Raw genomic sequence first — 288,358 nt, 5'->3', positions numbered from 1 at the left:
AATTTGTTCATTTTTTAAAAATAAATGTGCTAAATGTTAAATATGTATGAAATGTAACTTATGATAATAGAAAGAACATCTTTGAAAGTTTCTTTCAATTGCTTAACGAATTTCTTCTTCTTGATTATGGAATATGTCAAGAAGACAGGGAATATGATAACGTTTAATTGATTAATTTGAGATGAAGGTGATCTTCTTTGACTATCATTTTTTTGACATTTTTAACATAAGAAGAATTAGTTAACTTACGACATCCCGATATATGAATATTCAATGATAAAAATGGAGACTTCTTTTAGATTTTCCTTGCAAAAGTTCGTCAAATTTTGTAACGAAATTATGTATTAAATCTTACATATATTTCATTATTAAAGCTTGTAATCCACAAATTTACTTTCATCTGTACGAAGTGTAGAATACTGCAATCGTTAAAGAAATTCGTAGTTGAGATTTTAACAAATCTCCTCTCTTCAGATCTCCTTGATTTCTAAAAACAAATTTTTAATATTAGACGAATGAATTTTGGTATATGGCATTTCTACTAAATTTGTAGATTTCTGTCAAATTTTGAGCGAAATCCGTATATAAAAAAATCAATCTGTCAGGCAGCCTAGTTATAAGTTAACATAGTAATACAAAGCGAAGAGAGCCATACGGATAACATTTGATACACAGATTTAATATCTAAGATTTTAGATATTTATCAATTTTGGAACCAAATCCGTCAAGGGGTTGACAGTCTGTCGGTATGTACTTTTACAAGGATGTAAACACAGCAACTTAAAAATGTAGTGACTTAAACATATGAATTTCGTTAGATGATTTTGTGATAACATTTTTTTGTTTCCATCGATTGGAAAAAAAGCGTCTAGAACACAAATTCAATTTTCGTGTATTATTAACTGCATGATAGGAATTAATCGCCAAGTATCGTACAAGAGATTCAGTAAAAATATTAAATTCGCGCCAAAAATCAATCTTTCGTAACTATTGTACGCCAATGAATATGTAAGGTATTCGCGAAAAAATCAATAGTTTTAGCTGTCGGAGGGAATAACACCTTTATTAAAGAATATGTGAAAATGTTTTGAGGAGACCACTAATACTGAAGTACTAACCGCATCCCAATGATTAATTTTCAAAAAAAAATCGCCAATGTTTTCTTGCCAAGAGACTTTTATAAATATAATTCCTCAATTAATCATACACAATTGTAGTTTTCTTTATGACATTACAAAGCACTCGACTCTCATGTGACAGATTGCGAAAATAAATATCTTAGCATTCATGGTGTTGTCCAAAATATACAATCATATGCAGGTGAACTAAGGGCATACTACTTTTATGCGACAAAGTTTCGGGAAAACCATACCTCTGGTCTTTCTCTTATCGTATAATAAACAAGAACAAGAGATTTTAAAATTGCAAATAAAAAGGTATCCTTGTTGCAATGCATTCAAACCTTAAAAACTTTAGGAGAAAATCTTAGAGGAAATGGATTGCCGACATTATTTTTCATGCCAAGTAAGAGATCTGCATAAATTAATCTACATCTACTCTAGTGCGACTGAAACAATGTTTAGTAAAGTTTAGAGATCCTTAGACACTAAACATCGAGACAATGCTTAACAATGCCCTGGTTTTATATTTGCACAATTTGTCGCTGTCTGCTCTTAACGAATCATTTTTATTCTGTAGAATAATTAACTGAAAGCTGTTCCTTATCAATAAAAATATATGAGCATCCTGAGTGAGTTTAGTGTATCAAGCCATCTTGTGCATTGTTTATTATATAACATACATCATTATTCAAAGAGAATAGAAAGATTAAAAATAATTATCCCTAATGAACAACAATAGATAGAGATACATATAACGCATCTTTTTTAGAATAATAATAATAATAATTATTATTTTGCATTCGGCTAATCTTGATATAAGAGGGAAAATGTTGTTTGTTTATGAAAAAATAGTGGTGCCTTAGCAAACGTCGTTTCGTATGCTGCAGTATGAAAAAGTGAATTCATTGTAATTGTTGCATTGCAGCGTGCGTTTCCTTCAACAGTGAACCGCCTAGTCATAAACCAAATTTATAGTTGGTACAAGAAATTCTTAGTAGATATGTAGATAGTTGGAGATAATTGCATATGTAAAGGGGAAAAAACAAGGGTCGTCGTATTCGCATGTCAAATGAGAATGTTGAACATATCCGAATTGATTTGAAATTTAACAATAGGAAATTTTAATTTAGAGAATTTACAATTTCGAAACCAATAGTATAATGTGTGCTTAAATTCTATATCTGATACTTCGATATTCAATTCTTAACACGCATGAAAGAATCAGTTACTTCACGTGTATCACGAAATGAGTTTCCCATTCTACATTTGTCGCATAACAAGGGAAATTCATGTTGGGAACATATAAAGTATTTTGTGAATGGACTCAGAAAGTTGTAAGAAGATATCAGGAGGAACAAAAAAAATTACAATAGAATTGTAACCCACGCTGTGAAAATCGCGGGAAACGCATGCAGTTACTGAGTCCAGAAGACGTTGCCAATTCACATAAGGGGCGTGGCGATGCGTGGAGATAATGTAAGAGATGGACAGTACCAATGCCAATGTACCGTGGATATCTCAACAGAGATTTTATGTCAATGCGTGACCTGGAATTCTTGGTGATTAACTCTATGGACCGTACCCTGTCCAAACGCCTGAAAGGAGAAACGCACCTTGATTTTCTGCATTACCTCCTCTCGGAAATGTTGCAAAGTGTGCAGGCCACAATGTAGTAAAGCATGCTGTCCATGCATGATGGTGCCAGTGTCTATTTTTATTGCAAGATACGTAATCACCTCTATATTACATACCAAAGAAGGTGGACAGAAAGCAAAGAACCCATTCTTGGCATATATGCTCATTGACTAGCAACACGTGACTTTTTCTTAAAGAGTCACATTAAACGTTTCAGTTTTTTGTTGTTCCAATTTGTCGTTGAAATCTTCGTCGTGCGTTTTTCGTGATTTTCATCTCCCTCAATGCGATGTACGACACTAGGTTCCATTGCAATTTTTGTTCTTCGCATATCTGTTAATAACCTTTGAGTTTTCGGTTCAGCAACAGAAAACAGAAAGTTCCCCTATATATCAGAGTTTCATATCTATCTCCATCTATTGCTGTTTTCGTTAGAAAAAATATTTTAAGTCTGATCCTTTTTGATAAACCCTGTATAAACTTTCTTTATTAAAGAATTAATTCAAACTTACTTAAAGTTCTAATTTTAAAGAACTCGTAGTGTTGCCTGTTATATTTCATTCTTGTATGTGATAAATCTTTTTATTCTGTCTTTTGCATTTATTTTTGTTTCTTCGTATTTAATTTTCATATTTCTAATAATATTTCGTCTGTCATCAGGTATTTCAAACTTCTCTTCCAGGATTTATCTTTCAAAGCTATCGTCAAAGTAACACAACGCATTTCTGTCGTGGAAGAGATAGAAAAATTCCTCGTCCTCGTAAATGATCTGCTGGCAGAAGATATCTCTATAACTGAAAAATTCTATAAAGCTATAGACGAACCTTGGATGTCATTCACTCACCTGTTAAGTTGCAGTGATGATTTTATGCAAAATATGGGAAGTCGAATCATAACGAAACTCATGGTTGGACACAAGAAAAAGAGACCGCCTCCAGACAAGATTGAGTTCTTTTTAGAATGGTTGAGAGAAGAGCTAAGAGAAGAGAATGAATATTTATTATCAGTAGCGAGATGTTTGCAAAGAATACTGCAAGTAGATGAATATAGGCTTGCCTTTATGAATTTAAGTGGTGTCTATCAGATCCTTAAACTTTTGGCTAGAGGAATAAATCCACAAGCTCAGTATCAGTTCTGCTTTTGCCTTTGGGTGACGACTTTTAATTCTCATCTAGCTGACAAATTGAATCAGTGGGTATATCCTTTTTTTTTCTTGTATATTTCTGTATATAAGAGTTTACAAAATGAAAATTTTTTGTTTTATAAATATTGTCACGAATTTGTAATGTTACTTTCCAACAATTAGTTCCATGCCAAGTTTTAATAACAACTCTGATGAGCTCTAAATGGATGCTGAGTCAATGACTCCGGTTTTGATAACAACTCCGGTTCGACAAACTTGGCGAGCATTTGGCGATTTTGAGGGGAAAAAATAGAAAGATTCCAAAATCACTGGAATTTTGGTGATATATCTATTAGGAGCAAAGATATAATAATTTTCTAGAATATTCGTTCCCTTGCCACAAAAGTCATAAAAAACTCAAAAGACAAAATGGAGTATCAGATTGTTCGAGAGGCGTGAGCAGTCGCACGAAGTTTCTCTCCTGCGAGTTCCCTCTGAGGGCTCTGTGCTGTTAGGTTTGCTTATTAATGAATTCTTGCTTGTATGCGGGAATTATGTAACAATTAGCTATTTTGTTTTCTTGTCTGTGTATTCTTGTTTTCGTAGGAAATAAATCGTCGTTATGCTTTATTGGGCTTGCTGGAGTATTTCACTGTATGTCTACTCCACCGCATTCTTGACTTTCAGAAAATTTTCTATAACAGTGTGTTTCAAATCTAGAAATATTATCTAATTACAATCTAATAATATGACTAAAATTCCTTTCAGAATTAAATATTGGAGACTTTTATAAATTTAGGCAACAGATTTCAGGTGAATATTGCCATAAATAGAAGATTATATTTTGATGTTGATACTTTTATAAGAGTGATTAGTTGATAGCAAAAATATAAAAGTCTATTTATTATTACCAGCCTTTGGTGATTAATTGGTTTTCTAAAATTAATGGTATCTAAAATGTCAAGACTTTTATTAAAAAGGCTTGTTTTATATTGAAATTTAATCGAAATGGAAAAGCCATATTTTCATGTCTTCAACAACAACAATAGAAAAAATATTATTGATCAAATTGCTGTAGCCACAATGAAAGCGATTTAAATTTCACTTCAACTATGAAATATTTTATTGTAAAATATGATTAAAATATTTTTTTGAATTTAATTAAAAGTAGACTAAAATGTATGATATGTAAATTGGTATCATAGAAAAGATGTACATTTTTTTTAATTTATGAGATGATTTCTAAAAATCATTTTTGTGTTGTAATATTTTCAAAAGTAATGGCAAAAAAAAGGTAAATTAAGAAAAGTCCTTTGGTTGGTTTGGTAGCTTTAAGTTCTGTAGAGGGCCAACGACCATACACACATATACACTTTTCTTTATTATTAGTAGAAATTAAATAGCGATAGTAAAAAAAGTCTATGATGCGAAAGCTTTCATGAGTCTATGATGCGAATGAGCAACCATGTTAAATAATATCGAAAATCACAAAGGGAGAAGAAAAGAAGAAAATTTTGAAGCTGTTATAGAGACGTCAACACATTGGCACTAAGTAAACAAAATATTAGATATCCCTAATTGCTAATACAGCCCTATCTGTGAGTAGCCAAGAACTGCTTTACAAGACAAGAATAATATAAATAGATATCACTTGTATTAATTTGAAACTTGATAAAGTAAATAATGTGCGTGAGTTGGAAGGAATCTACAGAAGTTAAATTCAAAGAAAATATATCTTTTAACTTAGAAGTCGACCTTCTTTAACTTCAGTATTCTTACTATTGCAGTTACAGAAGAGGCAGTCTGCATATTTATATAATCTGCAAATTTTCCTTTTGCAACCCCTGAATTTTTCTCCTATAAGTAATTTTAATTAATAAAAAAATCTCCAGATATAAAATTTTAGACTATTGGTTTAGCTGTTTTCAGTATATGTAGCATAGACATACATAGACTCTATGCCCAAAAGAATTTAATTTGGGACCATTTCGTTATTTGAGGGCGTCTCTAACACTTTGACCATTCATTGAAATATAATCTATATACCACACTTTAAACTGATTTTACTTTATATAAAGCATACGTACTTTGGAATTGAGGCATTTCATTCAAAAATTAAATTCAGAAACATAACTGCATTGGTGGGAAAATCATTTTTACCATCAGTCAAAAATATAAATTTGTTTTTATGCAGATCTGCTCTGATTCCAATTTTAATGGATCTCTTGGAGCGATGTCCCACTGAAATTACGAAGTTACCAAGGGTGGTGATAGCTACATTCCGGAATTTGCTAGAAAAACCGAATGATGTAAGGGTCCGACGCAGCAATGCCCTCATGATGATACAATGTAAACTGCTCCAAAGCATGGATTTCTTCGAAACTAGGACAGATCTCTCCAACGATCCTGAATATCTAGAGGATTTTCAAGTACGGTCGAGTTTTTGCGATTTTTTTAACGATCACATTTAAAATGAGAAAAGTACATTTCATTTATATATAAAACTATATATCATTTTTTGAATGAAGAATATCTTTACTTATATCGATGTTATTTTAATTATTATTTCTCGTATACGTAATATAGAGACAGAACAGTAATCGTCAAAGAATTCGAATTCGAGATTTTAATTAATCTCCGTGTTTTAGACCTCCCTAAGTTCGAAAAACACATTTTTGGAAATGTCTGTCTGTGACAAAGATAACTCAAAAACTCTTTGATGTAGATGTTGAAATTTGGTATACGGTTGTTGCACCAAATTTGGAAAATTCTGTCAAATTTTCAGTAAAATCTGTTCAGAGGAAGTCCGCTTGTCATGCTGTATATGTTAATGCAATATATGTTAACACAATAATTACAGAATGAAGAGAACTAGATAGATAAATTCGATGCACAGATTTAATATCTGTAATGTAGACACCTGCCAAATTTTGAGACAAATCCATCCAGACAACCGCCCGTTGGTCTGTGTTTTAGAAACATTTAAATGCCATAATTCAAAAGAGCAATGACTTAAATATATGAAATTTGGTATGCGATTTCGTAGCTACAAGTGCAGTTTTGAGTCAAATGTTTATTTCAATCGGTTGAGAAAAACCTGTTTAAAGTACAAAGTCGATTTTCGGATGCTATTAACTGTTTACCTAGGATTAATCGCCAAAACCCTCGCCAAGGATGACACGATAGATTCAGTAAAAAATGCTAAATTCACGCCAAAAGTTAATATTGTACATTGTTAATAAAAGTTAATATTAATTATTGTACATCAATGCCAGTTAAGATGTTTTTTGCATGGCAAGTTTATTAGAGAGAATGTGAAAAAGGAGAGATCACTCCCGCTGTTTATTATTTAGGCTGGGCTGATACTTAGCTTGATAAATCTATTTAGTACAGTCTGTACTCATAAATAAATCATCGAATAAGTACTCATATTCGATTGTACCTGATAATTTTATGCCTGATATAGCTAGTAACCGATTCTTTTCCTATAAGAATGAAATCGGATACTCGTTGGATATCAATTCTCACACTGGCGCCGAGATTAAGATTGAGCTGATATTCAGTTTCACAGCATCAGGATCAGATTGATACTAACACTCACTCGTACAAGGCACTTTTATTTGATAATTTTATATTTGATACATCCGACAACTAATCATTTTGCAGTCAATAGGTATTAAAACATTATATGCGTGAAGATATTAGCTTTAGAGACTGTTGCCGGAACCAATTCCTGACATGCTTAGTCTATATTAGTTTTGTGTATCTGCAACTTGTGCAACCTGATCAGATATCGGGTTATATAAAGATATCAGGATAATGATCAAGTTATCAGATCAGACAACCTGATTTATCAGGTATATCAAGTTTGATCTACCTTGATATACCTGATAAAATATCAGTTGAATAAGTATCATTAAACTCTAGATAATATTAGAAATTCTCTAAAATGTTTACAGAACTGCCTTCCTGAATTATTCACTCTGCATTTAAAGATGTATTCACGCAAAGCTCTAGGGCTATTCTTTGATTTTTTTTTTCCATCTGACAACCCATTACAAAAATAACCAAATTTGATAAATCTAATTCAATACGAAAATTTTCCCATAAGTTTTTCGTATACTAACACAATGTCACGTAGCTTTGTAGTACAGTGGAAAGTATTGACAATATATTTTGTGTCAATTTGGTTGAAATGACAATACGGGAAGATAATAATATAACTGAATTTTATTTATCTGACTCTGAAATTTTGAGCTATAAATCATAAAAAGGGATATTTGAATCAAAATGTAATAGATATTTAATATTAGATTAGCTTTGATGGTAAATCTATGTCATATTACATTGCCGTCTTGTTTCTGGATTACCATCTTTACTTGCGTACACTTTGCATAGAAAATTATGCTAAATCATTGATATAAATCTGCAATTTCGTTATAAAATAAAGAATAACCAAATATATATAATATTGTTTGTTCCTTTTTTTGGAGTTATCGTATATCCAAACATAACTGTGGAACGATGCTATTCGATCTTCCTGTTGGCAATTCCTTTTTTGATAGTCGTTCTTTTGTGAATCTCTTTTTGTCCATATCTAGCTCTAATTAAGGGAAGGAAATCGCAAAATTTACTTTCAATTCCACTTTATATTCTTTAGAACGACCAAAAATGTTTTACATGCTTTCAATAAAACATAACAAGTTTTATTGCTTATTGATAATTTGAGTGTATTCAACCTAATATTTCTATAATGTATTATTTGCAAATGCAATGTAGAACTGTTAGATTACTATTAGTTTTAAGTTAAATATTTTGTTTGATTTCATGAAAAATGAAACCAAAAATAATTTTCATTCTTCCAGCTCGTAAAGGATATACTGAATGCATGTGTGACAGAGCTTACCAGCTTCGACGAATACAACTTGGAGCTCAAGTCCGCTAGACTCAAATGGAGTGTTGTACATACTTCAAAACGGTTCTGGGTGGAAAATGCTGAACGCTTCAACGATAATAAATATGAACTGCTTAAGATCCTAATAAACATTCTACAGAACTGCAAAGACACTACTGCCATTTGCATCGCAGCTCACGACATTGGGGAATATGTGAAGCATTATCCTAGAGGGAAGATAGTGATAGAACAGTTGGGTGGAAAGGATGCACTGGTGGATCTCTTATCACATAAACATCCTGCTGTCAAATTCCACGCCCTCAAGAGTCTTCAAGTGGTAATGCTGGAAAACCCCGAAGTATATGCCAGCTCTGAAGATCCCAGTAAAAAGATCAAAAAGAAAACAGAAAAAATTGGCTTTGGATTGTGAAAGGAACGATGAACCAAAAACGTTTTATTTGATACAATTTGTCAGAATGGGCAGAGAGAAAACGTTCATTCAGAAAAAAAAATAACTAATTAGATTCTCAAGGAGATGCAAGCTAGATGTTTTTTATTTAATATAAATGTTTATATGTTTTCAGTTCTTATTGAATATGTTCTCTGAGATTTATTAATTTTGAATAGTAATGCCTTCAATTAATATACAAAAAAGACTGAAAAAATCTAAATATGAACTAAAAAAATCTAAATAAAACAATAAAACATATTCCTGTATCAAACAACGTATGGAAATTTCACTAGTGTGAATGATATAATTACAAAATAGAATTTTAAATATTTATATTTGCCATTATTTTCTTCTTTTATTGTATTGATGAGATATTTGCTCATCACTGATTCTTGTCAGTAACAGACGATCGGTTTCCATTTAACATACATGCATGTATTTATTGTTGTATAATTTTCGTAAGATGATTTGGATTCCAATTATAGAAGAAAAAAAAAAGAAATGAAATATTCCAGGCCAATAAGTTAAATTAAAACCAAAGAACCACTAGACTATTATACTTTCATCTGAAATTAATAAAATAAACAGCCTAATAAAATAGATCAAAATTTGTGTTGAATATCATAAACCAAATTCCCTGCACAATCAATCAAAAACTGCATACTTAATGCAGATTCCCAAAGAAGTAGCAGGAATTAATAAAAAATACTTAATATATTATAAACTGATTTCGTAATCATAATGACATACATAATTCATTTCCCAAAATATTACAATTAATCACATTTCTTACCATTTTAATAATATATTTTTTATGAAAATCAATTAATAAAATACTACTCGATGAAGTCTAAAAAGTTTTACTGTTAACATTGAAAGCTTTCATGTTCATGAATTGTAACTAATAAATGTTTGCATTTTATATCCATTGAAAGACAAGATAAAAATTTCCTTCGTTGTTTTAGAAACTTTGATTTCCGTTGCAGAGAGCTGTATGCCTTATATAACGACAGACGAAAAATCTATAAAGGGCATTTAAAGTGTAAAGTTTCTTAAAAGAAACAAAAAAAAAAACAGAACATTAATAAGTTTATATCCTTTGTATGACACATGTCCGTTTATTGCTACGTATCAGTATGAAAAATCAGTTTGCTCTTAATATGCCAAAACTATAAATTAAACCAGATTTCCATCAAGATTTCCAGATGTAGATTTCCCTAAAATTTTGAGTAAAATCTGTTTAGAGGAAGTCCGGCTGTTCTGATATAACTTAACAGGAAAACTACAAAACGAAGAGAGCTAGATAGATCAGATTCGGTACACAGAATTAACATTTATAGAGTAGACACCTGTCAAATTTTGAACCAAATCCAACAGCGGTTTGATTGTCTGTCGGTCTGTACTTTCAGAACCGTGTAAAGGCGATAATTCAAAAATGCAGTGACTTAAATATATCAAATTTGGTATGGGAGTTTTTGACTACAAGTGCAGTTTTGTATCAAATCTTTGTTTCAATCAATTGAGAAAAACGTGCCTAAAGCACAAATTCGATTTTTGAATTAATCGCCAAAGATAACAAACTAGATTCAGTACAAGTAATATAAAAAAAAAATTAAGTCAATTTCTACTTAGGCCAACAATTTTTTTTTTATTTCGGTTACTTTTTATTAAATAATTACAATTAATATATATATATATATATATATATGACAAAATTACAATATTAAGTGGCAATTTTTTTTTGCTTGGTGACCATTTGACGACTCTATTTAAAGCATTAAGAATTAATTTAATTTAATTAATTAATAAATATTTGAAATTATATAATGAATGAAGAATTACGTTAAGTATTAGATAAAAACATTTTTTAATGGAATTCCTACTAATTTTCTTATAAATAAATTTTCTTCCTAATATATAAATAATATTTATATATATATCTTATATTATTTATGAGCAGGTGTCGCGTCAGTAATCTCAGAGCTTGGCGGCCATTTGGCGACATGGCGACGGATTTGGTGACCAATTAGAAATTACTCGACAAATTTAATTAACTAATATTTGAAAAAAAAACTTTATTAACATCAAGTATCATCCACTACGAGTTTAAAAAATGTATTTGAACTTGAGTGTATAAATAAAAAATATTTTATTAACGATTGAAAATTTGAACAAGATATATATATCTTGTTCAAATTTTCAATCGTCGATTTTCAATTACACTCTCCCTATATTTTATATATATATATATATATATATATATATATATATATATATAGGAAGAGAGTGAACTAATAGTAGGAAGTGAAAAAAAGGGATTCAGGATACTATTAACAGCATGCCAGGGATTAATCGCCAAAAAATTGCCAGAACACGATAGATTCAATAAAAATGCTAAATTTATGCCAAAAATTAATATTTCATAACTATTGTACGCCAATGACATCAAAGGCGTTCTCTGGCACGACACATTTATTAAAGAGTAAGCGAGACAGTTTTAGGACCCTCTGGTTTTAATCTATTTAGGAAGACTCCTGACTGCACATCCTCTACTTTTGCACACAATATTATTTAAAGACATTCGGTGTTAATAAAGTCTGTAATATTCAAGAAAATATGATCAAATAGATTACCAATATTGGCCAATTATACTTAAAATTATCTAATACTTTTTTAACTGCTAAGTTTTAATGTAAAAGAAGTTTAGATCTGCTAATTGTTAATATAATTCTTAGGATTTGAAAATTATTTACTAAGCAATATGAGGTAATAACATCTTTTTAAAAGACCTATCTACTACTCCCGTCGGCTTAGCAGCTCTAGACAGTTGCCTTATGGGAAATCCACCTTTGAAATCATTGCCGTTTAGAGTTATAGCTCTCACTAATGATTTAGTAATAATAGAGCTTCACAGAATCCAAATATGCATTCGCAACAGTTGACATCTTTTGAAGACAGAACTGTTAAATCTCAAATATTGCTTATTGTTTAGAAAATGGCACGGACATCTATATAACATGCATGGCAAAATTGCTCAGTAATTTATGCATTTGCGAATTTTTATTACCTCATAAATCAGTTCTCTGTGATGGATTCCTTAGAAACCGAACTCGGCATATAAGCTGAAGATATAATTCGGTATGAAGTGAACACTAACTGCAAAAAGGAAACAGAAGACATGCTTTTCTTTCAAGCATTCCACTTTTTGTTCAGTCACTATTTCTTAAGGCATAACATGACCTTGATCATTTATCTCATTTCTTGAAATGTTATTTTTTTACTAACCGGCAGCTTATGTACTTCTTTGTGCGATTTCTAAAGGAAGTCAGTAATGATAATAAAAACCCTGCTATTATAGCATCGCTCAGTTGTCAGATAAATCCTAAACACACCCGAGAAGAGTACTTACTTCAGCGGGTGGGGTCTCTTTTATGCAATATTACATTAACACTTAGATTAATAACTGTGAAAAATGGCATTCCGAGTAGTTTCTGTTTTTTCGTTGTTTTTTCAGAGAACAGAAACATAATGCCAATAAATTATAGATTTAAAGTTCAAAAAAGGTTATATAAAAAAGAAGTTTAACAAGTTTGTTATAGGAAAGGATATGTAATTTTATATGCATTTTGTAATATTAACAAAAGATATATAAAGTTTGAGGGAAGTAACAGATTTTTTTTATAAATTTTTCTGAGTTTTTACGATAGAAAATAAATAATCATTTTTCTGAATAAAGGCAAATCTTTCCAAATTTTATGAGATGTTTATAAAAAAAATTGCTTTATTTTATTTATTACATTACATATAATTATTTATTTATATATTTCAATTTATTTATATATAAAATAAATTGTACAAGCAAAAGAGTCAGTCAACCAAACTCAAGACCTGGTCCGATTTCGTCAATTTTTATTTCACATGAAATCTTATGACCACTAGAAATATCGTCAATGGCAAATGGGCCCTCACCACTCTCCATTTCCCAAGCAAATCTCAAAAATACTACTTCACTGTACTTTTCCTAAAATTATATTATATATATATATATATATATATATATATATATATATATATATATATATACAGTCGCCCAGTCCTAACCATTGTATCAATTTCATCAATTTTTATTTTATGATATAGCTCTATAATTTATTAATCACCGTTATCCTTCCTTGCCGCCCCAGTTCCGTGAGAAATCTCACAAATATTAATTCAGTAATATTTTGTATGGGATAAATCACGGCAGGGTTACTCAACACCTATCACTGTACCGATTTCTCTAATTTTTCATTTCATATGAAAGGTTATGATATCTATATGGACCATCACAATAGCGCAAAAGCCCATCTCCTCCATTTTTGAGAGATTTAGCTAAATTAAATTTTGTCAGAAGTACAACCGAAGCCTCTACAACCGGAGTGGTTTCGCCAGTTAATTTCATCCATTGACAAGCATAGCCAACCAATCACAATGCTCTATATTTCATTGTATAAGCATATTTTAAAATAGTTTCTTTTGTTGCGACAAGATGTAGTTCATCAAAATTGGTTGATATAGTTTAATTAATATGCTATTATAACAACTGTTTGCCAGAGGCGGTTAAATATGTCCCAAAATAAACTATCAGAAAAATGCGTTTATATGAAATTACTGTTTGTATATTTAAAAAATGCTGTTTGCTGTTTTTTATTTGCACATTAACTGGAAAGGTAAAAAAGGAAAATTCATTCAGTAGAATGTTTTTTGAGTAGATTTTCCTATTACAACGATTTATAATTTTGAAAAATTGAAAGTAAATCATTATATTAATACAACCGAAAAAAGGAAATTCCTCAAGTTAAAAAAAATACAAGAGCAGTTAAATTAAGCACAAAATCAATACATTACTATTTTTCTTCTATCAACTAAATTTTATAAGTAGTTTTCTTTATTTTGATTAAATATGTTTATTACGAAGATAAACTTAATTAACTGTCAAAGTTAAAAATTTGAATCGACCCTATGAAATATTAAGAAAATAACTACACTTTAAACAAATAATAAAATAAATAAATAACAATTTTGTTTTCTGTCAGAAAACGTTGCCAATTACAAATATTTATTTACTATAATGATACTAAAATTATGATTAAAATAAAAAAATTATTGGAATTGAAAAATATAATTTTATTTTAACAAATTCTTTAACCGAGTCGATTTTTTTTGTCATTTTGCATAAAAATATCAAAATTCATTCTTTACCTAATCGATAGCTCAAAAAATTGTTTATTTGAAGGATCAATAATCCGAAAACGATTTTTAGAAGACAGATTTTATCCGTTTTAACATAAAATAAATTTGCTATAAAAAATTACATTGGCAACAATGTCTGAGGCATAATCGTTTCTAATGCATACGCATAACAACAAGAACTATATCTGACTCTAAATAATATAGTTGTTCCGAAACAAGAGAATTTTCTGTCACATGTAAGTAACACATTTTATTTTCTTATACATTTGGTATTTCACAAAAATATCTAAAAATCTAGTAAATTTTTTTCTTGTTGAACAATATAAGTAAAAAAATATATTAACTTTTTCACAGAGAATATGAAAAATCAAAATCTGAATACATACTTTATTGATGAATGTTGTAGGAGAAAATTGATAATGATTCCTATATATATGTACAAAAAACAATGAAATATTGTCTATATGTATAAAAAAATAGTGTTCTGATGTTGTTAATCCATCTTTAATCTTTGATTCTGAGTGAAAATCCGCAGATTTACTCTCAGAATTTTAATTCAGTAAAAGAAGTGGTAAATTTCTTAAAACTAAATTAATAACTCACGAATACTATTAATTATCATTCATGGGTACGTAGAATTCCTGCTTTTCAATTTTTTTCCTTTAAAAAACGTTTTTTGATGACATCTCCTAGATAAGCATTTCAGAGACAGTTTTTTTAAAAACATGTTTTGATTTTCTTGTAAATAACCGTTATAAAAAATACTTAATTTTCAATTCTCAAAAATTTGAAGAAACGACAATTTTTTTTTTCCACTTTTCGAACAAATATAGTTTATAATTCGTTTTGGACAACTACAAAAATCGTAATAAATCATAATAATAATCAACTGCAGCTTTAATAAAGAATAAAATTAATTAAATAAAAGAATCGTCTGCAACTGTTTGAACTTACATGAAAGAAATGATTCTGTAAAATTCTTTGCAATAATGTATTTAAAAATAATGTAGAGGAATAAATATACCATTTGAAAGGCGTTTTAATTTGCCTGATAGAAATCTTAATAAATAGTGAGATCTTTATCAATCTTTTTTCATTCTTTTAATTTTTAATTTTAATTATTTTAATTAATTTTTATTCTTTTAATTAATTACCTTTTATAATCATTTTTTCCCCAAAATAAAAGCTATTCTGGCGAGGTGGAATACAAATTTAGAAAAAGAAAATTAAGAATGAAAAATTAAAATGAAATCTGCCATCGCAAATTTCAAGTTATCATGTGAGAACATTATTATTTTTTAAATCATTATTTGTCTAAATTAATTTTAGTCAGTAACCAGTAGTCAGTACACCGGTTTGAAACAATCACGAGACTTCTCTATCGGTCTATATCCCTCTCCCCCCCCCTCTCTCTCTCTCTCTCTATCTTAATATATATAAATTACATGTCACGTTGTTTGTCCGCGATGGATTCCTAAACTACTTAACCGATTTTAATCAAATTTGCACACCGTGTGCACTTTTATCTAACTTAAAAGATAGGATAACCCTTTTTCTGAATTTTTAATTAGAATTTTAATTATTAATTAAAAACTAACTTTCCCGCCAAAAAAATCTTTTCATTTTCCCCACCGCCAAATGAGTACGGCTTCAGTTTTTTTTCCCAACAGTCATGAGGCTAGGCTTAAGATTTTTCGGCTGATTATTTGAAACGATTCTATTTATTTTCTTAATGTTTGATGCATTTAAAATTAAACATTGTTAATGAATCGATCTTTCAGATTCATTCTTAAGTACTTTTGAATTAAAATAAAACAGAATAGAGGAAATTAAAAATTTCTAATCTGCAAAGCGTTACCCCAACTGGCGTAGAAAAACTCTCGCATTTGCGTTACCGTAACTGGCGTTGAAAATTCATGCATGCGCATTGGGTTCTGATTGTTGACATGACAACCATTATCAACGGATGATTTAAATTATTTTTAGGTTAGTTGGCTGTTTTTGTAATTAAATTGTATTTATGTTAGATATATATTTTTTGTATACGCTTATAGTTTTAAGTACATCGTTTTTTTTAGTTTTTTTTTTTTAACCTTTTTTCAACCGATTATTTTAAACGATTCGTTTTATTTTCTTAGTGTTTGATGCATTTAAAATTAAACGTTGTTAATTAATCGTTCTGGTCATAATGAATCTGAGAACATTTTGTTGACAAATTCTTGAAATATTACATAAATTAGGAAAGATATTCTTTAGTGCCCATAAAGTTTAAACGCTCAGTGACTGTTTTCAGTAATCATATTACAAAAAAAATACTTTGTTTCAGTAAAAAATATTATTATATTAATTGCAGATTAATCCTTTCCACTTTAATTTATAATATAAATTCTACGGGAACTAACAGAAAATTAGAGAGAGATATATTACGTTATGACTGAAGGCGTTTATAATATTATGAGAGAATTATATGACTATCAAAATTTGAAGTTTTAAAATATTTTGATGAAGAAGCTATTAAAGTAGGAATTGCATAAAATATTTAATTATTAAAATTTTAGCGAACATTAAGACTGGTGAACCGGCTGGTCGCCAAAGGCGGCTAGTATATTATATATATATGTAAAGTTTTGGAGCTCGACCGATTTTGAGATGAAATAACAGCTACGATCTCAAAGTTCTACGTCAACCTTTTAAAAACGCACCTGCTGTCAAAGAAGCATACATAATAATAATGCAATACGGGTAAAAACAGGTCAACCTTTTTAAAATGCATCTAATTTTAAAGAAGCATACATAATAATAATGCAATACGGGTAAAAGCAGGTAAAAAAAATATATATGAGATTAAAAGTTGTTGATGAATATTGCCATTTATGCTTTATTCATTGCCTACGCGATTTCGGGCTTCAATTATTCATTGTCTTCAATTATTCAAAATTCCCTATTGAAAACAACATCATGTTCTCATATGTCCACATTTAAAAAGAAAATATTAACGAATGTCAGAATGTTCTGGTTCTGTAAAATTAATTGCAATTAGAAAATCTGAGATACATACAACATTTAAATACTTAACACTATATAATATGTATCTTGTATAAATTAAAACAAAGCAAAAAATATGCTAATTTATCAGCATGTTTCTTTAACGAATACTTCTTAACACGTCAACAGAAAAAACTATGCGACAAATGTGTGCCAAAAAAAAAAGAAACATTTTGAAATTATATGGGATATAAAACAATAGAGTACTTAATTAAAAATGTCATTTGATTGCATACGAAAAATGATCGGCTACATTTCAATATCCAGCAGAGCAATGAACCGAATGGCTATATAGAAAATGAAATATGGAGATTAGAAAGGATAGTAGTTAAAATAATGATTATTTCTTAATGTTGCAGTAGCTTTACCCTAAAATGAAATAGGGTTATTTACAATCTGTTACAGTTACTCACCCAAAAATTTCAAATTATTTGTTTCTCAATTACCTGGTATATCTTTATACACATAGATGTCACTGAAAAAAACGAGTGAAAATATTTGAAATTATTTGCAATACAATTAAATGTAGTAAAATGATATAAAAACATCCTAAAACAACTGCATTACCTTTCCATTGAAGACTAGTCGTTTCAGCTGTTGAAGTTGGGAGATGTTTAATGGTTTTATTTTGTGATACGGTCAAAATCCTAGGTGGACGAAGATAAGTAACTATTGACGACATATTTAAGGGTTATTAGCTTTACCATACGAAATGAAAAATTGGTACAGTGATTGTGTTTGGGAAATTTTGTTATGTTCTTTCCCCTTAAAGAATGTGCCATGGTTTTGAAATTTCTCCCGAAGATAGAAGTGATTGCTGACAGTTGATCACTGAAAACGTGTTCAAGAGTTCATGCCACTTTTATGTGAAATAAAAATTTGACGAATTTGAATCAACGGATGTCGCTATTTGATTGGTTTCTTGGTTTTCCTAACTTTTTCAGATACATAGATTAGAAATTTACTCCTATTTCTATTCTTCTAGAATAATCCCTAAAAAGTAGGATTTTGTTGAAAAGAATATGCACAAAATTTCATCTCTCTAGCTCACTGAGTTTTTAAAATTATCTTACCCACAAGCATTCGGAAATACAGAGGCATTCAGATATAATTTTTATAAAATGGCATAAAATGAAAAACGCGAATAAAAAACTCTTACGGGATTTAGGGATCTATGAAAAGTTCACATTCATACAAATTTGTGGATTAATTTGTTTCACGATTACAGTACTTTCCTAATGGAATCTGAGTTATCATATAAGAGTTATAGGGTCATATTCATGTTCACAGCAATTATGTAAAAACACAATTATTACCCAAAATCACAATTATGTAAGTAAACTGAGCACCTTGAAGCAAATTATTTCCCCTTCTCCTCGAATATCTTTCATAACTTCTTTTGATGGATTCATTTGCAAGCTGAATCCATTAAAAGAATTTATCTCTCATTTTTTCAATAATATTTAACAATATAGCAAAAATTCTTTATAGGAAAAAAAAAGACTCAAACCATATTCCATTCCTTTGTTTACGTTTGGCAGAAGAAATCATGCGATCCATTAACTGCTGTAAATGTTTTCGTATTGGTTGCTAAATAACGTGCTGTTTAGTATTCATATAATTACATTTGAGCTATCCCCGACTTGCCTTAGCGTACGAAGTACCTGAACGACCATCATAACAAAATACGAACGGTGGAGCTAAGGTTGAATCTTAATAGCCATCACCGCTAACGGAACTATCTCTCCCGTTATTGAAATGGAAGTAATTCGACTTCATAATCTTAATATACCCACCCAGGAAGCTAGAACTATCTACCATACCGAAAACCTCTTATCTTCATATCTGAAGGTATTCTCATTTGGTATTAAGAGTTGCAAAAAAGAAATATTTACATAGTTAAATGCAATAACTTGAACGCAAATTAATGTATTTAATGCTTTCACTAGATTGAAAAATAAACGCAACAAATAAAAATTCATACATTTTTCGGTGTTTCGGGATTATCCAGTTGACCATTTTTGCCAAACTCGATATTATCGATTTCAGTACAAATCGTGCCAAAATTGCTTTTTATTATAATGGCTCCAATCCTTTGGCGCATTTTCGAGAGTTGACAGGTCTACGGGATAATCACAAAGTACTTATTTTTCTTAAACGTAGAAGGTAATTTAAAAGTAAAATTGTAAAATATAATGCTGGTTTTCAGTATTGCCATAGAGTAGCAAAAAATATTTAATATGTAGAGAATCATCAATATATTGAAGTCAAAAAATTTTTATGATTGTGGCATTTTCTTAATATATTATTTTATTCGTATACGAGAAAAAAAAGCGGCATGATTTGTTTTTAAAATTTTGAAACTGATCCCTGAAGCGTAGTAAAGTTGAGTTGGATGATTTTTTTGGGATTTCTAATCTTGCTTTTCAGATTCTTTATCTCTGCTTTTCTTCTTATGTTTTAAATAGATTATTCCCTTAAAATTGTTTATTACTGAAATTATTGGGTCCTTCATGGGGTTCATTAGATGCAATGCATTAATACGTAAAAAAAAAATGAATCATAGTCTATGACTGAAAAAAAAGCAAATAAAAATGAATAAAAGGCTGATTCTTTGCTATACATTTTCAATCCTGACTTTCCTAATAGATTTAGAATTTTTTTCTTCTTTTTTTGCTTTGATGGAATTATTTTGTTTTAGCTATACGAAGTTTACATGAAATTTTAATGAGATTACACCAAAAAATACCCCCCAAAAAACAATAGACAGTAACTGAGAAACACCATAAACAAAGAAACTGTTTTGACAATACATTAGAGAGAGAAGAATCTACTTCAACGTATTCTTTTCAAAATTAAAGATCGGAATATAAATATGTGTACAGTTAGTTTGATTTAGAAGGACAAACTACAATTTTTATACCATCAGAAATACACGAAATGGCTACTGTAAAATTGTATTGAAATATGAAACGGCAATTCCTATAATAAAGGCGAAAATTAAAAAAAATCAGATCGGATTACTTTTTTAACGAATATTCTAGGTGTAATAAGTTTTATTTTGTAAATAGTATGCATTTCATTAGCTTTATTAATTATTTATAGTAAATATATCTAACAGAAAATCGTTACACTTTCAGGCGATTCCTTGGATAAAGATCTATTGGAACTTTTGCGATGGGAATTTTCCACACGCTGCTCGCTGACACACAGCCATGGTTTTCAATATTTCTTCGTCAATCTTGTTACAGCTTTCCCCAATCTCTACATGAGTGTGACAACCGAATTTTAGCCAATTTAAGTTTTTTCAAAGGAAACTACACCGCTATCACCATAAGTTTATTTGTGTTCAGCTTAATTGCAGATCCTAACCTTCTCTTCTGCTTCATTATGTTTATGACAGGTATATACTACTGCGTGTATTTCAAAAGATCCATACAAATTTTCGATATGAAAATTAGAAAAAGGTACTGCATCCTATCCTTAATAATTGTGTTATTCTATTTTTCTTACGCAACTGGGGCAAGTGCTGTTTTTATTTACACCACAGAGAGCAGTCTTCTTACCATCTTAATTCATGCCGTCCTCTATGACCAAGAATGCCTGTTGGATATTAAGGAAGATGCCAAAAAAGAAATAGAAGTTTGTGGTGAAAACCTCTCCGAAAAAGAATTAAACCTAGTTTAGAATTGTTTCCTTTTTTGTGTTCGCTTTGATGTTTTATGCACAATGTCAAATGCTGAAACATATTAAAGCATTTATTGGCATGAAAATGTTAAATATTAAAATTCTCCTGAAATCATTTTTTTTTCTTTAGAAAAATTAGATTGTATTATATTTTGATGAAAATAACAGATTTGATCAAATATTTTAAATCAATAGCTCCAGCAACAATAGACTGCTAACTATTTTACAAAAGAATAAATATGACACATTTTCTTAATATACAGGGTAATTCACAACCAGTACGATAAACTTGAAAGGAGGTGTAGAGTGCACAAATACAATTCGCTATTATACAACACTATAGGTTCCAAAATGCTTTCAAAATGAATTGCAACTAAAGAATGAAAAAAAGAACCAGAAATGGTAATACGTTAGTATAACAGAAATCATTTTAATGATAAGTTTTACACTGGCAAAAATTTCGACCAGAAGCAGTTACATAGGCTTCACAGTGGTTTCACTTTATATCGTTCAGAAAAGTTCCTGGCACATCTCGTATCACCCCCGCAGCTACAAATAGGCAGGAAACGAAATATTCAATTGAATCAAAAATGATCTCGTACATCAATGTCTCCATTTGATCACAATAGAGGAAGTCCAAGCATGATACATCGATCAGTTCGACGTTTGAATATTCGTCTATTCTATTGCTATGGAAATTGGCCCACAAATGTTGACATTCATGCTGAAACATGATCTTCTGTTCTGTTTGCTACATCACGAAGACATTCAGATTCTGCATGCTATGTGAACATACACTATGCTATAATTTGTACACTTGTCACCTTTATATTTAATTGTGAATCACCATGTGTACAGTAATGGCTAACGCAAAGCCTATTCTAAGAGTTTGCAAATTTTATACCCTTTCTGACACTATTCTAAGAGTTTGCAATCTAAGTGCTGACACCATTCACTTAGACAATTATACAACAGCAAAAAAAAAAAAATAATAAAACAATGATGCAGCCATTTAAAACAATGTTGCATGCTATTTATTCCTATTGTAGTTGAATCGAAATTACTTTCTATCAACAATATTATTTACTCAATGTAAATTTATAACGATATATTTACTAAAAATAGTGGCTTAATTTTATTGATTAATATTATATAAGATTCAATAAGATTTTACTTGTGTTCATATTCGTGTGTGATCATCGAGAATCTCCATAATCATGATTTTATTATGTTAAAAGAATAATTTAAAAAGCAGATTGGTTAAGATATTTAACTTGAAATATGTTCCAATAGTAATGTAAACAAGTAATAGTCCAATTGTAATGTAAAAAAGTAATAGTCCAATAGTAATGTAAACAAGTAATAGTCCAATTGTAATGTAAAAAAGTAATAGTCCAATAGTAATGTAAACAACTACTTTATTTTGCAATTTATTGCATTCATCCAAACAATATCTAGTAATTACTAAAGTAAGATAGTATATTTTTGATTTAAATTTACTTTTATGAAATAAATTTATTTACTGTAACAAAGGATTATCTGCATGATCACGTATTTTGTTTCCAGATTTTGTTTCATACTGTAGAATCGAATATCATAAGTTTTAAAGGAATAATCTATGTTCAAATGATAAAGAAGTATAAAGCGCCGATTAAATTTGGAATTCCTTATGAATTTTTCAGTTAAGAAAATGACGACATAATTTCGTTAAAAACAATTTGCATTTTGATGTTAAATTACAAATGCATATTCATGAATTTTTTTAAACGAATGAATTCCATGCATTAGAAATAGAATCCATTTATTCAGAAATGAACACTAATGCATAGAACCACTGTAAAAATGAAATTTTTTTGATACTGATAATACATAAAAGCACATGAATAACTTGTAAAATCAAGCAAAATATGGAAGTAATATGCTTTTTTTTAGCAATCCAGTATAAGTATGAATTGCAGCTATTCATTTTCGTAAACTGAGTTTTCTTTTCTACTATTAGTGTATAAACAGCGTAACTGATTTCAGATGCCGACAATCGAAGCGCAAATAAACAGAACGAGAATTATTTGAAGGATTTGGAGTCTCCCATGCGGAAGTTGTAAATTGCGGTAGCTTTAGAGATAATCTTTAGTACTAAAAGGTAATTATACACACGAGTTCTTCTTCCACTGTTTGTCTAGGAGAAAATGTTATTTCATTGTGTTTGACAAAACCATTGTTGGAAATTCCGCAGTAATGTTTTTAATTGGTTCGGTCACAATGTTGATTTCTGATTTAGAAACATTGCCAGAAAAAGAGTGGTAATTCCGGTACAGTTGAACAGTTCCGGTTCATCTCAAATGGCTCATTTACAAGCTCTAAAGCTTCCAATGAGGAAAAAAGTTATTGAAAAGTAAAATATACAAAATATAAAAAGAACATTTTTATCTTGATACAAGTCAATTTATTTAATTTTGTCGTTTTTATTCGTGTCGATGCATATATCACTATTTTGTGTAGTAAAAAAAGTGACACAACAAAGAGCCAATATTAAGATACGCATTTTGAAATATCGCTATTTCTTCCATATCTAAAAAGAAAATCTAATTCTGCATTTTGTTTCAAAATTATTGTAATTTAAGAAACTATTTTCCATTGGATCGCACACATATTAGAATTTCCGCTGCAAAAGAAATCTATTTATCGACAGTTTTCAGAAATGAACACAAAATTTTTGAAATAGTAAGTGTTTCGTATTCTTTGAATGTATTTTTTAAAATGGATAGCTTTATATTGATTACACCGTCTTGAAATTCAAAGGAGGGGGAGGGGGGGGGTACAAAAATAAATAAAAGCTTTTTGAAATTATTTTGAATTAATACCCAACAAAAATTCTTTTATTTGAAAAATTTCCTTCTTATCTCGGATTACATTTCTTTAAACGCGTGGCAGCAATTTTTTTTAACTTCATATTTCCGAAAAAAATAATAAGTGTAAAAGAAAATATAATCATACTTGCGGATGGTATTTCATATGTTAATATTTGTTCTTAAAGAATTTCTAAAGTTTCTCCCATAAAACAGATTAATGCTTTACTCGATAATCTAAAGAATGTTATGAATTGAGTTTTTGATATAATACTTTTTTTTATTTAGATATTCTCTTAGAATGCAAAATAAATATTACAAATTCAAAAATTGATCTCCAGAGCCAAAAAGCTTTCGTAAATATAATTTCAAAAATTATTTGGAAATATCGATATCAATAGATTTTAAAAGTTATTTTTATGCATGCCAATGGTAGGAAAAATTTAAAAGTTTCAAAGCCTAAATAGGTCGTCTAGCGAAAGCATTATTGCAATGGTGTCCTAAAATGATTTTTAAGTGCTCGGGCCTCTTTCACGTTGTAAAATATTTTAAAATATCTTTAAATTCTGTAGAAATTATAATAATAAATATTTCAACTAAAGATTTTACACTTTTTGTAGCCAGTGATTAATTTATTGACATTTTTTTTAAATGATGACACAACATTATTTTATCTTTATTTGTCCTATTATGCAATAGTTTTAATTAGGTGTAGTCAGCGAACTTCGAGTCTTGAAATTGAATATGGGTACTTAAGTACTATCTCAGCCATGCCATCTTTCAGCATTAAACTCATCACATTAACAAACCCGATTTCGCACATGTCTAAGGCGCTGAATTAGGAATGCTAATATTGGTGACATTGAATTTTATTTAATGATGTCAATATGGTTGCAATAGTTCATAAGTACCCGAATAAGCCCGCAGTTGCAAGCTTATCCGAAGTTGCCTTATTGTAGTACCCGAATAAGCTTTGCATAATATTTTCATCTCTTAATAATGCTGAATTTCTGAAACACTCTAAGATTTTTGCATTTCATAATTTTGATATGAAAGGCTTGAATTCTCTTTCTCCCAGATATAGGTATTTGAATCCATTCATTCCCGTGTTTACATTAAATGTGGCATCCGATAATGTTATATCTAAACTAAATTAAACATAACAGTGGAAAAAAACCCAAACAACTGAAGCATATGGAGAAAATAATATGAAAGCTGATAATTATACAGTTAATAGATACCATACATGTAGCCTTCACAAAAAAGTGCGAGAAACCGATAACTAATTGATAAGTTAACTAATCCCATCTCAATTATTTTACCACCATAAAAACGATTAACTTTCATATTTATTTGAGCAGCTTCTCATCTTTATTCTGAAAATGCTTTTCCCACGGAAGAGCTTTGGGCAATTAAAATCAATGTAATTTTACAAAAATTCTGGTAAATGAAAGTCAAACTTAAATTTCCGGGTAAGTTATCATGCCTTCATCCTTCTCTGAAGTTTCAGTCTAAAAACTTCGTTTTTGGATTATTAATTTTGAGAAATGTTCATTCTTTGATGAAAAATTTCAATAATGTTCTAAATGGAGCTACTTCATGCTCAGTTGATGCATATAAGAAAAGAAGCACCAATTTATGTTATTAAAAAATTGACATGAAGTATCTTAAGAGAACTTTCATGACATTCGTCATTTGATTGTGACCTTATCTGAAATAGATCCCGTGCTATATCAAAATCAAGGTACTCTACAAGAAAAGGGTTTCGAAAACCTTATTTGATCTTTCCTGTTCGGTTTTTTTTTGTAAATCAAATATCTTTTATTCGTGACAGAAATCACACTACAAAAAATGTTACCCGATGGATTCTATGTCTAATTTTATAAAAAATAAGAGGTAAAGAGAATAAATACACAGCTGAATTGTGTCTCATTTCCTGTCATTAACATCCCAATGTTTATTCCGGCTACCTTAAAACTTAGCCATGAAATCGGTCATGTAAACAAGGGATCGAACAGAATTTTTTTTCCTGAAGAAGCTTCTCGTTAGAATTGGGAGAAACAGAGTGTGAAGGACGTCAAGGGACTTAAGATTTTTCTTTCTCATTTCTGCAGGCATTTTTTTATTTCCTTCTCAAATACTTGTTATGAAGTCTAATCAGCCATATACAATAGGATCAGTGATTATTTTTGGACATTAAATTTGGAAAAAAAAGAAAAGAATCTTATTTTCTTCATTTAATGTTATTTTATATTCCGTCTTAAATTATCCAGACTTTGACTCAAACTAAATGCACATAATTTCCTTTTGACCAACTACTTATTAAAAATATCAAATCCGATCAATTAATCATCAATATTAAATTAGCAGCAGTACTGAAACGTCCACTTTGTATCTAAAAGCAACTTTCCATCGAATTTTATCTTGCTTCGTCAAATAATTTGCAACGTGTATGGAAATTTCAATAGTTATTTTAATTTCATACTTGTGAAAAGTAGAATTTTAAGTTTGTGAAATTGTAAGCCTTTAAAAATTACAATATTTACTTTTCAACCTATTTTTATAACTTCACAATTTGGGTCCGGCAGATAAAAAAGCAGAATAAACGAACTTTACATGCTGAAATTTTGATATGCAACACAGAGAAAGCCTGTTTTCCAAACTAATTAATGATATATCTAATAAATCATATATCAAGAATTGGTAAAATCCCGATGTTGTTAGTTATATCAGGTTATGTTTTATTGCAAAGGGGGAAATGAACAGCATATTTGAACTTGGAAATATAATATTCTTTTAATGTATTCTTAATATTTACGTACTTATACCATTTGAGAATTTCTTTGCACCGAATTCGATTATTCTAATTTGAAGTATAATTATTTAGAAGGCTTTTCCATTAACGCAAAAAATATATAATAATTTTGATTTATCTTATTGCTTTTTTGTCAGCTACAGGATAATGCTAAGGGAGAAATCTCATTATAAAAATGGAGCCAATCATTTCGTTTATGATTATAATGTTTCTGAAAATTTAATCTATCTATAAAATATATTCCATGTTACATGAATTGTTATATTCCTTATCGACAGAAACGTAAAACAGAAATTCCTCAGCTACTCAAGACATTGTCTTTGACCCATCATTGTTTAAGCTTGTCGAAATATGTTCGCTATTTCTGTGGAGATTTTAATTATAAAATTTTATATTTAGTGTATGCTTACTTTTTTGCTTTCTCATAGAGAGAGGAAATATGGTAATCGTAAAAATTTCAAATTCGAGATTGTGATGAATTTTCAAATCTCCCTGAGTTCCAAAAACGCATTTTTGGAAAATGTTCGTTTGTCTGTCGGTCTCTCTGTCTATGACAAAGAAAACTCAAAAAGACTTTGAACTAGATAGCTTAAATTTGGTATGCGGTCTTTACATCAAATTTGCAGATTTCTATCAAATTTTGAGTAAAATATGTTCTGAGAAATTTCGTTTGTCCGGCTGTCCGAATATAATTTAACCCTCTAACTACGAAATGAAGAGAGCTATATCTATAAGATCTAGTACACAGATTTAACATCTATAGTGTGTACACCTATAGATGTGTATTTTTAGCTAAATACAACAACAGATTGATTACTTTCTCTACTTTCAGAAAAATTTAAATGCGATAATTCAAAACGCAATGATTTAAATATGTCAAATTAAATAAATGATTTTTTTGTCTACAAGTGCAGTTTTGTGTCAGATCGTCCTTCTAATCAGTTGAGAAAAATATGTGCAAAATACAAATTCGATTTTCGTAAACTTTTAATGGCATGACATTAATTAATCGTCAAAAAACTCGCCCAAGGATGACACGATAAATTCAGTAAAAATGCTAAGTTCACGCCAAAAGTTAATATTTCGTAACCATTGTACGCCAATATCATGCAAGGCGTTCTCTGGCATGGCAAGTTTATTAGAGAATATGCGAGAAAGTTTTGGGGAAACCACTCCCGTTGTTTGTTTGTTTTTATTACTATTATTTAATCTCGTATTTTATCATAAAAATTTCACTAAAACAACTCCTGATATTAACATAGAGATGTTACTTCACGCACTGATTTATTAAGATAGATGCTCACTTCTTTACAAAATACATCCCAATCTGCAATCACAGTTCTACATTAATCTAATATATTTCTATCAATTCATTATTCTGAAGAAAACGTAGTATCCAATAGTTTAATTTATAAGAAATTTTTTATCTCCGCTTAAAGTAAAGAAAAATGTATGGCTGTATGTCTTGACTTTCTACAAACAGACCATTTTACCAAGGTACAAGTGTACTCTGGAGAGTGGAAATGATTACTTGATATCGAATTTTTCAAATTTTAATTAAATAAAAATAAAGCGAAATTTTGGTGTTTTATCTTAACAACATCCAAGAATATAATTGCACTAAAACAATTTTTATTCAGTTGAAATTTTTTAAAAAAAGTATATTTCTGATTATGCTAATTTATTAGTCGCGCAAATTTTTTCAAAATTTGACAATTTTAAATTTTTTTGCATAATTTTTAACAGTATTTCATTATTGTTATGAAATTTAGACAATTTCATGGTTTCATCAAATATTTAAATGTGTGGTTTTCTTTCATTATTGAAAACTGAAAAAAAAAACTGTTTCTTATCTGCTCAGTTTACTTGAGAAATAAGAAATAAAAATTGAAGCTTTGTGAAAGGCAGCATATAGTTAGAAAACAGATAAATAGGACAGATGCGCTTTTAATGGCACTATAATATCATGTCAATAAGAAGGTTCATTTAACTCAAGAAATAGAAGAGGTGTAAAGTGGTTAAAATAGCACGAGTTTAACGCCTATCACAATTTGAAGATAATATTTTGTTGAGGAAATCATCAATCTATTAAAAAAAGATTTAATCGAAATTAAACGAACTGAATACTTCTGGCGAACCAACTAGTTGCCAATAGTAGCAGCAAGTGAGGAAATGAGACTATAGTACAGCTAAAATTAAAAAATATTTAAACAAGATAGTTACGTTTTTAATAACACAATAATGTCATGGAACTTAATTCCATACCGAATAATTTCATTTTGCCTGCTTTAAAGAAAGTTTGTATTTTATCATTTAAATTACACATATCTAGAGGCCATGAATTTTAGCATGAAATAAAAACTGTGGAAATTAATGTAATGGTTGTGATTGGGGCCACATTAAAGATTTTTCCCTTATACAGAATGCACAATGAAATATTTTTGAGGTTCTAATAAAAATGGAGGATGTTGGAAGAGTGAAGCGATCTTTTTTACAAGCATAAATATTGGCTAGATTGGACCAATGATTTGGGTTAAGGGGTTATTTTTAGAAATTATTTTAAATATCAATATTTATACGAATCTGTATATTATTATCTTATTTAAGAGGGGTCCTGTCACTAAGCACATAACAAATGCACGATAACATTAAAAGGGAAAAAAATATTTCAAAAATAACAACAAAATTTTCTAAACCATAGCGGGGAGGAATAGAGTTTTTTCTGGTTTTTTTTTTTTTTTTTTTTTTTTTTGTTTGTTTTTTTAGAAATGTGAATAGTTTGTTAAAAAGTGTTTTAGAGTAACTTTGTTTTGTAATTATTCCTTATCATAAAAAAGTTGAAAGAAATCGATTTGCAATACAACTTATTTCGGCGAAGTGGGAAATTGATTAAAAAATTTACATATAAAATAATGTTCCACAATAAATAAACATTCCCAAAAATGCTTTTCACGATTTAGCATAAATTTTTAAAAAGACAATGTTTTAAACAGAAAAACTATGGCAGTATTGCAGTTAAAACAGAATAACATTCCTGAAACGAAAAAGAAATAGTTTTATGAGCATTTAATGCATCGAATACTCCTATCAGTTGTTTCTTAATCTCGATTTCATTTAATCTGAAGACAGTTCTAATATTTTCTTGAAGAATCCAGAAACAATCAAGTAATAAAATGATGCTGAAACTACTAAATCTTTTAGTACTAAATTAGACAATAAATCGCCAAATGGCATAAATTTATCGCGAAATACCTACAGCAGGCGAAAGCTAAAAATTTTCCATGATAAGTTTGTTTGGAAAACTAAGCATAGCTAATAACAGAAGGAAATTTATTGGTAGCAATCAAAATAATTATTTAAAAAGTAAAAATTAAAATTTACTGAACGCTATTTATTTTCTACATATATACATAACATAAATCATATCTTAAACAATGAACATTTGTTCTTTATGAATACACAATACTTTGAATTCATAAGATTTAAAAAAAACAACGGGGCGTTAATATAACATAACTAAAACTAAACATAGGATTTTTTTAAAAAATTTCGACTAGTTTTATATTATGCGTTATATAGTATATTATTCGTTATTATAATATTAAATATTATGCTTTTACATCGAAGCTGCTATGTCACCTTGATATCGTGAGAGGAGAAGTTTGACTGGATTCATGTACAAAAGAGGGCGTTGGTTTTTCTGTCAGTCAAGCATAATATTTAATTCGACATCAAAGACAGAAATCTACCGGTACAATAGATTTTACTTCTTTTGCAAAAAAAGACATGATTTGTATTCCTAATTTTAAATTATATAAAGCAAAGTATGCAAAATAGCGAATCGTATGTTTAGAATTGGCTTTAAAGAAACTTTTTTTGTTTAATAAAAAAAAATTATAATATTTTCTAAAACGAGATTCTATATGAGCGAGTTTTCTCTTTTAGAAACCTCGAAGAAATGAAATCTTCTAACATGATTGATGCTATCCTATGAAATTTTTAAATTAAATTGGTAGCCTTTGGCGACCAGCTTATTCGGCCAGATTATTGGCTTTTTAAACGATTAGTATGGAATAGTTAAGTCATTGTAATTTCCCATTCGCTGATGTTTAAGCCTATTTAGGCGTTTGATAAACTTTTTGTTGACGCCTAGTTCTAGATTTGTTTTAACTCGTATTTCCTCTGACTAGATGGTATACCAGTCCTCTTCAGAGAATTTCTAGCAATATTTAGCAGCCCCATAATTGAATTTCGAAGCATTGAATTAATCGCAATTGTAAAAAAGTTCAGTGGAATAGTCTGAAAAGTTCATATTGCGATTTGTTTGTATTTGAATGTTCCGATTCAGCAATAAGCAATAGAAGCGATTTCTGTGCCACTTACAATTGCGTTATATATAAGAGATGAGATGAGAGATGTTCATGGGACTTCTCTGTACAACATGATGTAAGAATTTTTTTTTTAATTCTAAAGTTCAAAATAAAATGGTAAAAAGGGTTAGAAGAATCTATGTAAATAAGAAATTATGAAGTACTTTCCAGCAAAAAGGCATCGATATAACTGCAGTTTTTATAAAATCATGTTCTTTTTTTTTCGAAACTATACACAAAATCCACAATTCTTTTTCGTGAATAACTTGTGACCATTTGAAAAATGCAGTCATAATATAAACATCTGGATCGATTAAAAAACCGCGTTTACAGTAATAATGGATACACAATAATTAAAATAGAAAAATTAAATTGGATTAAAGAGGTATTTATTTTTTACGCTGTTTATTACTTCGAATCCTTTATATCCTCAATTTATATTCGAAATTTTTTGTAGCCGTCAAAATAATCTTATATTAAAAGTATTATTATCTTATGATATTCTTAAAGATAGTATTTTTAATGGAAATGGTTTAAAATATCAGTATTCTGAAATTCTAAAAAAAATAATAAAAACTGATTTTAAAGCATACGTTTAACTGCTTGCACAAAAGAAGGAATTTTCAAAATGATTTCCTACTTTTTAGCTTTTGATCTGAAATTCATTATTTTGAATATTAACTAATCTTAAAACAAATTTTTCGAATCAATTCTGAAATTTTTTCAAAATTAGATGTTATTACCAACTAAACAATCACAGAACAAAATTAAATAAATAATTTACAATTAATTCTTTAAAAAAATTTAAATAATATGTCAAAATACATATGTGTGAAATTTCATATTTTATCATATTACAAACTGAGTAAAAATTCGGTTACAAAATTCCAATTTACATATTTGAAATAAATCAACTACAAACACATCCGAAAATATTTTACTTCATGACATTTTATTAACAATTCTTAAGAACTGACTTCGCTAAAAATAAGATTTATTTTCTTTCCCACACTTATAAAATTCTTCAAACAATATTCATGAGCTAAAATTAATTTATAGTAGAACAAAGACAGAAACACGTTTTTAATCTTTATCCTTAACAACACATAACAATTGTGAATTCATTGTAAAACAAGATCATTACTTAACACTCAGTATACATATTATATATATATAACCAAAATAACGACAAGCAATAATCTCAAACTTGACACAGATTTAAAAGAAGTAACAACGGAACAACCTGATCATTTTCATTCTTTTGGTCCAAAAAAAAGATGTCACTGGCGACCTCTAAAACCGACCTATGCCCTTGAATCGCTGCCCCAAAGAGACACTTTTCGGTCGAACTGACAATCAAATAAAAATATCCAAAACGAAAATTCGGATGTATTATTATTATTCTTTTCAAGCCACCTGACCTGGAACTGTTTCTCAGGAAGATCGAATCATGTCGAACAACTGCAAACATCTACAAGTTCACGAGGCAATTACCATCTTCTGGCAGCGCCAGACATATGAGAAAAGTGTTGAAACAAAATTAAAGAATGGAAAGGAAGAAGAGGTGGGGTGGAAGTACCGGCCAACTGTAACCGTGAATGAAGACGTCACCCAATAAGCACTTCTTTTATGAAATTGTTAAGAGCATCCTTTAAAGTTTAAAAGCGTTTTTCGTCTGAGAGAGTACTTCTCTCGTTTCTCGTGCTAGATCAAGGTCAACTCAACCTGGATGAACTCCACTGGGAATAAAATATAATTTCCTGTTTATAGCCAAAGATGTGAAATTTGTATGGTTCATAAAAATTTCGTTTTGTGAAATATCAGATTAATGGTGTTTTTCTTTTTGTTTTTTATAAATGTGTGTTACAAAACTGGTTTTTTAAAGATATATTTATAGATCAATATATATATATAGATAGATAAACTGCGTCGAATAATTATTGTGATAAAGAAAATGTTTTAGAATGTGCTTTTTCTCTACAAATTTAAACTCCGGAATGCTCGTTTTCATTTACTTTAAAACTCATTTTTAATTAAAAATTATCTGAAATTATTAGGTGCTTGCATGTATTTTAAGCAGTGACATCTATTGGTAAACATGTGAAGTATCTATATAAATGACAATGGTTTTAGGTTTTACCAATTTACTATTACTTTATTGATATCATTTTGAAAGTTTTTCATTTAGTATTATTGAGTAATTCGGTGTATAAAGAACCCAATCATAGAAGGCTCCAAATTCCATTTTCGACATTCATTGCTTTTTTTTTGTTTGATTTGAAGAAATCAACTGCCGAAGCCCTTCGGATAATTTTAGAAACTTATGATGATACTGCACCGCCATATCCCAATTGTTGGTTTTGGTTTCAACGATTTAAGAGTGGTGATTTCGATGTCAATAGCAAAGAAGCCTGGAGGCCCAAAAAAATTCGAAGACAATCAGTTGCATGACTTATTGCCCGTATTATTGTAATATCTTATCACAATTTATCTTATTTGATTAATTTATTGTCTTATTTGATTGATGTATATTGTATCAATTTTTCTCAATAAATGAATTTTTAAAGTGAAAAAATGATCAAAATACATACAAGCACATTATAAAAAGTAAAATTTGTGGTAAATTTTCACTATTGTCGAAAAAATTACAATTTTAATAAATTTTTGTTTTACCATTACAAAATAAAAAAATATTCCAAACAAATTTAGAACTTTGGATGTTTATTTTGTGTTTAAATATTTTTAAGCGATATGATTTACTATGTAGTTTTTTTAAAAAAAATACGTAGTCAAATAGAACTACTTTTGCAAAAAAAAAAAAATAAAAATTTGCTTTACATTTCTCTAGGAATTAGAGCTTTTCGTGATACTTTCCTTTAGCTTTCATTTTTCAAACTATTAACCCACTTATTCCATTTTTGAAAGTCAAGAACCAAGGAAAAGTTTGAAAGTTGATAATATTCAACTCATCTTTAATTTTTCAACTGATCTTAATGTTACCTTTATTTATAATATACGCAACATCATACAATTAAAAATATCTTAATACTCTGAACTTCTAGACTAGTTTCAATTGAAAACTTCCATATCGTGTCTTTATCAAATATGTAAATTAATATAAACACAAACAAACCATTAATAATAATTGTTCATGTGGCGATACACAAACCAAAAATTTTATGCAAACATTTATTATTTTAAATAAGCAATTCATACTTTTTTTAAAGTAAGAATTGTGTAATTTTGTAGTAAGAATTGTAGAATTTTGTATTAAGAATAGAATTTTGTTGCAAGAATTATAGAGTTTTGTATTAAGAATAGAATTTTGTTGCAAGAATTATAGAGTTTTGTATTAAGAATAGAATTTTGTTGTAAGAATTATAGAGTTTTGTATTAAGAATAGAATTTTGCAGTACGAATTGTATAATTTTGTATTAAGAATAGAGTTTTGTAATAAGAATTGAAGAATTTTAAAAGAATCGTATTAAGAATAGAATTTTGTAGAAAGAATAGAAGAATTTTATAAGAATTGTATTAATAAATGAATTAATTTTTCAGAATCGAAACAAAGAAAAGTAAATTATTAGCCGTTTCATTTGTCAATAACCATTTGAAGACCTAATCTATACCATTCTTTCCTAATACAATAAACGAGATTTTTTCCACGTGAAATATATCCCTGCAGTTTGGAAGGGTTTTTTCCCTTCTAATTCTTCTGGATAAAATTATTTAGAAGCAGGTGATACATGACAAGTCGGTTGTAGATTACCGCCAAATATGACCTCCCTTACATGTATCTTCTGATTCGAACATCACGCAAACCACGAAAATCGTGATAATCGTCACCGGTGGTGTTGCACCTGCTTTCCCCCCACATCGGACAAGAAGCAACAAATAAACGATTACAATTATTGTGAAGCAATTCGCAAGAAGTTCCAATATTTATATCTTTCTAAAAAAATCTTATATCTTCAGGTACGAAAAAAATTGTTTATAAAATCAACGGGATGCCTTTTTCTCCTATTCTTGAAATGTAAGGACAATTTTTTAAGAACAATATTTATCGAAATATAAACATTATTACGATACTTGTTCAAATTAAAACATAAAATCTTAATTGTTTATAATTATATACTATGCATCATAAAAAATCGCATTATCATCCTTGTAAAATTTTTGTTAATTAACTGATAAATTTTGTTAAAATTAATTATAACTTAACAAATATGTTTTTTCCTTCTAATTACTGAGCTCGATTATTTCTAATTAACTGAAATTCTTAAAATGTTCGTTGAATTCAACTTTAGAATTTCATACTATTATTATTGTTTAATGAAATATGAATTAATCCGGAAATTTTAATCTAAAGCAATAATAAAATCCTTTTAACTTTCACTGAAATCTACATTTTATTGAATACTGTCCCTTTTAGCGACTAGCTGGTTCACTGAAAATATTAGTTATATTTAATTCCATTTAAATTCTTTATATATGATTTCATGTCCGTGATTTATTCACATTATCAAACATTAAAGCTTTTTTATTTTAATTGCTCTACATAAGCTTTGTTCATTGAATATATGAACCTTTCTATGACATCATAATCTATAAAAATACCTCTGAATAATCTATGTTCTAACTTTGATACTGTAACCAATTTTTTGTTCATCATGTGAACTATACAAGCAATTCATTGAATCATTCTTCTATAAATTTCAACAACTGAAAAAATATAATGTTATTTAATGTTAGATAAAACATTAAAAACGATTTGAGTTTCAGAGTAACAATAATGTAATGTATTGTTGAAAATTGAGTAAAAAGTTATTTTTAAAAATAGCCAATTTATTCAGAAAAAATTTGCATGATTATTAAGTTAATATCTTTAAAAAGGCAATTTTTTAAATTGTTAAGAATTTAATTTTGTGCAATAATATTTCGGAAGTTATAGCAAAAAACACCAAGATTTTGCATAGTTGTTAATTATTGAAAATTCTAATTAAAATTCCAAAAACGAGTGCCAATCTATATACACATTCATTTTTAGTAGTAGTAAAAATATAACGTACATAACTGCAATTTTTGAGTATATTTAATTTTGATTGATCTAAATTCATATCTGCAATATTTCTATTAATGAAAATTTTACTACATAATTATTTTTTTAATTTTCCATGATTTTCAATAGTTTCAAATATAGGATTAGTTAGCCTTTGTGTATAATAGAAATAATAGAAAATAATTTATAACAGAAATAAATTCAACTAATTTTATTTGCAAAAATATTAAAAGTTGCAACTACTAAGTCTATCTTTCTTCATATTTAAGAAAACAATGCAATAAATAAAAAATAAACAGTCGTTTTGAAGCAAATATTAAATTGGGCAGACAATCATTTTTTTTTTAAATTTTAAATGAACACTGAAACTCAGGTCATCGAAACCTGAATGAAATTAAAATTACGAATTGAAACACCAGAAAAGTTTTGAAATGGAACCTGAAGGTCTGAAATTAAATATTATATTTTCAATTACGAAAAAAGAAAGTTTGTCATAAAGGAAAGAAATAATTTAAGCAGATAATCTTAGCCCTTAGACTGCAATGGGATCCATTAATCTTTTATAATTAGTTTAAATAGTTATCAATAAAAGTGGTTTCTTTAGGGATTATTTGACAATCACATTGAAACCTTCAGCTTAAAAAAATCATTCAGTAAAAAATAATAATAATAATAATAATCGAATAAATGTCTTTATAAGAATGTTTTCTTCATCCGCTTAGAAAATGAAAAGAAAAACATTTTTAAAAAATCCTTAATCAAAAGGTTAAACCTAGAATGATATCAGAATCCTCAAATAAATCTGTTGCTCACTTTTCTTTTTAACTTTTAGAGATACACAAAATGGTAAGGAGCTATAAACTTGATGTAGCAATCAGCAATTTTTATAACATGCATATCAATTGAAACTGGATCTATGAAGTGTTGCTTTTATAATGTATATCTGACGACAATTTTTTTGGATTCCTTTTTTAAATGTGTCATCTAGAATGCTCAGCTGTAATCAGTAAAATCGGAGTAAATCAAGTAAGCAACTAAAGCATTGCTTCCAACTTCCACCATAAAACTGATCTATCATTCCTTTAAAATAAAAAATAAAAAAATAAATAAATAGATTTAAAAAAAAAAAGACTGTTGTCGATTTTTTTCTGATATTTATTTTGATCGCCGCATTGAGAATGCATTTGCATTGTACTCACGTACCCCGTATAAGGTTCTAGCGGAACAACTCAACTGAGGTGAATATACCAAAAGAATTCCGGAAAAAAAAAATTTGTATTCATTGCGTGGTTTGATTCGAACTTTATTGAACAGAGAAAATACAACGATACTTAATAGCAATATGATCCTTATATTTTAAACAAATGTTCAATAGTAAGCTTGTTTAGCTAAAATATCCGTTGTCTCCAACAAAATTGCAATAAATGTGAATGGAAAAATAAATTAAAAATAAATAACGATAATAACAAACAAAAAGGAATTATTAAATTGAAATAAATAACAGAAACAAAAAGATAATCGATACTTATATAAAGCTCAATGTGTGTGTGTTGGCGCTCTACAGGTCAGACCGTTTGACCTACAGCTACCAAATTTGGTACATGTATACCTTGGAGGTCAGAAATGAGCACCTGGGGTATCTTTTTTTAAATTTTTAATTAGAATTTTAATTATTAATTAAAAACTAACTTTCCCGCCAAAAAATCTTTTCATTTTCCCCACCGCCAAATGGATAAGGCTTCAGTTTTTTTCCCACGCTAATGAAGCTAGGATTAACATTTTTCGGCCGATTATTTCAAACGATTTTCTTTATTTTCTTAATGTTTGATGCATTTAAAATTAAAAATTGTAATTTAATCGATCTTTCAGATTCATTCTGAAGTATTTTTGATTTAAAATAAAACAGAATAAAGGAAATTTAAAATTTCTATTCTGCATAGCGTTACCCCAACTGGCGTAAAAAAATTCACACATATGTGTTACATAACTGGCGTTGAAAATTCACGCATGCGCATTGCGTTCTGATTGTTGACAACTATTTTCAACGGATGCGGACTTGCTTTAAATTATTTTTAGGTTAGTTGCATGCTTTTGTAATTAAATTGTATTTATGTTAGTTATATATTTTTTGTATTTGCTTATAGTTTTAAGTACATCCTTTTTTAAGTAGTTTTTTTTAACCTATTTTCGACCGATTATTTTAAACGATTATATTTATTTTCTTAGTGTTTAATGCATTTAAAACTAAACATTGTTAATTAATCGATCTGTTCATGATTAATCTGAGAAAATTTTGTTGAAAAGCTTGAAATATTATATAAATTAAGAAATATATTCTTTAGTGCCCTTGAGGTTTAAATACTCAGCGACTCTATTTTCAGAACTCATATTTAAAAAAATGCTTCGTTTCAGTAAAATAAATGTTCTTATATCAATTGCACTTTAGGCATTTCCACTTTAATTTAAAGCATAAATTCTACGGGAGCAAACAAAAAATTAGAGAGATACATATTACGTTAAGACTGAAGGCATTTATAAGATTATGAATAAATTATATGACTATAAATTTGAAGCTTTAAAATATTTTGATGAAGAAGCTATTAAAATAGGAGTTACATAAAACATTTAATTATTAAAATTTTAACGAGCATTAAGATTGGCGAACCAGCTGGTCGCCAAAGGCGGCTAGTATTTAATATATCAATTAGATCATCAGATAGACTGTCAATTATTTGACTGACTATGTAATAGTAAAAAAAAATGTTAAATAGATATTTAAAAGAATACAGGAATTCTAAAAATGTTTATAGTTAAATAACAATTACACGAATAATTCATATAATGCATGAAAGTTTCATAACCGACTATAATGAATAGATTAATTATTATAAAAAATAATGCTTTAATTTGAGTTATTAATTAATCAAATGCCGATTTTTATTTAATGTGAATTTAATCAATTTAATTTAGTTTGTTTAGTTAAGTTGAATTACAGCGTCATTTAGAAGCAATATTGGCTATTTAGGGTGCATTCTCGTAATTCTGACCTCCACTTTCAGATGACGAAAACGACACCTGAGCTGGCTTTAAGCTTTCGTAGTGCAGCAATAGGGCGACATTTTGCCCTGACAAATATAAAGAGCATCAAATCTACTTGCACGGCAATTTTTATTTATTTATTGGATTGACTTTGAATTATGTTCCAAAATTGAAACCGTCTATCTTCAAAGCCATGACCACCGATGTCGGTGGAAATAACCAGAGCGAAGGAGAAAATTTGATTCTTCTTCGCTTTCACACACAAGCATTCTCGCATTTAGCTTTCAAAACTATATATGAACGAGGTTATTGGTATAACTGTATAGTTGTGCTATAATTTTGTATTCCATTATAACTGGGACCGCGGTGGCCTGGTGGTAAGTTTTCGGCTTCGGGACTGGAGGGCTTCAGGTTTGAGACTCGATTCCACCGAAGAACAGTCGTGTAATCGGGTCTGGTGCAGGCTAAATCCGTTAGGGTCACACGTTCTCCAGCTGGTGTGGTGTGGAAGGGGTGCCAGCTCAGGTGTCTTCCTCGTCATCTGACCGCGGTTCAAAACTAAGAGGTCCTTCCCAAAATAGCCCTAGTGTTGCTTTAAAACGGAACATTAATATAACTAAACTAATCCATTATAACTGTGTAAATTTTAAATAAAATATCTTTTTCTTTTATATAGTTCATATACAAAGAACGGTTTGAAACAAGCCCCTATGACTTCCCGCCATTGCTTTTGCGACCCCATGTTCTATTTTAAAAATGACTTATCCTTAAACTTTGTAAGCGGTCTTTTGGGATTCCCTGCGTTATTCTTAGAAATTCATTAATATAGATATATTTATTTCAAATAAAATAGTTTAAAAAATATTTAATCGGCATATTATCAGCAGACAGGTTTGATGAGTAATTCCGATAAATGGCAAAAAACAACAAGGATAAAACAAATTTCCATCACTAAAACGAGTGAAATACAAATTTTTAAAAATAAAATGAAAGAATAATTTGATATATTGAAATCCCCATGTGAATAGGTCTAAAAAAAAAAAAAAAAATATTTGTTTAACAAAATTATTTGATTGTGACCAACTGAAGACTTCGATCAACTTCTTTAACGTATTGCTATAATACTATACTCGGTATCTTTAAAAATGCTTTTTAAAATTTGTTTCAAACTATTTATTATTATACGAATTATTTTTAAACGATTTGTAATTTTTTTCAAATTAAATTCTGTTCCAATTAATTGTCCATTAAGCTTTCAAAACAACATTTCATATTAGCGTTTACTCGTTTTTGCAGTTTTCTTTTTAAACGCTTCTATCAACATTTTTATTTGACAGGAAATGATACTTTTTTTTACTTCTAACTGTAACGATTTAAAGAGACTTTGAGTTCTAAAGATTCTACGAAATGGCTAAAACTTATTTTTCTTAATACTAAGTTTACATTTGTCCTTATTGTAAACACACACACAATTTATTTAAGTACAGAACGTGCAAATCTTTTGTGTAATAATTTAAATTGTCGTTTTTTTTCATTTTTTATTAATTTTTGACTATTTACTTAGCACCGCGACACAACGTTTATAAATTCCTTCCAGAAATTAAAAAAAATAATAATAAAACAAGAATCAAGCAATTATGTTGTCTTATCTTTTTCTTTTCAAAGAAAATTTACAACACGAAAAAAAAGGTGAAAGACATTCGTAAATTAAAAAAAAAAAAGTTGGTTTGAAAAAATTTTAAATTATGAAGGATTGAAAGTAACACCCTACTCCAAAAACACATTCCTAATTTACTTTCAATTAAGTATTAAAATGTTTTTACTGAACCTTCAAGGGAAGACATGTGACATATTCAACTTTGTGCTCACAAAATTACTGCACATATAATGGAAGAAATCGCCTTTCATTTTAAACGAGTCCTTCTTAGCAAAAGCCGGTTCACCAGGATACCGATTATATATATTATTCAGTTAAATTGCTTAGATATAACCTCATGTCATGATTCCTTCAAATTATTAGACATTAAAACAGTATTATTTTAATTGTCTTACATATAATTCGTTCATTCTGTACATGAACCTTTCTAATGGAGATTAGTCCCATGACATCATAGCATTATTAAAAACGTAAATGTCCTTTTTATTCTTCGAAATTCGACGGAACTAAAAACATTTTTATTCGTCTTATAAACTACATAGGAAACTTTTATTATATTTTTAATAATGGTAGAAAATAACGCGATTAAATATTTGATGAAATAGAGAAAACGTTTGAATTTCAAGATAAGAATATATCGATTATTAGAAACTAAAACAAAGTTTTTTTAAAAAAATTGAAAAAAATTTACATGAATATTAAATTCGTATCATTGAAACGACAATTTTTTAAATTTTAAAATGACGTAAATGTACTTTTTGTCCTATAAGTATTTTGGATTTCATGGTGGAACTTAAATCGCTTAATTTTTTAATTAATTAATATTTTAAAAGTTGCACCGATGTGCACAATTTTAGCTTTAAAAATATTTATGTGGCAAGTTTGGCAATTCTTGATCAGACGGTTCGTCACACACATTGATCTTTTTATTAATAGAGAACGTTGACAAGAATTTATCCATTACACTATAATATTGATAACCATAGAAAAAAATGATGAAAAACTATCTAATTAAAAATTGTTTTTAGAAATGTGTTTCTGTTTAATATAAGAACCACAATGGTGGATGTCCAAAAATGCTTTTCCTAAACACATATGTATATTTTTCTTTTAACAAAAATACTAAAAGCACTATATTTTTTGTTACACAAAATTGATCAAACTTTCTTTTGAAACTCCGAAAGTAAAATGCCTACAGTTTATTCCATTGTTACAACCAGTTTATCCCAGTTACAGTTACAGTTTATCTCATTGTTTTTAGTGATATAAGACCTGCTGTAAATAACTGTGCTAGTAGCTGGAATAGTGAGATAATGAGATTAACAATAAACTTCACGCTATTAAATTTACATTATCATAGTTGACTTTTTCTATAAATAGACGCTGCGATGTCATTCTAACGAGGTTGCGAATTGTTCACGCGTATACAAAAACTTATTATTTGCAAAGAATTCTCCCATCTGTCATCGATGCTGGACACATGTTCTCTTGAACATCAGTATACGTATCATACGGTAGAACAGTTCTTGTAGCTATGCAGCTAATTTATAAAGCTTTCATTTTACAGTTGAACTCTTTTCAATTAACATTTTTAATTTACAATTTTTATTTGAAGAAAAGTTTTAATTAAATCTCTTGATGTAACTCAACGGTGCTGGAATGTTTATTGCTATTTAAAGTAGTTTCTTAAATCTAGTTTAATAACATATTCTCTGAGTCTAATATAACTCTGCATTTCCTCCTACACTTTAGCTACGATTTTATTACTTTCTACAACAGCGCTGTAGTTATTAATAAACCATTAACTACGGCTCATTTGTTTATTTTGAGGATTTTAAACCAGAGAAATTGGATCAAATCAGATCAATTTCTCTTTTTGATTGCGTTTCCATAATCTTTGACATTCAAAATTTTATTATTTTCACAGATGTGGAATATTTTCTATAAGGCCAAAACGTTTCATTTATCAATTTAGTATTTCACCTCACCACTATATTTCGGTTAAGAGTAAAACTCATATTTTCAGATAACATTGTAAAATGTTCTTTATAAGGAACTTGCAGATTTCTTCACAGCATGAATTCATATTTGCGAAAAAAAATTCAAGAAGAATTTCTGAAAGATATAAGAATTTTGAGAACAAAATAAATATTTTGTGGCATCCTGTATATTACCCTTAAACACTCAAGCATTGATAACGATGAGGTAAAGCACCTGTCTTCAGATTGAAAAGTCCATGATTTGAATCCTCAGAACGGAAATTTCAACTTATTATTCGCTTTTAATTGAACGTTCTAGAATATTCTTTATTCTTCCAAATTGGTGTTCTAGAGCATTCCATTATACCATTTAAACTATGTATATTTATTCTTGTTAAATTCTCAAGGTTAGGTGGTAACAGTCTCAATAAATTGTGTCAGAAAGTTAGATTGCGTCTTTAATTTATCTACCCATTTCAACAACATGGCGAATACTTTCAGGAAAATGTGCACTAATTTTGTCAAATAATGATATGCATATTTGTTTTATTGTACATATATTCAGTTTATTTTCAACTATTTTTATGCGAATGGAACGGCAGCAATATTAACTTTAATGACGATAATAACAATTTTTACTAAAAATAAAGCATTACTTCCTTTTATATATTATTTTATGATTCCATTCTATTTAATTTTGTTCATTGGGCAAACAAACTTACGCAGGAAAGAAAAAGAGAAAAATCCATTCTTACTCATTTCTATTTCGATTACGCAATATTATGACGATTCTATTCTCTTCAGAATTCTCGCATAATTTTTCGGTTATTTTCGGAACCACTAACTGTGTCCACACTCACATTGTCCTAAGCCATGTTGTTTTCTTCCCATTCCTTAAAAGAGACGTTGACTTCTTGATTTATTGCCTCGTGTATAACACTACGACGACATTTTGCCCGCCATTCTTCGCACCTTCTGGTTTTCGTTGAATTCTTCGGGTTACGGAATGCATGTTCTTGATAAAGGATGATTGAAATGAAGCCCATAATTTTCAGTTGAATTGAATACGCGAAAGAAAGAATGTTTTCGAATTCGCCAATTCTGTTCTAGGTGTACTTTTGTACGAATTTCTTTTTAAGGCCACGAATATATAATTAGGTAAATATATAACAGATAAAATCGATTCTGCCATGGATGCCCGTCCTGTGATGGGATTAAACATATATTTATCTAAATTAAAACATTTAGATACTAAAATTATTTAAAGTTTTGTTTTTAGCGCTCTGAATATACTGTTACTAATGGCGACATAAGTATTTGCTGGTACTTAAGACGCTTTGTGGATACTTCTGTATCACTACCCACTATGCAATCTGGCCAGCAGAAATTTAATATTTCTTTCCCAACTCGGAAGAGCAACTTCTACTTGTTCTCTTTTCTTGTTTTGTTCTTTTTTGTGTAAAATAAAATCTACCCTTATTCTTATTAAAATGCCGTAGTGTTTATTTGAAGTTCTGAACATTTAAGAGGAGGAATCAATCCATGCCCCCAAAGCCTTATCAATTCATTTTACAAAGTTACCAAACTCTCAAAAAGCAACAACACTGAATTACATCACAAAGTTGTCGGGAAGGGGACTATTTTAATGAACTACCTGAATGCACAATTCAGATTTTTGATTTTCAAAGGACATCCAGCCATCATAATTGAATCAAACTTAGCTACCAGAGCTGATAATGCTATACATAACTTACATTCTAAATCGAATAACATTGAAATCACAATGCATAGCAATGATGTAAAAGCTGAGAAGTAAACGATTAGTCTCTCGAACATTATTTTATACGAAACAATTGTTCAAATGATTCCACTGTGCCAAGTACAGATAAATACACCAGTTTGCGCCCACGAGTGCGTTGCCTTTCAAAGACCTTTCTCCAGGTGTCCACATTTAGGAACTCTCAAGGAGACAAGAGAAAAGCAAAATCCATTAGAGTTGAAAGTATAAGATTGTCTTAAATAAACTTTGTTCCCACGACTCGTGTTACGGCAGATATAGCCATATTTAACAAAGTAAAGATCAGTTGTAGCCCCCTGGAACTTGAGTTGATCGAGACTTTTCACAAAATATCGCTAAACGCTCAGAATTCAAATGCCCTCTAGGTAGATAAATGGTAGCACTTGTCATGAAAACGGCGTAATAGCTCAAATTCCGATCGACGACAGATTTCCATGTCAGTGCAAATAACAGGTTATGGGGAAAAGGCTCCAGTTTATCGAAAGGTTTACATTAACATGGTTAAATGCGAGATAAAAACCTAAGTCATTATCTATCTATAATAACTAGTAATATCTATATTGGTTGTATTTATACATATAATTTCACTTAAATTGTTATAAATTTTCATGTCTATAATTACGTCGAATGGTCAGATTAAAAGCCAGGCTATTTTAATTGTCCTTCGTATACTCTGTTCCCAAATTCCTGCACCTTTCTAAAGGGCAACAGTTTTATGACATCAACGATTTATTAAAAACTTAAATATCCATCTCCCTCGGAAATTTCGCGATACTGTAATTTCATTTTTATAATTCGTCTTGTAAACTGTATAGATAAGTTACAGAATAATTCTTTGACTTTCAATAATGGAAGAAGATCACGCAACTCAATATTTGATGAAACAGTAGAAACGGTTTGAATTTCAGAGCAACAATGTAATGTTGTTGAAAATTAAACTCTTAAAAATTGCAAACATTTATAAAAAATGTGTACGATTATTAGTTTAGTATCATTAAAAGTGCCATATTTGGAATTTTAAGATAATATAGAAATCCTTTTTCAGCCGTAATATTTTTGCTAGTTATGCTGAAAACGCCGAAATTAGCTTAATTTTTAAATTTAGCTCAATTAATTAAAAGGTTAATTTAAAAAATCACTCCGAGGTTCGCATTTCCGTTCGCCAAAGCATATATGTGCCAAATTTGACACATTTATGCTTGCAAACGGTCTGACCTGTAAAGCATCAATACACACCCACCGGCTCAAACACATTCATCTTTATTATAAGTAAAGATAAAGATATATAATTTATGCTAATATAATTTGATTAATTTTTAAACTGATTTTAACTCAAACATAAATAAAATTTTCTAGAAACATACGTATTATCAAGTAAATAATTATAGCTATAGAGAAGAACTAACGTTAAACACTCCCAGAATAAATGCATTTCTACGATGAATTAAAATCATTTCTATGCGAATTTTTTCTGACAAGTTTAAAAAAAGCCTTCAAGAATTTAAGCTTTAAAAACTATTGGGAAAAAATAAATAAATGAGCAGCATTTAACAAAAACTTCTAAAAAGAGAGCTTATCTTATTTTCAATGCCAAATGTCATTACTTTTATCCCACGAATACATCCTATAGGGCTCTAATTCCAAATCAAATCATTACTATAGTATAACAGTTTATTAGAAGAGAAAAAAAAAGACCATGATACGTTAATATTTATTGTGTTATTTATTTAGAAAATTTCATTGAAATAAAATCATTATAGTTTAGGAAAAGAATATTTATATAAAATTAGTTTTATGTACATTAAATGATATCAGGGCATTGAGATATGCGAACAAAATAGTCCCTCTTAGAAATTTTTCCTAACCCACAGTATTTCTTAGGCATATACATTCATTTTCCCTTATTCTATTAATGTCACAGTTTAAGTATCATATTAAAAAAAGGGGGGGGGGTATATTTAGAAAGGAATTTGACTTACGCTATTTAAAAGGTAAAAGTTTGTTCGGATCTTCATGATGAATTGTAATCTACATCTACAGAATATTACTTAATTATATTTTTTTAAAAAAGTAAAATCTCTAATATTTGAACTAATCTGCATGCATAAACCATTCTGAATATCAATTTTGTTTATACTTCTTTGTCATTCAACTCATGCTAAGAGGTGTTCCAAAATTAACTCGAGATTTGAATTTACCACCATTCGTACAGTAAAGTGTTGGCAATGATATTAAAAAAAACCATTTGACAGCTCATAGTTTAGGGTTAGTAAAAGTAAAGCGTAAGACGATAGAACAATGTTTCATGGTGTGACAGATAGTGTGTGTTAGACGACAGATATGTTTTCATTGTTGAACAATAATTAAAAATTAAGGAAAGTCTGGCGGCCACAGTTCGTAAATTTGAGAATTGCCCCCCTCGATTGTGTGTGATTTAACACCATTGGATTTCTTTTTATGGGGTTATTTGAAGTCAAAGATCTATGCCAACAAGTCCACAAGGACGGGTGCATTGATGGAGGAAATTCGACGCTGCATCAACGAATTTCACATTTATGCAAAAAGGACTTGAATTGAAAGGACTTGAAAGGAAAAAAAATGACAAAAGAGTGCGTATGACCCAGCAAAGCGGAGGAAGCCATTTGCCCTATGTGTGATTCCATACATAACCTATGGTGTGTACTTTACAATTCAATAAATATATAACAATTTAAAGAAAAAAAACTGAGTTTTTTTTATTTATTTAATTCAAATGTTGCATTAACACATTGTTCTATCGTGTAACGCTCCATTTTTACTAACTCTAAACTATCAGCTAACAAATGGATTTTTAGCAGGGTTGCCAACACTTTAGTACACGAATGGAAGCAAATTCACACCTTGAGTTAATTTTGGGACACCTTTTATAAAACGAGCGAAAGATAGGTTAATTTGCAAGATATATTTATAAAAAGCAAGAAAACATCAACGAATTCCGGTCTATCAAAATGTTTTTACTGTACAGCATGTTATCATTTCATACTACGTAAGTTTGGCGAAGCTTATTTCTCTACAGATAAAAACAATTTTGATAATTTAATACAACCTGCAGTGGTTTCCAACGAAATGTTAAAAAATATTTTTGTTATGTTTTGGTTAAGAAAAGGAAAATGTTATTATACATATAAGATACAGAATGCAGCGTATAAAAAAAATTCAGCGGCTTTTTTGTTTCTGTTGTAAAAAAAAAAAGGAATGTCGTAATTGTTAAACTTAATCAATGAAGCCTACCATTGCTGAAAAGCTAAACTCTTAGTTTGAATTTTCATATTTAACTCACGATTCTCACATCTTTCCCAAAGTCATTTAAAAATAAAAAAAATATTGTAAATATATTTAATATTCATGTATATTAACATATACTAATATACATGAATAACACCCTTTAAAATGCAGAATTCGATTTTTGAATATGTACTAAAGTGCTAAAAGGTATATTGATGTTATTAAATCAAGTACAATGAGATCCTGGAATTTATTTGCTCTAGTATTCAAAAGTAGAAACAAAGAGTAATTATATCATTCCTAAATGTAATGCTTTCATGACATATCTTTCTCCTTTTTTTATATTTATTTAATTAAAATTAGTTGATAATACTACATGTGTTAATAATGACACAATTATCAAAGATGAAAAATTCGATACCACAATACATTGTTTTATTTTTGCTATGATTTAACTATGTATAGCGTTGACATACAATGATTTGCTCTCTAAAAATGATCCGCCATAATTTGATATTGCCATCGAATGATCGAAAATGAAAATTTCTTTGTATCGAATGATCTTTCAACATTTATTTTTCCATTTATTTATAGCATTTTCTCGGGGGGGAAACTGAATGAATAAGAAATAAGATATACAAGAAAAAAAAGCTAGCTCGCTATATTTACAAAGGTTATAACAATATATTGGAAATTGATCGGAATTTTTTTATTCAAGTTTTAATCTTCAACAATAGCCATGATCATATTTAAATGAATATCTGTGCCAAAAATTAATTTACATTTCATGCAAGAATGAAAAACGGGTCGTTGAGTAGGAACAACGAAAATGGAAATGCTCGCTGAGATTAAGCAAACAAAGGATACATTTGATGAATTCAATCTGATTCTTCGAAAAACTAGGAGATTTTTTTTATTCCTAGATAATTTTACGAATATTAATGCTAATGAAAGAGTATTTTTGAAATTTTTGAATAAAATGTTGTCTTTTCAGTAGTTTTTAAGTTATCAAAAGAAACAGATCTTATTTCTTGCTTATCATATTTGAGAAAAACATCTATGGAATGGGAAAATGCTTGAATATATTAATAAATTATAAAAATTCCGAATACCTTAGCAATTTCTTAGAAAGAGGATAAAACAATTTTATAATAAACAATTTAAAATATTTATCAAAATAGATTTATCATTGATAGTATGGAGGGAAAAAGAAGGTGTTTTCTTTTGATCTTATTTTATATTGTTATTAAATAAATAATTGCAAAAAATAAACAATGAAAGCGTTGTACAAAATTGTTAAAAAAAACCAGTAAAACATTAAAGATTTTAACATTTAGTTCATATGGCATTATTCATAATGCAAAGGGAATATTAATATAGAAAATATTAAATGATTGCTATCAAATGAACAATTGCAGAAAATAAACAATGAAAGCGTTAAATATCAAAATTATAAAAAAATAACGGAAACATCGATAGATTTTAACATTTAATTATCTGTTATCTGTTCATAATGAAAAGCGAATATTAATATAGAAAATATTTTAATCAGCATTTCCATAAGAATTAGAACATAAGCATAATCGAAATTATTTTATCTTCAGAAAAAGGAATTCGTTTGTTAAAAAATGCAATTTAAATATTTTAAATTAAAAATGGAATTTTAGAATTTTATAATGTACTACAAAAGCTAAAAATTAAAAATAAATAAATATAGTTGTTCACAAAATTTTTTGGCAACATTTTTAATTTTTTTTTATGTTAAGAGATTTTATGTTATTATATTTTAGAACACTGTTTTTCTTCATTTTAAATATAATAAATTTTTAAAAGATTTTTGGTAAATTTGAATTTTGAAGATTTGTGTTAGTATAAAACATTCTAAAATTGGTAAATAACAATGTTTGAACACTAACATAAAATTCATAAAAATCATGTTTTTACAAAATTATTCTTGTCTTCCCTGTAAAAGTGCTATTAATTAAACAATCTAGCTTTCTAATTTCGCGATATAGAGTGGCTCAAACAATTGAGAGTACACCTTACTTTTACTTGATAAATCTGACTTCCATTATAAATAACACATTAACTGAGAAGTGAAAACATGCTTTTATTTTTAGCATAACAAATGGTTTAATTTAAAGTAAAAATAAAGAACAATAGCTGAAAACTTCTAAATTGAAAAGTTTCAGAAGTAATTTAAATAAACATATGCAGATATTTACCTCAAAAAATTGGGAATACAGAGGATATTCGCAGATTTTTTTTTTTTTTTTTTGGCGATTCTGAAGGAATGTACAGAAAAAAATACATTCATATTTTGTGTTTTAAATGATCAGTTTATTAACTCTTGTTCTTAACTATAATTCGACTTCGTAATTTCCATGATATGCTATTCTATCATGGCTTTTAGAGCGTTTCTGAATTACTGAATAATAGGAAAATTACTCCTCAAAAAAGAAACCAGTAATGATGTAAGAAAATTCCTGTTAAGATAAAGGTTGAAAAAAAAGGAAAATCTTATCATGAAATAGCTGAAATTGTTGGAAGAAGCTCCACTTGTGTCAAGAAAATCATTGTAAAATTTTAAAATGATGGATTGCTTGAAAATAAATGTGGAAGAGGAAGGAAAGGAATTTTGGGTGATGTCACAGAAAGGAAAATTTTAAAAGAAATCAAGATTAAAGTAAATGCAGTCAAACTTACTGAAGGAACTTTTCAAATCGTAGACAAAAATGTAGGTGCCGAAACTGTGCGAAATGTAATTAGACAAGCAGGATATAAAAGTCGAGTTGTTAGGAAAAAAATGTTTTTCAGTTTGCAAAATCAGAAAAAGCATTTGAAGTTTGCAAAAACTCATCAAATGAAGACCAATAACTTTTGGAAGAAAGTTATATTTAGTGATAAAAGAAAATTCAACATTTTTGGCCGTATGGTAAAACCCCAATATCGCTTTGGATCCAAAACATTTACGTCCTACAGTTAAACATGGTGGTGACTCCATCATGGTTCGGGGTTGTATGGGCTTCATCCGGGATCGGAAATTTAGTTTTTATAGATGGCATTATAAACCAAATGGTTTACTTGGATGAACTTTGCAACAATCTAAAGGAAAGTTCTAAAAATTGGGTTTAGATGAACATTTTATTTTCTATCAGGACAACGACCCCAAACAGATGGCACATAATGTCAAAATGCTTGTCTTTTTCATTGTAAACAGCAATTATATACGCCACCACTGTCCCCAGACATTAATGTCATTGAAAATCTGAGGGCTACACTTGAAACAGCGGTCCAAAAACACAAAATTACAAACAAAACGCATTTAAAACAAGTGTTGCAAGAAGAATGGGGTAAAATATCTTTAAGCCATCGTTCGACCACCAATGCGTTGGTCGAACGGTACCACAGCATTCTAAAAGCGGAAGGACATGCAAATAAATATTGACACTTTCTTTGTATGCGAGATATTACAAAAATTTCATTGGTGTATTCTCAATGTTTTGAAGTAAAAATCTGTATATGTTTATTTAAAAACTATCCAAAACTTTTCAATTTTGAAGTTTTTTGTTGGTTGTTCTTTATTTTTACTTTAAATTATACCATTTGCTATGTGTAAAAATAAAAACATGTTTGCACATCTCGGTAATGTATTATTTATATTGAATTCAGATTTATCGAATAAAAGTAAGGTATACTCACAATTGTTTGAGCCCTTGTATATTTCTTTTTTTAGACTTAAAACATAATTAGGCATTTAGTATAAAATAGTAAAGTAAAAAGACTATATATAATCGTTTCCTGAAACATATATTTTGATGAAAATTAAGTAAAACGGGGTATAGCAAATCAAAACCAAATTAAAGTAAGCAAATGAGATAATAATAAAATAAGGAAATTAAAGTAATGAATTAAAATCAAAAAACAAATTAAATTAATAAAGGCAATAATATTTATTAATTTTACTGCGAACATTTTGAAATATGCAAATAGAACAAAATTCAGATTTCATGTAGTAAGGACAATAATTGTTGTTGAATGTGTTAATTTTTTCCAATGCTTTTCTATTTTTTTTTTTTCATGCTACTCTTATTTTTCATATAATGCATCTACATAAGAATACATCGTTTCAGAAAATAGTAATTTTCTACACTACATAAGAGAGTTACTTTACAAACAAATAAAAAAGCTACTCATCTATTTTTTTATTTGATATTATGTACCATATTTTATTAGTTACTCATTATCAAAGTTCCGAACCTTCATTTTCAAAAACAATTCTTGAAATGAATAAGAATGGAAATGATTGGTCCATTTTTTAAATGTAAGGTTTAAAACAAAAGATGACAAATGATTAGGAGACACCGTGCAGTATCGTAAAAAATATCAACAATCACATTTTTATTTTCTAGTGCTATTTATATGCCTTCATTCATGCATAGCAAGTATATCACAGAATTTACAATCAAAACTTTAAATAGCGTAAAGAGAAACTTTCATTGCCTTTCTCCTTCTTATTTTGTTTGAAAAAAAAACTATTATGTTTTCGAAAATGATTAAGAACAAGAGGAAAAGAATTTCGGTTTAAAAAATAGATCAAGATCAGCCATTTTTGCGAGTAACGCTAAAATAGGTTTATGGCCTTCTAATTAGATCCAGTTATAAAACACTCAATAACAACAACGAAAAAATAATATAAAGCTAGTTGGCGGCGATGCTATCCTTCGAAACATTTTTATTTTTATTTTCCATCTGCCAAACGATTTAGTATCATTCTTTGACGGATATTCGCTTCTTTGTGGAACGAACAAATCGTTTGTTCGGTTTCCAGCTCAATGTTCCGATTGGTTGAAGGCGCGTGACGTCAGAGGCGAAGAGAAAAACTTTTCTCTCTCTAGTCATCCTTTCATCTCATTCGAAAGATATGTGCTTCTTGCACCAGTTCTTGGTAAGAAGTGGTGTGTAATTTTTTGATCCGTGAAAAATGATACTCTGGATACTTGTAGCGAATTTTGTGACAAAAGGTAAGCCTACATTCTAATATAAAAATTCATATTTTTATTTAAAGTGTTTTATAAATTGTTTATTTATTTGAATTTTATAGATATTTATTTAAGAATTGATAATCGATAGAGAAATAAATTTATAAATAATTGCATTATTACACTGAATCAAAACATTTTTATCTTTAAGTTATACTTTTAGTTGATTTCTAATATTTTATTAATTCCTGACTATAAGTTTCATTTATGGTCAGTAATCAGTAAACTATTAAAACAAATATAACAAATACAATACAAACATAACAAACATCAGTTTGTTATTTATCTGAGATAATAAATTACTTATAACTAAAATTTTATTTCATAAATTCCTGATGGATCTGTAAAACCTTTAAGCATAGATTTAAATATTTAAGGCTTTGTTGAGCGCTATATAACCAATATGATAGACATCTTGGATCAGTCATGACTGTCGGATTGCTTCTTATCAGCACAGAGATATCTCGAATTGAGTCAAATTTGTATTAAATGTTTCGAATATATATTAAATTTCTCATCATGAATTTCACTTGTGAGTCACTTTATTTAATCAGATTAAAAAACTGACTAAATAAATTTTAATATCAAAAAAGTTAGTAATTGAAGAAATAGCTTTCTCGGCTTTTTTATACTAGATTATAGATTGTTATTACTTTATCAAAACAGGATAAAGTTGACCGATTGGGAAATAGTAGAAGATGAACAGTATATTATATGCTTATTTTGATCTATCTTTAGATTTAATTGGCCTTTACCTGCAGCTTATCATCTGTGGAATCATGTCTTGAACCTACATAGTGTTGCGAAACCGAAAGTTTTATATCAGGCTATCGTTTATCTGCAACAATTCAATGAATTTATACCATGCTTAAGAATACAATTATTTGAAAGATTCAAAAATTTATCTATATATTCAAAAAAATAATGTAATACCATGTACAATTTATTTCTTCTGAAATTCAAGCTACCGTTTTTTTTTTAAATTCTCTTATATACAAAGAGAAATTATTATATATGTAAAACAATTCTACCTCAAAATTTTCAATGAATCGCCTGTATGTGATCAGCAGATGAAAGTTGTAGATTCTTATCATCTATTTGATGAAATCCATGTGCAGAAATACTGTCTGTCAGTCTTTCCTTGTGCATGCGAATGCGATAACTCAAAATCGAAAATAATTAGATTGCTTCAATTCATCATATAACTTTATCATCAGAATTACATTATCTGTAACAAATTTAGATTTCATATGACAACGAGTTGATCATTAGTCAATCTGTATATTCGAGATTTTGAACACAATACATTAAAAAACAAATATAATGGCTTATATAAATAAGATTTAATGTCTGGTCTTTATGACGTTACTGTTTATCTGTTTGAAATTTTGAATCCATTCTGTTGAAAGGCATCTCAAATGCTAACTTGGTTTATTTTTTACAATCAATGAAGTCCTAAAAGTGCCTTATTGTGTTTATATACAAGAAAGTCTTTCGGAGAATCTTGCAAACAGTTTTTTACAAAATAAAATAGAAATCATACAATTTAAGTGACAGAGCTCAGATTTTAGTAAAGACATAAATACCATCCAGCAAAAACAGCATAAATATTGATTTCATTATAAATATAAGAAAAGTATTAGCCACTATTCTACCAGATAATTCTAAACATTTTTTTATTATAAGATTTCGAATTATCAGAAATTATATATCGTGTTTACTTCGCGGTTATTTCATTCTTCAGCTAAAGCATTCATTTTGCTTCAGAATGCCGTATGTGCCATCATCAGCTGCGCCGGTCAATAATTGTAAAACCGCAGAGCGCAGCAACATAGAAAGGTGTTAATACTATGATGATTTGTATCGCCGTGCATTCAGGACATTTTAAACCCACCACTCCACAATCAAGTAAAAGATTTGCCCTTAAAAAAAACTAATCATAGGAAAAATATTTATAAGCTAATCATTGAAAAATATTAATAACGTTGGAGAAAGATTATATTGTTTTGGCCGCCATAAAATTATTATAATGCACTTATAATTATAAGCTATTTTAATTACAAATTGAAAGATTGTTAATTTTACTTTCAAACACATTTTTATTTGATCAGGTCGAATAAAACTCTTTTTTCGCTCTTACATTTTTTTATCTTATTCATTTTCAAAATTTTTATGTTTTTCTTTTTTTCAAATGTATAATTTTTCAAATTTATGAAACGTGTATTTACGTTCTTAGTGTTCTTTATATATCATTTCAGTTATTCATCCCATGAATAAAAAACGATGGTTTATGTAACATCTTTTTTTATTTTTTCCCCTAAAATCTCATGAGTGCATATTTTTCAAAAGCCATTTTCTTACAATTTTTTGTGAATTTTTATGTGTTTTTGTTGGTAATTGGGAGATCAGAGTTTATCACTTGTTGTGAGAATGTTATCAATGAATTCAATAGATTCTAAAATATCCATATTCTAGTGAAGTACGGAATTTGATAAGATCGATTGATTATTATTTTATTATGAGAAAAATCATGATTAATTTCCTGAAATGCAGTGTAGCATATTCAAGTAGCATATTTATGCAACAAATAATATATTTATGCAAAAACTCAAACTGTTCCAAAAAACTTGAATGAGTAAAAGATTTTCTAAGAAATACTTTTAGACCTCACTTTTAATTAATTCGTATTTTTCTGAAGCATGAATTTATTATTTTGATCATTCTTCAATTAATTTTTGATATTCTTATTCATAAAATGTGTGGCGTTAATAATTCATATTTAAATGAAAATATTTTTTATTTGCTATAAAGTATTTTTTTTTCCTTTTTAAAAATCTAGATTTGAAAACTAGCAAAAGCATCGCATAGATAATTTCAAAAAAATTGCCTATTATTCATTTTGTAAAATTTTATTTGAAATCTGCCTTCTGTTTCTTATTTAAGAAAAAATTAGAATTAAGTATACATTTTTATTACGAAATTTTTGTTACGAACATTTTTGACACGAATTAATAAGATGCTGGAAAATTAAATTAATTCTCATGAATGATATAAATTTAGTTTCGTATCTCAATAAATAAAAAAAATCAGGTTATTTTAGTCATAAGAATATGAATATATTTTGAAATCTTTTATTCATTTATTTCATGTTTGCAAAAATGAAATTTTAAAATCAATTTTCTAATCATTTTCTGATATGCTTATATGTAACGCCAAGGATTTATTCTATTATAATAAATATTCATATCATATAATATCATCGCAACGCATGAAATTACATTATTTAAATGATTGAATTGAGTGATGCATGATGTTATGTTATAGATTCAATAACTAAACTATGAAAACTGTTGTAGTAATATGACCTTTAAATTATCTTTAAAATTCATTAAAATTAGGAGAAAAAAATACGCAAATAGAATTCGCAGCACTGAAAAGCTAATATTTTGAATTTTCAAAATAATATGAAAATGGGTTTGCTCAGTCTTGTGCTCCAAAATTATTGAGAAAATTTTTTAATTTCGATTAATTTTAAATTTTAAATTTGATTAAAATTTTGAAGAACACTATCTTTGTGAACAAATACTGCTTAAGAAATTTTTACATATAAAATTTGGCAAATAATAATTACATGCCTCTAAGTTCAACGATCTGCTCCATGAAACGTTTTGAACAATTTTTGCTTCTTGCAAGTATTATCATGCAATGTATTGGTGGTATCCTTTTGGATATCAAATAAAAATCCGTTTGCTAACTGACATAATTTTTCTACACTTTAAAGAAACTAACTTGATGATTAATATGAATTTAAATAATGATGCCTAAATTGCACATATAACATATTAAGATATCAAATCTCTTTACAATTCGTAACATGCATGTATTTATTGTCATTCTAGTTGTATGTAAAAAAGGAAACAATGGCTATGAGCTTATAGGTTGCTATAGTATAGTCTGCTTCCTTTCTTCATAGCTTTTTAAAAAGTTTTTTGTTCGTTCTAAAATACATAATCTTACGAAAGAAATTATACATTTGCGAAAGCAGGAAAATACGCTAAATAACACAAAATACTTCGGTGAAGGTTTCTCTTAAGGCTTTTTTGCGAACATTTTGAGATTATCCTGCAATACGCGTGGAGAATTAGGTGGAACAACCGCGTCCAAAATTGCCGTCGCTCTTGCACTTAAGCAACGGATGTTTTTCTTCTTTCCGTCGTTCGTTGAAAGCCCTTTCCACTTTTCCCATTAAGACTCATCAGACATTTTATTATTCAAGAATAAAACTTAGCTTCTGTACAGGGAAAATATTGTAACTACGTTAGAGACTTTTTCAAAGGACTTAAGGGGAATAGAGACCAATCGATATTAATCTTCCTTTAAAGCTAGCTAATAATTCTCATCAGCTTTGGGATTTCTCATATGTATTCCCAAAAACATCGAAGAATCAAGAATTTAAGCTGTGTCTTAAGATTTTTTTTCACATGAATAATAAGCTTGTAAAAATCTGGGATTCCTTGTATTTAGGACTTATTAAAATTTCTTTTCCAATATAATAATAATCTTTGACAATAAGTAATTTAATTCTGTTTAAATAAAGATACTTTTGATTACTCCTTTTCATAAAAAGAAGTGATCAGCTTTAAGATCCATTATAATAAATATGTATTATAAATTCTAATTTCCAATTTCTTTTATCAATACCAGTTATACATACCCAATATACGATTCACCTATTAAATAATATGTATGACTGTTTGCAATAATAACATTAAAGGTATGATTTCATATTTAAACATACAGTAAAATATAAATAAATATTTATTAAAATTTTCAACACCCCCTCCCCACTCCGTTTTCTTGACAGAATTATAATTTAGAATTAAATTATAGTAAAACACACACACACACACACACAACTCATCAAATGAAATTAAAAAAAAACTTACCATTCCCATTTGAATGTTAAAATCTCAGGTTTCCAGATTTTTTTTTAGATGACCCTCGTAACATCGAACAGAAAGCGGATATTTAGAAAATCACTCCACTCGGTATTCCATTCTTCAAATTTCAGCACCAACATGCGAAGATTAGGGTGTTTTCAGTGCGTATTTGCATGCATGTGAAAGGCACTCTTGGACCACTAAACTGAGATTCTGCAACAGACATCAGACGTTCTAAAAATGCGCCGTAAACACTAAATTCTGATGATAAAAAAAGAGTATAATTTATAACAGTAAATAATTTATAACAATAAAGGAGCATGCATTTATAACAATTAAGGTTTAGTTTAGTTATATTAACGTTCCGTTGTAAAGCAACACTAGGGCTATTTTGGGACGGGCCTCGTAATTTTGTACCGCGGTCAGATGACGAGGACGACACCTGAGCTGGCATCCCCCTCTCCACACCAACGGGAGGACGTTTGGCATGATGGATTTAACGTGCAACAGACCCCCTTACACGACGGTTCTTCGGTGGAATCGGGTCTCGAACCTGGAACCCTACGGCTCACAAGCCGAGACCTTACCACCTAAGGGGCGTACATTTATAATAATCTATAAATTATGTATTTTTAATGTATTTTCATGGAAAATGCATATTCGATTTTTATTTTCTCTTACACCAAACTAAAAGTAGTGTAATCGTTAACAACGAAGATACAAGATTTTAGGCGATTTCATTGATTCAGACCTTTCTGAGTACGAAAAAAAAAAGAAAAAGATTTTGTCTGTTATTTTGTTGGCTGTCTTATAAATCGCTCCATGATTCCATCTACTTTTTAATCCTTTATTTTCTGTTACAGTCACGAGATATAAAAAAAAAAGTCATCTAATTTAATAGAGCTCACAGTCTTAGGCTTGAGTTATGGCAGCTTACTATTAATTACAGAAAATGCTTGCAAGTATGTCCAAGTATGTTTGTGTGTGAACATGATAAAGAAAAATGCAGCGAATTAGATTGATAAAAATGTAAGATATGTATCAATACCAGAGTTTAAGACATATATCAAGTTTTCCGCCAAATAAATAAAAAAAAAATTAAAAAAAAATGCTATTCCTAAACAACAACTTTGTTTTATTTACCACACAACGAAACTAACAACACAGAATCAGAATACAAAAAACTTTATACAGAAATTTTGAACATTAAAATCGTTACATTAATTGAGATGTAAATCTAATGATTTCTTTTATTTACTCAAATTTTACTATTTATTGAAAAAAGACATTAAATACATTTTTAGTTACTATATTTAATTGCTTGTATATTGCTCTTCTGTCCAATGAAAATATTAAATACATTGTTAATATTCAATTTGCCATGGATAGAATTAAAAATTAAATTTTAAAAAATTCAGAAAATCAACAGAAAAAAAATAGCGTGACAGTCAAACTTATGTCCTTGATGTAGAAGTTATTTCCTGCGGATAATTTTTTCAGTAGGTAGCTTCTGCATAATGCCACCTCCTAAAACAATTATTAAATAAACAAAAGAATAGGTTTTTTTGTACAATTAAACACATTTTTTTACAGATGTTTTTGTGCTATTAAAAAAATACAAAAATATCTATCATCTGAGGATCTTCATATATCAATATTCATGTCCAGAATATTTGATTACATAACACTTTGACAAAATTATGTTTGCCGATAAGTAATTAATTATATCCCTATGAAAAATTACATGAGAAAATAGAAGCAAGTACATTCTTAATTTATTTTAGTTAAGGTCATAATTCAGTTTGTCGAAATTTTAGGCAATCTAGATGATTAAATTGCGTGTAACTAAAATAAATATTTACTCATGTTATTGCTTTAAAAATCAAAATGCGAAGCTAAATTATAAATTTAGGTTAATAATTATTACTATTCAAAGATAAAAATTCGACACATTTTGTGTTCTCTATTTAAAATTATATTAAGTATTTACTTGACTTGAAATCCTTTTATTCTAAATATTCCTGCTGTTTTGATCAATAATGCAGGCCATAAAATTTTTTTGAGAAATAATCAATAATTTTTTTAGGTAATAAATATATATTTTATTACAATTGTCTTGATTTTTGACAACGATTACATAGGACTACTGTGGATTAATATTGATATTCATTTAATCACTTGTTTCGTTTCATTTCGGAAACTTTCAAATGATTATATGTTTTTGCTGATTTGATATGATTATTGAATGATTTGAGCATAAAAGTTGAAATAAGAATCCCTTCGGGGGAGGAGGAACACAGAGATAATAAATTTTCGTAAAAGCAAACAGATTTTTTACTTCTCTGGAAGATACAATAATGGTGGCGCGTTGCGTTGTTAAGGTATCCGATGACGGATCGTACCTTTTTTTGAGGTTTTCTAGAGCAGCTCATAATGTGAACTATAATGCATCGGATAAAGAGCAAGAATTGACCTTGCCGCCTATTCGTGGCAGTCGGGGAATTCAGATTCCCCAGGCTCTAGTGCTGAGATATATTTTTTGTGATTCATTGAAATAAAATTTTGCTAAAAAGAAAAACAGAACAGATCCCGTTAATTAAATTAATTGTTATTCATTACTTTGAAGTCGAGTTATGTAATAATGTCATTTTATGGCATTTTTGGTCTTTTATATTTAACCGAAGTACAGCAAATCTTCAATGGTAAAGTGGATGTATGGGTAAAAGATTTTAAAAATCTTTAATATAAATGCATAATTATAAGTTAGTACATTAATTTCCAAATGTTATGCATTTCTTTAAAAAAAATGGAGGAAATTGGATGGGCTCAAATTATATGCAGAATTGCCTCAGGTAATTGCTCCTAATTTTGTTAAGCGATTAAAACCTCATAATCTTATATTTTGTCAAGCATAAATAAGATATAAACAATTGTGCAAATGGCTTAACGAATATAAGGAAAAAAAATTGTTAGATTCTCTTAAATTTATTTTGACCGATAATAAAATAAAACGATATTGAATGATATTAAAATAAAAGCATTATTTAAGAATGTCTCATTAGTTTGTATGCTAAAATAAATGTTTTACTGAAATTAATAACCAATACTTAAAAGAACTGTAAATATAACCAATCAAGGAGCTTTAAGTAAGAAATCTTTATCCCTCAATCATGAACATTAGAATTGCACATTGTTATATGTTAAAATTAAATGAACAGCAAAGTAATTTTTGATTTGATTGCAAATGTTAACAATTTTTAATTAATATTTACCATTGATTTTATATGTAACCAAATATTATATACTACAAAAAATATGATGGCTAATTTTAATCTTATTTTTTTAATTGTTGGATAACAGAAAATTCTACAGTTCCTCATCTTGATATTGGTAAATTATCAAAATTTGACCCAAGATTTTTTTTACGAAATTCTCGAATTTGAAAATTCTTATTGTATCTAATCAACGCGGAAGTTTTTAGTACTAAAATTTGCAGAAAATTTCTTTTTGCATCATACATTTCTTTCATTTTTCTTCATAGGTTACAATTTACAGTTTTTCTTAATTAAAAATTTTTGTAGTTCTTCTAACAATAACGTAGAAAATGTGTTTATGTCTTTGCGTTCTATAGGCAATGCACTGTGCGTTTGACACTGAACTACCAAATTTGATACAAATATACTTTGGATTTGGAGACGATTCTATTTGAAATTTAAATTAGGATTTTAATAGTTATTAAGCAAAATATTGGCATTTTGCTACAGTAGCTTCCGAAAATATTATTGGACAAAAATTATTTTGTACACCATTTTAGGATTCAAAAAAAGTATCTTTTTACTGATGCCATTTTCTTTGTCATATAGTTTTTTTTTTTCTAAATTTTTACTATTTTTAAAATTTTGTCATAATTTTCATAAGTATATTTCATTGTAACTATGCAATTCAAACCGTTTTCATTATTTCATTAAATATTTAATAGTGTGCATATTTTATAGTTGAAAGTTAAAAAAAAAAGGATTAAGTTCATGATATTCGAAGCATTTATGAAGAATAAGAAAATAAAATTATAATATCGCAAAAAATGAAATTTAAATTAGGATTTTAATTAATTAAAAAGTAAGCAAAATTATGGCATTTTTTTCATTTTTAAACTTTGGAATTTTCTGGACGAAAATATAACTGAACAAAAATTATTTTTGCACCACTTTAAAATTTTTAAAAAAATTATCTTTTTACTGATAGCATTTTATTTGTCGTACAGTTGTTTTTTTTTCTGATTTTTGACTATTTTTAAAATATTTGTTTAATTTTCTTTAGTATATTTCATTGCTGTCATGAAATTCAAACCATTTTAATTATTACATTAAATATTTAATAATGTCCACTTTTTTTTCTATTGTTGAAAGTTAAAGAAAGATTCTGTTCATGATACTGGGAATAAGGAATAAAAAATGAAATTATAGTATCGCGAAAGGCGATATGTAATTGAAAGATAGTTATTATATTTCGGATAGTTACGTTTTTTAATGACATTATGATGTCATGAAACTTTACTCCATTTTGATTGGATAATAAAATAGAATGAGATCATTAAAAGAACATGGCTGTATATCTGTCACAATTTGATGTTTAAAAATGCTTAATTGCGCATCATGAAAATGAAAGTTAAACATTAGAGATTTAATAGATTTTAAACAGTATCGTATTCCCGGTAAATCAAAGAAGCGTCTATTAATGGCTAGTTTTTCATAAAAACAAAAAGGAAGATGAAATTAAAAAATGAAGATTGCTCGCTGATTGATGTGTTAAAATGAAGATTTTCAAACAATGCGGAATATTAACACCATGTTACTAATTAGAAGTAAATCGGAAGTGAGCGCGAGCAGGAAACATGCAAAGCTTGACCTTATGGGACTTAAAATGCTAGCATGAAGAGTTCAGTATTCTGCTCCATCGCACACGCTCAAGGTTAATAGCTTATTAATAAGTTAAAAGCTCGACAACCACTGAAAAGCGCATTTCCTTTCTTTTCCTACCGCCTCTTTGGACTTTCTATGTCTTCTGCAACCATTTACTTAATCTCCGTGCGAAAAGCTGGGGCAGATACGAAGGGAGACAGAAATAGTGAAGGTCAAATCTGTGAAAAGCTTGGAAATATAAAGCAGACACAATACATTATGGTACTCGAGGAAAAAAAGGATTCTGCTCAAGTTATTTGAAAGATTTCTGGCTTAGATAAGAAGTGATAAATTTTTTCCCTTTTTCGTGAAATGCTCTTAATATGTAAATGCATGCAACCTTATTTATGTCTGTGATATATCGATGACTGGCTGCTTTAAAGTGCAGATATATAAAAAAACTCATCTTTATTCAGTTTCGATAGAATGTAAGTGCACGCATGAAAGCACTCACTACGGAAAAAAAAAAGAGTAATGTCTACAGTTTACAGTTGTTAAATCTTATCTCTGTCTTCATCACTTTCGAACAGCTTTAAGGAATTAAACTTTTTATAAACAATAAAATGTTTCTAAAATGACATTGGTTTTTGGTACCATAACTCTCCTTGCCACTATTGAAAATAAATAGAATTAGAATAAATATTAAAAAATAAATAAATTTGATTCCTTTTATACATTTTATGCATAGTTTTCCTGGATTTTTAAGCAGTTAACTGTTTTGACCTCTTTGGGAAAATGCATATCTAAATTAATAAATATTATATAAATATAATAATTATTATTGAATAAACTCGTCATAACGCTAAATGTTGTACTTTGCCATGACGTGTATACTTGTCAAAAACGTTAACTGCTTAAACGATGCATTATTTTTCAAGTTCTATATTTCATAAAACGAATTTATAATGAATATTTGAGATTAAATTCCTTCAAAGGGATTAAATGGAAAAATATCGATTGATCCAATTAAAAAATTCATTGTAATCAGAAAATTTAAAACTATTTGATGAAAATTTAAAATATCCCAATGAAAGGTACTAAAGAAAAAAATGACGATTCTTCGTACGAATATCAGATTTAGTTAGTAAAAGTTAAGGAATATGTGGAAAAGAATGCCGTAAATAAAATTTCAAAAAGAGAGAATAAAACGAACGCTCAGTTTACTGGTATAGATATCTCAGTATTCGATTCATTCATTCTTCGTCATTATATATATATTAATCACAAATTATAAGAGAAACTGGAGTGTAAGAGATGCTAACAATTGTCATAAACACTCGAAAATCAACTTAAGAAGCAAATAAAATTTTAAAAAAATTAACAAAAAAAAAATATTTCGCCCCTACTGGTCGTTTTGCCCTCCCTTTCTCTTTTAATTTTTTTTAATTTTCATTACTAATTATTTCCATTTTGATTTCCATTTTTCTTCTATGATCTGAAATGCTTACTAAGGGAAACTGACTTCCGATAACCATTTTTTTCTTCCTAGTACTAGGTGAAAAATATTTAATTTCTAATTACACCAAAAGCCTTTATTTATCATTAGTAAATTTTTTTACACAAGGACTTTATATCCATCAAATTAATACATATTTAGCCATAATTAATATGTTCAAATTCTTTCCTTCTCAAGACTACCAAGAAATATCTATAATCGTTAAAAGTGGTGTAAATCATCAAGGTAATAAATTTTGACGAGATTTTCCTATATAAACTCTGTATTATGAATAAAAAAATCAAACGAGGTAATTACAGTGATATTCCAGATTTCGTTTTTCCAATTTACTTGGCCATCTAAATAGTGACTCCATATTTCTACTAGGTTTCACAGTATTTTTCAAACGATGTTTATACTTCATGAGAAAAATAAATTTCATTCACTCTGAATCCGCTTTGTTTGAATGAAGTTAAAATTTACTAATAGAAATACTCTCTACAAATACTCTATTTAACGCATGAACGGTTTCACATTCAGCATATGAATCTAATAAAATAAAAATACAAATTATAGTTTTAGTACTATTTGTATGTATTTTTTTTAAATTTTGCTTAAAGCCTTTTTGGAAAAATAAAGTGAGTGTAGCTATATAATGAGGATTCACCTCCGAAAGTCTTTTCAAATGTAACTATTTTTGAGAACCATTACACACAAAAAAAATTATAATGCTACATGTTTCCGAAATTAGCTGTTAATATTATTAGTATTCTATTGTGCAAAGGCTTAGATTTAGTTCGCTTTTATTTTTCTCCCATCAAAAATTACAACGTGGCTCTGACGAGTTGACTTTCTGCACCAAATAGAAGAATGCATTTTCTGCGATGGTAGAAAGAATTAAATAGAAAGCAAGTCTCTGAAAAATGATAGAGTTATGATAAAACGATTAAGTTGAACTAATTGTATTTTTTTTCTGCTTCCTATTATTGATATATCTTCATTCACTTATTATGATCGAGAATGCAGCGAAATCTGACAGCTGTTAAATAACATCTGCCTCCTAACCTATCAAAATAGACTCATCTGAGATCGCGCATTTTTTACGTCACACTCGTCATCTCATCAGAAACAGACTGGTTTCCAAAAATGAACGTAAAAACTCTAAAATAGATATTTGTTCCTATTGTATAACTTATAATTAATAGAATTGCATCTCTAATCTGGTTAAAGAAATGTTGTGAGAAATATTAGATAAATCAATATTTAAAATTCTTTCGTAGGCTATAAATAAAATATTACTTTGACAAAAGAAATAATTGCGTAATTACGCGTTATTTCAATTGTTAAATGTGAAATCCAGTTACTCTTAATTTCTTCATTTTTTAATAAGTTTACTCTTGTTAACAATTTACTGTCTCAGCTATCTTAAAATAATTTGTTAACAATAACAGTTAATAGTAGTCAAATAAAAAAATTAATGGATTTCATTTCGTTCTAATGTAAAAGTTAAGAATTGTTTCTCCTTTCAGTTATATTTTTCTTATTAAGAGGAATATATTCTTTGCGCTTTTTTTTAACGAATAATAAATCAAATATATCAGAATTATTATAACAAAAGAAAGCATATTAATTTTTGGGTTACTTCCTCAATATATATGAATAAAGAAAGAAACAGATACAAAAGAAAATAAATCACGATATAATTTTTTTATATTTTTACTTGATTGATATGGATATATTTTAATTGATAAAATGAAAGCGATGCATGGAAAACTGAGAACAAAAGAAAAAAATCCTAATTATGTCATGTAAAAATCTTTAACATATATTTCATCTTTAATATTATTTACAAACAATAAAATTACGCGTAGCATAATTTATTTAAAGGTGTCACCTATGGAATAAACTTATGGACATATGTCTATAACAATGCCCCTATTTGAGAATATGATACTCGTTTATTTCCTTATTTACACTTCCTGCTTGTATTTTACTCAAATATATAGATCCCAAATAAAAAATAAGGGTAAGTATAAATTTATTCTGTCATTGTAGACTAAAATAACTATTAATGACATCTAATTTAATTTCATTGAAAAAGGAAAAAGACACTTCTAATTACTTTCCTTGGTTAAAAGTGTACAAAGGTCTTATTTTTAGCCACATTTGATTTAAAAAAAAAGAGACGTAACAATGGCTCTAGAAAAGGTCGTTAGGGTTGGATCCCTATTTTCCTCATATTATTGACGCATGGTATGATGACTTAAAGGACAGTGACACATGTCAGATGTTACTGTCGCTTTGACTTTTGTAAGGGCTAAATTTGATTTGTACCACCAGAGGTGGCAAATATGTTCTGCTTTATTGAGACAGTTCTTAACATGGTATTGTCTTTCAGAATATTGAATACATGCGCTGTTGAATGCTATTGTTTTTATTCTCCACTTACACAATTATTACTTGTATTTCCCGAACCAATTACGGAACTTCCACCTTATTATAAGGATCAATATAGTGGTTTATGTGGTACAATTCATGTAGGGCAATATCTTAACTGTTTATTTTGAGGGTGGTTCTGAATTTTTTCGAATACTTCACTGACTGTTTTCTTTCCAGTCTTTGAGAATTGTGCAAATCGGCCGTATGATTTAGCAAGAGATATCAGTTTGGGATCTTGAATTCTAACTGAATCACTAAAAATTTACTGTGTATGTGAATTTGGTACATTAAAAATTTGGTTGTGGATCAGATCTATTTACTATCTTCCTGTAACTAATATAATCGAGTGCAGTTCAGGTTCCATTTTCTTAATCTCATATAATCATAAAATTACGTTAATTCAATCAATGATCAATTAAACTAAAGCTACGCTTTTTGCTAAATACAACATAGTTTGATTGAAATATTATAATATGGCAGTTTGGATTTGCAATAAAAATTAATGTGTGTGTATGTGTCGATCTGTTGGCACTCCATCTGTTGGTCATTTGACTTAGAGCTACCAAACTTGGCATATATATACTTTGGTGGGTGGGAATATGCACCTCGGAGTGATGCTTTTAAAATTTTCATTAGAATTTTAATTAATTAAAAAATAAGCAAAATTTTGAAGTTTTCCTTGATAACTTCCGAAAATATTACAAAAATAATATTTACATCAACTCGAAAAAAAAAAAAAAGATTGTTTCCAATAGTACCAATTTTTTGCCGAGTACTTTTTTCGATTTTTAATCAATTTTTAAAAATTATCTCAAGTATATATTCCAACAAAAATATTAAACAAATATTGAACGTTTCACGAATAATAATATAAAAATGTAAGAATTCTGGAAGAACACCGAAGTTATTCATAAAAATCACTATTAAAATTGTAGATATTTTTCGGTTCTGTTTTATAAACCGATATCGATATTAATAAGAATATATTAATATGAAAAACTGCTGTTTTTCCCTATGATTAATTGATATATAAAGATACAGACCAAAAATTAGGGAAATAAATAGCACAATGTAAGATCTCTAAAATAGTATGGTTTATTTATCTATTAAAATTTTAAGTTTAAAAATATTTTGCTGAAGAAGCCATTAATACCAAATTGTATTAAATAGTTAATTCAAAATTTTAGCAGCCATTAATACCAGTAAACAAGCTGGTCGACAAAGGTGACCAGTAATTAATAATTTACACTGATATATTTTTTCAACGCTTGCATTATTTTATTAAGCACTTGAAAGAGAACAATTTTTGAAAACATTGGCTTTTCTTAATGAATAATTATGCTTAAATTTTCAAAAATAAAAATGTATCTTTAAACCACGCCAAACACTCACTTACCATTTGAAATAAACCATCAAAATTTTGGAAAAGTAAAAAGAAATGAATAATTATAATATATTTAACAGAATGTGTTATTTTAATGGATTTCTCAAATAGTTTCATTGTCTGAACAAGTTTAGAAAAGAATATCAGAAAACAAGAGCCCCAATTCATTATTTCCATCCATCGATTGGAATCCCTTCTTATTCTCTAATTTTTTCCCAGATATCATGGAATCAATCTAATTCATGCTTCAGTGGTCTGATAAATGATGAGAGTTTCCAATTTTTCTTTTAAATTATTTGTTTGAACGCTATGAATTCAATTATTTCTTCTATTTGTACAAAAAGGTGTACAATCTGTAGCTTTCCATAATAAGTTAGCTCTTTTGTATTCTTTTGGAAACGGAAGGAAACTGAATTAAATCCAGATTCAGAGCGTTCAAAGTATTTGCATGAGGAAAACAACTATTTCAGTTCCCGTATCCTTTCATTTCGAAAATGAGCGTTAATTGTAATAACTCACGGGACTCCTTCCTCGTCATTATTGCATTCTATCATCAAGTTTATTTACCCATTCTTGTTGTGCATTGGAATGTTCGTGTAAAACATATCAAAACAATGTACTATACAAATTATATTTCAGAATCCAATGCTTATTTTGCAAAATCTATACTTATAATAAAGCTCAATGTGTGTGTGTGTGTGTGTGTGTGTGTGTGTGTGTGTGTTGGCGCTCTACAGGCCAGGTCATTTGACATACAGCTATCAAATTTGGTACATGTATACCTTAGAGGTCGGGAATGTGCACCTGGGGTCCCTTTTTTTGAAATTTTAATTAGAATTTTAATTATTAATTAAAAACTAACTTTCCCGCCAAAAAAATCTTTCATTTTCCCCACCGCCAACTTTTCCGCCAAAAAAATCTTCCATTTTCGCTATCGCCAAATGAGTAAGGCTTCCGGGTTTTTTTTCTCCCAACAGTAATGAGGCTAGGGTTAGTATTTTTCGGCGGATTATTTCAAACGATTCTGTTTATTTTCTTAATGTTGATGCATTTAAAATTAAACATTGTTAATTAATCGATCCTTCAGATTCATTCTGAAGAACTTTTGAATAAAAATAAAACAGAATAAAGGAAATTAAAAATTTCTAATCCGCATAGCGTTACCCCAACTGGCGTAGAAAAAAAATCACGTATTTGCGTTACGTAACTGGCGTTGAAAATTCACGCATGCGCTTTGTGTTCTGAATTTCGCATTGTGTTGACGAATTATTATCAACCGATGCGGACTGGATTTAAATTTTTTTTAGGTTCGTTGCATGTTTTTGTAATTAAAATGTATTTATGTTAGTTATATATTTTTTGTATATGCTTATAGTTTTAAGTGCATCGTTTTTTAAGTAGTTTTTTTAAAACCTGTTTTAAACCGTCTATTTTAAACGATTCGTTTCATTTTCTTAGTGTTTGATGCATTTAAAAGTAAACATTGTTAATGAATCGATCTGCTCATGATGAATCTGAGAAAATTTTGTTGACAAATTCTTGAGATAATACGTAAATTGAAAAGGATATTCTTTAGTGCCCATAAAGTTTAAACGCTGAGTGACTCTATTTTCATTAATCAGATTATAAAAAAATTCTTTGTTTCAGTAAAAAATATTATTATATTAATTGCAGATTAATTCTTTCCACTTTAATTTAAAACATAAATTCTACGGGTGTTAACAGAAAATTAGAGAGATACATATTACGTTATGACTGAAGGCCTTTATAATATTATGAGTGAATTATATGACTATCAAAATTTGAAGTTTTAAAATATTTTGATGAAGAAGCTATTAAAGTAGGAATTGCATAAAATATTTAAATATAAAAATTTTAACGAGCATTAAGATTGGCGAACCGGTTGGTCGACAAATTCTTGAGATATTACATAAATTAAGAAAGATATTTTTTAGTTCCCATAAGGTTTAAATGCTCAGTGACTCTGTTTTCGTTAATCATGTTATTAAAAAAATTAACATTTATTGACGAACACGAACACACTGATATTCACCGTTACTCTGATTAGATATTATAAAATCTGAATAGATAAACATAAACGTGTAAACAGCTGTGCGCCGGTTTCTATGGCAACACAGCTAGAAAGGGAAAAGAAGTTTCCGAAGAAAATTCACGCATGCGCATTGTTCTGATTGTTGTCATGACAACCACTTTCAACAGACGATTTAAATTATTTTTAGGTGAGTTACATGCTTTTGTAAGTAAATTGTATTTATGTTAGTTATATATTTTTTGTATATGCTTATAGTTTTAAGTACATCGTTTTTAAGTAGTTTTTTTTTAAACCTGTTTTCAATGATTTAAATTATTTTTAGGTTAGTTGCATGCTTTTGTAATTAAATTGTATTTATGTTAGTTATATATTTTTTTGTATATGCTTATAGTTTTAATTACATCGTTTTTTAAGTAGTTTTTTTAAACCTGTTTTAGACCGATTATTTTAAACGATTCATTTTATTTTCTTAGTGTTTGATGCATTTAAAAGTAAACATTGTTCATTAATCGATCTGTTCATGATGAATATTAATCGATCTGTTCATGATGAATCTGCGAAAATTTAGTTGACAAATTCTTGAGATATTATATAAATTAAGAAAGATATTCTTTAGTGCCCATAAAGTTTAAACGCTCAGTGACTCTATTATCAGTAATCATATTATTAAAAAAAATGCTTTGTTTCAGTAAAAAATATTATATTAATTGCAGATGAATCATTTACACTTTAATTTAAAGCATAAATTCTACGAGGGGTAACAGAACTACGAGGGGTATCACGTTATGACTGAAGGCCTTTATAATATTATGAGTGAATTATATGACTATCAAAATTTGAAGTTTTAAAATATTTTGCTGAAGAATCTATTAAAGTTGGAATTGCATAAAATATTTAATTATTAAAATTTTAACGAACATTAAGATTGGCGAACCGGCTGGTCGCCAAAGGCGGCTAGTTATTATTATAAGTACAAGAATATTTTCGTAAGTAGTATTAAAAAGAAATATTAAACTATCGTTTGAGTAAACAAATAAATAAATAAAACGATTTCATGGCATATTAGATATAGAATAAACAATTTCGTGCAAAATAAATTTTCGTAAGTAGTATTAAAAAGAAATATTAAATTATCGTTTGAGTAAACAAATAAATAAATAAAACGATTTCATGGCATATTAGAGATAGAATAAACAATTTCGTACAAAATAAATTTTCGTAAATAGTATTAAAAGTAAATAATAAACTATCGTTTGAGAAAAAAAAATAAAAACAATCGATTTCATGAAACATTAAATATAAAATAAAGAATTTTTTTTCGTGAAAATATTAATTCACATTAAACAAAAACATACACAAAAAAAATGTGTTGTGAAAAAAATAATCCCCCCAAAAAATAATATTGTAAACGTGTTATGGACTTCGTAATCATCTTCACATATAAAATTTAGCAAATGATCAATAAAGAAATAAATGCTCAAGTTACTCTTCTTCACTTAATAGACTTGTATTAATTCATGTAACAGATTTTTTTCACTTATCTTGAAGAGATTTGTTTATCAGAAATAATATTCCCTCTGGACTTCTAGTATTAAATAAATAAATAAATGGATTTTTCGATGTTGTTCATTTAGAGGCTAGATGCCATGTACAGTTAGTTTTGTCGTGTGACTGTGACATCAACTAAATTTATTTCAGCTGATCCATTGCATGAAAATAATGAAATCATTAATTAAGCCTGATATGGATAAATTATCCTCTTCAGTACTTTAGAACATATTTTTTTTAAGTTATCTGCAATAAAAAGAAGTCTTGTCAACCAAAGTATAGGGTGGTCGCAAAATCTTCCCTTGGTTACAAAAAAAAAAAAATTATTGTAAAAAAACTCTTATAATTTAGCATACGGTTATTTCGATATATCGTTAGAATGTTTATAATTTTTTTATAAAACCAATTATGCCAGCAAATTTCAATACGGGGGTCCGTGGTAGCTGGAAGAACGTCAAGGCAGCATTCCAATTCTCGTCAAATATTGTCCAACATTTCGACTTAACTTTGAGGGTATAAATGTTTTAATTTACCGTTGCAAAGATTTTGCTCCTTACATAATAGCAAAAGGAAAAATCTCTTGTAACAATATGGATAATCATCGCCATTTTGAAAAAAATAGACTGGAAAAATCACTATTTCTGCATTAATTTAGTCATATATTGATCTAAAAAATAAGAGCATGATTTTCATAATCACTTTTTTTTCTGTAATCAGCGAAAAACTTTGAGATTGTTTTATGTATATAAATGTGCTAAATATTTTGATTTCTGTTTTTATGTGTTACAAATTACACAGGAAAACACACATCGAAAACATACTTTCATTTTTAATTAATTCGTAAGTGATATTTCCATCTAAGCCAAATATTTTTATAATTTTGTTTTTAGTGATTATTTTCAGTAATTTCGTAACACTTTCAATGAGAATAAAAGAAATTGTTCAATACTTCTTTTCGTGTAGATTTCATTGCGGTTGGTAATCCGCTAATAATTCTATCGTTTTCAACTAACAACAAACAATTTTAGTTTATAAAGATGCAAAATCTTAAAATTAGAAGCAATTTTAACATGATAATATTTATAGGCTAACTTAATCAGTAAATCGCGTCATGCATGATTAAAAAACCGTACAAAACTTTTAGGCAGATTGTTGGCATCTACCAAAGTTGACGGGTAATTATTTTTTGGGTAGTAGATGCTCAATCAGAAAGTGTTTTTCCGAATTTTATTTACATCTTTAAATAAAAATTGATTGAGATTTTAATTCTTCTCTGTAACTCCGAAGTATGTTGCACTCAAAAATTATTTGTATATCACTTTAAAAAATTCACTAAATTTTACTTTTGAAATTTTTTTCACTTTTAATTTTTTTAATATTATTATATTTTATAACAATATTTTAAATTATTTTAGTAACACATTTTCAGTGCAATGATATTTAATATATATATATTTTGTATGCAAGTTATATTCTCAATAGTTATAAGTCTAAAAATAATACAATCAACATATCAGCCAAAAGTATTATCATGCTAATCGAATCTCAAATTATCCAATCTCTGTTGTTCATTTTTTATTAATAAAGTGTTGTCGATCAAGATAGAGATTTTCCATATGAAAATCTGTTAAGAAGTGTTAGGATGGATAAGAAAAGTTGTAATCTGACACACAATTCTAATATTCTAACTAAATCTTCACTATTTAAATCCTAAAATAAGCATATTTCATAAATGTATTTAAATTTCATTTTATTCTAAACGAAATACAACGCAACTATATTTTATTACGATCATTTCTTATTGAATATTTATAAGAAAATCATTTACGACAAGTGAATTAAAATTTATCAAAATTTTGTAAAAACAGCAAAGTAATTTCGAAGTCATCGCAACTTCAAAATGATTCATATTCATTTTTTTCTTTGTCATATTCATTTTTTACTTAAAAATGAAAAAAATGCACGGAGTTTGTCAAATTTTATGAAAAATGCTGATTTGAATTCCATAGTTATATATTTAAATGCCTAATTCTTTAGCCTATATTCAAATAAACAATAACCTTTGTTTTGAAACCAAATCTAAGAGTGAAGATAATAAAAACAATTCTTCAAAACTGGGTCATAGAGAAAATGAATAAATTAATAAATTCAATTATTGGTCGAAATAAAATAAACAATACAGTGATAAATTTATCTCATTTATTTACAATTATACCGATTGTAACATGGTTTTCAAAATTGATAAAGTCTCTAAATAGTATAAATTAGGTTATTGTTTTGAAATATTTAAAATAAAATTATTGATACTCTGAATATAAAAAGGAACGGGGGAGAAGTATAGTAGTTCTTGGATTTGAAACATCGCAGGGATTAAGCATTTATTTCGTTGAAAACTTCATATTAAATTTTAAGTGTTTGCTTACTAAGATAGGACGTTTGTATCTATGTAGAAAACAGAACAATAAAAAACAGGTCAACCTTTTAAGAACGCATCTGCTTTAAAAGAAGCATACATAATAATGATGCAACACTGGTAAAAGCAGGTAAAAAATATATGCGATTAAAAATGATGATGAAAATTGCCATTGATACTTTTTTGATTGCCTATGCGATTTCGAGCTTCAATATTCATTGCCTACGCGTTTTCGAGATTCAATATTCATTGCCTACGTGATTTCGAGCTTCAAAACCCCCTAACCAATACAACATCATGTTCTCACATCATAAAACCACCTTATTCTAGGAATGTTGGAAAATTAATAGTTTTAAATCTCCTTCTTAGATGTTGTCTTTAGTGTGTCATAAAGTTAAAGACAAATTGGCGAAAAAAAAAAAAGATAATTTCATCATATAGATGATATATTTTTTAATGAATTTTGAGAGCCCGTGGCAACCCATAGATGCTGATTTCAAGCTAACCAGTTGCCTAGGGCCGCTAAGCTAAGCGCAAACAACTCAATTATAAAATGTTATTTTCCTAGTTGCCAAATAAATAAATAAATACAATTTCTATTAATGATAACATATTAATGCAATATTAACATCTTTTACTGTAATTGGTTAGATTACTGTATGTTTCTTTATAATATAGTTGTTATATATATAGTTGTTAAATAATTTATAAAACTGAAAATCTGCGTCAATAATATTGAGTCAAAATATGAGTGCTGGGAAATCTGGTCAGATTATAGATATATAAAAAAAGAAATACGTATTCACAAAATTAATAACATTAAAAATATAAACATAAAATAAAGCAGTAATATCTTAAAATTGTGCCGAAATTTCAAACTGAATTAAGCACTTAATTAAAAGATGACCCTCACGATGTGCATTGCTAGGAGCCAAAAAATATGTAAATCTGTCACTGATGTCTAATGATAAGATCTGTTCACGCGATCGTAGAATTACAAGCTCAGGATCGAACTCTAAAGAAAATCCAGGTGTATGTAGGACTAGGACAAATTGAATCTTTCATTGTTAGTCAAGAGTCTTCGTATTAATGTAATGGGAAAGTTGGGTTTACCTTTTTCATATATCGTCCTTGTTATTTGGTAATGATTCAAGACTACTAGAACAAAACAAAACAATTCCGTCTCAAAACAACTCTTGTTTCAATTTAAAAATAGTATGCTAAACTTATAAAATTTTATTAAATAACTATGATGTTTTTTGTTTTAAATAATACCTTTTAGATGGCAGATCATATATAGGCTATAAATTTTAAAATTTTTGCGACATTTATAGCTATTATACAAACTATTTATATTCTTTGCTTAGCTATTTCAAACAGTCAAAATTTTTATTGGAAAAGAGATATGAAACTCTTTAATCAGATCGTTGAATAATTATATTTAATGCCATTTAATATAAGAAGTATAATCAATATTGAAAAGTGATGTAATCAAAATGGATGCCCATAACGCTCGGATTATAAAATAAATGGAAACAAATTGATTAGAAATCTTAATTTTGTGATTAAAAAAGCAAATGTATTTAGTATAGGATGAACTGTTAGTTATTATTTAAAATTCGCAGTTTATGAAAAATTATACGAAATCTTGATATGTTTTACGGTATTACACACAAGGCACTGAAAATGATAAAAATATTTTTTTATTTAAATGTCCCACTTCAGATTCATTTCTTCAAAAATATATTCGAAGTATGAGATTGTTAACAAAAATATGATCATATATTTCAGGACATCATCTTAAAAATAATTAAAAATTATTTTATTTACTTATGTGGGAAATTCTCAAAGTTTTATTTCTATATCATAATTTTTAGGGTCTACTTGAGATATTATATTATTTAAATAGGAAATTTTTATGTTTTAAAGAGTTATTACAGAATCCATTTGTTTGAAAATTTAATTATTTCTTTTCATTTCATTGAATTATATCGAAAACCAAATTTATCAGCAATTGAACTCTCCAGCCTCCCAAGAAAACTTCATAAAAGATAAGCAATGATCGCCTCACTTAAAATTTATGTTTGTGGAAAAACAAAAATTAGAACAACTTCGAAATCTGTGAAAAAAAAATTAATATAGAAGGTATGTTGCTTTTAGAAAGTAAAGGTCATTGCCTTTTTAAGCGATTTCATCGGTTGATTCCAGTTATAACCACATCTAACCGGTGCTAATAAACCTAAAATTAGGGCGGCAACTAAGCGCACTTTCTAAGGAGTGGTTTCAGGTCATTAAGACATTACACGGATGTATCGGATTGCGACAGTTTCGGACATCAGGCTATTAAATTTGTGCCCTAAGGTTCTTCAATCTAATATTAATTAGAAATGTAAATGTAGTTGGGTAAGATAAATAAAGTTATATCGATTGACAACTAAATCAGAATTCATTCATTTAAACAAAAAATGTAATTACATTCTAAAATATTCGAATAGTATATATTTCCAAAATTTATTTTAAATCGTAAATAATTCGTTTAACATTTGTCCTAAAAAATATTTGCATAAAAATATTTGCATTAAATTTGCATAAAAAACTACACATATATGGGACTGCTTTGCTATAGTGGACAGGAAATCGTAAAATAACGTTCGAATCTTAGTTGTATTAGTACTTTTATATACAATCTTAGAAGACATATTGTTGTAAAATTTAGCATTAGAATTAACAAGTTTTAGAAAATTTCAATGTTTACAGAAGATAATAATCAAGGTAAATTCTTATTCATCATTATTATTATTTGTTATTACCAATATAGTTTGGAAACAAAATTATTCGTTTTATTTTGTTTTAAAATATTAATTTCATAAATCTATTTGTGGCATTTTAGTAAATTTTATCATTACCGATTCCAAATTACAGTGACGATTTATGGGGCCAATTCATTTCATGTGAGTTTAGTGCAAACTGCCATTTTAAAATATTTCAATAATTGATTTAAAAAATAATAATATAATGAATTATTCTCTATTATCAGCCAGCTTTATTAAGACTGATCTAAAATCAACTTTGATAACCAGCAGTTAAAAATTACATATTCTTTTCCTTTTATATTTCTCAAAGTAGTTGATTTGGACAAAATCCATTAATTGAAACAATTGTTATATGGTCAAAAAGATGATCATTAAAACGAAGTCCGTTTATTATAAATACATGAAATACGAACGATAAGTGCAAGCAAAGATTGAAAACGTATTATTTTTATTGCATCGCTCGATTTCAGCTGTTTAATTCAACGCGAATAAGATTGAATGATGCCACTTGTTCTGAGACAATGACATTTTTTATGATATATTGGAATTATAATACATTAAAAAGCCATTCTATTTGTGTTTATATTGTTGAATATACTGCTTGGAGTCGAAAATTGTTCCATTCTCTTTTCATGCTTGACAATTCAAAATAATTCGAAAGGCTGTTGGCCTAAATTTTAAAAAAGAATGGTGTTTTCATTATATTGTTTACCATTGCCATTTTCTTCATCTTGTTTGCGAAATGTTTACGGCACTTAAAAATAAATTATTTAGAATTTTGCTGATATTTTTTACTTGCTAAAATGAAATACATTAAATTTCTTTGTAAAATATTTTAAAAGAGGGGCAAAGTTTGAAGAGCAGTAATTAAAAGTCCTTTATCTCAAGCAATTGAGTCATTTATTTTTATTCTGTGGAATACGTAATAATTCATTTGTAAATATTTTTACTCATTTTATTCATCAGTTAAGGGATAGCGTATTCCTTTATATACAACGAAAAAGCATGTAAAATTTAATATATAAAATTATTATTAGATTAAACTATTTTAAACATTTATTATTGTCAGCGAATGAAGACAGATACTTTAGTACTCTGAAAATTAGTTAGCTTCTATTTATTTTGCTATTTGACGTCTTATAAAAACAATTAAATGAATAATGTGAAATTTTTTCAGCTTTATGATTTTGCCATAAGAAAAAAAAATACAATCTGAAAATACTTAGATTTGGAGTTTTAGAATTCTAAAATGAATGAGATGGATTTATCTTCTGATAATTAGAAATGTAAGTCTCATAATATTTTAAAAAACAAATTTACATGCACATAAAAAAGCAAACTAAACTTCAACAATGAATGACTAGAAATAGATTCAGAGTAGCAAAATAAATAAATTAAATTTCTTTTTGTTCTTTTATTTTATGTAATTAAGGTTTCTTAAAACGAAAACATTTTAAGGTCTGTTTATTTCTTACTGCTTTAATAAAAATATTTGGATAAAAGTACTATCTTAGTCAATAATCGGTGTTCCGTCTTAGAGCCGTCTTTTTCCGTTTCCAGCTGTGGTTGCCATGGCAATCAGCGCACGCGCAGCTTTTTTAGAACTTTGATTCATTTTTTTTCTTTTTCTTTTCTTTTTTTAAGGCTTAGCTATTCAGATTTGCAATGTCTAATTAAGGATGTAACGGTAAATGTGTTCGTATTCGTCAATAAATGTCATTCTATGTTTAATAATGTTTCATTATTGAGAATTAGAAAATTGATTTTAGATGTTAGATCATAGATAATTAAAACCATTGAACCACATAATAGATTTAGAATAGCCGATTGCTCTTAGAATTAGTTGTTGAAAGATTTGGCGCCATAGACATCAATTGGTTTTGGCGGAAGGATAAGAATATCTACTATGCTTTCAAATGTGCGATATTAGTGAAGGCATATATTTACACATTTTAATATAAAAATAAATGTTAAATGATTTTGACTGCTATTTTAGATTGGCAAATCATATTAACTTATAAATAATAATTTTGATCAAAACCAAAAACTACAAGAATTGACTCTACATCAAAATGCAAGAGAAGTTCACTTATAACAACTACTGAAGATAATAAATGCAGATTAATTGAGAGTTTGTAAACTTCTTTCTTTTTTGGAAAAGGGCATTATATAAATTCTAAACTTTAATAAGCTCATTTTGAAAAAGTAAGAAATAATTTGTAAGTTATTTCTGTTGCGTAAAATACTATTAGAGAAATATAATAATTGAGTGTTGTTAAACCTGTTTTACATTTTTATTCCCGTAAAACGTTTAACTAACACTTAAAAATACGTTAACTAGTGCAGAAAATTATTTAAAAATATTTATTTAAATAGTATAGTCTGAATACCGTAAGTGTACCGGCACGCATGTAACGCATTGTGTTGTTTTGTTCTACGCTTTAATTGCTGCGCTATGTTCCTCATTGAATCACTAACCTTGGCATAGTTTCTTTTTTCTCTCCTACGCTTTTTTAGAAAATTTGATCAATAACTTCAAAGTTTTGAGACATCCAGTTTGAACACCCTTTTAGATAGTATCACCTGTTCGCTGATCGACGAGGCGTGAAATCGATTAGATTCTCATTATAAGAGAAACCTCCACACTTCTATGAGATATTTGTATTATGAAGTCTCTATGAAAAGAAACGTAATTTTTTCTTTTACTTCCAGTCTATTGATAAATATTACAGAATGTCTTATGATATGTCCTGTTTGACCTTGAGTGGAAAATAAACTTGGGCTTACAGGTATAATGAAAAATAAGTCAAGGTAATACAATTCAAAATTTACTCTTGATAATAATTATTTAATGTTATTGTTTCGTATAGAATAAACTATTTGTTCCGATTGAGAAGTCGAACATTTTTTAAAAATTATTTTATCAGCTGACTCGTTAAATGCTTCCACCATTAAAACTCATAAGCTTGTCTCGTAAAATATTTAAATCAATTATTTAATGATTAATAAAATAATAGTATTTTTAAATGTTAATGCATATTGCAAAGTTTGCAATTGTTTTATACGATCTTAAATAAAAGCACTAAAAGATATGATTGAACAGTGAATCATATTCAATGGCCAAGACAAATTTTATTTATCGAACTGTTTTTGTTTTCAAAATATATTTTGAAATGAAAGAAAAAAAAAATTACAGAGGAATGTAATTTTTTAAATTTAAAATTTGATTATAACTTAAATATATTTAGAAATGAAAGGAAAAGAAACCTTTGCAGAAAAATGTAATGCATAAAATTTTAAATAACTTATACCATATTTTGAAATTGCTTTAAATATTATCTTTTGGTAATATTATTATGGAAAATATTTTCTTATATTTTTAAGAATTTTTAACTCAATGTGAAAAATAATTCAGTACAAAGAATTTTTAGGAACAAAGTCGCACTATGCAAAATACATGACAAATGAGCGAATTTAAAAGTTAAAGCGTGCTATCAAATTTAGATTGTGCCAACAAATTGCGTGCACATATATGAAAATAATTTATTAAATGATTAAACAATTATCTTCACCTGTAATTAAATGATAAACTGCAAAAAGTAGTACAATTTGTACTCTTCGTACGATTATTACGAATTCTATCATATTGCTACGAAATTGAAGGAAATACGATATATAACTAAATATACTAAAAGAAATGAAAATAAATGATAGGAGTGCCTTGTATATTCAGGGAATAATAACTTTTAGCAAGAAATGAAATAAGGTTCTAAAATGGTGACTAGAGCTTATAACCAAAGGCGGATTTCTAAATAAGTAACTTCTAGAGTATCTGGATTGAGAGAGCGAAGCAATCGATTTTTTCAATCGACGCAGGTCGATTAAAAAAATACACACTTTATTTTCCTAGTTACCAAATAAGTTAAGTTTATAAAAAAAAAAATACAAATTTTGTGATTGAGAAAATATTAGGATAACAATTTATCAAGTATAATTGGTAATATTCCAGTATATTTCATTTTTTTTTCACTTGGGTATTTGAATATTTCTAAAACCGAGCTTAGTATTGTATAGAAACCTGAATGCCAGGCAGTTTAGAGTCATAATGGCTAAATAAAAACAAATACATATTTATACAATTAATAAAATAAAAATATATTAGTTTAAAATAAATAATTTGAATATTTTGACTGAATTGGTATAAAAAATAATTTGAATAATGTGACTGAAGTGTGAAACTAGCATAGCATCTTTTTAAGAGAGGGGTCACGTAATGTGTACTGCTTAAGGCTGCCAAATACCTAAATACGCCACTGCATATAATGTAACAGACTTGGAGAATAATTTTATCTCCAATTTTTTATTCACATTAAATTGCAAAGAATACAATCTGCGTCAATAGAGATCTGTATATGGACTTATACTTCGCCTATAATGCCAAGATATTTTCGACAACTGACCACCCAAAGAATAGCCGAAGTAAGTAAAGTCCACATTTTATTAAATATACAATGAATACTGTGTGCTTGTGCATTAACGAAGGTTGACATTCTGCGTAAACTTATAAAAACATCGGCGTTTCTACGCATGTTCAAAGTAGTTGTTACTTCAAATTACAGAAGAACATGTTGAACAGAGAATGTGCTGCCTCTTTACCTCCAGATACACATGCTGATTATTTGGCATACGCTATAATGATCGAGGTATGCATTTTAAGGTCTGAGACAACCAGGCAAATCTTTTTCTAATCTAAGCTTCACATTATTAGTTTAGGGAGTAGGATATCGGTATGCAATCAAAAATAAGAAGAAGCGATTCTTGTTGTATACGAGAGGTATTGAAACCTCATAATGATTACTTCATTCTTGATTTTAAATAATCCTTAACTCACATGATAAGTAGGTAATAAGTCTTTATTATGTATCCTCACAATCTCGTGATAAGCACCATGAGCCTATCTTTAATTAAATAACGGTCTTAAGATAAGTTAAATGGTCTCTCTCATGGCCATTTAATGTAGCAACAAATGATACTAACGTAGCAGCAAATAGCATATACAAATAGCAAAGTGATGCTTTATATTATTATATCTTAAGCTGAATCTGTAATTCGCATATACAAGTTCAGCTTGTGTAATATATTGATATACATACAACGTACATTCTGTTTTTGTATAATCTTGTATTTGTGGTTTCAGAGCAAGAAAATAATTGAGACTTTCATGCAACTAAAAATGCTGAGGAAAATCCGTTGGCGAAAATAATCTATTTAAAAACATACATTATATTTTCGTTAATTGATCATCGATTTATCATAGAGCTTTGAAGGAAAATGGTAGAATAAGAATTATTAATATCTTCATAGCCAAAAATAATTGTATATTTACTTACTGCGTTTATTCATTTATAAAAAATATAATGCATCTGTTTTACTTAGTCTGTAATTTCGAGCATAGTTTTTAATATCGCTTATTCTTTCAAGGCCACATAATATTATCGTTTGTTTCATAAAAAGTTCAAAAAGATTTTTACAAAAATCAGAGGACAGAAATTACTAACGCAATGCTTTAAAAATTATGCAGATTATGCAACGGTAAGAATCTTCTTTCCAAAACCATTCATAGATGTACAAGCCTTGCACATCAGACGATCAGTTGTTCCAGTTGTTATCATTTTTTTCTGTAAGGCTAGCTCTGCGACTGATCAATTTTTTAACTACTAAGTCCATCCTAAAATAGACCTCCCATAGTTCACTGGTATGACAAATTTATTAGAGAGTATGCGAGAAAATTTTGGAGAGACCACTACCACTGTTTTAAATTTCATCTGAAATAAATTTTTAACGATTTCCATATTTTCCATTTCTGACACATAGCCATTGGAAAAAGAATTTTTTGCCCATAAACATGTATTCATATTACAGCATTTAACTCATTAAATTGTATTATATCAAAAAAAAAGTAATATTCAAAATATCCTTCATTATATAAGCTGGTTCCTGGTGTCAGTTCCTGGAACATAAAATCCGTGATACCTTTTAATACCTCATATTGAATAATAATTTGTTTCATCACGTATTCGAATCCAGTTCCTTTTCAAGAAAAGTAAGTCTGTGGGAAATAGAGTACGCAGATGGCAGTCTGTCACAGATCGCTTGCCGTCAAAAAACCGCTCTTTCTTCGCGAAAATTAAGAAGACGGAAGGCAATTCGCGTTTCGCTTAGAGCGCTGTTTCCATTGTATTTTTGCCATTTGCCTGCTCATTCGCGAGTAGGAACACTGGGGCATGAACGGAAGTCACCCGGAACCAGGCGCTATACAACACCTATGTTCCCAGACTGATGAGTAGATAACAGGGGGGAAAAAAGGAATGTCCGTAACAGATTTTGCATATCTACTTTATTTTCACATCATTATGCAATTCGTCTTTTGTCGTGCTGAAAGTTAAGGTGATATTGCCATTTACAGATAGTCAACTATGAATTTATTAAATATCAATATTTCTTTTAAATACGATCGATCCATAAATATTTTTGGGGCAGCGAAATATCGCTTCTCAATTTATATACTGAAATTAAATCATTCAAAGACATTATAGTTTAATTTAGAAATTATATATAATGCACAAATACCTCAAATATTCTATGGATTCTAAATTGAATCAGAAAGACAAAAGGCAAATCAGCAACATGCCGTGGTTTATCAGGAACAAAGAAATACAAAAAGATCAGAATTTCGCAACTTTGCAAGACTTCCAAAGGAAACTCTCAACACGATTCTTTGAAAAAATAGTCAAAAACGATAACATCGCATTTAAAGGAATTGAAGTATACGACCCATTCCTTCCAAAGAATGCTAAGCGACTTCGACATCTCCTACATGCCTAGGTCAGAGCCAGAGATTTTCCACCGACTAATTCTGGACCGAATTTGCCGAAATTCATTCATGTATTTTTCCCCCTCTTTTTATATTAATTTTCTTTTCTTTCGATTTATTAATTAATTAATTTATCTAATAAGTAAATTATATTAGATACAAATAAAGTTATTTGCATCTAATAAGTAAATCCCTCATAAATCTTGCACAACCACTTTCTAAGTAATCTCATTGCCATGCCATTACTTTATTCAACTGTTATGTCCGAAAATTAAGAACCTTGTGTTCAAGCACTCTTCAAATCGGCAAATTGGCTGCACATTCCCGAAAGAGAAGGTGTCATTAGATAATATATATATATATTTGTTTTATTTTAAAGATTCGAACTGCTAGTCTGAAACATAGCAACATGATAATGTTCTAGTTTTGATTCGCTTTCTTTATTTTCGTGCACGAAGTTATAAAAGGAGAAAATATTGTTCCGTCAAAAAATTCGAACTCGAGATTTTGACGAATCTTCATGCTTCAGACCACCCTTCATGTATATATTTTCAAAGAAAATGAAATTAAAAAAAAACACATTAATCTGAACTAAATCATTGACATGTTAGAAAATATACTGAAATATAGAACTAAAAAGGCTATTTTATTAAAAGAAGGGCTTTATAATGTGCACTGCCTGGAGCAGCAAAATAATTAAATCCTCTACTGTTCTCGTGTTTCCTAATGGATTCAAAACGACAGCACGAAAGAAAAGTGTTGGTCTAATGAAACAGTAAATAAAAACTAAATCGTTAGGAATTTCTAGGTAAATCTAGGCAGATACCGTAAGTGGAAAATCATGAATGGACAAACATTAAAGCATTGTATTCGAGTTACTTTAGAATGTAAACCAAAACACTACAAACACAATAATGTATTGCCACGCGAAAACCCTGACTTCATCCAAAAGTGCTAAAAATTAAGTGTGCCAAAAATATCCTAAACTTACAAAAGCAAAAAAAGATTAACAATCGAAACTTCTGAAAAATTTCGGCTACGCTAAAACGCATGCAAGCGTCTCTGATGAAAGATCTTTAACAGCTGTACAAGTTAAAAATAAAAGTTTTTTTTTTTTTTTTTACTAGAAAGTATTCTTTGAATTCTTGACAGAAATAGTTCTTTAGTGAAACAAAATATTGTATAGTATTTTTTCTTTTTGTTCTTTTTAAGAAAAAAATCTAGAAAATAAAAAAATAAAACTGTTAATCCATTATTTAATTTTGCTTTTGCTTCAAATGGTTCTATGTATTATTGGAATGAATATATTCTTCTAGTAAATATAATATAAATAATGGCGAAATTTTATTTTTGAATATTTACTGATTGAAATTGTAGGATTATATGATTATATATATATATATTGATGTTAATCAGATATATAGATAGTAATCTCCTATAAAGTAAATTCCAAAAATGAACTTAACGAGCTGATATGAAATATTTGCTACATGACATCACACTCGCCTAAAAGGTCTAAAAAGTGAAATTGCCCATATAATCTAATTGTTGGTAGTCTGACAATGAGATTTGTCATCTCGCCTTTTTTCCTCCAGCCGTATTCGCAATGGATCTCAGAATGATATTGGCCACAGACATTCGACCTGCACCATACAAACAAGAGTTTGTCTTAAATAAATCAACATACTGTTTTGAAGTTTGATCTACCGAGGAAGTTTGATTGATTTTACATGCGCCTGGTCCATTTACATGAATATTACATAAAATCGCGTTTTGGACCATTGTACACAAACTGACGACACTGCAGTTAGAATCGGAACATAAAAGAGATAAAAAGTGTCTTAATACTGGGAATAATGATCTGCAAATCAATAATAGGTATGGTTTCGTATAAAATTCTCATTTTTGCTGCGAAATTTATATTGAATATTAAAATTATTACATGAAATGTTTGATTTAATTCCGGATCAAAAGGCGATTGCAATCTTTTTGATAAATAAAGTCTGCTTCAAATATTTACTTAAACGATATCAGTTGCGTCAACTGAGAAACTTTTAAGAGGTTTTAATTATCATTGCCATGTACCAGACCGAATACATTCCTATCGCACTTTATAATATGAATGAATAGGATATTGGTTCTAATCCTGATAAAGATGAACATCGCTTATTTTTAAATCATTAGAAATGGGCATATCCTTTCAATTGAAAAAAGTTTAATAATATAAAAAAATAGATATTTTTGTTGTCTGAATCAATAAATGTATTGCTGAAAAAATTACGATTTATAAATTTTTATAGTTTCCACTAGTCATAATAAAAAAGTTTGGTCACATTAATATTTTAAACAAAAAACATTCTGCTCTTTTGCGACAAAAAAAAAAAAAAAGGGGGGAGAGAGAGAATTATGAAACTTTGAATTTAGTAATGTTATGTCAATCTCTTCTTTGAGACGTCAGTTAATTGGAAGATCCTCGATATGGCCATTGAGATAGTTAAAAGTTTTCAAAGACCATAAAAACTTCAATTTCATAATTTTTTCAGAAATGTTTGTCTGAAACAACACAAGATTTAATATTTTCCTTCATTTAAAACATTTTTTCTAAGTGGAAATATATAGTTATTTCAAATAATTTTGTAATTAGTTGTTGAAGCACGATTAGAATGTTCACCCTGTATATTTATTACAAAAACGGAATAACTGAAATTCATATCTGGTACAGTATCTTAAAATACAACTTAAATCCTTCCTTTTTGACAAAAATGAACATTTTCAGTTTTCAAATATTTAATACTCTTTAATTTTCATATCTTAATGTACTTTACAGATTGAGTCTTATCAAGCAGATCGGTAAATTTATTAACCCTCTTCACCCCCACCCCCAAAAATGATTCAGACAAGTAAAAACATTTCCCAAATAAAACCGTGGTTAAAAACGAATAGGAAATCCTCTGGTTAGGGTTGAATTAAAAATTTTAAAAAACGCAATTTTATTTTGGAAATTTTGTCAGACCTTATTCATTAATTTAAAAAACTTTAAATGTTATATATTTTTTTTTATACTCTCTGAATTTTTTTCAGAATTCCGGTTAAGTAAATTAAACCGAAATTGCCAATTATAAAACTCTTCAAATCTGAGAAATCGAGAATTCTTCATACAGCAGTCGAAATTTTAAATGCAGAAATGAAGCTTTAGTCTTAAGTCTGAATATACAACATATACATTGAAAACAGTGTGGTCATTACCACTTCAAAGAAGTCCAAAACACAAATTTCGCTGCAAACATAATAAGACCACGAGTTTCATGTTTAGAAGAAAAAAATAATCTCTCGACTTCCGCCATCATGAATGGAAAAAGAAAGGAAATCCTATTGTAATTATCTTGTGTAATTAGCTTCGTATTTAGAATAACCCTGGAGTGTCAATTTTGATTCGGGCTGGTTTTTCCCCCTTCCATTTTGCGGTTCGAAAGAAAAAAAAAAAAAAACTAAGACATTCAGTGCTGTGATTTGAAAAAGAATTCAAAGAGAAATATGCATTCTTACAAAAATAATCTTATCACTTTTTTTGTCTATCATTTTCAATCGCATCTTACAGGCATCAGGCAGTGTTTAAAATAACATACATAATACATATTTTTTGCACTTTCATCTTCATCTAATGGACAGGTGCATAAGTAAAATTAACATAGCAAATGATTCTTGAATAGTCTTGTCATTTAAGCCAGATGTGCAAATAATAATTCGCGAAATTGAATTAATCACATCAAATATAATACTTTAGTATCCTTAATTATGCCCTAAAGGTGGTTATTTTTGTCACTCCATTGCTTTATTTTGATTAGATTCGTAATTAATTCCCATGCTATAAAAAACTAAAAGTTGCTTCGATTTTTAAGCAAACGATAAAATAAATGTTTCGTCTGATACTGAAAATATATAATTTTACGTTTCTAAAAATATTTTATTTAATATATTTATATCTCTTTTTTCTATTTAATATGTTTATCTCTTTTTTTACTTAATATATTTATCTCTCTTTTTTTATTTAATATATTCATACTTTCATTAAAAAATAAAATAACTGTATAGTTTTCTGCATTTTTTTAGCTTAAATAAGAAATGAATCTATTTAAAGAAACAAAAATAAAATATTGAAGTGAATACTTAGATTGATATTCTGTCAATATATATACAACTTATTTGTGGATAAACCAGAGCAGTTCATTGTTTGATTGACTGAAGGCGCATTCCAAAGGCTTAGCGAATAAATTTTATATTCACCGTTTGAAATAGCAAATGAAATGAACAATTTTACTGGATATTTAATAAAAGAAACACTAAAATATGTGTACAAATTAAAATAAATACTAGGAAATAAACACAATAATGAAGTCAATTAATAAATAGGATTAGATTAAGACTGCTTAACTAATAAAATCTGAAGGAAGAGACAAATCAGCATAGTTTTTTTTTCAGTATTCTATGTACTATATAGAATATACACATATTAAAATTAATTATAAAAATTATTCAGCTGAATTAATCAAACAGTTGAAATTCATAGTTCCAAACAGTTTGTCAATTAAACCATTTAATTCAAGAAAATTAGTCTTACAAATTAAAAACAAAACTATTGCTATGGATAATCAAAACAGTTTGTCTAACCGAAGGAAGGTACAGGACTTTGTTTTAACAATTTTTTTTGTCTTTTTTTAGTGCTAAGTTGCGGTTATCCAGGCTCTCCAGCCCATTCCAGTGTAACTTTCAACACAGAAACAGTACAGACTGGGACTGTCGCCACCTATAGGTGTGAACCAGGTTTCGACTTGCTAGGACCTATCAGAAGGCTCTGCGTCGAAAATGGAACATGGATTCCTATAGGAATCCCCGTATGTGGTAAGTGCTCCTTATTTTGTTATATTTCACACTTCTATTTAATTAATTCATTTAAAAAGTTGTTAGAACTTTTGAGAGATATTATAATTGTTGTCAGGATGTCAATAATTGGATATTTATTACTGAAAATAATGTATGCATCTAATAAATGTAAAAAAAAAAACAATGCTCGTAAAAATACAAAATCTTAAGTGATATTTTTCCGGACAGTAGTTTAAATAACCATAAACTTGGCTATTCCGAACCGCCACTAAGCCATACAGATTAAATTTGACTGACTGGACCGCCGCAACAGCATTGGCGGGAATTAAAGTTGAGTCGTGAGGACTATCACCGGCCACGGTACAACCCGACCTGTGGGAAGCACATCCCGTCTTTGGCAGACAGCCGACCCCCATGATTTCTGTACCCACTTGAGTGGCGAAAGCAAACACTATACCGAAAGCTTCCCATCCTTATTTCTGAGGTGCCTCCTGGTGGGAACAGTAGTTTATATATATTTTATCATAGAACTAATTTCTCTTTCTCTGACGTACAAGCACTAATGTAATTGTCATTCTAATGTTTTAGGTAATTGTTTCTAATACTATTACTTTAATATTTCTACCACCCCTTTAGCTTCTGTAATGTATATTAATAAAAAATTAATTACATGTACATGACGACTGTTGAATAAAAATGCTTGGCGCGGACAAAAATCATTTTAATGAAACTTGACAGTACGCGACTTTTTTGCATCATTAACTAAAAAAAAACAAATAATATAAATCATAATTCTATCTTTTAAAAAAAATTATAATCTGGTTGCCATAGTTACTCTAACAAGTATCAGTAGTATCACTGTAATACTTTTCCAAATTCGAAAGATCTCTGGAAATAATCTGTTTCCTCACAACTACTATTTTTGTACTATTATGCAGAGGCAAGTAAATTCTTATAGTAAGAATTCTATTTAAAAATGCATTATTTCACTCGTTTCCATACGATTTGAAATGCTTGCTACTGAAATTTCAAATTCTTATCAGTTTTTCTTCAGAATACTTTCAAAAGAGATGCTTCTTTTCAACTGGTATGGGGACATTTTTAATAATTCGTTGACTTTCAGATTAAATTGGAAGTTAATTTTTTTTTCTCTTAAAGACTTCTTAAAAATATTACATTCTACACCAGCTCTGAAGAATAACAGTATTTCGTGATGAACATTTTCTTTGTGAATAGAAAATTTCTGTTGTAAGCTCATCGCTGACTTCCAAGGTCTTAACTGAGAGAAGGGGGGAGGGATATAAATTTTGATTGAATTCTGTTTTTGTTGACGGCGGGAGTCGATGAAATTAAATACGTGATTCGTCAACATAGATGCCATTATCCATTACCATTCATCCATCGATAAAAAAAAAATTATATCTATTTTTAGCAACAAGTAATAAACATGAAATATAAAAAAAGTAATAATAAATAAAATAATAATCTCGACTCAAAATCTCGAATTATTTATTGTGGAATGAATTATTAGGAAGCAGATTTATTATTAAAATGAAGTTAATTCTTATAAGACATATATGATTAATATTAATGAAAAGATTTCATGTTGATAACAAAAAATAACACTTCAAATTTTTATCGTTTATTTTTAATCGGACACAGGTAATCTACAAGATTTTACTATTGAAATATTAAAAGTGAAATAAACATTTATCCTTATTTAAGACACAATTAAAAAGACTTTTATAAAAGAAATAGAATTTTAAATTATACACATTATATTGAAATTTTAGTGAAATCTGAAATGGTTTTATAAATAACTTAGTGTTATTTGGTTTTATTTTCTTAATTAAAACTAAATTAAACTGTTGAAACACAAATAAAGTACTCTAGTCCACAAACATAAAAAGTGTTAATATTCCAAATTTGCATTGCGTTTGTCTATATCAATTTATTTGCAGTAACTTTAAATCAACAGCCAAAAAAAAAAAATTATCTTGCTTTACGACGCTTTAATCACAAATTTTATCCAAATTCCCTGTTAATAAGTATATTTACTGCAAAGGCAACATAATTGCATTTTGTTTCCAGTTGCAATAAAGATTTTTTTTTAAAAAAAAGAACATTAGATCTTTCGTACGTTTGAAGGTCTTTTCATGAAAAACACTTTCTGTGCAGACTTTTTTTTAAACGAAAACTTCTATTTACAGTTCTCACTTTTATTTTTTAACAATGGAGACTTTGTCATGCAAATTACTATGTTACAGCCAAGTTTCTAAAATGAATGTCTTTGAACTTCAAAGAACAATCATTTTGAGTTTTCTTTCCTTGCCTTTTTGCTCTATTTGTGAAACTGTTTCAATCTAAATATAAAAGGTGTCCCAAAAAAGTGGAACAAGTGCTTATTTTCCTAACAATTGCACTTTAGTACACACTTCCAATTACAAAATTTCATTAAATAAGGTAGTAGTTGTATGAAAACACTGATTTCTGTGGGTACTGACAAAAAACTTTTTACAGCCCACCTTAGGTGTAAAGTGTCAAATAATAAAATGTTTCTCTTATATTCATCTATGCCAACACAAATTTTCATGCTCCTATGTACCAAATTTGCAATTTTTTTTTCTTTTAAATTTAGAAAGGCTTATCATAAATTTAGATGGAAATATTTATTTTTGGTATGCAAAGTTATTTAATCCAGAAAAACTATCATATTTAAATATTTGTCAATTGCTTCATCATTCAATCATCTTGACTTGAAAGAAATATTCTAATTAAATTTAGCTTACTGTTGTTCAGTTTTACTTGTCAATAATAGTAACTTCGATTTAATAAATAAGTTAAGAGAAACTTGAGAAATTGAACATTTAAGGTATCTCAAAGAAATAGAGTAATTCCGAACAAAAAAATAAAATTCTTTGCTTTCAATTGCGAATCTAAAAGTGACTCATTTCAGTAAAGAGAATCGTTTTGAAGTGCTGGTGATTTATTCTGTATGCAATCGCAATGCAGCTGCATTTATATGCAAATATTGTTTGAATAATGCAACTTTGCATAAGTGTTGAAAATATTCATTTTGGGCACGTTTTCTAAACACTTCAATTAATTAATTTCTAAACACTAATTTTTAAAACTTCAATAAATTTGAAAATTTTTATCAAAATTATCTAAGAATTAATAAATAGGTTAATATTTTCAATTTTGATCCTTTTGATAATTATTATGATATGTGTATTATCCTTGAAATTTGCAGCGAAAGACTCGTTTAAATAGTAGATGGAAACTTGAAAAAAATGTTCTAAGTCAAAGAATTTTACTTTATTTTCTTCTGGAAATTTTGTAAACAGAAACTTGAAACTTTGTCTGTGCGCAGATAAATGTAAGAGAAACAATTTACCAATTGTCAGTTTTATACTATGGGGGGCATATAAAAATGTAATCTTTTCAATGTTAACCTCTACAAAGCCAAAGAGTTCTCATGCAAATGCCCACCTTTTAAAAGAACTTTGTGACAGGAAATATACATCTAAGTGCAATATTTAAGGAAGTAAACGCTTGGTTCCATGTTTTTGAAACACTCTATATAATAGAAAATACGTAGATAATTTAAAACAACAATCTATAGAAATTAAGGCATGCTTTCCTCGTAGTACAGCGCTTATTCTTAAAATCATCCAGAAAAACAATTTAAGTATATATTATATATATATATATATATATATATATATATATATATACACCAACAACAAAAGGATTAAGGATTAATTTCAATATACACAATATCTGCTTGTATTTTTAGTTACAATACATACAACACCAGATTTTTGACCATATGTTTGCTAATTATACGTATATAGATTAAATTTGTGTTTTTTGTTTAATTTTTACAGCACATATGAATGTAAATATTGCTGAAATATATGAATACGTCTTATATATTTAAATTCTGATTAATAGTATGAAAGGAATTTGGTCGTTGGTAATGATCTATAATATAAATTAATTTTTTTTAAAATTCATTTAATCATTTTGGTTATTTTTGCTGCTCTGGATAAATAATTTACATCATAGGTTCCCAAAGTGGTCCAGGTGGACCCCCAGGGGTCCATAGGAGACCACACGGGGGTCCACGTAGACGTGAAAAGAAAACAGGGGTTCACAAATTGTAAGATGGGTTCCACGAAAAATTTTCTGGTTTTCATAATAAAGAACAATTGGCTTGGATTTACCTATCAACGTAGGCAAGTAGCATCATTCACTAGGTAGGTACTCAAAAATATTCGAGACTCAGTTCAAACACAGAATTGAATAGAACAATAGATAATAGTACAAGTGTACACCGCATGTCGAGACTTGCAAAGTGCCGCCTGTGCGCCCGCTCGTCCGGGATGCTTGTTTAGACCTGCAAAGGGATGAAATGCGACTTGCGCTGTGCTTGCATTGACTTGCGATGACTTCAAAAATAGATTTGGAGATATTCTGACGATGGAAATACCACCATGGATCATAACCCCATTTGAGGGTTATAAAGGTTCGCCCCGTAAAAGGCGAATGTGGTACTACAAGAGGAGCTACTTGAGCTCAGCACCAACAAGGAACTGAAGGTGAAATTTAAAAAAGGCTATCAAACATTTTGGCTGTAGACAGAAATCCACGAAAAATATCCTGGACTGTGGGAAATTGCGAGAAAATTTTTGATAGCGCTTCCCTCGTCATATCTAGTGGAAAGAAGTTTTAGTGCCGTTACCAACCTGTTAACAAAATAAGGAGCAGGTTGAACATCACAGAACGGGAAGATTTGAGATTACTTCTTACAAAACTGAAGCCAAATATTGATAATTTGCTGTCAATTCATCAAGTACATCCGTCTCATTCAAAGTATGACTATTTTTTATTGTTGATTTATATTTCAGAGTTCATTGTTGATTTTTTGTTAATTGTTGATTGTTTGTAATAATAAATGTTTATAATTTTGTATAACCACAAGTATTATTTTAATAAATAGGACACAAGAAAATGTGCTACTTTTTTTTCTTCTTAACACCCCCAATTTAGGGTGATATTTTTTAGGAGTTTTGGGAATACAGTAGAAATGTAGCAGCAGGGGGTCTACCGAAAATAGTAAAACTTTGAAAGTGGTCCACGAGAAAAAAAAGTTTGGGAACCTCCGATTTACATATATTTGTTCTTTGTTCTTCTGTCTCTGCTTTATTACGATTATAGAAGTCGATCAGATCCTTTAATTGCCATTTCAAATTTTGATATTTTAATTCTTTTTAGCTGGAACCTTCACTGTTTCTTTAAATACTTTATCTTTGTAGCTGCTGATATCTTAAGAAGAATTCTAAATTAAGAAGCAATAACTTAAAAAAGTTACATGAGAATGCTTTTTTTTTGGGGGGGGGGGAATAATTTTAAGAACAATTTCTAAAAGAACTTATTTTGTTTAAGCAGAAAAACTATTTCATTTTATACTTCTTTTACTTATTAGTTTATTTCTGCTTAAACAAAATATTTCATTTTATACTTTTTTTACTTATTCTGTAGTTTAATTATAATAGAAAAAAAGGAAATATGGGTAAAAGTTTATAAAATTGTATGATTCAATAGATTTTTTCCTTCTGATTCGATTATTTTAGTGCTTGATCTTCTTTAAGGATGTTGTAGCAACATACTTACTTTTAAAAAATGCAAGTAATCAGTTAACAGTGTTTTTCTATACTTGATTAAAAACCGGACATAATAGCTCAAAAGACAACCAAGGTTAATTTCTTATGTCCTACCATGAAATAACCCAATAACCTTATTGAAACTTTTGTTAGTATCCAATAATAATTGATCCGGCTTTAAAGAAAGTTTGACAATGATTTCTTTCAGCTATCAGCGAATTATGTTATTAATCGGATTAGTAGAGCTCCTTCAGTGGCCTTCATTTACATATTATGACCACGTAGAGGCAGGGATTGTTCCGTAATTCAGAATTTTTATTGGGCGACCTTCCGAGACTTTTCTTTGTCGAACTTATTCATTGCAAACCCTAACCCATTTTCCGAGTTTTCTGCAAGGAGGCCGTTCATTGTGAAGATCATCATTGTTATTATAATAATTTCCGTTTGGCTACGAAAAGAGAAATAATACACTCCAGGTGAAATCTCGAATTGCCCTAGCCAAAAAGTCGGACCGTATTTCTTTTCACGAAGAACTCTGCCACCTGCAGTAGAGCATGACATTAAAAAGAACATGAAAAAGGACAACAAAACTGTCTTCCGAAACCATGTCAGTAGGAGAAGTGGCAGTGCTCTCTCTCTCTCCCTCCCTCCCTCCCTCCCTGGCGGAAGGGTCAAAGGCCTGTCACTTTTGGTCACGTGACGACATTGCACCGTTTAGTCTTACCTCCTGGACAACATTTTTCACAGCAGGAACTTAGTACTTTGAAGTCCCACACAAAGACATTAAAAGTCATTTTCTTGTGTTGGGGAAACAAATTAATTAATTGTCCTTTTGTGTTTAAGATACTATGCTTCGGCGGTTTCCATTAAAAACATAGAGGAAGTTTAGGGATACAAAAGAATACCTTGTTCTACATTGGTCTTAACTTTTTTTTTTTTTTTTTCCTTTAGTAGTTTTGTTCATCATACACTTGGTTAAACAGACATTTATTTGTTGAAAAGTTCAGTTGTTCAAAGAAGTGAAAGTTAATTGTAATATGACATTTTTAAAAAATATAGTAATTATTTATAAATTTCGGCCAAAAATTAACTGTATGTCATTTACTTATAATGTAAAAAAAGGAAAGAGGAAACTTTTATGGATAGTAAAGATTCTATAAACAATTTATGAATTATTTTTATATAGAACAAACGGAAGTTTGTATTTTCAACACATTTCCTTTTAAGTTAAATGTGAATATTTGTTCTGCTATTTAAACACGAAAATTTAAATTATTCTTTAACTCATTTTTTTATCAAATGAAATACAAAATTTCTTCCTGGTAATAATAATCTTATTATCAGTGTGTGTTTTCTTTCAATGTTTAAAAATTTTATTTTAAAGCAAAAATTAACTTTATGAATTAGCGAATAATTGCCAATAAAAGACCAATTTAAGTCTGTGTCATATATAAAGAATTTTTTTTATCCTACTTCAAAGCCATACTTGAGCTGGAGAGACTCTAATTGCTATTTATTCAGATTGTCTGTGCCAGCAACTTTTAATATTACAGGTTATATTTAAAGCATTAAGAATAAGGAAATTAATTTTAAAAATATGGTCTCTAACCATTTCTAGCCTTAAAGACAGTCTTTGATCATTTCAATGATTTTTTTTTCATTGTAAATAGAAGATTAGCCATGATTGTCATAAGCCATTGTTCATTTATTAAAAGGTTACTTCACTTTTTTATTTCGGTCATTTCTCATTGCAAAATGAAGATAACTTTTTGGTATTTTTTCGTCATTTTTGTCATAAGCACTTACTCATTTGGTAAAAGATCATTTTATTTTTTTTATTGGCTACAATTTGATTTTCATGTAAAAAAAAAATGTGGAAATGAAAATGGAGCATTTATTAATAAAAAATAATAAAACATACAAATTTTTGTAAAATTTTTTAAAATTCATTTTTTAATCATTTTTTTACAAATATAAAATTTATAAAGAAGGAAGCAAAAACTTTCGCGACACTATTACTGTTCAATAAAACAATAAAATTGAGATTTACAATAGAAGAACCGCAATTACATATGCTTCTATACTGAGTATTTTCTTTAAAAATTCAGGAAAGTTCAAAATAAAAATAAAATTTTCGATTTTAAATAGACTTGACCAGTGATGGAATTAAAATAAGTGGCGCCTAATGTATTATGAGATTTTATAGCCCCTTGTCGTCAGCAATTGTATGTATCGGCCATAGCATATTTTTAATTTTCTCCCCTTTATCACAATTATTTTTAGTTCTGATAAGTAATTACATAAACACACTAACATTTGCCTTCATAACGATTTCTAAGACTGCAACCCAGTATACCCTTATACCTTCTCTCATCCATCTTATGTCACTGGGTTTGGCGGGTTGGTAGTTTGTCTTTATGGAGCAAAAATTATTGTTGCTATGCTGCACCAAAAAAAAAAATGATTTTCAAGTTAATCCTTTTTATTATTATAATTTTCAGGGCTTTTGATTTTATGTAAAAAAAAATGATAATGCGAAGTTAATTTCAAAATGATGTACTGCAACTGTTTAGAACATATAGTGAGATGTATTTCAGAAGTTTACGAATTTAGAGAAATGATCGCATAAACTAGTCGATATTTTGTTGATGATGTTGTTGTTGTTGTGAAGATACAGATATAAGTTTGAAAGAGATCCTCTCCCAAATAGTCTTTCAGAATGACACTATTGCAATACACTCCCGAGTATCCGGTTCGCGATTATCCGGCTTCCGTACTGTCCGACGTAGTTTTCTTTATCGTAATTAATTGAGGAAGGCAAGACATTGCATTGGGAACGTTGCCAATGCTTTAGGAGCGGACGTCTGCTACGATCCTCCTAAGTGTTGTGTGCAAAATATAAGTTGTGAAGGGGAAAAAAGCAGTGCTCCGCTCGTTGTTCATTGTTTCGTCAGTGTGTAACGGACTTTAGTTTTTGCCGCTGTTCCTGATTATAACTGTACATTACGTACCGGATTCGTAAATTATTCTTGAGGTATGTTTAATGTTTTTGTTCCAAGTATATCACAGTGAAGTGTACAGAATTCATGTTAATACTTGAACAGTTTATATCCTTTAACTTACTTTTTCTCTAATAAATTCTTGCAGTGCAGTAAATAAACATATATAAACTACCAGTATAGAGCCTTCTATTTTAACTCGACACGTTACCGGCAACTGCTTCTATGTTTCACCGGGCCGCGGCCACGTTCACATTCTATGTGGTTTGAGATGAACGGAGGGCTCAGTACTCAATAAGTAGTGAGAAAATACGTCTTGTAACAGTGAGTTTTGATTTTTTAAAAAAACTGTCTTCTAGTATTGGTGGGCAAAGAAATGAGTACATAGAACTCCTGCTTATCCGGCGTATTCTTTCTCCGACCTGTCCTTCCGCTACTTAGGCCGGATACTCGGTAGTGTATTGTGTTAACAAAAACCTGTTTAACCTTTCGTCTTAAAATTTTGACATTCTTTCATGTGTATTTAACTCGTATCTTAAGGATAAGAATGCAGTTTCGGGACAGATTAAATAGTAGAGCGCAAGACGTAATATAACCTCCAGGGACAGTTTCAAAAATCTAAGATACCTGTGGTAAAGAGAAAATGCTATCTATCACACAAGAAAGATGCTTACAATTATTGATGCATTCATTTCTGTCCAAAGAGACACTGTTGAATAATTTTCAAAACGAAATATCTTCTGAAACCGCTTTTCCATCCTTCAGTGAATATAAGCAAAGCAATTTTTCCGGATGTTTATACGATAACCTACACGAACTGATATAAAATTCGACTCATCTTTGATGCTGGATAATCTGTCATCCACCAATTCCAAATATCTCAGTAATATTTATAATTCAGTGATCCTTGCAAAAGAAGATTAACATTCCTCGTAGAAATAAATAATAATGGGCAGTCAATGCAAAAACCCAGATAAAGAAGTTCCGATCTGATACATCTCGATCTCTAATATCCTTTGAACTAACTCTAAAATCCACTGAGACAGCATCTCCTCAAGTAGTTTGAAACGATAAAAAAGCAATAGCTTCCCCATCCGTTAGTGGAAGGTCATATTATACGCTTCGTCGATGTTATCGCAGAGTAGCCCCAGGGCATTGGGATTTCCGAAGGATTGCTTTTTTTCTTAAAACTTTTTTTTTTTTCAGTCTGGCATGTTGTTAATTCAAGAGCTTCTTGGCGAGGCATTGGCGACCCGGTCAGTAGAGCAACAGTGATCGAGTGAAATGAAGGAGATGAACTCTTGTTCAATTTCTATTTTGAGATTCAATTATATTCTACATTTTTGTATTTTTACTTGCATTTTGGTATTCAAGGCATTGTGAATGTTTTTTCTTTTACTTAAAAGTGCTCTTAATTGTTTGCATATATATTTAATTTTTCCCCCTTACATAAGATTTTTTTTCAATTTTTTTTCCCTCTTATGCAAAGTACACAAGATAAAGTGTTGTAATGTCAAAAAAACTCGTAATTTTGAGGAATCTCCGCGTTTCAGATATCTTTAAATCCGAAAAACGCATTTTTGGAATTATATCTGTCTGTATATCTGTGAATATGATAGCTCAAAAAACGATTTGAGTTATATGGATAAAATTTGGTATGTGGTCCACTCCAAATTTTTTTTAATAAAAATTTTGAACGAAACCCAATTAGAGAAAATCTGTTTGTCCGATTGTTTGAGTACATGGTACCTGCAAAACGAAAAGAGCTGGATGGAAAAAATTTGGTACATAGATTTAACATCTAAAGCATAGATATGCATAGCAAATTTAAAAGCAAATTTGCCAAGAAGTTGCTCATTTGATCGTCTGTTGATCAATATTTTCACAAGCATATAAATGAGAGAATTTAGAAACGGAATGGCTTAAATGTATGAAATTTAGTATATGATTTTGTGATTACAACTGTAGTTCTTTGTTAAATTTTGGTTTGTCCAAATTTTGGTTTTCTGGTATTTCTGATACGTTCAGTTTTCTGGAATTTCTGGTACATTCAGTTTTCTGGTATTTCTGGTACATTCAGTTTTCTGATATTTGTGTGCCAATAATATCTTAACGACTAATCGCCAAATACTGCATTCTAAAAGGCTCTTTCGTAATTATTGTTTTCCTATGAAATATGATTAACAATAGATCAGTACAATTATTAGACGGTATACGAGAAAGTAACATTGAGCTAACAATAAAATGGAGTACTGTAATGTCTTCAAGCCTACGTCTCAACCAAGCCAACATAGGAAAGCGAAGATATGCCATCATTTTTATATGGTAACATGTTCTTGGTTTTATTTGAGAATCGTTGACAACAAATATAGAGAGGCTTTTTTTAATCTAGCGACGCATTGAAGTGCAAGAATCGGGTTAAAGAAATGATATTGATTATTTGGTGATAGATGATCATTAACAGAGTTAAATTTTACAAGAAAAAATTATATGACTATTTAAAAATAAATATGTGAATATCCGGAATAAAAAGAAGTTAATCGCCATTGATAATAAAAAAAAGTTAACTTACACCATATATGTTTCGAAAATAGTGTGTTTCATGATTCACGAGGAAAATTTCAAGGAATGATACGGTACATTACAACAAATATTTTTAACTAGATGAGACATAAATATAATAAATAGACACGAGCAGAAAATTTTAAGGCAAATTGCGCTTCTTTACAACATTGGAAGATTGCACTCCTTTACAACAATTTTTATTTAAAAAAAATTTATTTGAAATCACTATTATTAATTATAATATATGGTAATTATAATATGACGGAGTGGATCAATAATGTTCATTTTTAGACAAATTGTGTTGATTATCTCGTCATTCGAATATTCGCTGATGCTATACATTTGCGATAAATTAAGTGGTATTTTTGAAGATATTCTTTATAGTTCTATCGACACTCCCTAGAAATGTAATCTCAAAAGAACTACCCCCAACCAGTTCGAAAGCATACGGAGTTATCCAAGTGACCGTCGCCGCCATAGCATAGAGGATAGGATTAAGACTGAGTCCTAATAGTCATTACCAGCCACGAAAAATCCCCTCCCATAAGAGATATATCCAGTTATCGGAGAGGAAGTAGCTCGACCCGACACCATTACTGTACCCACCACCAAGCGAGAATCAATCACCCTTGTAGGAAGTTTCTCAATTAGCACAGTGCCCAAGAATGTGTAACTACTGGTAGCTAGATAACATGATTTAATATACATGAATAACAACATTATTTTTATATATGTATTCTTTCATATTTGTTTCTTGTATTTGTGCCGCAATTCATCACTTCGGGCTATACATTTCTGTATAAAAACATTTTTATTGTGGGATACTCTTTTTCCTTTTAAAGTTCACTTTATGAATTTTTGGATTTTTACTTTAATACGGTCCTACACACCGGTATTAAAAAAAATGTAGTAAAGGAATCTACTTTTAAATTTTGGCCCATTAATTCTTAAACATCCTACGCAGCAGAGAAAATTCAAGAAAATGATGTTTTCTAAGCAGTGTCGCCAGGGGACAAGAGCGGACTTTAATCCTTCTTAGTTACGCCTCTGATTCCGATCATAATTGAACGGATTGATAGGGTTAGCGGTTTGGAGTAGATTGCTATCAAGACCTTCAACTAAGAGAGGGAAAAACAATTATAACTTGAAAAATACTTCGCTGCGCTTGCTCGTCACGTTTGGTTACTTTACAACATAAAAACTAATACTGACATTTTTCAGATATGAACAATGCGAGTTAAAATGTCCTTAGTTCGCTGTTTTCAAATATAAAATTGCACTGTGGTCATTTACATTTCGAAAAGAGGCCTTGAATGAAAACAAAAATTACAAATATCAGTTAGAAATTTCTTTCTTTGTCTCATAATAAATAGTTGTTATCTAAACTTTTTTTCTTTATAAATCTGAAATTTAAAAAAAAAAAAAAAAAAACTTTTTGCAATCCAAAGAAAGAAAATTTTTGCGTGTTATGGGTAAAATTGGTCATCGAACTGTAATTTATATGACACTGCGTTTTACATTACACTTATTTTTATTATAAGGATTTAATTATAATATAGTGGTCCGTCTATAATCCGGTACTTCACTAATCCGACCCCTTCAATAATCTGACTTTTTCAGAAAGGTTAATAAGTCGCTGCTCTTGAATGTCGTTCGCCTTAACACAACGTAAACAATAAGTTTCTATTCAGATTTTGAATTATTTTTTGAAATATTTTTTTATAAATTGCATAATATTTTGTACAATTTGGTAATATATGGCGTAATAAATTTAAATTTTTCCAGTTAAACACGTTTCTTAAATGAATTTCTATTTCAAGTAGTGTAAAAAAAGTCAAGAATTGGGACGTTGCCATACAATTCAAGATTTTTTTTTTTTTTTGGCAATTTTAGAGCATTTTTTTCTAAATTTTTATTTTAGTGTTTTTTGCTATTCCTATAACTGGCATTTTATTTATTTACTTATTTTGCAATTCCCTAGTTAACTTTAATGCAAGATGGGGATTCCATTTCAAACTTCATTGATTGTTCAGAAAAAAAAAATTTACTGTTAACGGTTGAAGAATCATTTGTAAATATTTATTGTTTGCAGCAAAATTTAAACAATATTTAAAAAACAATTTTTAACTAATATTCTTTCATTTGGACAGTAACAAGACTATCGTCAAAATGAGTATTTCTTACAGAAAACTGCAACTTAAAATATTATCCAATTAATTATAATTGAAACAATCTAAAAGCACTATTACAGATTTTTAAAAACATTAGCAGCAAAAAAAGTAAATGCATTGTAGTTTATTTTGAAAAATAAAATGTTCTAACCAGTTTCATGCTCTAAATAAGCTTTCAAACTACAACCAAAATAAAATTCTATTAAACTTAAGTAGAAACTATATCATTCGTCTTTTTGCTTAACACATTACTAATGAGCTCATTTAAAATCAAATATAAGTATTCCGATTTTGGCATAACTACAGTTATGATAAAATGAGTGCAAATTGTTTATTTAGTCTTTCAAAATAGAAAAAATATTGAAAACACATTTCATTCAGTTATCCAATATAACAACAAAAGGAATAATAACTTTGAATGCATGATTAGCTAAGAGGGGCTTGAAAAAATAACAAGATACATTGAGGCCAAGTTAAAATTGTCGCCACGGTATAAATAACCTGGTTTTCGTTTGTATATTTTTTTTTCGCATGATTACACTATTTCATCGATTTAACTTCTCCTGTAAAACATTATGATTTATATCATTATTATGAAATATAACATTTGAAAGTCTCCATTGTAAATAATATTTACATGGTCATTTTTATGATTTAATCGGCGTTAAGATCTTATATTGTGTAATACTTTTTAAAATGTTTAGAACCGTGACTACCATTTCTGCTGAATAGTTTTGATTGCCCTATTCTTAAATAAAAACGTTTATGTATATACACCTCATTTTAAATACAGAAATGAATCGTTAATTAATGATGAAAGAAAATTTATTTAATACACTTATTTTGTGACGTAAAAAAAGTTTTTGCTTATTATTGCTTTAATAATATTGAAAAATGTATCCGAATCGATTATAATCAAATTATTTGCTACTTCCGAAATTTTGTTGCATAGCCAAAAGAAAAAAAAAACTAATTTTATCAATTCTTATTTATTTGAATTTTTTAAAGATTTGTAACATTTAAGAAAATAGAACTTTATCTAAAAAAAAAGTTAATAGTTTATTCAAGGAAACAAATCATCGTCGAAGAAACTGCTTAAAAATACAATAAAAGAACAACATTTATTACAATTTTATAGATGAAAATGTAATGAAATTCTTGTTCATTGTTCTAATTGCCTTTCTTTTCACTGAATGAGGATTTTACTAATTATTTACTAACAAACCTGATGTTTCTACTAGTGCACTTCTGAAATTCTGTATATCTAGTTACTTTATCTTTGGTAACAAGAACCTAATTAAGGAATCAAATCACATTTAAATGAATTAATCACGGAACTTGAATTAATCACTAAAACAAGATAATTATATTCGATGCATATTAAAAATTAGGGAAGCGAAGCCTGCTGAATTAACTTTAAAAAATTATATCAAGGTAATTTTTTTAACTCGAAATACAATCAAGCAGAATTTCTACACTTCTAATTTATTAGTCGTTTCAAATAATTTGTAATTAATGTTTTCGTTTATAAAACGAAAAGAGCGCATAGTTTGGATTATGTATCATTATTTTCCATACACTTGGGCATAACTTTTGAAGAGTAAGTGAGCTGCGATTATGATAGTATGACTTAGGAATTCTTTACAATTGATAAATTAAAAGAATACAAATTATATGCCGGTAATTCAAAGAACGATGAACAAGAATATGAAAAAGTTATGCCATTTTGCTTTTAAGATGCAGTGAACTCCATTGAAGCAGAAATCACACGATAATTTCCGATTAAACAACTAACCTGCATATTAAACCAAAGGGAGTGGTCTCCACAAAACACCAAAAAATAAAGTTGTTAAAAAAACCTGGCATGGCATTGACGTACAATAGTTACGAAATATCAACTTTTGGTGTGAATTTGGCAGTTAACCAATGGGATGCCTTAGTAATATCAGAAAATCGATTTTTTTTTTGTTTGTTTGTTTGTTTTAGATAAGTTTTTTCTGGTTGAAACTAAAATTTAACGCAGAGTTGCAATTGTAGTCACAAAACCACTCACCGAATTTCATATATCTCATTTATTGTTTTTAATTTATCGCTTTTACATACTTGTGAAAGTATAAACCGGCAAACAATTAACCAATTTGTTTGGATTTGATTCCAAATTTGGCAGGTGCCTACACTATAGATGTTAAATCTGTATACTGAATTTTATCTATCTAGCTCTCTTCGTTTTGTAGTTATCGTGTTAATTTGTATTCGAACAGATGGACAGACTTCCTCCGGGTGGATTTTGCTCAAAATTTGATAGAAATATACAAATTCGGTGGCAGGACCGTACCCCAAATTTCATCCATTTATTTCTAAAAATTTTTTAATTAACTTTATCATAGATGGCATACAGACATTTTCCAAAAATGTGTTTCTCGAACTCGTGGAAATTTAAAACGTGGAAATTCATCAAAATTTCGAGTTTGAATTTTTTGGCAATTACAATATTTTCTTTATACTTACTACGTATACGAGAAAGTAAAAAGTGCTACTAAATTTACCCTCATATTAAAAGAGAGGACTCAGAATGTGCTACTGCCTTGGACAGCAAAATACCTACTTCTGCCCCTGGTGATGAAAGTATGTTTTTTTTTTTTTTCCTTTATAATAAATCTTTAATTTTTAAATTATTGTTTTCGACTCTGCATACAAATATACTAGTACTGCTTTATTATTTTAAAACTTGACCTTTTTTAACTTTATTACTTTTAAATGAATTTGAATTAGTAATATTAAAGTGTATTAAAATTTCGCTTATACGTCCTTTCAATTAGATATCATTTTAATCAGTCCTTAAATACGCATTAAATGATGTTTTACTCTGTTATAGCACTCAGCGCGATCCCATTCCAGAAAAGAAAAGGAACCTTGAATAAATAAACGAGCTCCTGATATAAACAGGATATTACTCATCACTTTCAGATGCGCTCAATTAGTACGAGTTGTTCGCATCTGACAGATAAGCGTTTCGAATATGTTAATAAAACTATAATGGCGCATTCTTAGGACAAATAAACTTTCAATTTTGATATTTTAAATTCTACTGAATTTTAAGAAAGCTCGAATGTTCGCTATCTCAAACAAGACAAAAGCGAAAAATAAAATAATAACCGTTTCATTCGAAATGGTTAAAACTATGTTCCATTTAGTGAGGTCGCGTACATCGTCCGATTTGGAATCGGCATTATTTAACAGCGCTTGTCACTCTCTGTTCTTTAATATCAATTATCAGAACATTAGTAATCAAACTAGTAATCAATACATTTTAAATCCATATAAAAATGTCATTAAAATGAAAAATATTTATAATTTTAATATAAATTTAAAAGAAAATGCAATAATTCCTGTTACCAGAACCAACATTAAAAAGTTTTTTAATCGATAACAATGTGCAGTTACGAAAAATTTGAAAATGCTCATTTACTGATTATTTAATTCTCTACTTTAACCTATTTACAAAATTCTCATTTACTGCACAACAACAACAAAAAAAAAATCATAACGAAACAGTTAACCCTTTGCACTCGAGAGGTGACTCAAGGTCACCATTCAAGATAGTGCATCATTTTGACGTTTTATTTATTTAATTTTGATTGTTAAAAGATCTGAGTAGTAAGAAGATGCAGATTAATCAAACAGGAGAGTCCAACTTAAAACAATTACATTTATTTTTCGGAGCAATAAACAAATATTTGTATTAGGTGAATAATTATGCATCGTATTACTTTTCCGAGTATAAAGGGTTAAATTCATTTATACTTTGGACCATACAAGAATTAAGAAATTGTTTGCTGAAAAAAAAAACGATTTCTAATGGAAAAGGAATTGTTAGTAAAAGCTTTAGTTTCGATTGCATCAGGATAATATCTAATGCATGGAAAACACTTATGATACTCACTATTATTTCTTTAACATGATTCTACTGTTATTCGCATATAGAAGCTTCCGAGGCAGATTTTTAGAGTGGTTTTAGACAAACCAACCAATTGAGAGAAAAAACTGTGCGGAAAACCTTTTGAAAAATTGTATTTGCAATCTACCACGTAATAAATTATTCATAGTCATTCTTATTATTTTTTTTTTACATTAATTAGTTTTGGTTGTATCCATGGCACAAACTATATTTTACCACCGGTGATACATAAGAATTTGTAAATGCATACATACACTGAAGGCATTTCAGTTGCAGATAAGACAATTTTGAATTACTTCGATCGTCTCATTTGTTCCTTCCTTCTTTCGGCAAGTTTTTTTAACATTAATATTTTTTCCTGTTGATCTAGCATAAGTTTAAGGGACTAAGGAAAAGTGCTAATTATATACAGAGAATTGCTCAATACTTTCTTATTCAAATTAACTATTAACGCTTTTGCTTTTATTTTTCATCTATTTAGGTAATATATTCCGTTTTGAGGATATTTTCTATCATTAATTCAACTCAGAATCCGTAGAATACTTAAACTGTTTATGGAGTATATATAATTTTTGCATCGAATTATGACTTCGCAGAATGACCTAATTTAAGCCTATGTCTGAAAAGCGACAAATCGATGTCCGTCTGAAGCACGGGCAAAGCGATTGAGGGGTTAAGTGTTCATATAGCCTGTAGCACTGTGGGACATAGTTTCATAAGGAATATACTCCTTTCGAATAAAGTTTGTTGCACATTCATTCCCTACGGATTTTACTATTGCTAGATTTAATTTACTTATTGTAGTGATTGGATTTTGAAGCGTTAGGAAATAAAAATTCATAGATGGCGCTAGATAACTAGCGCGAGAGTAATTAAAAGAGTGAGGTCATTCGAATGTTGGCTCTTGGAGGAGAAGGAGTTACTGAGCAGAGTAACTCGAACGAATCTGCAATAAATTTGTTGTTAAGTTTTCTATTTGCCTATTTATTCAAAGCACTCACGAACCAGCTACGGCACTTATATTAATCTATTTTCAAGCTACAGAAGGAATTTTGGAAAAGATCTCGCAATTTTGATCCGTGGCCAGATTAGGTTGACAGCTGATTTAATATCCCTCCCCCTCTTTACTTCCCATCAGCAGGAGATTATTTTACTCACAGTAGCTTTTTTTTTCCTGTGCCAAGTCACAGTATGATTCTGTCAAACTGAGCGAACATTAGAAAAGATGAGCCGAGCACATAGTGCATAAATTATTTCGTTTCTAGATATTTTCTGCTAATTTAACAAGAAAAAATACAGTAAAATAATGCAAAATTTTAGCTTTGTGACAGAGTACTAATAAGTTTAAGATTCAGGTGTCCTTTATAATTTCATCCTTATACATTTTACAGGATTATCGAGAAAGAATATTTGGATAACAAAATCATATTACATAAAAAGTGCGAAATAGCTGATACAGTAATTTCTTCATCTGGTTCCCCAACTCATAGATTGGACGAAATAATCCAATCTTACTCCTCTGGATTTCTATTTCTATGGAGACTATGCTCAATGAAGAAATTGCTGAAATCGGCCATCTCAATCATCGAATCATTGTCACAACGGAAACTATAACTCCAGATATGTTCCAAAGAAATCCGATTTAACGTTTTCATGTTTGTCAAGCGTCATGTCGATGCGCTAATCGAAACGTACTAAAATGAATATAACATTGTACTTTTCTTGAAATATTTTAGCGCAAATTTTACATGCATATGTGTTTATTATTTGCGTAAAAGTTTCTGTAATCCAGAAGGTGTTTTTTTTTTCTTTCTGTTACTCTGTTTGTTTTTTCCCTTGTTATTTAATCTAAATTCTGTACTTAATTCCATTCCATGTAATAAATTTTCCACGTATGTTATATTCTATGCATGTTTTAAGTCTTTCCTACCGATTTGGATAATATTTATACGCTTTTGAATAAATAAATAAATTATGAGCCTGTATTGCTCATGAGCAAAATCTATCTCAGCACTTCCTTTCTTTTTAAAATGTCCCTCCGATTTGTAAATAATGAAATATCACCGTCAAAAGTTATTGTTTTCTTAAATGGATTTATTCAGAGTAATGGATGGGATGATTCGTTACCTTTTACACGCTTTAATGACTCGTTTAATTGTATTAGTTAATCTTGCATCGTAATCAGTGAACTCAATGATGCATAAATGAACCGCTCTAATCCCATTGTATCAGTTCAATTCAAAACTATCTTTTACTGCATCCTACTTTTCCTTATATTGGCGATTTTTGTCAACAACTTTTTTTATGTTGCCTCTACCAAGTTGTTACATACATTTTTAACAATACAATTCCCGCATTATAGATGTGCATAACATGAATCATAAAGTATTAATTAGTTTTATTCTCTTGACAGCCGACTTAAGGGACTGATTCACTTTTTTACTTTCAAATGGAAATATACTCGGCAGTGTTTGATTGTTTTTTTAGCTAGATTCCTATAGAAAGAAGACTACATATTGCAATGGTTCTCATGACAAGATTGCGGGAAAATTTCTTCCGTGTTTTACCAATCATAATCCCTGTGAACAAGATGAATAAAGTAATTTTATTTCGATTTTAACTGACTTGTAATAGGTTGTAAGAAATATAAAATCTCGGACGACTTCATAAATGGCAAATCTATATCTAACCGAAAGAGGGTGGAAATAGTGGGGGTTTGAAATTTTTATTTCGCTATAACTTAATATTGAAGATAGAAAAATAAATCCAGTTAGCCAAATTAACGCCTTATTAAGATGAAAAGCTTTTATATTTAAAGTTTTTCGATACCTGCAATATCTTAGAAGTTAAGAGCTGGAAAGTGATTTTTCAAGCCCTATTTTTTATTGTTTCTAACATTAACAATTTATGTTGTCAGATAGCAACTTAGTTGTAGAGGAATCTACCTTTGCCTTCTAGCTTGCCGAGAGGAATTTTTTTTTTAACGTTCAAATGGAATATACAAGTCAATATTTGATTCTTTTCTTAAATCTATTTATACAGAGCTAGAGGAGACTGATGGTTAAGACCAGTCGCTGCTTTTTGCAAACATTCATGACTATCGTATCTGTAAATTAGTATTGAAACTTACTTAGTAATCTGTCTAGGCAATGATGCATGAATGTTACATGTTAATCCCGTTACATAGGTTCAGTGTTAAGCTTTCTCCCATCAGCAGTGAATGACCTTGTTTCCTCTCTCACAATGTTTTCTTTTTCAATTCGCAATAATGCTTCCGGATTGGCATGGCGCTTGGTAATGTCCGACTCGTTAGTTGCTAGTTTCATTATCAACAACAAAAAAAGCTCTTCGAACAAAACAATGGCTGTTTATTCCAAAACCCGAAAAATCAAAACAAAGTAGTTAAGCTAAAAGAGGAAATTAAACTTTGATTTTTTTTAAATTAAAAATCTTCTGGGGCGCTTCTACATGCCAAACATTTGAAGAAAAAAATTGTTCCGATTTTAACTATCTGATTAGATAATAGAATATGCTATTTCAAATCAAAATTCGATAGTGAAAGTATCGGTAATATCGGTAATGAAGGTATCGGTTTATCATAAAGTAGCATAATTTCCGTTCTTTTTAACACTATATCATTTTTGTTCATCTTAAGGGATGGGATAGTTATAATTTATTCAAAATAATTTCTTTAAACATATATATTTTTAAAAATTTTATAAGTACATTTTTCTTCAAAATTTTTTTTGAATTAATATTTTTATTCTCTTGTATAAGAAATATAAGAAAAGAAAGTAATTGTAATCGTCAAAAAATTCGATCTTGAGATTTTGATGGATTTCAGCACTTGAGACGTCTTTGATTTCGAAAAGCACATTTTTGGAATTATTTCTATCTGTTGACACGTAATTTAATAAAAGACATTTGAACTAGATAGATGAAATATGGTGCGCTTCCTTAACACAATCTTTTAAAAGGACGAAATCCATTCAGAAGAAGTTTGTCTGTTCGAGTATTCGAAAACTCAATAATTACAAAATGTAAAGAGCCAGTTGAATAAAATTTTGCATATAGTTTTAGCATCTAAAGTGTAGGTCTGTATTAAATTTTGAATTAGGTTGATTATCAACTATCGGTCTGTGCTTTAGCACGAGTATAAACACAATACATAAAAAAAAAAACCCGCAATGTTTTAAATATAATTTGTATGCGATTTTTCTTCTAAAATTTTAGTTCTGTGTCAGATTTTTCTTTCCCTCAGCTGAAAGAAGACGTCGAAAATCCATTTTAGTTTTTCTTCACAATATTTTTAAGCAAAAATTGCTCATGGGTGGGATCTGTCATTCTTTGCAAGAGTCGGATGGAAGGAAGGGGGGGGGGAAATCAACTCCGCTTACCTAAGATCCACAATTTACATTTGGAGAGAGAGATAAAATCTTTTTTTAGGGGAATGCTATAAAGTTTCGGAACTGGTTGGATATTGCCAGTATCTATTTTTAATTAAAAAATAAGACTAATTTTTATATTTTAAATGTTAATTCACACGTCCAGCATTCGAATGTTGTATGAAATAAAGAAAATCGTGATTGTTTCTAATTTTTTTTTTTTTTTTTTACTTTTTCGTAGACGTAGCATAGAGAATGTTTAATAATCCTCAGAATATTCGAATTCAAGACTTTGAGGAATCTCCACGTTTTAGATCTTCCCGAGTTCAAAAAACACATTTTTGGAAAATGCCTGGCTGTCTGTAACAAAGAACTAAAAAATGCATTGAGCTAGATAGTTGAAATTTGGTGTACGGTTTTTACACTAAATTTGCAGATGTCTTTCCAATTTTGAGTAGAATCTGTCCAGAGGACGTACGACTGCTCGAATATAAGTTAACACGATTATTAAAAAGCAGAGAGAGCTAGACAGATAAAATTCGGTACGCTGATTTGACATCTATAATGCAGACACGTGTCAAATTTTGAGCCAAATCCAACAACGTCTTTACTGTCTGTATACTTTCAAAAACTTGAAAACGCGATGCAAATGCTTAAAAAAAGCAACGACTTAAATATATCAAATTTATGGGATTTCGTGACTACAAGTGCAGTTTTGTGTCAAATTTTTGTTTCAATCGGTTGAGAAAAGCATGTTCTAAAACCCAAATTCGATTTTCGGATACTATTAACCGCATGTCAGAGATTAATCGCCAAGGATAACACGATAGATTGAGTAAAAATGCTAAATTCACACCAAAGGTGAATATTTCGAAACTATTACGCCAATTCCAAGCAAGGCGTTTTCTTTCATAACAACTTTTACAAGGTATGCGAGAAAAGTTTGGGGAGACACCACTCATGCTGGTTTTCGTATACAAACATGGCAGATACTCTCGTAACATTTAGTTTATGCAAATCAAACTCATGGCCTGTATCGAATGCCATTGTTATCTAAACAATATAGGAACATGCAATAAGTTTTATATAAAAAAAATCTTACTGCCTAAGCTTAGTTTTGATTTCTAGTATAGAAAATAAGACAAAATGAAAGAAGAATTTTTTGCAATAGTCAAAATATTCTACCTTGATTTAACGAAAATGGTACATGTTCACATTTTAATCTCCTTCAATCCGAAAATGAAACTCTTTTTTTGAATCTGCCTGCAAACGTAATTATTCAAAACAAAATTTTAAGCCTTGTCTTTACAAAATTGTTCAGATGAACGTTCGTGTGCTAATTAACAGGATAATTTTTAATGGCCCATTCAAATTTTTAACATAATCAGACAAATAGAAGAGGTATTGCTTACTAAATATAGAAACTACGCACTAAATGGGCACTCTTAGGAAGCGCGCGAAAATATCTGAACCTAACAAAGGGCGATCATTCTCACTTATTTTGTGACACGTTTGGTATGAAGCCGTGAAATTATTTTCGGCCTTATTTATTTTTCTTTCTTTCATGAAGCCAGAAATGCAGCTTTTGAATCTGAAGGAGCGTAACTTAAGAGCGCATCCTGCATGTACTATTGCGGTGGCTTGAACTGGATTAGCCTCGTTTCTGCCATAAATAACTCATAAAATGAAGTGGAACGTAGTTTTCCCCTTCTTCAGTGAGAAACAAAATGCTATCCATGTTTTATGGATGAGAATATTTTAAGCCTCTTTCGCTTGTTGCAACAAAATTTAAAATAAATCGAACGACAGTTATTACTATGCAGGTGCAAGTCTGCATTAAAACTTTTAAATAATTACAGAAAATATTAATCTAAAAATTGTTTGTTTTGAAAGAAAACCGTGAGAATTAATTGAAGAATGGAGTGTTTTTTGTCAGAAGTACATATGCTTTAAATAATTTTGAGAAACAATACGAATCTACCAAGTAAGCACTGCTCTGAATAAACACGATGCGGCACGGTTTTCTAGAATAATAATTCGTGTTTGAAATTACCACGAGAGCCTTTGTGGTTCACACAGCCTTCAGTTTTAGATTCGTGATGGGATTAACACGAAAGGAATTACCCTCGCCCTGCCAAAGTATCTAGAGATAAGACTGCATGAATCGGACGGCGTGAATAATAATGAACTCGACACGCAGTAACTCATAATCGTCAAAAGATCCATTAACCAGGCAAAATCACCATTTCCATACGCCCCCGTGAAGCAAGAATATTCTTAATTATCCGGCAGCTTAATCCCTATATGTGAGGTGCACCTCCTGGAGAATAACTTAATAAAGTAGCATTATAATATTAAAAATGCTACATACACCATATAATTGGGAGAATATTTGAATATCCATTACGATTGTTTGTGATTTAATGGCGCAAGAACCGTATTTTTGGTTATACTGCGCATCCATTACGATATGCTTTCTCAATAAATTTTGGGGTTCATAGTCCGTCTTGAATGGATAAATATCACATAAAGTCACAAACATAGGGTTTGATGACATGAAGTTTAACCTTATATGATAGGGGTAGTTGTATTTATCAGGAGACTGTATTGCCCCATGAAAAGAACTCCATCAGTAATCTCACATTTTCTTATGACCAATTAAAAAGTAATTTAAGTAATTATTAAAGAGTAATTTAAGTAATTTTTTTAAAAATTAGCCGCCTTTGGAGACCAGATGGTTTATTAGTAATACCTTTAGTGTTTATTACCAATTGAATCGCTTATGCATAGCTTAATGTCCATGATTCGTCCCACAAAGAAATTTTTAAGCACTTAATTGTGGTAGGCATTAAAGTCTTTATTTTAATAGTTCTGTTGGTCGTTTATATGGATCATCATAATGGAATTAAATATCCTGACACCAGAAGGCTATTAAAAAAGTAACTGCCCAGTTAATCTCTCTTCTAACTTTTGTGGTATTTAACTTCAACGTCTTATCTCTTACATTAATCACATAAACGAAAACGAAAAAACGAAATGCTTCTTGTCTAATTTTCAACAACGAAAGAAAATCGCGCTATTAAAAATTTGAAGAAATACTGAAAATAGTTTTAATTTCAGTTTAAAAATGAAATTTTTAATTAGGAATTATGTAAAAAAAACACTAATTTCCAAAAATTGTCAAAATTTAGGAAATATTTGCTCCACAATTATATTATTGAAAAGACTTTTTTTTAAATTTAAAAATGTATAAAAATCAGATTTTTATAATTATATTTTCGAGAGCTGGCGTGGAAAAGGACGATAATTCGCTTAATTTTTAATTCATTACAATTATAAATAAAAAATTTTAAAAATTGCCACGAAATGCACATGAAAATTTTCCTAAGTACATTTATACCAAATTTGGTAACTCCCGGTCTAGCCTCTTCAGCCCCAATGCGTATACACATTCATCTTTATTATTATTAAATATTGTTTGATAATCATTCGTTTTTATCAATTTGCTAAGATAGTGATTTTAACTTTTGACATTTGCGGTTGTTTATTCCTTGAGTCCAAAATTGGTCACCACAGTTATTGTAACAGCATATTTCTATACAACATGATACATCACGTTTCGAAAGTAATAAACCTACCCACCGCAAAAGAACCTTGTTTTGTTACAGTTCAGAGCAAAAACCGCAACATCCATGCCTCAGCGATAAGCCTAATTGCCACTCTTTAAAATGTCCGAACACACCGCACATACAAAGTAATGTATGCATCTTGCCATTTTTCATTTTATTCAAACGCTTTCGACTGACCCTGACGCTGCAGCGCGTCTAATGAAGTGATTTGTTTTTAACTCCCACTCGTGGGTTATTAGGAATGTGTGTACCTCAAGTTGGCGGAGTCGTGATTATACGAGACTTTTAATAGAGGTTGAGGGAGTTCCGGTTCACGGCAGGGATTGGTGGATTTCTTCGTATTGCGTTTCCGAATCAAAGGTGTAATTAAAAGAGAGCAGTGTGTTTTCGTGACAACAAAATAGCCAGTGTGAGGTACTTGAATGTAATTTTGTAAGGGTAGAATGTGGAGAATCCTGTTTTTGAATAAAAGATATAATTGTGAGGAGTTTTATTGGTTTATTTTTATGTCTAATTTTTTATTTTGATATTTTGTTTGCTGAGGGTTGCTGAATATTTTTTTTTTCTGACGTAAGAGACGGTTATCTTTGGATTGAGTATAATGAACTAAATGTATAACTTAAAGCTCTTGTAATCATTTCCTACTTCATTAGAAAGTTTTCTGGTATCCCCAAATATTTGTCTGAATCTGTTCTTTCTTTATTACTGTTAAAAGTTATTTTTTTAATTACAGTAGGTTCATTTTTATCGTAAATTGCTAATTAAAACATCATGTTATAATGTTTGGTTTTTTTTAAATTTTATTGCTGTACTAAAAATATTAAGTGGAATTTGTTAACAAATAATTTCAAATGAATAAAAACTTGACATTCATTTTTTTAAAATTATTCTGTCGATCTTTGGATTGTTTTTTGTTTCGTTGGCGATGAAACAAGAACTAAGACATTTAATAACAGTTTTTTAACCCTAAAAATGGTTATGTTTCTTAAATGTTGCTAGTAAATGCCAGAAATATCTCGGCGTTTATTAAAAAGACTACACAGAGTTTCAGAAACTATATGTGAATATAGACCAGCAATCAAATTAATATTATTGCTGATTATTAATGCTTAGATCTTATCTGTTTTTCCAAAATAGAGTACCGACGACAATATAAATAGGATGGAATGGGACAACGCAAATTATTAACAATGGCTGTTTGCTCATATAATTCTATTCATTTGTAGAACAATTTATATTTACTCTATGTTGTATAGCGGCTTATAAGCATTGCATCTAATTTAAAAATTCAAAATCACATCCTCTCCTTCCAGAGAAAAAAATACATAGTTCCCAAAACAATTCAAGATCTTTTCATTCTGGAAGTTAAACACAATAACCATATACTCATTTGTAATTCGACCATATTTGCTGAGTAATATGAAATACACGAAATATGCTTAATTAAAAGAGTGAATATTTATAGATTGTACGCAGTAAAAGTCAAAATCACTCGACAGATATGCATCAAAGTTCGTTCACAATGGAACATTAGAAAGTTCATGAAAATATCGGAATTTTTATTAATTAAAAACTAGTTATTACCTATTTATGTTTATAATGAGAGAGATTACTTTATCTTTAGTGTAATCCTTAATAAAATACTACAGATATTTAAATCATTTTAATTAACAACTGTTTTGCACGGCTGAAATTCCCTTTTGAATTAAAGTTGCAGGTCATAAGAGAATTTTTTGTATCATAATATTTTATGTAAAAATATTTTTAGATTTAAAAACAAATAAATATTTTTGAAAAATGCGTTTATTTTTACATTTTATTGAAAGCTGCTATTGAATATATTTTTCGTTTCTGATCCAGTAGCCATCAATAGTTAATATGGTATACGATTATATTTTAAGCACTTTATATTTCAAATTTTGCTCACTAATAAAGAAGGTTTTAACAGACATTTCTTGAAACTTAATGAAAGTACATTACACTCCCCAGTATCCGGTTCGCGATTATCCGGCTTCCGTACTATCCGGCATAGTTTTCTTTTATCGCAATTAAATGAGAAAGGCAAGGCATTCTATTAAGTCATATATTAAGGACTTTTTCAAAACCTTAAAACTGTGAGTTTTGACTCTTATTTTATGGTTACCTTTTCATATAGTGTAATCATTTATCAGAGAAAAATAAAATCAGTTTGGGGTCAATTTTCTTAAAAATTAGCCCTACGGTTCGTGTCAATGTTTTGCTTACGTTTTCCGCATTTAAGTTGGGCATTACAGAATTTATGTTAAAATGCTAACAGTTTAGATCCTTTAATTTACTTTTTCTCTAATAAATTCTTGAAACGTGCAGTGCAGTATATAAACATATATAAACTACCAGTACAGAGCCTTCTATTTTAACTCGACGCGTTACCGGCAACTGATACTATGATTCACCAGGCTGTGGCTGCGTTCACATTGAGATAAATGGATGTCTTAGTACTCTATAAGAAGTGAGAAAATATATATTATAACAATGTTTTTATACAAAACTGTCTCCTGGTATTGGTGGGCAAAGAAATAAATTCAAAGAACTCCGACCTATCCGGCTTTTTTTATTATCGGTCAGTCCTTTTGCCACATTAAGCTGGATACTCGGGAGTGTACAGTAGTTAATTTTTTTTTTATTAGGAAAATAATTGAAAATGCCTTGACCAGTCTAGAAGCTACAAGCATATTAGGCACATTTTAATAAAATGAAAATTGAAGGAAGTTTTGATTTTGTTTGAATAAAAATATTCCAGGTATCAAGTGACGTTAATTCATTTCTGCATTACCTGATTCATTTTCAATGTGATAATGAAAGCGGATATTCATATAAATTATGCTTATTGCAATTCACGCCTGTGACAGATGTAGAAAACTGAAAAGGACAAACACGCGATTTTAATCGAATGCTATTTATATTTAAAATCAAAGCCTTGAATAGCTTTCTCTCATGCATCAGAAGCTGCGAATTAAACATCAAAACTACGAATTCTATGACATCTAAATAGAACGCTTGTCATCGCATTCATTAGTTTTAAATCATTCCGCGAGCACACGAAGGCTATTTTTATTATGTTTATTTCGCTCCAACGATTTCATTACTTTTAACAGTTATAAACAAACCCTCTTTAGATTCTAACTTTCGACAGTTCTAAAGTGGGCTGGTTTTCACGAATTCAGCACCCTCAGGCATTATCTATGTTTGAGAAAGCAGACAGGAATTTCACTGATTGCGCACGCACGAATATGTTAAAATAATACTTTTTCTTTTATCTCTCTCTGCTACTGAAAAAATATTCGGAACATGACTGACAGCGATATTTGACATCAATATGAAGGTCATTTTCCCCCTTTTCTTTTTTTAGTTATAAGAAATTTACACAAATGATGGACTGACAGTGAAATGGTGCTTTCTTTTTGCATGAAGTGAACTATAAAAAACAAAACCCCACCTGGACTTTTATGTTAATCCATGATTTCATCCTAAAAAGCACGAGTTGATTCAAGTAAACTCTGTGGTTCTTTTAAAATTTACTTCTCTCTAAGGGGAGAAATCTCATCCACTGATAATGTCATTTATCAGTAAACTGTTCACTTTATTAGACCAACTTTTCTCTGGAAATATTGATCGTGATGGATTTCAGTAAAATCTCTGAACCATAATTTGATATGCACGATTCTTTCAACAAAGTTTTTTTAAACATTAAATTATGACATAAATTAAAGCTGAGCTATTTTAATAATCTCATATTTGTTCTTTTTATTGTACACATGAATTGTCTTAATAGAATCTAGTCTTATGCCATCATAGTGCTATTGTGTAAAATATGAAGGCTATTTATTTAAAATTATTTGTTGTTTTCCATGAAATTGTAATTTCACTTTTTTTATTCCTCATACAAGCTGCATAGATAATTAACGAATCAACCGCCTTTGGCGACCAGCTTATCTTCCCATATTGACGTTTTAGGCTGTCAAATCTTCATTTTCAATGCATTTATTTTTAAATTTTACCTTGTTTGATAAAACCTAAAAATTTTATTTTAAGTTAATAAAAAGCAAATGCAGAAGTATATATATATATATATATATATATATATATATATATATATATATATATATACTATGAAATAAAAACGGAAGTGAAAACTCTACTTTGAAATTCTTTTCCAATTAAAAATTGTTAAATCTTAATTTTATCATAAACAAAAGCTCCCGATTGAATTGTTTTGATAGACGACTTGAAATTTCATAGCAGTAAAAAAAATTTAATTGCGTTTTACGTTTAAAAAATTAAATAACACATGAAATTGATGAAACAGGAATGAAATTGATACAATTAAAAAATATATCTTTCGTTTTAAAATAATATAATGCAGAAGTCATTTTTGTGAGATTAGTTTTGAAAGATATATGGTCATCCATTTCCATAGGTAAGAAAAAGCGAATTTCCCATCTAACAATGATTAAACCCATTTTCGCGCTCGATTGAAGTTAGATTCCTGTTTCTTGATTTCTTTTACGTCTTTTTTTTTCTCCGAGTGAATAGAGTTTTTTGTCTGTCTTATCCAAAGCATTTCTAGTAATACTTTTCTGCTTCATTAATTAGCGAAGTCTTAAATTATTCTGTAAAGATGTTTACGGAACAATCTCAAAATGTTAATGGTTTACATCTGACTATTGGTTTTCGATAACATGTAAAAAGAGCAATTTTTGTGCCATATACATTAGCGTTATATATACATATATTTCTTCTTTAGATTTCAACAATGGAAGAAATGCACTGATTAAGTATATTATGAAACAATGAAAACGGTAGGAAATTCATTAGAATAATGGAATTAGTTGTTATAAATTATGCAAAAAAAATATTTTAAAAAATTGTTAAAATGCAAAAGGAAAAAAAAAATTGCAAGGCTCATTTATATTATCAAAGACAATTTTTTAGATGTTGTAGCAATCAGTTCTGTGCAATAATATTTTTTTAGATTTATTGCAGGAAAAGACCGAAGTCTTGTTTAGTTTTTTTAATGCTCTCTGAAAATTGTACTTAAAATTTCAAAACGAAAAATATCTGTGGCATACATATTCCTAGTCTCCTAAATATATTTATATCAAATTTGGTAGTTCTAAATTAAACAGTCTTTCCTGTAAAGCAGCAACACACATCCTACTTCCTTTATTACAATATTAGTAGAAATAAAATCTTTTGACATTTAATGGTATGTTCTTTGAGCTTATCTCTCCAAGAACCAGCGGTAGGATTTTCATTTTACGTGTCAGAATAATGTTCAAAACAAATTTTTCAAAATCTTGTTCGAAAGAAAGCGTTATTTAAGTCATATTGATATGGTTTATATAATGAGATCAGTTCATGTTCATATAATAAATATTAAATTCACCTCATCTATCGAACTTTTTAATCCAATATATACATTGCATGAAGGAAAAGGACTCAATTTCACAATGCAGCATGAAACGAGTTGTATATAGACAGTGAAATAATTAACATGGTTTTATTACTCATGTGATAGTGAAATTCGAGTTGACTTTGATATAATCATTAGTCTTAAAACATTCATAGCAAGTAAAATATATAAAATATGTCGAAAAATAGAAAGCTGAATTCATAAAATGGCCATTACTGTATAGATATTGATTTGCGATCAGAAGTCATGCTTGTATGCATTGGTCAAATGACCAAGTTAACGTTGCATTTTTAAATAACACAAGAAGTGATAATTATGATAACGACATCTCAACCCTTCTCTCTAAATTTTCATACCACTCCAACTGGATATTGTTTGACCCCGACGGTGTCAGTATCCACTTTCTCCTATTTTAAAAACAAATTTTATGTTATTGTCAGCGATTAATGTATTTCAAACATTGCTATTGTAAGCCATAAATGAAAACAAAAATTTCGATCATATTACCAGTATACGGATTTTACTGAAACAACCCATTTTCATCATCAATACCCAACATTTGGGAAGAAATTAATATCTCAAATATGATTAGATGCATTATTTTTATTTTTCTCCCTTATAGTGATGAATGTGGCAGCGGGTAAAGCAGCCATGCAATCATCCATCTTTTCCAAAGGTGTGCCTCAAAAGGCAGTGGATGGAACCACGAGTCGCACGTATGGGGCCGACACCTGCACCCTTACCGAAGTCGAAGACGCACCTTGGTGGTACGTCAACCTTTTAGAACCATTTTTGGTTCAACTGGTGAGAGTAGACTTTGGAAGATCTTGCTGTGGTAAGGGAATCTTTTTTTAATCAGTTTGTGCATGCAAACTTAAGAAATTACACGGAATATAGTGGATTTAAATTCTATCTTTTGGACTGTCAAAGGAAATAAAAAAATCTACTAAATTTTACTTTTATTTATGAAATAAAATATTTAGCAAACCTGCAAATTAATAATTACCCAGATTGTATTTGTAAAATCCTGCTTTTCTCGGAAAATTTTATTTAAAAACCTGCCACTTTTTCTATATATTCGAAAATTATCTGCACAAAAATTTAAAGCAGTGAAAGTTTACAAATATTCTTTAATATTTACTGAAGATTTTGATTCTTGTTTGTAGATTATATTGAAATGCAAAATCGTTGGTAGCTAATTATTTAATTCGGTAAAATATTGAGAATATTGTCATTTTAATTATCTGGTATAATATAAAATTTAAGGAATATTGCATTTTTAGTTTATTTAATTGATAATTTTTTCATTATTCTTTTATAGAATTCTAATGCTTAAAATTATCTTTTTTTTTTATTATTATTCTTTCAAATTACTTACATTTATCATTTTCATTACATTTCGCCTTGACTGAGTTTTCTTTCTCATTATTTAGTTTTCCAGTCTTTCACTTAGCCAAATTAAGTTGCATATCATTTAGTATTTAATTAACCCTTCCACTCCACCCTTCCTTTTGTCAGACCAACGGACCCAAAGGTTAATAGACACAATTGTATTCTATTCTGTTAATTTTGCAGCTTCTTTATACCTACTCTTATTTTAACCTCAAAACTTCATGCTTTTTTTTTCATTGTTCATCCCCAACAAAAAAAACCCCTTATAAGTGAGAGGAAAAATGCAAAAAAACTAATCGGAAATACTTTGAAGCTTAATTTTTTTAATTAAAAGTTATCAATTAATTAATTACAGCCTCTTTAATTAAAAAAGACTTATCCACATCAAATCAAAAAGTTTATTTTTTTATTGATTAATAATTAAATTATTCAAAATTAATTTTAAAAGCAGTAAAATTTAAGTAATATGCACGAGTCTCCAATACTAACCATGCACAGGTATGCTCCACTGTTCATAACTTTTAATTTAAATGAAAAGTTCCTCCAAATTTCAAATGGATCCTTTATAGCAATACAAATTAGCAATTATCATTAGAATTACTTAGTATTTACTTATCAAAATGCTCTTATAATTAAAAAAGATCAAATCTGAAGTTTTAACATATTTTTGTTGATTTTAGTGTTGAGTATTTCCAAAAGTAGGTAAAAACGTGTTAGTCGCAGCAGTTCTCTGAGCGCCATCAGTATTCCAGAAATGATAAATCTAGAGCCCAGATATACTATGCACAACCAGCAACAAAAGAATTATATAGGAAACTTGAAAAAATTAGTTTCATTCATTCGTGTATTACTGTTCTATTATGTCAAATGTTGATATTTAACAATCAACATTTAATTTTATTTTAAATTTATCTTTTATTCATTGCCATGTGCAAGTTCTTAATACTGTGAATTGAACTTCTTTCCTTCGCAGCTAACGGCGTTCCGGCCACGGTGATCGTCAGAGTGGGAAATAGCAGACCTGACCTCAGCAATAATCCCGTCTGCAACCGATTTACCGGAAAAATAGGTAAAAATATATATAATTATGAGAAATAAATGGCAACTGTATAATTATTCCTCTTAAAGTAATCGTGAGAATAGAGCCGTTGATTTTATTAATAAGTAAGAACTTCATATTTTGATAATACAGTTACTTTAAAAAAAAAAAAGAAAAAAAGAAAGGAAACACAAGGCGTTACATTTACTTATTTGGATTGAAGCACGATTTCTAAAATAAAATCTTCACATTTTTAATTATTCTGAATCGCATTTTTTTTTCACATTTTGTGTTTTTGTTGATATAACTAATATGCTGAAAAAGTATTCACCAAGCTTTGATATATTGAATAATTTACTAGAAAAACTATTTTAAAATCAAAATTAAATCTTTTGTATTTACATTATTTTTTCATGCATAGTTTGTATTGCTCAATGAATCGCTTTTGAAAAAAAACATAGCTACAGAGAGATCTGACATCAACTCTGGAGTACTAGATTTTCTCGAAGATGCGGCAATGGGCAAAATAGAAGAAATTTCGATGTTTTGCTGATTCAATGAGAACTTTCTTTAGTGGCTGAGAGCAATTATTCAGTAAAAATTAAATGTCTAAAAATGAACAAATAATAAGAATTTCCAAATTTTATCTTTTATGACTTCTCTCCGTTAAGAAGCAAAATTCGTGACTCGATTTTTGTCAGAAAATTTTTATCGTGATTTCAAAGTTAAAAAAAGGAAAAATAAATTTTAGTTAATTTTAATTTTTAGTTAATAAATTTTAACTAAAAAGAAAACGATTTTAAAAACAGTTATATATTCTCAGTTAAATCGATTATTTCGATTATATTTTCTCACAATTGTACAGGGTTCTGAAGAAAAAAACCTTTGAGAGTTTTTGCTCCCTGTAATCCTTTTAGAGAATTTCACTTGGAAACTGTCATTTTAAAAGTTTTGATCTATAGTGATTAATTTTATATTAACTAAATATGACTGTGAAACAAAAGCATTGGATATCGATTTTTTTTCCGTGTTATAATCATACGGTACATATAAATAATTGTATTTCCCTTTAATTAGGCATTCAATCCATTTTGTATTATTTATTACTTTTATTAAAAATTTAATGTCATTTAAAAAATGTCTATTTTGCAATAACGTTGTAAATGCGATCCAAACAAGTCATTCCATTCACTTAATCGTAAATAAGCACGATTGCAGAAAAATTATCAAGCATGTTTACCAAAATAATTAACATCAAGGTATTAAAAAAACCATTTAATTGTATTATTTTAATTTAACTAGCCGCCTTTGGCGACCAGCCAGTTCGCCAATCTTAATGTTCGTTAAAATTTTAATAATTAAATATTTTATGCAATTTCTACTTTAATAGCTTCTTCATCAAAATATTTTAAAACTTCAAATTTTGATTATCATATAATTCATTCATAATATTATAAAGGCCTTCAGTCATAACGTAATATGTATCTCTCTCATTTCTTGTTAGCACCCGTAGAATTTATGCTTTAAATTAAAGTGGAAAGAATTTATCTTCAATAATATAATAATATTTTTTACTGAAACAAAGCATTTTTTTATAATCTGATTACTGAAAATAGAGTCACTCAGCGTTTAAACTTTATGGGCACTAAAGAATATCTTTGCTAATTTATGTAATATCTCAAGAGTTGGTCAACAAAATTTTCTTAGATTCATTATGAGCAGATCGATTCATTAACAATGTTTAAATTTAAATGCATCAAACACTAAGAAAATAAAACGAATCGTGTAAAATAAACGGTTGAAAACAGGTTTTAAAAAAACTACTTAAGAAACGATGTACTTAAAACTATAAGCATATACAAAAAATATATAACTAACATAAATACAATTTACTTACAAAAGCATGCAACTAACCCAAAAATAATTTAAATCATCCAACGTTGTCATGGCAACAATCAGAACAGAATGCGCATGCGTGAATTTTCTTCGCCGGTTACGTAACGCAAATACGTGATTTTTTCTACGCCAGTTGGGGTAACGCTATGCGGATTAGAAATTTTTAATTTCCTTTATTCTGTTTTATTTTAATTCAAAAGTACTTCAGAATGAATCTGAAAGATTGATTCATTAACAATGTTTAATTTTAAATGCATCAAACATTAAGAAAATAAACAGAACCGATTGAAATAATCCGCCGAAAAATTTTAACCCTAGCCTCATTACTGTTGGGAGAAAAAAAAAACTGAAGCGTTTCTCGTTTGGCGCTGGAGATAATGGAAGATTTTTTTGGCGGAAAAGTTGGCGGTGGGGAAAATGGATGATTTTTTTGGCGGGAAAGTTAGTTTTTAATTAATAATTAAAATTCTAATTAAAAATTCGAAAAAGAAACCCCAGGTGCACATTCCCAACCTCCAAGGTATACATGTACCAAATTTGGTAGCTGTATGTCAAACGGTCTGGCCTGTAGAGCGCCAACACACACACACACACACACATTGAGCTTTATTATAAGTACTAGCCGCCTTTGGCGACCAGCCGGTTCGCCAATCTTAATGTTCGTTAAAATTTTAATAATTAAATATTTTATGCAATTCCAACTTTAATAGATTCTTCAGCAAAATATTTTAAAACTTCAAATTTTGATAGTCATATAATTCACTCATAATATTATAAAGGCCTTCAGTCATAACGTGATATGTATCTCTCTAATTTTCTGTTACCCCTAGTAGAATTTATGCTTTAAATTAAAGTGTAAATGATTCATCTGCAATTAATATAATAATATTTTTTACTGAAACAAAGCATTTTTTTTAATAATATGATTATTGATAATAGAGTCACTGAGCGTTTAAACTTTATGGGCACTAAAGAATATCTTTCTTAATTTATGTAATATCTCAAGAATTTGTCAACAAAATTTTCGCAGATTCATCATGAACAGATCGATTAATGAACAATGTTTACTTTTAAATGCATCAAACACTAAGAAAATAAAATGAATCGTTTAAAATAATCGGTCTAAAACAGGTTTAAAAAAACTACTTAAAAAACGATGTAATTAAAACTATAAGCATATACAAAAAAATATATAACTAACATAAATACAATTTAATTACAAAAGCATGCAACTAACCTAAAAATAATTTAAATCATTGAAAACAGGTTTAAAAAAAACTACTTAAAAACGATGTACTTAAAACTATAAGCATATACAAAAAATATATAACTAACATAAATACAATTTACTTACAAAAGCATGTAACTCACCTAAAAATAATTTAAATCGTCTGTTGAAAGTGGTTGTCATGACAACAATCAGAACAATGCGCATGCGTGAATTTTCTTCGGAAACTTCTTTTCCCTTTCCAGCTGTGTTGCCATAGAAACCGGCGCACAGCTGTTTACACGTTTATGTTTATCTATTCAGATTTTATAATATCTAATCAGAGTAACGGTGAATATCAGTGTGTTCGTGTTCGTCAATAAATGTTAATTTTTTTAATAACATGATTAACGAAAACAGAGTCACTGAGCATTTAAACCTTATGGGAACTAAAATATATCTTTCTTAATTTATGTAATATCTCAAGAATTTGTCGACCAACCGGTTCGCCAATCTTAATGCTCGTTAAAATTTTTATATTTAAATATTTTATGCAATTCCTACTTTAATAGCTTCATCAAAATATTTTAAAACTTCAAATTTTGATAGTCATATAATTCACTAATAATATTATAAAGGCCTTCAGTCATAACGTAATATGTATCTCTCTAATTTTCTGTTAACACCCGTAGAATTTATGTTTTAAATTAAAGTGGAAAGAATTAATCTGCAATTAATATAATAATATTTTTTACTGAAACAAAGAATTTTTTTATAATCTGATTAATGAAAATAGATTCACTCAGCGTTTAAACTTTACGGGCACTAAAGAATATCCTTTTCAATTTACGTATTATCTCAGGAATTTGTCAACAAAATTTTCTTAGATTCATCATGAGCAGATCGATTCATTAACAATGTTTACTTTTAAATGCATCAAACACTAAGAAAATGAAACGAATCGTTTAAAATAGACGGTTTTAAACAGGTTTTAAAAAAACTACTTAAAAAACGATGCACTTAAAACTATAAGCATATACAAAAAATATATAACTAACATAAATACATTTTAATTACAAAAACATGCAACGAACCTAAAAAAAATTTAAATCCAGTCCGCATCGGTTGATAATAATTCGTCAACACAATGCGAAATTCAGAACACAAAGCGCATGCGTGAATTTTCAACGCCAGTTACGTAACGCAAATACGTGATTTTTTTTCTACGCCAGTTGGGGTAACGCTATGCGGATTAGAAATTTTTAATTTCCTTTATTCTGTTTTATTTTTATTCAAAAGTTCTTCAGAATGAATCTGCAGGATCGATTAATTAACAATGTTTAATTTTAAATGCATCAAACATTAAGAAAATAAACAGAATCGTTTGAAATAATCCGCCGAAAAATACTAACCCTAGCCTCATTACTGTTGGGAGAAAAAAACCCCGGAAGCCTTACTCATTTGGCGATGGCGAAAATGGAAGATTTTTTTGGCGGAAAAGTTGGCGGTGGGGAAAATGAAAGATTTTTTTGGCGGGAAAGTTAGTTTTTAATTAATAATTAAAATTCTAATTAAAATTTCAAAAAAAGGGACCCCAGGTGCACATTCCCGATCTCTAAGGTATACATGTACCAAATTTGATAGCTGTATGTCAAATGACCTGGCCTGTAGAGCGCCAACACACACACACACACACACACACACACATTGAGCTTTATTATAAGTATAGATGAAAGTTATTCTATAAAATATCTTGATTGCCATTGCATCTGCTTTCTGTTGTGAATGAAACACTCCCTGATCTCTGTTCATTTTGCAGAGGAAGGTCGTCCATTGTTCTTTCCCTGCACTTCCACTGTGACCGGAGCCTTCGTCAGCGTCCACGTCGAGACGCCGGCACCCTTCACTCTCTCCATCTGCGAAACATTCGTTTACACGGATCAAGGTGAGTTCGCATCTCCATGCAATTACAAAACCCCTCTTAAATGAGATGATTAATAATGGCTCCAGAGCATGGATAGACTATTAGCATAAATAACTAACGGGGATGCTTTCTCTTCCCATTTCAACTCTCCCGTATGTGTTTTGTTTTTAATTTTGTCATGTAATGAAGATAATAGAATATGCATTTTGGAGTGGCCACTTCTTTTACAACAGATCTAAGATTTGATATAGAACTGTAATTTTGGTATCATATCTATCAAATTCGTCTGGTTTGCGTCTTTGACACAAAGATAGACAGTTAACTTGATGGGTTTAATTCAAAAGTTATTCAAATCTGTAAATATTGTGATAAAACTATACACTAAGTTCATTCATTTGCTCGTTCATTTCTTCGGCTATCGTAGTCTCATGTACACGGAAAAACAGAAGACTTCCCGATAATGGATTTTGTCTGAAACTTGATACAGATATACATTGGTATAAACATACCAGAAACTATATATCATTCATCTGACTCGTTTGAATCATTGTGTCCACAAAGACAGGTTTTATTTTAACCCTTTAAAGGGCCATTTTTTCTAGTCATATTATGTTAAAATATTTGTAGGCTTGAAATTAGAATAACAAAAGGGATTCATTTAGCTTATTAGATAAATTTAATTTGATTAATTAATTTGGTTAATAAATAATTAAGTAACAAATCAAGAGATATCATTTTGTCCGAGATAAAGAACTGAAGCATTAAGTTTCTGACTTACTAAAAAAATTGTCAAAACTGATGCCAACCTACATAATTTCATACAAAGATTAATAAATTTGGTGGGAAGCATACTTCCCACGGCCTTAGAAAGGGTTAAAGCGAACAAGAATATCTCCGCTAAACTTTCTCGATTACTCTCTAATAAATGTACGTGTGTATTTATTAACCTTATCCTACAGGCAAACAATATTTAGAAAGTCTAATTGAGGGATATCTTTGTTGATTAATCGCTGCGACGCGGTTAACATTAAAATACTAAAACTGAATGAGTATTTTGGACGTCTTTTTTTTTTCAGATGATTAAAATCAAAATTCGACACAGAACTACAATTGTAGTCACGAAATCACAAACCAAATGTCATATATTTAAGTCATTGTATTTTTGAATTATCGCGTTTACATGATTGTGAAAGAATAGACCAACAAAAATGTTAGCATTTAAATAGATCGGCTCTTTATTTGGTTTGAAATTTCATAAACGACTACATTTTAGATGTTAAATCTAAGTACCAAATTTTATCCACTAAGTCTCTTTGTTCTGTAGATATTATGTTAGCTTGTGCTCAAACAATCGGGTAGACAGATTTTTTCCTCATTGAATTGCGTTCAAAAATTTGATAGAAATGAAAAAATTTGGAGCAAAGACCATATATCAAATTCGGATCATTATCAAATAAGTACAGACAGATATAATTCCAGAAATATGTTTTTGGACTTCAGGGAGATCTAAAACGTGGAAATTTTTCAAAACCACGAATTCAGATTTTTTTGACGTTAACAATATTTTTCTTTGCATATTTTATATATCAGAAAGTAAAAATGGATTTTTTTCAGACTGTTATAGATTTGAAACATGGAGATTTCATCAAAACCTTGAGGTCGAATGTTTTAAAAAGTACTATATTTCCCTTCTGTGTATTTCATATTTGAGAAAGTATATATAGAAAACGAAAGTTATGTCCAAGACGATTGACATGAAACCGATCTAATTTAGCTCATTTATTTTCAAATTTATTTCAATTATTCGATCTAGTAAACACTTCTCAGTTTTTCCAACATTTTAAAATTATTCAGAGGATTTCAAGAATTATAGATATTATTGAAATTAAATATAAGCAATATGCTTAATAAACCAGTTGGTGCCAAATGCGACTTGTTTAAAAAAAATTCGCTTTGATGATTATTTAGATAAGATGTAATAAATTTTTTTTTCTCTTGGGAGGTGATAAAAAAGAAATTCCGTTTCCTATTAAAATCATTTCTCTTTTCTTTTCAACACTTTGAAGCGAGGGTAAAAGAAAATATAAATTATTTTATATTAATAGAGCGCATTTATATTTGAAATTTAAAAACGTATAAATTTCATGTTTCTTCGTTTTTTTAATTTAAAAAAAATTACTGTAGGATTGTAAGAAAATCGAAAATTATATTTCAAATAAAATAAACTTATACAAATTTTTATTATTATTTACTTCTCGAAGCAATAAAATGAACATTCAGTGATTTATGCATCTAATTATTTTTTCACGAATTAAAAATAAAACATTAAATTTATTAAAGTTTCAGAGGTTATTACCAGCATTTGGGAAGTTTTCAAAAATTTGACAACTATGCAATACGATAAACGCATAATTATTATAAATAAACAGAATTATTTATTCTGCTTATATCATAAATGATAGTATTTCACTTCATACTTTTGTTCGATTCTCTGACTGGAAAATAAACATCATTATCAGTGAGTAACGAATCATTCACTAAATGAAAAAATCGACACTAAAACGAAAAACATTAAAGAAAAAAAAAAACGTACTGATTGCTGCTGAAAACAGTAACAATGTAATCGACTCCAGAAGTTGGTGAAGTTACAAGAAATTGATAAAATTAGGACCTGAGTTTTTGTAATAATTTTCTTTGCATCTCGCAACCTATTAAAGGCAAAGTAATATTTAGCCCCAAGTGTGAATGCTCATTATATACTAATGAAAAATTATCCCTATTTATTATGCCGATTCTGGAATGACCATAGAAAAAAAAACATGTGCAAGTGAATTCTTTTAACTATAACTAATATTACAGAAACAAACACTGAACACTATAAAAACTTTTGATTGACGTGCCACGAACTTGAATTGCCACAACATCAATGCTTTTTTGAAGGTATCCACTATGCTCGACCGCTTTTGTGCATACATGCTTTGGACAAGAACCACCAGCCTACTTATATTTAAAAATATTCTTTTTGAAAAATAAAAATGACAAAAAGCAATGAATATAAAACACAGAATTTGTAAAAAATAGGAATACGAAATTAGAAAATTATTTGGATCATTTCGTGAAATATCTATAAAATGTTTTTAAATTCTTGACGTGTTCATTTCTTACACCTCCTAATTAAGTAAATGACACATTCTATTTGATAAATTACTTTCATTTCGATCCTTACAAGATATCAAATATTCTAGAGTTGGTACGCAAAGATGGGACAGAAGTTATTAAATAAATTAGAAGTTATTAAATTATCTGGAATTCTTGCACTCTAGGAAAATATGCCTCACAAACCATCTATTGAAAAAATTTCTATCTCCTTTACCCTGGACACTTTGTTGATCATAACAGTACTATGACTTAAAGAGTGTATCAAATAATTTGATCAGTTTAGAAATTGAATTTTATCGAAATCTTAATTCTCAGGAGATGAAGTGTATACACAAAAAAATGTATTTAAAAAATTCGACTTCGAAATCTTAGAACAATTCCATGTTTCAAGCTTCCCGGACTCCGAAAAGTGTCATTTTTGAAATTGCGACTTTATGAGAATACGATTAGTTTAAAGTGCCAAAATCCAGAAGAAGGAAATTTGATCTGTGATTTTTACACCTGCATGGATTTTTATTAAAGAAATCCGTTCATATTTCAGCCCGTCCACTGACGAGCATCTTAAAAATTAAATAAAACTACAAACATGATGGTTGAATTTCAGCCTAAAATTATATTATTAGAACTGCAAATGTGTATGATTAACTAAATTCATCAAGAGATTAAATGTCTTTCTGTCCATTCAGTTGGAGTTTCCAAAGAAAATCCAAAAATGGATAAATCCAAAATGGATAAAATCTAAAAATGAATAAATCCAAAATGGATAAAATCTAAAAATGAATAAATCCAAAATGGATAAAATCTAAAAATGAATAAAAGTATGCATTTGACATCAAAATTGTGAATATGTATAAAATATTTGACCGAATTGCATAAAGGAAATAACTTCAAATCTATATTCTATTATCTTCTTTTTGGGGATACTACAAGGGGGTATATACAAGAAAGAAAATATATAGAAAGTATAGGGGAGAACATCTTTTTGGTTATGATTTTTTTTTATTCATTAATTTTTCTACCCGTTATATCGTGTCAACTTGAAAAATATTAATTCAGTCAGTGATTTTTAAAATAATCGAGATTGTTTTGACTTCTTAAAATAGTATTAAATTGGAACATATTCAAAGATACAATATCTATATTTCAACTGCATTTTAATTGCAGTCGTCCCCGTGGAGCAATGCCCCGATTTCGACCAAGAAGCAGCTACAGTGGCCACTTACAATGGGAAGTGCTACCTCTTCTACAGCAACAACCCGCGGACCCTGGACAGTGCCATCAAATTCTGTGCTCTACAAGGTGGCAGTCTCATCCACGATACCAGCCCCGCTCTGCAAGGGTTCCTCAGCTGGGAACTGTACAAAAGGCACAGGAAGAATCCAGGTTCCGACTACTGGAACGGTGTCATCAGAAAGCACGATTCGAGAGACTGGAAATGGATCGATGGTAAGGAATGAATTATATGATTTATTTTCCACTCTAGATACTTATATCCTGTATGTTGCTGTATCCTTCCTATATCCTCATTGTTAGATAACTCTACTGTAAAAATTTAGTGTTTTGAAAATTAAATATTTTGTACATGATTTTTCATTATCTTACGAATTGATGCGAAACATAATAAGAAGGTAATTTGTATCTTTATGAATTTTTCCTTTACAATTCTGCAAGCTACTCATGAAGGCATGTCCAAAGTTTCGTGAATTCAATTGCGTTAATTTAAAATGTCATTTGGAAGTAGTACAATGATTTTGATAGAGAGATTGTAATTTTTGGAACCGTGGCCTGATGACAAGGCCGATACTTGAGCTAATATCCCCCTGCCCCGAATTCCACAAATCAGCAAGTAAACATTTGACTCGTATTCACAGATAGTGTTTACGATACCAGTAATTATAACGGATCTTTGGTGGATTCATATCTCGAACTTTCAATCCACCGATTCAGAATTTTAAGATCAAACCACCGTCTGTTTTGTAGCACGGATGAGTTGTGTTAGAATATATGATTTTTATTAATCCCTAAGTAGTTATTAAGGACACAGCAAGGATAATTGACAATGGATTGTGGTGTCTTTTTTTATGCTCTCCTCAGCATATTTACTATTAAAAACTGATATGACCAAATAGTTATTTTGTACCTGTATTAAGGGGCACCATGATGACATGTGTTCTTAACCGCTGACCACTGAGAACTTTTGAAGTTTCCTTAATCTATTCCAAAACTGCATATAATTTACCATCAGAGAATGATTCTTTATAAGCATGTTATTAATATTTCGCTTAATGTCACCAGAGTCCAAATTTATATTTTCACGCAGTGAAAATATCTTTGAATAATTCTCAATAATTAAAGCTCAAAAACATCGTTTTACTAGATTATTGTATTCCTTGTATCTAGGGTTAAATTGAAAAATTGCATAAAATTGCTTAAAAGTAATTTTAAAGAATTACCTAAAAGTAACTGTTTTAAAGAAAAAACAGCTGCTTTTATTAAATAAAGGCACTGCTGAAAAAATTCCAGAAGAATCATCGTGCATCATATCTATCGAATGAGAAACTATCAACAAAAATTTAAACAATTTTTTATGAAATTAATTTAAAAATATTTTCCAAGTCAAAATTTTTAAAAGGAAGCTACATTGTATTTAGAGCGCGCTAATTATGCTACATATAAAAACAAATAAACTAATCCAAATTAGAAATAAATATTAAATTTAAAAGCAAAAATGGATTAAATGGAGTAAAAAGGAAGAAAATGAAGAATTCGGCCTGAAGACATTGTCAAGGGTCACCTTCAGGCAGGGATTTTTTTTTCTATGAGGAATCTGACTTTCGCCCAAGTATTGACCTCTCGTGACCCGAAAAGAGGTTTTTGAAGACAATAATTAATTTTAATAAAGCAATGGCAACAAATTATGCAACAATAATAATAAGCAAAATATTATTTCAAAATTCATATCTAAACACAGCAAAATTGAATCTAACCAAACCAATACAAGACCATTATCAAACTATAAAATCAATAAGCACCAATAATAGGAGGCAAAGAACATACCTGTTAAATATAAAAGTAATCCGAAAGATTTTATACGATAAATTAAACTTATCACTGCAGATAGTTTATATCAAACTAAATTCAACTTTCCCGCGCTTAAAGCTGAAAACGCCCACAAAGCTTGCTCAAGGTGCTTTGTCATCAAATGAAATAAATTGAACAATCTCAGCGCCATCTATTGGGTTGAAAAAAAAAAAGGGGGAAATTAGGAAGCATATCTTTAGTTGTGAAAATATTAGAATATAGGTCAGAAAATAGATAAACCTTCTCTTATTGAAACTTTTATATTGCCATAATCTTTGATAAAAAATTATTAAAAGTCAAGTTTTGCTGTGGTCTTGTTTAAATTTCAATTTTGAAATAATATTTTACTTATTTATTGTCATAGTAATTTATTGTCATTGTTTTATTCATATTAATTATTGTCTTCAAAAACCTCAATTTCTTAGGATTAGGGGTCAATATTTAGACGAAAGTCAGACCCCTAACAGAAAAGAAAAAAAAATCCATGGTTTGATTCATAGAGCTGAGATATAATCACTATTTCAACTCTATGGTTTGAATCCGTTCCTGAGGAAGAATTCCCTTGACAAAGTCTACAGGCAGGATTCTTCACTTCCTTCCTTTTTTGCTTTTGAACTTAATATTTATTTATTTCTAATTTGGATCTATCGAATGAGCAAATCATTTCAAAAGCTACCCAGTGATTTAGTGCAAGACATTCGTATTTTTTAAACTCCTTACTTATCTTCAAAATATTTGAAATAAGTAATCTTGTAACTTATCTGCCTCTTTCTTTAATAATCCTGTTTAAATAAAACTTATTCTCTTGCATATGTCTATAAAATGATTACGATTGATATCTTTAGGTAAGGACGTAACCATTTCATTTTGGAGTCAACCCCCTAAAGAAGGCAACTGTTCCAAATTTGATGGCAAAAATGGATGGCTGTGGTCGGATACCGAGTGCATTAATGAAATGAATTACATCTGTGAACACAGTAAGTGATAAGTGGTAAAATAATATCTGTTAAGAGTGATATGTAAAAGAATCATATTAACAACAAAAAAGTTTAAAAGAGATTCAAATCTCTAGTTCGGAACATCTGTGCATGGTTGTGTCTTACTTTATTTGCCAATATATATTTGTAAAATCTGCTCTTCATTATAAAACATCAGTAATAAGCATACATAAAATATGCATTGAATATCGTCGCAATTTGCATGAGAACAAATCAAGTACTTAAAGCAATATTATGCTATACTTATTATTATAAGATATCTAATTTATGCCGGCGTCCTGGCATAGGGGTAGCGCGTCTTCCCCGTGATCTTGGCGTCCTGGGTTCGAACATGGTTGTTCTTCATCTGTTCTATCTGTGAAATGTGTGAATGTGCCCCCCTGTAAAAACAGGTTGTGGAAGCGAATGTGATGCGTGAGTAACTGAGACGTACTCTTGGCCCTAGTAGGCGCTACTAAAAACAAGAGACGCTCCCTTGGCTTAAAATCCATGGCAAGTGCCATTATAAACAGCAACAAGATACCTAATATATAAAAATGAGTTTTTGTTTGTTCGTATTTTATACGTTGCCGTACCGTTCATCCGATTGCGACAAAACTTTGCCAACTGATTGCTTGCACTTGCGCTAAGGTTATAGGCATAGTGCAATTATTACAACTAAAGTAATATATATATATATATATATATATATATATAATCCATATTTCACCTTTATATATCATTCAATTTTATTGAATATATTCCTTGTCGACAAGAAAATTAATATAATTCGTCCTAATTAAACAAGATAGCTATTTTAAATTTGAAATTATATTTCCGGAATTATTTCTTCTCAGGCAGCAACATGTCAGCTATCAGTTACCAGCTAGCTATTAATTTTTTTTTTTTTTAATTTTTGTCAAAAATTTATATTAGTTTGCTTAAAAATTTATTTTTTTTATTTCCAAGCGATATAAAAATGGTTTTACTGTATTAATATGTTCCAAATTGAAATTAAATTAAAATTTATTATTTTTTAATTAAAATCTGGAAGACTTTTTCTTAGAGAGTAACTTCTTTCCAAGCAGTGATTTCTCGTCGAATTATTTGTTCTAGGTCGAGCGGTCTGCCTTATACAGCAAATTGAAAGCTTTTTTTCCATCACGCAATTTAGAAATAATTAGTGAGCCTATAAATGTTGTCAGTTAAATTAAACATTCCTTCAAATAATATTTGAAATAACTGTACCGAATCTCAAAGAACATTTAATTAAAACGTGTCAAGTTAAAAATTAAATTGACTATATAAACTTTCTAACTTATTATTTATGTTTGACTATTTTCATTTCATTATTCTCCGTTAAGTTTACAATTTTACTTTTATTATCTACCAATAAAAGCCAATTTCTGTAATTACACCATCAGAAAATTAAACCTTTATTTGACACGATTGCTCAGAAGTAAGGTTTTTTTTTTTTTCTCCTTTAATTCTTATGTGAGATTTACTACTCCAAATGCTTTACATGAGCATTATAAATATGCATTCGTACACAGATGCCTGATAATAATTAAAATAAATAAATCAAAATATATTTCTAAAAATTAATTTATTAAATTTCTTAAGAACACGTAAATATATTATATATATCCTACTTACTTAATATGTGCACCAAAAACTTTTTACTACTATGTTTCATCGTTTGCCAATTAAAGGTTTAATATAAGTTTACATTAATTGAACTTGTTTCTCAAATAGAAGAAATAAAATAATTTTTTCTTACAGGACCGGTAACATGCAGCAAGCCAGAAAGACCTGTAAATTCAACTCTACTTATAAGAGCAAGTACAGTAGGCTCTACAATAGAGTATCAGTGCAATCCTGGTCATCTACTTCTTGGGCCTCCCTCGAGGACTTGCCAGCCAACAGGATTCTACAGTGATTTTGCTCCAAAATGTTCATGTAAGTTGAAAAGTGAATTCGGATTTTCCCATGTCAAGTTGAAAAGTGAATTCGGATTTTCCCATGTCAATTCTCTTTCTTTTCAAAGTATAAAGATTCTTGGTTCATTCGAAGCATATAGAACCACAATAAAAATTCGGTTGATGGAAAAACAATTATTAACTTTTACAAATTCGGATTATAGACATTGCGTTGACATTGTTACGAATTCGAGCTGTATATGACATTTAGTGATTATAATGGATTCGAATTATAGACAATGTTTTACACTTGTTAGGAATTCGAATTTGGTTGTATTTACTTTCAATTATATCTGTTATGCATAGCTTGATGTTCACAATTCCCCCCAAGAAAATTTTCTAAGCGTTAAATTGTTGCAGACATTAAAGCAATGTTATTATAATAGTCTCACAAATGTTCTATTGATTGTGTATATTAACCTTTCTAATGGAAACCAGGCCCATGACATTATAATGCTGTTTGGTGTATCAACCTTGTAATTTTCCTGGTACCATAAATCCAATTTGCTATTTCTTTTTACATATCCAGATATTAAACAGAATTCTTTAGATTCCAACAATGGGAAAAAATCACGCACTTAACATTCCGTTAATCGTGCTTTATTTGACTGATACGCGTTTATTTTATTTTTTTTTTTCAATAACTAGATGATGCTATGTCTGCGAAGAAATTCTTTTTTGCTGTCTTCAGGTTTTAGTTTGTTTTGAAAATTATTTGTGTTTTTGTTTGTGTCTATTTTAAATTGTGTTTACATATTTATAATATTCTGCTACTAAGCTATACTATTTACTAATATTAACAATATACATACTGGTGTATCTGATGGATATAGCGCGACACATTTGTTTGAAAAAAAGTACAAAAACACGCGACTAACTGAGTATTAAATATTTAATGAAACAACAGAAACCATTTGAATTTAAGTTCAACAATGAAATTCTGTTGCTAAAAATTGCTCAAAAATATATTTTGAAAAAAATTGCCAACATTCAGAAAAAATATGTAGAGTAATTGAATGGGTACAATTTGTTGAATATTAAGACTCTATCGAAATCTTTTTGTACTGTAACAATTTCGGTAATTATGGAAAAAAATCCAAAATCAGACTTTCTTTAATTAATTACAATTTCGAAAGAAAAAAAATCGAAGTAGACATTTCCACATTTCAAAGTATATCTTTGCCAAGTTTAGTAGCTCTAAGTGTAACAGACTCTTTTGCAGAATGTAAACACGAACACGCACACATTATTCTTATTATTACTTGAAATACAATGTTTTAATAAAATCTTTAGCTAGAGTAATTTGAATGGAATCGAAATGAATGAATAAACATTTGACATTTTTGCAGACCTGGAATGCGGCTTTCCAGCCAACATACCCAATGGCGGCTACTCCTTAGTAAACGGTACCAAGCATTTCCAGAGCATTGTCCAGTACTTCTGCATGGATTCATACATCTTGGTGGGACAGGCAGAATTGATGTGCGACGCGGACAGAAAATGGGATGGGCCACCACCTCGATGCGATCGTAAGTACACAGTTCCACTTACAACGTCTCAAATAAAGCAAATGCCTGATTTAAAGCTAAAAATTCCATTCATTATTAGATAAGACTTAAGGTTAATGTTCGGTTTCTCGCCAAACGCGACTAAATCCTACCAATCTGCTAAAACCTCACCAAAAAATCGCCATCTTATATGGCTAGAGGATATGTTAACAAACGACATTTAGGGTTGCCATAAAAAACTGCCAAGATTAAATCTGGATCCCACCCACCTCCAAAATAATATATCATCTTTATTGTAAAATGGTGGGGATGGAAAATGAAACGCCGATTCTTATATGAAACGCCAGTGCGAGAATTGGTCAAAGCATAAACATGATTGGAAAATTTTAGATTTTCTTCTTTTCTTAAGTGATATTAATCACTGAACTACAATTATAATTATTAATTTGAATTACCAATTGTGAATATGAATTGTTTACAGCACGATTTTGTCCTGCTTGGCGAGAAATTTGGCATTAATCCCAAATTTTAATAACAAAAGTTCAACATTCATCGAATGCGAAATCGTGTTTTAAGGTTAAGACTTATAGAGTACGAGTGAAAGTAATTGGTAAAGTAATCAACTAACAAGTTGAAATAATTGATAAAGGAAATATTTTTATAATAATAGTTTGAATATTAATGGTTAGCTACTTTAGTTATACTAATGATTAATTTAGTTACATTAATGGTAAATTTAGTTTAGTTATCCTATTTGAAAGTAACACAAAGATTATTTTGAGACGGACTTCATAATTTTATCCTCTGGACAATAACGCGAGAAAATACCAAAAAAAGTATCTAGATGCTAAAAATTTACTCTTCACATGTGTCTTTCAATGATTTGAACGATCAAATTCTTTTTCAACAAGCAACCAATTTTTGTCTTATACTTTTATGTATTCCATGAATACTTTTTTTCTTTTTTGAAGAGGCATTTTAATCTCTTTATTGTGTAATCTTCGCTGCAATTTAATGATGTAACACCTTCTGTTTTGAGAAGATCCTATTGTATTTATTAAACAAATTTCACGTAAAATTCCAAATGTTTATGGTTTCCGCAGAATTAATGTTGAATCGAATCATAACGATTGTAAATGGCTTAATATTAGCTTACGATACGAAAATATGATTATTCGACATATGATTGACATTCGGGTTAGTTTTGTTTACTTGTATAAATGTCCCGTTTTGAAGCACGAGCACAATTTTGAGACAGATTTCATAAATTTTGAACTGTGATCAAATGGCGAAGATAACATCTGAACGATATATTTTCCTCCAAAATTCCATGCTACACTATTGGAAATACCTTTTGGCTCCAGTGTAATTAATCCCTTAATAGTTGTCTATGCGTCATACAGGCATCGAATTATCTCTTCTAACATTAAATCATTCCAAAATGTTATATACAAAAATTACGCATAATCCATAAAAATCTCATGTATTTTTCTAATCATTGGATCATATATCTCCAAAAAGAAAGCCTAATTTAATTAGATATTAGAAAAAAAAAGTTAAGAGATGCGTCAGGTTCACGTACTGGGACACATCATTAGAAGATTCAGGATTCGGGTCATTGACACTAATTCTCGGCTTCGAGACTATCACTATTCCAATCATAAAGCACTGATGATAGTCTCGAAGCCGAGTTTATCATCAGTCCATTACGATTATATTAAAAGAAGTTAAAATTTATTGAAACAATCCATTTAATGCCCTACTTGTTAATTGTTTCTTGTCCATTGTATAAATAGCAGAAGCAGTATACAGAGCTTTTCAACCGTCACAATTACAGTGACTGAATAGGACATAAAAATGAAACTATGTGCCAAAAAATACTTAAGTATTATTCATTCTAAATGGCCTTCCAATTCAATTGAAAATCCAGTATCATCGTCCGAAATCCTTCAAAGTCGGTATAAATGTCACTTATAATCCCGTCTTCAGACCAGCTTTCCTATTGGCTACTCAAAACGCTCATGTACTCTCACCATCCTTAGGTTGCACCTCTCTATTGACCAACAGACCATTTACCATCTAATTTTGAACAGTTTATGACATCTATCCAAAGCAAGGCTTTCTACAATACTTGTTAGAACCGAAAGTAGTTTCCAATTGAGGCGGATCTCTGTTAAACCATCAAGTTCAAAATAGAAGATGCATTAGTTGAACAATGTCATACCCTCTAACATTGGTTACTCAATCCTCAGTAGCACTTCTTACAAATATTACATTTAACGTAGTATCAACAAACTATTGAAGAATGGATGTTTCCAAAAAGTTTTGATTAGTTAAAATAAATATTTTCAAACATTATTCAAGATTATTTAACAGATCTTTATTATTGGCTATATATGTAGGTGAAATATTTTTTTTTAAATGACATAACACGAGAATGTTGATTAAGCAAATCACTTCTTAGACATTTGTAATTTTTCTATTATTAAATAGCAAGCAATTTTGCTTTTTTTAAATGTCATAATTTTTCCGTTTAACATCATAATAAACTCCCACATATATTTTTGTAATGAAGAGGGACTACAGTGCTCTTGTATTCATGCTGGAATTAGATTCCATTTTTTTTTTTTTTTTTTTTCTAACCGTGCTAAAAATTTTTTCACTATTTCTCACTTCGGGAAGAAGGCTTTTTTTTTTCGGTGTTTTTTTGTAGTTTTCGATATCTTAATATATATAAATTACGTGTCACGTTGTTTGTCCGCGATGGACTCCTAAACTACTTAACTGATTTTAATCAAATTTGCACACCGTGTGTAGTTTGATCTAACTTAAAAGATAGGATAGCCCTTTTTTTGAATTTTTAATTAGAATTTTAATTATTAATTAAAAACTAACTTTCCCGCCAAAAAAAATCTTTTCATTTTCCCCACCGCCAAATGAGTACGGCGTCAGTTTTTTTCCCCAACAGTCATGAGGCTAGGCTTAAGATTTTTCGGCTGATTATTTGAAACGATTCTATTTATTTTCTTAATGTTAATTGCATTTAAAATTAAACATTGTTAATGAATCGATCTTTCAGATCCATTCTTAAGTACTTTTGAATTAAAATAAAACCGAATAAAGGAAATTAAAAATTTCTAATCTGCATAGCGTTACCCCAACTGGCGTAGAGAAACTCACGCATTTGCGTTCCGTAACTGGCGTTGAAAATTCACGCATGCGCATTGTATTATGATTGTTTACATTTCAACGGAAGCGGACTCGATTTAAATTATTTTTAGGTTCGTTGCATGTTTTTGTAATTAAAGTGTATTTAAGTTAGTTATATATTTTTTGTATACGCTTATAGTTTTAAGTACATCGTTTTTTAAGTAGTTTTTTTAACCTATTTTCAACCGATTATTTTAAACGATTCGTTTTATTTTCTTAATGTTTGATGCATTTAAAATTAAACATTGTTAATGAATCGTTCTGGTCATGATGAATCTGAGAATATTTTGTTGACAAATTCTTGAAATATTACATAAATTAGGAAAGATATTCTTTAGTGCCCATAAAGTTTAAACGCTCAGTGACTCTTTTCAGTAATCATATTACAAAAAAATACTTTGTTTCAGTAAAAAATATTATTATATTAATTGCAGATTAATCCTTTCCACTTTTATTTATAGAATAAATTCTACGGGAACTAACAGAAAATGAGAAAGATACATATCACGTTATGACTGAAGGCCTTTATAATATTATGAGTGAATTATATGACTATCAAAATTTGAAGTTTTAAAATATTTTGATGAAGAAGCTATTAAAGTAGGAATTGCATAAAATATTTAATTATTAAAATTTTAACGAACATTAAGATGGGCGAACCGGCTGGTCGCCAAAGGCGGCTAGTATATATATATATATATATATATATATATATATATATATATACGTTTTTTTTTTTGTAGTTTTCCGTAATTTTTCACCTCACATCCATAATTTTGTAGTTTTCACCAAATTTCCGTAGGAGGTTATACAACAGACATGACATTCTTATCGTTCACTGGCAAAGTAATTATGCGAACCCATATACAAGGGAAATTTTCAATTAAGTGTACCAGCCTGTTATGGTAACTGACAGGCTTTAATAAAATCAACAATAAGCATATGTAAGTTTTCTTTTACTTGCTATTTCAGCTTTGTTGTGCCACAATCCACCTATTATTGCGCATGGCAACGTGACAGTGACTGTCAACACCACAGTTCCCGGAACGACGGCGGAATACGAATGCGAAAATAACTTCAAGATGATCGGAGAAGCAGTCATTTCTTGCGATTCCACGGGATTTTGGACCTCCAAACCTCCCACTTGTGAGCGTAAGTGATCTTTCAATTTCTATATTCTCATTACAAAATATGAAAGGATAAAAGTGAGAGGATAAGGATAGTTTTATAAACTGAATTATACGAAATCAGAATTAATTAAAAATGAAGAGAGCGTTTAAATTTATTCAAAATTAGACAGCTTTGCCTTTTATTCGGCAACCCCTCGGAGGATTGTTACAAAAATTCCGCTGACTACAGTGAAATGCATCCAAGTATAATTACTGTTTTTTTCTCTTAATTATAGTATAGCTTAATTAATTTGCTTCTGGTGCTTTAACTTAAATCAGAACAGAAGAAAATGTATTAAACTTGAAAGGTCTTCGTTTCAAGGTCATTTGCAATTTGATGAATCACCAAATTTTGCAAATGTTGTCAAACTCGTTAACAAAATAACGCAAGAAAAAAAAAATGTTTACTAACCAACCATAGTTTTTGCTTCACATTAATTAAAAATATAAAAATTTATTTATTTGCAGTTGACAAAGAAAAACTTTACAATGCCAGAATAGAAGGTAAGCATAAGAGAAACAGAGCATCCATTGCTGCAAGACTAAATATGGGTAAGTATATTTTTGTAATCTGTTTCTTAATATCAAAAGAAAACTCCGCTCTTTTTTTTTTTTTTTTTCTTCTTTTTTTGAAATAACAATTTCATCTAATCTAGGTGGCATCATTGCTCTTGGTATTTTTGGAGGATTCGTCTTTTTAGCAGTCATCATTTCTATAGTGGTCATCATTGTCCGAAGGTATTGTTGAATCGACTTTTAAGTTTTCGGTTCTATCTGAGTAGTTAGTATAGATGTAAAAAATATTATTTATTCACTTTTTTTTTTTTTCCAAATTACTGCCCCAATGTAGGATTTATTGAGAAAAGATACAAAGATATATCCCGTGCTCAGATTAAAATTAAGTCAGTCACCTTTCCCAAAAGATATTGAGTTTTTATTTTGATAAAGTTAAAGATATTTTGATATTCCATTCATTAATGTTTAGAAGTTGGCAAATTGTCGTATGTACTTCTGATACTGTGTTTGACCATTAAAAAAATTTAAGTTGAAACTCGCTTTTTAAAAAGTTTATATAAAAACAATAACATATTGCTATATGATCACAGAACTAGTACTACAATCACTGGCAATTTAAATAAAGTACACACCAGATTATCCGCGGAATTGGGTGGCGCGGCCGCCGCGGATAACAAAAATCGCGGATAATCCGAAAAAAGCTGAAAACGGGTATAGCAAAAGAGAAAACAGTCATTCCAACTTTGAAAAATCGTTTTATGTGCAATAAAACGTAAAATAAACAACAGGAAATCTTTAACTAACGCTTAATATTTTAGTATATCACTCAAAACTTACCTAAAATGCATTTTGTTAATGAAAACAGAAAAGTGCTTTGTACTTACGAGAGGCGTCAAGGATACACAGAAAAATTAATACATAACTGTAAAACTACACCTTTTTGAAGAAATCAGTCATTTGTGTTTGCTTCTTGCTTTGGAAGCCTTTTCTCTTTGCTTGAAGCAAAAAAAAAAAAAAAAAAGAACTTAGTGCGGCAGGCGCGGATAATCGGGAGTCTACTGTATTACAAAAACCTCATTGACAGTAAATGAAGTATTATATGTCATTATAAGTTTTAAGTTTGTAACGGAGAAAAATTTTCAAAACATTAACATTCCACCAAATGAAGTTCTTAGAATATCATTAATAATTTTTTTTAAAAATATTTCAACACTATTTAATAAGGCATAATGATATCCAAAAGTAACTTTCCCTATTCTATTAATTTGAATTTTCTTTGATTGCAAAAATACATTTTTCTCCGTTGAAAAGTTTTATATATATGTTTAGATTCAGTATGGAAATATTTTTATATAAATAAATACAAGGTGCTAATTCTCACCATGGCCTAATAGCTAATTTTTAAATATCTAGATACACAATTCAATTGGAAATAATGATTAAATGAAGGGGGAAGATATATATTTTATGTAATTTAAGTCAATAAATATATTTCTCAAAAAGTTATGAAATCTAACTTTTTGTATAGTTCCCCGGAATTATAAATCATATGTAATAAAATATTCTGGACATAATAACATTTTTTTCAAAAAATCATTCTTCTGCGACTGAAATTGATCGATCAGTGAAACGTTGAAAATCACTGTTTTAGATGAATTTTACAGAATAAGTTAGTGTTTGAAAAAGTGATATAAAGGGATTATTTGCAAATTGAAATGAAGCGCAGTTATGTTACTTTTCCAATTGTTCTTTACAATAAATGACCTCTATTGAGGTTCGGTTGATTTTAGCCATAAAACAATTGAAATATTTTACTAAATATATGAATATATAACAAAGGATTCGTATAAAAAATTAGAGAATTTTCTGAAATACTTTAATGACTCAAACAACATAAAACAAATTTATTCCAGTCATTTAAAACATTTTACCAATTTTAATTATATGTATAATTCAAGCGATTTAGAAATTATCTATTGGACAAAGGTAGGAGTGAATACAAATTATAACTGACATATTTAACTTGTATATATATAGAGAGAATTATAATTGTTTGGGTTACAATAAAAATCTAACCATCTAACATGCATTTCAGTGCTTTGCTGTGAGAACAATTAATCATTTTTGTCATAACCTTCACTGAAATTACATTGTGTTTCGTCGTATTTGTGAGCAAAAATTTAAATATATAAATATATTCAATAATTTAGATTTATTTCTATAACATACACAATATTCAATTTATTATTTCTATAGATTATATTATTCTAAGGGTTAGTTTTCATTTTTGATCAATTTGTTATTAAAAGCTGCTTTTACATAGTAGCTATTTCAATTGTACAAGGAGGGCGTAGAAATTAATAATTTAAAAATAGCCAAATGGTCTTTCCCCCCCCCTTCTGATTTTCTTCGAGAAATTTCCTTTTATTCTTGAGAGAAAAATGATCAACCAAACCTTAAAAATGTTTTTTCAATGTTCTTTTCAAACCTTCATGGTGTTCAGATCTACTTCCTTTTCAGTTTTAGTTCATTCTAAATGCCTTGTGCAATCAGCCGGTTGCCCTAAAATAACTGCCGTGCTTGATTTTAATAAATTTCTTATGCACAACTTGATATTCAGTATTTCTACAACAAAATATTTTAAAACTTCAAACTGGGTTAGAAATTTTAATAGCGTTATTTTAGTAACCTTACACCTGATATGTTCTTTGTTTGCATGAACCTTCTTAATGATGCCTAGTTTGGGTATTAAAATTGTAACTGCCTTCATTATTTAATCTGTTGTCACACATTATAATATAAGGTGCTGTAACTTGCCATAAAATAAAATTATAGTTATGACACTTTCATTTTTTGATAGGGAAAGACTCGGAGCTAAAATTCACATAGCTTTCAATTCGCAAAGTAATTCGTCTGTCGAAAAAGCGCACTTACAGTATAACGAGGCGATCTCGAGATAAAATCTGATGGAAATGGTGAAAGGTAACTGAAATCGAGATTCACATATTTTGGGGAAATGGTGAAATTTTATTGTGGTTTATTAATTTTCATCAACTGCGTCTATTGAATATTTAAAGTCGAAACGAAATGTAAAAATCACTCTTATATGATCGCAAATTATAATCTTAAAATATTCATAAATGGCTTAGGCTCTCATAAAATACATCGGTCCTTAGCTGATAAAAGTTTCTAAAGATTTAAGCAGCTTGTTAATGAAGTTAGAAATCTTAAAAACAGCCATAGTATAATTTATGTGAAACTAAAAGTTAGAAATTAATTCCATTTCCTGATTCTAAAAAAGGAAGAAAAGGTAATACAGGGTGTTTATAAAGTCCCGGACTCATTTTGATGTTTAATAACTCATAAAATAATGAAGATATAAACAAACTTATGGTATTTATTGATGGAATAACTCATATATTTTCCTTTTCAGGTTTGAATATTTTTTACTTTTGTAAATATCGTCTGCGCGTGTGGTTAATTTCAGATAATTTCATTTTCCAGTCTAAATATCTGCACTTTTCTAAATACCGTCTGCTTATTAATTGCAGTTTTCTCTCTTTTTTTTTTTTGGCAACTATTGCAATGTTATGTTTACTTTTGATGTGTTTGTTCTATATAGTACTTTTGTATGTGATGTTTTATTCGAGCGGATATTAATGAGAATGCATACACCACAAGAGAAAGCACAGATTTTATGGTGGTTCATAGAAACGAAATCGATAGTGCAAGCACAGAGAAATTTCAGAAGAATTTACCAAAAAGATCCTCCATCCAAAAACAGCATCTTGCGGTGGAAAAAGAATTTTCTAGAAATTGGAAGTATCGCAGATAAGAAACGTTCCGGACGTCCTTGCACAAGTGATTTTGATGTTGAGCGTGTCAGAGAGACATTGCCGTTGAACTTTTATTGAACTGAGAGAAACGCCGTTGGAATTTTTCCTTTGGGGGTTTGTAAAAGACAACGTTTTCAGGAAGAGAGTGTCTAACATTGATGACCTAAAAGCCAGAATTACAACCGCAATAGTCTCTGTGGATGCCGACATGCTTGCCGCTACCTGGCGTGAAATGGACTATCGACTTGATATTCTCCGTGCGACGAAGGGGGCACACGTGGAAGTTCATTGGACAAGGGTCATGAAACTTTTTGAGTCTATTTAACCATTTATGTTATTAATTTTAATCTATCTTTATTATTTTATGAGTTATTAAACATCAAAATGGGTCCGGGACTTTATAAACACCCTGTATATTAAACCTTTTGACGATTTAATTAATTCGTTTAGGTATCGTTTTAATTAATTTTATAAATAAAATAAAACTTGTTCTACTGCATCACAGCGCCTCTTTTCAGACCTGTTATCATTCAATTAAATATTTTGTGTAGGAATCCGTTATAGAGTTTTAAAAAAATGAAAAAACGATTACATCTGTCAATATATTATATAGACAACACAATAATCTTGGTAACAATGCATGATAACGAATTATATTTACACTTTTCCACAAATCGCATAACTCCTTGCACCAATTAAGAGAATTTCCTGAGCGTTTTATGGTCGCCACGCACGCATCTGCATAATATGTTACAGTAAAATCCATATCCTACTGTACTGTAAAAATGTAAAACAATACATTAGACAGCGTTATATCAAAATATTCTAACATTTATTATAAAATGGGCCATAACCTAAACAATAATTTCTTCACATGCCACTGAACAAAAATAAAAGAATGATTTAAATAGCAACATTCTCAGCAAGTGACATTAAATTGTGCTGTTTAATTTATTTTATACAGGAATTCCAATACCCAAGATTCTCTGGACTCATTGAGCACTTACGAAAGCCAGGGCAGCAGAGAGAAGCTATATCAAAGACAATTATGGCCAGGACACCCAGGCAGCCTGCATCCAGGCGTTTTGCCACCACCCTCAGAAGACCCCGACCACAGAAAAGACAGACGTGAACCTTCCACCAGCGCTCAGTACCACCACAGACACCACCCACATAGCAGTAGCCACAGAGACAGTGATATCAGTTTGGAAACGACGGCGTCCACGCCCAGATGGTGTAAAAAGCATGAAAAACGATCAGGGTATTAATAATGATAGTATGAACCATATTAAAATGGAATGAATTTAGTTAAAGGACGAAGCAATGGGTTGACTGTGGGGTCACATAATTTCACTTCCACGCGATAAATCTCATACCTGTGATATAAGAACGTGTTTTTGTATTACCATGCGCAATAAATGCTTGCTTTTACAATAACATATTTTATAAAAATGCTGCAAAGTCGATTTAAAAAAAAATTGTAATTCAGATCTTTTATAATTTTTTAAAAATGTCCCAATCAATAATAAAAAGAAAAATAAAGTAGGAGGAGTAATTCTTCCAAAACTTTTCATTTGACTCATTGCTATTTGCAGGGAGTCAAAAATTGAATATAGAAAGCAGCGAAAGATCTATATATCCAGAATCAATCTATATATTCTTGCATCTTTCTTCTATGAATTCGGACTACCACCATTTGTTAAATCAGTGTTGTTTCAAATATTTAATTGACCCTCAAAGGGTTCGCAAATGAATTTTAAATTCTCCAGGGAAAAAAAAAAAAAAAATGACAGATCCTCTTCTGTTAACGCTAACTAAGCCCTTATTTAAAATAACTGAAATTTTATGAATAAGTTGATTTAACAAAATCTTTTATTTATAAATTTATCTTTATTTATTTATGTATTCTTACATTTGAAAAAAAAATCGGCCATAAATGGGGTCGTAATATCATATTACAATCGAAATACAGGCGCTAGTTTCACGTCCAATTTTACATGCGAGTCGAAAAGTGAGGATTATTGCAGGTCGACTCGGGATAGAATACTGTATCATCTTAACTAATATGCGATCTTCTAGGCCTACCCGTAATTAATATGCATTTATTTCAATTTTTTTAATGTAACGCGGGGGGGGGGGGACTGTTCTAGATACGAAGTACATTTTAAATCGCTTTTCACAACAGAAATACATTTAATAAATAATTCTTGTAACAGCAAGCATTTAGCATAAGGCATGCATGTCATCACTCGTTTGATCATCTCCAATTTTCCATTTAATTCCATTAAAAATAACATACTATGAAGACAATGTCAGTATTCTCTTTGATCAGTATAAAATTTTTAAACTTGATACCTGTAAATAATTTAGAATTTTGTTGGCAGGCTGTATTTTTTCTTGATTCATATGTATGTTACATAATCAAGTTTTATTATTAATTTAATTTTATTTGTGTATGTATTTATGTATATTGAATGTAAATAAAATATTACTTAAAATTTTTTTAACTTGATCTTTTCTGGAAGACATAATATAGGAGGATGTCATTGAATAATATTACGAATTTAAGTTATCTTGTAAAAAATTTAATATAATCTTGAGAAATAACTCAAATAAGAGTATAACATGTACTCAATGTCATATCATTTTGCCAACACAGCAATCATAAAAGGCAAACCAATGTTCGCTTCTTCGATAATCTACAAGAATGCTTTGACTAAGATAGCAATTTTATAAACAAATAAAACTAAAACTAAATTTGGTAAGTTTTCAAAAATGAGTATAAACTATAAGAAAAAAAGAAAGATGCTACACTACAAAAATCAATATATCTTGTAATATTTGGTCAAAGAACAAATTTTTAGTGACCTGTCCCAATATAAATGTACACATAGAATTTTTTTTAAATATTGTTATGTTTGAACAAGTTTTAAAATTTACAAACTTGATAATTTTATTGCAGAATTTTGGAATACTATTTCATATATATATAAATGCCATTACTACAAATTGGTTTGCCAGAAATAGACATATTATTTCCAATTAAATTTTCTATGCACAACTTGATATTCACAGTTTCCTCAAAAACGCATTTTTAAATATCAAAGTTTGATAAGCACAGTGGTGGCTCGTTAGCTTAGAAATTAGCAATGGTGTAAAAATATTTTTCAACAGATTGAAATTTTAAAAAAAATACTCATAGTTAGTCTAAAATTCTTCATTTCAAAGCCACAGGTTGATGCATTTTAAACATACTAAATAACCAATATAAAATATAAATTCCTATTCCTTGCAATTTTTTCACTAGAAAATAATGTGAACGCTGAAGGAATAATTCAATAAATAAAAGTATGTCTCCCTACCCTCAAACAATTCCATCTTCACCAAAAAAATATTTCGGTAATTTTTTTAGAAGACCTTTGAAAAAAAGATTAATATTCAATAAAGCATATGCATTTCTGCCAAATAACAAGAATTGATACCAAAACTCATAAACATAAGAAAAAGTGAAAAAGACAGATGGGGGGGGGGGGCTCATAAATGAAGAGGCAGTTTAGATATGAAATAGAAAAAAACATGACCAGCACTCCAAGCCAGATCTGCTCTGATAATAGCTCGACTTTTTCTAAATTTAAAGACAAGGGTTGATCTTTTTTTTTTCCCCTTGAAATCTATCAATTAATTAACCATGTGTGCAATGGGCTTTCATGAGCTGCAGAATAAATCAGCATGATCTGCATTTCTCTTCCTTTTTGGTTCCTTTCCCGTCTTATTTTTGTATTTTTATTACTTTTTCCATTTTCAATGACCATCACATTCTCAGAATGACAAAATAAGCAAACAGCATTGAATTTTCAAAACAAAATGTAAGGAAATCACACACACATACAATTAAACTTTTAAAGATAAGTTAAAGGAATATTGCAACTATAACGAACCAAATGCTACCAGATAAATATTTAAACTCTATTATCCATTCCGTTTATAGATTAATATGATTTTCCCTAATTAAAGTCATATTATGTAGCATCTGCATTAAAGTAACATTTAAATAATATTGTACAGCATAACATCTTATACAAAATGTGCGATTAATTCCAATATTAAAATGATCCGAGACTATTTATAAGATTACGTCTAAAAAGACATCAGGCTGAATAGAAGATTATGAAATAACCAGTGTAACACATATAATACTTAATGACTTAGTTAGATTTATATCTTAAGACAATTTTTAATAGATTCATTACAAATAACAAGATAATAAAATAAATAAGTAAATAAAAATTAAAGAATATGAAAAAATAATTCTTAGCTTCCAACAATGGGGGGAGGGGCCAACGTAATTCAATATTTGTGAAAACAATTTTAATTTTATAGTGACATAGTTGTAAGTATTGTCAAAAATATTTTTAAAAGTTATTCAAAGTGAAATCAAAGAAAGAAATTGGACAACTAAACTGAAATTAAAAGATTTTTTTTTACTTTACTTTTCAGTGATATTTTTCTTATTATCAAAAATGTTGCTTTTTAGCTTAAATAAAATTCTAAAAATTTTGAAAAGAAAAAAAAAAAAAGCACTCAGGTGAACATCCCCATCTCCTAAGTATTTTAGTCACAATTCAAATAAATACAAATCTGAAATGTAGTGTGTCAACATACACACAGCCTTTTTTATTATTATAGGTTTGCACTCTTTTAAGTGAAAATAATAATAATAATAAAATAAAAATAATTCAATTCAATAAAAATAAATTCTTTTTTCTTTTTATTTGAATCCATATATCCTTCAAACTACTTAAAAATGTTTAAGATAACAGAATTGAAGGGTTTTTTCTCTTCTTCTTATTGCACAAAAGTTACTCCACAGCAATTTTAATAATAATGCATGACAAATAAAATATTATGGTCAGATTAATCAAGTTACAATTTTTCATTCATCATTCTCAGATTCATAAACCTTTTGTGCATATAAGGAAGCATTTATTTCATTAAATAGGGGGAGAAAAGAGGAGATATTTATGTTTAGCAATAGAGTGAATTGAGATTATTCAAATGAATTAGGAGGTGTAAAATCATTCATCTTTCTCCATACCATCCCTTAGCGAATTACAATCATTGAAAATTGCTAGTCTTGAAGATGAAAAGTAAATGTGTGACACAATGCAAATTTTTTCTTTTATATCTGACCTTGGTTCTAGAAGATTAGTTCCTGCTACTGTTATCGATAGTAAGTTATTATAAAAATTCCTATACACCAATAACAAAAAGTTATAATCTTTGTTATTAATCCACTTTATTTTGGAATGTTGCCTTTTGATTGCAATTCAAAAAAAAAAAAAAAAAAAAAAAAAGCTATAATGAAATAACTATTGGAGGAAGACTTTTTGAAAATAGCACTGAATTTTAGTTTATACTGCCTTCTCCAAATTTAAATTTCCATCTAGAAAAGACTATTTGATTTTTCCCTCTGCCTTTCACCATATAAATGAGTTATCTCGAGAGATTCAAGCAATGAAAGATTTGGATCAATACTCAAAAGTGAAACTGAGAAATTCCAATTAAGATGCTTCAAATATTAAAATCTAAACTTAATCTGGTATCAGGTACTTAGCTTAGAATATTCAAAAATTCTAATAAACTGCATTATTAATTAATGAATATATTTGGTAGTGTTGTGTTTATTTAATAGTTTATACAAATTGTATTTTATTATACATTTTTTAATAAAATATCTATAAAGTAGTTCAGCAAATTAAAAGAAGCCATTCAAAAAAATACTAAAAAAGAAAATGATTTCAAAAATTTTGTTCTCTTCAGTTCCTATCAAGCTTCATGCTGTGTAGTAATAAGGATTTACAAAGCAGAGTACAGACGTAAGTTCCTCAAGACATCAGAGAAAAAATGCAAGATGCTTACTTTTTATAATAAAAACAGTCACATCAAATAATCTTCAAAATCATTTAGAAAAATGTAATTTTAATATTTACCAAAAAAAAGATATGAAATTTGTCATTTTTATATACAAGCATTTTTTATACCCCCCCCCCCCCAAATTTCAATTAATTGATATCTATATTGCACATAACTATTGCTGAATTTTTAAAAACCTGGCTGATTCCATGTTGAAAAAACAAATTAATCAATACCAGTGAATACTTAGTTATCTTCATTTTGTTTGTGGCACATTAAATTTACATTACTATATAAAACAGAATTAATCGCATTAAAATAAGATTTAACAAAATGAGTTATTAAAAAAAAATATACATACAAGTCTTAAGAAACTATTTACAAATATGACAAGTAATGTTTCGATGATATTAAATTTATTATTATTTTGTATCATTACTTTACAAATATGTAAAAAGAATAAGAAATCTAGAGTGCATAAATTTTTAATTTATTCATCAATTCAATATTTATACTTTGATTGAAAGCAGATATAATTGCTCTCATAAAAATTATCCTAATGAAGTTAATTTTAAATTATAAGTGTTTCAATGAAAAATAGCATGTTCTTTTTAATGCATAAAACAATTCCTTCAGAGTAAGTAGAAAAGTTAAACACATGAGATTATTTTTTTATAAAGATACTTTTAATTTATATATAAAATCTATAAAGTGAAAATATCCATATGGGACTAAATTACATTACACAAAAGAAAATTAAACTGGTTTCAAAATGCAATCAATACATTTATTTACAAGCTGGAAATATCAGTGTACAAGAAAACTAATGAAATTTTTATAAAAGACATCACATAAATGCTAATTAATTTACAGTGGTATGAATGGCATTGATGGGAAGAAAATATGCTGACGAAAATCTATCACAAATATAAAATGATTACTTAATATAAAGTTTGACACATAAAATATGGACTGATAGAAGAAAAGATAAGAATTCTGCAGAACAGAAAAAAGAAAGTTTCATTCTAAACTTTTGTCATTAAAAAAGAATTTATAGATTATAAGAACAAGATTGAATAATTAAGAAATGTAGAAACTGAAAGCATGGAATTATACATTAGAATATTAATCTAACTGAATATCAAAATGAAACAGAAGTATAATCAGTGAAAATAATACAACTAAGGAAATTAAGATTCTAACTAATTTTAAAATAAAATTCACTTAAATTTCAAAAATAATTGTAGTACCAACTTTCTGTAACATAAATAAAATTTCAAATTATTACAGAAATTATTAATTTAATAAGAAATTTAAACTTCTGTTGAAAGCAATTCAAATAAAAATTTTAAAATACAAAATTATGCAAAATAATGATAAAATTTCAAAATAAAATTTAACTGGAAAGGTGAGGAAAGTAAAAAAAAAAACGATGTGTCAAAAATAAAATATATAATTACATGAAAAACATGTCGAGTATTGGTGCTGCTAACTAATTACACGTTTCAATTTCTTGCTCCTCTTTCGTAAGAAGTACTTTTTTCTTGGGATATTCTTACGGACAGTAAAACCTGAAAATCGCATAATTATTCTCAGTATGACTCAAAACGAAGCACTAAATTTGTATATGAAATTTACAGTGTTTCTCAGTTTCTTCCAAAAAAAGAAAAAAAAGAAAAGAAAAAAAACAAATGTTTTCAGCAAATTTAGTTAAAATCGATTCAATGAACGAAGATAAAACCTTAAAAAATTAAGTTTGTTTTTACCACCCTTTCCCCAACTTGAATTTGTTTGAAGACAGTCTAATGATACATTTTCAAACATATGTATTCAAATAATAATAATTTTGGATTATCAAATTTCCTTATTCACACTGTAAAGTTAAAGATCATGAGAAACACTGAGTCATAAAATAAATTAACTTAAAATCTCTATCTTAAAAGTATCATTTAAAGTAAGGTCTAATAATACTTAAAACTTATGTCCAAAAACTCTAAATAAAACCTGTATGATCTAACAGAAAAGTCTTTAACAACTTAGCTAAGATAACATATTTTGATGCATTGCAACCATTTATAATATAAAAACATATATGAAGTAAAAAACAGCACACACACAATTCAACCATTCTTCAGAATATTCAATGTGATCAGCCTATTCAGATAAACTTTGGTCAATGATTGCCGAACAATGCAGGTGTAGTTTATAATCACAGTACAAGATAACAGCATAAAAGTTGAGTTATTATTTGGTGACAAATTTCAAATTGCCCAAATATCAGAGCTGGGCACGGAGATCTACAGTATAAGCAAATCTGCTAAGCTAAGCAATTTTAAACATAACAAGGCGGGCATTATAGTGCAAACTTAATTTTAAAAAAAATACAAAAGAAAATTCCAGCTAAAATTAAATAGCAAGGGAAAAAAAGCTTAAAAATTTCAGCAAGAGGGGAAAAAAAAAAAAAGATAGGAGACAGGATCTCATTCCTATTTTTCAATAATCTGCTTTAAATTCATTAGAATTAAGTGCTTTCACAATTGGCAATCAACGAACATACAAAGTAAGATCATAAATTGCAGAAGCTTATATTTTTATTTTAAAAAATTAACAGCTTAATACTATGATAGAGAACTTAACAGCTTTAATACTATGATTGTGAACTATAACCAAGTATAGAGGAAACAAATTCACTGTCACATCTATGATTAATGAATATGCATCTCATGGGGAAGCTCTTGAATTTAAATTCTCGCAGAATGAAAACCATTTAATAAAACTGAAATATTTTCATTTTTAGAATAAATTTTTTTAAATGCTTTTTGCACTAAATTCATACATAATAGGAAAAGACAAAGAACGAGTGCTAATTTATGATTATCTCAAAACATAGTAAAGTAACAAAATGCCAAAAAGCAGCAGGAATTTCAGCCAAAAATAAAAATACTATAATAATATTTCTCACAATGTATATGAAAATATATCTTCAATGCAATATAAAACTGCTAATGTATGAGAAATATGCAACAATCTCTTGCCAACTTTTTTTAAGGTGAAATTTTTTTTATATATATATGCAGAATGAGATACAATGCAACAAGATCAAAAATTTAAGAGGCATTTGCATACCAATTTTCAACATATTAATCTTTAATCTTTCAACATATCAATTTTTGCAGCGGGAAAAAAACTTTTTTAGAAATGTCAGAGATGTGTTTTAATTTTCTAAATCATTCATATCAAATACAATTACTTAACCTCATGCTATATTGAAAAGGGACATAAATAATGACGATCTGTTAAATTTTAAAATGAAAATATCTTCCTGTATAGCAACATCCAAGTTATGATTTGAATTCTCCACTCATTACTGTTAATTAAATTCTTTTAAATAGTCCAAAATCTCATTTCTTGAAAATTAATAAATAATACTTTAATTATCAGTAAACAAACAGTGATAAAAGCTTATACATATGATCCAAATTCTGAAAATTCATAGATTATGAATGAAAAAAAAATTCTGATTATGTTTTTAAAGTTGCAAAATTCTATAACTGATTATTTTAATTATTATACTGCAAACTGTATTTTATGTTCTTTAACATTTAACATTAGAAAATGGCAACAATTTTTGTCAAAGATCTATATATGATGCTTGTTTAACTTTTAAAAATTATATTGTCAAATATTTTACTAATGAGTCACATTAATTCCAAAAGATGAGCTTTCTTGAAACAAACCAGAATCGAAATACAAAACCTTGGCATCCCTCTATTAATTTATATTTTAATTATCACTGAAACTAATATACATCTATAAAATTTGAAAAACTTTTATATGTGGTTAAAGTATTCGAAAATGCCTTTTAAATTCTGTCCAACTTGTTTGCTTTTTAACAAAAATACTATATACTTCAGAATTAATCTTCAATTTTCTAATTAAAAATAAATGAAACTGAAATATTATAGATAAAATCATACATGTAAAAATATAAATAACATTTAAGTACTAAATGGTTTCAAGGAGAAATTAATATGTAATAATTTACTAAAGAGAAATTCTATCAATTACTTTTCTGAAAAAAATCACAGGAAAGTAATTATGAAATGGCATAATCATTAATTAATTAATGTGACATAAAGTTATATAACTATACTGATTTGCATTGCATTCCTTTGATCAGAATACATTAACTTTTGGTAACTTCTTTCAAATAGTTAACAATTTTAAACTAAGAACAATGTTATTGAGGCAAATGTAAATACAATTCAATATTGATAAAATTCTTTGGGTAACTAATATCATAGATATACACAACATGCCAGTTTCCTGTTGAAAGGACTGATAAAAAAATTTAGAATAGATTTAAATGCTTATAACATTATTTAACTTGCATTTTATATGACATCTATAAATGATTAATGAAATCTTTTATATCACGCAAGCACACATAATATATTTTTATACAAAGCTGAAATCTAACACTATAAACAGATGATGAATAGGTACAACTGAAAATAAAAATTGACATCAGTAAATAAAACTTATCTGAAGCAAAATTTCGTTCTGTTAATATATTTACAATAAGAGGTCATGATCAAGCCTGTGATTCATGGTCACCGTATCAGACATGTGACACACAGACGAGATGGCCCAATACAGTCATCGTGGCAGAAAGCTCCACACTTAAGACACATGACCATGGCTTTGAGATTACAAGCACAGTTATTGTCATTACCTGTAGAACCACTTCCACTACTACCGCCACTGTCTCCTCCAGTACTTGTGACAGCTCCCTCAATGCCAGATGATGCACCATTGATAACTGGACTTGACTGCAGTAAAGAACGAGGAGGGGTATCGCCAGTCGGTGTACCAACCGTACTGGCAAGTCCATTAGCAGATGGGAACATGACACCACCTGAAGCAATTGGGAGCTGTGTTGTGGCTGGCACAACTGAAACAGCTTGACTTGGCAGACTGCCACCTGATCCCCCAGTACATCCTTCTGGTAGAGAAAGATGATTTGTGACTGGAGGATAGTTCTGATAATCCGAGTTACACTGTTTATTCAGTGGATGGGGCAAGCTAGTTTCAGGAATAGGGTTTGATAATGGACGATTAATAGGAGTTGGAGATTGCATAGATAGAGCACTAGACGGAGTTGAAGCTGCTCGAGCTATTGGCGAATTTCTTGGACAGCCTGTAGTTAACGATACAGTTTTATCACTCGGTAAATCTTTGTTGACAGCAGGCTGTGGTGACTGATTTTCAGAGTTTGATAATCTTTCTGCAACTAAATGTTCAGTTTTTGCAGAAGAGTTGCTGCTTTCTTCATTGCACAGGGAAGATACAAACGGTACCACACTATCAGAACTCGAAGGTGATGAGGTAGGCACACTTTCTCCCTTCTCACAGTCTGACTTAGCGTCATCACTCTCGGGAGAATCAAAATATACTATAGGTGTAACTTTAGAACTTCGGTAATATGATTGACAACTCGCTGGTCTTTTCAGTGAACTGACTTCCACAGAAGAACTAACGTGCACAGGAGTAAAGTTTGAAGGAGCACTAAGAGGACGAGATGGTGGATCAAAGTGTTTCTCTACACTCTCGTTAGAATATGGTTCAGCACTATAAGTAGATATTTCTTCACACTGTGTTTTATCACATGAAGATGGTGAAGGTTCAGTTTCAGTTTCTGTGCTTGGAAGTTCTTCATTAGCTTTTTCCTGGGCACTTTCAATATCAAAGCTTGCATCTTTACTTTCAGTTGGGGATGGTTGGGACACAGCACAGGAAATACTTGAATTGTCAGCAGTAGAGGAATTACTGTTACCATCATCAATGAGAATTTCCTTTTCTGGTATGCTCTCCTCAGTGACTGTTAGGTCATCAGGTATTACATTTTCAACCTCACTGGATGGTAAACTCAAGATGATGGTGCTGTCTTCATCAACCACTTGAGAATTCTGAGGATGAAAAACTAGTTAAGAGCCATCATATTGTTACACAGATTTTTTTTTTAACCATAAATTATCTCCCTCTTAGAAATGACAATATCAAAGCGAAAATTAAGAAAGTGGGCAAGTTCACGAAGCTTGATAAGTTAGATTTAAGTAAAAGAATGCAGAGGAGAAAGAATTCATCAGATGGATTATAAAGTATGTGATTTCTATATCCATTTTTATGGAATATTATAATATGGTTTTGAACTTTTTAATAATTCTTTAAGTTGAAGTTCAACAAAAGGTGATATCCAATGAAAATCTGGACCACACAGCATTTTCCAGACCTCCAGAGCCTGCATGAAAATGCAAACTGAGTGAAAAAAAACATTTTAAAGTAAAACATAAGAAATAATTAACAATAGCAGGTTAGATAAGTATTAAAAATTTAACAAATTTAAAGATTAAAAAACAGACAAAATTTGAATAACTGCAGTTAGAATATTTATCTAAAAAAATTCATTATATTTTTTGTTAGCATTCTGAAAGTTTGGAAAATGCAACTAATAAATCTCAATTAAAAAAAAAAGAACATAATTTAGTTAACTATTATAATAAGTGAAATATGAATACATTTGCTAATAAATAGAGCAAGATTAATATGCAATAAAAAAATCATTCGTCTTTATAACTTGATACTATTTATGAATGATACAGATTCTAAGTGATCTGCATTTCATACAGATTTGTTGAAATAATTCATTATTCAGTTATTATAAGCATCTTTATATTTTGACAATCTAAAGTTTAATCTATCAGTTTTTATATTAAAGTCAGCTTCATATTTATGATAAAACAATTTCAGTAGAAATTTCCTCAAACTGAAAAAATGGCTTTGCATCTGAAAAAATAAATATGAAATTCATATTTTAAAATTACAAGAGAAGTTTGAAGTGCGAAAATAATTTTCTAACACACACACACACAAAAAGTATTGCATGACTTTCTTTGTAGGTTAATTTATAACAATTACATTAAACTTTGCAACATTATATTTATTACACAATTGCAGCTGCTATTATACAATGATTCTGCACTAAACCTAAACATACATTAAGCTTCCTACTCAATAACATTGCTACAAAATCTGAAATGAATGATCAACCTGGAAGTTAAACTATCTGCCAAGGTATTATTGATACAAAGATAAATTTTGTTTTCTTGTAAATTAATCATTTATCAAATCAATTTTCAATAAAAATTATTTTCATAATATACATAGGAAAGTTAAATTTACAGAACTGATAAAATTATCAACCAACCATTTATCAACTTTATAATTTTACTTGTGTCAGTATAAATAAAAATCCTTTAGATATTAGCACATGTGTAGAAAATAATTAATATGTGTACAATTAATATTTGAGGCCAAATAGCATCTAAAAATGTGCTATTCACATTGAACAAGAAACTAATATACAAAGAAGATTACAAAGTACTTATACAAGAAGATTTAATAGGATGGGAAGGGGTGAATGTAGAATAACAACTTGAACTGCTTAAATAAAACATATCCAAAATATTTTAAAAGCATATATGTGCAAAGGAGATGTTAAATGCAATTTTCCCTGTAATTTCTCCAGCACAACAATCTATATTATGTCTTTTGAAAATTTTGGCGTACTTAAAACATCAAACTAAAAGAAATCAATGCGTACTTAAAGCATCAAACTAAAAGAAATCAATAACAGCTTTGTTATACTTTAATGAAAACTCTAAAACTAAATTTTCCATAAGAACATTAGAGGACAATTTGAAACTAGCATTAGTGGGAGGTTAGTTTTTACGAATTAAAATTCTTCTCTGTTATAAACAACAAAATAGAATAAAATACCTTCAGATACATAGGCTACAAAAATGAAAATAATAACTTTAAGTATAATTGTATTTTAAATTAAGAGTGATATAATAAAGACTAATCAAACATAATTTCCATAAGATTTGCCCTAAAATCCTTGAAATTGGCATGATGACAAACTACCTCACAGTAGATTATTCATTTAGAGGGGGGGGGGACATTTTTGCACTCTGTCTTACGATTAGCACACCATAAATACTGGGGGGGGGGAACTCTGAAAGATTATTTCTTGTTTTCAGTACATGAAAGGCCAATTCAGCCTAAATAAATAACATTACACAAGTGCCATCAATCAAGCTTCTTGCATTTCAGAATGGGCCAACAATTTACTTCTATGTATAAAATAATTAAAATACATTTTTAAAAAAAATGTAATAGTATATAATAACTTTCTGGAAAATTCTACAAGATTTATTATGCACAATCAAGTGCAAAGGAAGGACATTATTCTTAACCTTAAAAAAAAAGACAAAATAATTAAATGTAGGTTTGTTTATAATGTACATTTAATAAGATGGAAAAACACATTATAATCAAATAACTAACTCAATGCTTCTAATCTCAAACTATATATGCCAATTTATATAATCAGTTTGAGGTTTAAGAAATGAAAATTTCAGGTAAAGAATTATCATCTTTGTTCATCAGCCTGACAGAAGATAAAAACAAACTACATGCACCACTTCTCGTAACAAAATTTACAAAAGAATCAAACTTTTGTTATGAAACAACATGCTAATGAAGTAAAATTTCTTTATTTCATGCATATGTCTACACTAATGACATTTAATATTTTAATTTAATTATAATTAATTATAGTATTGTCATTTTAAAACAGTATGAAGATTGTTTTCAGATTGACTCCTCAATTTTGAACCATGTTCAGATCACAAAAATGATATCTGAGCCCTACTTTTAATTTTTTCTCCATCAAAAAATATAAAAATTTTAATTACTGCCCGATTTTGATATTTTTATTATGCAACGAATAATAAAAGAATCCCATGTCAGGATAAAATTAATATAATAACTTTGATAATATGGACATATCCAATTAACAAGGTATTTCAAATAAGGAAATAAGCCCAATTTTTTTTTTTAAATACAAATTATTTCAAATACCTGTATTTAGACAACTGAGATTACAACATTAAAGCTTAATCATAATATTCCGTTTTACAGTTATCTGTATTTTGTGCACTTGTTTTAGTGAAGTTAACACATTTTAAAATTATATTCAGCCTTTTTCTGCTGTGATACATGTTTTTAAAAAATAAGATTTGGAGGATAAATATGTTGAAAAGTTATTTCAAGCATTAACAGTTCACTAGTTGTCAAAATTAACAGTCCTAGGTTACTTATCAAAATTAATGAGAAATGATACTAATAATGAAATATTTACAAAAATGCAGTTATGCATATTGCTCATAGCTTTTCCAGGTAAATGTAAAACCTATCACCAGATATTAAGCAAAAGGCACCAACACCAAAATTATTACAAAAGTAATCTCAAAGATTTCATCATTCAATGAGAAACACATAAAAGGAGGAAACTTACATTAAAGGATTGCTGCAAGCTTGATGAATCGGAATCAAGACAATCGGAAGGTAAACAACTCGTATCTTTTTGTAACGAGCTGGAGACTACATTAGTTTCTGTAATTTCACAATTAGAATTAAAGGAGGCAGAATCCCGAGAGGTAACATGCTCTGAAGGAGTGGCAGAATTCTCATTGCTATCATCAGAAGTTTCATCTTTGACAAGAGGAGAATAATCTGGACAAGTAATATTCATCGAGCTGCTGGATTCTGGATCTTCCACAGTAGTATCTTCCTCAACAGGAGATGTGTCCTTGAGATCTTCCGAGGATGGAGCAGGAGATGCAACAAGAGATGGTGAAGCATCAGCCAATTCTGCTGGTAGGGGAGATTCAACTAAAAAGGCTTCAGGCTCCTCGACACTTGTAGAGTCGGCTGCCATGCGTACGGGGAGATTCAAATTGAATTGCGTTTCTGCCTCTTCCATTTTATCACTTTCGGGATTCTCTCCCAAGGATTCTAGGGAGGAGACTTCAGCATTAGAGCAGGTGTTAGAGGTTTCTAGCAAGTTAATGGTGGAGGAAACAGAGTTAAGCGCAAAGGTAGGAACAGTAGTGGGTAGGCATGTTGTTAGCAGCAACTGATTTGAAGAAGATGGAACCTCGTGCATATTTACATTATTAGATTCCACATTTGGAGTGTCTGGTTTAACAACAGAATTTTCTGTTGACGAATCACTGGCTGGCTCATTTAGCATTGATATGCCTGATGTAGTAACTGATGAAGTTACCATAGATGCCGCATCACATGCTTGAAGTTCAGCTGCAGCTTCAGTGACTGCAGTAGCAGGCTCTTTCTTATTATTTGACTCTTTACATATTTGATAAGAACGTTCTAAATTTGCACTTCCATCACTACGTCCAGAGTTCTTTTTACCACTACCAGATCTAATCACAGGAATTGAGCGAATAGTAATTGGAGGAACTAAGCTTTGGCTAGGTGCCTGTAAAGAAGGAAAAATTGTTTATATACACTAGTAGAAAATCTGTTCCAAATTAAAAACGTGAATAACAAAGAAAATTAAACAAAATATTCATTTTAAAAGGTACTTTGACTTCCATAACTGGGGTTTTTATTCCCCTTCTTTTTCCACTCTTGTTTAATATACAAAATAAATCAGTTTTGATTTTTTCAAAATTAAAATTTTTACAAAACAAATTAAGAGAGATGTTTAAAAGAACTTACAGTTGTTTGAACTACTGTTACAGAGAGTGAAATAGGAATGACAGACGAATCTGCACAAAAAGTCTGAAAAAAAGAAAAAGGAATCAATATTTCCAAAAGCTAACATTAGAAAAACCTTCGTCTTTTTTATTCATTTACAAATTACTAACCTCTCTAGGAGAGTCAATTTCTTCAATTGAATGAGAAGGTGAAGGCATTGATGTGACTGATGAGGGACAAGGAGATGGACAAGGAGAGTGTTGAGTAATGGTCTGAAGGGATTCTTCAGATGATTCTACAAATATATTCAATTCTATTTTAACCCAATTATATTTAAAATCTACTAAACAAAATTTAACATAACTTGCAAAGAAAATCATTCACTAGAAACAAGCAATATATTAATAAAAACAATATCAATTAGTAATGAACCTAATAACAAAATAGAATTCTTTAATCTCTTACCTTTACTTTAACAAGCAAAATCCTATAAATAATAATAATTGAAAATGCATTATAAAGAATTTTTAAACTTTGTCGGTATTAAAGATAAAAATGACTAACTATTTTAAATAAAATATTTGCTAAAAAAAATGTGCAGTCTCTTTGGTGGAATCAAAGTAAATAAGTATATTTTTGTTATTAAGCATTAAAGAAAATGCTTCTACTGGATATATAAAAAGGCAATTTAACTTTTAAGCAAGTTGCTATATAAAAAAAAATCTCAATATTAAATTTTTTATCAGAAACATGAGAATGCCCAGATTTAAGAAATTTTTAATTCAAATAAATAAAATTTCACATTAAAAAAAAATTTCTTCAGAAATCTATTTGGAAGGAATAGCAATCATACTTCTCTTTCTTTAAACATAATATATTGTATCTAAACTTCACATTTAATAAAAAGCATGAAATTAATCAATCAAGATTCAAATACCTCATATTTTAGGTATCCCTATGTTCCTGATTATTTAAAAAAATTAATAGAATGCATTAAAATCTGCTAGCTTTCTTTTAAGTATTTTTAAATTGAATTCATTTTATTTTTAAATTACAAAACATAAAAATTATACCACAAAAAAAATATTTTAACTCAAAATCTCATCGTAATGGCATACTAAGTATATAAGAGAAATCTTCAAAAGATTATTTTTTAAAATAATAATTAATGCTACTGTGGAAAATACATAAAAGGGCAAACTGAAGCTAAACTTAAATTATTTTATTCAAAGTATAAATGACTATAAAAGTATCTAAATTTTTTAAAATTAATTAATAGTTCAGCACAAATTTTAGCGATATGTAAATGTCGATTTCATACTACTACTCTGCAAGAATGATTTCTGTCATCAAATTGTAAAATGGATATTACCTTGATATTAACTAAACCATAAATAGAAAGACAAACAAAAATTAAAAATGAAAAGACATACACCAAAACTAATCAAGATCAAGAGTAATTAAGATCTTAAATAACAAAGAATAGTTATTTTTTAAGGGTTATTTAAAAGTTATTTATTTAAGGCCATTAATATAAGCATAATAAAAGGAATTTAGCAATCTCACAAAAGTAACTAATAAAATCTAAAATCTACTACAGAAGAAATAATTTTCTTGCAGTTTCAAGAACTTCTTTTCATAATTTCTTTTTAGCTATCTCCCTTCTTCATGCTGTTCATTCTCAAGTGACTTTGGTAATATTTTCATCCATGTGTAAGCAATTTTTTTAAGTCACCATGAGACATAAACGAATGTCATTTGATAAGTTTGGAGAAAAGTTGATGCAATATTCAATGCAATGTTTTAGATAACACTAGCAAAGACTTGTGAAAATGACAGTTGGATATAGATGGTAAAATTTAACAAGTTGGTCAGCAGCTCATCAAATATTTAAAAGAAAGAAAAAAAAAAAACCTTGAAGAAATATTCACATAAAAATCAATATAAAGATTGTTTTTTTTTTTTTTTTAATTTTAAAAATTAACATTTAGAAAGGGGAATACCTGGTGATTCAGAAGAATTTGAGGATATTGTTTCTGAAACCTTCAGTTTTTTACTTGGTGGATCATATAGATTTTCACTGCTTTCTTCAATGATTGAGGTATCAATATCTGAAGCTTCATTATAAAGAGGTGAATCCACAGAAGGATGATTTTCATCTGAATGTGAAGGCGACTGGAAAAGAAAAATGCATGGCTAATTAGCTATTTTTTAAATGAGTAAATATGCTATTTGTGGCAATACATTTGCCTATAAAATATTTCCATCAAGCACATATGATCCATGAAAACAGGATTATAATATCATGAATATAGCTAGTTCTTATAAAAGAATAAAAAACCTAATTAATTCTCAAAAATCATAATTTAAATTTAAATCAAATGTAAATCAAAGATTTCAGTACATTTATTTCAAAATATGTTAAAAACATTAAGATAAATATAAAACAAAATTCCAAATCTTTAGTAAATATTTAACAATCAGTTGAAAGCAATTTTAAAAATTAGTAATTATTTATAAAATGATTTTAAAATCGCTTTATAAATATATATCAAGTTGAGTAAAAAGTTTTCTGCCAGTTCCCCCTCCCTTAAATGATAAATACATATAAAAACAGCAAAGCTAATGAGGATAGTAATATCCATTTCTATCTATAATATCTGCCAACATTTTGACAAATTCCAATCCTTTCTGTAAAGAACTGTGACATATACGGGTCCAGAAATAGGTAAACCTCATTTATGATCTTATTTTAATTGAATCAGGCATCATCAGGATGCAACTACAGATGTGAAAACACATTAAAGTCCAAAGAAGCCATATCTATGCTGATGGTGGATCTTGTATTAAATACCACTCTAGATGGTATCTGGTCAGTCATTATACTAAAACGTCCAAGAACGTTTTCTTGATGAAAAAGAACTATATGCCTTCTCAACTCTGATTTTATTTACATTTTATTTATTTATTTTCGTTTTACTTATTTATTTTATTTGCTTCTTGTGAATGACATCACAAACTTTGATTAGCATGATGCTGTATATTACGTTGATAATATGTCTGCACTTTATAGGTGCTCTTTATACATAATTCCACAATAATCCCCTCAGAAACTAGGAAACATTTTCTTGTTCTAGGATACTAGGCTCATCTTGCAACTGATCTGTTGATTCTTCAGGAGCTAATAACTCTCCTGTATAATTTGTATTGTTGTAGTATAAGCATTTTTCATCACAGGTCCCAATTCTACGCAAATTTCTTTTTCTTTCCTTTGATCTCTGAGCTTTTCTTTTTCCCTCCCCCTTTTCCCTTGTATTTGGCTTCAATAGTTAATTTTTGAAGCATCCAATGAAGAAACTTAAATGGCAGATTTATGCATTTAAGAATGTTAATTATTGTTTTTTTGGCAAGCGCTAAGCTCTAGTACAATAGTCCATGTTAAAATACTTTTGCTATGATCAACAATTTGCTCTAACTGCTTATCATCAACTTTAGATAGAAAATGCTTCATCTGCAATGGTGAAATTTCCAGTTTTAAGCTTCTGAAACCAAACTTAAACCATATCATAAAAAGTAGTATTGATCCTTAAATTTGCACAATTTTTTCTGGTAGCATTCAATTACACTAAGGCTTGTTAGGGAGTTTCTACTACATAATTGTTTTGATCTGTTGACATGGCAGCACTATTTTCAACATTTTTTTTTTTTTTGATGGACAAGATAATAAATTTTTAACAAACAAATTGCAAAGTCATGTAATTAGAATTTAAATTACAAAATAATATAAGAAACAAAACATGACGGTGAAAAAATATCAGGATCCAGTGAACGCTCCAAAATATTATAAAATGTTTCATACTTTAAAAAAAACTATTATTTTTTTAATTTTATGTTACTTAATTATTGTTCATTAATAATATATGTCAACCTGACAAAATGTTATATAGCAATATGAATTTCAAAATAAAATGTTCTGAATCTAAGCTGACACATAACAGTTTAGTTAAATAAAATTAAATAGTATTTTTAAATACATGAAATTCTGTTTCATTTGCATATTAAGAGGCTAATATAGAAAACAAAAAGCATTTTTCATATACTATACTGTTTATAATTTCTGAAAGGGCAACTAAGCTTCATAGATACAAAGGATACATAGATTATGCATGATTATATTAATCATTCCATATGCTGTAAATGGTTTAGATAGTTTTCTGAAAATTATTTTAATCTAGGCAATGAATGTGTCATGTTCTAAATGATCATTTGAAACTGACAAAGTAAAATATGAGTGTTAATTTGAAACTAAACAACCTAAAACAACTCGAGGTTTAGGAGAATTTCTTGAATCAACCAATCAATAACATCCAAGTAATTATATCAAAACTATGAATGATAATACGATTTACCCAAGATAACAATACTCAGACAATGAAAAATAAATAGTAATGCTATACATAAAATCCATACAACAATGTGCAGGACATGATTTAAGCACAAAAATGCCCACTCAACTAGACAAAATATCACTTTAGATTCGAAAAAGATTAAGGTCTGCAACTGATGGAATTGGAACTGAACCATTTATTATAGTTGAAGCTATTAAGTGAAAATAAGCCTGTTTAATTCAAAGAATCACTGTTCAGAAAGATACGAATTAAAGAGAACAGTTGTCCAAAAATGACCTGAATCAGCAAGAGAAAGCAAACTGCATTCTAACAAGACAATGTTAGATAACATGTTTTAGGCTATTTAAAATAAATTTTTGTAACTAGAATAAGAAGTTTCTACACATCCTCTATAATTTCTTAGACTTTCACCTTTCACATTCCATTTATTTTAATCGCTTCAGACAGACTGAATGACAAAAACTTCACATCCTTTGAAGATCTAAAAACACTTGTAGATCCCCCCCCCTCCCAAGATTTTTTAGACAAAAACTTTAAAATTTCTAAAAATGTGGGATTATGCAAATATCTGAGAGTTGGGGGGGGTAATTAGCAGAAAACCACATAATGTTGATTAAACGCAATTTTTAATTTAAAAATTTTTTAATGATTATAAAAAAAGGAGTTTTTAAAAAAAATCAATCTGCTAAATGCTTAAAATTTTCAAGCTCTACAACTGAAAAAAAATTTTTTAAGAATGATATTTACTACAATTATAATACTAATTTCTCAGAAAATTGCCAACTTTCCTATATCAAAAAAGAAAGAAAAGGAGTCAGAAATGCATGCAAATCATACTTACATCTTGATCTGGTAGATGCCTATGTTTAGACAAACTAGAATTTAGTCGACTCTTCCGAACTACTGGTTTAATTTTTATAGTTGGCACATGTTTGGTTTGGGTGTTCAAAGACGACTTTAACTGGGAATTTATCAGAAATGGAGAAGATTTGTTTTGATCTGGAAACTCAGACATAGAACTGCAAAACAATGTGCATATTTTAATAGAACTGAACATGCAAAATAATTTCTTAACTACAAAATTCTATAATAACATCACACAAGGAAAATTTTAATAAAAATTACCATAATTTTTTATTGTATCAGATTGCTTGATTTTTATTACCCTTTACTTCCCCTTCAATTACAGAAGACAATGCATGAAAAATTATACACTCAGTTGTAAAACAAACATTCAGGATTAAGATATCAATTAGAAAAATAAAATAAAATACAGGAATGGGAAAAAGTTTACTATAAGGGAAAATTAATAAAACATTAGCAAATACTTTAAGTGTTTCACTAAAAGAAGTATTAATTACAGATTAACTTCAGAATATGAGAGAGCCACTTCAGGATAAGTCAGAAAAATCTTAAATTTAAAGAGTAACCATGGGCTGCCCTAATTCGCAATTCAAATAAATAAATAGAAATACATTATTTTTTTAAGTCTTAAGTCAATGAAATTAATGATTCCTGAATATTTCAAAATCTTAAAAAGACCACTTCCTATTGGAAAAATAATATATATCATTTAACATTCTGCTCAGAATTAACCACACAAAATTAATAAATTCAGTTCATATGCAAATAGAATTTACTTCACAAGTATTTATTTTTATCTGTATAGGTAGTAATCAATTTAGTATAAACAGTTCTTATAATAAAATTTTAGAGGGAAGAAATTTTAAAACAGTTTATTACATCTGTCATTATCAAAAGAAAAAAAGGTGGAGGACTATGGTTCATAAAAGAGCTGGAAAGTCTAGAAAACTATTTTAAATATTACGATAGGATAACTAGTAAATATTTTATTCAAAATAATTAAGATAATAAATGAAAAAGCAAGTGTTAAAAAATAGATGTGACAGCTTTAATAAAGAGGATAAATAATGGTTATTATACAGAAAATTCAAAATGTTTTATAAAGTATTCAAAAAGAAAATTTTTTCAGAAGCTGTTTACACATTTTTAGGTTGACTGTAGAGTAAAAATAAATATCAACTACATTTTTTAAAACTCGTGGTAACAGCTTACTTTAAACAATTGCAGTTACTTCTTATAAATAATATTTTCTCAAACTCATAAGGTAAAAAAAGGTATAATAACTTTTAATATTAATTTACATTAAATAAAAGGCTGTTATTATTGCCATACTCTGGATACAGAGAAAATTTTTGGTTTCATCTTCCAACAAAGTGCCATATAGCCATTTTTTCCTTTTTTTGAGTTACATTTTATGTATTTGTCTACCAGTCATAACTTTAAAGAAAACCCCTGAAAATTGAAACAAAAGTTCAGAAAAAGATATTAGATTGCTTTTTTAAAAAAGAACAACTTAACTTCAAACTTTTTTTTCTAAGCATGTGTAAACAGAATCTAAAATTTAAGAGAAAGCAAACATTTAAATTCAAGACCATTTAGAAAATAATTACTTCAGCTTAACCTATCAACAGATTTAAAATATTTTAACAAATTGAATTTTCAGAATGTCTGAATATTATTATATTTATTCCTCTTATTTATTCCTAAATTCTAAAATTAAGAAAGACCTACTTAAGAACATTTGAAAAATACAACTAAGGAGTTTTCATGATTCATGCATTTTTACAAAATTTTAAAGAGCTGATTACAGCTCAAATCCCTTTTTAATTTTGATTCTCGGTAAGAAACATCAAGAATGATACAAATGTAAATAAACTTATCTGCACGAAGGGTCAAGAGTAACCCATGGTCAACCGACTTACATTCACATAACGCCAATGTTGCATCCAAAGGACACCATGGATCAAGAAGTATTGTTATGTTTTGGATATTCATAATGACAATTGACAAATAGGGAAATGTCAATTGATCTAAGAGCCACGCCTTACCTTGGATTTTTGAAAAGAACCTAAAAAACAACTTTTTCATCGCATATATGTGTTAAAGTATAAATTTAGAGGAAAGATAGTTCTGTCTACAAAATTAGCTCATATGAAAAATAAGTATTGCTACAAAACTAAATCAATTATATTCATCCTTATCAATAAAAAAGCATCATTAACTACAGAGTTATTATAAACCAACTTACTTATAACCCCATACAGGCTCAAAATTGTGAATCTGAAAACAAACAAACAAAAAAAATTAACACTTTATATTAATGATAAATTATTGCTATTATTTTAAACATATAAATATACTTTTAAAAGTTGCAAAAAAACCCCTCCTAATAAAAATTTAAAAGTAGTTTTTAGCAAAACAAAATTTTCAAGATGTAGCACATAATTTCAAGGTTTCTCAAGTAATATTCTTTATAGTCTACTCATAACAATTATAAGTTAATAACTAATTTATTTTTTGCTTTTATCTAAAATTTCTCAGATAAATGTTTTGACACAATAAATTTCAAAATAAAAACAACAATTAACAAACAACTTTAACAGCTTTATAACAATATAATGTTTAAATATTAAATAAACATTTATTCATCTTGTATTAAAACTGCTATGACTGTAATTGCTTTTTAATTAAATATATCGTTTTTTTAAAGAAGTTACATGATTCTGGGCACCTGTCAATGTGGTGGGTGTTTGTTAAGATAGATATATGAAAATATCCATAAATCTATTATTAACACATAATCAATTTCCAAAGAAGATATCAAATGCAGTCCTACCTTCCAAGGATCAAGCTTGCTGTGATCACGCTCAGCTTCACCTTTTAATTTCATCTGGTTTTCTGGAGTAAATTCTCCTTCTTGAAGACGCCGCTTCCATTCCTGACATGCTCTAGCAAAAAATTCATTGCTCAAAGCAGTTGCAGTAAGTCTGACAGAATAATCAGATCCTATTATTCTGTCAGCGTGAGGTAATAATTGAACCAATCGATATTGATACACAGGAGGTAACGATGCAAATGTATGTTTATTTAAAAGTGCCTGGAATTTAAAAAATATTATTGAGCTTTTTAAAATATAGACAAAAATATAATGCTTTATTTCTGAAACATACACACACAAATACAGTTTTTAGTAGAATATCCACTATCATAAAATACACTCGAGTCCATGTGTTGATAAGATAAAATCAAAATTCCAATTTCTATATACAAAATTAATAAATAATTGAATAGGAATAGGAATTGCTGTTGAATAGGAATAAGAGACATTACTGCTTGGTTGGAGAATATAAGAAGATTTTTTTTTAACATGACAAGCATATAAATCGCACAACAGGATAAATGGTTAAGCTGAGTACAGCAGGGGGGGGGGATTGTGCATCCATTTTGAAATGATTTGTTTCTTCTTGGTGTAGCAAATGCTATGAATCAAAGAAATCAAAGAATACATGTAGATAATCTTACCCATGGAAGAATAATAGAAAAATTAGAAAGCCATTCCATCAGAGGTGTTAGTAATGATTTACTAAAAGTCAAAAATGTTAGAAGATAGATACGAACAGAATTTTACAAAAATGGAACAATTATTAGGTGTTCAGAAATGTAACTATTTTGATTTGATTGTCTATAAACCAATCAATTTCAATATTTTTGACAAAAGGAAGAAATGCAAGTATTGAAAAGAACATGTCAAGGGAACTTTTAAGCAGTGGTTATTTTGTATTAAGCATGACTGAGAGCAAGATCTTGTTTATGATAGAATTCAAAGCAGAAATCTGGAACTGACAATTCTTTTGCCATCATTTTATAAGCTGGACATTAGAGCACCAATGGTCTCGGCAGGTATAAAGCAAAATAAATGTATACAATTTTACAACAAGGAAAAGAGAACTATGATATCCCATATTATTTCCTAAATGTTATATTGCCACATATACATGATTTTCAGAGTCCTATTGGAAATTGTTTCATGTTCATGGATGATGATGTCCATTGTCATTGTGCAGCATATGCTGATAATCTTCAAGAGATACTTTGGGGGAAAAAAGTGGCAGGAGAGGGGGGTGATAAAATTACAATCTATAGTTAGCAAAAAAGATCTTCTGTTGATACTTATATGAAAAAGTCAGAATTGAAATCCAATTCACAAGGATAATCAACTCAAGATTGATATCCTTTGCTGAAGTTTGTGTAAATTTTAAATTTATGCTTGCATTAATATAAAAAAAACAGTATTTTTAATTTTTTTAACACAGTGAAGTAAAATTTAAATGTTTTAGGAATTTCATTACAAAATAATAATAAACTCTTAGGCTTTATAGAAAAATAACTTAAGATAATATTCCAAATAGTTAAATGACATCATCAAGGCTACATCATTGTGCCTAGAATTTATTGCAATGGCCTGGTACTGCTAAGGTTAAATTCAAAAGCATAACACAACTTATTTTATAAAAGAGCGTAAATGTAAAAAAATAAAAGAAAGTAACTTTCAATAAATTTTACATTCAGTTTCAGAAGAAGTATAATTTTTAATTATAGTGTTTCAGAAATTAATTACCATACCAAAAGGTAAAAATTTCCAAATATGTGCAAAATACGAACATAAATTTAAAATTATAACAATTACTCTCTCATTCCTATTACTCCTATCAAAATCTTTAACAAAATGTGCAGCAAATAATGCACACTGACAAGTAATCTATTTTAAATGTAAAATTTCAATTCTCTATTTAAAAATTGTACAACAAATTAAGAGTAAGTGAGATAAAAATTATTTCTTTCAATTGACATTTAAGTTAGGTGAAAAAAATAAGTGAGACATGCAACAGAAACTTAATAATGCACTAAATAAAATTTTTTTTAAATCACAAAATTTTATTTAATATGTGATTATTAAAAAATAAATATTAATATTTACCCTTAAATTGGTATTCACTAATATGGAATCAGGCGTTTCAATATTAATACATCCTTTTTTAGTTTGAGCAATCTGAGCAGCTATTAAAAAGACAATGAAATATCAATAAAAAATTCTGCTTTTGATAATTACAAGTTATCAATATCACTATAATTCTTACCTGTGCTAAGTTTCCTGTTAGATCTTTTCCTTGGCTAAAATAGGAAAGATTGTTCAATTAATACTATTATCAATAAGATTTAATAAAATAAAATAACTCATTGTAATGTAAATAAATTAAAAGAATCTATAAAAATATCATGAATCCAAAATGATAATTTTAAATAAGAAGCATTAAAATTGATACAAATTATTCTTTATTCAATTATCTTAGGAATATTTAAAGTTCACAGAGTATAAATTATTAATCTAGATATTGATTATTAGTAAGATGCACAAAGAGCATGAAAATTTTATGAATGGTTAATAATTTACTATTGAACTTTTAATTATCAATTATAAAAAGTTTCAAATTCTCAAAAAAATATTACATAAGAAAACTGAAATGCTCATGTAAGGAAAGGCAAACTATAAAACTATCTAAAAAAGAAATCCGTAGCAAATGTGAAAAAAATAAAAGATTTTTTTTTTTTTTATAATTACTGTAGAAAGAAATATAAATATTCACATACTTTGTGAATAACTAAAAAATTTGTCAAAATCAAATTATTCGGACAGAAATTTGGAGGACTGATGATTAATTATTCCAAACGAATAAGGTGCCAAAACCAACTTAAGATATATAACAAAATAATTATTATTTTTAATCCATATATTTATTTACCTTGAAACTCAGACCAGGTATAGAAGCAAGAAGTTCTCGCATTGTTTGAGGTTTATGTCTAGTACTTTCTCGAAGTGAAGTTTTCTCTAATGAACAGCGCCACCTCTCTTCTGGGACACAACCTTGCAAGTACATTTCACTCTCAGAAAATTTCAAAAGCAGTATTCAATAGTTTTCTATTCATTTCATTTAAAATTGCATAACAAAAGAGTTTCTCATATATAATTAATGATTAGAATTTAGAATAAAATATTAAAATTATTTAAAATATTTCAAAAGCAGTATTCAATAGTTTTCTATTCATTTCATTTAATAATGCATAACAAAACAGTTTCTCATATTTAATCAAAAATGATTAGAATTTAGAGTGAAATATTAAAATTATTTAAAATATAATTATTTTTTTTTAAATATATTTTGCTCAACTAAAATATCTAATTAGAAATTTACCAGCTCCTGCAGGAGCAGGTGGCAAGGACTTCATGATGATGCGAGGAATAGGAGGAGGTGCATTGCCACTAGCAGCGATGGCTGTATTTCTTCGTCTCCTCTTCTGCTGTTGTCTTAGTGCATGCTTTATTGCCCTTTGACTATGACTTTGTGAAACCTAAATTTAAGTTTATAAAAAAATTGCATTAAGATGCAGTAACGCCCATTGGATAGCTGGATTTATATAGAAATGAAAATATGCATAATAAATAAATAAATTATTTTGGTATCTACATCAATTTGAAAGCAGGCAGGGAAAAAAATGAAATGATTCATTTGAATTTCAGTCAAGATTTTATTAATTTTTCCACTTAAAAAAATGTTAAATTAAAAAAAAAATTATATGTATATGCATGCAGCATAGCCCCTAAGATTAAATGTTTTTGATGATATATAAGCTAGATTAAAGATCAAAAATAAAATAACCAGTATTTGACATTTCAATGCCCAGTTATGTACCATTAAAGTAGTAAGTAAATCCTTGTCTATTAACAATTTTCTTTAAGTTGGAAAAGCATCCAAATCAACAACATAAATCCATCAGTTAATCCCATTCAGTTAAGTAAAAAAAGGGGGGAGGGGTGCGGTCTTCTGTTTCCCGTCTTTAATAATACATTCAAAATATACTCCTGCCACCTAATCTTAGTGTGACTATCAAAGAAAAAAAAAATCAAAGCATCTTTATCTATTTTAAAGATTAAAACAACGGCTTTAATAAGCAATATATTGCATATTACATCTAATATGAATTATATTACCAATTATTAAATACACCAAGAATAAAATGTGTCATCAGAATGAAAATCAAATTATCAGGAAAAAAAATTCCTTAATGTGGAAAATTAGGTCCAAATTTTCCACATTCATTTGGTTACATTTTAATAAAAAGTTTATTAAATAATTAGAAATTCAAGTTTTAATTGGAAATTAATCTTTAAAAAATGCACTATCTGTACATCAAATTCTTCCAGAAAGGAGAAAAATAAAAACAGTTCTAATTAGTTAATACTGTTATTGCTAATTCAGAAACTTGACGATTGTACATAAGGGTGCTCTGAAGAAAAATTAAGGATTCTTGACATTTATTACTTTCTATATTGTTGCTATTAGTCCTTTCCTTATAACTGCCATTCTAATACAGTTCCAAAACTGAGCTTTCTTCAGTCAATGAGTAAATGTAAATAAAATAAATGAAGTTGATATTTTTTTAATATCGAAATAAGCGAAGACTATGAAGGTATGTTGATTGCAATTTAATGTAAAAATTATGATGGCAATGATTAGGGCTAAAGACTGCATATTATATATAACTTTGGCAGAAATATGTAATTAGAAATGAAGGAACAATTTTTATTACTCTTAATACACTGAGTAATTAATAGCTATTGCTATAACAAGTAAAATAAAATATTAAGCACTGTCAAAAAGCAATTGATTTTTAGCTGCATTTTATGACTTTTAAGCCCATGCAAGAGTGGGGGGAAAAAAACTGCATTTTTACATTTATCTTCTATTAGTAATTTTTCCACGGTATAATGACTTTTTTTCCCCACACTAGAATGAATAACTATCTAAAATCAAATTTTCCAAAACTTGCATAGATCCCCTTCAAAATTCTTGACAAATAAAACAATTAAAGTTGCATGGACCAAAATTAGGTACATTAGTTTAGGAGATGTTTTTTATTAAAATAAATATAAAAAATTAAACACATGCACAAAAATCTTTGAAAATTGCATAAAATTACAAATATTAATCTATATAATCTTTTTTTTTTTAAAAAAAAATTTTTGTTAGTATGAATGATTTATGATACCTTTGAAGGTGAGGAAACGGGTAGATTTGCAACTGAGGATTGATTGCACTTTTCTTTCTTAGGATCTTCTAAATTTTCACCATTTATTCTTCTCACTCGTGTATAATATTCATTTTTGTAAGTAAGAGGTTTGACTGTAAGCTGGTCAGCTTTATGAAGGAGAGATTCATCTGTTTGATGATTGCATATAGAATTATTGTTCAGAGCAGTTAAATTCTTATAACCAGGAGGTAGTCGTACATAAAGAACTGAAAATAAAAGTACTTAATCAGAACATTTTTATTTCAATAATATAATAAAGTCATATATAGAGGCAATACAATAAATAACAATACACAATTTATTTAAAATTTTACTTAGAAAATTTGATTCTTACTTTTATTTCATAATAATCTTTTCCAAATAATTATTCCATATTCATTTCATTAATTTAAAGAAATCCACATGTGAAGCTTTTTTCCAAACGTAGGAGATGTTTTTAAGTTGTTTTTTGTTGCTATTTAATTAGATTGCTCATCGTGAAATTAAAAATTATAAAAGCCAGAAGAAAAAAAAAAAAAGAAGAAAAAAAAAAAAGGAAAGATGACTGGATGTAACAAATTGTACAGCAAAAAAAAAAAAAAAAAACGATACAGCTACCTCGATCTTTTTTCCTTCCAGGTGATAAAGAGGCCCCTGAATCTTGATCTGAATCACCAGGATCAAAATCTTGTCCACTTTCATCTTCATCAACTTCCATTTTTATACCCCCTTCAGGAATATTACTCTGCAAAAGTTTTTATGCAAATAAGTAAAATCTAACTCGAAAATAAATTTTAAAAAATAATAATTTTTTTAAAAAAAACTATTTTTCTCAGCTTTCAAAAAGTTTCAATTCAGCATTCGCTTGACATGATTTTAAAAAGTAAATCAAATGAACCAGAAATTTCAGAAATTAAAGATTCAGAAAACATTTTAAACTCTTCAGAAAATTTATTCATTTGTGAAAGTAAACAGGCAATTTTCTAAAAAGGCATGAAAGATAAATATATATTCAAAGTATATTAGATATGCATGTTTTAAAGTAAGTAAACTGATTATGGTTATAATTATCACCATAAATAACTTTTAAGAATTAAAGAAACACAATTTTAAAAATAGTGATACCAAATGTAGTTGAATTCTATAATTTATATAATAAAAAAAATCACTTTCACCAAAAAAAAAATCAATAAATGTTTGAAGCTTTTTTGAGCAATAGTAGTAGTCCAACTTTTGAAAAATAAATTTCTAGTTTTTGATGGTGAGGAATAAAAAAAGCATAACTTGCTATTATTGTCTTAAGTAAGAATTTTTTTCTAAATTGCAACTTAATAAATCTTGCAAAATAGGAACTAGAATAACAACAAAAAATGAGTTCTATTAAAACATATTTTGCAATATGTTATGTGGCATAAGTAGATTTCTAATGATTTGCCTTTATGTATGTGTGAGTATATGTACTTTACTTATTATAGGTAGTGGTGGTGCACAACTCACTCTGTTCCTCAACCCCTAATAAGAAACAATTTTAATTCTTTTCAGATCCCTACATGATTCTAACTCACTTTAGCTTGAAAAAATTGGCAATGTTCCAGTAATTCAGAAATTTCGATCCATAAATTGATTATGCAGTCAAACTTGTTTTTGTACAGTCCTTTTTTTATGCAGTATATGAATTCCAACAGTGATGACACTGTAACATGTTGCAATGTTTTCTATTAGAATACATCCAGTCACTAATACAAAGTGTATGATATATAATGTATATATGTATCATATAATTTCAATATTCCAAAATAATACATTGAAAAAATAAATCAACTTTAATATCTTCAAGTAATGAGAGTGATTTTGAACCAGTCCATCACAAGATGATGCACATTTTGGATTACGATCAATAGTATTGAATTATAAACATTTTGAAAATTTCTCTGTGTTTAAGATGAGAAATTAAATTTAAAAAAAAGATATTTCCATGTGAAATTTAATGATTTTATTTGGAAAACATTTCTTATTATTATAAAAACTTTCACCAGATTTTCGAAATGTGACTTTTTTTTATGTGCCTCCCCCCCTCCTTCCCTTTTCTTTAATTTTAAAAAACATTTTGCGAGATTTCTTAAATTCTTTTTTTTTTTTTTAATATATAGTAAAAAATTATTTGTAACAGCTATTTATGAAGTTTTGGAATATTTTTTTGTGCAGTTTCTTTTATGCAGTTCCTATTTAAAAAACAGGTTAAGCAGTACATCTCTATTTTATCTATTCCAACTGGATTTTTATATGAATGATTCATCGCTTTCTTTTGCAATAAAGTCTCATCTTTGATGATTTTGATTTATTATCAATTACACTGATATTTTTGCATTATCCCAAGGTGAAAGAAAGAAAAAATAAAACTTGTCCATGCGAGTTGATGCCAAATCATGATTAACAAATTCAAACTGATTTTGCATCCACATAATCATTTTATATAGAGAAAAATTGAACCAGCTGGCTTCGGTATTCAACTGCTTCATGGGATTGATGGTTGCTAATTGTTTCCTCAGCAAAATATTTTTAGATTCCAAATGTTGATAGATATATATCTTACATTATTTCAAATCCTTATACTGTTCTGTTTAGTATTCTTTGCACTTGCCTACTTTTCAGTCTACATCTTTATACATCCAATTATATTGCATGATAAAGCAGCAGTATTTTAAAATGCAGCCACTTTAAATTTCTATCATCATTGCTTGATTCAGAACTTAAACCTTAATTTTAACAACAATTCTTATTCTAACAATTTTAGAACTTAACAAGTCATATGTCTCAAATCATGGTACAAAAATAAAAGAGCTGATCCTAAAAAAAAAAAAAAAAAAAAAAAAAAAAAAAAAAGCAGTTAAGAATTGACAGACATGAATGTCAATCAAAGTTAACAATAATCAGGACATTCAAGGACTAAAAAAGATTTTTATGGTACAATTTGATTGAAATCCAATACCTATCTTTGGTGTGTGATAACCAGTAGAGTTTATGCCAAATATAAGAAAATAATCCAAATTCCTAAATGGAGATAATGACATATAATACTTAAGAAATGCAAAATGCAATGTATACATTTCTTACAATATTTTTCCTATTTTCTATAAGCTATTTTTTTTAAAAAAATGTTGTTTGTTTGTTACTGGATAATTCAAATTCTACTTGGAAGCTAGATGGACACTTTTTAGCATGGACCTAATGATTATAAGGTATGATGAATTAAATAGGACATAAACTAATTAATAAAATTCTAGAATTCGAACATGTCCTGTTATAGCAGTTTATAGATTCCTCAAATACTAAATGGATGCTATTTAACTACATTAAAATATTTTTTTCAATGTCGATTCTGGAATGTTGAGTTCTTGATTTCAGTTCATATATTTGCATCAGAGTAACTTAAAAAATAAGTTAAAATATCTTTTTCTGTATCATGTTCCCTATTCCTCCTTGAAAAAAATATAGATTCTGACTGTTATCACTAAACCATTCTGTAAACACACTTTATAGAAAAATATAGAAAATTTGGAAAATTATGTTTGTATCCTTCTACAACTATACCGTCTTTGTGATCATGAAAAGGATAAACAACATACTCAAACCTTTGCTGCTACCAAATTATGTCATTCTTTTAGAAGGCACACAAGTGTCAGCAAAGAGTTTTATTTTATTGTTAAGCATACCAATACTTCCCCAAGATATCTTAAATATTCAATTTTTCAAGTTTCTCTTCCTTTCTATATAAAATCAAAAAAGAATATTATGTAAGATTAGCAAATTAATTTGAAATCATGATGACTGGATGATGTACTAAAAAACATTTGTATACGACATTTTTTTTTCCTGCATTGAAAGAATTTTCATTTCTAATAATAGCATTCTAATAATAAATAGTATAGTTCTGTAAATTTCATATGTAAAAATAAGTAACTTAGTGCAAGCATTGATGAACATAAAAGAAACATTGCACTAACTGGTATCTTTACACTAAGGAGAACACATAAAAATTTAATTCTTTAGCATTTTAATATTAACCCCGGTCGAAACCAAAATGTTTCTATACAATTAATTGCCCACCTTATTTATTGAAATTTTGTAACTGAAAGTATCAGCTTAGGTGCAATATTTAGGAAAATAAAAGCTTGGTCCACTTTTTTGGGACACCTGTACATATGAATATAAAAGAAAATATTTTCACATAGTGAACTCTTTATTAAGCCAACTTATTTGATTGCATTAAAACTGTCTTTCAAAAAAAAATTAGGAAAATGGAAAATTTAATTTGAATTTTTTTAAAAAAAAGAATACTTACAGTTTTATAGCAAATTACATATAAAGTTGGTTCCCATTTTATCATAGATTTTTCTTATCTACAACTCTTTTTGTTCTCTAGTTTCAGGACCGAAAATGAAATTTCCATTTTTTTTTTTTTTTTTTTTACTTAGTAACTAATATTCACCTCTTGGTAGGAAGAAAATTTAGGGGAAATAATACCTAAACCTAAACAGAAATAGTTTAAAGCAATAAAATTAAAATTTTTTCTTCCCTGATTTAAAATTCCTGGTCACTAATCTATGTCCCGATTATCAAGATACAATTTTCTCAACTCCCTTCCCCTCTCCAAAGGATGTAGTTTTTAGCAGAATATTGGAAACTTTTGAGATAGCATTTAAAATAACAAATAATGTCTCTATGGGAGGGGGGGGGGAGGTCGGCTCAAAATTTTTCCAAAGGAAAATACTAAAATTATTGGACTAAGAGAAATATTCAAATAAGTAAATATTTAATCTTTCTTTTTATAATTTATGACATCTTTTGCAAAATTTAAAGTTGGAAGTTTTGATTATTTATAATAAAATTTGCTCACCCTGAATATAAGAGAATTTTTGAAAAAAGTAATCAATTTGAAAAATTACATAAAAAACTCTAAATTCTACAAACTGGGGGGGGGGAAGAATTATACACAACAAAAACCATATTTTGGAAAATTATATTAGTTTTACAATGAAAACTTTGTAATTTTGTCATAAACATTAACCCTGCTGTTCTGTTCATATTTACTTCATGTATGTAGCATTCAGGTCAATATGATCCTACTCAGAAAACTAACCTTTCTTGCAGTATAATTGAAAGGTGTCATTTAAGAAATGTTTTAAACAATAGTAATATAAGTTTAACAATAGATCTAATAATATAAAGCAGCTATAAAAATAACAAAAATATATTTGATATTGAAACTTATAATAATAACAGAAAGATATTCGAAACTGAAACTTACTTTTATTTACAATTTGAACAACAATATTTTACATGAGATTTGCAAATGTGATTCGTACAATTGCAGCATAACATATTAGTTTTGCAGTCATTGTTTGACAGACAGAGCTTTCACCTTGCACATTCGACACACAATGAAGTATTCTTTGCAAATTCCGATAATATGTTTTTCCTTTTTCTCTGTATTCATTTCACTATTTTTATTCAGTCCTCACTTCTTGGTAGGTGTGACCTTGCTACAATGTTTGGAAAAATGAGTGATTTTTCCCAGTTCTTCCAAAAATAACAGTCATTTAGTCAATTAGTTTTCATTCCATTCACTTCGTATTAAAGTCCATAGAACAAATGCATTCTATGCGGAAATTTCAAGCATGTTATAGAATACTATCATGGACCAGCGATTTGTTTATCTTTTACAAGTGTATGCATTTAAAAGTTGATCAAGATTATTCACAGCCCCTTTTGTTGAATTACAATCTAAGATCATTAATGGTTTTTGTCAGAGCTACTAATTTCTTTGTCATGATGCAAAGGGCTCATAAGAATAACATTCTTTTTTGAGATGTAGTTTACAACTGCTATGTCTTCTGTAACATAAAATAATGAGCTGTGAACTTCTTTGTTTGGCCTTTCTTCAGGAGGTTCTGATTTACTTTTTCTGATGGTGCCAAGCATAGTCATTTTTCGTTTTAGAAGAAGTTGTCCTATGTTGTAACATGTGAAAAAATTATCACATGTAATATTGCACCCCGAACACCCATATGATCACTCTCATGTTACTTGCATTCCTTAATTTTTCTCTGCCTTTGACTCTTGTTCTTTTCCAGTGTAAATTTGTGTTTTCAGTACATATGAAGTTTTATTGTCACATAAATTCTATTCTTTGGTCCCATATTTAGAGGCTTACTTTATATTGTTTGAAAGGACATAGGCCACAAAATCCTACTAATTGTTCATCTACAGTAATATTTTCATTCGGATTGTATAATTTTGGTAGAATTTCTATCCACTTTTCCCAGATATTTCGCAATGCAGCTAATTTATCGAAATTTCTTTTTTCTTGACGAATGGACTTATTATCAAAACAAATAACTCTCGATATGGTGCAAAATGTTTTGAGGGACATTGTCACACAAAATATATTTCTGCCAGTTTCTTTATCCCATAAGCTTTTTGTTGATTCTCCATATGATTTATAAACACCAGCTAACAATAATAATCCAATATATGCTTAAAAAGTTTTACTTTCAATATTTTTCCACTTTTTTCCATAAATCCTTTCTCTTTCAATATTAATCATATTTATGATTTCAATTTCAATTGTAGAATTGAATACTACCTCAAATGCACTTTTTATGTCTGATATCCTTGCCATTGAATATCCTGTGACCCCTGGAGTACTCTTTATAATAATAGCAGTGGTTGATTGAGAAGAAAGTGGCAGCAGATCAAATTTCAACTTGGATTGAATACTCCCTTTATAGTTCATTTGTTGAATAGCAGTATCAAAATCGTTGTCAGAACTTTTACTCTCAATTTCATCACTTGTATGATTTTCATACTCCAATACTTCTTCTGCGCTGTCAGAAACTTCTATTAGTTTAGCTATATCAGCGCGATTAAAATTTCTATGATTAGTCATTTTTTTCTCTCACATTCGCAGGCACAACTCTTTTACAACGTATGAGATAGTGAAATACAGCAGAAAAAAGAAACATTGCAATAAGAGCAAAGAGATTGGCCCCATGCTAACTGTATCAACTTTTGGACCTTGCACACACTCTCTTGTCACGTGACCAAATACATACGTCAACGAAACAGATTTCAAAAACGGATAAATTACATAAACTATTGTTATTCTCCTCTTTTGAATTATTCCAAACAAAAGTGTACATGTATGAGTAAAAATAAATGTTTTTTTTTTTTTTTTTTGCATTGGGTTATATTGACCCAAACGATACATTAGGTATAATTTGAAAAATATTCCTTCGAAATATGAATAATCCTAAATCCCTCTAGGAGTACATATATATATTATTTACTAAAGATGTCAAAAAGTTTCATAAAAATATCTCTGTACTATATATTTTTACATAGGTATAAATTTTATTTCGAGTCATATAGACCGAACAGAACAGCAAGGTTAAGTATTTAACCTTGTTTTTGTTTAGTAACAAAATTTTTAATGTAAGTAATTGTAGTATTTTTTATTTATTTATTTATTTTTTGTTCAGTAACAACAAAAAAAAATGCTAAATACAAAAATTTCAAAATAAAATTGACATTGTATATCAATTCCATATGCAAAATATTATATGAAACTAAAATTCTATACTCACTGCCAATCCAAAGACACTAGTACAGCCATCAACCCTATAAAACATGGCTTCTGGACCTCTAGAATGGACATGAAGCATTGCATTCAAACATGCCAAGGATGCTGGCCCACTAAAAAAGCAGATAAAATAAGTTTTAAATACAGCAAATTCTAAAACGTATTAAACGTATTCTCAAGCAATACCCAAGATAATATTAAATTTTAAACATTTATTTATTTAAGTAGAAATATCTGTACACATCTTTTTTCCCATAACAAAAAACGTGTCCTAAAATGTTATCACTATAATATTTACTGAACATTACACTTTTGTCAAATTCTAAATACACAAGATAACAGCAATAATGTCTTTTATGCCTCAGTCAAATACATATTTTTCTTTTGCAGAATATTGGAGAGAATGTTATTCCTTAAAAAAGTTCTTTTGCTAATAAAATGATAATCTAAAAATAAAAATGGATTCCCTTTTGCAATTTCAAGAAAAATTAATTTCGATTAATGAATGAATATGTAGCAAAATACATAATCAAACATTAGAATTAAAAAAAAAAAAAAAATAACATACCTAACGTCTTTTAATCCCTTCGCCCGGATAATATTAAATATATCTTTATGACCCATTGGAGTTTTAGGGTAGAGTTCCAGTGCCTGGAAGTAAAGACAATGACACTTAAATAATGCTTCATTATACATCTGATAAAATCAAAGAGAAATGTCATAATTTCACCAAATGAATATCCGCATGAAAAGCAAATCAATTCCCATTTGGAAACATTCAACTTTAAAGCTCACCCATAACATGGGTGGGGGGGAGGCAAAAAATTTAATGAAAATTCAGCTTGTATTTTGTGCTTAATAATACAGCCCCTTCACCCAAAAATATTTTTTGTTTGGTGGCAGGAATATTTATTGACTTTGGCTATATTTGGTGTGCTGGTTTTAAAACAGAAATAGTTTTCCTTCAATAAGCTAGACTGAGATTCAAATTAGCTTAATTATGAAATATTTCAAGAAACAAGTCTTGAAACAAATAAATCGCAGAATGGGAAAAATGAAATGAAAGGGAGTAAGCATCTATCCTTACAGAAAACGCCATATGATAAATGAAAGAAGAATATATCATAACTTTGTTCCTGTAAGAGATTAAATTTCATATACATCAGTAACTAAATTGCCTGAACTTAAAATGGTCAATTTTCTATCTAGTAAATGACAAGAAAGTCACGCAAAATATCCTTACTCCTTGAGTCTATGTAATAGCTAAAAAAATAATACCAGTAAATGAGAAACAAGAAGCTTATGTGAGAAAATATAGTTACAGGGGAAAGAAATAACATTTTTGAATCCTTAGTTTGATATGACTGAATCCTTTTGCAACTGCTGAATATAATAAAGCTAGGGTCAAGGACACAGTTCAAGAACGCTGTTGAGGAACCTTACATTCAATCTGCATACATAAGACAATGAATAAATACAGAAAAACTTAAAAGCTGGAATTTTTTATAGTCCTTAAACCACACAATTCATACATGATCATCATTTTGTAGATTCCATGAATGAGAAAGCAAAAAGTGTGGATTTCATTAATTCTTTCAGTCTAGATTTTTCTAAACAACAACAAAGTTGAAAATTATTTTAATTTAATTAGCAGCTTCAGTGACTATAGATTTAATATCATTATAAAGAATCATTACTTATAAAATTATTTAAGACTATTTCTCTAAAATGTCTTAGCAATATTAATAATGATAAAGTGCACATTGGACATAAAGATATAAAAGTGCTGACAGGACATAAAGATAGCAAAGGATTGATGTTAGATTAGCAAAGATCAAAGGATAGCAAATTACTGGTGGAATTTGCAGAGCCTGCGTAAAAAAAAAAAAAAAAAAAAAAATTCATTTAAGAATGACCAAGAAGAAAAGTTTTCAGAGTAGGATAAAATAATTTTTTCCTCCATTTTTATAATATTCTCAATTTCAATTAAGTTATAACAAATTGAAAAGAGTATCACATTTCTGTTTAGTTAAAAATTTTCACTAAAAAACTCACCAAAGAAAACTTTTGTCTTTTTTAAAATTTAATATCTATAACTAAGCCTATTTTATTGTGTTAATGAAAATAAAGCTATTTTATATGATGCAAACAAGAGGTGATGGACAAGTTATGTCATTTACTTCTGATACATGAAATATACATAATGTCAGTTTAAAAAGCCTCTTGACCAAATTATGTGTTGACCCTATAATTATTTTAGCATTTGAACATTCTAAATTTGCTCCAATTATTCTTATTAACCATTTCCTTATTATATTAAATATTATACAGGATAGGCAGAATCAGAAGTAACATAATAAATTACCTCAGAACTTCAATTTTAAATACATATATTTTGCTTTTCTGTTCTTAAGAATTTTCCTAAAATTTCATTTAGTTTTAATATTTCCTTTATCAATTAATTCGGTACTTGTTGGTTATAATGGTGAGCAAAAAGTGGCAAGAAAAAAATTTCACCAGTTTGGCAATTAGAATTGGTAGCATGGGCTTCACATGCAATTTGATTTATATTTATGCACTTGAGTATATATTTATAATTTGGCAATTTTTGGTCACCAAAAATTTTCCACTGTACAACAAGCTTAATTATTTTTATTTCTGCTAAAAAAGAATGAATGAATTATATATTTCATATTCATATTTTAAATTATTAACCATTTTCAGACTTCTGCATCAATCTGAGAATTATGGTTAAGAACATTGTTTTAATTCTGATAAAGATTACTCATACTTCAAATTTATTTAGTTTACTATCAATCTAAGCATGTATGAATCATAGTTAAATTTTTACTTGTCAATTTGACAAAAATAATTGCTTTCAATAACAAAATAAATGAAGTGTTAGTATTTCATTAACTAAATGTTAAAAAGGTATCTTTAAATCGCAGCTTTCTTCAGGATTCAGCAACATCTTCATTTTTTAAGATTCCTTTATTTAAAACATTGCTTGGAACTCAACCAACGTGCTCACTACAGAGATGCAAAAAATGGAGAGAAAACTTATTAGAAAGCAAACTGGACATTTACAGGTTAACATTTTATGCATATTTATTCTTATATACACAAAAATATTCAGTAAAAAGAATTACAGAATAAGGAGAAGGAGAGAAAAACTGGCTCAGTCTGTGAAGAATGATAAATTTTCAGAAATAATAACACTCCCAAAAATGTACAGTGGGTAAAAAAAGTATTGGCAATTGCTTATATTTAAACATATTACTTAACTCAGAAAATGTCTGATAATTTAAGCATAATATAATGAAGTATAAAGATGATAAAAACTCAAAATGAAACTTTTATTTTAATAAGATTTTCAAAAATAAAATGGTACAAAAACAACAATAAGTTTGTTGAAAAATGAAACAGTAAAGTGTAGATAAATACAAGTCATATTCAATACTTTGTATGCATACCTTTTGCCTTTATGATTGCTTGTAATCTATTCTTCATTGACAAAACCAACGTTTTCGTGGTATCACTATACATATTTTTCCTATAATGGCACTATACATATAATGGCATATTTTGCCATTCTTGGATGAGTATACTTTTCAAATTCTCATTGGGTGATATTTTGCATTTCCATAAATTTTTGACTGGGTAAAGGTCAGGAAACTGAGGTGGTGTTTTTAACTGGTGAGGTGCATTGTAGAGTAACCATTCCCGTGTTTTATACGCTGTGTGCTTGGAGTCATTGTCTTGCTGAAACACAAACGATGTTTCCAACCCAAGTTTTTGAGCACTCACCTTTAATATTTCGATGCATGTAAGTGCAATCATTTTAAATTCAATAAAATGCAAATTACTGACTCCATTCGTTGTCATACAGCCCCATATCAAGATGTTCCCCCAAGCATGTTTCACAGTAGCTGTTACATTTCGCGTTTCAAATTCAAAATGCGGCTTTCTCCATACATATCGTCTTCCATCACTTCCAAAAATATTGAATTTCAATTCATACAAAAATTATTTTATTACAAAATTCGTCAGGTCAATCAATATTAGCTTTTGCGAAGTCCAGTCTAAGTTTCCTGTTTTTTTTTTCAGAAATGAAAGGCTTCTTTCTAGCTGCTCTTCCATAATAGTCACTTTCATATAAAACATTTCGAATTGTCTAGACACTAAATATTTTTTGCGAAGTATTTGCCACTTGTTGGCAAATACTTCGTTGCACTTATTTTTGGGTTCCTTTTTACTTCTCTTATAATGTCACGCTTCTCCCTTGTGGAAAACATTAGAGGCCACCCAGTTCTGACCTTATTCTCTGTTGATCCTGTTTCTTGAAATTTTTTGACGATACTTCTGACAGTGAATAAACTAACTTGCAGTTGATTTCCAATTTCGCGATATATTAAGCGATCATTTCCAAGACGGATAATGTTGTTTTTTATACTCGAATCCAGCTCTTTCGATTTTGTAGACATTTTAACCAGCGTTGTATATAAAGAACACAGAAGTTCATCTAATCAACAGATCATTATTTTATGAAAATATTTTTTCCTAAAATCATGTGCTTTTAATACGATGATTCTTAGTGCTTATCTAATATTTTTTTTTACCTTCGTTTCGTATATTTTTATTCTTAGCAGGTAAACTGACAGTACAAATATATAAATTTTAAATTAAATTCCGAACAAAATGCATTCTAATATTTATTTTATACTTTGCGATTAGGAATACATTATTTTAAATATGCCCATTTAAATGCAATTGTCAATACTTTTTTTACGCACTGTATATTATCTTAAAATCAAATGGGCATGCTTGCAAACACATTTTAAAACTTTATTTCTAATAATTAATTTTTTTTATTCGCTTTCTATTATTTTGGTTAAAATACAAAAGGTTCAATGTAAAGAAACTTTATTTACCCAACTACAATATTTTATAATCAAAAATTAATTTTTATAAATTTTTTGCATTTAATATATATAAAACTTTTTTAAAAATCATGCAGCATACATTGAAATGTTTGACAAACTTGATGTGAATGAAAAATAACCAAAAAAATAATACATGCCTAACTGAAATAATTTTTTTAAATAATTACACGTTTAAAAAAAAAGTATGATGTTTTTCCAATGCAAGAAAACTAACAGCTATGATTAACTGTGGAATTGCAAAATTTGCTTGCAATACTTGATAACTATTCAAAATTGAAAAAAAAAAAATGTAACAAGACTACAATATAGAACATATTATAATAAAATTTTCAAATTTATTTGTAAAAACAAAATATTGTGAAATTAAGGATATCTATCCCTTTAAATAAAAAAAAAAAATGAGTTTTAGGTTTATAAGTTATTAATTTATGTTAAAAATATGAGACATCTATTATGATCTATAATTTATGCAACTCTTGGGTTATAGTGGATTCATGCAACATTTGGGTTATAGTGGAAAGTGAAATTCATTATTTGATTTACAAGTGGAAAAAATATTATTTTGTTACAAAAATTCTATTTCTTTAAAAATGAAAGAAATATTACATCAACAATAAAAGCTTATTATTGCATTATGGTAGTTATATTGTCATTTCAAAATACTATTATATGTTTTTATTGAATGTACTCTGCGATTACAAAGTAACATAAAATTACTTTATATTTATCTGTTATTGTGTTTATTTATATACTTTTTGGAAACAGAACCAATATAATCATCACCAGCATTAAAAAAAGTCACACATATAATCTGAACAAATTTTCAATTTTTGGTTAAATGGTTAAGACTTGCAAGATTAACCTAAATTTAGAACATGAAACTCTAGATCATCATCATGCTTCAGAGAACAGAAAGACAATTCTTTTCATCAAAATACATTAGAATTAATGTTCTATTTCTCTTCTTATTAAAACACATAAGATATCTGCTGACTGCATAGATACTAATTATCAATGTTTTTATTCATTCTAAATTTTTAAAAAATTCTCTATCAATACAGATTTAGACTTGAAAACATAATATGATCTAGTCGTTCACATAATTTTAATTAACTTTCAGATCTTAATGATCTTAACCTAATATCAAATCTGGAAATTTGTTTGAAAAAAAATGTCTGCTAGTCATATAGTGCTTTTAAGTCATCCTAAACAGAATCACATGATAAAGCAAATTTAAAACTCAATTGTAATTTGATTAAATAATGCTGTTGGATCATTTTAGAGATGATTACATAAAAATAGCATAATAAAATAAGTTTGAAACAAATAAAAACAGGAGGTTAAAGCATTTTTGAAGAAAAGAAAACTATTTTGTTGAAAACCAATTATAACTGGTGTCCTCAATCTATTTCTGTATCAACCTATAAATAACAAAACTTTCATAAAAATTTCATCTCTTCTTAATATTACAAAACAGAACTTTTGAAAGTTTTGTTTCTATCTATTTATCTATCCAGTATTAAAATTATCATTCATATAAAGCAGTAAAGTGCAAAGTTTGGACATTATAAAATTCATTCATTTCAATTCAGTGAAAAATATTGGTACATCAGAGTGTTACTTTATATCTCCTATTAAAATCGATAAAAATGTCTCCCAATTATTGCGATATAACCACACATTAAAACTAAATAACTAGCACATTTATAAGTACATAGTTGTTCCATATTCATAAATCAAACAGGAAAAAAAAGCAAATTCTTAAAAACAAATAATTATTTCTAAAAAAAATTTATGAAAATTTTTAATAAACTTAAAATTTTTTTTTAAATAAACAATTTAAAATATATATTAGAAATAGTTTCAATTGCAAGCAGTAACAATTTATTTGAATTAATAAAATTTATTTGAAAAATTTCCTATTATAGATATATTTTTTTAAATGTATTTTTTCATTCTATTATTTATTAAATTATAAATATATATTTAATAAAATAATCCCTATAAGTGCCTTCTGACCCTTCTATCTGAGGATCAAATTAGTATACTGTTTTTAACATGCAAAAAAATCTAACAGAAAAATACAGATACTTTTAAAAGGCAAAATATCAAATTGTTATGTCTATTTTTGTTCAATAAAATATTATGCTAGTATATTAAGGGATTTAAATAAATTTTGACTGATAGCATGAATTTTCACAAATAAAACAAAAAACACTAAACTTGAAATTTAAAATTTTGATACACTAAAACAAATGAAGGTTAATTAACATTCACACAAAATCAATAATTAATAAAGCTGAGAAAACAAAATAAGATTATCTTAATAATATTTGGCTCAGCCAAAATTTCTTTTCTGTACTGTATTAAAGCTTTAAAAATGTTCCTAACAGTTAAAATTATTTTTTGAACGAAACTAGGAATTTGAAACTGACAGAATTCACTTTTACGTTCAAAACAAATATTATTAAAACAAAATATCATCATCAAATATTTCATTAATTTTAATATTACATCTAAATTTCTTTAATATTTGATTTTTTATCGGAACAATATTTACCTCTGCGCATAATTTTCTTCTTTAAATATACAGAAGCTGATGCACAATTTCTAAGTTTCGTTTTCCACTATATAAGCAGTATTAATTTTAATCAATAAACTGTTTTTTATATCATATTTGAAATTTTGAATTTATAAGCACAGAAAATATAAAAATACACTATGAAATTATTTCAATTCTTCGAAAAGTCAAATATCATCTTACAATACAAATCATAACAAAAATCAAAATATTGACAATATCAAATATAGATCTGAAAATTAGAGAAATAATCTTTTTTTCACATAAAAATCATAAAAATGATAATTTTTTCGATTTTATAAAATTAATATTACTATATTTCAAGAAAATAAGGCGTTCAAACTAATTGAATTTTACAAATCTGAATGGGAACTCAGCAGCGTAATAGCTTTTTTTTCCAATATTTGTACTTACGAGCTTCGCCGCTTCTGTCCAAGTTCGAACTTTCTTTTTTCTTACTTGCCTTTCTTTCGAAAGTTCGAATTGCATTTTTCCTGATACACTAATAACCATTAGTGAAGCATGTATTCTGGCAATCGCTTATACTTAAAAAATAATGTTAATAACGAAGTAAACGTAAGCACTTCGTCAATATCACCAAGTCGGCCATTACGTCCGCCATGACACTAATAAGACAACAATGTCACGTGACCTCTAGTTTTGAATACGAAAACTGAATACGATCTCAATCATAGAATTTTCTATAATTTTATCTGCAACTACTGGCAGCTATATCAATATGAATTTAAAGAAACTGGACATTCAAGAATATCCGTGAAATGAGAGATTAGAGTATTTCACTGAAGAAATTTCTCAATAATTTTCAATAAAAATAGATGTAATAATAAATAGTAACGTTGAAATAGGATCTCGAAAGTTCGAAAAGCTTTATGTTAGCATATTTCAAATGGATTTAGAGATGTATTTCTCGTCGGTCGATAACTTTCTGCAGGTTTAATTCTTTGTATTTTTGATATTTCATATAAAACTTACATTATCCTTACCCTTAAATTAGGTTTTTAAGTTCGGAGAATCACTAAATAACGCCACGAATTGGTTTTTGTCAATAATGCTGAACAAGTGAACCATAAAACATTATTCAGTTATATGTGAAATTAATATTGTATCACTTGATTTTAGTTTTAGAAGAGCTCTGTCTGAAGAGACTCAATATTATTTAGAATAGACGCTTATGAAAAGAATGGAGAGAATGTTTGTATTGAAAGGTTCTCGGATCTTTATTGAGAAACTAGCTATTCTATTGAGCTATAACTTTTTCCTTAATTTGTAGTTATATCATAATATTTTCTGGTCCTATTTTGATATTTTAGAAGTAATGCTTTCCATAAATCATAAAACTATGTCTTTATATTAAACCAGTCTCCTCAGGTGATCACTTGGTCCGCCGAGAAGATTGGTTATATTTGATTTCAGGAAAATCTTTTTCTTTATAACTTCATGCTCATGAGTCCGCCAAATTTTCTGACATTAAAAAGTGTTATTTTAATGTCTTACTTAAGTTCAATTTATCGTGTATGAGAACCTCTTTATTGTAGGGAGTCCCAAAATATCATAGCGCTATTAAAAACATGAATATCCGCTTCTTAAATTTTTCTAAATTTCGCAATTTTGTGATGGATTTGCGATGCGCGAGGATAGAACCTGGGACCTTGTGGTTCGCAGTCAGTAACATGACAATGATACAAAAGCAATTGCTCATGCAGCGTAGCAGTTAACTGGCTTATGGCTTTCACCACATACTCTCCCTCCAGTGAGTCGGAGGTAAGACGAACAATATGACTGTTGAGTGATGATGTGTTAGCTGTTGAGTCCATTGCGCTTGTACCCATTTGTGTAGCGCCAAGCGTTATGGCGAGCGTGTGTGGGTGAGTGGTTGCTGATGCTGTTGCTGCGTCAGTGAGTCTGACGACTTTGGTTTGCTGTAGGTAGATGGCGCCACAACAGCTGTACGGAGGTTGAAGGATCATCGGCCGAGGTCATCAATGTGGCGAGTTGAATTGAGCGAGGATAGAATCTGGGACCTTGTTGTTCGCAGCCCAGTAACATGACCAAGATACAAAAGCAATTGCTCGGGTGTTAGCGTAGTTATTAACTGGCTTATAAGCTTTCACCACAATATTATAACTTCACTTTTTATTTCTCTGGTAAATTAAACAGATATTAAACTGGATCCTTCTTCTTAAGTTTTTAACAATGGAAGATAATCACGCTATTAAATATTTGTTGACATGATGAAAAGGTTTAAATTTCAGAGCAACAATAAGAATTAGGAAAGAGAAATACTTTTTTAAAAATTGCCAAAACTCAGCAAAAATTACCATGACTATCTTAAAAAGGATTAGAATTTTTCACATTATTTTATTTCAAATATATATTTGTTCTGGAATTAACCTTGCTGTTCACAAGCACAGGCCAAATAAATTTAGGGACGAATTTTGACAATATGAGATGTAACCCAAAGGAGGCGATCTCCCACAGTTACGTATGAAATCACATGTACTGAATTATTTTGAGAAATTCTCCTAAGGAAAAAGTCTGTTCATGAAAAGAAATTATCATGAACTAAAGTTATTGGGGCTTTTTACTTTATGCTTATTTTTTAATAATATTTATTTAATTTGAAAGCAATTTTTTATTATTATTTACCGCATTTATAAACGTTTGTTTTCCTTCACTTATACAGAGAATATAATTTTTTTTTGGTAAAGTATATGTAATATGTCATTTTTTAAGATGACTCTACACCACTAAACTTCCTTTATATTTCTTTAATTTCTAGAAAAAGAAGTTACGCTTATGACAGTTGTTCCTCGAAAAACCTAAAAAAGCAGTGGTCTCGAACGTAGTGCAGCTCAAACTGAGATTTTGGAAAAATATGTTTCCATTGCTTTCTTCAGAATAATAGCCAAATGAAAGCCATTTGAAATTATAAAGCATTACTATTAGAAAATGATCTTTTTTCCGTGCTCTCGAATAGAAAACTTAAATCATACTTATGTAACTCTTACATTCCCCTGAATAGGTTACATTTTTCGAGAAATTATGCGAATAATGATGTGGAATTTTTATCAGCTATTTCCTCCTGTATAACATGCATTCTAGTGGGACTGCAAAAATTCAACCCCGAAAAAATCTGATGATAAAATTGTATAATAAATTTCAATCCTTTATTAGTTCAAAACTTTTCTGAATTTCCATTTTTATATGATCGCTTGTGAACAGGTAGATAGATTACCTGCGAATTTCTTCAAATTTTTATAGAAATCTGTAACTTTTAATGTGAAAGTCCCATGCCAAATTTTATATATCATTCAGCTCGTCATATTCACAGATATGTGCTTTCAAAGACGGATTAAGCCTTCTAGGCGTCTTTTTCAATGCATATCTCGGGACTCATTTACCTCTCCAAACTTTTAAAATCAAATGCTTCATTTTATTGGTTTTAATTTAATCTTTATACATGCGATTTTAAGTTGTAAATTTTGACAAACTGAAATAGCATGAGTTGACCAGCATACCACCGTTTAAAAAGTCATTTCAGTATATCGCATATAAAAAATACACAAAAGAAATTTTAAAAATAATTTTAAACAAAAATAGTAAAAAATGATAACATTTTTCTTACCATGGTGTAAATAATATATAATAATAAGACTATGCGTTTTATAAAGCATGAAACAAACAAAATTATAATGTACCATATATTTCAGATTCAAAAGATAGCATTATGTAAAACAGCAAATGGTAATTAACTAGGAATATTACTAGACTATACTCCAAAATTAAGTAAAGAAATACTTGAGTTTAATTGGAATAAGTTCGAATTGTTCAAATCATAGCTTCTATATTTAAATAAAAGCATAAAATAAAATTAATTTCAAAATATCACAAAAAAATACCGTAAACACTCGGGTTCCTCAGACAGTTATCTATCTAATAATCTGGTTCTGGATACGTTAGGTTCTAAAACGTGGTGAAAATCTTGATGAAGTATTTTTTGACGATTACATAACTTTCCTTTTGCGTACGAGGAAGCAGTATAAATAAAAAAACCCTCAATGATTCTTAAAAGATTACTTCAGTTTCATAGAAGGTTGAAACTGATCCACGAACTGGATTAGAAAATTTAAACATTTATTAATTTTTTAGCGAAATTTTTGCGTTTCCACTAAACTAGCTTACATCTTCAAAATTAAGACATACAAGAAGGTCCGAGCATGCTTTGAGGTCAAGCACTACTTCACAGTTCTTTGAACTCTACCGAATACTAAGCGATAATTTGATATGCCATTTTTTGTTGAATTATTCCCGTTATTTTTTAAATCAATGGCGTTTTAGGCCCTAAGCAATGTATCCTACTTTCAGTGGTGGCGGAGTAGTCGGCTGTACACAAGAAGAAGAAGGCTCTAGGCAATGCATCATTTTGTAGTGCGTTTTTCGATAAACTGGACGATTTTAATTACTCATTTACAATTCTCTTTCTAACTTATTCAACGCATTAAAGTTTGCTTTGTTTATTTTTTTTTATTTATTTTAGTAACTTTGTGGAAATGTATGCTTTTATTTGCCCTTAATTTTGTTTGCGCGTGGCATCCACATCTCTTTACAGTTTTATTTAAACAGACACTCAGTATCTATAAATACTTTAATAACAAAGTGAACGGAGTGAAGCAAATAAGATCTTGACTAATTTTACTTGACAAAGTGCTAATTGTTTTGTAATTCCCAGGATTTATATTCATATAAATTTCTTTATTAGGTAAATAGGTTAGTATTAGTTTCTTAAATCGACTTACTTGCAGTCCCCTCACGCAAATCGACGGCTCTAGATATCTACTTAATGGGACTATGGGAGCTCCTTTACTTTATAATAAAATAAGCAATCGTTAGGACTTTAGTTTAAGGGTAATCGAAATCTCACCTATCTTCTACAGATGAGCACCTGGCTTAATAATAAAGAGGATCGGGGATCTACTTCTTTCTCATTAAAAGAACAAATTTTGTTCTCTTTTTCTGATTGAATTTCCTAAAGTAGCGGTTTCTTCGTCCAAAATATAAATTGACATGCAACTGAACTTGATGCCCCTCGAAAAGTGTTTGTGAGCTTTAATTTGGATCATAAACTATGAACCATGTCATTTTATAACTACACAACATCACGGTGGCTATTTTAGAACGAGCCGCTTAATTATGCAGTGATCAGATCCAAGGATGGCATCTGAGAACCCTCTTCAAATTTCCGTATCACATTAGTAATTTATTTAATAATCAGATAAAACTTTGGGTAAAATTGATTCCCGAATCTTCCAGCTGTATCTTGTTTCCAGCAGGCAACCATATTATTCTTATATGAAACACTATACTTTGATTTTTACTTATCTGAAGTAAATAATGGAAAACATAAAATGAGGAAGACTTTTTCTATCAAAATCAGAGTGGTTTGGAAAAAGTTTTTCTACTATCTTTTAGCTATAATAAAAGATAGTAGAACTTATCAAATAGTTTATTTGTAATGTTTACAAATGTATGCAGATTTTTTCTTTTGTTGAAATTTCATTCTTTGAAAATTATTAAAGAATAGAAATCGAATTTCTTTTGTAAGCATTGAGCTTAACGTTTTCTCTTGATAGTATGGTTAGTTTTTTTAACATACCCCCCTCCCCCCCCACACATTCTTCCTAGTTTTTTTTTTTGTTTTTTTTTTTTTAAATTTTAATGCAGGCCACAATAATGAACCCTCTACTGAAATTTTCTTTTCTTTGACGGAACCAGATTTTTTCATTGTTCCTCTCTGTTTTCGAAAGTACATAGACATATTTTTGTTGCATTCATCAAGTAAATTCATGCTTCATGAAGGGTTACAATATATTCTCATTTATCATCTGCTTAAAACTTTTTATACAAGATTTAAAAAAAACTGTTTTACATTGAGGCAAGTGCTTCGGAAAAAGTTAATTAAACATTAGGTTTTTTGGTTTTTTTTAAGTTACAGATTTTATTTATTATTTAATGTAGTTACAGATGTATTTAAAGACCAAAGGATTTTGTAGCCAGAGATTTAACATTAGAAATATTTGGAACACTGCATACCTTTTTTGGGTATTCATTTGGAATCTCCTTTTCATGTAGAAATAATGACTGACAGCTTTTCCCCTTCTTGATTAATGATGTTGCATATTTTGCTTCTAAAATTTTAATATAATGCATTTCACAAACGTTTTTGAATGATGTAATAAGAATAATTCTCTTCGGAAAGTGCAAAAGCATACTCTTCAAGTTTCTTCAAAACATATTCTTCAAACTTATTTAAAAGCAATATTTTGAAGAATAAATTTGAACGTAGCAGACGATATTTTTCCTTTCAAATAATAAATTGTTGCCAGAAATTTTTATTCTAAAATATTTGATTTTTTAAAAAAACATTTCTTTAATAATTGTAAATTACCCACTGTAGTTTTAAGGGAGAATGAGGGAATTGCGCGTACCTAAAGAAGTTTTAGATTAGTAAATTTAGTAATGATTTTTCACTGAACAATTTTCAGTATTCATTAAGTGGAGGTATTCAGTACAAAGTGAGAGCAGATTTTTTTATTTTTATTTTTTATGTCTTACCAATTTATTTCTTCAAAAAAGTAAAATTTTTAAAAAGTATTTTTGCGCAGTATTACACTCTATGGCAAATAATTTAAGGCACTGAGTGGGGGGAATTCTGCACACGTGACTTTGAGTTGAACTTTAAAATCACTATTTCTGGGGAATCCTATAAACACAGATGTAGATATCAATTTAATAAATAAAAACTGAAAATATAAACTGATCTAAAATTCACATATTTTACTAAAATAAAAAAAAATTAAAATTAATATTATTAAACAAATTTTGTATAGTAAAATTCAATTTTCATTGCAACAATCTTTATGAATTCTGTTAGAACAAATTGATTACCTAAACTCATTACAAATTTTCAGATTCCGACGGCATTGGAAGAACAAATCTCTATGATGTTATTTACAGATTCCTAGGATTCTAAAGTGCAGAACTATTGCTTTTTTATTTTTCCCCAATATTTCCACATTGTTGTAATTCGATTTCTTCCAAATTGTAGATTCGTTTTTCGATTAATCTGTACTTTAAAAAAAATTGCTTGTAAATTATTAGAATAATCAGCGACATGGTTTATGACTGTCCCCCCCCCTAGGAATATGGATTTTTTTTGAAAATCTTTTTTAATATCCGTGCATAATTTAGAAGCATCTATAAAATTTATAAAACATGAATTTCTAAGCTACACAGAATTACATCACACAGAATTTTTTCATTCAACAGATTTCATTTCGATTAAAAATGAATAAATTTACTAAAAGAAAGGTATGTTTTATTGAAAAATTCCGGGCTAACTATATTTGCAGATGCAAGTTTTTATTTCTCTGAAAGAAGAGTTTTATCATAAAAACTGAAGATACGACTTTATAAGGGGAACTTCAATTTCTTCCAATATCCAATAATGCTCTAATAAAAACGAGAAATTAGAAGGCGTAGAAGCTTATTTTACAAAATATCCTTTCCACCATGTAGGCAGGTGGTCCAAAAACATTTCCCACGCTTTTTACTATCGAGAACAGCTGAGAGCTGAATTGCTCACTGCGTGGTATTATCACGAATTACCTCTTTAATTTTCAAAAAAGATATTTAGGAAATACAGAAAATCTAAGTCTTTATAATATAATTCCATTCCACCAAGAACAGACTACTTATTTCCGCACTGTGAAGGAGTGACTGATCAGCACATAGGAGTTTTATTTCCAGTTGTGTTTTGATATAATCTTTCTACTAAGTTCGATTGACATAAGTATCAGTTTTATATTCGGAGATAATAAATGTAAAAGTATAATTTAACTCATACCGAGCTCCATTTGTCACGGATAAAAATAAAATACTCTTGAAAATAAAGATTATATATAAAAATTTCAATTTATCCCTATACATAAAATGATTATTTTCTAATCACACAGAATTCAACTTCTGAAGTTCGCAGTTAATTTCTTATGCTCTTGAGTCTATACTTGCTAAAAATAAACGCTATCTCATCTAAATTCAGGGAGTATCTACCTTTTGAATGATCTGTCTAATCTCTGAATGTGTTTCCCCGCTCTCTTTTCTGCTGTAACTTTAAAAACCGATCTAAAAATATCAATTTAGGTTTAAAAGTCATAAGAATAAAGACCATTCAAAGAATTTATCGCTACCTCTTTTACCAAATATATATTATATATATATATATATATATATATATATATCGTTATCCTAATTTCTTAAAGTAATCCTTACCCATCTTCTTGCTCGGTTTATGATTTAATTTGTACAATGATTCGATGGATTGAAATAATATAAATATAAATTTCCTTTATTGAAGCTAAAGTATCTCGAACTTTCGAGGTATTACTAAAAACTTCATTTAAAAATGTCAAATAAAATTTAGATATTTATTCTGTTTTCTTGCCACTATAGATAAGGACAAGGTGCATTATTGCATAATAAATCATTATGTCTTACCACCTTGGGAGAAAAAAAGAGCAATATAAGTTTTATCACACAAATTTATTTATATATTGTACATTGATATAATTACACCATTAAAGGACTGAGCAAATACTTTTAAAAGAAGATACGGTATTAAAAATGCTTAAAAACATACGTCACAAACTATAACATAAAGAAACACTTATAATAACATACACAGAACTTGAAAAATGGACCTTTCAGACACAAAATATAAGAAAATTATACAGACACAAGTGACAGCATGAATATCAGAATAGTTTTTTACAATATTAATAATCAAACATATTTTACTCAATATAAGAAATTACTTCTTGACTCAGAAAAATGCTCAGACACCTTCATATCTCTGACATTTTCATGGCCATTTATGCTCACATAACTTCTGAGAAAACAAGCCATTTCTTTCATATCTTTTATAATATGGAAACTGAAATAAAAGGGAAGTTAAAAAACAGTAAATACTTGTTACCTCCGACTTCAAATAACGTTCTGCACACCCATTTTTTAAAAGATAATTTTAGCACGCATAATGCTAATTTAGAATGAGATATTCAATCACAGAAAACTTAAGGATTTTTTTTCTGTTTCTTTTTAGAATGAGTACCATTTCGAATGAATTTAAAAAGTCACTGACAGTGCAAATAAAATCGAGAGGAAATAAAAATTACTTACATATTTGATTATCTCAATTTATTGTAATCTATTTAGTCATATCGAAAAAAGATATCTAAAGTTATAAAAATATTGAAATAAATAATAATTACACATGATATAGCCACGAAAAGTGAACATCAAATGATACATAATTTGAAGATTTGGTGCCTGAGCATTTAAACTGCAGAACAAAATGAAAGCGAAATAATCATAAATCTTGAGAAATTTATTATTTTTTTTTCAGCACAATTCTAAGTACTACTACAATACGGACAAAATATTATTGCCAGATATACAGCCAAATTGTGCTATTAGAAGCAACATTTGCATTGTACATACATCTATGTGGTTTCTTAGCTGCCTTTCATTTTATTTTTCTATTAAATTGATAAAAAATTATGGATTGAAAAGATAATTTACCACTATTAGTAATGGTAATAAGTAATATTTTGAGAGCCTATTTTTTTATTGTTATATCATAAGTTAAAGTATGCTAGTGAAAAAGTTAATAGTATTTAGTATTACAAATATGCAGCACTAAAGGGTGAAAGCCAAATAGTTTCAAAACTGCACTGAAAAAACACAGCGCTGCAAAAATTTGAGGTTATTTGCTACAAACTGTAGAAAATCTGGCTTCAATATTTTGTTACTAGTAAACAAGAGGAAAAAAAAAGCATATTTGGAGCATATTTCTGGACAATCTAAGGAACACAAGTCTGCTAACAGCACTACACAATACGAAATATACAATGGGTTTCTATCACATACTCGTTTTGGAATGGAGTCAACTAATTCCGAATAATAATCGGCTTTGAAATTAATCAGAACTGTTCACTAATTTTGAGAAATCTCGAAAGAGTTGTGCTTAGTTTGCTAAATTATCATTCAATATAAAATAAAAGTATCTTAAAGTACTTTTTTGAAACATGTGCAATAATATTTTTTATTAAAGAAACAAGTTACCATTTATTTACATAGATATGAACTGTAAAAATAGTGCTACAACATATAAGTAATAAAAATAAGTATCATTCAAAGTTATAATACTATAATAACCCCCTCAAAATATTAATTAATGGAAGAATTTTTTTTTTTTGGATTGCACAATTCACATAATTTAATTAAAAAATACATATACTATGAAGATTAGAATTTCTTCCAAGAATATATTAATTCTATTCAAGAACAGAATAATTACACTCTCAAAAATATAATCAATTAAAACTCTATATGATTAGAATAAGATTCAATGTTGTTTAAAAAAAGAGTAGGAGTTAATACTGTTTCACCTATTAGTTGCCCACATGAAATGAGAAAACCTTAATGGAATATGATTAGCTACGAACAATTAAAAGGGAATTAAAAACATACATACCACACTACACAATAATACTCTCAAAGACGCGAATATAAATTCAATTTCTCGATAATCGAAACAGATTTTTGGAATTTGATTGATCACAATCATACAGGAACTTTTCGCGGAATAAAAGTCCTACATTTATATTAGAACGTAATTTAGCATAATTTAAATTAAAATTAGAGAAGATAATTTTTTTTTTTTTACTTGATGAGACTAAGCAGATTTTGATTCAAATAAACGGATTTACAAGAATCAACATATATTTAAATTCAAATATGGAGCAAACACCGCAAAAAACAATTCATTTCATAACAATGAGTAATTAAAGAAATTGTTATAAATTCAAATTTAAAAAATTGAATTTTTTAAAATGTAGTTTCCGAATACGTCATAACATTTTTTACATACTTTGATAAAATATGTGAGCGTTCAGACAAAATATCTTAGTTTGAACTTAATGACATACGAAAAAGAAATATTCACTAATGAATTACCCCAATTTTTTCGTAACTTTTTTTCAATAAAATCAATGAAAATAATTTGAAAATCTAAGCTAGCAAACAATAACTGTATTGAACTGAATAATCATCTAATACAAGATTCGTTGGATATCAGTCTATGCTACATATATTCCTGATATTATCATCCCAGAGTTTGATTCAAGACTTAGTGTTTCTTAAACTCAGTGCAAATTAAAAAAATTAAATCCATTTGCTTATACAAAGAAGAAACACAGTGTTTTTAGAATGGATTCTGGCTTCAAAGAGCATTGTTGTACTAATCTATAAAGTATGAACAATATCATTGGTTATTTTATTTTGTGCATTGTAGCAAAATTGAAATACCGAAAAAGAGTAGATATTTTATAATGGTACTTTTAAAATGTTGCAATGAAAATACGCTTGGTTTATTGAGCCAAAAAGTGGCAAAACATAATAGCAACAAAAATTTAATTACATTTAATTAATGAGATTTTTACAGGCAATGGAATAAGTGTGGTAAGTATTATAAAAATTCAGATATTTTTGAAATTATATTAACACATCAAAACTTTCTAAAAAATATGAAAATTAATAAATGGGAAAATAAATGACGAATGAATGTACATGTTGACTCTCATTTAATGAAGGATAATTTAATGCAAAAAGAAAATATTTTCTTGTTTACTTAAAAAATAAACCATGGAAAAATATCACAAATGAGGGATCTGATGAAATTTTGAAAGGACTTTTAGCAATAAGATCAGCCAGATAATCCTCTTTAAAAATTAGTATAGGCAAAAAAAAGAAGAAAAAAGTAACATTTTTTTAAAGTTAATAATCTTATATTTATTACATTACATTAATGCTAAAGTTTCCAAATAGAAGGAAACCACAATAAGTTACTTTTCTTAAATACTACTAATAATATTCAACATCAAATAAGATTGTTTACTTTAAAACCTATCGTATTTTCAAAATCAACTATCCAATCACTTACTTCTAAAAATTCTGCTTTCTGCTAATGACACATACCAACAATTTCTGTTTCAAATACAGTTCTTAACTAAGAGCTCGTCCATGCAATATAAGAAAGTTGACTAATATTTAATGTTTTTTCTGACTTAAAACAGAATATTCCACACATTTTTCAATAATATTAAGAAAACTTATGTCTACATTTATTTCATGCAGACTCATATTCAATGATTAGAAGAAATATTAAAAATCATCATTTTTGAAAAACTTTAGAAAATAAATCTGATATTAAGAAACTGACTTTTATAGTTTCTTTTAAATCCAGTAAACACATATTTCAAAGCAGTGTTAGCTGAATTAAATTCGAGCAAAATAAAAATTGGACAGATTAAGCAATGGAATGGACGAATGCAGTAAGCAAGTATTTAAAAAAATGTGGCAGGAGGAATAACATGCATGAACAACAACGAATAATTAACAACAGAAACACATTATTAATTTATATCAATGAGAATTATTTTTTAAAAAAGTTATAGTGAAACCTCTCTAATGAAATCATTAAAAAAAGTTCTTTAGAGAAATGTAGTAAAGCAAAGTTTTCACACAACACCTGTAATTTACGAACAGACAATACAACTCTGAGCCATGGTCAGGCGATGACAGTGACGCTTGTTCACCTCTTTTACAAACTATGTAACATTTGACCCTTGATGTCAGATTTAATGTGCACTAAGACCACTTTCATAGAGAGCTTTGAGTATGGAATCCTCCTGTCCCAAAGCAACCACTTTAAAACTAGGACAAAATGACCCCAATTATTTAAAAAGAAGTGCTTTTAAAGCATATCATTGGGGGGGGATGACATTGGAGGCAAATCAAAGGAGTTTGATAATTTTAGACTACACTACATATCAATGTATATTTAAAATAAAGAAAATTTAGCCAATTTTTTTTATTGATAATGTTGTTTCATAACAATTCAATTTAATAATTCAGCACTAGCAACCTTAGACAAATAGATAAAAGAAATGTAAAATAGCATAACCAAGCTTTTAGCAAATTTAGATATGAATTCATTAAGAATGTAAAGTTAGAAAAATCTAAAAATTTTTAGTTAGAATAATGTTTTAGATAATGTATTCACTCTGCCATATCCATCTACTGAACACGCTTGGCATTTCATATGATCCACAATCTAACTTCTAACAGAAACATCTGTTTTTATTCCATTCAATAAGGAATTGGACAAAAAAAAAAAATGGTCACAGAAAAATTCTCTAAGTAAAATAGGCAACTGTGCCATAGAAACAAAATTTATTATGAAAAGCATTGACAGATTATGGATCAAAGAGAAACAATTTATACATGTGACAAATAAGTGATATTGAATGACTCCAAAACTAAACTTGTAGTAACTAATAAGAACTATTTTAATTAAGTTGTTTTTTAAAAAAGTACTCCAGCTTTCCAGCAAATTGTTACAATTATCCAAGTCCCAAGATGAATAGTATACTGAGTTAAATCTTTAAGAATTCTCTAATTATCGAATTTTGCCATGATATTAGAATAATCGATGATAATTTAAATTTTTAAATTCACAAAATTACTTCATTTAGACAAACAATCAACATCTGCAATGAATGCTTTGCATTTGATGAGAATTTTATTATTTATTAGTTGAATGTAATCGAATCCATATATTAAATGAATTCTAAAAAATGGCATTTGAATGGCAAAATGGTTCTCTCTCTCCCTCTTTTTTTTTTTTTTTTTTTTTTTTTTTTTTTTGTGTGTGTGTGTGTGTGTGTGTGAGAGAGAGAGAGCTTATGTTTATGTGAGTGAACTTTTTTCAATGAATGCAAATCACTGCCCTATCTTATTTTCAATTAATTTCTTTTTTTTTTATTTTTAATATATTAGTATACTAATATACTAAAAATAAATATCAAAATTAGATTTAGAGCTGTAATGATTCCATATCAGTTGGAATTTTGTAACTGTTCAAGTAAAAAAAATTAAATGGTCATGATGACATCAACATTGGAGAGGTTTCAAAGAGTAAAATTTCTTTTTTCATGAGCATATACGGCTAAGATTTAAAATTATTTATCTTCATTAATTCAACAGAACTGGACAGAAAAGTTGAAAATGTGCAATATAGAGAAAAATAAATACACATTGAGCATATGAAAGTATGAAAAAGTATTCAGAAAATATTTTGCAAAAAGTGTGTACATAAAAAAGTGCAACCAATTTGCATAATTACACCGGTAGCAAATATATATAATATTTAAAATATATTTGTATTATAACAGTGCAATTTCATTATTTGTGACATATAACAGAAAATGGAAAAATACACTTATAAAGTAATAGTAACACTGTTTAAAAATCTTTGAAAAATATATTAAAAAACAGCATGAAAAAAGCTTAATGAAAAGATGAGAAATGTGTAAAAGCAGAATATGAAGCAGCAGGGTTGTGCATTTCAAGCAAAAATATTTCTGAATCTTATGAAAATTCTCCAAAAGCTTTGTTACAATAAAAATTATTCTTACATTTTTTAGCTTGAAAAATTGTAGTTATTGCAGATTTAAGTAAAACTTACAAATGTTATCAAAAATAATTTACATTATAAATAATGTATTGTTTACTTAAACTTAGTCATTCCAGTCTGTTCGGGTAAAATTGTAGAAAATACTTGAAATATTAAATTAGACTGATACTGACAGACAAAATTAAAATTGCATCCATTATTAAAGAGTGGAATAAATACACACATTTAAAATGATTCTTAAACACTTAAAAATCTATTATCTGAATTCAGTTTTAAGATTCTTCATTCAATTAAGTAATCATATTTACAGTAATTGAATTAAGAATGTTTTAGGTTCTTGGATGGAAAGTTTAAAAAAATAATGGTGGAAATTGGAATACTTTAAAAAAAGAGAGAGAATAAAATACTAAGCATTTTGTTTATAAAAACCAAATAATGCATAAGATTTACATAATAAATTCGAATACTGAAATAAGATATTTAATTATTTAATTTACGAACATCTTAAAAGGAAATAAATATATTTTAACACTAGAAATATTTTTTTTACTATTTTAGTCAAAATTCAATTGCCTAATGCATAAAAAGCTTTAACAATTTTATATTTAGTAAACAAGATATTCTTGAAGCATTTTTGATGACTGTTTTAAGCAGGCAAATCGCATGCATTTTTTACAATCAATCATCAATCGCATTTTTTACTTTTATAAAAACAAATTAATCTGTTTAAATTTATAAAACAGAATAATTTATTAAACACACAATTATTTATATCTACTGACTTTTTATAATACATTTCTAATGATGCATCTGGAATAACTTGAGGGGTATTCATTATTTGAAATTAAAATCTATTATATCATGATATAAATATATTACACCATTATGCAACATTCACACTATTAAATTAAAGCAAAAATTTCTGAAATAAATAATGGTGCAACCCATTTTTAAAATAAGCTTTAATTGTAATGCTTATCTTCGGTGGGGGTTTGGTTAGGTAAGATTAATCACATAATAAGAATTACACATTGTAGCAAAAATTTTCAGAGTAACCCCCTATAAATTTTTTTTCTAACTATGGCACTGCATATAACGAGTGCCAAATAGATATCAAGTTAGGGATTGGAATAGAAACTATCACTATGGTGTATGTTTACATGCTTGACAGGCAACTATTTACAACAACAATGGGAAATCTTTGATGAAATATCTAAATTACAACATGTGTGTGGTTACTCTAAGGTGACACATCATACAACATTAATAACAACCATAACAGATGTTAAAACCAGAACAGTACCCTTAAACAGATTTGTTTTTATTTATTATTGTAACGATTTCTTGTAGTCCTCCAACTATAGGAATGGAGCCAACAAAATCTCTTACAATAAGCACCTTTTAAAAGAGACTAGATGCAGATAGGAATAACCAGAAGCTCATTAGAATGAAATACTATTTGAGGATTGCCAGAAGTCCCCCAAGAAGTAGCAGTTTACCAGTTTAACAGACATCACGCGAAAAGGCACAATGTTTGTGCTGTCGAGACGCACTGATCCGAAAAGTTTTCATGTTTGGTGAGTAGTTTCATCAACGATAAGCTTCTGAGATGTTCTCATCTGCACCATTTGATAGTAAGAATGTTTTTTCAAAGCAGAGCACCAGAGGACTAGATTGTGAGCAATCTACACTTATGCAAAGACTTGCATACGAACACACATATACAGCAACTGTCCTCAGTAATATGTGAAATGGCAAAGCGAAGTGTATTATTGGACACACATATTGCTTTACAAAGTGCAGTCAGATGAATAAAACTACAATATATTGACACTTGGTTCACATGGCACTCCTTGTATTTGGTGAAAGAGTTTATGTTGTACAAGGTGAAAATAGAGGAAGCTTACATGCAGTCAAAAAGCAGCAGAGCAAAGAATGTAGATGAAAATATTTTACAAAGTTCAGAACAGTGCAATCATTTACACAGTGCTTATTCGCGTAATTTGTCAAACTACAATTTTTGGGAGGACATCTGGCAGAAAAGTTACAGGAGCTTGTAAGAAAGCTACCACAGTTCCGGAATATAAGCGCTGTAATTTACTTTTATGTTATATCGGAACAAAAAGGTTTAGGAAAATAATATGATATCAGCCATCCAAAAAATTATTCATTCAAGTAAAAAAGGAGTTGATGGTTTAGAATTAAATATTACACTGTTGAAGTTCATCTCCAGAAATTAAAAAATAGAATGGTCAGGACTTATGTAGCTTCAGTGTAGCATATAGCACAAAACTGTGGCTCTGAAGAACATTGTATTGTTTCTCTTATATAAAAAGTCTTGCTTAGATTCACATTTCTGTGCTTTTTGACTGCAACAGAATTATGTATATATATATATACATCTTTTACGCTCTAATAAATTCATTACAGTCATAGCAATTCTCTTGCTAAAGGAAGTACTCAAAGAAAATACTCTTATTAACAAGTCTTATGCATATTCCTAAGAAATCTTCACAAAAGTTTTCGTTACTTTTCAAAATCAGCTATCATCTTTCCTATTAGCACATCACACATTTATAAAGCTTAATTGCAATATATTATGCAGCAATCACACTTTACACAAAGGATTGTATTTCCAAAAGCATTTTCTATAAAAATACTTTTATATTTCAGTTCTAAAATGTCACATTAGCTTAATGCTATTGATAAGTTAGAAATATCACAAAATTTTAACACAAGATATTTCCTTTGAAGATAAAAAAAATTACAAGAGACAAATGGAAATTTCCATAAATAAATAATGAAAAGGAGTTAAGTAATAATTAATAACAAATATTATATAACAAATCACAATTTTTTTTAACATGAAAATAGTATAGGAATATAATTAAAAACAAACAAAATAAATTACTTAGGTAGAATCAACAATGGAACAGATGTATAAAATAATTCATTATATATAACGCTGTAAAAAAATTCTTTAAAAACAGATCACATTACAAATGAGATTCACATTACATGCTGATAGCATGCAATGTTTATAATAAAGACATGTAAAAAATAGTTGTATAAAAATTAAATAAATAAATTAGTAAAGTGACTAGCATTTTGCAGACAATTTTGAAATGATTTCATAAGAGATCCATCCTACAAAAGAAAAGAAATTTTTTTTAAATTACTATGAAATATTTAAAATTCATGCAAAAAATTACACCAGAGTAAAAACAGAAAAATAAAGTCCATTAATTATATTTCAGAACAAATTATCAGTTAAAATTCTGCAAATCAAACATAGAAACATATTTATAAATTAAACCTTATACTTAAACAGGTACTTGTCTATTTTTATGGCTCAGTTCAACTGTCGATTTTCAGATTATTTCAATGTTGCCAATTTAATGGATTTAATTGGCAATTTTCAAATTATTTCAAGTTTCATTATACATAAGATATCAAGATTTCATTAAGATAGCGGGTAATGATTTGCATCTTTCAGTAATTTATCGCATGGGGCATTAAAATAAACATATACCATTAAACATGTAGTCAGTTTCAAGTAGTTTCATATATCAATATAAAATTTGCTGAACAATTTAATATAAAATACACTAGTAAAATTATAGCCGGCAGAAACATTAAAACTCAAAATATAATGTAAAATTGGTACACATTTATCCACCTTACTACAGAATGCTTATTCCATCAGTAATAAAACTGTGGTATAATCTCAAAATATACATAAAAAAATAACAAAAATTATAGAAATGATAAAGTAAGATGCATTAAGATAAATAAAATACAAAATTGCTTTGCAGATATGACTTGTCTTAAAAATTCCTTACCAACCTTTATTTTATTAATTATAATTCAAAATGTTTCATTGTTTTTCAGTTTTTACTGTGGATTATCAAAATACTAATTCATTTGCCCAATTTTATTTGTTCAAAAAATTTCCTTAATATTCAATATTCATACATTTATCTAACTTAATTTGTCTCAACTATGTAAATGCATCATTTTATTTATTCTTTGTTTTTAGTCTGATAAATGAAGGAATTACAAATATTATTAATAATCTTTTATCTTATTTATTTTTGTCTATAATGTTCAATGACGAAAGAAGAATTGATTCTTAAATGCCAAGTTCGATTAGATTTACTGAGAAGGACAAAGTTTGATTTAGTCTGGTCTCATGGCTAAATTGAACCAGATAAATATGTAAAAAATTCATTGGTAAAATGACTCTAGAATCTGTAACAGATTTAGTAAATAAACTTTTGTGAATCTAGAAAAGATGCTATGTTTATGTTAGAACATCTTTTACAAATGGTGTTATTATTTAAAAAAATTATGTGGAGTTGAAATATAATCAAAAACTCAGGAAAAAGTAAAAGTATGATTTACTTCATGAAGAGTTCAATGAGGGGAATGACAGGCGATTGAAACTAGTAAGAGTAAACAATGCAAACAACTCAACAGGATATTCAATGTAATATAGAACATTGATTAATTTTAAATTGCTTATTAATGCTACTGTTTATTTTGAATCAAGGATGATTGATTGTCAATCCAATGAAAGCAATATCCACTTTATTATAGGACAAATTATGCCAATCAATTTGAGAATCATCAAAGCATTTTATTCATAAGTATTTTCCTCAAATCAAAGCTAAAAAATAGTTTTACAGCGTTTCTTCCAATCATATTAATATGATACAAGAAACATAAGAAGAAACTGAATATGAATAATCACAGTAATTCAGTGGTACTTAAATAATATAGATTTACCACACATGGATATAACAAAATTGTCCAATGTAAAAGAAAATCGCTTAAAATGAAAAAGAATAAATATTTGAAACTAGCAAAACAAATCATTTGAGACAAAATTTTAATATATATATGAAAGACAAACAAAGAGTAATAGATTAATAAGTTTTACAAATTCCTAAACATATAAATTTTAAATACAAAACTATGTAAAATAATATAGTTTTGTTTTGAGTGATATAAATTACAATTATTTTATTGCATTTATAATAATAATATGAATGACTTTAAATATTTCATTAACAAAGTGTAAAAAAATTATCTTATATCATAAATTCAAACAGGTTTAGCACAATTATTTGAAAAGCCCTATCCCCTTCTCCCTCTTCTTTGTTAGTTTACCATTTTGCACTTATCTTTCTGTTTAAGCATAAATCTATATTCCACAATCATAAAAATAGGTACAACATTTTATTGTTAGTTAAAAATATATGCAGTTTATTAAGAAAAAGTAAAACTGAGGAGCAGTGGGACCTTTCTTAGAACAACATGTTTATTATCTCCTAATATATTAAAATAGTCAGTGGACAAAAGACAATTTTAGGAAATTTAAAATACATTATGAAAATACAAAGAGTTTAAAAAAACACCAACTGCTTATTTTGGAGACTTCAAAAAGATGCAAAATAGGAAGAAAATTATACAAATTATTTTGTACTGAACAGGGGAAAAAAATTAAATAAAAATAAAAAAACCCCAATAAAGATAGTAAAGCAACATGATGAAAGCAATAAATGAAAAAAATATTATTATCAATGCTACATTATCAGATATTTTTTTTCACATAATAAAAAAAATATGAGGAAATTGATTATGAATAATCACAGTAACTAAATGGTACATAAAAAAAAATATAGATTTACCAAAGATGGATGTAGCAAAACTGTCTTAGAAATATGAATGGATTTAGACTTTTTGCAAAAGTTGTAAACAAATATTAGGTTAAACACTCAAAATCACGCTATACAATTCAAAATATAATAAATTAGTGATACAGTAAATGACCCATTCAAGAACACAATTTGTCCAAAAATAATATTCACTAACTGAATTATTCATTAATTGATCATTGGTTTATTATAATTTTAATGAGAATTTGATTAATTTATTTGGGAGATGAAATAATAAAGGTGCATAATTAATATAATTTCTATTTTTACCATATTTTTTTTATCAATTTATAATGCAATAAAACTTAACATGCATAGATTCAGAATAAGTTATATAATTTTATAGATATCATTTTTGCTTTTAAAAGTAATAGCACTATTTTAGAGACAGTCTGCAGAACAATAAACAAAAACAAACAGAGGGAGTCGTCTCCTTGAAATGCTTGCATATTATGTATAGTATTTTGCATTATAAACTGCCTGCCATTGGGGAACAATAGTTATGAAAGAGCCTATTACTGCACGAGTTTAGGCAATTAATACACCGACAGGAGTAGTTTCATAGAAATTTTCTCCCATTCTCTCCAATAAAGGTCTTATCTCCTACCTACCTCATAAAAATTGAATTTTGGGTAAAGACGCGAATGAAAATAATGTTGAGAAATATAGATTTTCATTGTGAACCTAGCATTTTTGCTGAATCTATTGTACGATAGAATTAGTGAGTGTTTTGGACGACTTTTTTCCTGATGATGATGTGTCCGCGTTACCACGGAAAGAGGGTGCAGTAGTTTCTGAGGGTAAAGACCCCTGAGCACCCAAAGGCAGAAGTCTGACTTCTAGCTCATATGAAGATGAAACTCACACAATCGCTTGCACACCCCCTTTTTACAGGGGGACACATTCACACACCTCACAGATAGAACACAGATGAAGAACAACCATGCCCGAACCGGACTCGAACCCCGGACACCCAGATCACGAGGAAGACGCGCTACCCCTAGGCCAGGACACCGGCGACTTTTTTCCTAATCGATCTTTATCAAAATTTGACACAGAACAATAGTTGCAATTACAAGTCACATATCGAATTTCATTGGTATAAATCATTGCATTTAAGAGTTATTGCATTTACAAGCATGCGAAAAAACAGACATAACCCATGGGAAAAATTTAGTTTAAAACTTGACAAGAATCTATATTTTAGATGCTAAACTTGTGCGCTAAATTTTATCTATCTAGCTTTTTATGTTTTGTAATAATTGAGCTCACTTAAATGCAAACAGACAGATGGACTTCTTCATTCAAAATTTAATAGAAATTTCAAAAATTGGTCTTAAATTTATATACGAAATTTCATCCACCTATTTTTGAGTTGTCATGTTCATAGAAAGACATATAACAATGCCAAAAATGGGTTTTTCGGGCTGAGAGAGGTATGAAATGTGGTGATTCGCCAAAATCTCGAGACTGAGTAATCTGACGATAATAAAATTTTCTATAAATTTAGTAAACGAGAAAATAAAAATGCATATATTTTAAATATCTTAGTTTGCATTAAACAGAATTTTATAGTAAATAAAGACAAGTTTATACGATATTTAACAATTAATGCATACAATATTGAACAATTAGCACATTTTTTTTACGTCCATAATTTTGGTTTGATAATTCTTTATTGTATAATTTGAAATTAATTTCTAATTAATAAAAAATATTCAATTATTTGTATAATTTTAGGTAAAAGATAGTTCTACATACATACTCATTTCTTTTAAGTCAAGGTTGAACTTTCTTTCGAAGACTGCCTGCTCATCATGCTTTGATATTCATGCCCAAAAACAGAATCATCATCTGTCGTCGATTGTTGAGATGGTTGAGGCAACAGAGGAGGACGGCGGGATTCAACCACTGCATCTGGCTGCAGAGCTGTTTTGTCATCAGTGCTAGATTGGGATGGATTATGAGTGGTAGAGGTTATAGGACTAACAATTGGCACTGTGGCTAGGAGCAAAGGCAATCCCACAACAGAATTTTCAAGCTCACTCTTGGAAGGCTGGGCAGGTGGTGCAGAAGTACTTGCTGTAGCAGAGGTAGGAGGTGGAGCTACACGGGGAGGACCATAAGTTGATGTATTGGCGCAATATGAAGGAACACGATGTATTCTGTGACCACCACTATGTGCAGGAGATCCAGAAGTCGTGGAGCTGTCGACAGGAGCCACATCCTGGGTGAAAAGATCACCATCTTGGAAAGTATGCCTTCTGTCTAGAGCTCCATCAGGCAGGCGAGGGGTATTAGGAAACTGTAAAGTTTTTGATTGGGATGGGCTTAGAGGAGGATGTCTTTGTGTAGTGGCACTGAACATGGAAGAATCTGGAGCATGAGATACGCTCAGTGATGGAGAACCTCTTCCAGAGGCAAGAGATTCAGTCTCATCATCCAAACTCACAAATTTAATAGGTTGTGCGTGAGATTTAGAACTTGATTTTGGACCAATAGGTTTATGTGCTTTGGAAGAAGGACCAGATGATGAAAATGTATCATGAATATTGAATTTTGAAATTGGAATAAAAGCACTTCCTGTGACATCAGAGCCTTCAGTTGTGCTCTTATGGTAATTGTCTGATATCAGTTTCTCAGTTTCTTCCTTATAGAGGCTGTCTTTTTTCAAAATAGAACGTTTTTTTGCAGTGTCTGAGCTGTTAAATTTTTTCATTGAAGAACCTCTTTCCAATGACCCACCAAGCAGTGGACTTTTGTTTCCATTTTTTTTCCCTATAAAGAATGGATATGATATATCTCGTTATACACTTACTTAATATATATATAATGCATCTCATGAATATAAATGCAACAGTCTCAAGAATGTTTACAATCTTGAGTTTGAGTTTAAGTTAATCTAAAATATTCTTTGATCAATTTCTTTTTTATTCTTAAGAAATAATTAATTTTTTAAACAAAATTTTATTTTTCAGATGCCAAAAACTGAATTAAAAACGTCCCATGAGGAAACAAAGAATTTCATCTCCATACTTAAATCAAGTTAATATAAAATTTTAGAAATTAGAAGCACAATTATATTATTTAATAACATTAAAGTTCTTAACAACATGTAATGTAAGCATGTTATCCTCATACACGAAGACAGAAATTTTCTAAACATAAAATTATTTTGAGATGCAAAAAATTTAGCTGAAGAGATATATATATATATATATTATATATATATATATATATATATATATATATATATATATATATATATATATATATATATATATATATATATATATATATATATATATATATATATATATATATATATATATATATATATATATATTAAAAATTAAGAGTCCAAATAATAATTTGAGCTAAAGAAAAAAAAGTATTAAATGAAAACTAATTAAAAACTTGTTATCATATTTGATGAAAATGTATTACATTTCTATGCATACAATAACCAAATGGAAAAGTTATGAATTTCAATTTAAAAAAATGATGGAAATAAAAATGTAACAGTAATTGTAAGATTGGTAATAACAATCAAGTTCGACCCAAGGTACTTAAAAATGATGCAAGCATACAAGATTAGAAAAGCTGTCTGATTTTTCAATAAAAAGGCTTCTTTTTTCTTGTTTTAATCTAATTATACATACACTATTGGTCAAAAGTATTGCAAGTTTGAGAAATTTCACGTTTTTTCAAGAATAAGACCCCGAAAAGTAATATTTTTTCTCTTAGTGACATTTTTTTATGTCAATATGTTAAATTAATCAAAAGGCAAGATATAATTAAGTTATTGAACAAAAAAATTTTTTTTTTATTTCAAAAAGAATAAAATACAAATAAAATGCACAGGTTATCAGTATCGGAATCAATTTTGTTTTCCCGGAATAAAATAAAGTAAAGAAAAAATTTCAGTTCTTTTGATCAAAAAAAGATAAAAAAGTTCAAGTTAACTGAAAAGAATTTAATATTTAATAATATCCACAAGGTTTTGCAACATTTCTTTCGGTATTTCATGGTGCCAAACTTTAATTATTGTTTCTTGAAGTTCTTGTTTTGTTCTGGGATGATTTTCAATTATTTTCTTCCCCACTATACTCCATAAATTCTCAATGGCCAGTTAAAATCTGACCAGTTTTCTGGTCATGTGAGAACATTAATACCATGCTTTGCAAATGCAGCTTTAACCTAAAATAACGAATGTTTCGATATAAAGGTCAGAACTGAAATGAAATTTAAAATTAATTGTAAAGTTTGTCTTATATTTTTCGATGAATGGCAGAGTGCTAGATCTTACTGAAATATCCACTTCTGCCTTGGGAACATGTCACAAGCATTACGAAGCAATTGATCCTTCAGCACACCAACATAATTTTCACTATTTATGGTTCCCTGTACAAAATGAAATCGTCCAGTTGTTTGATATGACACACACCCCACACCATTACGCATTCTGTGTGTTTTGAAGTACGAACCAGGTATTCTGGCATTTGCTTCACTACAAACGTGGCCAGGCTTGTCAGACATTAAAGCAAAGCGAATTTAGTCGCTAAATATAACCTGTCTCCATTCCGAAATACTCCTATTTTTGTGCCCCTTGGCCCACTCCAATCGTTTTTTCCGCATTGCTTTCGTCAGTACTGGTTATTTTCTAGGCACTTGTGCCTTGTAACCAGCTACACAGAGCCTCTTGCGAACTCTTCTGGGATTCGCAATGACAGACGTGGACTCGTTCCATTCTCTTGCAAGTGTAGCAGAACTTGCAAATCTATTTTTATGGCATAATCGTGTCAATGTAGCATCAGCACGTTTAGAAGATAACTTCGGATGACCACTTCTAGGCTTTTTATCTACGGTTCCTCGGTTTTGAATCCTTTTATGAGGCCTGAAACAGTCGACTCACTGCAGTCGCACCGATGAACAATCCTAACATTGGAAATGTTTTTTTGATGCATTAAAATAACAGCTTGGTGCTTCTCACGAGTTAATTCATACATTTTAAAAAGAAATGATCAGTTTAAATTGAAAAATAATGCACAGTGAACGCACTTCGGCAGTGCAATAAACGAAATAAAATTATTCGCAGTCGGAGCGATTTTATAATAAACTACCGGGATGACCTAATCGTTGCAGACGATTACTTCACAATGGATGACGCAATAGCTTGAAACTTCTCCACCATATTTATATTAGAAAATATCACTTTAAATGAAAAAAATATATATATATTACTTTAAGGGGACTTATTCTGAAAAAACGTAAAATTTCTCAAACTTACAATACCTTTGACCAGTAATGTACTTTTAATTATTATCATACGATTTGTGTACATTTCACAACCTTCAATTAGAATCAAAGTAGGATATTTTAAGTCTTAATATATGGCAGTAATATAGTTTCCTCATAACCAAAAATACCTTTATTTCTTGAAAGAGATAAAATTTATCACAAGGAAGGGAATACGTTTATATAATTGGAATAATATTAACAAATTAACTAAGCATGATCTTCTCAAATGTTGTATAGAAATTAATGTAATTTTGTAAGATGATATATTGTACTTTTATTTATAAAGATGTAATGTCGTGTCCCGATAAAACTGGCCCTTGGAGCATCTATAAACCCTTGTGCCCGACTTTCATTGGTATTCCAAATATTTCGACTAATGTGTGCTGCTTATTTTTTTCTAATTAGTTCAATGACGCAAAGTAAGCAATTTTTACCTATTTTACATAATAACATCTTCCCGTATATTTTCGTGTATAAACCGATAATTTTTGGAACTTTTCTGCAGTTAAACCAGGGTGATCATTTATAAATAAATCCAATAATTTCACAAAAAAAAGAGACATTGGGCATTTTTTATTTCTTAAATTTAAGATATTTATTTTAATGAAATGCATTATTCTTTTTTATAAAAATAATTTTTTTTTTTTTTTTTTTTTTTTTTTTTTTAAATTAGCGGTTTGTTACGTCGAACCGAAAATTTATCGAGAAATGCTAAGCAGCCATGCTATTACAATTTTTTGCAAATGTGATCACCTGTAGTTGAAATTTTCCCATATAAGAAATTCTCTTCTTCACCATCTTACAAGCAAAAAATAAAATGACAAAGAAAATAACAATAACATAATTATAACAGACAGTAAATGAATAGGTAGAAAAATTAACCAAATTAGAAATAAATATTAAGTTAATAGTCAAAGAATCAAAAGGATTAACTGAATCCGGCCCGAAGACTTTTTCAAGGGTCACCCTCAGGCAAGGATTCAAACCAGGGATTTTTTCTGTGAGGGGTCTGACTTTTCGTCCAACAAATTGACCCCTCGTGACCCGAAAATCCCAGAAAATTGAGGTTTTAGAGATAAATTAGTATCACAAGATTAAAACAAGTAAAAACACTAGCAAAAAACAAACCAAATAAGACCACAGCAAATCAAACCACAAGATACATGAAAAAAAAAGTAATATAAACACAAGGCAAATTACTTACAAAATGAAAGTACAAATCTGAAGAAAACTACTTGAGGTTAAAACGTGCTATTGTAGATGTATTTCGTTGAACTAAACTAAGATTTAATTTTTCCACGTTTACAGCTATATCCGCCTCCCACGTTTCGTCATAATGTATCGTCATCAAACTTGAAGCGCCATCTATTGAATTAAAACTCAAAGCTAACAAACCAGAGGAAGTCAGAAATTAAACAGACCCTCTCTTATCAAAACTTCTATATTGCAAAAGTTTTTGGGAAATTCGTTAATAGTTAAATTTTTAATGAGATTGTTTGTTGCTAAGATATAAGAGCTTTTATTATTGCAAATTTTTTTAATTCTGTTAAATTGTGAAAATATCAAAATTTTTTAAAATTTTAGAGTTTAAATTAGAATGGTAGTTACTAAGTTTAATTATTTTAAAGTTAAATTCATCCCTTTTATCATAAATACCTATCAAAGTTTTTCCATTGTCAATTTCTATATTTAAATCTAAATAATTAGCTTTAAGTTGATTTTCGTTTGTTTGAGTTAAAACTAATTCTTTTGGGTAACAATTAATAATATCATTAGGATTATCCACATTTAACAAAATTAAGTCATCAATATATCTCCAGCCTATTATTAAGTTAAGTTTAATTATTTCTTTTTCATAATAATGTAGGAAAATATTGGCTAACGCACTTGAAAAAGCTGTTCCCATTGGAATTCCTTTTTCTTGTTTATAAAACTTTATTCCGTTAAAAACATAGTTTTCTTTAATATTAAATTTACATAACTCTAACCAATTAGTTTTTGTAATAATATCTCTATTTAAATATTCTTCATATATATTAGTACAGACATCTATTAACTTTTCATGAGGTAGATTAGTGTATAAATTTTCAAAATCATAAGTATTAAGCTTATTAAAATTGTTATCCTTTAGAAAGTCCAAAATATCTTTGTTACTATTGATAATAAAATTATCTTCCTCTTTAATTTTGTTTAGGACAATTTTTAAGTATTTAAAGAAATGTTTTCCCATATAGTAATTGTAACTGCTAGTGCTACAAGTTACGAATCTAAAATTTATTGGTTTTTTATGAAATTTTATTGTTGGGAAGAGGTAAGGGTAGTTTAAAGAGCAAGTTTTTATTTTAATTTTTTTAGCGAAAGCTAGCATCCTTTTATCCAATTCTTTTTTCCCGGTGTTAATTAATTTGTAAGTTGAATTAGAGTTATATTCCTTAGTTAGAAGTTCTTTATAATAATATTTACAAATTAAACCGAAATTATTTGCCGATTTATCTATTACTGTAATAACAAACCTCTCTTTTAAATTTTTTATTTCTTTTTTCAAAGTTTTGTTGAAATAAATTCCTCGTTCTTTAGTTCTAACGTTGTCTGCATTAAATTCTGTTTTAATGTCTTCTAAAATCCTTACTTTCCATTCTCTGAAACCTTCTGGAGGCCAATGGTATTTCCTAGATAATTTGGAAATAAAAATATCCAAATCTTGTCCGATAGAAATTAAGATTTTTTTAATGTTAACTTTTTCTCTTAATCTAAATTTCGTGCCCCTTTCCATCAAATCTCTTAAAGAGTTAGAATCTATAATTTTTAAATTCCCTGTTATAATATGTCCTTTATCAGCATCTATATAATCTTTATAAATATCTTTATTACAATTACAGTCTGTCTTGTCTATCTTATTTAAATTTTTGCTATAGTAATTATAGTTACAGATTCTTTTTCTTAAAGTTGCTGAATAACTAAATGCTATTGAAGCTATTGCATTATCCTTTAAAGGAAAAAATTCTTTATTGTTGTGCATAACTTTAGGTAACTTTAGGTTTTCGAAGCAAATATCCAAAAATCTCACTACACAGTATTCTTTATTTAAATTACTTTTAGTTTTAAATAGTAAATCGTTTTTTCCTATATTAAGCTTGAATTTGATAAGATCTAGAATTATGTATTTAGTGAATGAATTTTCAAACTTTAAATCTTCAAATTTGTTATTAATAAACCATCTAATTTTATTTTTTCTAAAGCCAAATAGATATTTCTTAATTTTAAGAATATTTTCATTATTATGTTCCAAATTACACAAATTTTGAAAATCCTCAGTTACTATATCAAAATTGCCGCCTCTACCTTTTCCTCTCTTAAATCTTTTACTTTTGTTTTCATTATCTAGAAAGTCTTTAAAGATGTTAAGTTTGTTATAAATACAAATGTTATCCAAATCCCCGTAACCTTCTCCATTTAATTTACTATTGAGTCCATAAGGAAACAAAGTTTTTAAATTACATATATAAATATTTTCCAAGTCTAATCTTTTATTTAAATCAATAATATTATCTTCCAGAATGTAAATATTAATGTTATCAAAATTATGACATTGGAAGTGTAGTAGCTCATAATCAAAAGACTCATTTTTACTAAAGTTTTTAATGGCAGATCTGTGGCCATTTACTCGTTTATTTAGTTCAGTACTGGTTTGTCCTATGTAATTCAAATTACATTCTTTGCAATTTAATAAATAAATAAGATTTTTATTTTTACAGAACAATTCTAGATTTGAAATTTCGTTATTAATTTGTTCTTTATTAGCAAGTGGACAAGTCTTACATTTTTTGTTATTACAAATTCGATATTTTTTAGTATTTTTAAATTTTTTTAAACGAAACAATTGTGCAAGTAACTTTTTGTCCATGGATGCTCCAAGCACAAAGCTATCCACAGTGCCCCTTGGTAAAGCGCGCGACGGGCCATGCGCTATGAGAAATTCTTTTATTGACCTTTGCATAATTTATTTAATGGTACCTAAAAGAAAAAAAACTCTCCTTGCCTCAACAATCCGGAAATTTCGAATCAAATCCAAAAAAGGGGGGATTTTTTATTATTAAAGGATGCATTTAGTGGAAAAGCGCAAATGCAGCTTAATTCCAACTAGATGCAAGAATAAGAAACTATCAATCCATAAGTAAACAATGTGCAAAAACACCTATATAATTTTTCTGAATCTATATAATAATAAAATATAAAATATACATTGTATTTAGAGAGCGCTAATGCTGCTGCAACTAAAACACAAATGAACTTAACCAAATTAGAAATAAATATTAAGTTAATAGTCAAAGAATCAAAAGGATTAACTGAATCCGGCCCGAAGACTTTTTCAAGGGTCACCCTCAGGCAAGGATTCAAACCAGGGATTTTTTCTGTGAGGGGTCTGACTTTTCGTCCAACAAATTGACCCCTCGTGACCCGAAAATCCCAGAAAATTGAGGTTTTAGAGATAAATTAGTATCACAAGATTAAAACAAGTAAAAACACTAGCAAAAAACAAACCAAATAAGACCACAGCAAATCAAACCACAAGATACATGAAAAAAAAGTAATATAAACACAAGGCAAATTACTTACAAAATGAAAGTACAAATCTGAAGAAAACTACTTGAGGTTAAAACGTGCTATTGTAGATGTATTTCGTTGAACTAAACTAAGATTTAATTTTTCCACGTTTACAGCTATATCCGCCTCCCACGTTTCGTCATAATGTATCGTCATCAAACTTGAAGCGCCATCTATTGAATTAAAACTCAAAGCTAACAAACCAGAGGAAGTCAGAAATTAAACAGACCCTCTCTTATCAAAACTTCTATATTGCAAAAGTTTTTGGGAAATTCGTTAATAGTTAAATTTTTAATGAGATTGTTTGTTGCTAAGATATAAGAGCTTTTATTATTGCAAATTTTTTTAATTCTGTTAAATTGTGAAAATATCAAATTTTTTAAAATTTTAGAGTTTAAATTAGAATGGTAGTTACTAAGTTTAATTATTTTAAAGTTAAATTCATCCCTTTTATCATAAATACCTATCAAAGTTTTTCCATTGTCAATTTCTATATTTAAATCTAAATAATTAGCTTTAAGTTGATTTTCGTTTGTTTGAGTTAAAACTAATTCTTTTGGGTAACAATTAATAATATCATTAGGATTATCCACATTTAACAAAATTAAGTCATCAATATATCTCCAGCCTATTATTAAGTTAAGTTTAATTATTTCTTTTTCATAATAATGTAGGAAAATATTGGCTAACGCACTTGAAAAAGCTGTTCCCATTGGAATTCCTTTTTCTTGTTTATAAAACTTTATTCCGTTAAAAACATAGTTTTCTTTAATATTAAATTTACATAACTCTAACCAATTAGTTTTTGTAATAATATCTCTATTTAAATATTCTTCATATATATTAGTACAGACATCTATTAACTTTTCATGAGGTAGATTAGTGTATAAATTTTCAAAATCATAAGTATTAAGCTTATTAAAATTGTTATCCTTTAGAAAGTCCAAAATATCTTTGTTACTATTGATAATAAAATTATCTTCCTCTTTAATTTTGTTTAGGACAATTTTTAAGTATTTAAAGAAATGTTTTCCCATGAAAAGTTAATAGATGTCTGTACTAATATATATGAAGAATATTTAAATAGAGATATTATTACAAAAACTAATTGGTTAGAGTTATGTAAATTTAATATTAAAGAAAACTATGTTTTTAACGGAATAAAGTTTTATAAACAAGAAAAAGGAATTCCAATGGGAACAGCTTTTTCAAGTGCGTTAGCCAATATTTTCCTACATTATTATGAAAAAGAAATAATTAAACTTAACTTAATAATAGGCTGGAGATATATTGATGACTTAATTTTGTTAAATGTGGATAATCCTAATGATATTATTAATTGTTACCCAAAAGAATTAGTTTTAACTCAAACAAACGAAAATCAACTTAAAGCTAATTATTTAGATTTAAATATAGAAATTGACAATGGAAAAACTTTGATAGGTATTTATGATAAAAGGGATGAATTTAACTTTAAAATAATTAAACTTAGTAACTACCATTCTAATTTAAACTCTAAAATTTTAAAAAATTTGATATTTTCACAATTTAACAGAATTAAAAAAATTTGCAATAATAAAAGCTCTTATATCTTAGCAACAAACAATCTCATTAAAAATTTAACTATTAACGAATTTCCCAAAAACTTTTGCAATATAGAAGTTTTGATAAGAGAGGGTCTGTTTAATTTCTGACTTCCTCTGGTTTGTTAGCTTTGAGTTTTAATTCAATAGATGGCGCTTCAAGTTTGATGACGATACATTATGACGAAACGTGGGAGGCGGATATAGCTGTAAACGTGGAAAAATTAAATCTTAGTTTAGTTCAACGAAATACATCTACAATAGCACGTTTTAACCTCAAGTAGTTTTCTTCAGATTTGTACTTTCATTTTGTAAGTAATTTGCCTTGTGTTTATATTACTTTTTTTTTCATGTATCTTGTGGTTTGATTTGCTGTGGTCTTATTTGGTTTGTTTTTTGCTAGTGTTTTTACTTGTTTTAATCTTGTGATACTAATTTATCTCTAAAACCTCAATTTTCTGGGATTTTCGGGTCACGAGGGGTCAATTTGTTGGACGAAAAGTCAGACCCCTCACAGAAAAAATCCCTGGTTTGAATCCTTGCCTGAGGGTGACCCTTGAAAAAGTCTTCGGGCCGGATTCAGTTAATCCTTTTGATTCTTTGACTATTAACTTAATATTTATTTCTAATTTGGTTAAGTTCATTTGTGTTTTAGTTGCAGCAGCATTAGCGCTCTCTAAATACAATGTATATTTTATATTTTATTATTATATAGATTCAGAAAAATTATATAGGTGTTTTTGCACATTGTTTACTTATGGATTGATAGTTTCTTAGGTAGAAAAATGCCAGCTTCAGATAGAGTTACCAGAGTTAAAACTCTTGCCATTGACGGCTGGTATTTTATTTTATAGCAGTTCGATAGAAAAAATATTCCATCCATTTTGCCTGCTTGGTAATATTTTCGTCCTCATATCCCCAGCATTGCGTTTCGAGGAAAAATATATTCAAACAAACTTATAATAATGCAATTTATTATTTATAACGTGTGCGTTTTGTTACAAGAAAATTGTTTAAAGATATTCGTTTTTGTCTACACTTCAAAATTTGGAGAAATTAGTCACAGCATTATTGTTAAATGAGTTTTGTAGTTTTATTGCCTTATAGGGTGATGATTCAACACATGAAGCAATAATTTCCCATGCTTTCAGCATCTCCCTTATTGGTTGTTACTCTGATGAGATTCTTGTCCTGACTAAATCCGTGACCCCCAAGAGATAATTGTATTTATTTTTTATATAGTACATAAAAATAATTGTTTATTAATCATATTTTAATAATATTTCTATTTTGTATATGTACGAGTTCTGAATAATTGTATTGTTTTTTTCTTCTTGCTATTATGTTGAAATAAATAAATGTTTACTAATGTGTGTCTTCATGTAGTTCATATTTTATAATTTCTTAATTCATTCATATTTATTAACTTAAATATGTTATTAAGTACAGCTCATAGATTTGCTATATTTTTTTAAAACAAACATTTCTAGTAAAAATGTTTAAATCTAATATTTATATAGAGCATAAAAAAAAACCCGAATGAATAATCTCATTATGTTACTAATCAAATTTTTTGTTCACAGCAATTTTTATTTTTTATTTTAAATCTTTTACTATTGATTAGCTTACTTTTAAAAAAAATAAAATTCCTGAGAACTAAAAAGTTTCCATTTCAAAGAAAATTTAATGTAAACATCTATTTTACACAAACAGATATTAAATAATTCGTAAATTAGCAATTATTATGCACCTATTTAATAATTCGGTTAATGTGTTTTTAATAATAAAAGTTGTCATGAAATTGTGATGTTCAATATCGGAAATTCTCAAACCGCGATTGTAATTATTTAAATGTCATTTTTTTAATACAAAGTAATATTGTTTTAATTAGTATCTATGCAATTATTTGATAATTTAGAGAATTGACAAAAATTGTGGACAATTGTTAATGCTATGCAAGCATAACGCAAGTTATGCGTTATGTTAATCTCCGTCCTCCTCGGAGCGTCCGACCAACAGTGATAACTCATTACAACAGCCAGCAGGCCTTATCTCTCGGGGGTCACGCTAAATCTCCCTTTTGGTTCTAGCCATGTTCTTCTACTACCTTATCGATACCGCTGGTATCCATCTTTAGCTGTAAAATCTTGCTCAGACAGAATCAGGTCGATTAAATCTCCACATCCGGGTATTTGGTCAAACTCGAGGCATCGCGTTCAAAAAAAAAAAAAAAAAAAAAAAAAAACCTATCCGGCTAAAACTTTATCCATATAGATGTAAGGATTTATTCTTTAAACAAGCGCTAATACAGACTGACACGCCATCGTCAGTCTGTATTAGCGCTTGTCCAGTAACGAGTGTCCAGGTAACTTGTGTGTAACGAGTGTCCAGGTGACGTCACGGCGTCACCTGGACACTCGTTATGCGAAACATCGCTCGCTAAGCGATGTTCGATTGTATTTGAAAATATACGATTAGTACTTTATTAGGAAACATTAAAAAGGCATTTTGCTATCAGATTCCCATAATACAGGAATTTTAATAGATATTTTATATTTCCAAATTAAGTTTAGAAAATATATTTTTGAACATACAGCAGAAATGCTTTTAACTCTTTATATCCTTTATGCAGTGCTTAACACATTCACTGCCATATTTTTCACCAGTGCGTTACATCTATCATCTAATTATACAGAACCATCTATCTAACTAAAGACCCTCCACCCCCTTCTCACTATAGTTAAGAGATAGCAAAGAAAGAGTTATCTAATTAGACAAGTGGTTCGAATATCAGGTTTGAGTTGTAACAATGAATGTTTTAAAAATGCCATTTAAATCATGCTGATATCTTCATAATATGGCTACTTCTTTTTATGGTATTCAAAAGAACAGCAAGAGATATCTCTGATAGCAAGCAATAGATATCAGTTAATGACAGGGGGAAAAATCTTTATTCATTAAATAAATTAAGTTATTTTAATTAATTTAAAAAGTCATCCTCCTTTCTTGGTGATATTATGTACCAAATCTAATCCAATGATGAAAAAATAAAATTGAAAAATTAATGATAAAACAATTTGGTCGTAAGAAAAATTAAAGTGAAAGACAAATTGATATTAGTAGAAGTGTTTTTTAATTCTAACAGCAAAACAAACAAAACTTTATGATGAAAAATTTGAATGTGTTTAAAACCTTGCAGTAGTGAAGTCAACACTTTATACATGATAGAAATTTTTATATTATAAAAAAATTCAGTTAAACATTATACATGTTTGGTTAAAAAATAAAATTTGAATTATCAAACAAGGGTTAAAGTTAATATCACCTCAAGGAATCAGAATGAAATGACATTTATTCAAAAGCAGTAATCAGGAAACTATTTAATTCTAGATATCTTGACATTTAACTCTTGGGTTATAGTTGATACTCCCTCATGCACTTGCTTTGAAAAATAAATGATACACATTGGAATTAAGACATTATTTAAATCATATATGTTTATTCATTAAAGATATTAAAAATTGTGTGTTTATTTTAAAATTTATAAAACATTTTAAAAGCTGATGCCTTTTATAAATCCGTTTCCAACTCTAAAATCAATAGACTAATACTATTTAATTCTAGATATCTTGACATTTAACTCTTGGGTTATAGTTGATACTCCCTCATGCACTTGCTTTGAAAAATAAATGATACACATTGGAATTAAGACATTATTTAAATCATATATGTTTATTCATTAAAGATATTAAAAATTGTGTGTTTATTTTAAAATTTATAAAACAGTTTAAAAGCTGATGCCTTTTATAAATCCGTTTCCAACTCTAAAATCAATAGAATAATAAAATATATATTGCTTCCTTTGGTTTAATTACAGATGAAAAATATCATTGAAAATGCTTTTACCAAATCATAACTATCATGAAATCTTCTAACAACAACACAACAGATACATTTTGCACTTTTTCACGAGAATAGACAATCAATTAAATCATAGCAAGATCACACAAAAAACCTCTGAAGCCTAACTACACACATGCAAACACAACTATTCAGAATATGAGAAAAGTGACTTTCTAATAACTTGAATTTGTTTCTTGTTGGTTTTGCAATTTCATTTGTGAAATGTAGTTTCAATACTACGTACATCTCTGAAATAAATAAATTCTTATAGAATAACAACTGCTTTTAAATACAATTCAATGCAAAAAAAAAAAAAAAATCAATTTCTAGAATTATTTTAAATAAATTTGGAACATAATTTAAAGCACTCTGATAATTATAATTTTCATCCATGAAAAGCTTTTTATTCCTATGAGAGGAACAAGATAAGGTAGAAAACACAACTTAAATAAAAAAAATATTGTAAGTGATCATTAATTTTATTTAAGAAGTGGTTATGAAATTGAAGGTAACATTTTGAAAACAACAATATAAAAACTGAATTCAAAATATAACAAAATAATCATGTATGTTCAAATTTATGTTTATCACTTAGTTTATGCATTTCATGTATTTCAGCATTTCCTAGTAAACATTAATTTTGGCTGAATTACTAATACATACTCTTCAAAATCTACAGAAATTTGATGAAAACTAAGGAGTTACAGTGATATAGTGAAAAGTTATGGAACAAAATGGATATAAATGGAAAACTGCAAAACCAGCCGAAAATACACTCTTCCCAAATCCTTGTTCACAGCAATGCTGGTAGTAATGACAGGATTTTTAGCAAGGTAAAAAAATTAGTAATGATGACTTTTAAAAAGTAAAGTACTTGCTATGTATTGAAAAAAGCAGTAAATGTCTAAAAAAATAATGTTAATTTGTATGATCAACAAAATTGTGTGGTGCGATTTTTTTCAAATGCAATTATTTCACTTATATCTAACTCGCAAATAAATATCTGTGAAACAATTTTCAGTAATGTTTGAAAATATTTTTATTTTTGAGTTAACGTTGAAAAATTTTAATTAATTGAAAATGTTCAATTTTTAATTAATTAAAATTCTTTGGAAATATTTATTCTTCAATAATCTTTGACACTGTGTTCTTAATTTCTTCGATAATATTAACGAACAAAATTTATTAATTGTATCTATCATCTATCTATCTATGCTTGTATGTTAGAAAGGACAAAAGAAATGGCCAATTTAAATTATTTCAATTGATCAGTAAGTTAATATTTATTTCAGCAACATAATCACATTGTTAAGAACATATATTTAATTCCATTATTTTACGCATTATTTTTATATTAATATCAATATTTGAATTATAAGAAATGTTTACAACTTTACTAATAATTTTACATATTCTTCCAAAATATATTCTTTTGTTTGCATTTAATGCAAAAATAAAAAAGTTACTATTAATTATTAAGAAAGTGCTGTTGTGGTTCAACAAAGAAGCAAAAATAAACTCATGTGCAACTTAAAATATTTTATTATTGAACTTAGAAGTTGTGTGACAACTCAACTCTGTTTTGTTGATTTACTTTTGTTCAAGAGATTTGATATATGCATTAGTGTTACTTCTGTTAATCTTCGATCGTTATATTTAAATGTTTTAAATGTAAATATTAAATGTTTATGTCATCGTACTTTGGACTGCATTATTTATGCTTTTTAAATTTAATTTTGTTGCAAATATTATCCACCATAGTAGTGATTTAAGAACACTACTGTAGTATGAGTTTCTAATTAGAACTACTTTGATCAATACAAGTATGTGCAAATATTTCTGCCATGCATTATTTTTTTAAAGCAGAGAAAATTAGTAATCTTCTTTTGTTTGTTATAAAAATAATCATTAATTTGCATACTATTTCCTTTAAAATCATCTGTTCCATTTTGACAGGTATGTGAAGATTTCATTAAAAATGATCAATGAATGATTTTGAATTACTTTCTTCTCCTTCTTCTTTTTAGACTGATAATTTATTTTATAAATCTCTTCATATCAGTATCATACATTTCTTTCATGGTAAAAATTGTTATTTGAATTAACAATTGGTGATACATTTTGTTTGATTGAAATGATATAGAATCATGTAATTAAATATGAAGTGCATTAATTGATCTTACTACATGATTACTACAATTGATTATCATGCTCATGAATATAAACAGATGAAAAAATTATAATCTACAATTCATAGAAAAGGATGCAAGGGGTGAATGCAACTAATATAATTGTCCCTCCACCCACACATTTCGTTCTACTATTCTTGCTAAAAAATAGTTGTTGGGTTATACCCAATGATACAAGAATCAAACTGAATACAAGATAAAATAAGCATAAGCAAAGCTAAGATAAAATTTAAGACAATAACATTAAAGAGAAAAATTTAATACACATAAGATTCAAAGATTAAAATAATAAAAATTTATAGAAAAACAATTGAAAATTTATTTTAATTTTTATAGTATGTAAAATTATTCATAATTTTTCAGCATTTTAATATAATTAATAAAAGAAATATATGAAACTCAACTGATCTTAAACAGATAAAAAATTATTTAAGCAAAGATTTTCCCTGAATACAGAACTGAACAAATCATTTTTATCAGCTTATTAGAGTTAGCTGCTAGTGCAATTGTTACACAAAAAATTGGTCAAAAAAGTAAAAAATATTTTTATCTGGTTGCTTGCTTTGAAAGTCAAAATTTATAACAAAACTTTAAATAATAAAGTTCTTTAGAAAAGGAACATGAGATTTCAATTTGAAAAAAGGGGTGAAAATTAATAAATTCTATGGCATACTTTGTTTCCTAAAATAAATAAAAAAAAACAAAGAAATAAATTATAATAGAAAGAAGAAAGAGAAAATTTAATTGGTTTCCAATTAAGAAATTTATTGCTTATAACAAACAAACAATTATGCTAAGTAACAAATAATTTCATTACTTTATTTTAAATCAATTATGACTTACCTCGAAAAGAAAAAGATGGTTTGAGACCAAATTTAGATTTTCCTAAAGAAGTACCACTGCCCTGCCTTGAGCTAGTATTGCTTGTCACAGAGTCCAAAGATGACTGCAAGCTATACTGTGATGCATCAGGTGTGTCAAAGCGAGTTTTAGGTTTTCGAACTTGAAAGTACCATGGTTTTTTGGTAGTAAGAGCAGGTGTTAAAGAATAACTCTCTTGCCTGGGGTCAGGCGATGTAGGAAGTGAAGAATAGCCTTCTGGTGTTCTTCCAGATGGTTCTTCATAGCAGCTGCCACTATCTGTTGAGGATGAGCTGTATGTTTTACCAATTGGAGAGTGTTGTGGGAAATAAAAATGTTGAACAGTATTGCTTTCACCAGATGCTTCTCGAGTAGTTTGGGTGGTTTCTTCCATAGGATTTATGTATAAGTTGCTGGAGTTTATATTTTGGGTGGGTGGAGTAGGAGGAGGTCTTGAAGAGAAGGGATCTTCAGCAGACAAATCAGCAAGGGAGGCACTGGGCTGCGAATTGCAAGTTGCATATGTATCATAACTTTCCATACTATTAACATCCCATTTGTTAATAGTTTTAAGCTCTATATTACTCATCAGATCGCAATTAGTTGAAGGTTCTTGATAAATAAAGTCTTTTACATCCTAGAAAAGAAAAGGAATATTCATAAAGTAAAAAGTAAACGTACAAAAGAGGAGAGGGCATTAATTAAAATTATTTAATAAAATTTGTAAAATTTTGAATCAAAAAGTTTGACAAAATGTCACTAATTTGTAAATTTTATAAATTAAAGCATGCAAGCATTCTAGAAGAAGATACAATAAAATTCATGCAGTTAATTGTTTTTCTTAATAAGTTGCCAAGTTTGGCAATTTCAACAGTTTAGAGTTCAGTTATCAGTTGAGATTTTTAAAATCAACTGTGCTATTTTATTATGCCTTTTCTATCTTCGTTTACAAAATAAAATCAGTTATATTAATGACGGGTGTGTATTATAGATGTCGGTAGACATAGATCGAGTCAAATGTGTTCATCCAATGAGATGATCTCTGAAAGTGGAAAGTATGATGATAATGATGGCATTAAATTATTTATGAAAATATTTGTAAATATAATTCTAGTTTATTAAAAGTAACTGAATTTTATTCTGGAATAGTTATTTTTATTTCAACAATATTCACTTCATGCAATCAAAGCTCAATAGGAAAAGAGTTTGAAATAAATAATAAGGATTGTTACTATTTATTTTTATTACACTATGAATCACATGGTTTCTTACATTATTAATATAATATCATTTATATAAACTAAACTGTTCATATAAATGATATTTTTATATCTGAATTCTAAAATAGATATGAAATTCTGCTTAGAATACAGAAAAATTAATTTATTTAATAATGAAAAATAAATTTTCTAATTTTCTGATATGTAGATCTAAAATTCATATCTGCATTCTGAAAAAAAAAAAAAAAAAAAAAAAAAATACAAAATTGCATAGAAATTTCACAACTCATCAATTTTCTAATTTTGAAAAGTATGTAGAATAGCAAGTCACTGCATGCTTAAAGTGTTATTTTTGTATTAAATATTACTGTGTTCATATCAACAGCATATAATTGTATTGCTCATAAATTGGCTTGTTAAACAATTTTAAATTCTACAACAATAGAAAGAAAGTCATTTCACTAGAAATAACAGCCCCTTTTACTATATAATTTATATTGTTTACATTTAATTTATTTTAAAGATCCTTATTATTTTATTAAAATTTTCTAGTATTATTAAGATTAATAGAAATATATAATAATTAACATCTGTAAAATAAGAATTACACACAAAAAATGCTGTAATTTTTTTACATTTAATTTCTTACTATTCAGTAAATCCTTGTTTATTTAAAATAAATAAAAATAATATACATCTTTTTAAATATAAGTAATAATAGCACATGTAACATTTAAAGAGAGTAAGAAAATACAGTTCCAAACCGATGAGACAAATCCTTCTTGATAGCTCGGTGGTATATTCGAATTATTCAAATGATTCAAATTGGCATTTGATAATCTGCTTTCATTTGGTTGGCTCTGTACATCGACGAGATTATTAGGATTAGTTATCATAACTCCCAAGGGTAAGGATTGGGCCTGAGAGTTTTTTCTTTGAACATTTCCCATACTTCCATCCAAGGAGTGATCAAAGTTTTTGTAACATCCTGCACCTGTGTGAATACGTGCAGAGTCATCCCCTATACTGGTGGTATCAATCTAAAAATAAAATGTTAATATTAGAACTAATATGTATAAAGTGTCCACAGTTTTATACAGATTCTTTTTCTTCTAAACAAAATTAATTTCATTATTTCCTTATTAACAAGATTATTTCCAATTACTTGGGTTTAAACCAGTGGCGGTTCGTCTATCGGAATTGCAGCAACTCCTGAAATTATTTCTTAAAAGATAAGTTTCCTTTTTTTTTTAAACCAAAATTTCTTTACTTTCAGACTCTGAGGATTTGATAATTATTGAAAATGGATAAAAACAATAGAAACGTAAAATTAAACGGAAATTGAACCAGCAAGTAAGAGAAACCGCTTGAGAATATCTGTTCTGTAGCCCATGAAAGCCCACTATGCACACAATTGCAAGGGTTGATTGATTTGAAGATCAATACAACCCTTTCTCTCATTGAATTTAAAGAAATGAAATCTGAAGAGAGAAATAGACCCAGCTTAGAGCAGGGTCTAATAATTTTTTTTTTCACTCTTAAAGCTCATCTCTCCCCTTCTTTTTTTATAGGGTGTTTATGAGTTTAAGCATCGATTCCTGCTGTCTCGACTGAAACTGAAACACATCTTATTTTTATGAATATTCATTTTCCTTTAGCTAGCAGTTGCTGTTCTAGAAAAGGTGCACGAATCTAGTATATTATTCAGATGGAAATTTTTCATTTCATCATTCACTCATTATCAATAAATAATCATTATTATTGAATATCAATTATTACATGTAAAGCCAATGAACAATTCAGGTAATTTATTGCATCTTATTACACTACTTAGGGGCAAAGTAACTTTTAAAAAATTGCAATTTCTTGATAAATATTTTTTGTAGCACTACTAATTTATGACACGAGCAGCCACTGATTCATACAATAAATACTTTGTCATTTTAAATGCAATACAATAAAAAATATTACTTTTTTTTGTTATGAATTAATTTATTTATTGACATTTTAACAGAAATTATTTTGAATTGGTATAATGTTGAGAAAGGATTCCAGATTATTTATATTAATGTCATTTTTTTCTTCATTTTAATATTCTTTTTTTCTTTAATTTCTATCATTATTCTAAATACAAATAACTTAAAAATACTGCTCCACCTGCAATTCTATGCTCATTTTGTATTTTAAAAAAACTGTGAAATTATCATGTTAGTCATCATGCCATAAAAAAAAAAAAAGCTAATGTTTATGTGAAGTGCATTAATCTATACTGTTATGAATTAATTGTAATTAATAATAATTATTATTCTAGAATCAATCCCACTCTATGTTAAAGCATGCTTTCAGCAACTATTCATATTTGAAATTTTAATTCATAAATGTATCAAATTTTTACCATTATTACCATTAAATATGTAGTTCTATGTATCTTCTTTACTAATTTCTTTTGTAAAACTGCGATAATCTTGGATTTTCCAAGATCATCAAGAAGAATTAATCAAATCAAAAAAATTAATAATAGAGCAGAATACATACCAGTGAAATTAATTTGAATTGTTCAATCTTGGTTTTGAAATAAATTTTGGTTCTTCAAGAACTTATATTTATTTTAAATCCAAGATGACATCAAAGTGCATTTTTAAATAAGAATATTATTATTCTGTTAAATATCTGCTTATTGGAAATTAAATCTTATAAATTTCTTCATGACCTGTCAGATTTATACTGTAAAAAGAAAAGAAAAAAAATTAAATATTTATTATTCTTCCTCCAATTTAGATTTGACCCAAGAAAATACGAAGATAAAGAAGAGAGCAATTCCTGAATGCCATTAAAACTTTAAATTAATGGCAGGGCCCTCCACCCAGCCAACATCGATCAATTATCCAAAATTGTGGAAAATTCTAAATGAAGGTTAAGGTATTTAAGTTTATACTACAGAGTTTTTGTTAAGTTAGTCATAAACAACAGGAAGAACAGCTTCTAAGAACTAATTTAATTAAGGATTTCATTACAGGAAAGTGAAGAAGAAATTTGAAATATTTAAATGCGAAACAAAAGTTCAACATTTTTAAACACTATTTTGATGAAATTGCATTGCCATAGTTGGCATTAAAGGTATTAATTGTGCTTTCATCATACATTTAAGAATTAAAAATTGAAAAGTCATTATAGAATTATGTTATAAAAATCACTAGATTAAATATTTATATTTTATAGCTAAATCAAGTTTGAAACATTTAAATACCTCAAAGTTGATTTTGATTCTTTATTATAAATCTATTATTCAATTTCTATTCTATAAGCTTTTTATTTCGTCAGCATTTTTTTCTTAAATATATGTTTTTAAGATTAAATTAAATACTTTTTTTTTCAATATATAAAACATAATAATAATTTTTTATTTATTTTTTGCTCCATGAAATAAATTTGCTGGATTGTTCTAACAGATTTTTTAAAAATCAAATTGTACTAACCGCAAAGGGTTGGTCGATCCTTCCTTTCTTACGTTTTTGAATTTTATTTATTATATTTAAACAATTTTGCTCCTTAGAAATTTTTGTATTAATATTTTACTGATAGATTTAGCATTGTCGATTGACTATTTTTCACGCTTTTTTCAATAAGTTTAACGCTGTATTGCAACGACATAAACCCAAAATAAATGAAAATCTTCCCTTAAAAGCAGTACTTTGGTGCATATGCGTTTTCATAAATATTTTTTAACATGACAATGCTTATAGAGCGGCATTTGTTCATTTCAGGATCCGGAGACTAGCACTTTTCGAAGATTGTACTTCGCTAAGGGGTGATATGTAAAAAAGAGCTGTTCTTACACCTTCTAATTCTGCGAATAATCTAGGCTTACCCTATTGCTACATGTAAACATTTTCTTTTATCTTTCATCTCATTCCTTTTTTTGACGAAAGAAACGCCTCTTGATGCATACCCGGAAGGTTTCCGAATGCGAGAATAAACAATAAATTATGTCATGCGACGTGTATGTTCAAAATACTCACCAAAGCAGATTGTTAGACCCATAGCTATAAAATCTGACAAGTAATTATTTTTTGAACAGTAGATGCTTACTAGAAAGAATGTTTTCAAAACTTTAATTATATTTTGTATTAAAAATTAACCGATTTTTTTTGGTTTCTTCCAGCTTTAACTTCAAAACATATTATTGCACAAAAATCCCAGTTACACCACTTTACAATTAAAACAAAATTAAAAAAAAAACTGCTTTACATTCATACCAATTTGATTACATGCACTTTTTTCTCTAGTTTTTTTTTAAAGTTTAAAATATTTAAAATAATTACAACAAAGTTTAAAAAGATATTTTGCAATAATCTTTTATTGTTTCCATCTCACATTTACACAATACGAATAGCGAGATATTAAATACATTTTTGTGAGCACATTATCATTGCTACAATTACGAGTAAATTTTAGAAGATAATCTAAAAGCAGACGAATCGAGATCAAGATATTATTATATTTCCATATTTTGGATTACAGAAATGATTGATAATTTGTAGTTCCAGGAACGATTGTAACTTTTTAAATGCATAAGTAAGGCTTTTATTAAGTAAAAAATATACATAAAGTAAATAAAATATTAAACTGAAATGAGAAACCAGCAATAATAGTCTCCACAAATCTTTCTTGCACACTCTCCTAATAAAAGATTTATTGTTTCTCTCCCACGAATAAAATTGTGGACCTTGGGTAAGGTCATAAGAGTCGCAAGTGCTCAGATTTTCATTTTCAGAGTCAAACAAATGAAAATTGTGTGTTTCATAGTACAGTAAAAATTGTCGAACTACATTTCGGATATCTTTTTATCGACCGAATGAAACCAAAATCTATCACAGAACTACAACTGTAGTCACAAGATCTCATACCGAATTTCATTTCTTTAAGTCATTACGTTTTTGAGCTAACGAATTTACATGTATGAAAAAATACAGACTATCAATTCTTTTGATTATATATTTTCTCTTTGTAAATTCGAATAAGAAGTGAAAATTATACTTCGTATAAAGTAAAAATTTCTAATAGTATGTTATGAAAAATGTTCATACATCGCATTATTCTCATTTAATTCTAGATCATTACTTTATGAGATAGAAATCTACTTTCAATATATAACATATATGCTTTGGAATAAGAAATCTTAAATGGCAAGAGAAGGTTGTTTTTGATACTTGAAACAGTTTACATGGCACTACCATCAATTGAAAATTTTTGCAATCAGATTATTGATGATTTTCGTATCACTATAATTTTACAAATAAACATGAAAAAAATTGTGACCCTGTTTGAAATTGTAAATAACGTCATATTCATCGAGCTTGATATATTTTAATCGAGAAATGCAGCATTACAAAGCTCACTGAAAATTATATCCATATATTTAAAATAACCAGGAAAACAAAGAACCAGTCCATCAGCTCCAGCTACTGGTTCGATTTTGCTAATTTTTAAATGACATAAAAGTTTATGGCCACTATACTCTGTTTCACCCTAATTTGGCAGTAGTGTATATTCTAGGCATGCCGAATCGCAGTCGCCGTCAGGGGAACAGGGTTACTTTAAAGTACAATGTTACTAGAAATGCAGATCGCTGGCGAAACTTTATCTCGCAAATTTTTCGCCAAATAGTAAATATTTATTTACTTTATCATATTATCACTTTATCGGAGAATTAATTGTTTCCTTATTTTCATTATTTTTTTTCAATATTATTGACACATTATTTTAATAAATCATTAAAGTTATTTCCTTTCGTTTCACCGTTTCTCAAAAGAAAACAATATATTTTTCAATATTCTGTAAAACGTAGTTCGGCTAATGTTTTTCGAAAAGATATCTGTATCATCGTTCACATCTTTTAAAACTTTATCTAATGTTGGAATCTCATTTCTGCGAAAAAAATGCATGGATTTTTCGTCAAATACAGAATAATGTAAAATCATCATATTTTACAAGACCTGAATGTTTATCTACTGAGCCTGGTCGCTTCTTTCCAGGGGTACTTAAAGGATGCCTTTATTTCTTTTTTCAAAAGGAAAACTGTTCATTGCGAAACATCTGTAAGATGCGAAACTTTATCAACGATTTGATTGATAGAATCTTAAGGGTTTTCTCGGAGTCGAGAATAAACATTTAATATGTTTTTACATGTTGCACTTTTTGTTGGTTTCACTCTTCTTGAAGGTGTGCACAGCGTAGTCGGTGAAAACACTTTCTCTTTTTCAAACATTTTAGAAGTTAATAGAAATGACGAATCGAATAAATATTCACTAAACAAAACTAATAACTACTAATGCGATTAATAGTATCAAAAATATCAGCTGCTAAAAAAGCGAGAATAAAAAAGTACGAAAGATGATAATGGTTGCGAACTGAATGAAGTTGAGTTGGCGAAGACGTAAAAGAAAAGCGCGCCAAATATTGACCTTGAAGACCGGTTCTAGCCAAAGTGGGATTCATTATGTCAATCTTTTAGTTTTATTCGTTCGCTTTATTTACAAAATACTTAACATATAAGCACTTCTAACTTGAGAATAATTTTAAATACATATTGATAAAAAAGGATTTCTGTAATTTATAATATTATTTGATAAATTTCTGCGCATTTTAACTATTTTAAAGTCAGAATTGATGGGGAACTCTTTCCCAAAGCGGAGCGTCACATTTTCTACCTTTTACAATACTGCCAAGTTAGGGTGAAACAGAGTATAGTCGCGCGCGCCTGCCTTCCATTTGCGAGGTAAAATCCCCCCCCCAAAAAAAAAATTACTTCACTGTACATTCCCTATGTGGGAAAGTAATTATGATTGTATTTCAGCTCAATCATTGTACCGATAAAGGTCCTGTTTTATATCATCTGAAACCTAAATATGTTATGAACTATGGCCTGTCTCCCTTCTGCATTCCATTTTTGAGAGATATGAAATGTTTGCAAAATAAAACCTTGGCAAACATTGAGTCCCCGGCCCAACAATTAAAGCAATTTCGCCAGTTTTCACTCAGTTTTATTCACCATTTTGCATGTACAGTTAATCAATCAAAATGCTTCAAGCTTATTGCGCAAACATAGTTTAAAATAGCATTTATATTTCATGTCATCTATTATCAATCCATCAAAATTAATCGACATAACTAAATTATAATGTTATGTATATAATTAATTCCCTATAGTTACTTCCATGGTAAGAAAGATGTAGTATTCGGAAAGACAGACAGACAGACAGACAGAGAAAGAGAGAGAGAGATTGCAATTGTTCAATAGTGATCTGCTGCTTTTGTGCTACTGTTTACAGCAGGCATTGTTCCTGTCTATGCTTCGGCTGCATTTTGCTACCATATATTTGTGTTTTCATGCGGAATAAAACCTCGATATCCTTACTTGAGCCTGTTGGTCAGATATTTTCAGATGTCAGATATTTTTCTTATGAATGCGAACGGCTAGTAGCTGAAGAAAGTTAGTATTATTCTGCTTTTATGAAATGTATAATTTCATTTTATTATTGACACAAATCGTTTTCTCTAAGAATAATATTTTAATAATAGTAATTATATAATTATAATCACACTATTTTAACATTTAAAATGAATAGTTGAATCGCTAATAATCATTTTATTAGTAAAAGTATAGCAAAAATAAAATCGTTTATCTATTTTTTTTTTTAAAGATTCAGTTTTTAGAAATATATATTTCATGGTTAAAATGGTGGCTTTGCAACGTCGAAAATACTGTTTTGGGAAATATAGTTCTAAAAATGGAATTTGGGGAAAAAATATCTGCCAACCTTTGGATGAGAACATCTTTGAAAGTTTTCTCCTTCACCTTTAAATTTGAAAAAAAAAAAAAAAAAAATTGAATAAAAAATTCCTCATCAATTCTTTTTACTTTATCATATGCAAAATATAAAAACTAAAAATACAGTAATTGTGAATTAAACCACGAGCTTTTGATGAATCTTCAATTTTAGATCTCTTAAGTCCGGAAACCATATTTTTGTAATTATAACTGACTGCGAACACGAAAACTCAAAATGTAATTAAGATAGAAGGATGAAATCTGATATAAGGTTTTTATGCCGAAATTGCAGATTTTTATATGCTTTCAAGCGAAACCAGTCAACAGAAAATCTTGAAGAATATGATCTCAAAAAAGCAAAGCGCTAGTAAGATTGAACATAACGTACGTAGCTTTATCCCCTGGAATTATAAATTTGTATCAAATTTTAGATAGAATCAATTGATTTATTGACTGTCTATTTATTCAAGAGCATGTAGACACAGTTTTTTTTAAATTTTCTTAACTAAATCTATCAACGGAAAAACGGTCTCTTCACGTATATATGAAAATAATAATTCGAATGATAATAAACTGAAAAATGAAATTTTATGCCTCGTTTTGAAATTAAAATTATAGACATGTACCGAATTTTACACCTAATCAATCAATAGGAAATGTTCCAAAATTTGTATTCAATTACACAACGAAGTTATTATATTTATATTAAACCATGGCTTTTCCGAACTTTAAAATACTGCGAACCAAATTTTAGAAAGCGAATCTTTAGCGACCCAGTTCATCCTCGGGGCATTGGACTTTCCCCCGAGACTGACAGCACATCCCTTCTTTTTGAAAGAATGTTTATGGTCCCAAAAGAAACTTTAGTAAAGAAAATATTCATTATTAAATATAATTTTATAAGAAAATACTAATGTGTGACTTGATGAAAATTCTAAGCATAAATCACACTTTTGTAAATTGTGGAAAGATACATTTATAGTATCTCACAAAAGTGATGGGACACTTGTGCTTTACAAAAGGAAACTGTAATAAAATAAATAAATAAACATGTACAAAAATTTTTTGGGTGTGTTTCATATTTAAAGTTAGTAACAATTATTACATTACATACATTTTGTCAAAATATTAATTTAATAAAAATACAATTGTTTAGAACGGAGCAAAAAAATGACTCACATAAGTGATGGACACTTACTTTTCCATCAAATATTTATCCAAAAATTTTACTTTTTAAAAGATTTTAATATTTTGTTTATTTCCTTTTACTTTTAAAACAGGATTTAATCTTCTTGGGATGGATTCGACGAATTTTTTTGTGATTTCTGGAGTGATTTTACCCCATTCTTCTTGAAGCACCGATTTTAATTGTTGTTTTGAAGAAATGGTGTATTTGCCAATTCTTGATTTCAATTCTTGCCAAATATTCTCTATGGGATTTAAATCTGGAGATTGTGGTGGTGTTTTTATTATTTCAGAACAGTTATACAGCAGCCAGAGTCTAACGTTCAAAGCAGTGTGCTTGGGGTCACTGTCCTGGTAGAATTTAAAATAGTTATGAAGGTTCAATTTTCATGCTGAAGATTTCAAATTTTGCTTTAAAATGTCAATATACTTGTACTGATCCATTATACTGTCAATAAAAACAAGATTACCAACTCCAGCGGACGACATACACCCCCATACCATAACTCCTCCTCCACCATGTTTTACTGTTGGCACCAAGTTCTGTTTGCGAAATTCTTCCCTGGGTTTTCTCCACACCAAGATTCTACCGTCAGAACCAAATATATTAAATTTACTCTCATCAGCAAATATAACTTTATTCCAGTAATCAGAATTCTTATTTATGTTGGATTTTGCGAAAGCTAGTATGAGTTTTCGATTCTTTTCACTTACGAAGAATTTTTTCCTGGCTACTCTACCGTGATATCCAGCAGATCGAATTACTCTTCTAATAGTCTCAGGATTAACAATTATTCCATATAATGCTTGTAAATCAGCAGCAAATTTAGGAGCACTCTTTCTTGGATTTTTTTTAATATTTCGAACGATAATTCGCTTTATTCCATTGGATAGCTTTGATGGTCGGCCAAGTCTTCTTTTATCCTGAATAATATGATTCCTTTTATATCGTTTAATGATATTGAAAACTATTGAATGACTCAAGTTAACTGTTTCAGCTGTTTTTCTAATAGATTTTCCACGTTCAATATGCAAATTAATAACTAATTTTCGAATTTCAGGTGAAGTTTCTTTTCGTTTAGCATTCATGGCTGCACAGAGCTAAAAACCACAAAAATTCCAAAACAAACTGGAGAAAAATACTGCAGACGATTTTATAAATTATTGCCAATTGCTTTTGAGTAAAAATAAAACCACCAAAAATATTTGTATTGCTTATTTCAGACGATTTTTGTTGCATATCTAATGGTGTCCCATCACTTATGTGAGCTATTTTTTGCTCTGTTCTAAACAATTGTATTTTTATTAAATTAATATTTTGACAAAACGTATGTTATGTAATAATTGTTACTAAATTTAAGTATGAAACACACCCATAAAAAATTTGTACATGTTTATTTATTTATTTTATTACAGTTTCCTTTTGTAAAGGACAAGTGTCCCATCACTTTTGTGACACTGTATGTTCAAGATCCTTACGCGATTCACCAAGTATTAATTCGAGGCTCACAACTTGCGACCACCCGACATAGACAATGTACTTGCATTTTTTGGAGCCATAAAAAAGGCACTTTTGAGTATCATTATAATTTACATTATTTGAACAGACGCATAAAAAGTTATTCAAAAAATTAAAATTATATAATTATTATTTGCGCTTAAAATATTTTAATAATAAAACGTTTCATATAAAATTGTTTCGTTTATCATATCTGATTCCGACTTCGTGTTTCAGACATCCATACTGCTAACACCGAATCGAGTACCTTAAGTAACTCCAAAATCAATATTTAAATCATTTATTTTTATTAACGTTTAAAATTAATAAAAAGTGCTAAATTTTCATAAAGCGGATCATTGAGTTCGAATGCTCTAATTAAACACGCAACACAGGTGATTTTTTCAATGCTTTCAGTTTTTTCGAAACAACTGAAGAAAAGCATGTGAAGTGAATAATAAATAATAGCAACTTGCCAATTCAAATGAGCAGAGATGCTATAGAAAATTACAATTCAATTTAATCCGGTTTCCAGGAGCACTAATCTAAAAATATGTCATTTCCACCTATGAAAACAAATTATCTGAATAATTAATTCATTAATAATATGAAATAAAATAAACGAATCTCCACGTTTCCTCCCAGAGTTCGAAAAACACATTTTTAGAAAATGTCCTTCAGTCTGTCTGTGACAAAGATTACTCAAAAGCGATTTGAGCTAGACGGTTGAAATTTGGCATATGGCGTTTACATCAAATGTTCAGATTTCTGTCAAATTTTAAATAAAATCTGTTCAAATATAACATGTTAATTACAAAACGAAGAAAGCTAGGTAGATTGAAATTTGGCATATGGCGTTTACATCAAATGTTCAGATTTCTGTCAAATTTTAAATAAAATCTGTTCAAATATAACACGTTAATTACAAAACGAAGAAAGCTAGATAGATAAAATTCGATACATAGACTTACCATACTATACTGTACCATACTATACTATGATGTTGGCGAATCGAGGCCACATTTTCTACCGCGTACCAGACAACCAATTACGAGTAGAAAATGTGACCTTGAACCGCCTACAGAAAATACACAGACTATAGTCAAATTTTGAGAAAAATCTAACAACGGGTTGACTGTGTCGGTCTGTACTTTCAGAAACCTGTAAAGGCGATCATTATTCAAAAAGGCAATGACTTAAATATAACAAATTTATTATGGGATTTTGTGATTACAAGTGCAATTTTGTGTCAAATTTTGGTTTCAATCAATAGAGAAAAACGTGTCTAAAATACAAATTCAATTTTTGGATATTATTAACGCATGCCAGATATTAAATCGCCAAGGATGACATGATAGATTCAGTAAAAATGCTAAATTCACGTCAAATCACATTCGTAACTATTGTATGCCAATGCGATGGAAGGCTTTTTCTGGCATGACAAATTTATTAGAGAGTACAGGAGAGGGGTTTTGGGGCGACCACTCCGAATGGTTTATTTTCTCTCTTTCACTTTTAGTCAATCACATCCTGTATTGTTCGCCAATACCATGCAAGCCATTCATGCTCTTATACAAGGTTCACAATTTTATACAAAAGAAGGACGAGAAAGTTTTGGAAAAACAATCCCTTTGGTTTGTTCAGTGTACCATTACATATTTATAGAATTTTTTGAAGAATTCTCGATGTTATTTTAAATATTCAAGTTTAATATTTCGTAACTATTGTTCACCAATGCCAATAGACGTTGGCAATAGTTTTAAAGCGTTTTTTGGTATGACAAGTTTATTAGAGTATGAGAAAGTTTTGGGCAAACCACCTCCGCTGGGTTTTTTTGCTACATTTTTTTAAAAAAGGTTTTTTTAATTCAAATTTTCGGATTAATTGTTTTTGTGACAGATTCAAATAAGTCAAATTCCGCTCTTTCCATTATTTGGAATTGCTTTTTTTTTGTTGCATTTTTTGCTTACAAAAACATGATTTGCTTTAATAAATCTGTAAATATATACAAATATAAACTACTGTTGGATGTTGATGATAAATAAATAAAAAAAAAAACGGATGATTTTCCAAATATTTGGAGGAAAAAATAATTTTTTTAATGCCATACATATAATAACGATGAATGAAATACATATAATGTCGATTAATTGAAATTCGAAAAAATATTTACAGCCTCATTATTTTTTGTACTTAATAGCAATTTGAAATATTACGATTGCCCCCCCCCCTTATAATTTAATTTGCACATACATTTATATCCTCTATAACTATATACAATTTTTTTTTTTTTTTTTAGAATTTGCTTATGAAATGATACATCGATTTACTCAAATTTTAGTTTCATGATAGTGGTGAATTTTTTCCCCCCTTCTCTTTTGTGGTTCCATAATGAATATGATAAAAATTGGTTAAAAAGTAAAAAACAATTAAGTCAAATAATTCTATTTCTTTTTTCAATAAAAAAAGTGCTTTTTAAAAGAGTTTTTAAAATTAAATTCATAGGTAAAAGTGAATTTTAGTGTGACCCTTGCTGCGCCAACAATGCCAAGTCGCCAATATAGATTGCGGACAAAATAAACAAATATTTCCGTGGAACAGTTACGGTTACCATTTCCCGGCATATAATTAGGACTTTTTACTGATAAGTATTGTTTTTTTTTTTTTACAGAACAGAATTTTTTTAACCAAACCAAAAAAAAAAAAAATCCTACGGTTTTGCTAACAGCGGGAACTTAGTAACTTCGCTAGCACATTGAACATAAGGACTGTGTGGATAACAGGAACAGTACATAACCAAAAGAAAAGAAAGAACGGAGAAAGAAGTAATCGGAACATTCTCCATACAAAATTTCAAACAAACATTTTCCCAATTTCATGAACTCGTAAAAAAAAATATTCCACTCACCCTTCATCCATTCTGCCGGTTCGATATCAAACCATTCTCCATAAAATTTCAAACAAGCACCCTTTTCAAATTTCATCAACTCGTTATATATATATATATATATTTCATTCACCCTTTATCCATTCTGCAGGTTCGAAATACTGTTTCCATCCAATTTACCCGACATCCATTCTTGCACAATTGCCAACATAACAAATTACGAAGGGAACCAACCATTAGAACAGCAAAAGAATTACGAGAACTGCTAAAAATTCCATTGCAGCTGTCTTTTAAAGTGAGAATGCAGAAGATTTCGTAAATTAAGAATTCAGACGATTTTTTAAAGCGCATACCTACAATTAAAAATTGCAAAAGAATACATATTTTCTATTCGTATTCACATAAAAAAAGAAAGAAAGAGAAGAAAATAACTTTTATTTATAAGCTTAACTTTCTTTATTTAATAAACTTTTAATTATAATAAAGAACAAAATCAAAATCTTTAATCGATATTTTTTAATATTTTTAATTTAACATTTTTCGTAATATAGTTGTAGTTCATGTACAACTCAACCATTGCAAAAAGTAGTAAACAAAACAGCATTAGGGTTGCTAGAAGAGCGTTCCGATGGGTTGCCATATTGGCGACAAACTCGGGGGCACATTATTCTTTACTTCATCCAATTCATTTTATATTCTAAGTGAAAGTTGGTTGGGAATCAGATACGACTGAAAAATATTTTCAATAGGGACCCGTATTTCCTAAGGTTGGCCTTGCTCGGTAAATTGGAAGGAAAAAGTAGATCCCTTATCATCTAAGATAATATTTTCTAAGTTCTTACAGTCTTTTAATAAAAACAATGAAATAGTGTCCACTGAAGCGACCATACATAATGACTATTGATATTCCGTAATTCATCATTTAGTGAAAAATAATTATTTAACATGATCTGTATTGCCACATTTCAATAAATAAATAATTACTGTCAAACACATTCAAAACAATATAGCAGGCGTAACTTCTACAATTTTTTAAAGCGTCTATATTCCAAAAAAGCTCTTTTATTTTTATTTAAATAATTTTCTTGAAGCTTTGGATTCACATGAATTTAAATGATTTCAAATTAAGGGACGAAAGTAAGCGTAGAAGTTTCTTGCTTGTTTTTTGTATTTGTTACGGCCAAAGCCCGACGTACGACAAGTTCGCGAATTGGCCGGCCAATTCGCGAACTGGCCAAGAGGTTTGGCCAAAGCCCGAAATACTTGCAATTAATATTGTATTTTCTACTTTGGCTGGCCATTTCGCGAAGTGGCCGGGAATCCTTTGCCAATGTCATAATTTATACTTATAAATAAAGTTCAATGTGTGTTTGTGTGTGTTTGCGCGCGCACGCGCGTTGTGCGTGTTGGCGGTCTACAGTCCAAACCGTTCGACATACAGTTATCAAATTTGGCATATATATACCTTGGAGGTCGGGAATGTGCACCGTGGAGCGATTTTTTAAAATTTTTAATAAGAATTTTAAATAAAAACTAAGCGTAATTTCGGCGTTTTGTCGCTATAACCAGAAAATAATACAGCACAAAATCGATTTTTGCATCAAATTAAAGCTAAAAAAATTATCTTTTTAATGATAACAATGTTTTAATTTATAAATTATGCTTAGATTTGTAATGAATTTTTAAAGAAATATTTTAACCATATTTTTTAATAATATGAAAATGAAATTTATTCTGCAGTATTACGTCAAATTAAAAAAAAAAGCTTTTATCAACGTGTTGCCATCCATTGATAGAAATTTACATAAAAAAAAAATAAATTGTTATTGCAAATTTAATAAATAAAATTGTAACTTTCGGCAGGTGTCTGTATAAAATGAAAAAAAAAAAAAAAAAAAAAAAAAAAAAAAAATGATATTTTCTGAAAAGTAAAAGGAGGAAAAGTTTTCTATGAGCTTTGACAATACCTATATTATTAATTCAATGAAACAATTTAATTTAAGGCAAACATAGTTTAATATACTTATAATCTTTCTAATTAGCGACCAACAGCTAATTTGGGGCATACATTTGCAAACAAAATGGTCTAAAGGAACTAAATTATATTTAATATAACTTTTAGTCAATAAATACTCCGATGAATCAGGAATTTTAAATTTTTACATAGGTTCTTTGCCCTTAGAATCATATTTAACAAAATATTCTTGAGAGACCAATATTTTAAATAAAAAATGTTGAACTCCGACCAACTAAATCAATCATTAAAACTGACTAATTTATGAAATTTCAATATCACTCTTCTATAAAAACTGGCTATTTTAGACTACTTTACCGACTGTTTCAATGAAGATACGCTTATCTTCTGCCAAACATTCTTGACAGTGACTGGCCTGTGATTATGAAAATGTTGATTGTTCTAAAATTGATGCATAAAAACTTCATAAATCGGTCAGATTCATCGCAGAAAATAGGGACGTTTATTTATTTATTTAAAAGTTGAAGTGTCAAGAGTATTTCGCAGAATATGATTCCTTGGGACCAAAGGACTGTGTAAAATTTAAAATTCGTAATTTTTCCATAAGTTTATTTATTGACTGAAATAAAATAAAATATTTTTATTTGCATCATTTAAATCTTTTGAAAGTAAAAAATTAATTTTACGATGAATAAGAGAAACTTTTGTTGAATAATTCTTTAAGATATTATATAAATTATTCTGTAATGCACATATAATTTCACTGACAAACGGCTCTGATTTCAATTTTCATATTTAAAAAAAGACATGGTTAGCTTCAATATAAAAAGCTTTTATATTGATTGAACATTTCCACTTTAATTTAAAGTAGAAATTTTATGGATACTGACAGAACATTAGAGAAAGTAGTACAATGAACAGAACTGTTTAAGGCCTACATAAAAGTATGACTGAATCATATAATTACCAAAATATGAAGCTCAGAAAAAGCTACAAAGTGAACAAGTAACATTAATTGAAAATTTTAGCGATCATTAATACTGGTGAACCGGCTGGTCGCCAAAAGCGGCTAGTGGTAAATAAATATAATGACATTTATGTATAAAATATAAATAAGGTCATGTTGTAGGTGAAATTCGACAAATGGTGCCAACAAAGAAATGTCTTTAAATGATATTAATAACAAAACTATATTTCCTTCATATTTGCTTTAATTGGCCCTTATATTTGCTATTTGTCTTTGCAAAAAATTTCATATTTTTGAAACTATATTTCGGGAGACAATGTGATCTGGGATCTTTAACATTAGATCCATGCAGCAGAAAAAGACTAAGGATCACCCTTAAAGGTAATTGAAAACTGAGTACTCAATTTGCCTTTATATTCATACACGATACGCAACGCTTTTGCTCAAGATATAATTCATTCATTTTGATGGGCGCAAATTTAATCTTCACGCTATCACGTTGTTACAGCATATACGTTCACTGAATAATTTCTATTATGGCTTTAATATGAGAACAGAATAACACAAGATCATATTTTTATATATTATAAGCTTATTTTTAACTCAGAGGTGTCATTTATATTTGAACTCGTTTCTGAAACAATTTTACTTAAAAAAGAAACAGTACACAGAAGTACTCATTTTTAAATACTTCATTTTTAACAGTGTGTAAAACAGTCTGCTCTTGATTCCTTTCTTCCTACTTTGGCCGATCGTCCCAAGCCACTTCGCGAATTGGCCAGCCAAAGCCCGAAATCAAGGAAAGATCGGACATTGGCCGGTAAGTTTACAGCAACGTTGGCCAGTTCGCGAATTGGCCGATTTCGGGCTTTGGCCGTAACATATTTATTCCAACATGGCAATACAGATCATGTTAAAAATAGCCGATGTTAAGGACTTAAAATCACTTCTCAGGCATTAATTTCTAAACAATTACAGCTATACAAAAACTTTTAATGCAATAAGTTCTTAGTCTTAAGGGAAAATTAATTCGCTTAATGCGATTCCTTTTTTTTTAAAAAAAACTTCAATCGTGAAGAAGTTATGGGGAAATGAAAATTTCATCCCTCCATCGTTTCCACTCCCTTTGAGCTAAATGGTTTATCTATGAATTCCTACCGGATTTTTTCTGTCTTTGCAATATATTCCAGGAAGATTAAAACCCAGTCAAAATTATTCAAGTTATCTTATCATAGCAAAACATGGGAAAAGCGTTACACACACAAAACTTTTGAATGGCGGATGGTTTTGGGTTCTAGGGATCATGATCTGAGAAGACTTTCAGAAATTTTCCTTTTGTGTCATCACAAGTAATCTTTCTGTAAGAAATCTTACTTAATTTAAGAATGATAATTATACTTAGTAAAGAGCAGTGTTTTTTTGCAATAATATTACAAATAATTAAAAAAAATAAAATCATAAAGAACATACAGCCACTTTCTGATTCTTCTCATTAAGAGATGGACTAGTATTTGGCAACCTCAAACAGAACAGTAATTTTGAATATCAAATTGGCTATTCAGAACGGCTAAAAGAGAGAGAGAGAAAAAAATCTTTTAATTTCTAACTTTTGTAGAAATATTGCATTCGGTTTTCAAAAGCAAAAGGCAATATTATTCGGAGATAAGATTCACGATTTTCAAAGAATTTATTATTATTACTAGCCGCCTTTGGCGACCAGCCGGTTCGCCAATCTTAGTGTTCGTTAAAATTTTAATAATTAAATATTTTATGCAATTCTAACTTCTTCAGCAAAATATTTTATTCTTCAGCAAAATATTTTAAAACTTCAAATTTTGATAGTCATATAATTCACTCATAATATTATAAAGGCCTTCAGTCATAACGTGATATGTATCTCTCTAATTTTCTGTTACCCCTCGTAGAATTTATGCTTTAAATTAAAGTGTAAAGGATTAATCTGCAATTAATATAACAATATTTTTTACTGAAACAAAGCATTTTTTTAATAATATGATTACTGATAATAGAGTCACTGAGCGTTTAAACTTTATGGGCACTAAAGAATATCTTTCTTAATTTATGTAATATCTCAAGAATTTGTCAACAAAATTTTCTCAGATTCATCATGAATGGATCGATTCATTAACAATGTTTCATTTTAAATGCATCAAACACTCAGAAAATAAAATGAATCGTTTAAAATAATCTGTCGAAAACAGGTTTAAAAAAACTACTTAAAAACGATGTACTTAAAACTATAAGCATATATAAAAAATATATATAACTAACATAAATACAATTTAATTACAAAAGCATGCAACTAACCTAAAAATAATTTAAATCATTGAAAACAGGTTAAAAAAAACTACTTAAAAAACGACGTACTTAAAACTATAAGCATATATAAAAAATATATATATAACTAACATAAATACAATTTAATTACAAAAGCATGCAACGAACCTAAAAATAATTTAAATCATTGTAAACAGGTTAAAAAAAACTACTTAAAAAACGATGTACTTAAAACTATAAGCATATACAAAAAATATATAACATAAATACAATTTACTTACAAAAGCATACAACTAACCTAAAAGTAATTTAAATCGTCCGTTGATAATGGTTGCCATGCCAACGATCAGAACACAGTGCGCATGCGTGAATTTTCTTCGCCTTTTACGTAACGCAAATGCGTGAATTTTTCTACGCCAGTTGGGGTAACGCTATGAAGATTAGACATTTTTAATTTCCTTTATTCTGTGCTATTTTAATTCAAAAGTACTTCAGAATGAATCTGAAACATGGATTAATTAACAATGTTTAATTTTAAATGCATAAAACATTAAGAAAATAAACAGAATCGTTTGAAATAATCCGCCGAAAAATCTTAACCCTAGCCTCATTACTGTTGGGAGAAAAAAAGAACTAAAGCCTAAATCATTTGGCGTTGGGGAAAATTGAAGATTTTTTTGGCGGAAAAGTTGGCGGTGGGGAAAATGAAAGATTTTTTTGGCGGGAAAGTTAGTTTTTAATTAATAATTGACTACCCCTAACATTTAGGGGGATGAAAAATAGATGTTGGCCGATTCTCATAGATACCGGATAAGCACAAAAAATTTCATCAAAATCGGTCAAGCCGTTTCGGAGGAGTATGGCAACGAAACTGTGACACGAGAATTTTATATATTAGAAGATTTAATTTAAATAAAAAGTTGCTAAATATAACAATAAATAAATAAAATAAAAATTTGAAACACTTGTAGGGGAAATTGGAGTTTAAAAGCCCGCACATATAATCTATACCTATTATCTTTACTTATAATAAAGATGAATGTGTATGTCTCTCTCTCTTTCTGTGTATGTGTATGCTGGCGCTCGAAAGGCTAGATCATTTGACTCATAGCTAGGCATCTAGGAGCGATTTTTTTGAAATTTTAATCTAGAATTTTAATTAATTAAAAATTAAAGCGAAATTTTGGCGGGTTTTTTTTTGCGATATCATTTGAAAATACTATATTACAAAAATGATTTTTGCATTATCTTTAAAATAATATATATATATATTCAATGATACCAATTTTTTAACATGTAAATCAAATTTCTGTTTTTAATCATATTAAAAAAAATATTTTAAGCATATTCTCAAACAATTTATTTCACTTATTTTAAAATCGATATTACTGAATTTATTGTTGTATTAATAAATCACTGACATTATTTTGTTGAAGCAGAATGCAGGTTCGAAGCAGTGAAGAGACTTGGTATTTTTACCTTTGCTTTATTCTCTTTCGGGAGGCAAACATGATTATTTACAAGAAGACGCAGCGTGAAACAAAGCAGAAGTAAAGAAGAGCAAAAAGGGGAAAAAGGGCCGAACAAATGATCATATAATGGTCATCAAATTTCAATTTCAATGGCCGATCAAATGATCATATTTGATATCACAAAGGATTTCCGGCCACGTGCGGTTGGAATACATATGATGACCTTTGATAAGGGCAAAAGTATCAAATGAAGTATCACTTTCATTTAATATGTAATACTGTTGGCGCAGTAGTTTTACAGAGGAATTCATTAAACCGAAAGTGGAATTGGATCATGAAATAAGAGAATATTTTACTACAGGCTAAATTAAGATAAAGTTTTGGAAATTAATTTGAATTAAATTAAGAGTTTAAAATATCATTACACACACACACACACACACACATTAATTTTGAAAGGGTGTAATAACATGTATGGCTATACTGATTTTGGTATGATAATATGCTCACGTTATTAAAGAAATGCCCAGACTCTAATAAAATTTTAATTAATTAAAAGTTTGATTTTTTTTTTCAAATTATTCACCTATACCGAAGTACTTACTACACAAGCTGTAAATAAAAATCAAATTTGGCAGCTTTAGGGCTAAAGATTTGAATAATTTTTGCATCATAAAACTTATGAAAAAAGGGTTAACCTAAAAACAGTGTTTTGTTAACTAAAGAATGACTATACTACTAATTTTATTCTTAATATTTGGTAATGTTTTAAAGAATTTTTGTTTCTTTTTACTTCATTTCCTTACTCTTTTTGAGGGAATTATAAGCAAAGTCCTCTCAGATATTGATTAAATTAAGAAATATATACAATATGCAGGATGATTATATTTAGTATTCAATAATTTTCAATCATGCTGGTTCGTTCAATTAACTCACTTCTGGATTAATGAAGTTTCAATCATTTTCATGTTTACTTCAAGGTTTAGAAAGCTGAAATACTTAACCCAGTTTCTAAAACACTACATCTAATTTGAAGTTAAAAATATCTAGATTAAGAAAGCCATAAGAAGCTATATATAAATTTAATTGAAATGCGATAAGAATTTATATTCTGAAGAAGCAGCCATAAATAAAAGGAAATGTATATGTCTGTCTTTTGATTATATACAGGATAGTCTTTTCAGATTTGGTACAAATATATTTTAGAGGACTGGAATATGCATCTCAGAGATATTTCAGGCGCAAGATAAATGAGTAGATGGATACAAGACTTCTAAAATAGTTGAATATACACAAAATAGTTTGTGATAAATGTTACCATGCGAATTTTTAAATACCTCACTGAAGGAGCTACGAACTGAAATTTAATTAAAATTACATTAAGCAATTTTAATTGGAAAACTGGCCATCAAAAAGTGAACAAATTCAAATACATAGTCTGTCATAAATTTCATAAAAAGAAAGAGAAGAAATCTACTAAGATTACAACAAATATTTATCAACTAGCTGTCTTTGAAGACAAAGTGGTTCGCCGGAAACACTGTTGGTGATTAATTAAATTCCTTATACGGAATCCGATGTTCTTAATTAAACCAACAAAATAATTTTAAGCATCAAATTGTGACAGACATTAAGCACATTAAACCTGGCAGCTGTTTTGTGGCATACATTTTTACCTTCTAAAGTATACCAGATTTGTTGGCTCTAGGTCTAATGATCTGTCTTGTAGAACATTAACACAATTTCTTTTAATAAGTAGTGATATGTCTATTTTTACTGTTCTATTATTTAATGCAGTCCATATTTTAAAATAGTATGCAGAAATAATACAATTCCACAAATTATCACATATGATGCAATTCAGCCCTTTTTCTGAAACTTGTGATGAGTTAGCTCTATCAATCAAGCCAATTAAATAGTACGCATTCGGTTTTTTTTTTTTTTTTTTTTTTTTTTTTTTTGGTTGGAGTCAACTACTTTTACTTCTTTCATCCCAATATCTTTCATTCTTTAAAGTATTTTAAAATATGTTAGTTCGATAAATTTTGTAAATAAAATAGTTATCCTTTTTCTAGATTTTAGCAATCAACCCTATTTTTCACAAAGATATCATATTTAGAAATAAAAATAATTCATTTAACAATAAATAAATTATTCTGAAAATTCCCTGTGGGGTAGAGAGTTTGTACGTCATGTAGAAACATCTTTGTTAAGAAAGGAGACCAAATACAAACAACAATACAGATATAAAATGGTGACGTGAAATATCAATAAAATGCAAATAGATAATGATAACTGTATGGAAAAAGCATAAAGCCAGAGAGAGTTCATGATTATGTCAATGATAATAACAGATAACTGAAAGTTTAGTTTAGTTTTTGTTGCTGGGTTCATTAAATTTGATGATTTACAAATTATTAAAAAATTAATTTTGTTGCTAACTGTGTGAAGAAATCACAAGTGTCACAAGATGTATTACTAACTACTTCATTAAATTTTAGATATTAAATAGATGATTGGTAAAAGAGAAAAAAAAATAATAATGATGTTATAACAACAACTTTTTAAAAGAAAATATTTTTGGATACAAATGTAAGGGCATATTTTACTATATATATATATATATATATATATATATAGAGAGAGAGAGAGAGAGAGAGAGAGAAAGAGAGAGAGAATTAATTTAAGATCAATAAATATTAATTCAAAAAAATATCCCAATATATTATGAGTCAGTTAGTCTTACAATGTAATGAAAATGAATGGCAATGTACCAACAGAAATTTGTATTTGTTGCAAACAAATTATGTCTAAATTTAGAAAAATAAAGCTTTAACAGAGATTTTTAGAAAATTTTGACACATATCAAACCATGCTTTTATTTAACAAATTTATTCAGTAGCCTGGGAGATATAAAAGTAATAAAATATGGATTATTTTCTTTTAAATAAATTCACAAAAAAATATGATCAAAATTTTCCCCTTCTTTTATTCATAATTTAGCTTTAGATATGTAAAGGTGCCAACATATATTATCATTTAATCAGATAATATATAACATTAGTTAAAAGTGTGTAATAAATGTATGGCTCAATTTTTATAATATAACTGGATACAATAATTATTCTACAAAAATTATTTATTTCCACTTTGAACAATTTTTTTTAATTATACATACTAAAATATTTAACAAATTTTAGATGGAATGGTCTTTAATGTTTAAAATTTAGATGGTCTTTAAATGAAGGGAGGAGGGGAGGGGGAGACCAGTTTCTTCACAAAATTAAGCAATTAAAAGAGATTGTAATCTTAAAAGACTAAAAATGTGAATTTTATTTCTAATTTTCAGTGCAAAATATCTCATACTGGAAAGAAATCATGTTTTAATGCTTCTGGTAAACCTGTCGCATGAAAACAATTTTGTTAATTTTCTGTCTTTGCAAATATACTGGATATCAGAAAATTAAGATTTTTTTTGCAAATGATGAAATTTGTTTTGAATATTAAACAGCAAATATGAACTAAAAGCCAACCCTTAACTACTAAAAATGTATTTCTTGAAAAACAAAAAGCTTTAAAAATTAATCAAGCAAAGTACATAAACCTAAAAGTATCATTCATTGAAAGAAATGAAATACCGAATTTGATCAGAAATTGAAATCAAATACCAAAATTTATATTATCAGATATCAAATTTAAAATCTGTAGCATTTAACTATTGAGAAATTAAAAACATAATTCATGGAAATAAAAAAATAAAAAAATTCTTTCTTGACTTGTGAAAAAAATGTACACAAAATAATACTTTATTTTAAATTGTACAATAAGACATTTCAGATATATGAATCTATTTCTGAAAATTTTGTTGAATTTCAGAGCATTTTTTTTAAAGTGATGAAAATAATATTCATGGAAATAAAAAAATTATTTTTCCTGTTATAAAATTATATGGAGTAGAAAAAACTGAATATATATTCATTTTCATCTACTCCATTCTGGAGTTTAAAATTTACACTGCAAATGAGCAGAAAATGAAAATGTTTATTATAATATAGTTGGCATAGAATAAATTAGTTTTTGAATTAGAGTTATAAGAATTTTTCATTCTTTTAAAAATATCTAGCAGTAAAAAAAAAAAAAAAAAAAAAAACCTTAAGTAAGATTTTTAAAAGTTATAAATAATAAATTTCTAGAAAATAAATACAATATATTTGTAAAGAATTTTCAAAGCAAATTAAATTAGCAATGGCAAAAATTATAAATTATATATTATATTGTATCAATTTATCATAAAAATTACGAAGAAAGATTTACATTGCATCGTTTTATTGATACATTTGGAAAAATTGAAAATATGAAGCCAAATTAAATAAAAAGAAATGTTCCACAAATATTTACAGTTGCTGAGTATAAATAAAAAACAAGAGAAAAAAATTAAATTAAGACCATACTTTCATCACTCCTTTTTGAAATTTCAAGAATTCCATTCACCAAATTTTGGAATTCAAACAGAATTACATTCTAACAAAAATGATATCAAACAAACACATATGTAAATCCTTAATAATGTGTAAAAAAAAAAAAAAAAAAAAAAAACCTCTGATGCATATTTTTAGGCCCAGAAAATTACAGATTTAACATATGATTAAGAATTAAAAGCATTAAATCACCAAAACATTATAGAGAAACTAATTAACTGAAGGGAATATTCTTTTTATTCTATCAATTTGAGGGGAATTTGGTTAAAAGAAGCAAATAAACATGAAATTTCGGCAGCATATATGCAACATAAATAGAGATCTTCAAAATAATTGCCATTCCAATCATTGGATTTAAATTTTAATATTCTGCAATTTCTACAACTGCATAATTTTATGAATGAACGGAAGGAAATATGAATTCAGAAAATATTAATAATTCTATCCACTTTAAATATCACTAGCTGAGTAAAAACTACTCATGCATAGTAACATATTAAATATTGTTGAGAAAAAAAATATTAAAATAAAAAAGTATGTGGAGCAGTATAAGCAGATAAAAAAAAGTAGTCCAAAAGTTTTAAATATAATCAAAGGAATAAATATCAAAAATAATAATTATAAATACCCCATATATCACATTTTTTAAATACTTTTTACTAATGTCGTTCCTGCAGTATGACTTTTGCAGATTTCAATTATTGTTTTCTTCAAAATATTTTAAATATAGCAAAGAATTGATTTTTTTAAACATTATTTATAAGATAATTTTTTTAAATTATTTCAGCCAGACCGCCATTAAATGTTCTCATTGTAAACAAATCGACAAACCTAACAATAAAATGTGTTTTCTTAAAAAAAAAAAAAAAAAGAAAAGAAAAGAAAAAAAAAAAAAAAAAAAGATTAAGTTACTTATTTCAAGTTTTATCAAAATTTTAAGTCATTAGAAATATAGACTTTACAAATAATGCAATAATTTCTTATATTGCATGTTTTCAGTTCTCTCATGCAAATATTTGTGTAATAATAATTTTAAAATGCATTAAATAAATTGCATTCGGTTTTGATTTCTCTTTTAAAAAACATTTTATGAAAAATATAAATTTTCTATCAATGAATTCTTTAAGGTTTAGTCATTTAATAAAATACTCTGCTGCATTTTCCACAAAAATAAAAATAAATTTTAATGCAGGCATCAGATAAAAAAGAATGATCTTTTATCTAAGGCAATATTATATTTATAGTTTCAGAAATGGCTTGAAGGATATTTAATTTCATATGAATCTTTAAAAAAATCAAATTTTTCAATCATATAGAGTTAAAATATTTTAAAATTCAGCTATGGACATGTTTGTGTGAATAAAACAAGTCTAATAGTCACCTGACTCTCATTATGGCCACTGTCAACCAGAACATCTATGAAATCCATGCTCTTAGCAAATGCATCTCGTAGATTAACTCGATGGAAAGACACAATGCTGCCTTCTTTGCGTGCACGGTCAAGAGCTTCTTTCCTCTTAAGGGCTTTATCACGCCGCATCTGATTCTGATAAAATTCTGCAAAATTGTTGACAATGATTGGAATGGGCAGAGCAATGACCAGCACACCGCAGACGCAGCAGATGCTACCAACTAGTTTCCCTAGAGGAGTGGTAGGGTAAATATCACCGTAGCCGACTGTTGTCATTGTGATACTTGCCCACCAAAATGTTTCAGGAATGCTGGTAAACTTAGTCTCCTTCTCGTCTTTCTCAGCAAAATATGCAAGACTTGAAAAAATCATGACTCCAATGGCTAGGAAAAGCATCAGCAAGCCCAGCTCTTTATAGCTGTTCTTTAGTGTAAAACCCAAACTTTGAAGGCCGGTGGAATGCCTTGCTAACTTCAGTATGCGGAGTATCCGCATGATTCTGAATATCTGCACCACCCTCCTCACATCCTGAAACTGATCTGTCTGCTTGTTTGATTCAATAAGAAATGCCACAAAATAGGGCAAAATTGCTAAGAGGTCGATGATATTAAGGCCTCCTTTGAAGAACTTCCATTTATTTGGAGATGACAGGAAACGTAAGACATATTCAAGTGTGAACCATGTAATACAAACTGCTTCAACTACAGCAAGTTTGTGGTTGTCCTCTACATGTCCGTCTTTGTCTTTTTCTTGTAGAGCCGGTAAGGTGCCTAAAGTAAGTCCGATTGTCGATAATACAATGAATAGAATGGAGAGAACTGCTACAACCTAGAAAAACATATTCATTAAGAATATAGTCTGAGCAGGGATTGGGGGTCTAAAAATAAATGCAAAATGTAAAACTGTTTAATATACGGTAATCAGAATGGCTTCTTGGACCACTGTGAACAGCTTGAAAAATAAAAATATTAAAATGTTCAAATAATAAATGCTAATGGGGAAACATAAGCAGTTCAAAATAAAACAGAGCAATAAGCTTATATCAGGTTAAAACATGCATATCACATGGTTAGCTGACTTTATTTTCTGTTTGACAATATGAAATATGACATCACATGATTTCTCATTAACATATCTATGTTAGTTTGAGTGAAATTAATAACTGTAAATATTAATTTAATTTGTTTTTTGTTACCAAATTTAAAAATTTTAAATACAGCCAATGTTGTTTCTTAATTAATTTTTCTTTCAACAATTTACATTAATATCTTCAACAAATGTACAGGGTATTTGCTGATGTATCCCAACTGTTCCAAAAATATCACACACCCAATTAATGACCATTGCTTACAACAATCAGTGACATTATTTGAAATACATGCAAAAGCAAACTAGTTAATAATAAAATAATACTCTTCTTTCAGAAAAGATTTCTTTTTTATAATTTGATTATAATTAAACTGAAAGATTTAATTATTTTAAATGTATATAATATTAAATGAAAAAGTGAAATCTGTTCATTTATCCAACAGGGATTGTAAAGAGTAAAGTTATGCCCGAGTATACATAAACAGCATTAAGTAATAAGTAAATAAGAAGTAAATTTTAATTACCATTTATAATATATAGCAAATTTTAAAGCTAATTATTCTCTTGGCATACTATCTCTAACATGATGAAACATTTTGAAGAAAAATTATTAATTTTAAATGAAAGTGAGTATGTTTCTGTATTTCAGAAAAACAGTCTTCATTTGTTTAGATCTAGAACCATCTTTCATCTTTTATTGGCTATACATGCATTCTTTTCTATAATGAAAAAGGAAAAAATATGAAACAGATACTCATTTCTTTCTTAATTCACTGAAAGTCAGATTTATAAATTGTCGATGGTTTCACTTTTGAACATTTAGAAATGGGATTAAAAATACTGGAACATTTTAATCTGCCTAAACTGAAGAAGAAACCATGGTTTGCACTAAGTGTAGCCAATAAGAACAAACAGTGTTGATCGTAATTGTATTTAGGAAATACATTGATATGCTGTCAGTTCCAAAATAATATAACTCTAAAATTTGAAAAAAATCAAGATATTTTGTTTATGCGATTACAAACAATCTCTCAAAGAAATATGAAAATTTTTCTCTGAAAATGAGACAGCTTATTTAACCTTCTAAATACTATTTCAGCTAAGTATGTAAGTTTGAATTGGTGGGTTTGCCTATAATGCAAATGAAGAGTGCAGATTGTAAAGTGAGTTGTTATCAAGGATAAATTGAGGGAGGGGGGGGGAGAGAATGTCTGTTAATCATTTTGACCAAGACTAATTGTTTTTGCTGGATCAATAGCTTCAAATGATAATTGAAAGAAACAACTTGAACTTTACTTGATGTATTCAGAAAGTGATGTGCATTAGTAAATTAGTAGATCATATAGCAGTTAAATGAATTGAAAAAAAAAAAAGACTTTCATTATTTTATTCAAATTATCTAATTTAAAATTTTAAACATAATACTGCTTTGGAATACAATTTTTTAAAGGAAACAAAATATATTTTAAGGAGAAAAAAAATTCTGAAGTAAAAATTGTGTAGCTATTTTAATATTTTTATTTAAAATTTCATTTCCAAAATAAATATCTATATCATGATTAGAAACAGAAAAATAAATTCTATTCTGAAAATTTGTTGAATAAAATCTTCCTCATTTCCCTTTTCAATCAAAAATAAGCCTTTCATTTGAAATAAAACTTAATCATAAAACAAGATAAGATCCTTAATTTTAAAAATTGCAAATGTGTTCTTTTATACAATCAAAGCAAATTTTTCTTTTTTCTTTTTAAAGACATAAATCTAACAAAATTTTATAGCTTGTCTTTTTGTAATTAAAAAAAGAAATTAAATGCTTCCAATGTTTAACAATTATATATATAGCTCTTTAGAAAACAGATATTAATATTATCTATAGATGCAATCAAATACATTATTCAAAATTTCAAATCTATCTATAGCTACAATTATATTAAAATTAAGTTATATTTAAAGACAATGAAGATCCATTTTAGAGTAAATTATTTATAATCAATATTCTAAACAGCTGAAATAAATATTATTTTTACATAATATTACAAATTAAAATAGCAAACACAAAATATAAGTTGCATGCATGTTTAAAAGAATAAACTTAAAAGTTTGTTATTAATTTCTAAGAACCAATTAGAAATTAGATTGCCTTAAATTTAATTGGAATTGGTTTCTTCATAGTTTAGAGCAAATAATTGAACCAAAGCAAATTCTAACTATTGATGTATTCTTAATCTTTTAATATGTTAAATCCATTAAAATTTTATTTAAAAATGAAAAGAATTTTTAAAAAGTAATAAGAAAAAAGTGCATTAATCTAAAATAGATACGTTTATTCTGATATGGCATAAATTAACCAACCGAAATAAAGTTATAGCTATTGCCACAAGTAACTTTTTTTTAAAAAGATGATTTTATTGAAATAAGCCAGGTTATTTTACTTCAATGTAATGGTAAATGTACTACTCTTATTACATTATTTTCATTTACATTATCAGTTTCTAAAATATATAATCTCATATGTATAAAATTGCAGGATAGAGTTTTCTAGAAAATACATTAATCTGGAACATTTGAAATCTTTTGTGCATATTCATAAATAATCAGACATTTTGGTCAAGATTATGTGAATGTGCATGTAAAAAGTTCATCTAATATGAATAAATTTGCACAATTTACAACTTTCTTAGAGTAGAGAAATCAAATGTAAAACAAGAGAGTATTTCAACCATTGAATCATTAGTTGAAAATTTACTTCTGAAACTGTTGAATTTGTCATTATTACTGAAATATCAAAATTTTTGTTGGATTAATTTGTTACATCAGCCCCTTTCAAGAAATTACAAAAGACTATTGAGGATGGATCTTATAATTTTAATTTCTAGTATATATAATATCCATTAAACCCATATACATAAGATATATTAAAACTGAGGACTAAGATTCTATCACCAAGCCATCATAATAATAAAAGTTTATGGGAAAAATTGTATAAATTTAAATCAATGAATTTTACTTAACACAGTAAATATTCTGTCTTTTTATTTATTTTTTATAGCCAAATGTTAAAGAAATTTAAAATCAGTTTATTTAATATTTGTGATTTTTATTCCCTTTTAACAAGGAAATTGATATTACAGGTTAAAGAAAGTTTAAAACTTGAGAGATATTAATTAGAATGAGACAATATTCTAGATAGCAAATTATGTCCGAAGAAGTAATTAACAATTTTTAATTACAATTATGAAAATTTCTGAATTTGAAAGATAAGCAGAACTAAAAAATCAGATTCTGCAAATAAACTTTTTTTGGGGAAAAAAGACAATAAATTGTTGAAAAACATCTGTAGATGAGATATTTCAAAACAAACGGCCACAAATGTAATGGAAGGAGAAAATTATGCATTTCTGTAATGTGTAAACATATTACATAATAATAGGAATTATTTAAATAAATCTGAGAATGCTTATGATTAAATGTTTAAGTATGTATGTAAAGAATTAAATAACTATATTGTATTAAATGCTTCAGTTCTTCAGATGCAATTAAATCAACTGATATACAGTTTATCTAAAAATAAAATAGCAGAAAATGTGTTGGAAACTTCTGGAAAGAAGTTAAAATAATTCTTTTAGGGTTGCTTACTATCAGTTCAATGGACATTACAATGAATGAACATAATGATGTTCAATGACATTATAGTTATTGAGAAACTGTAATTATCAACTAAAGGTGCTAATTATTTGTTGAAATGAACTGACTTAAGTAATTTAATTTTTTATATCACATTTGCTTTAAGACAGTATCAAGCTATTCAAGCTGAAAATGTTTATAATACTGTCACAATGGATATTCAAATTATATGTTCATGTCAGCAAACCATGTAATAGCAGTTTATAGCATAACTGAAAAACATAACAAAAAAAGCATGTGCAACGACTCACGGATGCAGACAAACATCTTATACAACAGCCATCAACAACAATTGCATGCAATTTCCACAGCGACGATTAGTTGAGCCACTTATCCATCTGAGGATTCGTGCATGAGAAATAGACATGCAAAGCCAGTAACATCTGAAGCTTCTGTGAGAACAGTCGTTTCTCTGCCCATTCCAACCAACATCAAATGACGACATTGAAGGCATTGGTGGAAGAAGATACGTTGCATGTTACTGGAAAATAAGTGAAACATTTGAACAAAATACACTTCTTTAAACAAAATAAAGCAATGCAGGCCAGCGGGATCAATTTTCCACAACAACATAAGCATGACATATATGGTTTATTAATACTACCTCTCTTTCTGACATTGACCAAACAGCCACTGCAGACAGTAAACAGTAAAGTGCAGTAAGAATCTTTAGATGTTTCTTCTTTAGCAGTGGTCCTAGCCTTTTAATACTCAAATATTTAAAGCTTACTTTTTAACAGAAAAATTAACATCAGATTATACTTATTTGTGTTGAAAAAAGTTTTAAAAAATTAAATAATACTGAATATCTTTCTAATCTTGTATAATAATTTATAAGCATTAACACACATGCAAAGTTGAGAAAGAAAAACAAGAAAAAAAGCAAAATCAGTTTGTGTAATGCAATTGAAATTCTGCACTGAAAATAAATACATCAATTAAAAATAATAAAAAAGATTTTTCCTCACGTCTTTTGGTTACATGTCATTTATACTCACTCTGGCGGCCAATGAAGATGTTGGTTTTTCTAATAAATCCCAAAGGCATTTTCTGTAGGGTGCACACCGTCCAACTCCAAAGTCTTCTTCTTCCCTTTGTCTCAATGATTCTGCTTCTTTCCTCATTTCTTCATAAACGTGTTCCTTCTTCTGATGGTACTTGTGCTGACAACACGATTCCAGATATAATTCATCGATTCCCCAATATACCAAATCGTCACTGAACGCCAATACGCACATTTCCTCCACCAAATGAAGTTTACCAGTGCGATAAAAATTAATTACAGCGCTAAAAGAACGAGGATGACGGTCAAAAAAATATTCGTTGTCAACCAAACTATAATCATCACACAATTCCATAATAGCTTCATGGGTGTTGCTTTCCTTCAATTTCCCAAGTCTGGTATGAGGTAAGTGTTCTAAAGTTCGCCAAAGAACCTCATGTTTTACTCCTCCCACATTGATAATGACTCTGCGATTGAGCGCTTTGCTCCGGATAATCATGAACGACTCTTGAGGTAGAGACGACATGGACCTGGAGTGAGCACGATTTTGTTGCTGCAGAGGGCCCATAATTTGGTGTTGGACACCATATGGCTGTACCTCTTCAGCAAACTGGGGATGGGGAGTCATCGTTGGTGGAGGTGGTACTGTAGGGTTAGGGGTGGAGGTGCTTTGTTGCGTTGCTGGCGTCAATGTAGAGAATCCAGAGCTCGCCTTTTCCATTTTGTCCGAACTAGTCATCCTCATTGCCCTCCTCGTCTAACTACAGGGCAAGGAGGGCTGAAATCACAGCCAACAGTCACACTGACACATAGAAAAGACAAGCTACTCATTGGTTTTGATTAATTTTGGAGGTGTGCACGTTTGCGGAGCTTCATCACTTCTTATTATGTCACTGGAACAGACAGTACTTTGAATTCCAAGAAATGTGTGATAACATGCCTCTGCATTATGGCTGTTCCAGATGACCACATTGGAAATGTTCACTGTAGAAAAAAAGTTTTATTAAGAAAAAAAATAACAAAAAACAATCTGAATGCATTAGCTAATTTTAAATATATATTACTTAAAATTTCTATTATGAAAATTTCTTTTATTAAAATTAGAATATTCAAAAAGAACTGTGAATGCATTTGAAGTTTGTTGAAAGATAGGTTACACACTTCACAATAGTATTTCAAATTATCACAAAATAATTATAACATGAAAGATTCTTGCATAATAATGGCGAATCTTTTTTCAACATAAATATTATAAAGTTGTTAATATCAAATTAATACAGTCATTATAATATGATATTGCAATGATACTGTACTTAAACTGTGAATATATTTATATTTCACTTAACTAAACTGAAGTTTTATGAATGATTTGTAATATTAAATGGCATTGTGTTCAGACAGTTCATTTAAAAAAAAATTAAAGCAGGTTTAGTAAATATTTATTAATGGACAACATTTTTCTGAAGTAATATTATAATTTTTCAGGATATAACCATTCTTTTTTTTTTAAAAAAACATAATGTGGTCAATTATTTTAAACACACATACAATAAATACTTTATTTAAAAAAATTGGTCAATAAATTCTAATCTCTATGTAAAAATAATAATTATTATTATAACTGAATTTCACAGCATATTATTTTGCAGCAAATTTATTGATACACATTCTTTTATTTAAAAAATAATTAAGATATTATAATTTTATAGCAAGTAAATAGAAAGATTATTCTTCATATTCAAATAAATGAAAATTCAGTTATTTTACATATTCTTTTTATTTGTCTCTCTCTTTGTAATAATAGTATTGAATTCACAAATTGTAAGTAAATATTTTATATCAATTTAAGATGTCCTTGCTATAAATTTACTATTTACTGACACAGAATATATATATTAAATAAAGAGAGCTTAAAAAAAGCAACACTCAAGAGTCAATTAAATAAAAAAAGTTTCCAGAAAATCTTATTCATGATGAATCCAGAAAAAAAAATATTACACAACTAAATCCCCATACTTGAATGTTATAAAAGTTTACAATTTATAATTTCAAGTAAATAAAATTAAAATTTTTAATTTAATTCTATACCATGAGATTTTAAAATCTGACAGAAAGTTTTTTTTTTAAAACTATTTACAGGATTAACAATTTTACAAGTTCAATAAAATATTTCAGAAGTTCATAATTTCAACACTATATTAAATATTTATAATAACTAAACATTAATAAAAATATAATATTTCAGTCAGAATGGTTGCTGTATAACTTTGAAAATAATTTTTTAAATCTGTTATTAAGTTTTGGACTTTAATTTGTAAATATCACACACACATAAAAAATCAAACATTTCTTTTCTTATTCTGTTTTTGATTTTCAAATAAAAAGAAAAATAAAGTTTATCAATGAGGATTCATATAAAAGGAAATGTGACAATAAAAGATTCTAGGTGTATATGAAGTATTTCAGAGAATGACCTTGAAAATCTAATTTTAATTCATTTACATAATTAAATATATAACTTTTTTTTTCAAAATAAACAGAGATGTTAGTTTGTATACAATGACTCATATAAATATTCATTTTTTCCAACATAGGCTTTAAATAGACTGCAATTTGCCTTTTATTTATACTGATTATAATTATACTTACTAATAAAAAAAAGAACTGATTTTAATTAAACTGATAATAACACATTTTCTATTGATAAATAAAATCAAACTTTTCCCAGAAATTTGAAAACTGTGATAAATTTCTATTTAGATTCGAAGCATCTATCTTTTTAACTCTAAATTTCATTTTTCTTTTACTTGTTGAAGAAAAAAACAGAAATAAAAATAATTTTGATTTTTGTAAAATCAGAGTAAATCATTTAAAGTTTTTTTTATATAATTGATACAGAGAAAGTTCTAATGAAAAATGTTAAAAAAATAATAAGAATTAGTCCAGAAATACATAAATAATTAAAATTAAACTGAAGATAATAATAATAATAATAATATATTTCAAAAGAGAGTCGATTATTTTTATTTGCGAGATTACTTTCGAATAAAATAAATCCTTATTTTAATTTCTTTTCCAAGCACTGAACAAGTACTGTAACTAAAATAATTTAATTTTTTTCGATTAAAATTACAAAGCTCGTTCTTGCTAAATTCTGTTAATAATTTACATTAAATAGACATTAAAATTTCATATACAATTGTAAATCATGTTATTAACTTAGAAAAAAAAACGATAATCAAACAATAAACTTTAGAATTGTTCTAAAATATAAATTTTCAAATAGATGAATCCCGTTATAACGTCCTATACATACCACAAAATATCCAAGTTGTTCATAAATTAAAAACAAATATGTCACACATTCCGCTCTAAAAAGAATTACGACGTTTATAAATTTACACATTTGTTGTTCGATATTTTTCCAGAACATTTTTCCCACTGCACTTTTTAATCATTCGACAAAAGGCAGCAAAGGATGCTAGGTTTTGGTAGATAAAGGGATAAGGATCAAAACAGCAGCATCTGCCAGTTCATCACATTGAACAAGAGATGCACAACACCCGCTTCTTAGTCAACAATCAATAAACACTGCAGTTACATAACAATCCATCTTACTGCTAAATGTGACTTTTGTCCTAGTACAGTATTCGATAACTAAACCCACCATCACATCCAGAATGAGATAAAGAACATGCGAGAAATCACAACAAATGAAAAGATGAGCCATAACTACCTTCCCGACTCGTTATCAAATCCTCGCTCTCAGCTGCTTCCGTGGACTGAAGCATCCATGATAGCGCTGAGCGGATACGAACTGCGCCAAACGCTGAACATTCCAACAACGAACGGCGTGATCTCCATCGGACAATACAACACTGCTGTTGGCTTTTCCAAATACAAAAGTGGATGGGATGTCTAACATAAGGTTTAGGGTGCTCTATGGAAGTATAAGTGGCTATGAAAAGAAAGAGAATAATTGACTAGAAGGAGCAACAGCCTTCACGAGTCGGCTCTCACTACTCTACTGATACACTTGCTTTCTCCACAGGTTAACGGAACATGTCCGTGTTCTCTAGCGCTGTGCTTCCCTCAGATCGATTAGTACTTAACGGAAAACGTGTATATACTATGCATGTGTGGCAGTAAAATTCGTATTATTCATACTGCAGGATCCATGGATCTGAATTATCCTGGTTCCCATTACTTAATTGAGAACTGATGGTTTGTTTCCTGGAAGAAAATGAGAGAGACATTGATTTTCGGCGAATGGTAGAAAAATTAATGCGATTGTGTAATAATCAAAGTTGCCGATTTGTAAATGGTTTGCACTGACTGACTAATTATTAATTTTCGGACGTGGGCAGTGTTTTTTTTTTTTGGGGGGGGGGGTTGTATGGAGAAGCTTGTAACAATATATTTAAAAATTTTTTTAAAAAAAATCCTTTTGCAATTTTTTTTATTAGCGAAATATTAAAGAAAAGTTTAAAATATTTTTTTTATCTATATATAATATTATGATTAATAAAGCATGAAAAAGATAGTGGTTTAATTGCATAATGGAATGGAAATTAATGAAATAATTAATCAAAATTCTATGTTTGAAAAGATAAATTTGTTATTTAAAAGAATATAAAATTGGATATGATAAGATTTCTGAGGAGAGAAAACAATCTACCCCCTCTTTTTTGTAAGATTTACAATACCATTTCAATAGATTATATAAAATGAAGTACATTTTCACTAAAAAAGTGAGAACAAATGATTTATTAAATCACAAATATCAAATACGTAGTTATATATAAATGAATCAATAATTCGAATTAGATAATATTAACAGACATTCTTTAGAAATAAGTAACATAAAATTCTACATAATTTGAATGAAACAATAATTAGTCCTGGTAACGGCTTTATCCTTTTTATCAAATAATGATCTGAACATTCCAAGTAATCGAAGCAAGCCAAATTATATTTGAAAAATTTCCAATAATTTCCATATCAATATTATTATGTTTAATACTATAAATTTGATAAAACATTTCCGCTAAATTTTTTATACATACACTGCAGGATTTAGGAAAACTTTTCATTACATTATAGAGAAAATAAGTCCATAGATTATTATAACAAAATTATAATGTTAATAGATAATTATCTTTTTATATTGCATTACAAAACATTATTATTATTTTGTTAGAAATGGAATTACAAATATGTAGATGCTATAATAGTTCTGTAATACAATGAAACAAAATATTTATTAAAAGCTGATAACAATATATTAAAAAGAATGCAATACTAAATGTTATACTCAGTTATATGAAGACATAGAGATAAATAAAAAAAATCAATAAAATTATTCAAAAATCTATTTTTATAGTTAAAAAAAAACCTAAAAAAATTCTAGCCTTTTTGTGGTTTAGAAAAACATTAATCAAGTAGAGTGACGCTTGTAGAATTAAATAATGATTAATAAAATTTAAACAGAAAAAATTTGACAGTAAATTAACAACAGTTATAGAAAATAAGTAATACAGGTTCAAGGCATGAAATAATGTAAATAATTATTTTAAATTTTGTCCATTTTGTAAAGCAAGACTTTTAAAATATGAATCTTAGAAAATTAAAGGAAAGTGCTGAAAGTTAAGCTTTAAAGAAAATGAGAAATAAATAATATTGAAAAGAGAATGTAAACTGCATTTAGAAAAGTTTTACTATCGGATTATGTAAATAATATGCATCAATTTTTTTAAAAGATTGGAGATTTACTTACGAAAACAATTATTTTGATCATTCTGTTGAATTTTCATGAAAGTCAGATATCTTAAATCTTGTAACATTGAACACGGACAGATTAAAGAGATTAAGAGCCTATTTAATTAAAATTCTATAGACTTCCTATGAATCAATCTTTATATTATATTTAGAAAGAGATATACTTTTTTTTGAAAATAAGCATTAAATAATTTAACGATGGATTTAATAATTTTTAAAAATAACCAATAATAAATTTAACAACGGATATGATTTAAATATGAAGAATTGTAAAAATGCCTAAACATATTACATAAAATGTTAAGTTCTTTAACTATTTCTGTTTTTACTCATAATAAAGATGAATGTTTGTCTCTTTTGAATATGTATGTCTCTTTTCTGTGATATAATTGAACGTACAAAGATATGGACCAAAATTAGGGAAATGCATAACACAATAAATCCTGTCCAACCAAATGGCCGTCACAGGCGTCTAGAAATATTGAAATACTTTTGATATTTGTATTGAATAAGCATTTAATGCATTAATGTTCTTATTTAAAAATGAGCATACAGTTTAGTACAAGTAATATACCTTAAAACAAATGCTTGGCTGATCTAAAAATAAAATGAATAACCAAAACAAATAATCCAAAAAATTATTATGTTTTCCCTATTTCTTTTCCTAAAATGAATATCAAAGGCTAGTTGTAAATCGTTCAGTATAATTTCAATGAAACATATTTATTCACTTAGAAAAAATAAACATTGGCTTCATGCCTGCAAATATAAATCTTACTGGCAGATTATAAGCTTTTATACTTGAAGGGTGATATTAAATTTACATTATTTAGAAATTTTTACAGGCATTTTGTTTTTTGGTTTTTTTCTAATCCGAAAAGTAGATGCGAATTGTTCTTAATCATATTATCTCACTGAATAAAAATGACCAATTTCACATTTAAAAAGCATTACAATAACATCCACAATAATTCTGTCGAATAATTTAAGTTCTTATAGAATAGCTTAAAATACGGTAGGATTTGTTGTTAGCATGGATGGCCCGAATAAAAGTTGGATTCAATTGGAAATGATATTTTTGTTTGCTCTTAAGATTCTGAGAACATAGAGCTAATCAAAAATGCCAATGGCAGATTTCATCCAACCTTTTTTTTTTTTTTTTTTTTTTTTTTTTTAACATTATAATACAATATGGCAGATTTTGCTGTTAATACTATGAAATTTGGAATCTTCCTTACTTCAGATTGAAATCAAAATTTCATAAATATTTAGAATCTCAATGATAAGATCGTATTCTAAATTTCATTTTTCTAGATTGCTGTATTTTTATTTTACATCATTCAAAACTCAAGATCAGACAGAGGGAGAAAGACAATAATCATTTTGTTTTTATTCGTTTAAAATCTAGAACCACAGTTTTGTTGATAAGGCCATACCCTAAATTGCATCTATCTAAATATTTGACCTTTGATTTATGGTGTTCGTATGAATATGGGTGGACGCACTGACAGAATTGTTACAAGTGCATTTCGTCCAAAATTTCACAAGGAGATGCAAGTAAGGTCACATGCCAAATTCCATGCCTGAAGCTAGTTTCGATTTTAGGTATTCAAAGTAAAGAAACCCGACCAAGTAAATTACAAACAGTCGGGCGAAGACCGGCATAGACAGAACAAGTCAGATAGGTACAACAGAGATTTTAGTACTCGTCATATCTTATGACTTCAAACAAACTGAATAATATAAAATGCAAAATTTACATATAATATGTGAATGAAATACGAAAATGGGTTTTTCGCCTGAGAAATGTACCAGAATTACGGGATGCTGAAATGAAAGTGTTTGTAGCGGTTTTATTTGCATGTAAACCGCTATAAACATTTCTGCAAGTCATTACAAGCATTCTGCTAAAAGCCACACAAGAAGGCACTATCTACAAATGCAGAGCTAAGAAAGAATTTTAAGATTGTAAAATTTAATTGTATATTTAAATGCCTTTATTCTTATTCTTATTTTGTTCATTGTTGAATATTTTCAATATTTTTAAGTGTGCAAATGTATAGAACATGATTGAAAACGAAGTAAAAACATGCTAAAAATAGCAGAATTTCTGTAAAATAAAAATGTTTTTTTCCCCTCTCTCTCTTTGAGCAATACGTAGATCATAAAATAATATAATGTGCATTTTCTTTCTGCTTATAGTAACAAACAGAAAAATTAGATTTATCTCGAAATTTTCTTGAATTAAGTTTTTGATTAAGCATATTGAATTAGGTATTATAAAAATATTGAATTTAGGCATACAGTCATATTCAGTTTAGGAATTATATTGAATTAGGTATTATAAAAATATTGAATTTAGGCATACAGTCATATTCAGTTTAGGAATTATATTGAATTAGGTATTATAAAAATATTGAATTTAGGCATACAGTCATATAGAATTTAGGCAATAGTATTAAATTTATTTTACCCTTAAAAGTAGGTATCAAATTTAAATCTTTTTATACTCTAGTCTATTAGCCTTTAATAATTGTGCTAAGCTTGGGTAAGAAAAGTTTAATGTAGATTAAGCTTAAATATAAATTGAAAGTGTCCCAGGAACGAATTGTATATTCTTTTTTTTTTACAAGAAACATACACAAGATGTAAGAACAATACACAAGCAACAACATTACACAAAGAAAAAAAAAAGTTATTTTTTAAAAAATAAAAAAGATATTTCAAGATGAGAATATAAATAATGTCGTTCTCGTAAGCAAAATTGCTATGAGTCCTTCCTTCCCCTCCAATTATACTGATAAACTTCATAAATTATTTCTAAAAAGGATAGATTCCCTTGACATCAATTTTGGAATAGTTTAAATCAAAATCCTTTTCAATTTTTAGTTCCTTTTCTGTAATAAAAATTACAATCATATAAAGATTTATTACAAAATTAATATATTTCTATCCTCCTCCCCACTGGTTTGATATTTTTGAGATTGTTTGTTTGTTTTAATATCACCTTGTTATTTTATGCCAATTAAGATTTTAAACGATGCAAATTTGTCTAAATATTTAGAAAATTATTACTGAGCAGAAATTAATCCTTTTCTAGATATTTCTTAACTACTTTTGAATAATTTTAGATGATTTTTTAAAATATTCCTTTATTTCTATTTAATATTTCAAAATGTGAGTTCGATTTTTGAAATATTGCTTTGAATAAAGAGAAACCCAGGTATATGGAAATCTCTGTATTTGCCAACAGTTAACGAGATTATGCATGCGTGTATTGATGATACACAAAGTAAAAGACTTGAAATGAAGAATCAAATGCGGCACAAATATACTTTAGAGGATGAGATGAGATAATTTTTTTTATCAATTAGAGTTAGAATTTTAATTTATAAAAACAAAGCAAACTTTTGATTTTTTTCACCATATTTTCGAAAATTATTATTGCACAAAACTGTTTTGTCATTTTAAGATTTAAAAAAAAAATGTTTTTTGTCTTTTTAATGATAGCAGTTAGCCATTTCACGATTTATTTTATAATGCTGACAATCTTTAAAAAAATATTTTGACTCTCTCTCTCTCTCGTACATGCATACGTACACACACACTAAACGTATGCATGTATGCATACGCTGCTATTTCTTGAAAGTCTAACTCGGAAATCTGATGATGAATAGTGTACTTTGATAAAGTTTGCGAAGCAATATTTACCTTATTTCAATACAAGATATTTTTATCTGTTATTGTCAACATAAAGAACTTTTCAAATTCTAGGGACCATCTTGCAAGTTTCAAGGGAATGACAACTACAATCCGGATTCTAACGCTGTTAAGTTATTTTATTTTGAATTTCATCGTGCATTTATCTTGGAGGAAACAGAAGGATTATAGGCAAGAATATGAACAAATAATAGAGGAGAACGTGTGTGCGTGTGTTTGCGTTTTATAGGGCAGAAAATTTAGTATAAACTAACTTAAAAAGATGGGAAAGTACCTCTCTGTAAGTTGTTTTGAAAATAAAATTTAATAAAAAATTAAGCCAGGTTATGACGTTTTTTTCTAAGATAACTTTCGAAAATACGAGTATTATTAAAAAAAAGAATAATTTTTATATTTTTTAAAATTAAAATTTTTTTAATGATAATTATTTATTTGTAACGTAATTTTTATTCCTAAATTTTGGCATTAAAAGTTATTATTTTTTTTGCATAATTAACTGCTGAAACCAGCGGGATTGGTCTTCGAAAAATTTTCTCGCATATTTTATAATAAAATGTTATCACAGAAAATGCCTTCCATAGCATTGTCGTAGAAAATTTACGAAATATTATTGGCGTAAATTTAGCATTTTTACTGAATATATCGTTTGAACTTCGGCGAGTTTTTCCGGTAGATAATCCCTGGAATGCTATTAAATGTATCTGAAAATAGTATTTGGGTTTTGGATACGTTCTTAAAAACCGATTTGTTTGACAAAAGTTTGGCACAAAATTACATTTGTAGTCAAAATCTCGAGTTCGAATTTTTTGGCGATTGCAATTCTTTCCCTATATTTCGCATGCGAGAAAGTAAAAGGATTCTGTTTAAGATTCTGTTCTGTTTTTCTATTCTGTTTAAGATTTAATTTACGAGAGAAATAAGAAACTGACAATATCGCGAAACAGTGCAATTAGAAAGTAGATTATCTGGGCAATTATGTTTAAAATGACATTATGCTTGATTTCATTACAAAGATTTATGTGTACAAAGGAAGTCTATTAACAACTACAACAAAGGAACTACAACAAAGGAAGTCTATTAAATTAACACAATTTCACTGCTTTCTGTAATTTGGTACCTAAAAATACTTTATAAAAAGAATCATGGGCGTCAAGTTTTGCTTAAGAGATTTATTTAATCGAAATCAAATTCAGTCGGTATTCTCAAAGAATCAATTGTAAGCCAAAGATAGAAAAATGACAAAATATATAAAGTAGTTTTATAAACTTACTTCGTAAGTAACGATACAATTTTTGTCAACAAATACCAGACGAAATCTCTTACATTTTAAGGACTGATATTGTAATATAAATTAAAAAAAAAGCGTCGAGAGCTCTCCATCTCCAAGAAAGGCGACAAGAAGTGTCTCTTCTTACTTATAGCAGTGAATATGCTAATAATCCATAATGCACGTCACCAATGTTGAAATGGATTCAAAATCCAATAAATTTTAATCAAAGATAGTGCTTTCAAAAGACAGAAATGAATTCAACATCCATTTTGCTATTTTTAATTGTTGTTTTTTTGCCAATTTAATAGGAAAATGAAGCTTTTTAATTGGAAGGGTATGAGTAATAACAATGAACTGCTAAAACAAACAAACAAATAAATAAATAAATTCGTTTGAAGGTGAAACGAAAAAAAGAAAATATTTTGTACAAATGACGAAATCTCAATTAACTTAGTGAAAGTGAATGCATTCTTTTATTTCCAACAAGAGAATAAGAAAAGTTTTGTCATGCCAAGTATTTTCAAGTCTTTATGTCATTATTGAATGAAATAATTTAAGTGATATTCTTCCTTTTTGTGCTCATTAATCAAAAAACCATCCAGTATGACATCAAACGTTTTAGCTGACATTCATTTCTAACAAACATAATTCTCATTTTAAATGAAAAATACTCATTCTTATGCATATCATTTCACTCCTTTTGTATGAATAAATGTTCTGATGAATATGATGTATACGTGAAGCCTTTACAAAACAAAAACTATTGAATTTCTCTTAATAATGAAATTCGCTGATTCCGTCTATCGTTGAAGGCATACTTTAAAAATATTTATTCAATGATTTATTTAATGATTGGATATAAAATGGTATAATTCTATGTAAATAGCATATCTAATTTAATGGCATAGTATGCACTAATTTAATGGCATAGTATGCATTAATTTAATGGCATAGTATGCACTAATTTAATGGCATAGTATGCACTAATCATAATTTTTCAACTTATAAACTATAGTCAAATCAACTACCTACCATATTCTCATTTTTTTAAAAATTCATAGCCGCTTTCGGTTTTTAACAGCTCTTGATAAATAAACATAGAAGACTCTGGTTAGCAACATATTTTTATTGACGAATAAAAGTGGTGAACTCGGTCCAATTGCTAAGATTGAAAGGAGGGTGGTGACGGCAAAGTTTTATTTTCTGATATCTCTCGAAACTTTAGAAGGGAGGTGGAGGTATAGACTACCTATATAAAATAGCTCCAAGAGCATATGTCAAAAAAACACTTCCTCCCCCACTTTTTATAAACTGAAATGAACATTTTTGTTATTCTTGTAAATTATTGGGAATTTATTTTCCTCCGAAATTTTATAACAGGGCGATCTAACATTGAAATTGCAGTTTTCTGAATACTAATACATCAAACGTTTCTCAACCAATATTACATATTGTTATAAACTAGAAGCCTCCGGTGACCCAGTGCTTATTTATATTAATTTCATAATGTCAATAAGTTTTAATTTATTTATTGAATTCTTTTAGTTTTTGGTACTTTGAAAGCCTTATTTGCTTCAAACAACAAAGTAATAAATAGGAAACTACGGAAAAGAACTGTTCATGAATTGCATTACTATTTGAAATAAATTTAAATATATATAAAAAAGGAAAATATTTTCACTTTTGTATTGAATGTTTTGCATCTTTGTTATAAAAGAATTAGACAAACACATTAAAAGATGAGATTTAATTAAGATTACTTATCATTGGTCAAACATAAACTTAATTTGTAAAATATAATTACACATTACTTAGCTTTAAACTGTATTTAAACATTAGAAAACAGAGTGATCAGTAATGTCCTTTTAAGCCTTTAATTTCAAGATAGATTCTCTTATAGTCAGAAAAGTAACGTGTACTTATAATAAAGTGATTGTGCTGAATTTATTTAGCGAACCCTTTGAAGCGAAATAAGGAAATAATAAAAAATAACTCAAATAAGAAGATGGACCAAAATGTCCATTTGAAAAATGCGTATTATACCATAATAAATATACAAGAAAAAGCTTCATGGAGTTATCATAAAATTGATGGAGATATTTGCGATTAAAATAATAAACGTTCCGTGATTTAAAAAAAAGAGTTTACCAAAAAGTGAAAAAAAAATGTATTCTTTATTGAACTTTTTGACCGATCTCCTTTATTTTTTTAGTTTTTTTTTGTAACTTATTTCTCCGCTAGGGGCGCTGTTGCCTGCCTCAATAAATTCAACACAGTCACAATACTATAGGTACGCATTACTTCTTTGACTAGATGTCGTTTTGAATTTAAAGGGCTTTAAAGATCAACCGGTATATATTTTAGCAAATTATATCTCAAATGAACAACAATTTAATTATATAGATGCTTTTACTCTAAAATTAAATGAAATTACTGTCATATGAAATCTACAAATAAATATATCTAGAAAATAAAAAAAAAAATGTAATAGAAACCATCTAAATCATTTATTTGCTAATTAAATACACATGCCAAATGTAATTCTAAAATATTAATTATCAAATTTTATTATAACAAAAAAAACTATAATATTCAATTCAATAGTTAATAATATTCATATAATATCTGAATAATTTTTTAAAATTAATAAATTTAATTTATAATAATTTAAATTTAATGAATTTAATTTATAATATATAATCAATAGCTTATTAAGTAATATTTAATTCAATTATTTCGAATAAACATAATTTATCTATACTACTATTATAAATGTGAAAGTTTGGATGGATAGATGGATGTTTGTTAGTCAATCACGTCAGAACGGTTGAACGGAATTGGATGAAATTTAGTACAGAGATAGATTATAGTCTCGAATAAGACACAGGCTACTATTTATTCCGGTTAATTGAGTGGTTAATTTTTTATTAATTAAAAACTAACTTTGCCGTCAAAAGTCTTCATTTCCCCACCGCCAAATGAATAGGGCTTCAGTTTTTTTTTCTCACGCTAAAGAGGCTAGGCTTAATATGGTTTTGACCGATTATTTCAAATGATTCTGTTCATTTTCTTAGTGTTTGATGCATTTAAAATCCAAAATTGTTAATTAATGGATCTTTCAGATTAATTCTAAAGTACTTTTAATATAAAATAAAACAGAATAAAGGAAATAAAAAAATTTCTAATCCGCATTGCGTTACCCTAACTAGAGTAGAAAATTCACGCATTTGCGTTACGCCGACTGGCGTTGAAAATTCACGCAAGCGCAGTGTGTTCTGATTGTTGACAACTGTATTTTCATTTTAATTAAAAGTTTAAAACTCAAACTCGATCGATAAATAAAATAGACTTGACATGATTTTAAAGAAATACGGACTAGATTTTCTATTTTACAATAACGATCAACAAATCCCAGGGCCAAACCAGGGCTTAATGCTGTATACATTATGGTATTAGAATAACAATAAATGTTGGAATTTTCCCGTAGACCTTTCTCAATCAATTACAAATTTCTTGATTATATCATATCAGACTCTGCTTTCAACAGAACTATAATGATACGGTTTGATAACATTTTACATTTTGATCAGACCGTCAGTTCTCATACATACACATCAAAATTTCCACGCGAACGAAGTCGCGGGTAATAGCTAGTTTATAATAATTTATTTCAAACTTCAGAAGAAGCCAATATCCGATGAATATGAATGGAGAGGCAAAGACATTTTATTTCCGTGTGCACTATGAGACACTATGCGGAATTCATCGCTATAATATCCTCCTTTTTATAAGAATATATGAGGAAAGCACCCCTATCTTCCCACCGAGACATAATTATTTGAAAAGGATTTTAATGAGCTTCCACCTTCTTAGAGAGATAATCATATCTCAGAATTCTTAGAAATGTAAACTATTTACTATTCTGTTTGGAGAAGACTAACAGAAGTTGAACCCGAAGTTGCAAAATAACTTGTATTTGTGTTATTCCATACTTGTATAGAACCATTACGAATGTTAAAAGTTTAAAGAGTAATCTTTAAAAAAAAAAAAAACTTGCCCTTTTTCTGAGCTAAGTTAATTGATTTCGTGCTCCGTGATAATTGCGCTCAGGCATTTGCTCTTTGCCCTACTCTTATTACACCGCGAGCCAAGTGACGTTGATAAAGCCTCAAAGAATGACAAGTCTATTCAATTCAATCTTATTCAGAATTTTTTTAAAAAGCTAGAAAATCGAAAAGGAAATAAGCGAGCTTCAAATTTTCAATTTCTCCCACATGCCTGAAGGGGGAAAGTCCGACGAACAAACGGCAGCTTCCTTTGATGGGCGTGAGATTCACCATCGTGGTAGCCAGGGGCGAATTGAAGACAAGGTGCAGCAGGTGCGAGCGAAGCCACTGTGGCAGAAGAAGGGCCCCGGAAAGTAGATTTCTTAATTACTTATTTTATTATATTTCAATATTTGATATTAATTATTTTTCGGTTTTAAAACTTATTAAATAGTGTGTTGAAAATAATTGTTATTTATTTAATAGATATCCATAAAGTAATTTTGCTGTAAAATGCCAATTACTTCTTCTAATTCAAAACAACAAACAAATTTTTAACAGCTCAGGTTAGAATATATGATCGTATTTAAATTATAAAATAAAATTACTGTTAATTATAAAAATAATAATAATTGAAACTATTATATTATTAAATAATTTATCTGTTATTGCATGTAAAACTGTAATAATAATGAATAAAAGTATTCGAACTACACTTAGTCTATAATGCCTGACAAATCAAAATATGAGTACAGACTCGTGAAATTCGTGATGCTTTATTCTATATAACACTTAAGAAAAGTATATGCTATCATTCATTTATTTTTCATAATATAACATAAAAATTATTAAAGTAATTAAATGCTTAAAAATTAAAAATAATTATTAGCTAAAACATTTTACTTATTCATAAATAAATTCAGTTAATTATTATAAAAGATTGATAAGATTCTAATAATTATAGAATCAAAACCTATTATTTTAAGTTATATTATGACATGTCCAATAGGATATAGCACAACCATTTAAGTATATGTAATATTTCAATTATTATAAATAATTAATTATATTTTAATTTATTTAATAATGATTTTAATAATTTAGTGTAAATATACATTTTGTCATTTTAATCATTCAGTGTAAATATACATTTTGTTACTTATAGAATTTGTATTTTTTTGACAATTGGGCTAATTATATTTTAATATCTTATTAACACCTTTTCTTCCTGCTTGCAGTTCCCTATTCAACTTAGCGCTCTTGACAGCTGCGTAGGCGGAAATACGTCAGTCAATGAATGTAAACACTATAATTCAAAAATGCAGTCACTTAAACAAATGCACTTTGGTATGCAATCTTGTCTCAAAATTGTAGTGCTGTGTAAAATTTTGGATTTATTCAATCGAAAAAATAGGTGTCCAAAATTCAAACTCGTTTTTTTCGCCTTACTATGAAGCACAAATCACTCAAGAAGGGTCTCGGAAAATAAAAATCTTGGCACTCATGACATTCAAGGTTTAGGTCCAAGAGAATATAACACTTTTATTAGAGAATGAATGGGAAAATTTTGAAAAGTCAACACATGCTGGTGAGAGGATATGTCTAATAATTTTTTGGTATTCATTTTAAGAATTTCGTTTTATAGTAAATATTTCAAAGCAATGTATTATAGTTTCATCTAATATATATGATAATACAGGTATTTTAAAATTTCTATTATTATTCATTTTTTTTATATTTAGAATATATTTGACCATCCGTAAATAATTAGCTCAGTAAATTTAATATTAATTTTTTTTAATATGCGGAGAAACGACAATTCATTTTTGTTTGTGTAAATTTAATTTTTCATTTCATTACCTTCAATAAAATTTTTACAGAACTTTCAGCCTCAAGAATTGGACTGGTTCGCCTATTATTTTCTTTACTTTCTGTGCAGGATTAATTAATTAGAAAGCAATGTATTATTATGTAAGCATAATTTAAAATAATTTTTCATTTGTTATGATAAAATATATTGATTATACTTTACTGAAATGATTGCAATAATTCTAATAATTGGGTGAACCAACAGTTGATCACCGAAAGCTACTAACAATCTTTTTTTTCCCTCACCACAAAACTTTTCTTGAAAAGTTTCAGCTATCAATCTTGTGTATGATATTTCTTTCTGACTCATCATTCAAAATAATGAGGGCTTTTCCTGCAAATTCCATTTTGGTTCAAACCTCATCTCTTTTGAGATCTACTGTTAATTGCCTTGTTGGCTCCCTGTTAAGCCACGTGCTAATCTTCCCATCCAGTATGAATTTTTATTTCGAATCATAGTACTAAGGAATCAAATTAAATTGAGAGAGAAAAAATATTTATTCTAATCACGGGAAACATTTGCTTTTCTAACATTTCTTACCATTTCTTAATTGGAAACCTCGACCTTATTTATGGAACAGAAAACTTCTACCTTGTAAGGCGGTATACCTTAACCATTATCATGCCACTAAACCACACGTTATTATCACAATTACGTATTCCAGTTCAGAAGAAGCAACAATCAACGACGATAAAATTTTGATGTCGAGCAACAGACGTCATGGTTGAGCTCTACATTTACTACCCAGGGGAGCATGTAAAAAAAAGTCAAGCATGTCATTATTTAACACAAGGGAACTGTGTCGTTTTTCACGCAAAGTGCTGTACGTGAGTAGATGAATAAATGAACGGAATGAAACAGTGCTAGAAATAATAAGTGTTGGAAAAACATCAGAATTGCTGGAAACTCTTCAATTATGGATTTTGATAAATGCTTCCTGTCTCATACAGATAGTTCGACTTTTCATCACATAGATATATCATTGTAAATATTTCATTTCTGATGGTTAGGTGGTGTAGGTATAGCTTGTAACCAAACAGTTCGTTAAATTTACAGGAACCAGCAGATGAATCGGTATACGATGTCGAAAAGTTTTAAAGAAAAATAAAATGGTGAATAATACGAAAAGTTTTTGTAAAGTATCTTTTTGAGTGATAGAATTTTTGAATCATAAAAAATTGGGCTAAGAAATTCTATATATTTAATAATTTTAACAATTTTTTTAATATATTCTCAAGTTTTGTTTTGTTTTCCGATTAATGTATTGAAAAATATGGAAGAAAGCAGCATGCATAAAACGGGAAAACGTTGCAAGCGATTAAAGCATACTTTCTTTTTTTTGTCTAATTCGTTTATTACAATATATTTTTGCATTTAAAACGAAAACTTATTTCCTAATTTGAATTTACTTATATATGCAAACATATTAACACACATTTATCAAATAGGTAAAATAGGCAACTGCCTTGGTACCCCATAAATTAGAGGCCCTGGGAACTACAGTTTTTTTGTGTGACATTTTCAGAGAATTCAAGTTTTTAATTTTTATTTAATTTACTAAGGTAGCGTATTCGAAATTATTCAAACTTAAAGCAAGTATAGTTTAAACTTTAGACCATTATCCCAGCAATATTCTAATTACTTTTAATAAATATGATCTATAGTTTTAAAATACTATATAATTATGTTTCCATATAATTTTAAAAACACCCGATTCCATAATTAAGCAGTATTTAGATTATAATGAAATATTTTTGTAATCTTTTAAGAATAATATAATTTTTAAATGCTGGATTTTTTTTCATATGTATGTTATCGGAGTTATCTCCTTTGAATGCAGCTCGCAATTCAATGTTTTTTAAAAATTTAAATTAGTCGGAATTCGGAAACTGCTTACATAGAGATTAAATAAAATCAATTAAAAACATGATTTTGGTTGTTTAGATGGTAAAAAGGGAAGGAATGAGATTTGAATTAGCTAAGGAATCCCGAAAAACTAAATCAGGTTTGCATAGCAATTAATATTTTTTAAACAAAATTTATCTTTCTGATCTTTAAAAATGTTTCTAGAATAACTGTGCTATTTTCAAGTTTCAAAAATAATTATTTCTGAAGATATTTAAGGAAGTAAGGAAATGGATTATGACAAATTCTTTAATAAATAATCTCATTTATGAATTTAACATATTGACTCAAATATTTATATCTTTCAGCTGGATATAATATAAACAGAATGTATTAAAGCAAATCAACAAGAGACTAAATATATTATAAAAACTGTTTTCTTAAGCTAGGGGCAAACTTAGAAGGATTATAACCAGTTTCAAAGAGCATGGAGTAGCGAGACACATTTATTCGATGAAAATACTTATTTAAGATGCACTAGTCATAGCACAATAGAACACGAAGCACGTTATTAAGCTATATAGATAGATGTGAAATTACCTCCATACTACAGATTCGATAAAGTATGTGTTATGTGGCTTCTTCAATCCCTTTGATTTTTTCATTTGGCGGGATATTTTAAATTAATTACTTATGAAGTATGTATTTATGAAGACGCTAGAGGTGCTCATACCTTTGATTGTCATCAAAACAAACATCACTAACATATTTGGAAAATTTTCAACATGTTCTACAAACGTTCCTCCACCCTTATTAACTGCGAAATGAAGTTCACGGCAACTTCAAATAACTTCTATAATCATTTCTCTTCATACCCTTTCTGGCACTCAAGAATGTTCCACCTGCTATGCTATTATCATGCTATAAAATAATATCTTTTTTTGTTCTAATTTTTGTATCTCTTTATATTTTATGTTGAGCTTGTATTCAATATAAAATATAACGAGATATAAGAGGGAAAGATAATTTTTTTTTAATATAGGAGATACAAGAGGTTTATACTTATTACTGCATTTTTTTTGTCTCCTATTTTGATACCACAAATTGCACGAGTATTTTTAAGATTTTCGTCGACTCTGCAGGGTTCAGGATATCATCCTCTAAGGCAATGCTTTTCTCCTTGATGTATATATTATCACTCCCCCAAGTTTGTCCTCACTTCAAAGAAACAGTGATATAAGTTTGTAATAACGATAATTAAATGAATAAAGAATAAGGTGAATCTATCATGGTCTAAGCCAAGTTATAAAGTAAGCTTTTCAATGATGAGAAATGAAATATTATTGTTATGAGAAATTGTTCCGATCCGTAATAATATTTATAATTGGTTGAAATTGAATGCAGTTGAAACGTGATTTCTACGTCTTTCAAGGAACGGCTTTTCAATAAAAGTGAAACAACGTATAAACGAAAAGACTTATAATAGAAATTTTAATAAGAAATTTTGATTTAACCAAATTAGTACTATTAATACAAATTCATATAATAAAGATTTTTTTTTGAACTGGCATTAATATATTATTATTGAGTAATAAAAACAATTGTTAAAATCTAAATAAAACATCTAAACATTTTTATAAAGATTAGGAAAACCAAAGAAGCAGTCCATCATATTCAACCACTGTACCATTTCAATATTTTTTTTCATATGAAAATTTACAGCCCATAAATAATTCATCTCTGCTTGCCAGGCTTTACCACCTTCGCTTCAAGATAACAAAAAATAAAACTTTAATAGATTCCTCAGCTTCAATAACTCCAGCAGTTTTCCCAGTTTTATTTGCTATTTTGCAAGCACAGCAGTTTTCGTCTGATCTTAGTAATATTTGACAAACTCGCTTTTGTCCTTGATTTATATATAATCACTCCTCCAAGCCAAGTCGATTTTTCAATTTAAAATTAGTTAAAATACAAATAAATTAAAAATTAAGAAAAAAAATTGGAAAATTGAATTACAGAAGAGATTTTTCTTTCTTTATCTTAAAATTCAAAAAATTAAGTTTTAATCATACCAATTTCATTTTCGTACAATTTTAATAATTTTTTTTTATAATTTGATAATGATTTGTAACAATCTTTTATTGTCATAATGAAGCTTAAACAAATTTTATTCTTCTATCAAAACATTAAGTCTCGTGCTTTTGCTAGTTTTAAAATTAAAATTTAAAAAAAAGATTGTTTGGACATTAACTCTGAAATAAGATTTCCTTTATGTTTCTATTTCATAGTATACACATTTATTTATTTGCCCGCTCCGTATTTTGAATTAGATTCATTCCATCAAATTCAAAATTTATTTCATCCAAATAATAAGGTGAAATTTTAAATTAATACGTTGCATGTTAATAATTTATTAGCCAGGAAAGTCAATAACTAGGTAAAAGGCAGCTAATTTATCATAAAAGTGCGAAGCATTATACTTTTATTGCATATCTTGAGAATTAAAGATGCATTTTTTATATGATAAAAGTACATGCATGTAGGGAATTTAATTAAAAATACGCGATTCTTTACTTTTTCTATCGAGCTTATTGTCTGTGAGAATTAAGTATGAGTGAACACTATAACTGCAGAAAGAAAAGAGCTATGCGAATAAAATTTGGTACATAGATTTAAAATCCAAACTATAGATATGTTACAAATTTGTAACCAAATCCGTCATGGTGTTGAGGTCTGCTTACACAAGAATGTAAACATAACTCAAAACACAATGATTTAAATATATGAAATTTATATTTGTTATTGTGATTATAATTGTGATTTTGAGGGAAATTTTAGTTTTAATTGATCGGAAAACAGTGTCTAAAATATACGTTCGATTTTCTGATACTTTTGTATAAACCGCAACCAAGCGATTAATCGCCGAAAAAATCTCTGAAGATCGCAGTCTGAAAGGCTTTCATAATTATTGCTCTTCAATATCGTAGGTTAAGGATACAGAAGAATATTTAGAAAGAGAGAATATTTAGAGAATATGCAAGAAAGTTTCGGAGAGACTACTTCCGTTGGTTAAATTAAAAGAAATTCTGAATGCGAATTTTCTTAATCACTTTTATTGCAAAAATGTCCTGAAATTAGAATAACTTAAAATTTGTTATTGAAATTAGAGCCCCCAATCATAGCTTTAAAATGACTTTAAAATATACTGAATATGATAGATGAATGAAAATATATGAATGAAATGGCAAATAAAATAAATACATTCATAATTTCAATAAAATATAAGTACATCTTATGTCACCTTTTTTAATTTGATAAGTTACTTGATAAAAACATGTGGTCTTTTATACACTTATGCTTTATAAAGATCTTTTCTGAGGTCATGTTCTGATAAACTTCTGGAATTTCTTTTTATCATTATATATTTTTAAACAAAAAATTTTATAGTCAAAAAACAAACATAATACTAAGAGATAAATTTATCTAATAAAGATATTTTTCTCCAAATTGTTTTTCAATAAAATCTTTTATTTGTAATTACGATTAAAACAATAATAAAATGAGAGACTGATGATCACCATTTCGAATAGTGTTTAAACCACGCTCCTCATTAAAGTCTTTCAGACGGGTAATTTCAATTCACCTCTTCTTTTTTTTTAAGACAAAAGTCTAGACCAAGCGATTGACGCCACCATTAATGAATAAGTTCATCTTTGATCTTTTAAATATAATGGAATTTCATCTTGAGATACTAATGGATTGAATACCATTCATTTAATCTATATTATTCCCCGAAATTGATAAAATCCATATTTAGAAATAGTATGCGGTTAATGTCAGATGAATAGAAAACACTTTATGAAGGTAAAGGAAAGATAATTGGCTTCAATAGTCCGATTATTTTCTTGAGGCATTTCAAAGCACATCTAACTGTCCTGTGCAAGGCAGATCTAGGCATACAATAATTCCAAGTAATCTTTTTAGTTGTGAAGTCACATATAGAAAGCAAACTAGAGTCATGGACAGAAAAGGCCTTCTGATAGTTTTAGACTTAAATACTTAAAATTGTTCAACTTTAGGTCACCGAATTTTAGCAATATTTGTAGAATTGATGTTTTTGTGTATGGAGTTTAAAAGATATAGCAAGAATACGCGAATGGTGTAATGGCTTGTCTTGGAAAAATTGTTTTATGCAGTTGTGATTCGATTATTTTGCTTTGAGATATCTTCACGATCGCACCATATCGTTCACTTGGAAAAAAATGTTCATGAAAAAATGACAGGAAATTTTTCTTTTATTTTGCTTGGATATTTGTTTTAGATATAATATATAATTTTAGTTTCAATATTTAAGGCTGGAGAGAATCTAATCAGAAAAGTCTGGCAGGTCAGTTTCACCTTGCTATTTTACAGGAAATAGGCCTGAATAGACACCAAACTTTTGTCCTATAAAATGTCTGGTTTTTGTATGATGATAACCATTTTCTGAGTTAGTAATATCAATATTGAAACAAGATAGGATTAAGACAAGATATTTTTCTTTATGAAAGTCCTATCAACAGCTAAAAATTGCCCATATGAATTTTTATAAACTCCAATAAACATGTTTCTCCTTTTACAAGACTGGTTTATTTGATTTGGTTATGGGAAATGCATTATGGAGAACTAAACAATATAGAACAATTAATATTTCCACAAAATATTCCACGACGTAGAAAGCCGAATTATGATGCTGAATCCACAAAGCGATGTAATACATATATTATACTGAAATTATTTAAGACAAAGAAACTATAGACAGAGGAATATTTAGAAACAATTATGAATGTACAACATATACTGACAACTCAGTTAAAAACTTATTTGTCGGTTATTTTTATTGTTAATACCGTTTCTAAATTTTGATAAAACTGGAACAATCCAGCAGAACATCGCGTCTTTCGTAGGGCCCAACGACTACAGTTTTATAAGAGAAACATTTTATTGATTTCTCTTCTATACTGTGGGAGTTTTCCATCATGAGACTCTTATTCAATTCTCTTATCTGTTTTGGAAACATTGCAGATGGTTCTATTGCGTTTTTTCTCAATTAGTTATAGCTTTATTTCTTGAATCAAAAGGAATTCGTTTTCCCGATTTCACTTTAAATTCAAACTGTGGTTAATGGACTGTAAGTATTCAGACGGTAGAATCTTCGTGTTTGGAGCGAAGGATATGAATTTGAATCTCAGTTTCTTAAAAAAATATGCCATGAATTGAAACCGTTTTCACTAATTTTGTTTCAAATTTATGTATCGCTTTCATGTTTATCCGAGTGTTGTGTTCGATTTTATTTCATTCAATTTTGGGGGAATCTTAGTAAAGTTCACAGACATATTACAGATATTAGAAAATAAACCCGATACACTGAATGTTTGTGCTAGTTATTCTTTAATTTTTTTCCGCATGTTTTCCATCTAGTTACATGCTGCTGGGTGTATTCAGCAAGTTGACTGAATTGCATCAATTTTATGCTGGAAGCCACAAAACATGAAGAGTAAGAAGGTGAAATTAAAGCATAAAGTAAAAAACACACAACTAGATGTTAAATAAGTGGACGGAAAAGGACTTTCACATGATTTTGATATGTGATTTAAGAGGATACATGCATACTAAGAAAATAATAGATGTAAGGCTTATTATGGTTTATTACTATTTAAATTTGGAGCAAAGAAATTGCTGGAAGAATCATAAATATTTTATGCGTAAGATATTTTTTTAAAAAATTAAATGCACTGGTCAAATTACAACAGGCTGCTCGCCAAAGGTGATTAGAACTTTCTAAATAGATTGCAGTTTGATGTTTTTATATTTACCCTTTGTTGTAGCAAATTTTATTAGCCCCTTTGTTGTAATTATTAATAAACCATAATATTTTTAAGCATACCATTCTTAAATTTATTTAATGTAAACATTAAATTTATTTATTTTATATGACTCTAAAATAGAGTCGCAGAAGAATTCATATTTTTAAATTGTGGAGAATAAATTTCTGAGACAAAAGGAAAACAGGTATTATACAAATTTGATGTATTTATATAGTTGAATAAAATCATGATATTTCTTACAATATTACACATAAGTCAAATAAAGTGAAAGAACATCTGTAAAAGAGAAGAAAAGCTTTGCTATAAAAATGAATTATTCCAGGCACTATGCCAAACAGTATCTTCTGAGACTTTTAGCATAATAAGGTACGCATGATTTATTTTCTGTGTTTAAAAAGAAGTTTATAATTTTGGATTGCATCAAAATAACCATCTTTATTTTTTTTTAAAAAAAATACTTCGTTTAATTTAATATTAAACAGAAACTATCATTTATCTTTTTGATAGTGTCCTTTGTGAGTGGTAGGGAAAAAAAAGAATATGTCATTCATTTTTCTTTATTTTATT

The 288,358-nt window shown here is 28.5% G+C and overlaps 4 protein-coding genes across 8 annotated transcripts in view; 2 read left to right on the top strand and 2 right to left on the bottom strand.

The window, feature by feature from the left end:
* Window positions 1-9,203, top strand: part of LOC129962844 (V-type proton ATPase subunit H-like) — a 17,004-nt gene extending 7,801 nt beyond the window's left edge. Inside the window, exons 3-5 of the mRNA XM_056076843.1 lie at window positions 3,439-3,947; window positions 6,074-6,308; window positions 8,745-9,203. Of these exons, the coding sequence (XP_055932818.1) occupies window positions 3,439-3,947; window positions 6,074-6,308; window positions 8,745-9,203 (1,203 nt within the window). The remainder of the gene's footprint in view (window positions 1-3,438; window positions 3,948-6,073; window positions 6,309-8,744) is intronic.
* Window positions 9,204-52,937: 43,734 nt separating this feature from the next.
* On the top strand, window positions 52,938-148,950 carry LOC129964041 (uncharacterized). Its single transcript, XM_056078708.1, has 13 exons — window positions 52,938-53,039; window positions 88,634-88,813; window positions 120,246-120,458; window positions 121,989-122,084; window positions 126,977-127,102; window positions 131,405-131,686; window positions 134,167-134,298; window positions 136,081-136,257; window positions 137,627-137,806; window positions 141,968-142,147; window positions 142,633-142,716; window positions 142,821-142,902; window positions 147,481-148,950. Exons 1-13 carry the CDS (start codon window positions 53,000-53,002, stop codon window positions 147,782-147,784), a joined length of 2,076 nt encoding a protein of 691 aa, XP_055934683.1. The 5' UTR covers window positions 52,938-52,999; the 3' UTR covers window positions 147,785-148,950.
* A 4,272-nt stretch (window positions 148,951-153,222) lies between these two features.
* On the bottom strand, window positions 153,223-192,277 carry LOC129962656 (putative Polycomb group protein ASXL2). Of its 4 annotated transcripts, XM_056076542.1 has the most exons (18): window positions 192,036-192,277; window positions 184,666-184,748; window positions 184,102-184,210; window positions 177,074-177,200; window positions 176,435-176,682; window positions 174,580-174,736; window positions 174,130-174,251; window positions 173,467-173,500; window positions 173,307-173,386; window positions 171,165-171,425; window positions 170,577-170,608; window positions 168,306-168,483; window positions 165,059-165,230; window positions 163,226-163,350; window positions 163,077-163,139; window positions 161,851-162,834; window positions 157,165-158,398; window positions 153,224-154,000 (listed from the first exon to the last, which is right to left on the bottom strand). In XM_056076542.1, the coding sequence occupies exons 1-18, from the start codon at window positions 192,132-192,134 to the stop codon at window positions 153,918-153,920; spliced, it is 4,191 nt and encodes a 1,396-aa protein (XP_055932517.1). In that variant the 5' UTR covers window positions 192,135-192,277; the 3' UTR covers window positions 153,224-153,917. The 4 variants fall into 4 exon arrangements, with proteins under 4 accessions (XP_055932516.1, XP_055932519.1, XP_055932518.1 ...); XM_056076541.1 differs by having other exon boundaries at window positions 153,223-158,398; window positions 192,036-192,276; XM_056076544.1 differs by having other exon boundaries at window positions 153,223-158,398; window positions 162,508-162,834; window positions 192,036-192,276.
* Window positions 192,278-209,155: 16,878 nt separating this feature from the next.
* Window positions 209,156-267,403, bottom strand: LOC129963640 (potassium voltage-gated channel subfamily B member 1-like). Of its 2 annotated transcripts, none has more exons than XM_056078129.1 (7): window positions 267,132-267,403; window positions 263,391-264,379; window positions 257,590-258,447; window positions 232,382-232,657; window positions 230,380-231,034; window positions 213,717-214,733; window positions 209,156-209,382 (listed from the first exon to the last, which is right to left on the bottom strand). In XM_056078129.1, the coding sequence occupies exons 2-6, from the start codon at window positions 264,138-264,140 to the stop codon at window positions 213,730-213,732; spliced, it is 3,543 nt and encodes a 1,180-aa protein (XP_055934104.1). In that variant the 5' UTR covers window positions 264,141-264,379; window positions 267,132-267,403; the 3' UTR covers window positions 209,156-209,382; window positions 213,717-213,729. The 2 variants fall into 2 exon arrangements, with proteins under 2 accessions (XP_055934104.1, XP_055934105.1); XM_056078130.1 differs by having other exon boundaries at window positions 213,721-214,733.
* Window positions 267,404-288,358: the final 20,955 nt, after the last annotated feature.

This window comes from Argiope bruennichi, chromosome 3 (assembly GCF_947563725.1).
Source record: "Argiope bruennichi chromosome 3, qqArgBrue1.1, whole genome shotgun sequence".
Taxonomy (NCBI): domain Eukaryota; kingdom Metazoa; phylum Arthropoda; class Arachnida; order Araneae; family Araneidae; genus Argiope; species Argiope bruennichi.
This window is presented reverse-complemented; position numbering and strand designations above follow the sequence as displayed.

What these genes read in the sequence shown, in the direction of transcription:
- LOC129964041 (XM_056078708.1), top strand. Translation starts at nt 53,000, where the DNA reads ATGATACTCTGGATACTTGTAGCGAATTTTGTGACAAAAG. An exon ending in AGCGAATTTTGTGACAAAAG is followed by an intron (nt 53,040 to 88,633) that starts GTAAGCCTACAT and finishes GTCTTTTTTTAG; the next exon opens with TGCTAAGTTGCGGTTATCCA. An exon ending in TTTTGCTCCAAAATGTTCAT is followed by an intron (nt 136,258 to 137,626) that starts GTAAGTTGAAAA and finishes ACATTTTTGCAG; the next exon opens with ACCTGGAATGCGGCTTTCCA.
- LOC129963640 (XM_056078129.1), bottom strand. Translation starts at nt 264,140, where the DNA reads ATGAGGATGACTAGTTCGGACAAAATGGAAAAGGCGAGCTCTGGATTC. An exon ending in CATCTTCATTGGCCGCCAGA is followed by an intron (nt 258,448 to 263,390) that starts GTGAGTATAAAT and finishes ATGTTTTTCTAG; the next exon opens with GTTGTAGCAGTTCTCTCCAT. An exon ending in GTGGCCATAATGAGAGTCAG is followed by an intron (nt 232,658 to 257,589) that starts GTGACTATTAGA and finishes TTTTATTTTTAG; the next exon opens with ATTGATACCACCAGTATAGG.
- LOC129962656 (XM_056076541.1), bottom strand. Translation starts at nt 192,134, where the DNA reads ATGGTTATTAGTGTATCAGGAAAAATGCAATTCGAACTTTCGAAAGAA. An exon ending in TGGAAGGAAAAAAGATCGAG is followed by an intron (nt 176,683 to 177,073) that starts GTAGCTGTATCG and finishes TTTTATTTTCAG; the next exon opens with TTCTTTATGTACGACTACCT. An exon ending in TACCTGGTCTGAGTTTCAAG is followed by an intron (nt 173,501 to 174,129) that starts GTAAATAAATAT and finishes TTCCTATTTTAG; the next exon opens with CCAAGGAAAAGATCTAACAG.